General features: G+C 40.3%; 9 protein-coding genes and 1 long non-coding RNA gene across 36 annotated transcripts; 5 read left to right on the top strand and 5 right to left on the bottom strand.

Annotated features, from left to right (window-relative positions):
* Positions 1 to 5,324: 5,324 nt before the first annotated feature.
* Positions 5,325 to 26,509, bottom strand: LOC308188766 (nuclear pore complex protein Nup153-like). Its single transcript, XM_080578161.1, has 10 exons — positions 24,256 to 26,509; positions 21,604 to 21,814; positions 19,239 to 19,487; positions 17,896 to 17,987; positions 17,691 to 17,813; positions 15,738 to 15,848; positions 12,538 to 12,590; positions 7,106 to 7,301; positions 6,534 to 6,579; positions 5,325 to 5,715 (listed from the first exon to the last, which is right to left on the bottom strand). Exons 1-10 carry the CDS (start codon positions 24,499 to 24,501, stop codon positions 5,579 to 5,581), a joined length of 1,464 nt encoding a protein of 487 aa, XP_080434287.1. The 5' UTR covers positions 24,502 to 26,509; the 3' UTR covers positions 5,325 to 5,578.
* Positions 26,510 to 39,182: 12,673 nt separating this feature from the next.
* On the top strand, positions 39,183 to 41,535 carry LOC308190925 (uncharacterized protein). Its single transcript, XM_080582731.1, has 2 exons — positions 39,183 to 39,717; positions 40,969 to 41,535. Exons 1-2 carry the CDS (start codon positions 39,373 to 39,375, stop codon positions 41,098 to 41,100), a joined length of 477 nt encoding a protein of 158 aa, XP_080438857.1. The 5' UTR covers positions 39,183 to 39,372; the 3' UTR covers positions 41,101 to 41,535.
* A 7,966-nt stretch (positions 41,536 to 49,501) lies between these two features.
* On the top strand, positions 49,502 to 57,481 carry LOC308188773 (uncharacterized protein). Of its 2 annotated transcripts, none has more exons than XM_080578173.1 (2): positions 49,502 to 54,337; positions 54,728 to 57,481. In XM_080578173.1, exon 1 carries the CDS (start codon positions 52,628 to 52,630, stop codon positions 53,582 to 53,584), a length of 957 nt encoding a protein of 318 aa, XP_080434299.1. In that variant the 5' UTR covers positions 49,502 to 52,627; the 3' UTR covers positions 53,585 to 54,337; positions 54,728 to 57,481. The 2 variants fall into 2 exon arrangements, with proteins under 2 accessions (XP_080434299.1, XP_080434298.1); XM_080578172.1 differs by having other exon boundaries at positions 49,502 to 54,386.
* Positions 57,482 to 68,014: 10,533 nt separating this feature from the next.
* KIAA0319 lies at positions 68,015 to 129,031 on the top strand. Of its 18 annotated transcripts, none has more exons than XM_080578138.1 (23): positions 69,285 to 69,368; positions 73,438 to 73,645; positions 80,900 to 81,061; positions 88,013 to 88,788; positions 94,539 to 94,722; positions 96,906 to 97,010; positions 97,658 to 97,755; positions 98,131 to 98,218; positions 98,762 to 98,854; positions 99,688 to 99,820; positions 103,286 to 103,514; positions 105,054 to 105,177; positions 107,917 to 108,049; positions 108,921 to 109,069; positions 110,996 to 111,147; positions 112,301 to 112,439; positions 113,663 to 113,822; positions 115,152 to 115,294; positions 116,569 to 116,691; positions 119,302 to 119,392; positions 121,564 to 121,655; positions 122,495 to 122,683; positions 126,850 to 129,031. In XM_080578138.1, exons 3-22 carry the CDS (start codon positions 81,013 to 81,015, stop codon positions 122,671 to 122,673), a joined length of 3,240 nt encoding a protein of 1,079 aa, XP_080434264.1. In that variant the 5' UTR covers positions 69,285 to 69,368; positions 73,438 to 73,645; positions 80,900 to 81,012; the 3' UTR covers positions 122,674 to 122,683; positions 126,850 to 129,031. The 18 variants fall into 18 exon arrangements, 15 of the variants coding, with proteins under 15 accessions (XP_080434262.1, XP_080434256.1, XP_080434254.1 ...); XM_080578137.1 differs by lacking the exon at positions 69,285 to 69,368 and adding an exon at positions 69,574 to 69,635; XR_013945728.1 differs by lacking the exons at positions 73,438 to 73,645; positions 80,900 to 81,061 and adding an exon at positions 125,614 to 126,040 and having other exon boundaries at positions 68,016 to 69,368.
* A 1,990-nt stretch (positions 129,032 to 131,021) lies between these two features.
* ALDH5A1 (aldehyde dehydrogenase 5 family member A1) lies at positions 131,022 to 141,824 on the bottom strand. Of its 2 annotated transcripts, none has more exons than XM_080578145.1 (10): positions 140,904 to 141,824; positions 140,732 to 140,815; positions 138,949 to 139,160; positions 138,550 to 138,666; positions 137,960 to 138,103; positions 136,930 to 137,073; positions 136,380 to 136,538; positions 134,957 to 135,126; positions 134,050 to 134,108; positions 131,022 to 133,871 (listed from the first exon to the last, which is right to left on the bottom strand). In XM_080578145.1, exons 1-10 carry the CDS (start codon positions 141,730 to 141,732, stop codon positions 133,666 to 133,668), a joined length of 2,124 nt encoding a protein of 707 aa, XP_080434271.1. In that variant the 5' UTR covers positions 141,733 to 141,824; the 3' UTR covers positions 131,022 to 133,665. The 2 variants fall into 2 exon arrangements, with proteins under 2 accessions (XP_080434271.1, XP_080434272.1); XM_080578146.1 differs by having other exon boundaries at positions 138,949 to 139,119; positions 140,904 to 141,652.
* A 49-nt stretch (positions 141,825 to 141,873) lies between these two features.
* On the top strand, positions 141,874 to 169,217 carry GPLD1 (glycosylphosphatidylinositol specific phospholipase D1). Its single transcript, XM_080578144.1, has 25 exons — positions 141,874 to 142,014; positions 144,892 to 144,947; positions 145,636 to 145,714; positions 149,768 to 149,865; positions 151,080 to 151,190; positions 151,437 to 151,485; positions 151,997 to 152,051; positions 153,105 to 153,212; positions 153,884 to 153,911; positions 154,018 to 154,157; positions 155,170 to 155,235; positions 156,951 to 157,071; positions 157,596 to 157,735; positions 158,843 to 159,029; positions 160,007 to 160,117; positions 161,043 to 161,117; positions 161,495 to 161,651; positions 164,133 to 164,274; positions 164,800 to 164,899; positions 164,994 to 165,087; positions 165,664 to 165,840; positions 166,141 to 166,301; positions 166,551 to 166,577; positions 166,664 to 166,714; positions 167,664 to 169,217. Exons 1-25 carry the CDS (start codon positions 141,918 to 141,920, stop codon positions 167,739 to 167,741), a joined length of 2,508 nt encoding a protein of 835 aa, XP_080434270.1. The 5' UTR covers positions 141,874 to 141,917; the 3' UTR covers positions 167,742 to 169,217.
* A 2,260-nt stretch (positions 169,218 to 171,477) lies between these two features.
* MRS2 (magnesium transporter MRS2) lies at positions 171,478 to 182,545 on the bottom strand. The gene is made up of 11 exons (XM_080578155.1): positions 181,734 to 182,545; positions 181,575 to 181,648; positions 180,426 to 180,462; positions 179,680 to 179,792; positions 179,100 to 179,273; positions 178,283 to 178,413; positions 177,484 to 177,600; positions 174,917 to 175,069; positions 173,689 to 173,806; positions 172,811 to 172,924; positions 171,478 to 171,715 (listed from the first exon to the last, which is right to left on the bottom strand). The coding sequence occupies exons 1-11, from the start codon at positions 182,122 to 182,124 to the stop codon at positions 171,605 to 171,607; spliced, it is 1,533 nt and encodes a 510-aa protein (XP_080434281.1). The 5' UTR covers positions 182,125 to 182,545; the 3' UTR covers positions 171,478 to 171,604.
* A 5,975-nt stretch (positions 182,546 to 188,520) lies between these two features.
* On the top strand, positions 188,521 to 255,373 carry DCDC2 (doublecortin domain containing 2). Of its 4 annotated transcripts, none has more exons than XM_080578159.1 (10): positions 188,525 to 189,963; positions 193,310 to 193,361; positions 213,292 to 213,368; positions 213,491 to 213,622; positions 218,502 to 218,648; positions 219,798 to 219,852; positions 222,379 to 222,580; positions 242,735 to 242,835; positions 250,775 to 251,069; positions 252,344 to 255,373. In XM_080578159.1, exons 1-10 carry the CDS (start codon positions 189,671 to 189,673, stop codon positions 252,346 to 252,348), a joined length of 1,359 nt encoding a protein of 452 aa, XP_080434285.1. In that variant the 5' UTR covers positions 188,525 to 189,670; the 3' UTR covers positions 252,349 to 255,373. The 4 variants fall into 4 exon arrangements, with proteins under 4 accessions (XP_080434286.1, XP_080434285.1, XP_080434284.1 ...); XM_080578157.1 differs by having other exon boundaries at positions 188,529 to 189,963; positions 250,775 to 251,128; XM_080578160.1 differs by lacking the exon at positions 213,491 to 213,622 and having other exon boundaries at positions 188,521 to 189,963.
* LOC308188792 lies at positions 252,835 to 260,481 on the bottom strand. The gene is made up of 2 exons (XR_013945770.1): positions 258,259 to 260,481; positions 252,835 to 257,612 (listed from the first exon to the last, which is right to left on the bottom strand). It is a non-coding gene; the product is annotated as an uncharacterized lncRNA (long non-coding RNA).
* A 2,565-nt stretch (positions 260,482 to 263,046) lies between these two features.
* Positions 263,047 to 270,219, bottom strand: NRSN1 (neurensin 1). Of its 5 annotated transcripts, none has more exons than XM_080578196.1 (3): positions 270,082 to 270,219; positions 265,549 to 265,746; positions 263,047 to 264,599 (listed from the first exon to the last, which is right to left on the bottom strand). In XM_080578196.1, the coding sequence occupies exons 2-3, from the start codon at positions 265,735 to 265,737 to the stop codon at positions 264,201 to 264,203; spliced, it is 588 nt and encodes a 195-aa protein (XP_080434322.1). In that variant the 5' UTR covers positions 265,738 to 265,746; positions 270,082 to 270,219; the 3' UTR covers positions 263,047 to 264,200. The 5 variants fall into 5 exon arrangements, with proteins under 5 accessions (XP_080434322.1, XP_080434320.1, XP_080434324.1 ...); XM_080578194.1 differs by lacking the exon at positions 270,082 to 270,219 and adding an exon at positions 269,523 to 269,816; XM_080578198.1 differs by lacking the exon at positions 270,082 to 270,219 and adding an exon at positions 269,617 to 269,805.
* Positions 270,220 to 271,269: the final 1,050 nt, after the last annotated feature.

Genomic DNA, 271,269 nt, shown 5'->3' with positions numbered 1-271,269 from the left:
CCGCCCGAGGCCATACCGCCCCCCCCCCGCGTTCGGTGCCGTCACGGGGCCCCCCCGCCCCCCGCCGCCACGCGCCGCGGGGCCTGCCCTGCCCCTCGTGGGAATAAAAATGTTGTTTTTGCGGAGTTACGTTGTTTAAAGGTAAGGAATGGGGTATTGAGGTGTGCTTGCAGCGATAAGAACGCTTAGCAGGCGACCTTGTAAAACGCAGACAACCAGACTCCGTAGAACAATTCGGGGAAAATCACGGTGTTGAGTCAAGTCAGGTAAGTGAAGAAACATCACCGCTTCAACCAGTAAAAAAGTCAAAAGAAATTCGAAATTTAACAGGCCGGCAACTGAAGGCCATGCATTGTCTGGGAAGCATCAGACAGATTGTGAGCCTGGATCACCCCCTCAGTGGGGAAACAGGGGAGGGTCCCGTCATCAAAAAGTATATAAACTGGGTTTTGGAACCAGCAGGGGCGCTCCTGCTCGTGGGACGCCCGCCACTGCGATCGCGAATAAATTCCTGCTTCGCTGAGCTCCTCGCCTGAGCCCAAGTTCTTGGCTACGGAGTGTTTCTCACAATTTGGGGGCTCGTCCGGGAGCCAGTCGCCTACTGGGGAGCCCCACCGCCGCAGCAGCAGGAAGGCATGCCCCGCTGATTTCAGCGGTCCTGTGCATCGACGGCGGCGGTTCTGCGGAGAGCTGACAGAGGGCCCGAGACTGATGAAAGAGGCAGGATCCGTGAAGGAGTGGGGAAGGGAAGAAGGCAGGCACTCCGGCTTTGAGAATTGATCCGGTAACTCTGTGCACAGACCAAGGTAAGAAATAGGAAGTATTGCCTTGGGGGTCGGGTGAGACTCTGTGTGCCGTGTGATTGAGACGTACTTTTGTACGGAGCGAGTGTGGAGTCCTGATCCGCGGTTCCGCAGCTCCGCGAGGGGCGCGGCCGGAGACGGACGAAGCGTGAGATAAGGGAGAGAAAGGAAGAGTCTCGGGAAATGCGGTGTATGGTAAGCCCTTGCACGGGGAAGTGCTTGGCAATACACCAGGGAAATTTGGTGTGCGGTAGTCCTCGCACGGACGGGACGCCCGCCACTGCGATCGCGAATAAATTCCTGCTTCGCTGAGCTCCTCGCCTGAGCCCAAGTTCTTGGCTACGGAGTGTTTCTCACACCCTCCCCCTCCCTCCCTCGCGCGCCCCCTCCCCTCACGGGAACGCGCGCCCCCCCCTCCCGCTGCCGCTCCCGTTCCTCGCCCCGCCCCGGTCCCGTCCCGGTCCCGCCGCCCTCCCGCTCCCGCCCTCAGGACCCGGCCGCCATAATGAACCCCGGCCCGGCCACCGTAAGCACGGGGCTAGGAGTCACCTCCAGAGCCTCCCCGCGCCGTGGCGCCGACCGCCGGTGTGCCGCAGCACCGCGCCGGGCGTGGGACGGCGCCCCGAGCCCACAGTGCTCGTCAGAAAAGCCCCGCACCGACAACCGATACCCCCGCACCGACAACCAACAGCCCCCACGCCGACAACCAACGCACAAGCGGTGTTTTAGGCCGGATTCGTGGCCCCGTTGGTCCGGGAAGCAGTCGTCACGCTAAATTCTACCCCACGGCAGGGGAACGATGGGCATCGTGACAGATCGCCGCCCCAGAAAATAAACACATAAATAAATAATAAAAACGATAACGGGACGTGAATCGTGCCCTTAAGAACAGACATTGGGCAGTGAAATCACCGACTTCTGCAACAATACGTGCTCAGGGAACTGACTAAAACCCCTCCTGCATTGGCCATGTAATAGCTAGGCAAACATCACATAATGCTTCCCTCCCTCATGTACACCAAACCTATTAAGGCAACCATAGTAGTGTGATAACGTGATTTTTCTCCTCCAGATCAGCGTCAAAGGCAGCTACGCTAGGTTTGCTCATAAGTTCAAACGCTGCTTTATTTATTTATTTGAATTCCATTTTTCTTATTTAGAAGGATTTCCATAGGGTGACAGGCCTTTAATGACACTCACGACTCAGAAACATTTGCCGATGCAGTCAAACGGTGTCTATTAACGCGAGGCACTGAAGTTAATTGCTATTAAAAATGAGCCAAAACGAAAGGCAAGTATCTGCGTGTCCAGCAGAATGACAGCGATCATCACCATTTGATCAACCTTCCCTGTGAGTTCTGTCTGCAAGTTACTTTGAGGTAGCGCTAGAAAGAAGCGGTTGGTCCGGAGCATCCCTGCAAAAAGAAACATCCACGGCTTAAGTACCATTTACTCTTTTGGTATCCTTTTAAGTACTTTTTACCCGTTTCGGACTCCTGCCTTTTCCCGGCTCACTGACGACAGCATTAGTAGCCCCTCAAGCTACTGTCCTACAGCCTTTCCCATCAGTGAAGAGATAGGAAAAACCCCACTACTTCTTGGAAAAGAAAACCAGCAGGTTTTTGAATAAAAGCACTCTCTGTTGCAGCTAGGTACAACGAAAAGAGTTTATGAAATCATTACGGGACATTCTTGTAGAAAACTTCCTCAAGCTTGGAAGAAAAAAAAACATTTCAGCTAAGTAAAACAGAAAATAACTGGAAGAAGTGAAGTCTGGCGGTGTTGGAAAAGTTGCTTCAAAGACTTGTTTAATTAAAAAGAAGGAAGAAAGCAAGTTCCTACTGCAATCCCATCTTTGTCAAACTGATGGCGGGCACCAGTACGATGTGTTCAGCTAACACAGGCTGGAAGTTGTAACTGCAGCTGTGAAGTTTACCCAGTAAAAAGACTCCGCAAAGCATTGTAGCAATTCCGATGCAATCACTGCTTCCTGAATTTGTGACTCATGGTTAACACGGCAGTACAGGAAGAAGTCTGGCATTCAGTGTGCTCTTACGGTAAAGAATCTGCACTGCCGCACACCATCCCAAGCCAGGTATGCGCTCCTAACAGGAAAGGACGATAGGCTGATAAGTCTCAGCAGAGGGAAAAAGACATCAGAGAACTACTTTATAACAGCAGCACGCGGGCTGCAACCGACGTTCTCTTCCTCTCATCATTTTCATTTCTGTGGACTCCAAGAGAATACACTCCCAACATTTTTCAGCCCTGGAGAACAAACAGCCCAACCAATCTCATTCACTGAACTACAAAACTGGTATTTTCACTATCTAGTCCGGAAAAGGAGGCGCACGTCTCTAACGTACAGTGTAGAGACCTTGTTAATAGGCAAAGTCTGCATAAAATAGGTGGCCACAGCCTGATTTTCTGACGTTCAGGGCCTTGGGTCACACACCACCACAGCATCAGACTTAATGAAGTCACCAATCTATGTGGGCCTCTCGTTACACAGGTCACATGTTATGGACCAACCTCTCAAAGGCCAAAAAACAGCACTGATACTGCCGGGCCAACACACATCTGTAGCATCCCATTTCTGGGTGACAACACAATGAATGTTTCCACAAAGTACTCGATGCAACCTAACTACTGTGTTTGGTGATGCAAAGCAAGCCGTGTCAAAGCAGCGTAGCACCCAGGCACATTCCTGGAAGATGTTTTGCTGCTCACGTTGAAGAAAATAGATAAAAAAATCCTGTGCAGTTTGCACTTCTGAGCTCAAGTACCACAGCTATGCACTACAATTGAAGTGGCATCAAAGCTTGTAAGGTTTTGAAGCTTCAGCACTGCCATCCAAATTCAAGGAGGCTGCATCTATTATCTTGAATTTGCCCCAGCTCAGTCCCCTGAAACAATTCCATAGACACGTACAAGCAACCCTTTTCCCACCCAGATTCTTTGCTTCATCTATTCCACCTCTACCTTGTGTCATATTCTTATTAATCTGCCCCTCAAAAGACTCCCTGGCTCACACAAAGAAGCAACCCAACAAATCCCTGTTCCCAGCCACGTTGCTTTCATGCTTTGGGAAGAGTTAACTGCAACAGCTCTAACTGTGATGCCACCTCACCCCCTCCACCTATGTGAGGTTCTTCGCCTTCTGTCTCCTCCTACGTGTACACCTGCACTAGAACCAGGAAGAATGTGCTTCCTACAATACTCCAAGAGCCTCTTCTGTTTCAGGATGTCATCATTTCAATTCAGGACTGAAAGTATTCCTAGCAAAAACCCAACAGCTAATAGCTAACAGAAGCAGTTGCTGGTGATCAGCTACAAGTAACCTGGAAGTACTGAGGAGTCACAAAAGAGAATTTGCATTACATTTAAGAACAGCATGCAGCTTAGGACCACTGCTTTCACTGACTACACTAAGCCATAAAAAAGAATTGGATTCTTACCTGCCATCACAGCAATTATGGTTTATGTTGCCCCCAAAACACACACGGCAGTACCACAACTGTGTCAACTAGCTTTAACAGCTTCCCCAGCTATTAAGTACAGTAATTTCTGCTTCCTTTTTTTTCTTGGAGGAATATTCTTTTGTTTCCAGCCTCACTTACTTACTATACACACTGTTAATTAGCAACTATTTCTCCATACTCATAGGGTTATGGAGTCCCTATGACTGGAAAAGACTCTGTACCCTTCAAGATAAGAACAGCATAAAGGCAGCAACTCGCAAGACTGCTCTAGCTTAAAGCAAAGCTTTCCTCATGGCTCTCATCTCCTTTGACTTGAGTACTGTCATCCTTCTACCAGAGCTTTAAAAACTTCATTACCACGAATGAAGGAAGACCAGGGCAATCAGAGAGGGTAGCAGAGGGTATAACTTAAGGAGCTGTTACTAGGATTTTTTTGTTGTTCCTGGTGGACTATTTTTCTCCTTGCCAGCAAGGAGGGAAAACCAGCAAGTTGTTTTCTCCAAGATTTTTTTTTTTTAGGTTTAAGAACACGGATTATGTTGTAGCAATTTCTTCGCTGTAAAGCGTCAGCTGAGAAGTCTAACAGTAAGAAGGGCAAGGGAAAACTGAATGCTGATGCAGAGAGTGCCAGCAGACACCATCCTCATTCCACGGGATGTTTGTAGCTATGGCAGTTGAAGTCTACACTTCCATATGCTTAACATACCCTATTTATAAGCCGATTTTAGCTGACCTAGCATATATCAGTAGTACAGTTAGAGCCAGCAGCCTGCAGGAAAAAGTGGGCACAGGTGTTTCCATAGCAAGGCCTGTGAGTGTCTCCCATACATACTTCCAGTCTAAGCAAGCACATGAAAGGCTTGGCTTGTCGCTTACCTAAGGAACCAGGAAAACAAGGGAAAGCTAGATTTTGCTTGTGTCCTAATGCCCATATAAAAATAAAGACAGATGAAATACCCTTACTACCTTGTTAAATTCCATAAGCCGGAAGAGAACGTGCTGCACACAGGTACAAGTAAAATCCCTTGCTGGCAGGTTTGCAGAAACAAATTTTTTATTTACACAGGCAAGTCTATCTTTAGACCCCATTTACCTCCTTACATTTCTCGAATATTTACATGACTTCATGATGCTCCAAGAAGAGAGTGATGAACAAAAAGATTACAGAAACTGTCAAAAGCATAGCAAAAAAAACCCAACCTATCATTGTGCTTTAAAACTTATGAGCTAGAATAATGTAGAAGAAATGTAGTTTTAGCACTTTGGTCCTAACGGTCATGCTCTAGAAGACCCTTAAATAGCAGAGGGGATTTCAGAAGTGACCGTATCCAGAGGTTGCCAGTGACAATTCATGAGTGAATCATAGAGTTCTTCGCTTGTCTCCGTGAATTGTCTGTTCATTTCATCAACATCCAAGTAGAGCTGTGGATCTGAAAATAAAAGCCTGGTAAGTCCAAGTATCAAATCTGAGACATTCGCACAAAAAAACTTCACGTGAAATGGCTAATAAAATGTATTTTAAGCTAAGTGTAATAAGCTATTAGATCTACTAATTTTAGTGAGGTATTTAGTCCTCTAAAATTTTGAGCCTCACAACTCCAACTTTTGGGAATTTGTATATTAGAAGGCTGGGACTAGAACTGTCTTTCAAGATAAAGACAAAGACAATGTTTAAGATAGTAAAGATAACGTTTACGGATAATCAGCCATGAAACCCTCCCAAGAGTCATTTAATTCACTTCTACGGCAATACACGTTACATAGGATAGTTTCTAAACACTAACACAAAATGCCTCCACGTGAGGAACTTTGCAAACCTTCCAGGACACAAATATGTTTTGTACCGTATTTGTAAGTGCAAGCTGAATCCTCCTTTTGGAATCTGCAACATAAGCTTTTACCTCAGGGTGGAGAACAAAGCTTTTGCATATTACTGAGTTTCTAATATAAAATCTGTTTAGCGGAACCAATACAAAGAACAAAATTCTGTCTTAGACCATTTTCAAATGGGAATGAAGGCACAGGTACAAGAAACCTGCTGCGAAGCATTGACAGTGTCCCGTTTTACTTGATGCGGTCAGCGTATGCTGTATCAGCTTTAAAACCCCAGCTGATTGCAGATCAACCCCACAGAGGTTTGACCTCAGCTGAATTTTCAAGATGTTCTTCATCCAGTAGAGGTTGGCTTGTATTGTTAAAAGGCACAAGGATGGCTAAACTCAAGTGACAATGATAGAACCCTTATTACCGTCAGTAATTAGGTCATCACCGATTGCAGTCATAACTGAAGATTCCTGAAAGACAGAAAAGGCTAAGTTTAATCATAACTCATTTCAGAAAGCATCACAGATTCAAAGTGCTGCAGTCTCAACCCATTCCTTCTTCCTACAACTACAAGGATAGATGGCATTTTATCTATTTATTTTTAGAAGAAAGCCAATATTACAGTACAGGTTGGAAGGGACTTCCGGAGGTCACAACTAATACATTGACCACGATAAGACCACTTACAACAACTGTTTAATTTGCTTTAAGCAAAGCAAATCAGAAGAACAGGAACAGAAGAAGCGTACGCAATTATGCTGTCAAAACCATTCTTTGGTATGCGTGAACAAATAATGGTGTATAAATCACTAATTCTATGGATTTACTATTTAAGCACTTAAATACAAACACCTCTGAATGGAATCTGCTCTTTTAACTTCACACTAAGCAGAAAGCATGTTTTCAACTTCGGATTCTTTTTGCTGATTCACACAAATCTGTACAACGTATTATCTGTGAAATATTTTCTTTACAGCAAGCGTGCACTATCTTTACCTCAAAAACAGCTGGAGCCATTAAAGAATCTCCTAAAGAGCAGTCTCCAACAGCTTGCATGCTGTCATAGGGAGCATAGGAGCTGTAGTTGTAGTCAGCGTAAGCATCGTAACTCCTCTGCGAGTGGTAGTTCTGGTAATCTTGGCAATAATCATTATAGTTGTATGACTGGTACCGCTGCAATTCTGCTTTCAGTCTGAAACATGAGAAGTTGCATACAGTCAGAGAACAAGAGACTGTAAACCCAGTTCTGAACTTAAACAGTTTGTCAGCTTACATACTTCAAAACTTAAAAGGAAGCTTTCCTAAACAGTCACCTAAGTGACAGCTTAAGTCACAGCTCAAAACCTCATTTCTATAGAAGCAAGCATCCTCACCTTTGCCAATACCAGAAGGAATTGTTCTCATGGATTAACTCCAGAGCCTTGACATGGTTACCTGTACACATCAAGTATTTTTAGCGTTGGCATAAGCAAGCTGCTGCTAAGTCTCTGTGCTTTGCTAAAGATTGATTTAAGACCAGAGACATTTATCAAGCACAGCTGCTTTAAAGATGCAGTCTTAACCCTTCTATCTTTTGTTTGGTTAATTACTAGATCTTATTTCCAGAAAGAAGGGAATGGAGTCAGATTATCCATTTCAAAGAAGCATCTGACACTGCCTGTCAGTTTGCCATGTCTACCTCCACCTGCTCAGTTTTTTTGTTTGTTTAAAGTCCATTAAACATTCAACAGCTGCCAACTATACCGCTCAGGTGAAGTCAGTCTTGCTTAACAACACAATCGCGATTCTCCAGCATGACGCCTTATTATTAGTGGGAGAATTACAAAATACACTGGTTCTTAAGAAGAAAGGGCCAGCTGATTAGCTTTCACTACTTTCCCTTTCAAGATTTTCTCAGGGGCAGCTTCAGACTAATGACAAGAACCAAGACAAGTGCTATCTGTACTAAAACTGATGTACACTGCATAAAGAACATTCAGATAACCCAGCTGCATATTCAAAAAAATCCGCTGTTTAGACTTGTCTTCACTGATTCTGTACAGGCAGACCTCCTGTGTTTGCAATGCCCAGTTTCTCTCACTTGAATTGGGGATGCAGAGAAGTGAGTTCTATGCTTTTGGGGAAGAATACAAGCTGAAGGCATTCTGAAATAGCTTCCAAACTAAGCAAACGTGAGGGACAAACTAATCCAATGGCTGGGTATTTCAATGCTAAGAGAGCACGGTACTCAGCCATTCAGAAACGTATTACTGATGTGTATTTTAATACCTACATTTGTTTCAATACTGCAAAGCTACACAAGTTCTAATAAAGAGGTAATCCATTGTCTTGTTACTGTAGTAAACAAACAGAAGATACATCATCTTAGGTCTTCTGCTTCCAACTGCACTCTTCCTACATACAGTTGTGTAGGGAAGGAAAATCTGAAAATACTGTTGACGTTCTTCTGGATAGCCGAAGCAAGAAAACATGTTTGTGGCTCATTCTTGTTTTCAAAATAAAACGATATTAATTTAATCAAAAAATTTTGGCAAAGAATTTTGGACAGTGCTCTCTTGGAGAAGAGCATTTCCATTCTAAAGCAGAAGGAGGCAACATTTGCAGAATTATGCTAGGTAAACAGAAACAGAAGTGTCATTTTTTACTATTTAACAGAACACACAAGCTAACCTCATGAACATACTGAAATTGTTTGTATGAAGTCCTGTTTTGTCAGTATCCTGGATCAAAGTTCATCAAATTTGGTATCAGTTCTTTAACTGTTCAGAGAACTGAATTGCCTTAAATAAGTGATAGAACCGAGCCGGTAGAGTAAGAAACTCTCTCAGGAAGTGCTAAGCTTTAAACTCCCCATTGCCCTAAGCTCATGAAAAGCAAAGAATAGCATTCTAAACCTGTTCTAGTAATAACGCCTTTGGCTTTCTCCCTGCGTTCCCATTTTTTCCCCCCACTTCTTTCCTGTCAACCCACTGTAAAACTAGTTATGTGCTTCTCTCAAACTAGAGGGAAAGCTCTAAGAACAAGAACTCCCTAGCATATAAAACCACTTGTTGTCCCTTCTACCTTATGCAGGCCCAAACCTGAAAATATTTACCAATGCATTCAGCTTTGCTGCTGTTGAGAAACAAGGCTGGTTACAATGGCAGCTAAGCCCAAGTTGCGCTGTCTGGCTAGACTTAACAGTTGGATTCCCCCAGCCATCCTGAAGCAGGTTGATGAATCCAGGGAGTCAAAACATAGGACTTCTGCATTTCTGATTTTGTAGACTGCATCCTGTGTACAGCCACTACAGCAAGGGCCACAGACTTTCCAAAGGCAGAGCTACAAGAATCTGATTATTTAGAATAACTGTATCAATGCACAACTCCTTGGTTACCTTTTAGAAATTCCTATGCTCAGCCGGATTCCTTTTCCCCCCAGACGTGGTGCGTTCTGGCAGTCTTGCAGTGCCCTCATCTGATCACCTTGCTCACCAAATCTGACATAGGCATACCCTCTACTATTTTCAAAAGGGAGAAAACCAATTCTAGTATGCATAACAGTTACAAAGCTAACGAATTCAGTTTCTGTCTTCTACAAAAAACAGAAGATAGCAGCTACTATAGCTTCTATTACTTAAGCAACCTCTCTGGCATGTGCACGTGCACAGAAAAGGCTTTCACCAAATTAAAAAACTTGGGCCAGAAGCAAAAAGCTTATTCCTTGGTAGCATTAAGATGCAACTCACTGAGAGCCAGCAAAACAATACATTTTAAGTGCTCTCTGCGTAAGTAATCAGATTCCATATTTCTGCATATACAGCAGTTAATCAGTTAGCACTAACCCACTCCTTTTGGAGCCACAAACTTTATTGGTCACAAACACCAAGAGCTGGCTGTAATTATCTGAACCAGTATTAACCGGTACCTCTGAACTCTTCAAACAAAAATATCTTTCAGGTGCTCTTAGAAGAACAACATCAATTGCCTGCAACAATTTGATGGCTTTGCTAAACGGAGCACTGAAAAGCACAGTGGTACAGTTTCTTTTGTAGCCTGTTCAGAAATTATAGCCCCGTGCCTACAGCTTCAAATCAGGCCAAGCTTACCAGCCCAACTCTTACAGCTTAAGTTCACTGCACTCGAATGCCTTCAAGACGTGCTTTTAGGAGCCATGGAGAAGAACCCTCTGGTAAGACCACCATTATAAAGTACTGAGTGTTGTTTTACACTTAAAATAGAACTATCTGTTACAGTCATTCATCAGCTTTCCCTAGGCTGCTGCTCTCTCACTACTGAATGTGATCCTGCTCTCAGTTTCCCACTAACTTTTTCCCCCAGCGTTTATGGCCTCTTTTCATCTATGACACTTTTAAAGGCATTTTTCAGGTACTTAAAAAAGCCTAGCTCAAAACCAGAAAGATATCCTAATCCAAGAGCAAATGGGGAAAAAATAACCCAAACCAGAAGTGGAATAGGGAATAACTCTAACAAAAGTACTATGGCAAGAAAATGAAGTATGCCTGGAAAAACTGTGACATCAAAGCTTATCTTGCAGCCAATCAGTCAGTCAGTACAGAAGTGCCTTAGATCGCACTGGAAGACACCAGGTCAAACTCCCACAATACTGAGGAGGAGAACTGGTCTAAACTTGTCAAATACTTGACAACAGCCTGCTTAGCACTGTAACTGCATAGAGGAAGACAGATCCCTAAGGCATATGCTCAGACTTTTCTCTAATCCGAACTGTCAATCCATTAGAATTCTGAAAAAAGTCTTACATCAAAATAGATCTTCATTCAGACAACTATCGCTTGCCCATAACAGCCCATATTCCTCTTTCTGTTAACACCTGTGAGCTTCAAGGGGGCAAAGACAGTTGTCAGCCTTCAAGCAAGTCTAATCTACAATTGGACTCAGGATATAAAATATATATACACACACACACACACGCATAGATATATAGCATTGGTGGGCCAGAGATTTACTGAGTATTTCAACTCAACTGTCCAAAGGGACTCTTGCCAGCAGATCAGTGTGGTGCTCCTGCTCCAGAACATGGCACCCAACAGAGACCAGCATCACAAAAAACACTACCACCACTACCTACTCTACAAACAAAAGGTAGGGCACTGCAATAAACTTTGTGAACGAAATCAAAAGCAGTATGAGTTTGCTGTATCTCCTTCCTAAATGGAGAAGTAGAAAGGAGTTCTAACAGAGACAATTTAGAACAGTTTGAAAAAAACATAATTAAAACCCAGCACCTGATTGCACCTGTACCAGAACCTTAAAGCCAGTCGCTTCCACCCCTAAAAAGGTGGTTGTTGTGAAGTCCAACTTTTAGATGCCAAAACAAAGTGTTGAGTTCTTTCTGCAAGCCAAAGAATGCCCATGGTCACATAAGAATTGCTTGGCAGATGAGCATAGAGTCAACAAAATTCCCTGCTACTGTTCTTTGAAAAGAGCAACCCCCTAAAAACCGAGTGCAAAGTCCCTTAACTCAAGCATTATTACCCAAAACACCATTTGCCCAGAAGGAAAAGCCATCAATATTATCTGGAGGATAACTCATTTGACCTAAACCAAGAAAGCAGTATAACACAAGGCAGTCTCCTCAAGAAGAAATTCAATTAATTCTGCTGGATTTTTTTTATTTTAGAGATGAGTTAGCATTTGGCCTCAAATGATTCTAAAGAACACATGGTCTTCATGTGAACTCAAAGCAGACAATTAACTTCATCATGAAAGGAGTATTAAAAAGAAGAATAATAAATCATAAATCTTCCTCCATGTTTTTGCTTAAAAAATAAAGAAAAAAACACATCAATAAACATCCTCCTGAACTGTAACTCACTTCCCCTACTTCACCTTCTAAAGAATACTTCAGAAAGAATCATCCCATTAGGACAGAGCTTTCAAACTGCAAGCAATTAAATAGCTAAAACTAATAGCTTTTCCCCTAGGGAACATTAGGAGGGACAAATTATTTTGTTATAAGTAAACTGAGTTATAAACCATGAAATATCTGTCAAGGCAAAATTTGTAACGCTACAGATTTAGTTAAACTACAAAATGAGCCATATTTCCTGTAGAAGGAAAAAATTAGGCCTCCAATAGCAAAGATCCTTTCTGTGGATACAGCATTATAACGTGCCTTGTTTCCCATCTTCATATCCTACTCAGAAGATAAACTTGGGATAAAAAGTGGTGTATCAGTACTTTTATTCTTGCTCATCTTCCTTCCTTTCATAAAAACAACAATTTTCTCAAAGTTCTATTGATCTTCAAACACAATCCAGACTTTGCAGCTCCCTCAAAATACAAAATTTTCATTGGATTTCCCATTCCTTTTACTGAGAACTGTCACCACCTTTCAGGTGCAGACCGTACTGAAAAAGGAGATTTCTTTCTTCCTTCAAGTAAGTTTTAAATTAATAGATGTCATACCTTTCAGATGGTTCTGCTCGCTGTTCTGCAGGCAAAGTCTTCTCTCTCATCCCCTGCAAGTTAAGTTTAGTTCAAGACTTAGCTGAATATGTACAGAATACACAAAGTACCAACAACCACTTAATGTGGTTTTTTGTGGTTTTTATTTATTTATATTTAATTTTATAGCACTGAATACACCTCATCTACTTAACGTTGTTCCCTAATTCAGCATTGTGGGTACAGTTCAGTTAAATTTTGGGGCTAAAGTAAGCATCACTGCTTCACTCAGCATTGAGGACAAACTGATAGAACACTAAATCAAATTTGTCAAATCCTCTAACAAAGAAAGTAATTACTTTAAACAAAATGACAAAAATTGTGTGTGTGGGGGGGAGAGTTTTCATCAAAACTTGTGTTTACCAACCCCGTAAAAGGGACATATTTTTCTGTTTTCTATCATTTATCAACAAACAAGAAAAAAAAAAAAAACTCTACCCCCACAAAAAACTAAGCAGTTGCTGCTACATTCATTTTAGAACTTTACCAAATGGAGATTGTGCTGGCTAAACAATACAGAGATTGAAAGACTTAAAAGCAATAAGCAACCAGCATTACTGTCCACTTTGATTTCCAGCCTAAGAAGCCCATACACTTAACACGTGGTCATTTGTACACTCAGACCGATACTGGAAACACAGATGTTTTCGCAGAAAGAGATGCCCATTTAATTTTATGGAAAATTTATCAGACTCCATCTACTCCAAAGCAATCAAAACCGATAACTCAGCACATTGTCAGAACTCTCACTTGGAGCACATAGCTCACCTGGAATAGTTTACACAGAACACGAGCATGTCTCATCAGTGACAGCTTTGTGTACATGAGAATATAGAAGGAAAACATTTCTGTCTTTTAATATTCTTTCACTGAGAACAGGATGACTCAATAGCACATCATGACATCGTGAAAACAACCACAGGACACTGAGTGTTCCAAAAACAGAATTAAATCCATAAAAGCTCAATCTATTTCACAATGGTTCCCACTGCCTTAAAGCTCGCCTCAAACATACTATCAGTACTTTTTGCAAAGATAGGATAACAATTGGTTTGAGAAACATTCCAAGACTGGAAAAAAAAAACAGGCACATAAGGACTCAAAAATGTACTCACTTGGTACTTTGTGTCTACTCTCTGGCAAATTTTGCTGGACTGAGTAGTTGAAGTCGGTGATGGTTCAGAATACCGCGTATAACGCATCGGTTGACGGTTTACCGTTGGTGTCACAAGTCTCTTGACAGATGGAGGCTGGAATGCATTCTGGGATTCCAGCTTTGAAAGGGAAACAGCAATCAATTTATCCTTACGTCCACCCAAATTAATTCCAATATTTATTGATGAAAAAAAATTACAGAACTATAAACCTCCCCCCATCGGTCTTGGCACTCAGTGAATACAATTTGAAAATTCTGAAGACCGTTCAACTTGTAGAGGGAAATCACCAGAAAACAGTAACGAAATCCATAAAGCTATATATAAGTAGCCAAAGTCTGACTGAATTCCATTTCAAAATTTGGCAGTTAGCTTCATAGACAAAATAATTCATGCTACCATAATTAAAATAACCCATGTTCCTAGAATATGCTCCTATCTTTTCCTCTGCCCACACTGTGATTTTTTTTTTTAGTAGCTTAATTCATTAATTTAACATTCGAAGTGTTAAGCAACTAATTATACAGGCTTCTGGGCTTCACATCCCCTACATTTTCCCCCTTCAAAGTTACACAAACAATAGAACACACTCAAAAAAAACAACTTGTCAATCTTACAATAATCTCATTCATTAAAATATGATCCAATGCTTTACATGTGCATTAGATGCACTTCAAGTAGTGGGTTTGACTTCCCTTTTCAAAGCATTTTCACAGACCAGAGTTAATTTTTAACACAGACCACTGCGTGTTCTGCAAAACTGACTTAACTGAACTGTCAGACAGAAAACAAACCCTAAAGGCTACAAGATTTACCGATGGCTCCGCCTGCGGTCTTAAGGATCAGAAAATACAGTCTTAGGAAGCATGCTATTGTTCAAATCAATACCAACAGGAAATTGTTTACGCTGCAGCTTTAATTTCACAGTATCTCCCAGCTCTTAGTAATAGGATTCACACTCTCTCTAAAGTATACAAAAATACATCTTTCTAAAAAATATTACATTCAGTTTGAAACCTTGAATAAGACATGTTTTATGTAAGTTCACAAATCTACTTCGAGTGAACGACGGTTCATTGCTGGTTTTAAAGGTAAAAAAGAAAAATATTAAATCCCCCAGTTAGGCATTCAATACACCAAGAGCTATTCTGCCTGGTACAGTTCCTTGAAATAAGAAAAATACCACATCACTGCTACCCACTGCAGAAGTTTAGCCTGAGTGCACAAGTGTTCCGTCAACCGCATGTTCACTTTAGCAGGAAAACAAACGATCATCTCCTCAGCAAATAATTGCTTCTAATCGCGGGCTACCCTTCTCCCGCCACCATTATGAATTCTAGTATTATGAATAGACAATCTATCTCCTTTCACCCACTGACAGCTGCGTGCGACATTCATTTAGTGGCTGACAATTTCAGGCTCTCTGTTGCAAATCTGGCAGATCTTTCTTAATGCCTTATCACAGGTGTATTGCTATAATATAACTGAGAATTCACACCAGATTTGGTTTTAGTTATTTGGATAATATTTATGATATACTTCACTTCTCCATGCCCTTGTAATTTGGCAGATGGTGAAAAGATGGTCCAGGAAATCTGAGATGTTTGTAAACTCTGAAGTGATTGTAAACTTAATTATACATCCATCCAATCAAGGAATTAGCACAGAAACTTCTTGAGACACTGTCCCTTTTCTCATTAGAACAGAAGATGAAAAGTTTGCACATCTTGTTATTTCCTTCAGTCACCTGATCTTCAAGTGGTCATTTAAGAGTTTTGCAATTTAATAAGCCCAAGGATACCCCTAACTAACTGGTTCATGGTCAACTTACACAACACAGCGGCAAAACAGATGCCATTCTTTTAGCATCCTGTTGAAAAAACAGCGCAATAAATTAAACCGGCCACAACGTAAGGAAGAATAGTTTTATCTTTATGCTTTGATGGCACATTTACTAAGTTTTATAAACACATGAAGCAAAAACAGATTAAAAGAAGTGCTATTCACCAATAAAGGGCTTGACAGCTTCTCCATTGCCTCCAAGATGCGCCGTGATGAGGTACTTAAGGTAGCGTGGAACCGCACAGTTTCTTGTCTAGCTTTCGCTCTCCTATGTGCCTGAAAAATTAGCATTTTAAGTGTTACAATGGTCAATTCTCAGCTAAGGAGGCATGTATTTTATGTCCCAAGGCTACACTGATGATACAATCAATATATTCTGATGACAGAGAAACATGCAGTCACTGGGAGTTCAAGCCATAAAGAAGAGAATACATTCGGAGTTTAATGAAGTTTACCTTGGGCCTCAGTGCATCTTGCACGTGCTTGTTGCACAAGCAATAAAAGAACTCCGTACTTGTAAAAGGTCAAGACGGATGATGCTAGGACTGCTAAGGCCTCCGAAGCAGTAATCAGGGAAACAGAACTCAAGAAAAGGCTTGTGGTACAGAAAGCATTTTCAGTAACAACACAGACCTCAGAGTTTCACGATGGTCTAAGTGTACCATCTTAAAATCAGTGTATACAGTCATAACCAGGAACTAGTTTTACTTCTCTCTTGCTTCCTCCCTTCCCCCAAGATTAAAGTTGGCTGCAAATCTTTGTCTTAAAAGATAAAGATCTGATTTAAACTGTAACAGATCTAAACATTACACTGAAAAAGTAAACTGTGTATTTGCACCACCCAACTTCAAATATCAGTCAAAAACTTCCTTTGGTGTGACTTTTTTTCTTCCCAGGTTAAACCCCTCAAATAACCACACTGTGCTTATCACACGATGTGAAGACAGGAAGCAGACCACGCAGCATGTAAAAACACAAGTGAGACTCACAGAACCACAGAATGGTTAAGGTTGGAAGTGACCTCTAGAGATCGCCTGGTCTACCCCCCCGCTCGAGCAGGGCCACCCCGAGCAGGTTGCCCAGGACCATGTCAAGTCAGCTCTTGAAGACCTCCAAAGAGGGAGACTCCACAGCCTCTCCGGGCAACCCGTGCCAGGGCTCCATCACCCGCGCAGTGCAAAAGCATTTCCTGATGCTCAGACAGAGCCTCACGTTTCAGTTTGTGCCTGTTGCCTCTTGACCTGGCACTGGGCACCGCTGAAAACACAATGGCTCTCTATGCTCTTTGCACCATCCATTCAGGTATTTATATACACCAATAAGATCCCCCCTGAACCTCCTCTCCTCCATGCTAAACAGGCCCAGCAGTCTCTGCCTCTCCTCAGAGGAGAGGTGCTCCCAGTCCCTTGATCATCTTGGTGGCCCTTCACTGGACTCTCTAGTACCTTGCTGTCATTCACAGCAAGCAGCAAGAAGCAAGCTACTCTCTCCTTTAAAAGCCTAGTATTTTGGTTCCTCTTTTTACCATAATGCAGTAATATTGTAAAAAACAAAAATAGCCGACCAAAGAGGGTTCCCAGCTTTGCACCACAAGGTTTCAAGGTTTCCCGTAAGTGAGGTACTTGTACTGCCCTTTTTCCGTTGCAGAAATGGACTGTCAGAACAGAGCCAGCAAACCCGCGTTTTCATTTTCTTAAAATTCCTTTTGATTTATCGATAAAAGTCACTTTCATTTAAATACATTCCTACCAAACCTGATTTGACTTTCCTTTTCGATTCAGCTCTAGCTAATCAGAGTTGTCAGTAGTTTTTATTTGCTATTTCCAAGAACTCTTGGGGGCAAATAACTCTCTCCAAGAACTATATGAATCGTTCAAACAGAAAGCATGTTACTGCTTATCTTGGGACTGCATTTAGTCCTGCATGCCTCTGTGTAACAGAAGAACAAAGGATCAGCAAAGTTGATTTTAGATATTTTCAAAGACTGCAGGTTTATACAACATATCCATAGCATGAATGTAGGCATGCTTGGAAAAGAAGATCCACAGATAAATATTAGCCAGGTTTGACTACTACATTTGACTACTACATTTGACTACTACTCTACTTTTGTCATACCCGATAAGGTTCCGTTCTTCGATGCCTTGATTTTGCAGCTGCACCACCATAGGCCGTCTTTCCAGGGTAAAATGGAGAAAACCCAAGCTGGTTTTGCTTAAAAACAGACGTGCTTCCACGTGCCTACGGAAACACCGTACGATAGGTGGATAGAAAAACAGGTACACGTTCAAACTGATTAAAAGAAATACTGTGCAGTACTTACAGGACACAGTCCTCCAAAAGCAGATAAACCGAATGCGGGTTTCTTAGAGCTAGCTGCAGAATGCTGCGAGAGGGAATGAGTTCTTTCAGCTCCTGCGGGCAAGAGCAGTGATGATGAAGTATTTTTTAAAACTGCAACATCTGCCAAAATGACGTATGCTAGATGTAAATGCCTCTCGTACGTACAGAACTTTAACAATAAAGATCACACTAATTCAAGTTCTTCAATACAGAAAAAGAAGCATGACTTCAGCTTCTTTAAATAGATCAACTTCACGTACAGACTGAAAACCAAGTATCACCTACAAACTTGAAAACTGTTCACAGAGCTGCAAGTAGTTTTCAGCAATCTTACCAAGTTAACACTGTGCTTCCAATGCAGATTTTTTTTTCCTTCAGGCTAAGATAAAAGAGGACCGCATAAACATCAGTGCATTTGTACGGACAAAGCTTTTTTCTGTGTTGGTAAAAGGCTGGAGGCCAGCACAGATCATAATCGCACAGGTTTTAAACCTGGAAGATTCCCCAAAGGCTGCTCTAAGAGTTAACGATCTTCTGCCCATGTATGTTTTACGAAGACACACCAGAAAGTTCTAGTGCACTCAGGTTATATTGCTAAAGCCCAGCAACTCTACTCTCAGCTGTACAAAAGTTCTCTGGAAAACCTGCTGAGCACACGTCAGTCCCTGTCTATATGGGGGACTAGAAAAAGCTGCAAACCTGCTGTTCGCCCTTTCAGCGAGAAGACCTACGTACCAACCTACATCGACACGATGCTTATTTTTTATTTTAAAATGGTGTGCTTTCCTCAATGAATTTGGCAAAAGACATGAAAGTATTGACAGCTGAAGCCTTCTACCAAGAAAGGTCAAAAAACAGCCTATAGCTTATGTCAGAGTAGTTTCTTTATCTTCTCTTGCTGAAACACAGGAAAACATCTCGTGTTCCTATTTGTCACCTGCACTTATTCACATTTAACCAGCTGTCTGTTAGATATTCTGAGTCACTCTTCCTTCTAGACAATCAGCCTAGTTGTCAAGCTACGGCAAGTCAGCCTGATTTCCTACCGTCCCAGTTCAAAATTTACATATAACCTAGCTGAATGTGTATATTTCAGCATTGACTCTTTCTAACATCAGGGTATCATAAACGTATTCCAAAGCACGCTTCTATTAAAAAGGTGATAGGATTATATACTTCTAAAACACTAAAAATTCAATTTAATTCTCGCATCCAAAGTTGACATTCACCTATTTTATTTACTAAGGTGATGTGGAATATTAAAGAACGCAAGGTACTTCACATTAAAAAAAAAGTCAATTAAACAGAGAACACAAAAATCACCTTCATCAGATGCTCTAGAGGAGGAATCACTGGTTGTTGAGATGTTATCATCGTCTTGTTGAGAGGTACAATCTTCTATTTCTTTTATGAAGGACAGCCTAGGACTGCCAGTGCCAAATATAGAAGATGTCGAGGGCTGACAAGGTGGGACAGGAGAATCCAGCATGGTATAATTCAGACGGCTCCGATGAAGAGAGGGCCTTGTTAACACAACTGGGAAGTTCAGTGCTGATCTACTTGTGGATGGTTCTAGACAAGAACAGGGAGATAATTAGCTTTGCTATAGACAAGCCCACAGAAGCCAAAACCTGTTTCCTATCGACAGCCATGCTATTGCCAAGTTCTAAGCGCAAAAAGAGAGAAGCCAAATTTAACTTCTTCCTCACCCAGATAGGGTTGCATCTAACTGTCTGGCTACAACAACACTGCTTGCGATACACAGTATTAATGTTGCATCCAGAAGTAGTTAACTATGAGGTTTTACAACACCACATTCTGACCCCGTGCTCAAATGCTCTAACGCTGACTTGGCCGTTCACTAAATCAAACATATATACTCCTTCTCCCATGTACAGCTTGCAATAAGCTTTACAAAATTTGAGATTACACGGTAAATTACAGATAACACTGCAGCTTCCATAATATTGGAACAAAGGTTATATTAATCTGAATACACAACATGAAAATGAACGTTTGCAGTACTTTTTTCCCAAGTTCTTCCATATCAGCTCACGTTAGAGGCAAAACATCATCTCCTACCCATTAACTATTGGGATTTTGACCCAAGGGACAAGGATGTTGACCCAAGTAACCAGATGAGCATTTTTCCCTCTTGAAGCAAAGGGTCTGCAAACAATGCCAGTGGCCTGGAATAGGTGGCCTTGAAGTCTATCTTGCTAAATGAATGGAACTATTCATGGGTATTTTGCCTGATGAAAGCCTACTGTCTCTCCCAGGAATCTGGGCAATTCAAATGACTTTGAGCCACTATCCTCTTGATACTTGAACTGAAGCTTAAACTAGTTAGTTCAATCTTCATAACCACTGCAGTACCACTAATTAGCTCTCCAAACCATGAGCGGATTTTTAGGACAGCACCGTTTGAGATACAGAAAGGTATTCAGGCGGAAGGCCACCCAATATAGGCTCCAGCACACTGATACCTCAGAACTGAAGAAACACATTGGTTTCAAAATGTAGTAATAATTAAAAAAAAAAATCTTAAGCATAGTAAGTAACACCCACGGACAGCAACATAAGCTGCAAAAGGTTCCAGGGTGTCCACCTGCTCCTGATCTCCTGGAGTTAGCAAGCTTGCAGTGCAGCTGTTCTTACTGAAAGCTCCTTTCACGCAGTTACATAGGAAAGCCAACATGTGTTCCTCAGTCACGAAGACCTTCTCTATTCTTTTCTCCAAACTCATTCCCAAGCTACAGCTACACAGAAAGCCATCAATCTCCTTGTTTACAATTAGATGAGATTGGAGGCAAAGATATTTCCTCCTTATTTTTTGATTCTGCCAACAACAGAAGCAACTGACTTTCCACATTATCTATGGTTACCTACGCACGCTCAGACAAAACTTCTTTACTTATTAAAAGCTGACTTCCCCAAAACAGCTAATTTAAGAGAAACTCAAATAAGAATAGATGCAAATTTATACAACAGGACTACAGGAACAGTGAGAGGCACTGGATGTAAGACAAATTAATCTTTCATGAGGTAAAGGACTTGCAAACCTCGTTGCCAACGGTCCAAATACCTTTTCAAAGACACCCCCTCCCCCCGCGTAGACCTTAAAGTTATTGAATATTTTAAGGATAATAATCTCATAAACCACATCTGTGCACAAGTTCCCCAGTTCACCATCAAGTTAACGAGGAACTTTACTAAATTGATCAAAGCCCAGAACAAAAAAAAACAAAACAAAACAAACAAACTCAGGACACGAGACGGAATTTTCCTCTGCCATTCTAGCATCTAGTATTTTGTTTCAAAGACTGCAAAACAAATTAATTTTTTTAATTGCCATAGGCAATTAGACAGATTTTCATTCCATATCTTTTAAAAGATGGAAAATGCAACCCAGCACACTTGCAAATGACTTATTTTCAGCATTTAGCACCTGGCTAATAGAGTACCTAAAGTTAACTGATGCCTTCCAAGAGCATAAGATGTATGCTTCGTAACTGTGTATACAGTTTAAAGCTAAGACGGTTTCACAAACAGTTGTTTTGACTTTTTTGATTGTTTTTTTTTCATTCTGTCAAAACCTCATTCCAATTTCCTTTTGAAATTCAGATTCAAAACTAGAAATCTGTGAATAAATACAGATGGCCAGAATTCCAAATGATTTTTCACATACCTCGTCTACTAATTCCTGCTGGTTCAGGCGTGAATCTCTCATCGATTATGGTATCTTCATCTGCATAATCGTGATGATAGTTTACCGGAGTCTCCTCCTGGTTTGCAGATTCATTTCTGTCTACACACTCCTCCTCACGCTTATTGAAATACTTCTGCAGCCAGGCCGGTACAATAGTTTTCACCGTTTCTGTCATTCTGCTAATTATTCCCTGCTTGAAAGAAAAAACACTTGTTTAATTACAGAAACACAGTCAACAGCATATGCTGGGATACCACCTTCCACGGACCTTGAAGACAGATATTATACAGCAAATATTCAGAAGACGACGACGAGGTTGATCCCTGGCATAGGATCGCTACACTTCTGGTAAACCTAAAATTCACCTAAGATTGATTTACAACTACCTATCACTTTCTGCACTTCCAAGTGACCTTGGCAAGGTTCAAAGTTTTGAAACCTCTGCCAAAATTCACCAGCAGGTCGTCAATCTGCAAGGCTATCAGGAAACTCTACGCCTGAATAGCTCCTGACCTACAGACTTGTTCCAGGACTCTTCCTCTTCGCACCCTCACGTGAAAACCAACTAAACCAGAAGTTCAGCAATTATCTACTGCGACAGTCAGGACCATACTACTCATTAAAATCAGTGAATCTAAATATTTTCAATTTTAGTAATGCTGAATTGCAGTGACTATACGCACAAAAAACAGTTCTGCTCTCAACAGTCAGGCTAACCCAGAAGATGTCCTGGAAGAAACACAGCTATAGCTATAGCACCAGCACCTCCTCTTGCAAGAGCCTTCTAAAGCTGTTGCTGTATTTTGTAGAAGACTGACTCTGCGGCATACATCGGGTACGATCGGAGAATTCCCACCTGACCGAAAGCCCCAGGAACTACGGTTAAATAAAAGATACATTAATATAAATGAATATAATTAATAATAAAAATTAATAATAAAAATTAATATCCAGAAAGCTGACAATCATGAGCTAGGCATCCTGCTAATCATCCCTCCTGCAGGCAGGGGGAAAAAAAAAAAAGTAAATTAGATCCAGGACTAGTTCCCAGGAACTTTGAAGCTGCTAACTATACTGTCTACAGTGCCCAGGCACCTTCAGAGCTTAATGGTAAGAGACAGAGGGTTTGGTGGGCTGTAATTACGATCACAAGCACACAAAACACATCTATTTAAGTATTTCTAAGAATCGACTTATCGACTAAAGTTGTAGGGGGAAGGATGAGAAAAACAGCGGGGTAGGGATCAGAACCAGAGGTATAACCTCACAAAATCGCATCGGTCGCTTTCGTGCCTCCCCAACTGCATCACTGAGAGACAATTAACATTAAGCCACAGAACCTTCTGCAGAGTGGACATGATATTGAAAATAAACTGAAATTAATTGACAAATGCTCTAAGCAAGCTATCTGCTCAAAGCTCGTCCTTTTACGTTATGAACATTTGCACGATTCGTCTGGTTACAAAGCTAACTGCTATAATAAATGCACACATGTAACACCTATCAGTTTGTCTATTTATCAAATCATTAAAATTCTTCCCCGATAAGTTACTGTTAATTTGATCTGCGCTGGATGTGCAGCAGCCATTCTCTGTGCAGAATCCCCCAGATATCCCCACGCACGTGTTTGCTCTGGCACACTCTTTAAATAAACCTACTGGAAAACACGCAGAGATAACAGACAATGGAAAAGTTAGAAAACCATCTCCACTGATTATTTTTAATCCACGTGTAAGGTTTATCAGTTAGCTACACGGTGTCGGCACACGCAAGCTATGGCACTTTCAACATTAATGCACTGTTCAAGCCAGAGGTTTCAACGGTTGCTCTGTAAGCGTGGGGAATGTTTGCATTGCCCTTCCAGGCCAGCTTTAGATGGACAAGATTGATTGTCAATATATGGTATAAGGGACTTGGCATTTCTGCAAGTGATAAAAACCTAATTGAGCAGCTATCCATGCGTAGCGCTCCCTTGGTTTTGCATATGATAATCAATCCCCTCAGCTACGTTGCTCATTTCATAGCGGAGAGGTTTTGGCTGAACAAACATGTGCAGAGGGCATCTCCAGAGCATCTCTCTGGGCGTCCTGACATTTCTTAGCAAAGAGCTGCTGGGAGGGATCTCGGCGCGTCCCCCCTCCAGCACGGGGATTTTCACAGCCCGAATTGACGGACCGCTTTCACCGTCAACCTGCTGTACCCTACAGCACAAACGAGAAGCAAAGCCTGGCAGGTAACGTTCAGAGAATTGATGATGGGCTGAGGAGGGGTGCAGGGAGCGGGGAAAGCCCTGGGGGTGGCACTGGGGGTCCTGAGGGCAGCGGGCTGGGGGTGAAGGGGAGGGGGAGGAGGGGGGTAATGGGCTGGGTAGAGGGGTAAGGGGGTAAGTAAGGGGCTGAGGGGATAACTGAGGGGGTTAGGAAGGGGCTGAGGGGGTAACTAAGGGGGTAACTAAGCGGTCGAGGGGGTAACTAAGGGGGTAACTAAGCGGTCGAGGGGGTAACTAAGGGGGTAAGGAGGTGGGTAGGGGGTAACTAAGGGGATAAAGGGGCGGGTAAGGTAAGGGGGTAAGTAAGGGGGTAACTGGTGGGCTGAGGGGGAAGGGCCCGCTGTGGGGGGGCCGCTCCTCACCCGCTTGCTCCTGGCACAGGGGGGCTTCGCGGCGCCCAAACGGTGGCGCCGCCTCTTCACCTTGCCGCCGGCCGCTCCTCCTCCTCCTCCTCCTCCTCCTCCTCCTCCTCCTCCTCCTCCTCCTGCTCCTCCTCCTCCTGATCGGGCTCCTGGGCTGCCGCCCGGCGCCCCGCCGCCACCGGCCCTGCCACCGCCGGCCATGCCGCTGCCGGTCGCGCCGCTACCGGTCGCGCCGCCCGAGGCCATACCGCCCCCCCCCCCGCGTTCGGTGCCGTCACGGGGCCCCCCCGCCCCCCGCCGCCACGCGCCGCGGGGCCTGCCCTGCCCCTCGTGGGAATAAAAATGTTGTTTTTGCAGAGTTACGTTGTTTAAAGGTAAGGAATGGGGTATTGAGGTGTGCTTGCAGCGATAAGAACGCTTAGCAGGCGACCTTGTAAAATGCAGACAACCAGACTCCGTAGAACAATTCGGGGAAAATCACGGTGTTGAGTCAAGTCAGGTAAGTGAAGAAACATTACCGCTTCAACCAGTAAAAAAGTCAAAAGAAATTCGAAATTTAACAGGCCGGCAACTGAAGGCCATGCATTGTCTGGGAAGCATCAGACAGATTGTGAGCCTGGATCACCCCCTCAGTGGGGAAACAGGGGAGGGTCCCGTCATCAAAAAGTATATAAACTGGGTTTTGGAACCAGCAGGGGCGCTCCTGCTCGTGGGACGCCCGCCACTGCGATCGCGAATAAATTCCTGCTTCGCTGAGCTCCTCGCCTGAGCCCAAGTTCTTGGCTACGGAGTGTTTCTCACAATTTGGGGGCTCGTCCGGGAGCCAGTCGCCTACTGGGGAGCCCCACCGCCGCAGCAGCAGGAAGGCATGCCCCGCTGATTTCAGCGGTCCTGTGCATCGACGGCGGCGGTTCTGCGGAGAGCTGACAGAGGGCCCGAGACTGATGAAAGAGGCAGGATCCGTGAAGGAGTGGGGAAGGGAAGAAGGCAGGCACTCCGGCTTTGAGAATTGATCCGGTAACTCTGTGCACAGACCAAGGTAAGAAATAGGAAGTATTGCCTTGGGGGTCGGGTGAGACTCTGTGTGCCGTGTGATTGAGACGTACTTTTGTACGGAGCGAGTGTGGAGTCCTGATCCGCGGTTCCGCAGCTCCGCGAGGGGCGCGGCCGGAGACGGACGAAGCGTGAGATAAGGGAGAGAAAGGAAGAGTCTCGGGAAATGCGGTGTATGGTAAGCCCTTGCACGGGGAAGTGCTTGGCAATACACCAGGGAAATTTGGTGTGCGGTAGTCCTCGCACGGACGGGACGCCCGCCACTGCGATCGCGAATAAATTCCTGCTTCGCTGAGCTCCTCGCCTGAGCCCAAGTTCTTGGCTACGGAGTGTTTCTCACACCCTCCCCCTCCCTCCCTCGCGCGCCCCCTCCCCTCACGGGAACGCGCGCCCCCCCCTCCCGCTGCCGCTCCCGTTCCTCGCCCCGCCCCGGTCCCGTCCCGGTCCCGCCGCCCTCCCGCTCCCGCCCTCAGGACCCGGCCGCCATAATGAACCCCGGCCCGGCCACCGTAAGCACGGGGCTAGGAGTCACCTCCAGAGCCTCCCCGCGCCGTGGCGCCGACCGCCGGTGTGCCGCAGCACCGCGCCGGGCGTGGGACGGCGCCCCGAGCCCACAGTGCTCGTCAGAAAAGCCCCGCACCGACAACCGATACCCCCGCACCGACAACCAACAGCCCCCACGCCGACAACCAACGCACAAGCAGTGTTTTAGGCCGGATTCGTGGCCCCGTTGGTCCGGGAAGCGGTCGTCACGCTAAATTCTACCCCACGGCAGGGGAACGATGGGCATCGTGACAGATCGCCGCCCCAGAAAATAAACACATAAATAAATAATAAAAACGATAACGGGACGTGAATCGGGCCCTTAATAACAGACATTGGGCAGTGAAATCACTGACTTCTGCAACAATACGTGCTCAGGGAACTGACTAAAACCCCTCCTGCATTGGCCATGTAATAGCTAGGCAAACATCACATAATGCTTCCCTCCCTCATGTACACCAAACCTATTAAGGCAACCATAGTAGTGTGATAACGTGATTTTTCTCCTCCAGATCAGCGTCAAAGGCAGCTACGCTAGGTTTGCTCATAAGTTCAAACGCTGCTTTATTTATTTATTTGAATTCCATTTTTCTTATTTAGAAGGATTTCCATAGGGTGACAGGCCTTTAATGACACTCACAACTCAGAAACATTTGCCGATGCAGTCAAACGGTGTCTATTAACGCGAGGCACTGAAGTTAATTGGTATTCAAAATGAGCCAAAACGAAAGGCAAGTATCTGCGTGTCCAGCAGAATGACAGCGATCATCACCGTTTGATCAACCTTCCCTGTGAGTTCTGTCTGCAAGTTACTTTGAGGTAGCGCTAGAAAGAAGCGGTTGGTCCAGAGCATCCCTGCAAAAAGAAACATCCACGGCTTAAGTACCGTTTACTCTTTTGGTATCCTTTTAAGTACTTTTTACCCGTTTCGGACTCCTGCCTTTTCCCGGCTCACTGATGACTGCATTAGTAGCCCCTCAAGCTACTGTCCTACAGCCTTTCCCATCAGTGAAGAGATAGGAAAAACCCCACTACTTCTTGGAAAAGAAAACCAGCAGGTTTTTGAATAAAAGCACTCTCTGTTGCAGCTAGGTACAACGAAAAGAGTTTATGAAATCATTACGGGACGTTCTTGTAGAGAACTTCCTCAAGCTTGGAAGAAAAAAAAACATTTCAGCTAAGTAAAACAGAAAATAACTGGAAGAAGTGAAGTCTGGCGGTGTTGGAAAAGTTGCTTCAAAGACTTGTTTAATTAAAAAGAAGGAAGAAAGCAAGTTCCTACTGCAATCCCATCTTTGTCAAACTGATGGCGGGCACCAGTACGATGTGTTCAGCTAACACAGGCTGGAAGTTGTAACTGCAGCTGTGAAGTTTACCCAGTAAAAAGACTCCGCAAAGCATTCTAGCAGTTCCGATGCAATCACTGCTTCCTGAATTTGTGACTCATGGTTAACACGGCAGTACAGGAAGAAGTCTGGCATTCACTGTGCTCTTACGGTAAAGAATCTGCCCTGCGCACACCATCCCAAGCCAGGTATGCGCTCCTAACAGGAAAGGACGATAGGCTGATAAGTCTCAGCAGAGGGAAAAAGACATCAGAGAACTACTTTATAACAGCAGCACGCGGGCTGCAACCAACGTTCTCTTCCTCTCATCATTTTCATTTCTGTGGACTCCAAGAGAATACACTCCCAACATTTTTCAGCTCTGGAGAACAAACAGCCCAACCAATCTCATTCACTGAACTACAAAACTGGTATTTTCGCTATCTAGTCCGGAAAAGGAGGCGCACGTCTCTAACGTACAGTGTAGAGACCTTGTTAATAGGCAAAGTCTGCATAAAATAGGTGGCCACAGCCTGATTTTCTGACGTTCAGGGCCTTGGGTCACACACCACCACAGTATCAGACTTAATGAAGTCACCAATCTATGTGGGCCTCTCGTTACACAGGTCACATGTTATGGACCAACCTCTCAAAGGCCAAAAAACAGCACTGATACTGCCGGGCCAACACACATCTGTAGCATCCCATTTCTGGGTGACAACACAATGAATGTTTCCACAAAGTACTCGATGCAACCTAACTACTGTGTTTGGTGATGCAAAGCAAGCCGTGTCAAAGCAGCGTAGCACCCAGGCACATTCCTGGAAGATGTTTTGCTGCTCACATTGAAGAAAATAGATAAAAAAATCCTGTGCAGTTTGCACTTCTGAGCTCAAGTACCACAGCTATGCACTACAATTGAAGTGGCATCAAAGCTTGTAAGGTTTTGAAGCTTCAGCACTGCCATCCAAATTCAAGGAGGCTGCATCTATTATCTTGAATTTGCCCCAGCTCAGTCCCCTGAAACAATTCCATAGACACGTACAAGCAACCCTTTTCCCACCCAGATTCTTTGCTTCATCTATTCCACCTCTACCTTGTGTCATATTCTTATTAATCTGCCCCTCAAAAGACTCCCTGGCTCACACAAAGAAGCAACCCAACAAATCCCTGTTCCCAGCCACGTTGCTTTCATGCTTTGGGAAGAGTTAACTGCGACAGCTCTAACTGTGATGCCACCTCACCCCCTCCACCTATGTGAGGTTCTTTGCCTTCTGTCTCCTCCTACATGTACACCTGCACTAGAACCAGGAAGAATGTGCTTCCTACAATACTCCAAGAGCCTCTTCTGTTTCAGGATGTCATCATTTCAATTCAGGACTGAAAGTATTCCTAGCAAAAACCCAACAGCTAATAGCTAACAGAAGCAGTTGCTGGTGATCAGTTACAAGTAACCTGGAAGTACTGAGGAGTCACAAAAGAGAATTTGCATTACATTTAAGAACAGCATGCAGCTTAGGACCACTGCTTTCACTGACTACACTAAGCCATAAAAAAGAATTGGATTCTTACCTGCCATCACAGCAATTATGGTTTATGTTGCCCCCAAAACACACACGGCAGTACCAGAACTGTGTCAACTAGCTTTAACAGCTTCCCCAGCTATTAAGTACAGTAATTTCTGCTTCCTTTTTTTTCTTGGAGGAATATTCTTTTGTTTCCAGCCTCACTTACTTACTATACACACTGTTAATTAGCAACTATTTCTCCATACTCATAGGGTTATGGAGTCCCTATGACTGGAAAAGACTCTGTACCCTTCAAGATAAGAACAGCATAAAGGCAGCAACTCGCAAGACTGCTCTAGCTTAAAGCAAAGCTTTCCTCATTGCTCTCATCTCCTTTGACTTGAGTACTGTCATCCTTCTACCAGAGCTTTAAAAACTTCATTACCGCGAATGAAGGAAGACCAGAGCAATCAGAGAGGGTAGCAGAGGGTATAACTTAAGGAGCTGTTACTAGGATTTTTTTGTTGTTCCTGGTGGACTATTTTTCTCCTTGCCAGCAAGGAGGGAAAACCAGCAAGTTGTTTTCTCCAAGATTTTTTTTTTTTAGGTTTAAGAACACGGATTATGTTGTAGCAATTTCTTCGCTGTAAAGCGTCAGCTGAGAAGTCTAACAGTAAGAAGGGCAAGGGAAAACTGAATGCTGATGCAGAGAGTGCCAGCAGACATCATCCTCATTCCACGGGATGTTTGTAGCTATGGCAGTTGAAGTCTACACTTCCGTATGCTTAACATACCCTATTTATAAGCCGATTTTAGCTGACCTAGCATGTATCAGTAGTACAGTTAGAGCCAGCAGCCTGCAGGAAGAAGTGGGCACAGGTGTTTCCATAGCAAGGCCTGTGAGTGTCTCCCATACATACTTCCAGTCTAAGCAAGCACATGAAAGGCTTGGCTTGTCGCTTACCTAAGGAACCAGGAAAACAAGGGGAAGCTAGATTTTGCTTGTGTCCTAATGCCCATATAAAAATAAAGACAGATGAAATACCCTTACTACCTTGTTAAATTCCATAAGCCGGAAGAGAACGTGCTGCACACAGGTACAAGTAAAATCCCTTGCTGGCAGGTTTGCAGAAACAAATTTTTTATTTACACAGGCAAGTCTATCTTTAGACCCCATTTACCTCTTTACATTTCTCGAATATTTACATGACTTCATGATGCTCCAAGAAGGGAATGATGAACAAAAAGACTACAGAAACTGTCAAAAGCATAGCAAAAAAAACCCAACCTATCATTGTGCTTTAAAACTTATGAGCTAGAATAATGTAGAAGAAATGTAGTTTTAGTCTTTGGTCCTAACGGTCATGCTCTAGAAGACGCTTAAATAGCAGAGGGGATTTCAGAAGTGACCGTATCCAGAGGTTGCCAGTGACAATTCATGAGTGAATCGTAGAGTTCTTCGCTTGTCTCCGTGAATTGTCTGTTCATTTCATCAACATCCAAGTAGAGCTGTGGATCTGAAAATAAAAGCCTGGTAAGTCCAAGTATCAAATCTGAGGCATGCGCACAAAAAAACTTCACGTGAAATGGCTAATAAAATGTATTTTAAGCTAAGTGTAATAAGCTATTAGATCTACTAATTTTAGTGAGGTATTTAGTCCTCTAAAATTTTGAGCCTCACAACTCCAACTTTTGGGAACTTGTATATTAGAAGGCTGGGACTAGAATTGTCTTTCAAGATAAAGACAAAGACAATGTTTAAGATAGTAAAGATAACGTTTAAGGATAATCAGCCATGAAACCCTCCCAAGAGTCATTTAATTCACTTCTACGGCAATACACGTTACATAGGATAGTTTCTAAACACTAACACAAAATGCCTCCACGTGAGGAACTTTGCAAACCTTCCAGGACACAAATATGTTTTGTACCGTATTTGTAAGTGCAAGCTGAATCCTCCTTTTGGAATCTGCAACATAAGCTTTTACCTCAGGGTGGAGAACAAAGCTTTTGCATATTACTGAGTTTCTAATATAAAATCTGTTTAGCGGAACCAATACAAAGAACAAAATTCTGTATTAGACCATTTTCAAATGGGAATGAAGGCACAGGTACAAGAAACCTGCTGCGAAGCATTGACAGTGTCCCGTTTTACTTGATGCGGTCAGTGTATGCTGTATCAGCTTTAAAACCCCAGCTGACTGCAGATCAACCCCACAGAGGTTTGACCTCAGCTGAATTTTCAAGATGTTCTTCATCCAGTAGAGGTTGGCTTGTATTGTTAAAAGGCACAAGGATGGCTAAACTCAAGTGACAATGATAGAACCCTTATTACCGTCAGTAATTAGGTCATCACCGATTGCAGTCATAACTGAAGATTCCTGAAAGACAGAAAAGGCTAAGTTTAATCATAACTCATTTCAGAAAGCATCACAGATTCAAAGTGCTGCAGTCTCAATCCATTCCTTCTTCCTACAACTACAAGGATAGATGGCATTTTATCTATTTATTTTTAGAAGAAAGCCAATATTACAGTACAGGTTGGAAGGGACCTCCGGAGGTCACAACTAATACATTGACCACGATAAGACCACTTAAAACAACTGTTTAATTTGCTTTAAGCAAAGCAAATCAGAAGAACAGGAACAGAAGAAGCGTACGCAATTATGCTGTCAAAACCATTCTTTGGTATGCGTGAACAAATAATGGTGTATAAATCACTAATTCTATGGATTTACTATTTAAGCACTTAAATACAAACACCTCTGAATGGAATCTGCTCTTTTAACTTCACACTAAGCAGAAAGCATGTTTTCAACTTCGGATTCTTTTTGCTGATTCACACAAATCTGTACAACATATTATCTGTGAAATATTTTCTTTACAGCAAGCGTGCACTATCTTTACCTCAAAAACAGCTGGAGCCATTAAAGAATCTCCTAAAGAGCAGTCTCCAACAGCTTGCATGCTGTCATAGGGAGCATAGGAGCTGTAGTTGTAGTCAGCGTAAGCATCGTAACTCCTCTGCGAGTGGTAGTTCTGGTAATCTTGGCAATAATCATTATAGTTGTATGACTGGTACCGCTGCAATTCTGCTTTCAGTCTGAAACATGAGAAGTTGCATACAGTCAGAGAACAAGAGACTGTAAACCCAGTTCTGAACTTAAACAATTTGTCAGCTTACATACTTCAAAACTTAAAAGGAAGCTTTCCTAAACAGTCACCTAAGTGACAGCTTAAGTCACAGCTCAAAACCTCATTTCTATAGAAGCAAGCATCCTCACCTTTGCCAATACCAGAAGGAATTGTTCTCATGGATTAACTCCAGAGCCTTGACATGGTTACCTGTACACATCAAGTATTTTTAGCGTTGGCATAAGCAAGCTGCTGCTAAGTCTCTGTGCTTTGCTAAAGATTGATTTAAGACCAGAGACATTTATCAAGCACAGCTGCTTTAAAGATGCAGTCTTAACCCTTCTATCTTTTGTTTGGTTAATTACTAGATCTTATTTCCAGAAAGAAGGGAATGGAGTCAGATTATCCATTTCAAAGAAGCATCTGACACTGCCTGTCAGTTTGCCATGTCTACCTCCACCTGCTCAGTTTTTTTGTTTGTTTAAAGTCCATTAAACATTCAACAGCTGCCAACTATACCGCTCAGGTGAAGTCAGTCTTGCTTAACAACACAATCGCGATTCTCCAGCATGACGCCTTATTATTAGTGGGAGAATTACAAAATACACTGGTTCTTAAGAAGAAAGGGCCAGCTGATTAGCTTTCACTACTTTCCCTTTCAAGATTTTCTCAGGGGCAGCTTCAGACTAATGACAAGAACCAAGACAAGTGCTATCTGTACTAAAACTGAGGTACACTGCATAAAGAACATTCAGATAACCCAGCTGCATATTCAAAAAAATCCGCTGTTTAGACTTGTCTTCACTGATTCTGTACAGGCAGACCTCCTGTGTCTGTAGTGCCCAGTTTCTCTGACTTGAATTGGGGATGCAGAGAAGTGAGTTCTATGCTTTTGGGGAAGAATACAAGCTGAAGGCATTCTGAAATAGCTTCCAAACTCAGCAAACATGAGGGACAAACTAATCCAATGGCTGGGTATTTCAATGCTAAGAGAGCACGGTACTCAGCCATTCAGAAACGTATTACTGATGTGTATTTTAATACCTACATTTGTTTCAATACTGCAAAGCTACACAAGTTCTAATAAAGAGGTAATCCATTGTCTTGTTACTGTAGTAAACAAACAGAAGATACATCATCTTAGGTCTTCTGCTTCCAACTGCACTCTTCCTACATACAGTTGTGTAGGGAAGGAAAATCTGAAAATACTGTTGACGTTCTTCTGGATAGCCGAAGCAAGAAAACATGTTTGTGGCTTATTCTTGTTTTCAAAATAAAACGATATTAATTTAATCAAAAAATTTTGGCAAAGAAGTTTGGACAGTGCTCTCTTGGAGGAGAGCATTTCCATTCTAAAGCAGAAGGAGGCAACATTTGCAGAATTATGCTAGGTAAACAGAAACAGAAGTGTCATTTTTTACTATTTAACAGAACACACAAGCTAACCTCATGAACATACTGAAATTGTTTATATGAAGTCCTGTTTTGTCAGTATCCTGGATCAAAGTTCATCAAATTTGGTATCAATTCTTTAACCGTTCAGAGACCTGAATTGCCTTAAATAAGTGATAGAACTGAGCCGGTAGAGTAAGAAACCCTCTCAGGAAGTGCTAAGCTTTAAACTCCCCATTGCCCTAAGCTCATGAAAAGCAAAGAATAGCATTCTAAACCTGTTCTAGTAATACCGCCTTTGGCTTTCTCCCTGCGTTCCCATTTTTCCCCCCCACTTCTTTCCTGTCAACCCACTGTAAAACTAGTTATGTGCTTCTCTCAAACTAGAGGGAAAGCTCTAAGAACAAGAACTCCCTAGCATATAAAACCACTTGTTGTCCCTTCTACCTTATGCAGGCCCAAACCTGAAAATATTTACCAATGCATTCAGCTTTGCTACTGTTGAGAAACAAGGCTGGTTACAATGGCAGCTAAGCCCAAGTTGCGCTGTCTGGCTAGACTTAACAGTTGGATTCCCCCAGCCATCCTGAAGCAGGTTGATGAATCCAGGGAGTCAAAACATAGGACTTCTGCATTTCTGATTTTGTAGACTGCATCCTGTGTACAGCCACTACAGCAAGGGCCACAGACTTTCCAAAGGCAGAGCTACAAGAATCTGATTATTTAGAATAACTGTATCAATGCACAACTCCTTGGTTACCTTTTAGAAATTCCTATGCTCAGCCGGATTCCTTTTCCCCCCAGACCTGGTGCGTTCTGGCAGTCTTGCAGTGCCCTCATCTGATCACCTTGCTCACCAAATCTGACATAGGCATACCCTCTACTATTTTCAAAAGGGAGAAAACCAATTCTAGTATGCATAACAGTTACAAAGCTAACGAATTCAGTTTCTGTCTTCTACAAAAAACAGAAGATAGCAGCTACTATAGCTTCTATTACTTAAGCAACCTCTCTGGCATGTGCACGTGCACAGAAAAGGCTTTCACCAAATTAAAAAACTTGGGCCAGAAGCAAAAAGCTTTGCAGCAACTTTGTAGCAGCAACTGCTTAGTTTTTTGTGGGGGTAGAGTTTTTTTTTTTTTCTTGTTTGTTGATAAATGATAGAAAACAGAAAAGTATGTCCCTTTTACGGGGTTGGTAAACACAAGTTTTGATGAAAACTCTCCCCCCCACACACACAATTTTTGTCATTTTGTTTAAAGTAATTACTTTCTTTGTTAGAGGATTTGACAAATTTGATTTAGTGTTCTATCAGTTTGTCCTCAATGCTGAGTGAAGCAGTGATGCTTACTTTAGCCTCAAAATTTAACTGAACTGTACCCACAATGCTGAATTAGGGAACAACGTTAAGTAGGTGAGGTGTATTCAGTGCTATGAAATTAAATATAAATAAATAAAAACCACAAAAAAACACATTAAGTGGTTGTTGGTACTTTGTGTATTCTGTACATATTCAGCTAAGTCTTGAACTAAACTTAACTTGCAGGGGATGAGAGAGAAGACTTTGCCTGCAGAACAGCGAGCAGAACCATCTGAAAGGTATGACATCTATTAATTTAAAACTTACTTGAAGGAAGAAAGAAATCTCCTTTTTCAGTACGGTCTGCACCTGAAAGGTGGTGACAGTTCTCAGTAAAAGGAATGGGAAATCCAATGAAAATTTTGTATTTTGAGGCAGCTGCAAAGTCTGGATTGTGTTTGAAGATCAATATAACTTTGAGAAAATTGTTGTTTTTATGAAAGGAAGGAAGATGAGCAAGAATAAAAGTACTGATACACCACTTTTTATCCCAAGTTTATCTTCTGAGTAGGATACGAAGATGGGAAACGAGGCACGTTATAATGCTGTATCCACAGAAAGGATCTTTGCTATTGGAGGCCTAATTTTTTCCTTCTACAGGAAATATGGCTCATTTTGTAGTTTAACTAAATCTGTAGTGTTACAAATTTTGCCTTGACAGATATTTCATAGTTTATAACTCAGTTTACTTATAACAAAATAATTTGTCCCTCCTAATGTTCCCTAGGGGAAAAGCTATTAGTTTTAGCTATTTAATTGCTTGCAGTTTGAAAGCTCTGTCCTAATGGGATGATTCTTTCTGAAGTATTCTTTAGAAGGTGAAGTAGGGGAAGTGAGTTACAGTTCAGGAGGATGTTTATTGATGTGTTTTTTTCTTTATTTTTTAAGCAAAAACATGGAGGAAGGTTTATGATTTATTATTCTTTTTTTAATACTCCTTTCATGATGAAGTTAATTGTCTGCTTTGAGTTCACATGAAGACCATGTGTTCTTTAGAATCATTTGAGGCCAAATGCTAACTCATCTCTAAAATAAAAAAAATCCAGCAGAATTAATTGAATTTCTTCTTGAGGAGACTGCTTTGTGTTATACTGCTTTCTTGGTTTAGGTCAAATGAGTTATCCTCCAGATAATATTGATGGCTTTTCCTTCTGGGCAAATGGTGTTTTGGGTAATAATGCTTGAGTTAAGAGACTTTGCACTCAGTTTTTAGGGGGTTGCTCTTTTCAAAGAACAGTAGCAGGGAATTTTGTTGACTCTATGCTCATCTGCCAAGCAATTCTTATGTGACCATGGGCATTCTTTGGCTTGCAGAAAGAACTCAACACTTTGTTTTGGCATCTAAAAGTTGGACTTCACAACAACCACCTTTTTAGGGGTGGAAGCGACTGGCTTTAAGGTTCTGGTACAGGTGCAATCAGGTGCTGGGTTTTAATTATGTTTTTTTCAAACTGTTCTAAATTGTCTCTGTTAGAACTCCTTTCTACTTCTCCATTTAGGAAGGAGATACAGCAAACTCACACTGCTTTTGATTTCGTTCACAAAGTTTATTGCAGTGCCCTACCTTTTGTTTGTAGAGTAGGTAGTGGTGGTAGTGTTTTTTGTGATGCTGGTCTCTGTTGGGTGCCATGTTCTGGAGCAGGAGCACCACACTGATCTGCTGGCAAGAGTCCCTTTGGACAGTTGAGTTGGAATACTCAGTAAATCTCTGGCCCACCAATGCTATATATCTATGCGTGTGTGTGTGGGTATATATATATTTTATATCCTGAGTCCAATTGTAGATTAGACTTGCTTGAAGGCTGACAACTGTCTTTGCCCCCTTGAAGCTCACAGGTGTTAACAGAAAGAGGAATATGGGCTGTTATGGGCAAGCGATAGTTGTCTGAATGAAGATCTGTTTTGATGTAAGACTTTTTTCAGAATTCTAATGGATTGACAGTTCGGATTAGAGAAAAGTCTGAGCATATGCCTTAGGGATCTGTCTTCCTCTATGCAGTTACAGTGCTAAGCAGGCTGTTGTCAAGTATTTGACAAGTTTAGACCAGTTCTCCTCCTCAGTATTGTGGGAGTTTGACCTGGTGTCTTCCAGTGCGATCTAATGCACTTTTGTACTGACTGACTGATTGGCTGCAAGATAAGCTTTGATGTCACAGTTTTTCCAGGCATACTTCATTTTCTTGCCATAGTACTTTTGTTAGAGTTATTCCCTATTCCACTTCTGGTTTGGGTTATTTTTTCCCCATTTGCTCTTGGATTAGGATATCTTTCTGGTTTTGAGCTAGGCTTTTTTAAGTACCAGAAAAACGCCTTTGTATGCCTTACAAAAGGGATCTGTATTCATGTCTGAAAAGACTTCTGGAATGTTGGCATACCCAAACACCTCTGCTGTTCCTGCTGATGGCCACATGAAAGCCAGAGCTGCTTCTGAAGCTTAGGCCATATTACCTTGCCACACAAGTCTGAGGCGTCCCTATTCTATCAGAGCTGTTGGCAGTGTTTCCCATGTGTATGTGTGCATATGTGCACTCTTTCTGTATTTTTGTGAGCTGTTCTTTTATATCCCTGCAAAAGATACACGTGCATCGCAGAATCAGAGAACCAGTCCTATTTAAAGGAAGCACTGGAAAATAACAATCTAAATCAGCTCTTCTATTTCAGGTCTTCTGGCTTAGTCATTGTTCCCATGTGAACGGTGCACTTATGTATGTCCTTTTCATTGCTGCTGTTAATAAAGTTTTTCCTATTTAGAACATCAAGTATTTACCAGCATTTAGCAACTTGTGAGACAGCTTTAGTTTTTTTCTGATCAGCAGGTTTCAATTCTAGGACTAATAAAAGCTCTAATATCTTGAAAAAAAAATTGGCTGCTAAGTTTTTTTTCTCTTTTTTTCCCCCAACTTCTGTACTGTCGTGTGCTAGCAATGTGACCAGCTACAAATTCAGTACTGCTGCGTCCAATGGTCTGTCTTCAGGAGTGAGTAGTGGAGGCGGCAAAATGAGAAGGGAAAGAGGAATACACTATTTATCAAGAGCTGTACAAGAACAGGTAAGTGACTCTTAAATTAATTGCTGTCACTGAGCTTACTGAAGTAACTAGCTAAGTGTGTCAGTTTTATTGCATCATAGTAAATTATAACAATACCGCTTTATTTTTGCATTGTTTTTGTTTTCTTGTGGGTTTCAGAGCAGGCTCCAATTGATTTCCTGTGTTTGAATACCTGAACTTTGCTTATGTAATTTTGAAATTTTTAATTCTGTTACCTTGGAGATTCTTCAAACTATAACATTTCTCGTTAGCAATTGAATGAATGAGTCCTAAGAAGAGAAGTAATGTTTTGGTGAAGGTTTGTATAGTTTTTCTACAGGAATGATACTTGAAACGAGTGCCAAGTATAAAAAGAAAAAAAAGCTTAATTTTTGGTTTCATATTTAAGTCATACAGAAAGATACAGGCCAAGAGTGTGAAAAAGAGTAATAGAAGAGAGCATTCTGCATGTCTGCTAACGATGACTCAGTTTTTGATACTCACCAAACTCATTGTGAGAGAGTTTTTTTCTCATTTTAATAGGAAAAATCTATTCCATAAAACTATGACCATGAATATTCAGATTATTTTTTCTTTTATTGGATGTTATATAAGCTGCCTGTAAGTTAATTTAAGTATTTACGTTAACATTAAGTATTTAATTAATATTAAGTTAATATTAAGTATTTAAGTTAATTTAAGTTTCAAATCATTAAATGGGACTTCTGGATGATGCAATATAAAGAAATCGTAAACACTGTTGTATATTCCTGTAACTCAAATAAAATAATGGTCCAAATATCAAAAGTTCCATAAACTTTTCAAATCAAAACTGTGAAACAGATGTAAGCTACAGGATGCACTGAATATCAGTAGTACCAACTTACATCCCTGCCTAGTCATTTTTAAGTAATCATGATAGTACTGTACAAATTTTGGTCAGATTTTCTCTGCCATTTAAAACATAACTCATCCAATCTTAGTAATCAAATAAAGTAAGTGGCAGGGATGAAAATTGAAGTTGTTAAGAGGCTCTCTTCTGATTTTTATATTTGCATCCTGATACATGGTATAGACTGTATTTACCAGAACACAATCTTCAGTGCTGTTAGTCTGACTTTCTTTGGTGCTTTTTGTGTTTAGTTTGGTTGTTGAACCTACCTGCTTCTTTAAACATTACCTTTTTCCACGTTCCCTGCTGTAATGACTTTAGAAACTTTGGCAGCTATCCTGCCTAATTTTGCAAGAGGAACACTTTCTCACTTGTCTTGAGAGTGTACTCTTAATTGAAGCCATGCGAGGGTAGTTAGAAAGGATGATGCTTCTCTAGAGCTTTGATGACTAAAGTATAGAAAAGAAAGAAAAAAAATGTGATCTGTGCGTCTCTGTTCTGCACAGGTTTTGAGTTAACTTTCAGTGTTCTTGCTGTACAGTTGTTGAATAGAGTATAATGTGGAAGCAGGCCTGCCATAAATTAAAATGACGTGGTAGACAGAGGTGGGGAGATCGGGATTTCTTCTGGAAACTTGCTTTCTCTTTATTTTTATGGATTTTTGTTCTATTTAATTTTGTTAATAAATTGTGTGGGATGGAGTGAGAAAGTAGTATGTCTTGTATAAGAAAAATTAAAATTTGCAACTTTAGGAAGTGGAGGAACCAGTGCTACCGAAAATACCCCTACCCATCAGTGCTGCATCGCTGCCTCAGTTCAATTCTAGTTTCGTTGGTAGTAGCGCTGTCTCAGCGTCACCGAGCGCTGTTTCAACAGCAGCAATGAGCACGGCAACTCCAGCAGCTGCGACGGGCATGGCAAATCCATCAGAGGTGGAGGGCATGACAGATCCATCAGAGGTGGAGGGCATGACAGATCCATCGGAGGTGGAGGACTTGACAGGTCTATCAGAGGAGGAGGTGGAGGACATGATATATACAACGGCGACGTCGGGCATAACGTGTTCAACAGTGCCCTCAGGCTTGACATGTCCAATAATGGCGGCGGGCATGCCATATCTGCTGATGACAAAGGACAAGGCAAAGTCAACAGTGGCAACGACAAGCGTGGCAAATTCAACGGAGGCGGCAGGCATGGCAGATGCAGCAGCGACGGCGGCTGACAAGGTAAATCTTTATGCTATAAATAATGTTTACAATGAGTATACTGCTTTATTGCGAGTTGACTTTTTCTGTGGTGCTCATGAAACTAACAAATATTAGTTTCTACGCAGCTGAATGAATTGGGGTTGTATGCCAGTTTGGGGAAAAAGGCATAAATGTTTTGATTCTGCTTCTCTCAGTCTTAGAGCCTGCCAACTCCCATTTAACGTGATTGTATAACTGCTTCAAATGCTGTGGAAGTCTGCGGGGGAAGGGGGGTGTGGACTTTATGCCAAGTTATTTATAGTGGTTTGGGCAGGGGTAGAGTTAATTTTCTTCGTAGTAGATGATGCTAGATGATGCTGTGTTGCAGATTTGTGAGCAAAACAGTGTTGGTAAGGCACTGGTGTTTTAGCTGTTGCTGAGCAGTGCTTACACAGTGACAAGTCCTTTTCTGTTTCTCACGCTGCCCTGCCAGCGAGGAGGTCGGGGATGCACAAGAGGCTGGGAGGGCACTCAGCCAGGACAGCGGAGCCCAGAGGACCGAAGGGATATTCCACACCATTTAGCATCGTGCTCAGCAATAAATGCTGGGGGAAAGAAGGGGAAGGAGTGGGGAGTATGTACAGGGTTATGGCATTTGTCTTTCCAGGTAGCCATTACATGCGATGAGTCATTAATGCTACCTCAAATTTAACAACTTTACTTCTTTATTTCCAGTTCTTTTCCCCGTTCCACTTGGAGGGAGTGAGCGAGTGGCTGTGTGGTGCTTAGTTGCCTGCAATGGTTAAACCACAACTTTATTTAAGTTATTAAATTAGAGGTAACGTGGTCATATAAGCCTCACATAGAATGAGCCTAGGGTGCAATAATTGGCATATTATTGCAATAAAATAAACATTAATCTGTTCCAGAGTACTTGAAATATTTTTTGTACGGTTTGAAGTAGACAGCTGCTTTAACATGTTGAGGTGTTTGCTGAAGTTCTTGGAGTATCATTGGGCTGAGTTTGCCGTTCTTCAGCTTCCTGGCTTGCTTTTCCGTGCATTTAGACCTAAGTAGCATCTCCAGCTTTTCCTCTCAGTTTCTGGAATTTGGTTTTGAAGATATTGTCCTATACCCACTTGGAAACTTCCCTGTGTTTTATTATTACTTTTATCTGCAAAATAACTCAAACATCAGGTTTTTCGACGTCACTGCAGGACTTCTGTTGGGTAGTGAATTCAGGTAGTTGTTGCTCTTAAATATAAACCTTTAATTCTTTTGAAAATACAGATACAACCAACAAGTACTGTTAGCAGTCCTGAGTTCGCGTTTTCATCTCCAGTTGTGAAATCTACTGAGGCAGAAGTGCTACCTACGTCTTCTGTAAGTAAAATAATAAAGGAGCTTGACTTTTTTTCTTAGGCATTTAGTAGGCTGTTGCAGAACACTAAAGCAGAATCTGCCTTGATGGAGAAAAGTATGTAGGCTTCTGGCTTATAATTTGCCATTCAGCATGCGTGCTACAAATGTGAAGAGCAGCTTTCAGATTTGGTTTTGTGTGTGCATTCGATTGAAGTTCCTGTGGCTTGAGAATCTGAAAAACCTCTCTTGTTCATAGCAGATTGGGTTTACATTTAGTGTTCCCGTTGTAAAATCGGCAGAACTTTCTGGACCCAGTGGTACTCCAGTGACGCCCTTTCTTACCCTAGGTAACTGAAACTTCAGCACTTCAGATCTGAAGTGCTGATTTTCCTTTTTTTCTTTATTAAATCTTCAATCTGTCCTGTCTGCGCATGCTAGCAATTCCAGGCAGTGTTGGACTTCTGCAGTATTTTTCCAGTGACAGATCTGCTTTTATAATTTTTGTTTTGTCTTGTTGCTTTTTGTTTTGCTTGTAATCATAAAGCATTGCAAAGTAAGTAGAATTTGTGAAGATTCTTATGTGAGAAGCCTGAAAGCTGGAAAATCTTGTTTCTAACAAAAGTGAGTATAATCTGCTCTAACTAGGTCACATTGTGAAAGCTGTTTTTGTTTTCTTTTGTTTCAAAAGACACCACCACCTCAACCAACATCAACACACAGAAAGAGGAGGTCAAAGATTTTGCTGGTGGTCCCTTCACCACTGCCCACGTCTTAAAGGAAGGAAGCGTCTTAGACGTTCTAAAAAATCCTGGAGAGATAATGAACTCCTTTTAAAAAGATGCTGCAAAAAATACGCTAGCATTTTTTATTAAAAAAAAACAACACACGACTTATGGTTAATAGAGTATCTGCTATAAATATGAATGTAGGAGAGCATTACATTAAGCGCTGCGTTTGTTAGGGTGCATCTGCCCCCTTCTATTCTAAGTGGAGGCGTGTGTGTTTGTGTGCTTCCTCTTCTAGTTAAGGTTCTGGGGTTTGGTTTAGTCAGGAAAATTTGATGAGGCACCTTGTGTAAAAGGAAATGTTAACCAGCATTTTTCAACACGGTGTAGTCCCTTAAAAGTGTCATAGATGAAAAGAGGCCATAAACGCTGGGGGAAAAAGTTAGTGGGAAACTGAGAGCAGGATCACATTCAGTAGTGAGAGAGCAGCAGCCTAGGATTTTTTTTGAATGGATTTTACAGCTGAACTGCCAGAGCTGCAAAACCACCAGAGTGCAAAGAGGTTACAATACTTCAAGTTTGCAAACCTCTTACAAATTATTATTATTATTATTATTAATAATAACAATAACAATAATAAGGTAATTTAGATAGACTATAAAAACATTTAGATTTAGATTTAGATAGACTATAAAAAAATAATAACAATTTCATTTTAGGTAAAACTTTCATCCTATTTAATATGCCACTCAATTTTGGTGTGATGTTGAATGCTACCCATGGAAACAAGCTCTTCAGGGGGAATCTTCAGGGGTGTGAGGCATGCAATCCATCAGGCTGGTGGTTAAACTGGGAAATCACAAATGCTAGAAAAAACACTAGTGCTGACCTAACAAAATGAACACTGCATATGAAAATCAGGAGAGCAGACAAAAGAGATGCATCTGTTTTCGGTGCCCAGGTGCTGTCAGGGGCTGCGGGGCTCCTCTGTGAGGCGAGGCCAGGGCTGCCCGGTGGTGGCCACGGCCAAACCAAGCCCCACCACAGAGCATGGCTGAGGACAGCTGGTTGGGCCTGTGAAGGTGTTTTCCTCAAGTGCTTTAGCGTGTCTTTTTTGTTCTCAATACCCAAATGAGTAGTTAAATATTTATGTCAATTGGCAATAAATTAGTTTATTCCCCAATTCAAAACGGTTTTGCCCATGACAACAGATGCAGCATTATTTAAATTAAAGATCAGTTAGTTGAATTATGTTGGATTTGGCTTGAATTTTAGTTTTGCATCTAGTGAGAATTTGTCTTTAAATAGTAACAGCCTGGAATAGTCAGGATTATTTTCTTGCATTTGTAGAGCTTTTCACAGTGAAATATTCCAAAATATTTTATAAATTAGTGCTACTGGTTATACAGTTTCATGTCATGTGCACTGTATCCAGTAACAAGGGGTAAAGAATAATTTTGGCAATGGAAATGAGAAGCACATTTAATTTCATATAATTTTTTCAACTGCTTTTGAAAAAAAAATACTGTCTGCTTTCCAGGAACAAGAATTCATCACTGGGAAATTACCACAGATGTCTTTTCAACAAGGACATTCTGTGGAGCCAGTGTGTCTAGAAACAGCAGCAGGTGCCATTAGGCCATCCTGCATGTGTCTCTGCTCAGCAAGGAGCGTCTGCAGCTCAACAGCACAAACCCTACCAGACTGCCTGATGCTGAGAGGTGACTGAGGGGTGCTGGGGACTTGCCTGCCAACAAGAAGCCACAGAAGAAGCTGAGGAAGCACAATTCCATGCGAGCAACTTGGAGTGACTTCCCAGGGAGATGAACTGGTAGCTCCAGTGGTGGGTTGTTATTGCCCTGTGTCTTGCGATGGCACAGCACAGAGATCACAAACACCCTGTGAATGTACAGCTCTCCTACCATTCTGCACAGCCTTGCCTTCAGCCACAAAATCACAGTCAATTCGTTTATTACTGTTTATTTATTTATTTATTTGGGGTTGGACTTTAATCCAATTGAAGACAAAGAACAAAATTTGCTTAGATTTGCCACTTCTGGGAGAACTGTAGTTCAGGCTAACATATGTTAAGGCTAGCTGAAACATCTCTGAGAAAAGTATCAATATCTCCATCTTTCGGCTGTATTCATAGGAGTGTGATACAGTTCTTAATCATACAGTCATACAAGGTAGAGCTCTTTATAGTGTACTGTAAAAATAAATAAATATATAGACTTGATTTTCTTTCACTGAAACTTCATACTATAGAAATTGACAGCTGTTCTGAACACTGCACTGTTTCCTTCAGCACTTTGAGGGGGATCATTACTCTCACATATTCGCTGCATGAGTAAAGCATATTCTTTAACAATTTTTTAATACGTCAGAATGAAGTTTTAATTGGTTATGACTAGGGAGTAAAAAACATTACAATACAGAAATTTAATTTTTCAATTTGTTTTTTAAAATCATATTTACTATCTTGTATAGCATATGTCAAATAAAACAACATATTCTATTTCTTCTTCAGGCTCTGGACATGCGAGGATCTAATATTAAAAGTTTCAACTAATGGGACATGCAAATTTTAAACTTCGCCTATACAAGTAGGAAAAAAAAGGATTTTAGAGCATCTTTTTTTCCTTTTGGTACTCTTTGTCTATTTAAAAATAGCAAAACATGCAAAGCTGTTGAATGAATAATTCAGACTGATGTCATCTTGGGCCATATTTTCAGAAGCATATATTTCATTATCTTCATGCTCTTAATGCAAATGTAAATGTCCTTATGTGGATTATGTGTCTATGTATACTGGTTATACATTCAGTGGTTTCACACAAACAGAAGCTTTCCATTTCATTTCTCAGCTGTGCTACTTACAACCTACTAATTAAAAATCCAAATAGTATTATGCAATTCCATGTATAATGTAATTATTCTCTACTCCTTTCACTTATGTTCATTAGATATTGGATATTTGCTACTTTTGCTTTAGCATTTCTCTTGTTTCTTGTCCTCAGTAATTCTGTTATAGTGTGAATGACAAAGGATGTTCAGGCCAATGAAGAATCTATGACTAATGGAGAAGATTGCTGTGAAAAAAAAGGGGGGAAGGGAAGGGGGAGAACCCATTCTCTACTTTAACTGCTTAAATGCATTCAGATATCAGAATAAAATTTATTTTCTTTTTACTAGCTTTGAAATTAAACCATCTCTTTTCTACCATAGTTTACATTCAGTTTTCAAGACATTTCTAAAAATGGGTTTATTACTGTAAGCTGAGATGTTACAGCAAGACATTGCTTCCCACTCCTGCTTTATTTTCCCGAAGCTGATGACCAGTGGATACAGGCTACTGATTTAGTCGTTGTTATTTTCCTCACATATTATGTCTGAATCTCTGTATTTATTTTGAGGTCCTAAAGTAATGTCTGTGTAAATCACAAAATAAATAAATAAATAAATAAATAGAAAGGCCATTTAAAATATAGTAACTCATTTTCCATGTTCATATAGTTAATAACTAGTGCTTTTATCCTGATTTTCAAATAAATTATTAGGCTGTACATAGGGCTCTAATCATTTGGACAAGTTAATGCTTTCTATGTACTGTGCAAATTATTTGTTTTAATTATCTGTTGATAGATAATTGTGGGAGGAAGGGAGGATCTTTGTCAAAGATGACACCCAATATTTTCTTCTTTAATGATAAAACAGAGTGGTGGTATAATGAACAACTGCCGATGAAGGAATAGGAAACAGTGTCCCAAACAATTCTTCCAACCTATTAGCATCTGTGTTAAAATTCCTTGGAGCTTGACATTACAGATAGTTTCACCTGCGTTTCAGAGTATTTTGCTTGATTACTCAGAATTGTGACCACACAAACACAGCAAACCACAGTTATTTTAATCATATACACTTTTCTAACCAATTGGTTGGCTTTACCTGTTTACTATGCCAAAGTGTGATTGTCCTGTAGCAGCTGGTGCTAATTCAGCTACTTTTATTTTTTAAGTGTTGCACAATGCCAGCATTTCTACAATCTCATTACAAACAGATGGATTCAGACTAGGCACGAAGCCCCTTACAAAGATACTTCACACAGGAATGGCCAGTACTTCTGCCCAGCACTCATTCAGCCCAGGTTTCCTAGCGATTTTTATGGCCTCACGTTTCTCTGTCTTGAATTAGTCAGTGTCCTGCTCTGCAATGACTACAGTGGACACAAATAAGGTGGATGTTCTCAAATAAGGTATGTGATAAGAAACGGTCTGCTGCAGTTCAAAGATACCCCTGAAAAGAGAGCAAAAAATCCAATGAAAGTACACAGAATGTACTCACAGAGAGAAGGAGGCTGCTACACACTTTGCCACTGAATTTGGCAAAGAGCTCAGAAAAGAGCACCTCAATTGTTTAAAGTCTGGCAAAATCATGAAGTTTTATGGTGGTGAGTGATTGCGAACTTTAAAAATGTGTTTTCATACACTTGTAATGATACAAAAGCTACAGAAGGCAAAAAAAGACTGTAAATTCATAGCCGATTTTTTTTTTCCAGTGTATTCAAAAAAAAAGTCCTTTTAGAATCCTTTTAGGTTTTTTGAAACTAAAATTAAAACCAGCATTTGTTTTAGATTTTTACTTTTCAGTCTTACTAGAAGATAATACCTTTTCTAGTATTTTTGCATAGTTTAAGTTCTGTTTAATGCCATGGAGTACTAAATTAGCAAATCTCTCATACTACCTTTAAAGAAATAGTAGTGCTAGATGTTTCACAACATAACCTTTGGTGCAGTTGATCATATATCAGTTAAAGGCTCCAAGAAAGGACAGGTGAAGAGTCTCGTATTTTCCACAAGTCACTAGGTTGTATACAAGCCATTACTGCAGAACAGTCGTTTACAGTCCTGCTTTTGTAATACTAGTTTATGCATCATGCCCTTACATCAGTCTCAGTATATGTCTCCTAAATAGCTTTGCAGCTCAGGTTTCAATCTTTTGTTATGTGATAATTCTATTAGAGCACCATCTTAGCATTATTTCCTCTGTTACTTTCACTACTGACGTATTTTGTTTCTCTAACCAGTCAATCCCATTATCAGTAGTTTGTATTGCTATCTTCCCAGTGTTCAAATGTCATTGTAAATTCCTAGTTTTATTTTCTTTATTTTCTATCCTAACAAAAAGCTCACCTTCACCCTGAGAAAAATTAATGTTACTTGTCTCCTGTGACTCATGATTTTGACATCTTTTATCTTTCAATTTTCAGACATTTCTTTCAACTTCCTAGTGACCTTCACTGCTGCTTTCTGAAATGTCTTACCTTTCATTAATTTATCTTTTAGCAATTAATTTGACTTCAGAAGTTTCAGTATTTGACTTTTTGTTGTAAAAGTCCCTGTCTTTAATTATCTTTTGATTCTTTGACTTAAAACAGCAATATTTGTACCCTAAATTTGCACTGGTGACATTTCCTTCACCAAGTTTGTGACATCATGTATTATTGTTATTTTTCCAACTCCTCTTTTACTTGCAAACACTTCCTAGGGTTCTCTTGGTGAATATTTATTAATTGTATTCTCCTATTTTCTCTGATTTAAAATAAATAAATTAATTATTAAAAAAAAAAAAGTCAGATGCCGTCTCTGACCTCCTTCCCAGTGACCCTGGGGTGGTAAGTAAGGATGAGTATACCTCCTCCTGCCCTTATACTTTTCATTTGGATGCAGTAGCTCTGGCCACCATTAGGCAGTTTTATGTCTATAAACCTTCAGTTTCAAGTTTCATTATCTCACTGCACTAACCTTAGTCCCCTCTGCTTTATCACTGCCTTGTCCTCCCACAAGGCCCAGCAGTAAGGACTCCAGACCCATACAAAAAAGGCAACATGAAAATTTGAGAAGAAACAAAGGATCAGGCCTCTCACATCAAGTCTTAGATCTCCTCTCCTCTGTGCCAGTTTCTCCCCAAACGATGAGGTTTTGTTTTCACTTAGTACTTTTGGTACTTTTATCTGGTCTTTTTTAGGACGTCACTGTTTTGTTTCCCACCGCAGTTCCCTAATAGAGCCGAAGCCAGTTGCAGTTTTCTAAAGCAACTGCAGAGGACAGTCAAGACCTGAGATATCAGAGGATTTCTTCTTTCAGACTTCCTTCGGGGCTGTTTCCTCAAAATCGCAAAGGGTACCTCTTTTTTTTATTATTATTTTATCATTATTATTATGAACGTACTTCACACGGTTTGACTACTCTTGGTCCTTCATATATATATATATAATATATATATATATATATTATGACATGAGAGAATATATTTCAAAGCCAGAAAAAGGCCAGATCAGAATTCAGTAACTCTCTGAATTCTTCACTAAGGAATTTTACAGTAATGTTATGGCAATTACAATAATAATAATAATAATAAAGGAAGAGAGAGAGAGAGATTGTTTTGTTGTTGTTTGATTGTTCATTGTTATTATTTGAATAGGTAGCCTTGAAGTTCTAGTTATAAATGTCACTTGTTTTAATCACAGATGAAGGCTTCTATTTCTGTACCTGCTGCTCAGGTGAGCTCTGTACCTGCTGCTTTGGTGATGACCAAATACTGATACTACAAAACAGTAAAGATAATTTAGCTCACCATAGTACTCAAAGTGAATCTCTGGCTATCAATAAACAGTATTAAAAAAAAAATCTTTATGCTAAAAAACATGCTAATCTACGCAGAAAGTTAGAGGAACTGAGCACACCTCTGGTGCAGTAAACCATCAGTATAAGCCGCTGTGCAGGGAATGGACAAAAGCTCTACCGTTAGTTGACGCACCTACAACTGAGTTTGGTTTCTTGATCCAAGTGTGACCAGATGGGAGAAGGTTACAGAGCACAGACATTTTTTTTTAATCATATGTTTTGTACATAGCTTTTTGCTTCATGTTTTACTGTGATAGTGTTAGTAATAGAAGAAGAAATAATACAATATTGTTTAGTATGTTACATTTGCAATGTACTGTTCCGAGGCTGCGCTTGGAAGATACAAAATATATGTGCAAGGGTAACATGAGAATGCACCAATTCATGATGAGGAGTAAGGAGGATTAAAAGAATGCTCAATTTGCAAGACATCTAGATAACTGGGGCTTCTTGGACTCTGGGAACTGGGTCAAACCAACCTTGCGGTTTGGACTGAGACCAAGGGCTCAGAGAGCATGCGTGAGAAGGAAAGGTTAAAAAGTTCAACTCTGATGAAGACATCTTACTTCATCCCGACGACCACCCGGACGACCACCAGAGAGTAATACGCAAGTGCAGAAGGACTGATAAGATAATTAGCATACGAAGCGAGGCTAGGCGGAGCTAGGAAATGAATATGCATAGATGAGTTGTGAAACCTAATGCATATGTAGTATCTTAGCAGATAAAAGAGAACTAAGAAAACAAATCAGACGAAGTTAGATTTGGGCAGGCATGCCCCTAACTTCCGGCGCCTAATAAAGCACCTTCATATAATCACTTTGTGGATTATGTGTCTTCATGAACGCTAACATTTTGGCGACCCAGGTGGGACCTTGCGGGCACTGCTGAGGCGGCTCGCGAACTGATCACGCTCCAGCCGGCACCGAGGAGTTTCTCGGGGAGCCATCGGCCGCGACCGACCCCCGCTGCTCACAACGTACCTCTGAAAGGGTAAGAAAAAGGTGCTTTCTGGTAATCGGTACCGATCTGGTCTGGGAGCCTGCCGGTCAGACGCGGCGAAAGCCATGCACGGTTGGGCTAGGGAATTCCCGTGGTAAGCCTAGGCGCCGTCCGTCAGACAGTCGCGAAAGCGCTGCAGGTTCGGCATCAGTGGTCTGGTTTTGCTGCAGGCTCAGCATCTGGTTCGGTTCGGTAAAAGCTATAGCTGATAATGGAAAAACTTAAAAGTATTCTGGGCGGTAATGCTTCGGTACCGCGATCCTCCCCTTTGGGCTGTTTACTAGCACACTGGAAGGAGGGGTGTTTCGGGCAGGAGTCACGAAAGGGTAAGCTGGTTGATTACTGTAATGTTTGGTGGCCACAGTATGAACTAGAAGATCAAGAAAGTTGGCCAGAAAACGGAACCTTACAGTACAATACTATCTTACAATTAATGTTATTTTGTGAGCGAGAGTGCAAGGGGCCTCTCTGTGTGATTGCGTGATTGTGTTGTGAGTGAGACGCAGCATCGCTGCGAAGCGAGTGCGGAGTTCTGATCCGCGGTTCCGTATTCTCCGCGAGGGGAGCGGCCGGAGACGAACAAAGCGCATGACAGACCGAAAAGAAGTGCTGCTTTATCCAAATGTTGATTGGTGGTGCCCAATACACGGGCCCGGCGGTGCATCTTGCAATCCTATTTCGTTCTTAAATGTTTTGAGTGTGACAAGGAGGAAGGTGGGAGCATTATCTAAGTAACAGTTTAAAAGTTTCGGTATATTTGCGGTGGTGTTCGGTCGGTTTCCCAAGTATCGGGGGAAGGGGGCTGACTGATTATCAAAGCGGTAGAATGGAGAGCCACTTCTTTGGTGGTTCGGGCCTGAGCCCTGGGAATTTGGTAAGAAGGGGGAGAGCGAATTTATTTAGGCCTCAATACCTTTTAAACCCCTGTCTTGATGGATACACAGGAGTGATTCCTTGTTTTGTGTAGGCTTACTAACAAAGTGCATGAGAAAAATTAGCATTCGGCTTGAAATTCGGCCTTGTTGAAATGTAAATTTTGTGGAAAAGGTGGTATTGTTTGTCTAGAAGACGGAAGGCTGAGTGCTTCAGGTGTTTTTCCGAAGTCCTGTGGATTTACGATTGGAACGGGGCTCATTAATAATCTGAAATAGTGAAGTTTGTATGTGGAGTTTAATCCCAGAGAATTGGGACATTTGAGAAGACTAGGAAAACATAGTAAAAACCTGCAATAAAAAGGTTTGCGTGGAAATTGAAACAAGGGACAGTAATTAATATAAATAAATAAAAGGGAATGGGAAATCAAGGAAATGGGTAATATCCAAAACAAAGACGTTTTAAAGAAAGCCTCCTTGGGTGTATATTGGCACATTGCAAGGATATTGTCGGAAGGGGGAGTGGGGGGGGGGCAGAAAGCAAGAGGATTTCCACTAAGTATTGCAATCAATTGTGGCCACTATATAAACTAAATGGCCACTTTATGGATCAATCGACTATAACAGTGTCTTGCAATTAATGTAGTTTTTGAGGAGAGAAGGAAAATAGGATGAAATGTTGTATACTGATATGTTGTTTCAGCATCTTGGAGGGAAAAGGTATGGAATTAAGTTGGCCCCTGACTGAGCCTTTGATGTTGGCATTAGAAAAGTACAGGCTGGAGGAAGATAAAGGAAGTGTTAAAAGGGTTGTTGAAGGTGTTAAAGGCTGTGTGGCATGTAGTATTTAACAGAGCTGTTTGAAGTTGAATGAGCAGGGGAAGAGGATGTAGGAATGTTAATAGTTCCGCCTCAACCCGAGGCTGAGATCTCAAAATCGCGGTGTGAGCCCTCTGGGGCGGAGGGACCATGATGGGTCCGGGAGAGAGTTGTCATGGAAACAGAAAAGCAGCTAACTCTTAAAACAACCTGAGTTCCTGTGTGAGCTCAGATTGCCAATGGGACCGCTCAGGGAACTTTCAACCATTGCATTCCCCTGACCGACCCCCCCCCCCCCCCCAGACCCTTACCACCCCGGAAATTATGTAAATACCAAAATCTGGTTAAATTGGGAATTGAGAATCTGTTCCAACAAGATCCAAAAGAAAACCCTATGGAATTTTTGAATTTTTGGACCAACTTTGAAATGCAATGGAAAAAAAAAAAAAAAAAAAAAAGACAGAAAATTTGGACCTGGCTTCAGAAAACAAACAGAGGCAATTGGCTAGCCTCTTTCTAGGGCAATCAGCCCCTGATATCAGAAAGAATTTGTCTTAGGCTGCAGGATAAACTTACAACAGTCAGAAATGACGGGGACCTGGGGCATCTACCCTAGCAGGTCCACTAGTTGAAATAAAGCTAGGAAACGAAGAGAGAGGCTTGAATTTTTTGTTGTTGTTGGTTACAGGAGCTTCTTTCTCTGTGTTAATTAGTCTGTAAATGTAATAGGAGCAACATATTCAGTGTTAAATAGTTTAAAAGGACGATTAGGAACTAAGACAACTACAATAATTGGAGCCACAGGGAAGGAGGAGGAACGGCCATTCTTACAACCCCTTGATTTGCGTTTTGGGGGTAAGGAACTAACCCATGAATTCTTGTATGTACCAGAATGCCCGATTCCACTCTTGGGACGGGATCTATTAGCTAAATTAGATGCAACAATAACCTTTGAGGATGGAGAATTAATAATGAAGGTACCTGAGTCCAAAGTAGGACAAATCCTAATGATCAAAGATAAACCCTTCGTTAATATTCCAAGAGAAGTAGAAAATGCAGTTATACCAACAGTATGGGAAACAGATATACCACGGAAGTCGAAACTGGCACAACCGGTAAAGGTGGAATTAAAGGAAGGAGCCAAACCTGTTCGAATCAAACAATATCCACTTAAGATAGAAGCTAGGCAGGGGACAGTGAAAATTATTGACAAATTTCTCAAACATCAGATTCTGGAAGAATGTAAATCGGAATACAATACTCCAATTTTTCCAGTAAGGAAGCCGAATGGTGAGTATAGATTGGTACAAGATCTTAGAGCAATAAATGAAATAACAAAGGACATTCACCCGGTAGTGGCTAATCCTTACACATTGTTAACATCTGTGAGAGAGATATATAAATGGTTTACTGTGATAGATTTAAAGGATGCCTTCTTTTGCATACCTCTTGATAAAGATAGTAGAAAATTATTTGCCTTCAAATGGGAAAACATATTGAAGTTTTTGTACCACATATGGTAACAACTGTTTTAGAACAAAAGGGGGGCCACTGGTTATCACCCAGCCAAATGATGAAATATCAGGCAATACTAACTGAACAAGATGACGTAACCTTGAAAACAACTAACCTGTTAAATTCAGCAGTCTTTCTAGGAACTGTTCCAGAAGAAGGACCGTTGGAACACAATTGTGTGGAAATAATTGAACATACCCATGCGAGCCGTGAGGATTTGAAGGATGTACCCCTTGAAAGGTATGACTGGGAACTTTTTACTGATGGTAGTAGTTTTGCGGAGAATGGAACACGATATGCAGGGTATGCAGTAACAACCCTGAAGACAGTAATCGAAGCAAAACCTTTACCACCTGAAACATCAGCACAGCGAGCGGAACTGATAGCCCTACCTCGAGCACTGGAACTGAGTAAAGGGAAGATGGTAAACATTTGGACAGATTCAAAGTATGCTTTTGGATTAGTCCATGTTCATGGAGCATTATGGAAAGAAAGAGGGCTGTTGTCCTCACAAGGAGCCAATATAAGATATCAAGAGGAGGTGTTAAATTTGATAAATGCGGTACAAAAAACAAAACAAGTGGCTATTATGCACTGTAAAGCTCATCAAGGAGGAACCTTGAAAATATCAGAAGGGAATCGGCTGGCAGATCGAGCAGCTCGACAAATTGCTCGGGAGGTGTGGAATGTAATGGCTTTGGTACCACTCAAGGTAGGCCCCACTTGTCTTAATCTTCCCAAGGAACCAAGATATTCACCAGAGGATGAGAAATTAGCAAATCTCCTAAAGGCCCGAAAGAACTCTGATGGACGGTATGTAACTGCTATGGGCCAGGTAGTAATACCCCCCTTGGTGATGCGAGAAATACTTCAGACAAGACATAATGAGTGTCACTGGGGTGCAGAGGCAATGGTAACATTTTAAAACGTAGCATTATCTCTACACATATGTTAACAATGGCAAAATCAGTAATGTCAAAGTGTGAGATTTGTCTGAAAAATAATCCAGTAGCAAGAAAACATGCTGAAATGGGAAGAGTTAGAGTAGGAATAGAACCAGGAGATTACTGGCAAGTTGATTTTGTAGAGTTACCTAGGACTAGGGGATGTAGGTATTTGTTAGTAGGGGTTGACACCTTTTTCAGATGGCCAGAAGCCCTTCCCTGTCGCACCAATCAAGCTAAAGAGACAGTAAAATGGTTACTGCGGGAAATCATTCCGAGGTTTGGGGTACCATTAGGAATATCCTCGAATAGGGGGCCGCACTTTGTTTCATCTTTGGTTAAAGACGTAAGTCGGCTATTAGGAATTTCTTGGAATTTACATACTGCATGGAGACCCCAATCTAGTGGACAGGTAGAAAGGATGAACCAAACTCTAAAGGGACAGATCAGTAAAATCTGCCAGGAAGCCAAAATACAATGGCCACAAGCTTTGCCTATAGCTTTACTGAGAATAAGGATAAAGCCAAGGAGTGGAATGTCAGTAAGCCCATACGAGATTACGTATGGAAAGCCTTATGAATCCCCAGAACCAAATCCTAATATGCATATAACAGGGAGCCAGGATGTTTATAATTATATATTGTCTCTTGGTAAAACTTTAGCTCAACTTCAAAGTGTTCTGGTGTGGAACCGACCGTTGGCACTGGAAAATCCTGTCCACGACATTCAGCCAGGTGACCAAGTGTACATTAAAAACTGGAATGAAGAACCCCTGAGAGAACGGTGGGCCGGACCTTATCAAGTATTATTGACTACTTTTACAGCTGTAAAGGTAGAAGGGGTGGATGCTTGGATTCATTATACTCGGGTGAAAAAGGTTCCCAAATTTTGGTCAGTGCGAGCAATCAGAGATACAAAACTATAGTTGAGGCGCGTATAACCATACAATGTTGGGGTTCTTAACAACAGTAACGATAACAGTAATTGTTTTGTGTAAATACCTTGTAATTGGGTTCCTAGAAATACCAGAAAAATATAAGAAAGAGGAAATATTCAGAGGAGAAAATGTTACTTTGGAATGTGGAATGCACAACGATAAACCAATAACAATTAGCTCTCTACAGGTGGTCTGGGAAAAAATAAGTGACTCCGGACAGAGCCAGGAAATATACGTAGACACAACCAGGGACAATACAGGATTGAAGGCTGGATGGAAGGGGAAGGCATACGTAAGTAAAACCATAGAATTGGGCCAACAACTGAGAGGAGCTACCACCTGAACCCTGTTTAGTGTTACTAAAGTCAACAAAGGAAACTACCGGTGCATGGTAACACATGAAAATAGCACAGATTACGGGATAAGAGAAATATTGGTATATCCGAAATTGGATAAAGGAATATTGGTAGCCCACTGAAAAGGATCTAGAAGAAAAAGAGAGGGCCAGGTACCATGGACACAAGTGGTACAGATCCCACACAGGCAACCATCAGAGAATTTACTGGTAGGATTGATTAAAGATTTTGCCATAATGAAAGGAACTGATAGAATTACTGCTTGTTTGCCCATTCCAAAAGCAACAGGGGACCCGCTTGAGTGGGGTATAACCACCTGCCACTGCCCCAAGTAAAAGGAAATGAAACAATTCAATGTAAAGAAGTGAAAGTTCTAGAGAGGATAAATGTTACACAATACTATAGGAAACTGAGCCCCCCAACATCAAGGTCTGAATGTGAAAAGAAGAAGAACTACCATTTCATAATGATAGGCAGATTTAAGAATGTGGGACAGTGTTATTACGACGAACTACGTGTAGTAGAAGGAGTTAGAGAAAAGATTGTTTGGGAATGTCAAGAGAAAAATGAGCCAAAAGGAATGAAAGGGTGGGATAGTGATTGGACAGTAAGTTTATTGCAGAAATTCCAGTATGGAGGGAATACATCATGGTGTATTAAATGGCAGGGAAAGCAGAATGGAACTGATCAGTTTTATACAGTAAGCCGGGTTGACAGTAGTGGTAGACAAGAGTCAACAAAGGTAGCTTGGTGGACTTGTGAGAAGAAATATACTTGCGACAGTAATAATGAAGATATCAAGCACTTACTTCCGGTATTGATAGCTCTTAGGGCAGGATGTGCTTGCCGAGGAATTAAGTACAATTCGGAAAGAAATAGCCAGGCTAGTCAAGTCGCAGTGGATTGTAGCTATAGTACCATAAAAAGTCCAGGACAATTTGTATGGGCAGCCAGTAATGGAACTTGGACTACACACCCGCCGATAGATGGGGAAGTAAAAGAAATAACTCTAGGACTCCCTCCCCACACTGCGTCCAATATGGAAAAAGTCTCCTTTTAAGGGAAAGTTGGAAACCCTACAAATTAGTAGGGCAAAAAGAAGTTTAGAAGAAGGGGCAGATGAAGATATATGGCATGAACCCTCGGATGGAGTAAAATTCAGTTGGGCGTTAGAATCTCTATTTGCACAGGTAGCTACTTATCGAAATAGGGAAATGATTTATAAACTTACAGGACAAGTGAGTAGGCACGAGAGCCACGAAAGAAGGCTTTAGAGACCTTAATATCCAACTACAATCTACAACTAAAATGGTGCTACAAAATCGATTGGCATTAGATACACTGTTATTAAAGGAACATGGAGTATGTGGATTTCTAAAAGATCATATTGATCATTGCTGCATCCACATTTCAAATGTGACTATTGATGTAGAACATGTCATAGAACAACTGGCTTGAGTGGAACAAGATGCAGAACAGGAAGAGAAAGATATGACAACAAGCTGGTTGGATAAAATTTTTAGTGGATGGAATATTAGTAATTGGGTTAAGTCCTTACTGGAGACAATAACTATATTGGTGATTGTAGGGGTACTAATTTGGTTAACATTTATAATGCTGAAAAGTCTGATTCTAAGGAAGACAACCTGGAACCGGACAGTGATGCAAACTATTGCTCAGCAAATGGAACCACATCCTCAATATCCTCCACCGGCATCTAACAACTTTGGATTTCAGAGAAAGAATCTGAGGAACCCAGGAGGTGAAATGGAATGAAAACCGAATAGACAAGATCAGTTTCAGATCAAGTGAACCCAACCAGAAGGGTGAACGTAACATAAAGCAGAAGTGGTGGACTTATGAAATGTTGTGACAATCCTAATCTTTGTAATTTCCTTGATTCTTAATGATGTAATTTTCCATGATTATATTATTGGTGAGCACTGAGTGTAAAATATTTTAGTTAGTTAGTGAAAGCATTTGCCCTCCTCGAAAGGAGTGAAATGCTTTCAAAGGGGGGAAATGTTAGTAATAGAAGAAGAAATAATACAATATTGTTTAGTATGTTACATTTGCGATGTACTGTTCCGAGGCTGCGCTTGGAAGATACAAAATATATGTGCAAGGGTAACATGAGAATGCACCAATTCATGATGAGGAGTAAGGAGGATTAAAAGAATGCTCAATTTGCAAGACATCTAGATAACTGGGGCTTCTTGGACTCTGGGAACTGGGTCAAACCAACCTTGCGGTTTGGACTGAGACCAAGGGCTCAGAGAGCATGCGTGAGAAGGAAAGGTTAAAAAGTTCAACTCTGATGAAGACATCTTACTTCATCCCGACGACCACCCGGACGACCACCAGAGAGTAATACGCAAGTGCAGAAGGACTGATAAGATAATTAGCATACGAAGCGAGGCTAGGCGGAGCTAGGAAATGAATATGCATAGATGAGTTGTGAAACCTAATGCATATGTAGTATCTTAGGAGATAAAAGAGAACTAAGAGAACAAATCAGACGAAGTTAGATTTGGGCAGGCATGCCCCTAACTTCCGGCGCCTAATAAAGCACCTTCATATAATCACTTTGTGGATTATGTGTCTTCATGAACGCTAACAATAAGACATCACTCATTCCAAATGATTAATTTCAAGATAATATTTCCACGTATTAAATACCAAGGACCTCCTATCTCATGTAGGTAGGTTAGATTATCCAATTACCCATAAACATAGTTTGGGTTTCCACAGTTACTCAGGTGCATCTAGCATTTTTCTTTCACACCACTAGTTGACAGAGATGCAAGTTGTTACAAAACATAGCAATTATAAGTAAAGATTACAGGGGCGTGATCCTTCTGCATTCAGCAGTTTGGAGGTGTAAATCTTGCTTGGTACAGCATGTGAATATTGAAGGCATTCTCAGCAGAATTCTTTGAGTTAGCCAAGTTAATACATATGTTATAAAAGAAGATGCTTGCCAAAGCTATCAAACATAAAGTGTATATGAGACTGGCAAAGCTCCCATTCCCAAAATAAAGCACTTGAATACCTTCTGGTAAATATGGGAACATCCTGATCCTAACTACACTATTCTCAAATAGAAACCCAAACCAATGGAAATTGAATAAGAACAGGATATTTTCTACATTTAACACCAATATTACTTTACCAATGGATTTACATGCACTGTACAATAGCTACTTGTTAGAAAGAATTACAAATATTTGCAAATCTCTGCTGTGTAATGGAGCCATTACATAGTTCAAACATATTTTTATGTGGATATTTATATGCCAAAATATCTGAACTTAATCGAAGTGTCTGTGCAGAGTCCACAGCTGAAATAATTGTACTGTTTTCAGGAAACTGAATCCTTAATGATCTACACCAGATTGCATTTAAAAAATAGATGCTTAATGCTTGTATTTTTGCAGTTCATATATATGAAAAACCAAAATCCTGTATTTTCATTAGAACACAGTTCCCTATGATCTAAGCTTTTCTGTTCTTTCAGAATGAAAGAATAAAAGAATATTTATGCTTTTGAGACACATGTAACCCCATAAAAAGAAAAAACTTGCAGAAAATAAATCACTTCTTATTGTGTAAAAAAATCAAATAATGCTTGCAGTGTGCTATAACACATTATATGGCCCTAGTAGCTAAAATATTTATTCTTAAAAAGACGAAGAAAAATGTAATTTAAAAAACAACTACTGAATGGACAGGAACATAATATTATTGTTGTCTGAAATTACAGATTACTTTTTTGGGGCATAATGTGACTGGATAATCAAAAGTACCTTTTCTCACACGAAAGAGAGGATTTTCTTTTTTTATATATGTTCATTTTCTTCCTGAAGTTCTAGAAATCCAGAGTATCTGAAGTAAAATCTTGAGATATTTTTGTTCTGTTGAGATTTTTTGGAACTGTTCTTGTCAATGGACATCTCTTTATTTGATTTTATAAAATGCTACATTTAAATCTGATCAAACAGACTTGTTTTTTAATCCAGACAGGAAAATTTAAGTTATTTCTTCATATTATTAGCAAAATGCAATTGAAAATAACTTTCTTTAATGCACAAAATGTATGGAATAATTAGAAAAGATAGAAATGGTTTCCATTTCCGAAGCACACACTATTCTCTTAAAGTAAGATAACAAATTTAATACACAATCTTACCACCTGCTTAGGAAAATAATGAAAAAATAATTTTCAGAGACCTAAAGTTTGCCTTTTAAAACATTATATTGTAATTTTAAATGTTTGACCATTCTTACGCCATGACATAACAAAATCTGTGAAGGAAGCCTGATCAGCTGCAGAACGAGAAAAGGACTTTTTAATAAAATTAGGCATTTCTTTTTCTTCTGTCAAATTACCTAGTTTCTTTTTTAAAACTGATTTCATTGACTCACCACAAAGTTTGCATTTTCAGTTTGTTAGCTGATTAAGAATGCTAGTAGCCAGCTGATTAAACAACTGCATGGAGGAATTTGAAAAATTTATAATGATTAGAGATTATATTTAGGAGGGGGTTAGTCAGTATGAATTATAATCATTGTACTTTATTTAAGACTGAATTGAATTTCATTTGAAGTTTAAGCAATAGTTATATTCTGTTAACTGTAGTTGGGGAATGACTTCTTAAGCTATGAGCGTTATGAACCTAAGGCATTAAAATTATACCTGGAATTCGTTAGCTTTGTGTGAAAGCTAGCCCCCAAAACATCCTGAACCAAGCAGAAAACATTCTCATAACACTGATAAAAGCACTGATAGAAAGTATAGAGCTAAATCTTTCATATCCTTAGGTTTGTCCTGAACATAAGCAAATCTGGATGTTTAAGTTAGTTAGGACTATGTTAGGAAGCTTTTCAGTCCAGGATTTTGATATGTTGTTCAAGAGCTGTCTGAAACTAGCTTTGTAGAAGAGTTGCGCTGTAATTCATTAAACATATTTCAATGCATCAGAAAAGTTGTATAGACAATACCATAGATATTGTAGCAGATAATATACTGCAGAATTTCAAAACACTGTAGAAAATTGCATAAAGCAGGAATTAGCTGCACAGTGCATGGTGTGGTTGTTTAGGAAATCAGACCTTCTGGCTGCTTTTTCTGAGCTACTTCAATAATTCACCCTATTATTTAATTAATAATAATTTTTCCTTATTAATTATTTTTTTCCTTTAATTAATTTATCCTTATCTCAACCCATGAGTTGTTTCTTTCCTTTCCTTTTTCCTCTTCTTAGGAGGGGGAGTGAGAGAGCGGCTGTGGTGGAGTTCAGCTGCCTAGCAAGGTAAAACCACCACAGTGACTTCAGCCACTCCTCGTACATCTCGCCCTCTAGATCTTTCACCATCTTTGTAGCCCTCCTTTGGACACTCTCTAACAGTTTTATGTCCTTCTTATAGTGTGGTGCCCAAATAGTTTCATCAGCCTTAGCCTCTCGGTGCCAGGACCTTGCTGGACAATGTGCAATGCCATTCAGGGCACAGCCGCTTGGGTTTGTTGTACTCATTTAATAGGTTGCTGTGCCTTATGGCCGTGGGGCTGTGTACCTTGCTGCAGTAGGTTGCAACATGTAAGTGAAAATGTGAGATCACTAAGAATGTTTGTACTTAGGAGAGGGTTAGTCAACATGAAGTAACTCTTCCTGTTAGATCAGGAAGATCTGCTCACCACCTGGACTTCACAAGCTGCGCAGGTGCAAAGAAAAGCGACGTTTACCCAAAACTCTTCATTATTTTTGGCTTTTTGAAGGGCCACCATGACATAACAGTGTCTTAAAATACTGCCATAATATTTTTAAAGAACTACTCTCAACATGCCCATAAAGCTTCTTGGAAGTGACGCTGGGCTTAGAAACATCAGCATGAAGTCTCATGAAAGCTAAGCCAGAAAACTCAGCACTTGATTTATTCGTTCATGTTCCCAAATAACTAAAAGCTCATAAAATCAGAAAAACGTGTATTGCTTTTTACAGAAATGCTCTCAAACGTACCAGCAGGACATAAAGTGTTTGGGAACGCTTTCATTATTTTCATTTTGAAAATTTGTTTGTTTGTTTGTTTGTTTGCCTAGACTCTCAAGAGAAATGATGATGATGGAGAAAAGTGGGGTTTAATCTCTCCTGTGGTTTCCCACTTTACCATACTCTCTCTTTTTTAAACTTGCTGGTATTTTACGCAGTATATCCATCACACAGAATGTTATCAAGAAGTACTCCTTTGACCTATATGTGTTTTTACAAGGAGTGAATCTGATTTTAAATTTAGTGACTTCCCCAAGTTTAAGTGACTGGGAACATTTCAGCATTAAATGAATTGGACTGAATTCTGTGGAAGGAATACATCAAGTCTAATCCTAACCCCGGAGTAAACTTGGACTGTGATTTAAATGAAAACAGCAGTGTGACATTTGGTGGTCTAATGTCAAATCAGAAGTGCCACGTGAGGCAAAACAAAGATGATCCAGTTAAAACTCACTGAGCCAGTTCATATTTATTGGCATTTTTGAGAAGCTACTTCTGCAAGAGAGGTTATCTGTCTGTGTCACTAACTTTGCTGGAACAGGTCTTCTCTGTTCTTCTGCAATAAGTAACAATGCGGTAACAATGAAGGATAAAGTGAGCACAAACAAATATTGGGGGCAGCATGATTGGACAATTGCAGTATGTCACCATATGTCCACATCAGATCCACATCAGACTAGCATGACAGAGTAATCTAGCGATGAACAGTCAATATTAACATTTGTTGCATTATGGCTTAACCTAGCACATCTGCCTCTGTGCGGCAAGAACTGGGGAATGAAGGGTGAGTCTGGACGTTGCCCTTCACACCTCCATCTTTCCCTGCTGCTTGTACCTTTGAAAGCACAGCAAGTGGGGAACTGAGCAATAGATGTTAATGGAAGGCAAATCTGTGGCTCTCTTCCCACTTAGGCCTAAGTCTTGGCATCCTGAAGCAGACTTTTGAGTGCTTAGTGAATTCTGCAGAGTTACAGGTGATAAGGAGCTGCTGAGAAAGTTGTCTGAATATCTCAGTTTTGGTTTAACATCCTTCAAAGGCAAAGAAGTGATTCTGTTGCTGTCTTGAGCCTTAGCCTAAAATAATCAGGATCTGTAACCAGTTTCTCTTCATCCCAAGAATAAGGCCTAAGGTAGATGCATTCTTCCCACAGGAAGATTCAACAGAAGGTGTAGCTGACTTTACTAGACCAGCAGATAAACCCCAAGATATTAAATAATTAATTGATATCCATAGAAATAATTTGCAGAAATATCAGGTTCTGCATTCACTCCTTTAAACATAAAAACCCCAAATTTCTAAATGTGAAAGAGGCTAGTCCTTTGGGGGGATGATGAAGAAATCTTAGAATCCTGATCACTTACAGCATATACCATTATATTACAACTGTGCCTCAAAAACAAGGAAGGAGGAGTCATATATATAAATATATATATAAAATATATACATTTTACTCCTATGTTGCCGTGACCTCTTCTTTCTATTCCCAAGGAAATAGTGTTATGAAAAACTTTAAAAAAAAAAAAAAATCCTGCAATTGCCAGAATTTTCCTTCCTTGTTTGAAATGGGGGAAATAGCCCAGTCACATCTTTTAATTTCCTGCATGCTTTCTTCTTCCTCACGAAAAGTAAAGAAATGTCATGAGGTTTGCTTGCTTTCACCATTCATGTCTCTTCTCCCTCTGGGATAGATAAAACCAAAGGGTTTGTGGTGAAGTCGAAGACATAGGATGGTGTTTTCCCAAAGACCTTGGAGAAGGGGAAAGCACAATAACCTAATGTTTTGTCAAAAGAAACACCTGTTAAAATGGCCTCCTGTATTATAGCTATTTTTTTTTTCCTTTTTTCTTTTCTTTTTTAAGGTACCTTCTGGACTGTTTTGGAGTATAAGGCTAATGGTTGATGGTGCAGGATAGGTTTTTAATTTGTAGAAGAAAGAAATAAAAAGGGGGCTCAGATGCGTGTGTGACTTAACACAATAACAAAACTACAAATCCATAAGTAGCATTGAAAAACTGTTCCCTTCTTTTCTTAATCAGTCTTTCTTAATCTTTGAAATAGTGAGTGGGGACATAATATTTTTATTAGAAAAAAGCAAAGTCACAACACAATGTAAGGGTCAATTCATCTTCCTAATTATAAAGACAGACAAGAGGAAGGCTATATTCAGTGTAATTAGTAGTTAGGCTTCCAGAAAGAAGAAAACACAGCTTTTAAAACTCTTATTGAAGTACGCTGAAAGTAATGATACTTAAAAAAAAAAAATTAAGAGGACATAAATGCTGAATTTTTACTGACTGTTGAATGTGAAGCAAGCACGACATTTTAATTAAATATATGTTAAACCACGAGTGCCTATTTTGATGACAATCAGGAGCTGTCAGAGCACTTACGTTAATTTGCCTCTTAATTTAATCATTGATGTAAAAGGTAAAATATCTGCTAAATATGGCCATTAAAACTTGCAAGAAAACTGAGTATAAGTAGATAAAGGGATAGAAACAGCGAAGTAAAACCAAGGTTGGACTACAACTGCAAATATCATTTTTTTTCCTGATTCAGTTACACGGTATTATGGCATCTATACATCCCAAAGGATTTATGCAGACACATGAATATAAGAAAATGAAATAATTCTCTCCTACTGATAATCAGTGAGAACAAAGGACCTTGAGGCAATCCTGTACTATCAGATTCAATCCTGTACTACTTAGATTCAGATATCAAGAGAAGCTATTTTTATGAGGATCCACCTAAAACTTCTATATCAAAAGAGATTGAAATTACTTAAGAGATGTACATAGAACAAAATAAAGAAATGTTAAATACCTACAGAAGTAAATAATAAATAGATGAATTTTAAAAATGGATTTAAAAAGTCAGAGGCAAAAACATGATAATAGCAGAAAACTATGTTATCACGATTAAAAGTATAAAAAAGATTTAAAGAATATCTGCTCTTAAGTATAAGGAATAATCTGAAACCATAACTATTTAAAATTTGTTTTACAAAGAAGTACATGGAAGATTGATTAATGCTATAAATATCACACATCATATAAAGCATTAATTTATATAAAATTTACACATAAAGTTAAGAAACAAACCAAATATATCCACAATTACTAAATCAAAACCCATTATGATTATATGTATTATAGCAACACCTCTAGAACACATTGTTACATTTGCTACACAAAATAAAAGTCAAAGAATCATAGAATCATTCAGGTTGGAAAAGATATCTGAGATCATGTAGTCCAACCTTTAACCTAGTACTAAAGTCCACCAATAAATCATGCTACTAAGTTCTAAATCTACACATTTTTTGAAGACCTCCAGGGATGGTGACTCAACCACTTCCCTGGGCAGCTTGTTTCTATGCTGCACAACCCTTTCAGTACAGAAATTTCTCCTAATATCCAATCTAAACTTCCCATGGCACAATTTGAGGCAGTTTCCCCTTGTCTAGTTACTTGGTGCATGGGAGAAGAGCCCAATCCCCACCTCGCTACAACCTCCTTTAGGGTAATTGTAAAGTACAATAAGGTCTCCCCTGAGCCTTCTCTTCTCCAGACTAAATAACCCCAGCTCTGCAAAGGTAGCTGAGCCCTCTTTTCCACGCAACAATGTACTGGTGCTTGAAAGACAAACTCAGTATCCCTATTGTTCTTCCAAAGGGCCTTGAAGGTGGGATCTTACCTCCTTCATGTTGTCATGCTGCTTTGCCAGCTCCATGGCTGGTGACTGCTGTAAGGCCAAGCACAATGTTCTGAGTACAGTCACTCTCAGTAGGGATTTTCTACTTTGCGCAGTGACCAGCTGCATCAGGGCTGCTGCAGTTCAAAAAGGAGACAGAGGCCAGCACCCCTCTAGCATGTGCTGCTTCTAGGTGACCTATTCTGGGGTAAACACCTGGATCTACACAGATCTTCCTTCTACTCTACTTCTGATTCCTCCTTTCCCATTTTCTTAAAAACATTGGGCTGGAGACCCCATGCTGCTCAGCTGGCAAAGCCCCATATCGTAATGGCAAGTAGGAAGCTTCTGATATCTGAAGTCTTCTGAATGGCATCTGAAACCACTGTTAGAGTACCAATAGCTTATCAAGCACAGCTTTTAAATAAAATATTCAGTATTTCTGTCACTTTGATTTTGTGCTATCCTAGTTCTTGCCTCATTCAAAATTTTTGCTGAGGGACTAAGAGATATTGGCAATCAGAACATGCAGAAATGGTTCGTTTATTTCTTTTCTTGCACTCCAAAATTCAATAGCACTCCAGAATAATTGGCCTATTTCCATTTGGAAAGAGGCATTTTTCTACTCAACACAAAAGTTCATGTTCCATTGAAAAGAAATGGTTTAAATTTTTCCATCGATAATGTTTCAAGCAAGCAGCTTCATTTTTTCAAGTGAAATATAGCATAAAGAGCTGTGAATTTCAAACTTTTATAGTTAAGGTTTCATGCTGATTTGCACCAGCCTGTCAAGGTCACAAATTCCCTGTTCCACCCGTTAGTGATGCCTGTATATTGCTGCGTTCTGCTTAGTCTTTAATGAACTGTCAATGCTTGACTCAGGAAAATGGTATTCTGCAGGTCCTACAGAATGATGAACAAAACTGTTCAAAAACATAAAAGTGTCATCTCTTCAGCATGCGGCTGCTTTTACCTTCTCTTTTTACTTTCCTTTTTATTCCCACTTAAACATTTTTTTAACAAGCTTTATGACATTTCTTGAAGCCACTCAAATCTTGGTACAAGGAGCCCTTAACTCATCTACTTGCCCTGTAAAGCAAGGAATTAAATCTCTGAACTGTAATACTGGATTGTTTGCGAATATATGCAATGGAGCCTAAAAGAATTGTCTGTTTATATATATATATTTAAATTTTCTTTGCTCTATTGTTATGCCGATTTTGATGCCTCAGTTCTGTGATTTCCATGTGTTGGCTGTCCAGGACAAATGGATGCTGAAATCTTCTTATTTGAAGCAAAAGGGATAATGTGGATTTTTAACAATTATTCTCATAACAACACAAAAGGGTCAGTGAGAAGACAACTATACTTTTTCTGATGTTGACCAAGACTACTTGACTCTGAAGGGGAAGCGTGTGCAGAGAGAGGAAGTATGGCTAGTTTTACTTTGTGAGGCAGCCCCATTTCTCGTGCCCTACAGCCTTCCTGGCTGTACGGAAGGTTGATTTGCTGACCCAGTAGTGGAAGAGGATTGTCCGTGCTTTGCATGGTTGTGAGATCCTGATTTTACTAATGCCTTGCATAGTTGTGGGATCCTAGGTGTGCTGACTGTAAAAGCACTAGATACAGCTGCACACTCATTTTTATTTCTTCTGCAGGAAAAAATATTCAGTTGTATACTCAGTGCTAGCACTTTTTAAATGATCTGTGCAAGTATGCAAAAGGCTCCTTAGTGCAGCACAGGCATAGGAAAACAAGCCCTCTTCTTGTCCTGTCAGGAGATATGTCCCATGACGTTAGTGAAAGCAGGGGGAAGAGGATGAGAGCAGTGACTATTACTCTTTTTACTTTCTCTGTGTCAGAGTAGCTGGTTCAGCTACCTTGAATCTTCCACACAGAATTCCTTCTCCACTGAACAGACAGGATGCAGGTAGTCCCATGCAAATACAAAGGCATCAGAGCAAACACCTCCCATTCAAGAAACACAGCAGCAGTACCTGGTGCTTACTCAGAGTCTGCAAACACCAGAAATGCTATGAAGTGGAGGAACAAACTAAGAGAGCAAATTCACCACAGATGGCTTAGGCTAAGATTATATTTTCTTGCTAAACCGATTCTTGCCTTTCATATCACTGATGAACTTGGGCTTAACCCCAATGAAATAATAGGCTCAATGTCGTGTAATTGTATCTGAAGATAATTAAAATTTCAAAATGTAGTCTTCTAGGTAAATGTTGATTTTGTTGTTGTTGATGATTTTTTTCCAGCTGCCTTTCCAAAGTCAGTGCATTTATTTGGTCTGAGAAAAAGCTCTGTGAAGCTGTCATCACCCAGGACAATTAACTCTCTGTCAGGCATCCAGAAGCACAAGGTCCTGCATCTGGGCCAGGTCAATCCTATGCACAAATACTGGCTGGGCAGGGAATGGATTGAGAACAGCCCTGAGGAGAAGGACCTGGAGGTGTTGGTTGACGAGAAGTTCAACATAAGCTGGCAATTTGTGCTTGCAGCCCAGAAAGCCAACCATATCCTGGGCTGCATCAAAAGAAGTGTGGCCAGCAGGTTGAGAGAGGTGATTCTCCCCCTCTACTCTGCTCTTGTGAGACCCCACCTGGAGTACTGTGTTCAGCTCTGGGGCTCTCAGCACAAGAAGGACATGGACCTATTAGAGATAGTCCAGAGGAGGGCCACGAAGATGATCGAGGGGCTGGAGCACCTCTCCTTCCACAGGAGCTCTGTCTTCCACAGAGCTGCTTGCTCATTCTCCCCAGGTGGGATGGGAGAGAAAATTGGAAAGGTAAAAGAGGGGGAACTCATGGGTTGAAATAAAGACAATTAACTAGGCAAAGCAAAAGCTATGTGTGAAAACAAAGCAAAATGAGGAGTTCAATCGGTACTTCCTATCAGCAGGCTGATCACAGACTCATAGAATCACAGAATGGCTTGGGTTGGAAGGGACCTTAAAGATCACCTAGTTCCAACACCCTTGCCATGGGCAGGAATGCTAGCCACTAGATCAGGTTGCACAGGGCCACATCCAACCTAGTCTTGAACACTTCCAGAGATGGTGTTCAACTAATTCCAGGAAAGCAGGACTCATCATGCATAATTGTTCCTTGGTAAGACAATTGCCATCACCCTGAACATCTCCCCCTTTCTCCTTCTTTACCTCAGCTTTTATTGCTGAGCATGATATCATATGGTATGGAATATCCCTTTGGTCATTTGGGGTCAGCTGTCCTGACTGTGTCCCCTCCGAACTCGCACACACCAGCCTCCCTGCTGGCAGTGCAGCATGAGAATTTGAAGTGTCCTTGGCTCTGTGCAAGCACTGCTCTACAACAACTAAAAATATTGTTGTGTGATCAACATTGTTTTCATCAAAAATCCAAAGCACAGCATTGTACAGGCCTCTGTGAAGAAAATTATCATAGCCAAAACCATGACGAGACCCTTCACCATCTTTGTAGCCCTCCTTTGGACACTCTCTAATAGTTTTATTTCCTTTTCATATTGTAGCTCCCAAAACCATACACAGTACTCAAGATGAGGTTGCACCAGCAAACAGTAAATCAGGAAAATTGCTCCCCTCAACCAGCTAGCAATGCTGTGCTCAGTGCACCCCAGGACACAGTTGGCCTTTTTGGCTGCCAGAGCATACTGCTGACTCATATTCACCTTGCCATCAAGCACAGATCCCTTTCCACGGGGCTGCTCTCCACTCTCTTGTCCCCTGGTCTGTACGTATATCAAGGGTTGCCCCATTCCAGGTGCAGAATCTGGCCCTTGCTCTTGTTAAATTTCATGCAGTAGGTGACTGCTCAGCCCTCTGGTTTGTCAAGATCTCTCTGCAAGGCCTCTCTACCCTCGAAGGAGTAGCAGCTCGCTCCTCCTAATTTAGTATCATCTGCAAACTTAGTCTGCATTTGAGTCCTGGGTCCAGGTCATTTATGAAAACATTAAAGAGAACTGGCTCTAAAATGGAGCCCTGGGGAACCCCACTAGTGGCTGGCTGCCAGCCTAATACAACGCTTTGAGCCTGACCCATCAGTTGGTTGTTCACCCATCATTCCATGTGTTTGTCTAGCCATATGCTGGAACTTCTGTCCAGAAGAATACTGTAAGAAACAGTATTGAAAAATTTGCTGAAATCCAGAAAGATTACATCAACTGGCTTCCTTTGGTCAGCTAGGTGAGTAACCTTGTCATACAAGGAAACAAAGTGTGTTAAACAGGCCTTTCCTCTCATTAACCCATGTTGAATATGCCCAATGACTGTGTTGTCTTTCAAATGTTTTTCAGTAACTCCCAGAATAATCTTCTCCATAATTTTTCCAGGCACTGAAGTGAGACTGAGGAGCCTGTAATTACCAGGGTCTTCTTTCTTTTCCTTCTTGAAACTGGGACAACATTTGCCAGCTTCCAGTCAACTGATTCCTAAGACCTCCTGGTGCTTTATCTCCTGCAGCAGCACCGAGATTAAAACCCCTCTCAGGGCCACCTTGCTGTGAGACGCCGCAGCCCGGTCGTGCTGCGGGGGCCGAGGCTCAGACCCCAGAGCGCCATTTCGCGCTCCCAGCCCTGCCGGCTGGCGGCGCCATTTGCTGCCCCTGCGCCCCCTCCCCAAAATGGAGGCGCGGCGCCTCTCCCTTTCGGCGGCGGGAGGCAAGGCCCGCGCTCCCTCTGGGCACGGAGCGGGACTAGCCCCGCATCCCCCGCCGCCCGCAGGTGAGGTTCCTCCCAGCTCGGCAACCTCCGCGTCGGGATGGCGCGGGGAGGGCTCTGCGCGGCCACCCTGCGCGGAGAGCCGGGCTGTGCGAGGCGCCGCGCCCGCTCCAGAGCCGGCGGCGGGGGGCGGGCAGCACGGCACCGCACCGCCGGCTCGTACCGCACCGCCCCGCACCGCCCCGCACCGCCCCGGCCCGTCAGCGCCGCCTCCAGCCGCGGGGCCGCGCACCCGCGGCAGGGACGGGGCCGCGGAGGCCCCGCTGGCAGGTAGGTCGCAGCCGCGGCCTCCGCGCCCGAACGGCGGAAAGAAGCCGCGGCGCTGCCCATCTCCCTGCCTGGCGGCTGGTCCCTGCTCCCCGCCGGGCCACCGGGACACCCAGCCGGCGTGAAGGGCCCTCGGGAGGTCGGGTCCGGGCACTGCGGTGGGCGAGCGCCGTGCCGGAGCCCCAGCGGGACAGCGCGAGGGGTAACCCGGCCGTCAGGGAGCTCGTGCCTCGCCCTCCCGCCGCCAGCACCCGAGGCAAAGCGTGTGTGTGTGTGTGTCGTGTGTGTGCAACCTGTTAGGCCGGGAGTGTGGGAAGAAACAGCCGTGGGCTGCATGAGGGGGATGTGTATGTGCTGATTTCATTTGCAGACGTTATATGTGTATGTGTGTGTAGCTCTATCTGAGCTCAGAAATCATAACTTTACATTGTCCTCGTGTGTTTATTTGGATATAGATATCTGAAGGATATAAGGATATTACTCATGTTATCATCCCATCTTCTGTCAACATGTGTGTTACAGCCTAAATGAGTATTTATGTGTGGTTGGGGAACATGATGCTAATGTTTAATATGTGAAATGCTTTGTCAGTGTGTTAGGAGCAGTAGAGCAGAGCTTAAACAGAAGAAAATACTGTCACAATTGTTACAGTAATTTTGGGAGCTATCTATGTTACGATTTATTTACAAATACAGAAAATAACCCAGTCATTCCCCTGACCCCCTTCAGGTCTGTGTCATTTAAACAGATAACCAATGAACTAGTCAGATAGGTGAGGAATGAAAATGAAACACACGTTGCTTTCCACTGTGGTCCTCCCTAATCTGTTTGTGCTGTAGGAGTACTCCCATGTGCCTCATACTGACTATGTGACAAAATATTAGCATTGATAAAGGATACTGGCTTTTAAACTCTTCAGGTTAGGTTCTGTATGCCTTTGTCCTTACAGTGTTTTATAGCAGGAGCCTGATCCTCAGCCACACAATTGTAATACGTTTGCTTTGTTTAATTACCCCCTTGTGTTTTGCAGGGTTTACTATTGCAGCTGTTATTTCACAATTAGGCTTTGTCTTAAGCCAAATCTACATCCTTAAAAAGCTGGTACAGTACAAAGTTAATAGGTGATCCTGTCCCTATTCGTTTTGGTAACTGAGATGGTGGGGGTTGAGCTGTTCAGCATGTTGCACATCAAACTGTGTGTCTGAGTGGTGCAGGTATGTGTGTGCAAGATTCATAGGCAGGTGTTTTTCCCTTAAGCACTGTGGAAGAGGCAGTGTGGCCTGGATTTTACACTGTTGAGGCTCACTGGAGTTACGGTCATGGCCTGTAGAGGAGACTGCTCCGGGGATGCTTGCCTGCCCAGGCTAGTCTTCCTCCACCTACAGGGAGTATTGTGATGGAGGGATAGAAGTGCACTTCATAAACGCTAATCTCAGCAGTGTAGAGTTGGGGGAGTTCCCACATGCAGGTTTCTGAACCTGCTAGTGCAATGTCCATGACGAATGGTTCATATAGAGTTGGCTTCCCTTCCTTTGCACATGCACACACAGTGTCTGTTTCAGATGGAGAACTTCAGACCCTTTCCAGTTGAATAATTGTGTGGGCTTCTTCACATATTTATAACATGGACTTAGGTTATATGTATTTTAAAGAAAAGGGGTGATGCTTTATTTGCCAGTTTTGGTAATGCTACTAAATGTATATTTGTAGCAGGATTCAGCAATTAGAGGCGGGTCTGTGATCAAGTGCTGTACATCCAACAATCTCCAATTTCAGTGCTGCAGAGGAAGTACAGAGCCATAGTAATGGATATTGTACCCCTGGGGAGAAATTCTTCCTATTATAAAGCAGTTAGCTTTCAATTTCTGTCACAAACTTTCTGTACAAATTTATAATCTAATATAACTGTAGATACAGTTTTTTCCATTTAAATGTCTCATCTCTTTCTGACCAATATCAGGGTCTAACTTGAGTATATTTCAGGATGATATGACTTTGCAATGAGCAGATAAGAATTTAGTCAGTCCAGCTGGAGGTGGCATGAATGTGGTTAACTCAGTGTTCAGTTTTCAGCTAATTAACTTTGTTGAGGAGATGTTTTAGTGATTGTTTAGTCCTAAAACCTTTTCCTGGAAAAAGAAGGAAATCTGTTCTCTATACAATTTGTTAACTCTTCTGCATGTTATAAGGTGTTCCACAGGTTAAATATAGATGGATTAAAAAAAAAAAAGTGCTCAGTCATCTAAAATGGGGCTGCAGAGATTGTCCTCTCAGTAGGGGTGGTGGTGGTGGTATGTGCACGTGCATGCTTGCTTTATCAGTTTATAACAAGCAAGCAGTTTTCTAAACAGCATGGTTAAAGAAGCTTTCTGTGAATTTTCATCTTGAGGTCAACTGGCTTTTAAACTGAAATCTAACAAGTGTTTTTTTTTTTCCCATTATCTTTGCATATTCCTCTACATTTTTGCATTAAGCCACCCCTTTTCTACACAGTGCATTGACGGTGTCACAGGAGTGCCATTTTCAATTATTGATACTGGGTGGCATATTTGGGGGGTGGGGGGGTTGGCCTGTAGAAATTCAAATAGTAGTTCTGCCTCTTGTGGCTTGGCTGCTTTTACAGAAGTGGTAGGAAGTTAATTACCTGCTGATAATTGTTCTTAAATTGAAATCTGCTCAATGGCTGTAGGGGTTGTTTTTTTTTGTGTGTGTGTTTTTTCTGTTCTTGTTTCTTTGTTATTTTTTTTAAAGATGAAGGCTAACAATGGGTGTAAAAATTAGTATGGTCATGTGAGCGAAAACTTTTTTTTTCCTTCTTTTCTTGTCTAAGAAAAACTACCGGCTCCTTTGGTCTTGTATCAGGATACAAGCTTTCAAACCTAGAAGTGGATGTACAGCATCCAACTGTATTAAGTCTTTTTTTGAAAGCAGTAAAAGAGGAGGACACAATTGGAGAGAGTGTTTATATAATTCACCTTCAAGATCTTGGCTTTTCTGGTTGTATACTGTTGTACCCAAGACACAATATGTGAGCTTTTTTTCGTTTGTTTGTTTGCAGTTTCGTTTGTTTGCAGTTTCATTTGTTCACCATTGATGTTTTCTGTGCTCAGCACTTCTGAGATCAGTGTCCAGGGTTCTCATGCAGTGTGTTTACAAACTTGGGTCCCCCAGGTCTGCAAATACTAGCTTTGATGATAATAGCTAGGTAGAGGTGATGTTACAAGAAAAGTTGATTTTTAAGTATTAGATGATAATTCTGCTACATAATATCTACAATGGTTCAAGTGTTGTGAGAACTCCTTAATTCTGATACTGACTTAGGTGGGGCCATGACTTTGTCCCCTGAAGTTCTTTTAAAAAAAAAAAAAGAAAAAAAAGTGCCAGTGTTTAAACTGTTTTTTAATGTTAAACTGTGACTCTTATATTTTCAAATTGTAAAACTTTCTTTGCAGCAATGAGAGTTAGAAACCTATTTTTTTCTACTGTAGGTTGAAATTTTTCAGTGATTGCTATAGTTCAGGCACTTAAAATTTATGAAAATCCTAAGAACTGCAGTACAACAGTGATGATTTGAACCAACAAATAGCTCCTTTTTATTTATAGTTGAGGGCTGGTAGTCCGAGTAGGAAAAAAATACTGTTAGCTTCAACTTGATGCTATAGCTAATCTTTTGTTCTAGTTTTAATAGGTGACTAATACAATCATTTTTGACCTTGAACAGGTGCAAAATAGTTCTTCTGTTCTGTGCGCTTATCTGATCAGTTGCTCCATCTCAAACTATCTGAATGAGTATCTTTCTTCTAAGCCTCCTTAGAGTTCACTCACATTTCCTTGGAATTATTAACCCTTGCCTGAGATGTTACTTCTGCCACAAAAGGATGTCTCCACATCGAGTTGGACCCTGCGGTGCAGCTAACTTTCTTTACGACAAAAAGCAAAAGATATACTTCCGCTTGGAATTGGACTGAGACCACACGGTGTCATCACCCAGACCTTCAATCAGCTGTCAGACAGTAACAACTTTAAGCTGTGCAAGCTTGAAAATGATTCATACCACCTTTTCTGCCTGTGTATGTCTCCTCCTTGCAGGAAGTCTGCTAAGTTTCTCTCCCTTTTTCCAAAATTCAGAAGTGATGTTATGTACAGCAGTGGGATAGTTGTTTTGTGGTCTGTTTCCCTGCTGTAAAAATAGTTAAGCAATGGAGGAAGATACTTAAAGAAATTCTGAAATACCTTTCAGGGCAGGCTCAGGAACAGGTTAGACAGAAATCCAAAGGAGGATTTAACAATGCTTTGTCTTGCCTTAGGGCAGTGCATGGAACAAGATACCATCTTCCTTCAAGTTTTCCCTTTCCAGGACTCATTTCATTTTCTTGGCAGAGTACGTATTTGGTGATAACAAAGATAACTGATAAATGAGGCCCTGTTCTGGTGAGAACTGAATGTGTATGGAATCCAAAGTATATTGTTTTGGAGGAGTTATCCATTAGTTTTCCTCACTCTAATGTCTCTCTTTGGAGGATAGATATTTCCCTGTCCTGCCAGTGGGGAGTGCAGAGTTCTGAGATGTCTAGTGTTGTCCATCTGTGCTACTAACCTCTGCTGACAGGAGCTTTTGATCTGTGGGTGCCCCTTTCCTGCTGGTCTGGCTGACCTCAAGGCTTTACAAATATCTGTAATGCAAATTGCGCGCTAACAATCCTGAATGATTCAGACTTTTTCTGTTTGTTATTATTTTATGCCATAATATGGTATAAATCCTGATACTGACAATGGCACTTCAGTTTCTTTTCAGAGCAGTTCCATCATTTTTTTAAAATTTTTTTTTCTTCCATGCATGTAATTCTTGACACGATATAACAATGCTAAGCATCTCATCTTTAGGAATTCCACTGTTTGCTGTCTCCACAGCAATTGTAATAAAGGCTGTATAAATCTATTAGAATAAAATTATTCTTCCTACAGAGCACTGCTTTTTGTTGCTATTTGTCCATTTGGTATCCTTTACCAGCTGACAGAGCTGTGGGTGTCAGGGGAAGTAATGGGTCACACAGTTCACCAGTGTAACATGGCAGGATATTTTCATTTCTTCATTTAGTTGTTTTATCACCATTACCTTGCTGTTTGTGTTTTTAAACTTGACCCAGAGAATTGATTTAGAGTTGGGCCATAATATCGATCTAGGTGTCAGCCTGCAATAAGACCTATGGGAGCCCCTCTGAATAAAGCAGAGATGTTAACAATTGCAGCTGTATCCCATAGCTGCAATAACGAACTTCCCCGTGGTGGTCATGGTTCTGTGTTTTCAAGTATAGGTACATAATGAGAGAAAGTTGTGTGAGAAGAAAGTCATTTTGCACAGGTCATAAGTAGTAATGATTCTGTCGTACCTTCTACATCTGTTGAAAAGCTTGAATATTGTCCCCTTTATTTAGATGTGCCTGTTTTGTTGACGTGCATTAATGTAGTAGCTTTAATACTAGAATTCCTGCTGTCTGCAAGTATCCTGAGTTTTTTTCTGTGATGCTAGGGACAAATGCTAATGTCATGAGATACTCTTTTTCACCCTTCTGCAACATTAATACAATACTAATACTCATCTATTACTTCACTGGCTCAGGTATTAATGTAGGCGTGATAACTGATGAAATAACTGGTACGAATTCTTCAGTGGGTGTTAGGTTTCCTAAAGAATTGTCTTATATATGTTAATGTTTCCATGAAACAGAATATATAAAGACACTTCCATTTGGTGCAGGTCGGACTAAGTGGTAATGTGTTCATTTACTCTGCCATCCTGATTTATATAAGAGATGCTATCCATCAAAAATAATGTTTTTTTTTTTCTTTAACTGCAGCTTGAGATTTCAGATACTGTTTCAGCATTTCTTTTGTCGTGTTGCCAAGCTGTGCTATTGACCAGAAGGGCAAGGAGGTGAGAAGCCCCTGCTTGCCTTTCCTACCACTATTAGTGTCACTTTGCCCAGTGTTCATATAGCCCTCGCTCTCTTGGAGGCATCAGCTGGCTAGCATTGCTCACTGGCTACTCAAAGGCACCACTTGTTCCTATCTCTGATTTCCGTAGCTAGTAGGACAGCAGTGTACTGCCTTATACCATTTGCTGTTCTGCAGCTCTAGGATTTGAATGTATTTCCAAATACAGGTAATGCAGTCCATCTGTGTTCTTACTGTTATAGCCGTGGACTAATTACCTGTAAAAGGTGGCAGGGTAGTTCTGCTTGGCTGACCCTTTTCTCTCTGAGCAAATGAGTTGAATCTGCATTGAAACCCAGGTAAAACAAAATGCACAGTGAGATTTGGGGTGGAGGAGGAACATCCCCTAGGGGAAAGGGCAGTTCTTTTCCTTTAGAAAGTTGTACTTCGTGTGTTATCTAACAAATGACATCATGGTCCTGATCAGCAACCACAGATGTTTAAAACATCATAAAATCAAAACACTTGTCTTGAGGGATCAGTTCAGAATCTCCTTTCTGTTGGCTAGAACAGAGCCAAATGCTCAGAGTAAGGCAATGTATAAATATGTGTATATATATATAATGTGTGTATATGCATACAGTTACTTTTACCTGTCTGTGGGCTCAAGGCTGCCATCCCTCATCCACCTAAAAGTGTATATCAGTCTTGAATCTTCAAGAGCCAAAAAAATCCAAAGTCAGTAACAGCAGCGTTATCTGTCTGCTTGTAGCAGAACAGGAGTAATTCTTTGTTATATGAGTGAAGGACAGATTCAGCTGAAGAATCCATCTCGTGGCCTTACTTACTTTTAACTGTTGGAATCTCATGACTGGCCTTCTACATGATTTTTAATGTCTCATTTGTGTGCTGAAGCATGCACTTGGGAACAGTATGGTATGATGAGGAAGATAAGAAGAGCATTACACATATACATGCAAGCTCTTGAAATTCTGAGTGTTTACTGTCTTAACTGTTGAAGAAAGCATTTGGTTTCTGGTGGTTGTTCTCTCTCTGGGTCAGAAGCTATGCACTGAATTGTGGCTATGTGTGCTTTGTTTGAGCATGATCGTAATACCAGGAAACATAAACTGGTTTTGCAGTGAGTGGAAGCTCCTTCATTATGTAGGAATTAAACACAAATAGATGTGTTGCCACAAAGCAGCATGAGAAGACACTGCTTTTGTGCATACAGAGTATCCTCGTGCTGTGAATACTGTAAGGATTGAGTGTGCAGTCCAAAGCCTGGCGTTTTGCTGCTTTGGTAACTTTTATTACTACAAACTGTATACATATGTGTATATATATATATATATACATATATGTTCGGGTTTTTTTACAAGTACTTATGTTTCTGAACCAAGGCAAGGGATGTTGCAAAAGTCTAGATAATTGGCATCAGAAAAAGGTATCCAGTATTTCAGCTCCTACAAATACCTTTTTGTGTGTGTGTGAACCAGGTAGCAGAGGACGTACAGAACATGCAGAGCAGTGTTCATAAAGCAAAGCTTCTCCCCTTTGTTTGAAATCTCTGCTAGCTGAGGATACAGGGATGGTATACTTGCTCCTTTGGAGGAGTGATATAACCTGTGCTTTGGGCTGGCCTTCCCACTTGGAGTTCATGGTTTCTCTTAGTGTTGCTAGAAGTTACGTGGACTCCTCAGTCCCCCCTTCCAGGATGTAGAAACCACTACTTGTCTCCTTTTAGTGGCAGTGTGGCAGTAAAGTTCGCTCTTACTTAGGAAAAAAGGTTGTAAAATAAGCAAAATTCTTCTGCCTTCTGACCAGTGTTAAATTTGCCCTTCTGATGTTCTGTTTCCGAGCCTGGTGCATTTTTCTGTAGTCTCAAGAACCAAAAATCTGTCTTACCCATCTGGTCCATTTGGCTGCTTCTGCGACTAAGTGAAGGTTACAGCAAATGCCTGCTACCTCAGACACCTCAAGTTTCAGGAATAAGTGCTTCTGCAAATTGCAAATCTTTGATTGTGGGGATTGAGAGAAGTTCCCAAGGACTGGAGGAAAGCAACTGTTACTCTTGTCTTCAAAAAGGGCAAGGAGGGGGAACCTGGGGAACCTCAGGCTTGTCAGCCTCACCTGGACCCCATGGGAAGGTGGCGGGGCACCTAAATTTGGAAAGCATTTCCAGGCACATGATCAACGAGAAAGTCATCAGGAGCAGTCAGCATAGATTTACCAAGGGGAAGCCATGCCTGACCAGCGTGATGAGCTGCTGTGATGAAAGGACTGGCTTGGCCAACAAGGGGAAACGCAAAGTTCAGGGGAGGAACAACCCCAGGCATCAGTACCCACGGGGAGTTCCCCAGCTGGAAGGCAGCTATGCAGGAAAGGACTCGTGGGTCCTTGTGGACACTAAGCTGGCCACGTGTGCCCTTGCTGCCAAAAAGGCTAATGGTATTCCGGGTTGCATTAGACAGAGTGCTGCCAGCAGGCTGAGGTAGGTGATCCTTAGTCTCTCCTCAGTGCTGATGAGGCCGCTCCTGGATTACTGGGTCCAGAGGCTGCCACGGTACTATGGGGCTTTTTTTGTCTGTTATGAAAACAGATAACCATGGAAGGACACAAGAGCAATTGGGAAATGAGAGACTGCAAAAAAAAAAAATGGCCCTGTTGCTGAAGAGTTTGTGTCAAGGAATTGGTACCTGGCAGAATCCTGGTGATCTTTCTAAGGTGCAGCCTTTCTTAGAGCACAAGATCTCTCCATCTCCATGTGTAAGAAAGCAAGCAGGGAAGGCAGGAAACTGGTATGGCTGAGCAAGGACCTGCTGTACAAACTTAGGTGTGAGAGAGAAATGCACAGGCAGTGGAAGCAGGGACTTGTGGCCCGGGAAGAGTACAGGGATGCTATCTGCGTGTTCATGTAGGGATGCTGTCTGGATGTTCAGGGATAGGATCAGGAAAGCCAAGGCATGAATGGAACTGACCTTGACAAGAGGTGCAAAAAATAACAAGAAGGGATTTTCTAGGTACGTTGGCCAGAAAAGAAAGGCCAAGGAGAGTATACCCCCTCTGAGGGATGAGAAGGGTGAACTGGTAACAACAGACACAGAAAAGACTGAGGTACTCACCAAGTTCTTTGCCACAGTCTTCACTGACCGTCAGGCTTTCCACATCTCTCAAGTCACTGAGCCTCTAGGAAAGGGCTGGGGGAAAAAAGAGTCCCTCCTGCTGTAAGCAAGGGCATGTTTGAGACCACCTGATGAAACTGAAGAGAGACAAGGCTGTGGGGCCTGATGCCATGCATCCCAGGGTCCTGAGGGAACTGGCTGATGGAGTTGCCAAGCCTCTCTCCATCATTTTTGAAAAGTCCTGACAGTCAGGAGAAGTCACTGGTGACTGGAAAAAGGGAAACATTACTCCCATTTTAAAAAGGGTTGAAAGCAGGACCCGGAGAACTACAGAGCAGTGAGCCTCACCTCTGTGATGGGGAAGATCATGGAACAGATCCTCCTGGAAGCAGTGTTGAGGCACGTACAGAAAAAGGAGGTGATCCAAGACAGCCAGCCAAGAGGAAATGTCATCTACCTGGACATCTGTAAGGCCTTTGACACTGTCCCACGTGACATCCTGATCTCTACGTCGGAGAGGGATGGATATGATGGGTGGACCATTCAGCGGATAAGGAATTAGCTTGAAGGTTGCACCCAGAGAGTGGTGGTCAATGGCTCCGTGTCCAGGTGGAGGCTGGTGAGGAGTGGTGTCTCTCAGGGGTCTGTCTTGGGACCGGTGCTGTTTAATGTCTTTGTAAATGACATAGACAGTGGGATCAAGTGCACCCTCAGCAGGTTTGCAGATGACACCAAGCTGAGTGGTGCGGTTAATACAACAGGAGAAAGGGATGCCATTCAAAGGGACCTGGACGAGCTTGAGAAGTGGGCCTTTGAGAACCCAACAAGCCCAAGTGCAAGCAAGGTGCTGCACCTGGGTCAGGGCAGTCCTAGATAGAACAGACTGGGAGAAGAACTCACTGAGAGCAGCCCTGAAGATAAGGACTTGGGGGGGTGGGGGAGGAGGGCTGGTAGACAAGAAGCTCGGCATGAGCCAGCAGTGCACACTTGCAGCCCAGAAGGCCAACCACATCCTGGGCTGCGTCAACAGAGGGGTGGCCAGCAGGGGAGGGAGGTGATTGTGTCCCTCTGCTCTGCCCTTGTGAGGCCCCAGGTGGAGTGCTGCATCCAGGTCTGGGGCCCCCAGCCCAAGAAGGATGTGGGGCTGGTAGAGCGGGTCCAGAGGAGGGCCACAAAGATGCTCAGAGGGCTGGAGCACCTCTCCTGTGAAGACAGGCTGAGAGAGCTGGGGCTGTTCAGCTTGGAGAAGAGAAAGCTCTGGGGTCACCTTATTGCAGCTTTTCAGTACTTAAATGGGGCTTATAAAAAATGTAGAGAACAACTTTTCAACTTTTTACTTGGACAGATAATGACAGGACAAGGCAGGAATGGTTTTAAACTAAAAATATAAAAGTACATGTTTTAAGGAACTTGCCAAAAGCAGCCAGTTAGCAGCATTTCTGTCATATAGGTAGCTGAGATTTGAATGTCACTGTCTTTACCAAGTCACTTAATGAACATCAAAGGGAATTGACTGGAATGCTCTGCTTTGAGAAGAACTATTCTCTAATTAAAACACTGCTCATGTTTTCCTTTACAAAGATTTTTTTTGGATCTGTTTAGGATTGTTTGTATGGGAGGAGTTGTAAGTTTGGCTAAACTAACTTTTTTTTTTCCCATTGGATGAATAATGTAGATTTGAATTGCTCATTCCTTCGTAGACCTATTTGTTGCTTTGGCTGTCTTATATGGAGAACTTAGTATCCTGGCAGGGAATGTCGGCTTAGAAACTCTGGAGGGGTGTCTGCTTGTATTACCTTGGTAGCTGGGAGGGAATAGCTTGAATGCTGCCTTGAGAACTGATTTAACACTTCATGGATTTTTATTGTGGTTGATACTGTCCATGATGGCTTAGTTAGGAATCCCTGTCAGTTTCCATTTAAAGCCTCGCCAAAACCAGGGTCTGGATAAGTTCACCCATAGCATTTGAGGGTTTGGAAGTACAGGAGACCAAGTACCAATCTGTCTCAAACATTTCTGTATCTCCAGAGAATGAGACTTCCAGGTAGGTAATTTGTTCTGCATCTTCACCTTGCCTAATCTACTATGTCGTCAGTCAAGTCAGGAAGTAATAATGAAGCCTGTGTTTAACCTGTCTGTTTGCTTTTACTGTGACATTCTAATTGATGCTCACATCTGACCTGTTTCTTCCTGTGCTGTCTGTTGCAGTGCTTCATGGCCACAGCAGGGTATTAAACAATATTAGAGGAAACCGACATCAAGTCCTATAATTTCCACGCAGCTGGTTGGAAAAGCAGTTGTCACTGCCCTTTGGGTGCAGCATGGCATTTGGACTTGGTGTTCTCTGCCTGTTACTATGGGCAATAACAGGTAGGAGTTTACTTCTTGTGTATCTGAGTCATGCAGAGTGAGTGAAGCAAATGCTCCTGGAGTGTGAATGCTGGAGTGAATGAAATATGAATAAAACAAGAGCTGGGAAATCTTGTGGCTCCTCTGTGAGTTCTCATAAGGTACAGCTTCATAAGTGGCAGTTAGTTGCAAAGGAGCAATGCATTTTTTTTGAGTGGCTGTTTGGAGACAATTTCAATGTGGCTGTTTCAGAGGAGATGTATGGGGCAAGAGGGAATAGAGGAAGAGGAGTTTTCCTTCTCTTTCTCTTGCAGGACAGCAGTTTAGCATCAATGAATTGTTTGTGGACTAAGCTGCCTTTTTTGCTCTGAAGTATCATAGGATGGTTGACATGTGAGAAGCAGAGATGCCTTTGCTCACATTTTCCACCTCTTCATTCCCTCTTCAGCCATGTATTTCCTTTTAAAGACCACAAGAAAGTCACACAGGTTTCTGCTTCAGCCACAGAAATACAGAAATTACTTCCATAATCAGATCAAGAATGATTGACATGATGTCCAGGTGAAGACCAGTGGTGAGTGGTATCCCACAGGGGTTTGTATTGGGACCAGTATTGCTTAACATCTTTGTTCGTGATGTGGACAGTGCACCCTCAGCAGGTTCATGGACAACACCAGGCTGAGTTGTGCAGTTGACACACTGGAGGGAAGGGAGACCATAAAGAGGGACACTGACAGGCTTGAGAGGTGGACCCAAGTGAATCTCACAAAGTTCAACAGGGCCAAGTGTCCTGCACCTGGGTTGGTGCAATCCCAAATGTGAATAGAGGCTGAATAATGAGTGGTTTGAGAGCAGCCCTGAGGAGAAGGACCTGGGGATGCTGGCTGATGAGAAGCTCAACGCGAGCTGGTAACGTGCACTTGCAGCCTGGAAAACCAACCATGTCCTGGGCTGCATCAAAAGAAGTATATCTAGCACGTGAAGGGAGGTGAGTCTTCCCCTCTGCTCTGCTCTCCTGAGACCCCGTGTACTGTGTTCAGCTATGGGGCCCCCAGCACAAGAAGGGCGTGGACCTCTTAAAACATGCCCAAAGGAGGGCCACAAAGCAGTATCTATACTAGCAGGAATTAAGAAAATATTATTCAGGTATCTGGCTTACCTATCCTGTAATGTAAAAAGAATTGGCTCTTTAATGAGGCTGAGCCTTGCATATGTGCTTAGGCTTAAATTGATTGTTGAATTTGGAAATGGTGGGTTGGGGGATAGGCATTAACTACAGGTATGCTGGTAGCTGTTTTGGAGTAGTCATTAGGGTTGCCCTTAGGATCTTACCCTGCCAAGTTTTTTAGCAGAACATGGAACTGAGTAGGTTTTTTTGTTTGTTTGTACTAAACAATAAGTATATCCTTTGTAAATAAAATAAAAAATAAAACTACTGTGAGATACTGAGTATCTGCTGTAGTGTCCATGCCAGTATCTTGAGGAGGAGGGGGAAAAAAAAACAAACACCAACCCAACAACAAAAATCCCACCCCACACACAACCTTCAGTAGAAGGGGGTAATGTGCAGTAAATGCTGAATTCTGGCTGTTAAGAATGTCACAGTTTTAGGCTTTCAAAAATGTTAATTGTTAGCATATCCTCCTTGTGCACATGGAAAGTATTGTTCTCATTCTTTAGTTGCAATTTTGCTGCCTTCTCTTGATTTATCTGAGACCAAGACCATTACACTCAGACTGCTGGCTGTATTCTAAGCTTCTCCCTGTATCAGGTACAAGCACACAGTGTTTAAAGGCTAATATTGTAGTATCATCCCTCCATTTATTTACATCTCAATAATTTGCTGGCATTTTCCCTCCAGTTAAAATCAACTTTGAACTGGAACGTACTCACTGATTTCCAGGATATGTTTGCTGAAATTTGTCAGTAGATGCTCACCTTTGTTACATCAAAGGGACTTCTTTTCGTGTGCAATCTAAAATGTGAGTTGTCTCAGGCTTAAGAAGCTGCTAGATGTTTGTTCTGCAGTTTTTTTCTGCACATGAGCTTGTGCCTCTGAAGACTTTTTCTTTCCCCTAAAATAAATAAGAGGAGCAGGTGGAAGGAGAAATGCAGGAAGAAAAGAGGAATCTTTTAAGACATCCATCTGTTCCATTTTTTTTATACCAAGTATTTTTTTACCACTCATTTTAACTCAGATAACAAGAAGGCAGATTTAATAGAAGAAAGGTTTAACATTGCATCCTTGAGAAAGAACAGAGAAACAGGCTTATTAGTGAATATGTTCAGAGAGATATTGAATAGTACACTTCAGTTTGTCAAAAGGAATTAATGTGGTCTACTCAGCACAAGAGATGTGGAAATACTGGAGAAAGCCCAGTGAAGGGCCACAAAGATGGTGAAGGTGGAGCATCCCTCCTACAAGGAAAGGCTGAGAGAGCTGAGACTGTTCAGCCTAGAAAAGAGAAGGCTCAGGGCTATCTTATCAATGCGAATACCTGAAAGGAAGGTGCAAAAAAGACAGAACCAGTACTTCTTAGTGGTGCCCAGTGCCAGGACAAGAGGCAGTTGGTACAACCTGGAACATGGGAGGCTCTGTCTGAATATCAGGAACCATTGTATGGACGATGGCTCAGGTTGCCCAGAGAGATAGTGGAGTCTCCCTCCTTGGAGGTCTTCAAAAGCCATCTGAACACGGTCCTGGGCAACCTGTGCTAGGTGTCCCTGCACGAGCAGGGGGGGCTCTCTTATTTAGATGGCATTTATTTGTTTATTTTGTGTGTGATGGTTTTTGGCTAATGTTCGGTTTGGTTTTGATGAAAAACAAAACTAGAACAGTAGGCAGATCACCTAATGAATCCTGATACGTACCAGTGACCTTGACTAATGCTTCTTGGGAGACTTAAGCTGCGTGTGGCAATAGGTATTAGTGTCATACAGATTTTAGTGCACCATGCCTCTTGGTTGTGGTTTAACCCCAGCAGGCAGCTAAGTACCACAGAGCTGCTTGCTCATTCTCCGTAGGTGGGTGGAGAAGAGAGTCAGAAAGGTGAAAGTGTGAGAACTTGTGGGTTGAGGCCAAGACAGTCTGTGTCCCCTCCCAGCTACTTGTGCACCCCCAGCCTTCTCACTGGCAGGGCAGTATGAGAAACTGGGAAGTCTTTGGCTTAGTGTAAGCACTGTTCTGCAACAACTGAACCGCCAGCGTGTTATCAATGTTATTCTTCTCCTAAATCCAAAACGTGGCACGCACCAGCCACTGTGGAGAAAATGAAGTCAGCTGAAACTAGGACAAAGTGTTAGGTTTTTCTGAACCTGCCGAAGAGAGCAGAGAGCCTCCATTAGGTTTTGTAGTTCGTCCCCTTGCCCAGTCAAGGGATGATCTCCTGCCTGCTGTGATGGAGGACCAGCTGGGCTCCTTCAGGGCTCTTGACATCAGAGGGCTTGTGTAAGCAGGAGATGAGAGTAGTGGCGTGCAGCTTGAAGAAGGATGTTAGTGTTTCTTCGCTAAAGGAAGGAATCCCTTTAAAATGAAGCTATATTCCATAGCGTGACTAGTTTTTAGTTTGGTTTGCTGTTTTGTTTGATTTTTGAGGGGTGGGCAAGGTAACCAACTGTCCTAACTAGGTCTGTGGACGTGTCAGTACTGTCCTACTGCAGGCATGTGACGCTTGCAGAACTTGTAGGCTACTGACGGTCCGGGCACCAGAAGGCTTTCAGGGGTCATAAAGAAGGGAAGCATTCTTTTTGGTGGTAACCTGAGTGCATACTTCAGAAATAATAAAGCAAATTGCATGATGCTTTTTTGGCAAGTACCGTTCAGAATAGAAGAGTGCTTTAATTTCTGAGTCCAGCTGACTGAAGGAAAAAAGGACAGTATTGCCTTGCTATCTGTTACGGGAGTGTTTTAGCAGACGCAAATGTCACTGTGTGACATTTCGTGTGTCACTTTCAGAAAATACTCTAAATAAGAAATGGCAAGCTACATTTTACTTGAGCCCTTTGCAGACTGGATATTGTGAGTGAGAAGAAGGGGAATGTGATATTAGAGTTAAGATGAAGTTCAGTAGAAGTAGATCTTGTATTTCCCATCTGAAAACAATTAATAGACACACCTAGTGTCAGGCTGATCTAACCTCCCTTTATTCATCCACTTTTGCCCAGTTACTGCTAGAATTTATCTCAGTTAGGTATAGCTCTAGCTGAAGCAAGAGGTGAAACTGATTACTTTCATATTTGGATTACAGTTAATTTAGAGCTGGCTGGGAAATAATTTTCCCATTGTGTAGAAATCATGTATCATAACGTTTTTTCCATTTCTCATCAGGATGAAACAAAGGCTATCTGACATTTTGTTTATGAGAAGAAGGGGATGGCTAAGGTCTGTGTCTAGGACACTTGGCTGGGAGATTTAGGTTCAAAGTCATGCATTATCTTAGGAGTGTTGGGGACATGCTTCTCTCTACAGATAATGAAACACCATAAATTTTGTGGGAGGCTGGCTGCAATATCATAGTTGGTATATAAATCTGAAAGTGGCAGAATGAGATTTGAAGCTTTGCTTGACATCAGGCTGAGTGAGGATGTAAGTCTGGCCCAAGGCTAGAGTTTGGATTATTCCAGTTGGTGAGTCTTGTCTCTAAGAATTTCTGGTCAGTCTTTTCTGAACAAAAAAATAATTAAACTTTCAAATTTCTTTTAATTGGTTAGTCACTTTCTCCTTCAATGATGAGGTAAAGAAGGGAAGGGATTAAAACATTACCCAGAGGATTTCTTCTTGGTCAGGTGGTGTGCAGCAGACATACTGCTATGAGGTCACTTTTCCCATTCTGTTTAATGCTAACCCACAAGCTCTCAGTCAGCTTTCCATCCATCCCCAGGCAGAGCGCTGCTCACTTACATTAAGGGCAACACCCCCTCCTTATTTTCCTAGACTGTCCTTCCTAAAGAGCCTCCATTGCAATATTCTAGCTGTAGCAGCTGTCCCCCCACGTCTCTGTCATCCCAGTAAGATCATAGCCCTGCCGCTGTGTGCAGATCTCTTTATTCCTCTTGTTTATTCCCCATACGGTATGCGTTAGCGTACAGGCACTACAGAGGCACCTCAGCATGCTGGGAGGCACTCCAGCGTTTTAACCCAGAGCTCCTTTGGTTGCCCTGTTAACTTAAAGGAATAATTTGTGATGGCAGCTCACAGTCTTTGCCAGGGTTTTGTGTTCTTGGAGGTGAAGGGAAATGTGGAAGAAATAGCTTTATGGCACGTGTAAGAAAAAGTGCACAAATCATGCATCTTCAGGGTGCAGGTAAAGATGCTTCATGTCTGTTTGTTAGGCTAGGTTGTTAAAAGTTCCTGTTTGCTTGAGTAGATTTCTCACTGAATCTGAAAAGTAGAAGACTAATCAGCCTCTCAGCTGTGTGAAGGAGTAGCTAGAGTCAGAAAAACGGTACTTGAAGCGGTTTATCCTTTTTTATCAGCTTCCTATTCAGCTATACCTAATTGCAAGCAAGTGAACTTATTAAAAAAAAAAAAATCCCAAATAGCCAGCTCCCTCATCCCAAATAGCTAGCTCTGCAAAACCGTCATAAAATCTTGCCCTCTCTATATTTTCTGCTATGTTGTTTGAGTGGATTGGAGAGAAGTAAGTGGTTGAATGGCAGGCTGTCCTGTCAGCTTGTCCTTCAGGGTGATAGGTCAGTTGGAATAGTCTGTGGTCCTGTGAGTGTTTTGCATTGCAATTAATCTGTCTTGCAAGCTGTGCGTTCATCCCAGGCAGTATGATGCCCCCCAGGTAGTCCAGTAGCTGGACACAGGCAGTGTGTTGTGAGGAGTGTACTGCAGTTCAGCCCAGGAGTGGGTTAGCTGTGGTGTGGTTGTTGGGTGCGCTTACATGTGAAGGAGAGTTGCTGAATCTCCTAGGAGCTGTAATCCATTAAACTGTCTTTATGTGCCCTATACTATCATTAAAAAAGTTTTCTGCCACCAGTAGTCAGCTGACAGCTTTGTTAATGACATGCAAGGCTGGCAAATCAAACTCTGTTTTCCATTGCTGTGTTAGCTCCACAGCGGTGGCATCGTGTTTTCACTGGCTGAGATAGCAAGCCTGGTTGTAAACCATGTTGAGAAGAATGTGTTGGTTTTATTAAACATTTTTTTGAAGCATGACCAGATTAAAGTTGCATTTTGGAGAGGAATTTTGAACAGCAGTCATAACAGTCATAACACATGGAAAAAAATGTCAAATGTTGATTGAGATGTACGTTATGTCAATTCATGTTTGATTTTAGTATTTTGCACTCTGTGCTATGAAAATAATTTGGATGTCATACTGAAAGATTCCTTCCTTTGCAGTGAAGGTATAAAGATTCTAAACACTGGAACAAGCTCTTGGGATTTCACATGAATGGTTAAAGCAGCAAAATTTTGAGAATTCGATTCCCCTCCCTGCCCCTGGAGGTTTTATTATCAAGTCCAGCATTTACGTTGGTGAGAGACCTTTTGCGAAGTTTGAGTGAGATGATAAATGTTTCTCAAGTGTAGATCTTAGCTGCCTTCTCACTCAAAAGGAAGAACAATGAGATGTTACTGCTTCTTGTTTTTGTTTTAAGATTTATTTTTTCTCCCTGTGTTACGGGGAGTATTGTAGTACCTCATTTCTTTTTTCCATTCCCTGCTCTGTTCTTGTTTTTAAGTATCCACAGATGACTTTGGTCTCTTCATGCTGGCATTTTTATTGGCTTGCTCCAAATACAAAATACTTGATAAAATAGAGATCCTACACTGAAAAATCCTAAGTACAAATACTACTGCAAATGGACATACTAAAAGAAAAGTAGTGGTGACATTAGTTAAATGAGTTTGTTTAAGCTGGGTACTGCCTGTCTTGTCTCCTGTCATAAGCCCTTTTTGGACATAAAAAGCAATATTATGGTTTGGTTGTAGTATTGTACCTCATGCTGGTTTTATTGTTTCAGGTTCCTATTGTGAGCAGTGCAGAGAAGGAGCCACGTACGCAGGTGCAGTAATATCTCCCAACTTAGAGACCGCTAAAATTATGCGAGTTCCTCATGCTACGTCGGTGTCTGACTGCATCACAGCGTGCTGTGACCTCTCAGGTTGTGACTTGTCCTGGATGTTTGAACGGCGCTGTTACATTGTGAACTGCCAACACAAAGAGAACTGTGAACCTAAAAAAATTGAAACGGTAAAGTCCTATCTAATCTTTGTGCTGAGGCCTTCTCAGAGGCCAGCCTCGCTACTGGGATTTGGACAGGTGATCCCAAGCATGGTCCACTCTGTGGGACGCCAGAATGAGCCATCTGAGGAAGTGAGTAGCCTGAAGGAGCTGTCTTTGCTTGGCAAAGATCTCAGCCTTGAGGAGATACCTGAATACATAGATGACTATAAGGACTTGGAGCAGGACCCCTTCCAGGTGAGCATCAAACATAAACAGAAGGAGAGCACGGATTATGCTGACTGGGGCCTGATGGTGGCAGGTGAAAATGGCTTCAACTCTTCAGTGGTTGATGATGGAGATAACCAGGAAGACTTTGCTGAAAAGGAAGAGGAAGCTGTAAAAGTGGAAGGCCTTCTGAATAAAAACATCTCTGAAGTGAGCTCTGTTAGTGAACAGCACTACATAGAGAGGTTGTCTTCTCTCACAGAGATTACACCATTACCTGGGAAGACATCTGGAAGCAGAGCAGCTGTTCAGCTGCTTGCACAACCTGATGATGCTTTGCAAGAAGAGGTACGTGTGCCCCTCAAGAAGCAGGCAGAGTATGGTGAGGCCACTTTGCTATTGTTTTGATGAATCAAATTAGATTATTGTTTTATAATGTAACCATAAAATTCAAATGACTTACAGTCCTGTTATAGTGTAGAAAAGACTGAAGGGGAAGCGGTTGCCTTAATAGGCACATGAATCGCTGAAGGACACTTCTCTGTCATGATAATGAGCAGAGCTGCTTCTAGGATACTGTGGGGTTTCCTTGGAATTACTCAGAACAGTAGGCTTGGACCTGTCTTAATAGAAATGTTTTGATATTCTGCCTTTCTGACACTTGCTGATCCAAATCCAAGTAGTAAGTTCAGCAATAGTAGTGCCCACCAGCATCCAAAGAGCCAGACCAGTAAGCATAAGTTCCTCTATCAATAAAATTAAGCATGTTCTATAGGTTTCATGTTACTAAATGCCTGGTGGTGTTATAGATGTAATAGTGCTGAATAAATAACTTTGATAATGCTTTTAAAATGTGAGAGGCAAGGTACTTAAGGGAAGGAACACTGTTTTTTTTGGACCACAACATACAGTGGGATAAATTGGGTAAGTTTTTGTTCTCAGAATCCTTTCCTTGAGTCTGGCAATAAGAAACAAAACAACAACAAAAAAAAAAAGAATCCAAGTTAAATACCTGTTAAGTACTTAAAACCTAATTTAGATACCTAAGATATGCACTCGTTCTCTATTTATGCCAGTGGGTTAGATCAGTTCTAAAGGGTCTTTGTCTCCTTCAGAACAGGGTGGGATCAGTGCGAAAGTTGAAACAGGCTGTAAAGCCATCATCTTCTGGGTTTGACTCACCCCCAAAACTGAGGGGAAAAAGTACAAATTAAGTGGTGTTGTTGTGATTGCCTTAAATTCCATCAGGCTTTGTAACGAACAGCTGCCTCTCTTGCTGTAAAAATGACAATTTATTGCCATTGTTGTAGGGAAGAAAAAGACATGAAAACAAGAAAGTTGCTTGAAATCCGTGATATCTGAGGTTCTTGGAGGGTATGACCGAAATGGCAGAAGCGTATGCATGGAGAACAGCTGGATGCCATCACAGCCTAGAGGTGCAGCAGTTTCTGGACTCTGCTTTGAGATCTAGATATCCTGTGATTCTTGGGAGGGCTCTAGGAGTGCTGTGAGGAACATGAGAGGGGCTGCTGCAGCTGGTAGAGGACATCTGGCTGAGACTGGAACCTCTAAGAGCTTCTCAAGAGCTCTTGTCAGCTGTTCTTGATCAAATGGTGATTTGTGGTTTTGCTGCAGCTGGCTCATGATCAGGGAAGGCAATGCACCCTATCAGCAGGTGCTAGAGAGAGGCATCAGGAGCTCTGCCTAGGGATGGCAATGAGCTGGTCAGGAGTCTGTGGGTCAGGACTATTATGTCTCTTCCAGACTGCCTGGTCAGGAAGAAGCAGATGAGACTTACTTCAGACAGTTGGAAGGAGCCTCATAATCACAGCCCCTGGCCCTAATGGGGGACTTGAGCGACCTCAGTATCTGGGTAGCTGGGAGAGCAAGGGAGCAGGACACAACGTAGGAAGCTCCTGGAATACACTGATGATAACTTCTGTACAGAGGTGATGGAGGAGCCAACAGGGAGAGGGCCTCTGCTTACCTCAGCCTTGCAGGCAGAGGGATTGGTCAGGGGCATGGCCGTGTGGTGGTGGAGTTTGGGCTCTTAAGAGGTGAGGGAGTAAGTCAAAAAGAAAGGTCACAGCTCAGTAGGCTTCAGGCGAGCCTGTTGTGGGATCACCTCCTCTAAACTGAAGATAGCCTGTGCTGCAGAAGATACCATGGCCCAGCCTTCTTGGTAAATTTCTTTTCTGATTTTTGCCATCCCAGCTAGGATAGAAAGGCTTTGCTTTTTCTTCAAGTACTGCCTATGTGAACAGGAGCTTAAAATGAAAAGTTCAACAAAGGCAAGTGCAGGGTCCTGCACCTAGGGAGGAATAACCCCAAGCACCAGTACAGGCTGGGGGCTGACCTGCTGGAGAGCAGCTCTGCTGAAAGGGACCTGGGAGTCCTGGTGGACAGCAGGCTGACCACGAGTCAGCAATGTGCGTTGTGGCCAAGAAGGCCAATGGTATCCTGGGCTGCATTTGTAAGAGTGTTGCCAGCAGGTCAAGGGAGGTGATCCTCCCCCTCTACTCAGCCCTGGTGAGGCCACACCTGGAGTGCTGTGTCCAGTTCTGGGCTCCCCTGTACAAGAGGGACATGGAGCTACTGGAGCGAGTCCAGAGGAGGGCTATGAAGATGATGAGAGGACTGGAGCACCTGTCGTATGAGGACAGGCTGAGAGAACTGGGCCTGTTTAGCCTGGAAAAGAGAAGACTGAGGGGAGACCTCATCAGTGTGTATAAATATCTGAGGGGAGGGTGTCGAGAGGATGGACCCAGTCTCTTTTCAGTTGTGCCTAGCAAGTGGACAAGAGGCAATGGGCAAAGACTGAAGCATGGGAGGTTCTGGATGAATTTGAGGGGGCACTTCTTTCCTGTGAGGGTGATAGAGCACAGGAACAGGTTGCCCAGAGAGGTTGTGGAGTCTCCTTCTCTAGAGATATTCAGAACCCACCTGGATGCCATCCTGCGCAATGTGCTCTAGGTGATCCTGCTCGGCAGAGGGGTTGGACTAGATGGTCTTCAGAGGTCCCTTCCAACCTCAGCCATTCTGTGATAAGATCTGTAGTTGGAAGGTGGTCTGGCAGTGCTCTGTTAGCAGATTTGTAGAGGCTTGATAGGATATCACTGGGAAGCTGTTTGTGAAATGACTCTTAAGGGTTTTCAGTTAACATAGAGAAATGTTAAAAATGTTAAGGAGCTGGAGAAGTAGAAGGTTTTGAGAAACTGCCAAAGCCCAAGCAGCCCTTGTTTCCCAAGTTTGAATTCCCAAGTTGAATTCCCAAGTTTCCCCTTTGAATTCAGACGTCTGTAGAAAAACTAAGATGGCAAACAGTTATGGCAAACACCGTTCCCTGGCCTTTCCTAGGCTCAGCTGCTGTCCAGTCACCTCTCCCCTTCATAGTCTCCAGTCCCCTTCTTTTTGCTAAATGTTACACTCCAGTCCCTTTGGTGAGGTGACCAGCAGCACAGGAGGTTGAGCTCAGTGCATAGCATTTTCCTTTTGTGGCTTATTGTTTCTTTGCTCTTTTCTGCCACTGCTTCTTCCTACTAACATGTTTCCTTAGCTCCACTGTGGGCTTTTCCATGGGCTGTAAAAGCTCAGTAACATGAATACATTTAGAAATCTGTACAGAGTCACTGTCAGGGTGCCCAAAACAGAAATCTGCAATGCTGCAACTCCTTGAAGTGATGTCGCCCAACCCTCCCCCCCCCCCCCCCCCCACCCCAAGAAGTCCTTCTCTTCTTTCATTTTCCTTTTATTTTTCAAACCACGTCTGGTCCAGCATTGCTCTCAGTTATACCTTCTGCTTGAGAGATTAGAGAGATCAATTTCTGATATTGCCCCAGTCCACTTATCTGCTGACTGCTAATGTTCTCAGTCTTAAGCTTTTTGGCTGCAACAGTGCCACAGAACACCTTTTTGACTGCAGAGCCTTGCCTAGGCTTGAGGAGTGAAGAGGTGGTTGGTGCCATTGCAGAAGAGTGTCTCAGGAAAGGTGGGATCTTGCCCTGTCTGTCCTGCAAAGCCTGGATGGCTGCTTCTCAGCTGATAGGCTGGCAAAGGGTCAGGAGAGGAGGAAAGCCAAAGGATGCTCAGAACAGTAGATTTCTATTGAGTTTGGAAGGCAAAGGAACCCTTTGCTTTGTCAAAGCATGGTAAAGAAAATCTTCTTTGAAGACATGGGATGGAGTGCATGCATAAAGGCAGCTTGTCTTTTCATCAAGGCATAAGGCAGGAGGGGCTTGGGATTCTCCTTCTGGGTGATAATGTCCAGGATGAGATTTCTGCCAAGGGCCCAGGGTTAGCATGCTGAAGGTACTGCCTGGGGGAAGCTGCAGTCCCTGACACAGCTGTTACTGACCCAGCTGAACAGATATTTGGTCAGAAATGAGTCTTGGGAGGAGAAGGAAAGAAAGAATGATTGGCCTGTTCAGACTGGTTCTGAAAGGTAATAGGGCCTGAGAGACAGAAGGAGGAGGTGTTGGGCCAGGATAACACAACGGTGGGTTATTCCTGAATATTCCTGAATAACTTGCTCTGTCCTTTACTGTGGTTCTCAGTTACAAGGTAGCTGGTGAAAAGAACACTACTGCTTGTTGCTTGAAGCAGAAAGATTCAGGGCACTTTATTAGTAGTGAGGAAAGAAAAAAACATGAGTGAATCCTGGACTGAGCAGATGTAGTAGGAGAGGCAAGGGTCCTGTTGTGTGTGTGCACATGGAGAGAACAGTGATAGAGTCTGCAATGATTATTGGCTTTTAAAGGGTTATGACTACATCTAGATCTGCCCTACTACTCTGTTACCACTTTATTATTTTGACAATTGTTCTGAATATGAAACTTGGAAAAAGAATAGTGTTTCATGCATGGCCTGATAGAAAAAAGTTATTTGGTAGATACTCTGCATATGAATAAAACTTCCTGATTGCACATATTGAGTTTATGTGGCAAGATTTTGGTAGCGGGGGGGCTGCGGGGGCGGCTTCTATGAGAAGAATCCAGACTCTGCCCCATGTTAGATAAGGGCCAGTTTCAGATGGTTTCAAAAGGGACCTGTTGCTGTCCACAGCGATGCTGATTGGACCTTTGTGAGAGCAGATTTAAGAAAGAGAAAAAAACCTGCTGCACAACAGCAGCTGGGAGAGTGAGGAGTGAGAAGCAGCCCTGCAGCCCCCAAGGTCAGTGCAGCAGGCGGGCAGGAGGTGCTCCATGTACCACAGCAGCAGTTCCCCTGCGGCCTGTGGAGAGGCCCCTGGTGGAGCAGGCTGTCCCTCTGCAGCCCATGGGTCCCACACGGAGCAGATCTCCACGCTGCAGCCCCCCCGTGGAGGAGCCCCCGGTGGAGCAGGTGGATGTGGCCTGGAGGAGGCTGCGGCCCATGGAGAGCCCCCGCAGGAGCAGGCCCCGGGCCGGAGCTGCAGTCCGTGGAGAGGAGCCCCCGCAGGAGCAGGGGGTCTGGGGGGAGCTTCCACCCGTGGGGGACCTGTGCTGGAGCAGTTTGCTCCTGGGGGATGGACCCCGTGGTACGGAGCCGTGTGGGAGCAGTTCTTGAAGAGCTGCTGCCTGTGGGCAGCCCCCGCGGGATCAGTTTGGGAAGGACGGCATCCCGTGGGAGGGACCCCATGGGGAGCAGGGGCAGGGAGTGAGCGTGAGGGAGCAGCGGAGACGAAGCTTCATGGATTGACCGCAGCCCCCAGTCCCCATTTTCCTGCACTGCTCATGGGGAGGAGGTAGCAGAAGGCAGATGGGAGAGAAGATGGCGGTTTTTTTTGTTTGTTTCTCACTGCTCTGTCTTGTTAGCAACAGATAATAAATTTTATTAATGTCCCTATTCTGAGTCTGTTTTGCCTGTGTTAATCGTTGAGTGATCTCCCTGTCCTTATCTCAACCTTTGAACCCTGTCCATCATGTTTTCTCCCTCTTTCCATTTGAGAAGGGGGAATGAGAGAGCGGTTGTGGTGGAGCTCAGCTGCCGAGCTGAGTGAAACCACCACACTACATAAATCAGGCAAACCCAACATGCTGTTTAAAGAAAAGCATACCTGTAAATCTATAAATGTGAAATACAAGTCATAAATGACGCTCTTTCAATAATTCATTTTGCAGGTTCCTACGCATTCCCTTCTTTCAGATGAAGTGGAATTCTCCCCAGGTTTGTCAGAGAAAACCCAGACTCCCACAGTGGCCCCAGAGAACATCACTGAAGGTGGGGTCATGCTGCTTCCCACTAATGTTGTGCCATCTGAGCCCATGCAGCAGTTCCCAACTCCTGCTAATGCTCCTAAAGCAGGTAATACTTCAACATGGCTGGAGATCTGAGGGGTACCTGCGGGTTAGACAGCAGGTGGGGATGGCTTTACTACTGTCAAGCTTGTATCCTGTTGGTATAAGCTCTTTATCCAAATGCAGCATCATCCCACTTCAAGCATGTAGTCCTACACTGCAAACTCCAGAACCTTTAGCTTGTTCTTTCTGAGGAAAAACTCTGACCAAGCCTAACATCAGTGGGAAATTATAACTCAGTCAAATGCAGTGAAATAAAAAGCAAATTAAGAGCATTTTCTTAACATGTTATTTTTTATTGTTGGTGAGAAATACCTAAGACTTTCTGGAGTTACACAATAGTTTCCTCTAGCCACTCCTTTGTTTTTGTGTGAGTGCAGAATATTGCTTGATCTCAGAAACTCATCAGTAGGGTTCCCACCTTGTATAGCGGTCAGGTATCATGAAGCAGAGCGGGTGGGACATGAGGAAGCCCAGCCCTTAATAGAGGAGAACTTGGCCACTTCATCCTGAAAAAAATTTTACTCTAATTTCAAACCTGCAAGAAGGCTTATCAGATTTCCAGCTACAGAGGAAAAGTTCTTATTTTGAAAAAGATGTGTTTAATTGCTCTGCCCTCTGTAGTTACATTAAATTTTGTGTATATGTTAGTCTATATACTTTCTCGTGCTGAGTTTCCTGCCTTTCTATGTGCCCTGACAAAGGGTCAGAAGGTTCACAAGAAGCAGGGAATCACAGATGTGTGTTCTATGCTCCTGAGGGACATGGAGAGCTAAGCCCTTTGCTTCCTGGTAGAGCAAGTCTGGTTTGGGACATCCCTAGCACATTCTGTGAAACTACAACATGCCAGCCAGGATAGCAGTAGGAGGTAACATGAGGAGACAAGCTTCAAGAGGGATCCTCTCCAAGACAATGAATCATCATTACCATTGAGTACTGACTAGGCAGCTTCTCCCCCTCCCTCACAAGAGGAGGCTGAAGAGGACTCAAAAAAGAGCTTGGAAGAAGCAGCTGAAGGAAAGGTTGTGATGAATCTCACTGTAAGTACTGTTTTGTGCAAGGATTTCCTCAAGTTGCTTTGCACGGCCCTACTGTCTCAGTCTAGGAGAGAGTCCCTCCTCCTCCTTTGTTCATCACCTTCATCTAGCCATTTTGTTCTCATCACATGTGGAGGTCAAAAGATTTTTAGAAGCACAAACCTCCACTGGTGTCAAGGGCAACTTCCACGAGCAATTCTGGAGCCTCACATTTAAGTAGCAGGGACAGAAAGTGTAATGTCAGCATAACCTTTTTGCTTCATCCCTTTTTACACCTGTCAGCTGCCACAGCTGAGTAGTCTCTTGCTCATCTAGTAAAAGACACTTAGATACTAGTGAGTGTTGCCTTTGGAGAACCTTTATTCTGTGGTCTCCCTGTAGTCAGGAACCCATTTGAAACATTTTAAAAACAGGTCTGTGAGAATGTTGCTTGAAGTTGTGCTTTGGTACGTTTCGGTTTGGGTTTGTAGACTTCAGCGTTTTTGGAAGAGAAAACAATTTGCACAGATGAGAACTGTGAGGGTGTTCCTGGATGACACGTAGACAGAATGTGCAGTTTAGCAAGGAAATAACCCTGCTGCACTAGCAGAATTTTTAAAAGTGACACGATGAGCTGGACACTTAGTACATGCCTATTCAAGTGCCACACAAACATAGAAGCTTGTTCGTGGAGAAAAGGCATAACACTGGTTTTAGGATGGACTATGTTACTTAACTTAATGAAGTTTAATGAAGTTTATTCTGGTGCTGATGGCTCTTTTTTGTCTTTTGTTGTTGCATATGTTTGAACTCCTGTACTTTCAACCAATTATTAAAAAAATACATAATTCTTTATGCAGAGAAATGTTAACTGTGATATGCAAGAAAAATTAGAACTCATCTGTCTAAAGCAGACGAGTGTAGGTGAAATACTATTTCATATTTGTGGAAGAACAATTGTCTTGAATAGTTCAGTAAAAGGTGAAGGAGCTGTAGTCATGATTATAACAGATTATTAATTGATTATGTATCAGGATTTTTTTCTTATTTATCTTTGCCTATTCACTGCAGAGCATTTGTCGAATTTTACTTAATCCATTACAAATAATACTTGAAGATACAAAATTTATATCCATTGCATCTTTATAAACATAATGCACTCTTTCTGTCTTAGATATGGTAAAAGAGCTTACTGTATCTGCTGGAGATAACATACAAGTGATGCTACCCAAAAATGAGGTTGAACTGAATGCCTTTGTTGTCCCGCCACCGCCTACAGGTGAGTTGAATGGCCTCGCCATACAGGAGATGCTCACGCATTACCAGCCTGTAAATGTAGATAAGTCCCAAGTTATGTGAATGTTCACAGTTCAGAATAAAATCTAGTGTCCTCCTTCTACCTTTTTTGTGGCTTCATCTGCAGAGAGCATTTCCTCCTTTGGATTTTAGAGATTTTGGAGTGGCTTGTATTTTCTGAACCTGAACTAATTAGCCAAATGATTCAAATAGAAAGCCCATGATTTCTACCAAAAGATGATGATGTAGTCAAGGTTATAGCATCTTGTTGTTAAGCAGAGATGCGAAGAACTAGGTTCCGAACACAACATTTACCTTAAAACTACCAGTTACTGAGCTGCAGCAAAGAATATGTATTTCATAGGTAGCTGTATAAAACATTCAGCGCATGTGAAGCTGGTTTTTAAACCTATTTGTAAAGTCTATTAACTTCATTGCTACTTTACCAAGTTACAACACTCTGTGGAAGCTTAACATGTATTCATAACACTCCATTTTGTGGACTTAAATAATAGCAGTCATGGTTTCCTGCTATAGCATTTTACCTGACAGGTGAACTTAATTTCTTTGCTTCTTGGGCTTATCTTGAAGGCAGAGATGATTATTCTTACACTATGTTATTGGTCTTAGAAACAGCCTACAACTATGAGTGGAGCTTAATCAGTCACCCTGCTGACTATGGTGGTGAAATGGAGCACAGGTACACCCAGACACTGAAGCTGTCTCATGTAAGTGAGCTGTAAGTTCAGGCCCATGCAGTGTGTTCAGTCCTTTCACAGGGATTTAACCTGTAATGAAGAGTACTTTTATTTGAGGAATTCTGATTACTCTGAGTTGTCTTCACTTGCATATGTCAACTTTTTCAGATTTCCAGAAATGCCTCTTTCAGAGTGCTCTCATAATTTTCTGAGATTGAGTAAAAATTCCAAAGCGTTCCTCACCTTGGGGCAGTAGCCAGTGCCTTTTATGTATGTGCTTATTTGAAACCTAGAGTTCCTTTTATATCAAGATCTTTCTACGTGTACAGCACAATTGGGAGATTGTATGCAGATTGCATCTGTATATTTCATCATGTAACTGGATTTGTTCTGTGTATGTCTCAGTTATCGGTGGGACTTTATGCCTTCAAAGTGACGGTTTCTGGTGAAAATGCCTTTGGAGAAGGTTTTGTAAATGTCACTGTCAAACCAGGTAAATCAGTTGGCTAAAATAATTAATTTCTTCAACACTAGTAGTAGTATTACCTGTCTTTGTAGTAGTCTGTCAGTTATTGTCTTCCAAAGACATCTAGTAGTACAATCATGCAGAGATGTATTTCGTGTCTTGCTGTCTTTAAACCGTTTTAAGCAAGTGCAGCTGAGGATCCTGCTTACTGCATTTAAGTGCTCTCTAGCCTGTGCCCTCCTGAGGCAAGACCTGAGAAGGCATCATGACACCTTCTGTGGTCCCCTTCTCCACTAAAACTAGGATCAGCAAGTAGGTACTGAACTGGCTGTAGCTGTAAGTTACAGTGCACAGGTCTACCTAAATCATGCCAGATGGAAGTGGCTGCAGCAGAAGACTGTTGCCTAAGTGCACTGCTCTTCAGTAACCTGTCCTGTCCCTTGTCCAAAAAGGACTGCAGATGCTGCACAGCTGTCAATCCTAGCCTTGGATCACTGGGGACTGTTGATCTGCAGTTACCGGATTATCTTTGCCTGGGTCTTCACAATGCTTTCCCTGTCTTTCTTACAGCAATCAGAGTTAATCAGCCACCTGTTGCTGTTGCTTCACCCAAAGTACAAGAAGTTTCTTTGCCTACAACTTCCACCTTCATTGATGGCAGTCGTATGTACTAGACCAACCTGTATTTTTAATATACAGTTAGAACACTACTGTTCATCAGTAACAAATGAAATTCCTTTCCACTGTACTCACAGGAGTTCCCTGAATCGTGATTCATGTTGAGAATTTGAGTCCAGTTATGAATGATTTTCAGAAAGAAAAAGTTAATTAGATAAATGTTTGTATGGTATGAGGCTGAGTAATATTGGTTCTAGAATGAACTGTACTTTGAAGTTTTTTCTTTCTGTTGTTCTTCCTAGCTACAGAAAACATGATTGCTTGATTTTATTTATTTATTTAAACACAATCAAGTGCATGTCAAGACTATAAAATCCAGCCTTCAACTTGGGCAGTGTGTCAGAAGCTGCTACATCCAAACAGCATATAATTTTAGAGTATTTTCTTGTCCTGCCTGGAATCCCCATTATGGGCTTCTGTGCCAGTCTGGGCTTGTTGTAGAGAGCTGCCATGTATGATACAATGAGATGTGTGAGTTTGTTTTGAAATTAAGCTAAGGTTTACACTTTTGTATTTACCAAGAAAAAACAAATGGGAATATGTAGGCATTCTACTTTCGTGTGCAGTGAATCTGACTGAGATTAACTTTATCTGTATGTGTGAAGAATATATATATATATATATATATTTTTTTTTTTTTTTGTATGGTAATGTAACTCACAATATGTGGTTCAATAGCTGTGGTACATGAACTCTGTTTGATTATGCTTGTAAAGGTGATTATAAAACATCAGTTAGGGATCAGTTCGTGAGAGGCTTTAGTATTCATACAAGCCATTGTTACAATATACTGATACGTTTTTCTTTAATGCATGTAGAAAGTATAGATGATATGAAGATAGTGAGTTATCACTGGGAGGAAATTAAAGGCCCTTTGCGAGAGCAGAAGGCATCTGCTAACACACCTGTCTTGCACTTGTCTAAGCTCGTTCCTGGAAACTACACTTTCAGGTACGCCTGCATGGATACTTTCTTTTCAGGTTATAAGTCTTTCTTTGATGTCAGCTAGATGAACTGAAGAACCCCCCCCCCACGATTGAGGTGGAAACAGTTAGAGACCTGCTACTCTGCCTGGACTGTCACAAGTCCATGGGGCCAGATGGGACCTACCCAAGGATGCTGAGGAAGTTGGCAGATGTGATTGCTGGGCCGTTTTCCGTCATCTATCAGTGGTCTTAGTCATCCAGAGAGATCCCGGATGACTGGAGACTTGCTAATGTGACGCCCATCTATAAGAAGGGTCGTGAGGAGGACCTGGGGAAGTACAGGCTTGTCAGCCTGACCTCGGTGCCAGGAAAGGTGATGGAACAGGTCATCTTGAATGCAATCACACAATGTATGTGGGACCACTGGGGGATCAGGCCCAGCCAGCATAGGTTCATGCAAGGCAAGTCCTGCCTGACCAACCTCATCGCCTTCTATGACCAGGTGACCTGCCTGGTGCATGAGGGAAAGGCTGTTGACGTAGTCTACCTAGACATCAGCAAGGTCTTTGACACAGTCTCCCACAGTATTCTACTAGAGAAGTTGACAGCCCATGGCTTGGGCAGGTACACTCTTTGCTGGGTTAAAAACTGGCTGGACGGCTGGGCCCAGAGAGTGGCGGTGAACGGAGTGAAATCCAGCTGGTGACTGGTCACCAGTGGTGTTCCCCAGGGGTTGGTGTTGGGGCCCATCCTCTTTAATGTCTTTATTGATGATTTAGATGAGGGAATTGAGTGTACCCTCAGTAAGTTTGCAGATGACTTCAATTTGGGGGGAAGTGTTGATCTGCTGGATGATAGGAAGGCCCTTCAGAGGAACCTGGACAGGTTGGATCAATGGGCAGAGGCCAATGGGATGAGGTTCAACGTGGCTAAGTGCCGGGTCCTGCACTTTGGTCACAACAACCCCATGCAGCGCTACAGTCTTGGGAGAGATAGGCTGGAAAGTTGTGCAGAGGAAAAGGATCTGGGGGTGCCGGTCAATGCTTGCGTGAACACGAACCACCAGTGTGCCCAGGTGGCCAAGAAGGCCGGCGGCATCCTGGCCTGTATCAGGAATAGTGCAGCCAGCAGGACCAGGGAGGTGATTGTTCCCCTGTACTCTGCTCTGGTGAGGCCACACCTTGAGTACTGTATTCAGTTTTGGGCCCCTCACTACAAGAAGGACATTGAGGCCCCGGAACATGTCCATAGAAGGGCTATGAAGCTGGTGAAGGGTCTGGAACAGAAGTCCTGTGAGGAGTGGCTGAGGGAACTGGGGTTTTTTAGTCTGGAGAAGAGGAGGCTCAGGGGAGACCTTATTGCTCTCTACAACTACCTGAAAGGAAGTTGTGGGGAGCTGGGGGTCGGCTTCTTCTCACAGGTAGCTAGTGATAGGACTAGCAGGAATGGCCTCAAGTTGCACCAGGGGAGGTTTAGGTTGGAAATTAGGAGACATTTCTTCTCAGAAAGAGCAGTCAGGCCTTGGAACATGTTGCCCAGGGAAGTGGTGGAGTCACTGTCCGTGGGGGTGTTTAAGGAAAGGCTGGACCTGGTGCTTAGGGACATGGCTTAGTGAGTGACATTGGTGGTAGGGGTTGGACCGGATGATCTTGGGTCTTTTCCAACCTTAATGATTAAATGTTTGTTTGGTTTTGAGCTCATGTCTACCTCCTTAAAGAGCTTCATTTTTCTTCTGTGTGCTCTTCACCTTCGTTTTGCACTGTAGAGAGATATAGGGACCAGATTCATTAAGAAGTGCTTGCTGTGATTTTGTGATACTGGTATGATGATGCTTTGCAGCACAAAGTAACACCTCGTTTTGCATAAGAAATGAAATAACCTCCCACTTCCTGCAACGATAAGTGGGAGAGAACATCTTTTATTTCTTTTCAGCTTAGAACTTGGCAAATGTCCTGACATGAGACTGCAGTCAGGATGTGGAAGTCATCCCCTGAGTGGTGGTGGCAGACAGAACAGTATTGGGAGACTGATCTTTGCAAGGCGATGTGGTGTGCTGATTTTATAAGAGTAATTCTGTTTTTTCTAAAAGCCTTTTCTTTGCTGCTGTTTTCCTCCAATTAATACTTGCAAAATCCACTGGATTTTGTCCAGACAACAGAAGCAATGTTTGCAGTTCTGGGTGCTTTAATTAAAATCAGGGTTCATTTTCTGGATTTCTTAATTTAAAACCTAGTCCTGTACTTGTGTGCTTTCCACTGAACCAGCCTTGGCTGCCAGTAGGTAACAGCCTGCAAGTGGATACATCAGTTATCAGTGTAGCATCAGCAGAATGTTGAAGCCTGCTGATGACCAGTGTACATGTATGTGAGACATGCTTCGTTGCATAAACATCACCAAAAATTGCTTCAGCTTCCGTTCTCTGTTCTTTAATGGAGTTGTGCCATACTGTACAGTGACAGAAGTGAGAGTAAGATTTTGTTTCCTCAATTGAAAAGGATGGAGCTCACTTACAAGCAGTGCTGTTAAGTGTATTCTGCACACAAGGGAATTAAGAAATCACCTCCTATATTCATGTTCCTTTAGGAGAGGATGAGGTACTTGAACAGTAGAGTAAGTAGCCTGTTCAAGCTCACAGAAAATTAGTTGGAAAACAAAATCCAGCACTCCTGACACACATGGCTGTGCATCCACTGCAAAAGTATGTATTCCCTAATGACAGGACTAGGGAGCACTAGTTTTGTTCTGACTTGTGAAAGGCTTCAGGAGTGATTCCCCTCCATATGTTCAGCTGTATACAGTAGTCGCAACAGTGGTGCATTAGAGATGTAGTTGGTTACCACACTGTGGAGGTCAGTCTGTCATCACTTTCAAGTCTCTCACTTCTAGATAATTTGCCACTGTGTTTCTGAAAGGCAGTAGCGATTGTTTAAACCATGTGCTATGTTTAGTTTTGAGACATGAGGTCTCCTTCCAAAATAAGAGCTGATAATAAAGTCCATTAATATTAGTAGCAGCGTGTTACAAAGAAATAAGAAGTTACAAGCTGTTTTTGTGCTATGACAAGCAGACCTTCTGAACATTTAGAATAGTTCTGGGTGTAGTTATTAACAGGGGCTGTTGGAGTATAGCCAGTGACTGAAATCCGTGTTTTTAGTGACTAAATCTTTGAAGATTTTGTAGCAAAGGCTATTTGAAATGATGGAGTTGCTGTTGATTGCAGGGAACAGTTTTCATCTGGGATCCAGAATAGCTAGGCTTTTTTTTTTTTTTAGGTTGCAAGCTGTCATTGAAAATTAGACTTGTGAATTTCTTTCCAGCCTTAGTTCAAGTCTGTCTTTCTGAAGCAGAAGTTCATCTAATCTAGATCAGCGGCTCTGGTTTATGTATCGATTTTGCTCTCTTCAACCACCAGAAAAATGTGAATCTTTGACCTTATAACTTGACAGCAGTCTGGTCTAACAATTTCCAATATTGTTTTTTCCTACTGTAGGCTCACAGTGATTGATTCAGATGGAGCAGCCAACTCCACAATTGCATCTCTGACTGTCAACAAACCAGTGGATTACCCACCTATTGCTAATGCAGGACCTAATCAGGCAGTCACCTTGCCCCAAAACTTCATCACACTGAATGGAAACCAGAGCAGTGATGACCATGAAATTGTCAGCTATGAGTGGTCACTCAGTCCCAAAAGCAAAGGCAAGGTGGTAGCAATGCAGGTATGTCTATCTCTCCTTACATAGTATTAGAAAGCTCTTTCATCCTTGCCTTTCTATGAAGAAACACATACAAAAGTAACTATTCAGGAGTACTAAAATATCTAGAGTACTGCTGTTCCTCTCTGATGTATTCAGCTTTTTCAGATATTACTTCTAATTCCTTCTCATCATCACTCTTTTTTTTTTTTTTCTTTCATGCTTTATTGTCATTTGTCTGTCTTGCTATTGTTTGTTCCCTGAGGGTATGGAAAGAATTTGAGTTCACTCTGTCTGACCTTGGACCCTGGCGCCTGCTCCACAGGTTTGCATCTTCTGAGAGGCTATAGACATACCACAGACTGTTTTTGAGAGAAGGTAGTGGTAATCAGCATCTTCTTTAAACAGTTTCTCTTCCTGGAGAAAGTAGCACCTGAGAAATAACTTGTTTTTTTTTTTTGAATGAAAGATCACAAGACTTCTGTCAGCTTTCTCACAGTTCACACTGGTTGGTGTTTTTTATGCTCACTAGAATATGGGTTTCCTATGAAGGCCAACTGATTTTATGCTCTTTTATGGCAGCATGTTTATTTTTTCTTTTATCGTATTTTTTTTAAATCTGAGAAGTCAATAACAATTTTCAGTTAGATGATGTCAGTTGCTCTTCCCTTTTCCACCAATGCTGTAACCCCACTGTAGAAGGCCACCAGATTTGTCAGGCACGATTTGCCCATAGTGAAGCCATGTTGGCTGTCACCAATCACCTTCTTATTTTCAATGCGCCTTAGCAGAGTTTCCAGGTGGATCTGCTCCATATCATTTAGTTCACACGAGACTTCCCTGGAAAAGATGATTGTTGTAACTGATGAAGAAGGAAATTGTGATTTGTTGTTTCTCACGAGATATGCCTCAAATTCTGTTAGCAAAAGAACATATATCTGGGCCTAGTCTTATTGTGAGCTTATATGTGTGTCAAATAATTACTGCTGTAAGTGTATAATGAGGACCGAGTTGTCTTGTTTAATATGTGTTTTTTTCCCCAGGCCTTCCTGGCTGGGGTCAAGTCAGGTATGCTTTTGTGTTTAATGACTTGTTTTTGTGTTTAACTGTCTTTCATAAATAAATATTATGTTAAGCAATGTCATGATTTAAAAAAAAATCATTTTGTAGTATCTTTCATTGGTGTTTAATTTGCTAATTGAGAAAGTTAGTTTCCCATGTATTCATTACTGTTCTCTATGGTTTTATTACAAGTTCATTACAATCACTGTTGTCCAGAAATAATGCAGCAATTATAGTAACATAAGAAATCAAGGTTTACTGTCTCTATATAGATCTCTGGGTTGGTAGACAGCTGCAATATTGGATATATGACATCTGTGCATCAAATTAAAAGTCTACTCTTTGTCTACAAGGTGCTTCCACTGATTGCTCAAGCAATGAATTATTATTATTGTGAATTACAACAAATTTTGTTTTTCCTCCACATTTGCTCTCTAAGATGTTTTGAGCTTTTCTGTATCCATCTCTCTTCCTCTGCCCTCCCCCCTCTCCGCTGTGTAGGGAGTGCGGACTCCGTACCTCCAGTTATCTGCAATGCAGGAAGGAGATTATACTTTTCAGCTGACTGTCACAGACTCAGCAAGGCAGCGCTCCACAGCTGAGGTCACTCTGATAGTACAGCCTGGTAAGTTGACTGCAGGCATGTCTGGGTCCCTCGGGGTGGACCAGCCTGGTGCCTTAGCACCAGCCTCAAATACCTCATCTCCCTGCATTGCACCACTCAGGTGGCAGTCTGAACAGCCGGTATCCCTGCATCAAGGACTCTTCCACTTCCATTTTCTATCAAAGCAAACAATAGAACAGAACTGCAGAAAGTCCGGATGGTGATCCTGAAGGCTTCCACCAGCCTGATTATGTAAGGCACCCTGCACAGAGATGTTTGAGTGTACTTCTGAAAACTAAAATGTAGCTCTCAGGTTAATATCCTGCAAAGTCTGTTTTGCAAGGGTGTTCAATATAACAATCAATGTTTTACTCAATTTTCTTACTGTTTTGTAGTTCTTCAAGAATCCTTGTGTGGTTTGAATTCTCCCTAGAATTCTGTTGCGTGTTCTAGGGGGAAAAAAATAGTCAAGCAAGTAGTTTTCAAAAACTGCTTCTTTCACTTGGTTGTTTAGATTTGGAAGCTGAATGATGAACAGGCTCAAATGGACCAGGCCTCATCAGACTTTTTTTTTTAACTTTTACCGTTTTTTTAAATTGGGGGGGGGAATACCTTTGCCTATTGTAGATTCTTACATCCAAAGTGGCCTCTTCTGCCTATCTGAAGGTTTCATATTTCACTATAGAGCAATATGGTGTCTCCTTGGTGTTGCTTATTCTACAGCTTTTTGTAGATGACCCCTTCTGGGGAAACTTTATAGTGGGCATTTAATAGAGAAATCAGGAACATGAATCACAAGTGCATCATGTGGTGGTGCCTTTTAGATTGGTGATAGTGTGGAAATGGGAAGGAGCTATTGCTGAAGGCAGGTCTAAGGGAAAGCAAATACTCAGAAAAATGGTAGTGTTCATGGTTTACCATGCCACAACAGCAAAGGTTGGAAACAGATTAATAGGTTACATTTCTGCACTAAATATTCAAAGGCTTGAAACTGATGTTAGGTTGGTGGCATTGCACTGACACCGAGCAGCAGGAAACCTGTGTCAGTTCTTCTTTTAAGGTGAAAAACCATATTCATGTGGGTAGTTTGAAAGGGTCACAGTGATGGAACGAGATCAATACTACACCGCTCTTGTCATAAGAACATTCTGATGCAATGTACTGAGTGGACTGTAAAGTTCATGAAGTGTGACTGTGCCACCAGGTGTGACTGTGAAAAAGGGAAGTACTTGCTGTGGAATTCGGCTTGTTAAAAAGCTCATTTCTCCCACCTCGTACTTTTTGCTGGTTTGAGCACATTAGACTTGTGACTCACAAGTATATCCATGGGAAGGTGATGGAACACCTAATCCTGGAAACCATTTGCAAACACAGGAAGGACAAGAAAGTCATCAGGAGCAGTCAGCATGGATTCACCAAGGGGAAGTCATACCTGACCAGCCTGATAAGCTTCTATGATGAAATGACCACCCTATTAGATAAGGGGAGAGCAGTGGATATTGTCTTCCAGGACTTTAGTAAGGCCTTTGATACTGTTCCCCATAAGATTCCACTAAGATACTCATGGAATCTGCTGAATTATGGTCTGGGTGAGCAGGCAGTGAGGTAGGTTGAAAACTGGCTGAATGGCTGAGCCCAGAGGGTAGTGATCACTGGTGCAAAGCCTAGATGGAGGCCTGTAATGATCAGGGTACCACATGGGTCAATATTAGGTCCTGTCCTGTTCAAGAACTTCATAAATGATCTGGACAGTGAGGTAGAGTGCACCCTCAGTAAATTTGTGGATGATGGAAAAAATGGGGGGTGTCTGACTCACCAGAGGGCCATGTAGCCATCCAGAGGGACCTAGACAGGCTGGAGAAGTGGGCTGACAAATTTCATGAAATTCAACAAGGAGAAGTGTGGAGTCCTGTACCCTGGGGAGGAACAACCCCAGGCACCATTATGTTCTGGGGGTCACCCAGCTGAAAAGCAGCTTTGCAGAAAATGGCTTGGGGCTCCTGGTGGACACCAAATTGAACATGAATCAGCAGTGTGCCCTTGCCACAAAGAAGGCTAATGGCATTCTTGGCTACATTAGTAGATACAGCCAGGTAATTACCTTCTAGTCAGTTTTGGTGAGGCTGCCAGCGGAGTGAGTACTATGTCCAGGTCTGGACTACACATGAGAGACATGGAGCTATTTGAGAGAGTACAATGAATGGCCACAAAGGTGATGAAGGGACTGGAGCATCTCTCCTGTGGGGAAAGGCTGAGAGAGCTGGGACTGTTCAGCCTGGAGAAGAGGAGGCTCAGGGGTATCTTACCAATGTCTATAAATAACTGAAAGAAGAGTGCAAGAAGACAAAGCCATACTCTTTTCAGTGGTGCCCAGTGACAAGACGAGAGGCAGTGGGCACAACCTGGAACACAGGAGGTGTCATCTAAACATCAGGAAGCACTTATTTACTGTACGGGTCGGTGATGGAGCACTGCCACAGGTTGCACAGAGAGGTTGTGGAGACTCCCTCCTTGGATATCTTTGGAAGCTGTCTGGACATGGTCCTGGGCAACCTGCTCTAGGTGTCCCTGTCTGAGCAGGTTGGTTGGACCAGATGACCTCCAGAGGTCCCTTCCAACCTCAACCATTTTGTGATTTATGCCTTTGAGCTGATATACGAGGCTTGTAATCTAATATTCTGTGTAAAATCTTTCCTCTGTTTGACAGTCCTTGATGGTGACTAGCTAGCAAATGTGATGCACTAAATACTATTTTTACAGAAAATAACAGTCCTCCAATAGCAGTGGCTGGCCCTGACAAGGAATTGACCTTCCCAGTAGAAAGTACAACACTGGATGGAAGTAGAAGCCAAGATGACCAAGGCATTGTCTTCTATCACTGGGAAAATATCAGGTATCTTGAGAGAGATGACTATCTCTGGTTTAAAAAGAAAAAAGAAAAAAAAGTGAAAGTGCTTGAGTTCCAGAGCCTCTTAAGCAGTCATGTTGGGTGACGCAGTATTTGAGAACTGCTTTGAGGCGTTTCCTTCTCAGGTGGTAATAGGGTGAGAGACAAGAATTTTATGTTCAGATTGGCCTGCCTATGTTTTTCTCTGTGTCATCTTAAGTTACAAAGTTATTTTATGAAAAAGTTACATAAACTCCCATATCTCTCAATAAAGTGAGTAACAGGCTTGGGTACTTTCCTGTAATGTACTCTTTTTTTTTTTCTACTGTTAAGTGCTTTCTCAGTCACTTCTATTCATTGAATAACAAAGTAAAATCACAATCTATTTAGCCTGAGCTTTCATTAGTAGATGACTAAAACACTCTTGAATAATGATTGAAAATACTTTACAGAAGTTTGTAGTAAGGATCAAGCTAATTATCCTTAATAAAAGGATGAAGGTATTAGCTTGTGCCACTGTCCTGTCCATGGTACAGAAAGAGTTTTGGTGGCACTCTGGCCCTGTTGTAAGTGGCTGTTAGACCAACAGCATTTGCATGCTCTTATGGAATAGTACAGCAAGGAGGCTGGACTCTTGGGCTTCATTTTCTGCTTTTCTAATTACAGGGTATGTGTTGTTTGCACGTTTTCAAAGTCTTGCAAAAGACTGAATTATAAATTCTGATCTAAATTCATTGTTGTAATTCTCTTGTTATCAATGCTTGTAGAAGTGGTAGAACCCCAGCATCCATAATGACAAATGGTATGAGTGATGCCGCTTAGAGGAAAAATTAGTCTGGCTTTGCAGGATTATTTTTCATGAGATGTTTTGTTTCAGTGGGCCAAGCTTTGTACAAATGGAAAATGGTGACAAAGCAGTAGCAACTGTGACTGGTCTTCGGGTTGGCACCTATCGCTTCAGGCTGACAGTAAAAGACCAGCAGGGTTTAAGCAGTGCGTCTGTGCTGTCAATTACTGTGAAGGAAGGTAAGCCTAGTTGCTGCTGCTTAGGATGTGGTAGGCAATTTGGCAGTTAATTCAATCACTGACAATATAAAAGAAATTGGAACAGAAACAGATAATGCATTTGTTGTCGTGTTTCAAGGGTGTTCAAGAAGAGTTGCCATCGTTTTGTAATAAAGGAGTATTCAGATTAACTGGTAAAACTGCTTCACTTCCTGCATTTTTTTCCAAGTTGAATACATGTAGAATTAGGTGTAATAAAAATACTTCAAAATATTTTTGACCATAGGGCCTCTAGTTCCATAAGAGGATATGTTTTAATTTTACTCTTAAAGTTAAGCTTTGATCAGAAAAGCAATTTCACTTGGTTTTAAGTCTCATCCAAGAAATGAGGTTTCATGATATGCCAATTTCTACTTTAAAACTTAACATTAAAAGACCTGTATTTATTTTGATTTTGTTAAACAGTTATGTTCCCCCCCCCCCCCCCCCCCCCCAACCTGGTATGCATGCTGTGGAAAAGGCTGTAGGGCTGTAGGACCTATTGCATAAGATACTGGCAGGTACTCTGACAGATTTCATAGCTTTTGCCCAGTGTTAAATCCTTGAGTTCCTTGAGTTTGTAAGTGATGATAACCTAATGATCTTCTAAGCCAGTTTGTTCCTTTGGGAGTAATTTAGCAATCTGTATGGGCCTATGCCTCCTTTTAAAGAAGGTGGCCTGATAGATTTCCAATTTACAGAGTTAAGCTTTGTTTTGCATACCTTGTTTTCTGAGGGGAGCAATGCACTCTGACTGAAAATGTCATACCAGTGCCATTTATGAAATAATAGAGTTGCATCAGAATCTTAGCTGCTGACTTTCTCTAAAACAGTACAGACTTGTTTCTTTTTCACTGTGACATCACTGAAGAATGAATGCATCTTGGAGAGGGAGCTGAAGTCATTTTTACCCATGCGCATCATCAGTTGAACTGTTCAGAGCTTCAGTTAGGTCTTTAATCAGAAATACATGGCAACAGCTCTGCCCAAATTTATCTCATGGCCTCGTTTGTGCAGTGGACTATAGCCACAGCGTGTACTGATTACAGTCACAGGCTCAATATTAAAAAGAATAAGTGCTCCAATAGCCAAGTTTAAACCCAGCTGATTAGGAAGAGGCAAGAAGATTGCCTCTGTCTCAGAGAACTGTGCTGTTCTGAAGCACAGAGTTACAGCCAATGCACTGGACATCTGCCCAAAGTGGAATGATTTACATCCAACCTAATATTCAGACCAGTGAGGTATTACGTTTAGTGTCACAGCTTCATGGTACTCTGTCTTATCAGTTATGTTCTACAAAAAAAGTCCAGTGACATCTGGCTTCTGGAAAGAAAATGTTTGCATGTTTCTCTGGTGTTTTTGGCTGTACTTCAAATGCATGCTCAAACTTCACTGCTTACAATGAGCAAAAAGCATTTGGGAACTGTATTTACTAGTGGATACATTCTGCTTTAATATAGACATTGTGAAAATGTAAGGGCTTTACACAGGCCTCTATTAAGAAATGGGTGATGGTCTCTGAAAGAGAGAAGAGCCCAGCATGGTGATGTCATGCTAGGCTGGGCTTCTAAGGGAGATAGAAAAAAATTTTGCTTGACTGAGATCTGATGTTACTGTGAGACTGTAAATAGAGTATCCCACAATGCTTTTTGTCAAAGATCTTTTTGGATGGTATTTCTTATTGCTATTCTACTCACAGTGCAGCTCTGCTTTTGTTAGATTATAATAATCTCAGAGCCAAATTCTGGATACTTCCTTATCATTTCCCTGTCCATTTGGCACAAGATTCTCTGGTTACTGCCTGTAATCATCAGGTAGAGAATTGCAGTGTGGGTGTATTGGCAATTGCATGTCACATCTCACATGATTTGAAAGCAAATCCTTTTCTTCCACTATTTTCATGGCTAGAAAACAACAGTCCACCTCGGGCACATGCTGGTGGGAAGCATGTGCTGGTGCTTCCCAATAACTCTGTTACTTTGGATGGCTCAAGATCTTCCGATGACCAGGGGATTGTGTCATATCTGTGGATCCGGGATGGTCAAAGCCCAGCAGCTGGGGTAAGTTTCTTGAAGGCTTTAACTGGAGTCAAATTTTGAATTATGCGTTTAGCTTCACTGCAGCAGGGCAAGCAGATAACGACTCATGAGCTGCTATGAGAGGGATAGTATCTATTTCTGGTTTGTCTTCCCAGCTCTCTGTGATGCTTTGGTTCAAGAAGCCTGGTGGTGTTTCCAGTACAGCTGTTGAATATCTTAGTTAAGAGGACTGCAGCAGTCCAGATTTAGTTGGGAAAGACTTGAGACAGAAGAGTAAAGTCATGACCCTTCACAACTGATCAGCAATAGTAATGACCTAGTATGTTTGAAAGAAAATAGTCTGAAATGCAGGTGTTCCAAAACAGGAAAGCTCTGAGAGAGCGAGAAGTGCCAATAAATACGAAGGAATTCTGTCTAGTACCAGATGAGGTGAGATAGCCAGTTTGTTATAATAAAAATGGTGTTTAGTGCTGGATGAGTAGAATCTTGCCTAGCAGATTACAGGGAATAGCCTGGACATTAGGGCAGTGGAGTCTTCTCTGGGTGTGGGCAGACAGCTGAATTACTCCTGATAAACTGAAGTTTACATATCAGCTACTAAAACTGTGATAAGTTCTTCATTTGCCTATTCCCACAAAGCGTTGTAGGCAGCTCTTCACAGCCAGAAAGGCAGTGGCAAATTGGCAAGAACTGGGAGAGGAGAAACAGCAAAATGATAGCAACACTTAGAGAAGCAATTCACGTAAGGATATGGGGAGAACTGAAGAGGTTTAAGTTAGAGCTGGCAGAGATGATTGTTGGAAATACATAAACAGCAAGGAGAGGAAATAATTTAGGATTTAGTATGTAAGAAAGCAGAACTAAGGATTCAGAAATACTAATGTAACTGTCAGATCTTCAGGCAGATGAGTACTTGAGGATGTCAGCTGTTATATCTGAGTCGTGTGGGGTTTTTTTGTTTGTTTTTATGAAAAAGCATTCTTACTGTGTGCAGACATCCTCATTTAACTTCCACTTCCAAATTTGTATTATTGTGGTATAAACTGGGGGCACATCACTTTGTCCAAAAGCCAAAGCAAGGACCAGCACTGTTATATTAGATATCTGAGTTGATAGTCACACCTGCAAGTTTCTCTGAGGGTATAATCATTCTTGTACCTCTATTTTTTTTCAGGATGTGATCCGTGGCTCAGACCATGAGGCAGTATTGCAGCTAACCAATCTGGTGGAAGGAACCTATACTTTTCACTTGAAAGTGACAGATGCCAAAGGAGATTCAGATATTGACACTGCTACTGTTGAAGTGCGGCCTGGTATGACAATTAAAAGGTCATCGATACGTTGTGAATACCTCATCTTTGTTCTCCTTTTCCCTTATTTCAGTGTTGACAAGATTCTCTCAGGTTAAAACACTAAGTCTATCTTCCTACCTCTCAGTCAACCTGTGTGTGGAGAACAAGGCACATCAAGGTTGTTCTCTCATTTACATCATTGCTGTACATTGGAGATATGAAAATCATACTTCTTAGTTAATGTTTTCACTTGGTTACTCTGTTGCTTTTCATTTCTTGCATTTTTTTTTCCGGTTGTTAACTAGTTCAGCAGTTAGAAAGATGAGAGCTGAGCATGAAGTTTAGGTGCAAATGCTGCAATAACATGTTTGATTGTTGAAAGTGTACTTGTGTTATTTTTTTCCTTCTTTATTTTGAAGGACAATAACCCCAAAGACTTTCAGTTTTTTTTTAAATTGGCTTTTCATGGTCTGATATTGCTCATATGTAGTCTTGTTTTCAATTGTAATCTAGACGGCTATATGATAGAAGTATAAGTTGAGGTCTCAGGATATTAGTGTGAAGTCATGGGTCTGTCACAGAGCTCTTATTTGACTGGTTTCTGAGCAAAGATTTTATTTATTCCTCACTTTGTCGCTGAATGTAGACATGATAGTTGGCTCAGAATTCTCATTGCATATCTGTGAAGCTTGTTTAGTTTGCAGAGCACTCTAGAAGTGCAAATATTACTTAACAACTCTTCATTTTTTTGAAGGGAAATATATTTGTTATTTCTGAAGCTGACCATCCTCATTTAGACTCACACAGTTTTGCATACTACCGTGTGAGTTCATCTTTGAGTCCTTTTTCTGGTTGGTAGCCAGTAGTAGATCCCTAGCAGGGAGCTTAAGAATTAGACTCACGTAGTGTTTACCTTAAGATGGCAGCATTTAGTGAAACAGAAGTTGTTATTCTGTGCAAAAATACAGTAATGCTGAACTGAAGTACTCACTGAAGTGCCTTTTTCCAACCAGTAAAAGAAGGGTTGCTATCTTAGGACGTACCAGATTTATTTCAGATCAATGTGGAGATGTAGGCTATCTTAGTAGTTTTCTAAGAACACAAAAGGGATGAATTGTAAGAGATGTTGGTCTTAAGCAGGAAAATACAGTATTAATAAATATTTTTGGTACTGAGCGTTGTCTTCAGTTGATAATGAAATATTTGCCAAACTCTGATAGCATATCATCTTCTTCTCCTGTTAGATCCCAAAAGGAGTGGTCTGGTGGAGCTGATTTTGCAAGTTGGAGTGGGACAGCTGAGTGAACAGCAGAAGGACACCCTGGTGAGACAACTGGCTGTATTACTGAATGTCTTGGATTCAGATATCAAAGTTCAGAAGATACAAGCCTACTCAGATATAAGGTACAAAGATGCCCTGCTGTGCCAAGAAGATTTGTGATTTTCATTGACTGTCTCACAGCTCATATTTAGTTACAAAATAATGTAGAAAAGATTACCAGAAATGCTGTAGCTCTCAACAGTATATACTTTCAGAAGTTATTCTTCTTCTGTGGTAGAAGATTGATGAAGTGAGCTCTCCAAAGGCTTAGGTCTGAAATGTTTTATTTAAAACAAACAAACTTCCATACAGATGATCAGGTTTTTTTATTCCCTTAATTTTTTTTTCATTTCCTTCAAAGAAAGCACATGCAGAAATTCCAGTGTCTCTGTTCCATATTGTACTATTATTTTTCATGAATGCTGGCTGGAATAAGACAGACAGACCTTCTCATAGAGAAGCAAGTACTGTATTTCAAAATAAGTTTCCAGCTGTATCTGCTCAAACTCGTTTTATTGTACTTTTTTTCTATTTCCTCTCTAAGGTTTTGATACTCTAAGTACTTTATTTATTTTTTTTCCAGGTAACTGATAACAAAAATCCTTGTTCACAGAGAAAACAGACTTTGTAGTATGTTGTATGCTACATGTAGTATCTTACTCAAAGCAGATACCTGCTTTGCTTGGGTTAGAGGGGTGGAAATGGCTTTATGTTGCCAGAAGAACTTCACAGAATGATTGAGTAAAAAGCAGTTGACATGAGTTATCTTACTTTAAATTACTTATTGCTAACTGCTTGGTGATTTAAAATCTATTTTGTTATCTATTCACTTCTCTGGCAACCTCATAAAATTGAAAGGAAAGGGGGAAAAAGTAAATATAGCATGTATAGCTATAATACTTTAATCACATCTTCCAGCTATTGATTTTCAGCTTCAGATGTTCCCTGAAGCATGTGACATGGGATGAGATCAACACTACCCAATAAAATAAAATAAAAAGCTGCCACAAGTTTCTCTTGGTCCTATGTTTTTCCTCTTCTTAAATTCAGTTTTCTAAAGTTACTCTCACTGCTTCAGAGTGCTTTGTGGCAGGTTCTAGACAAGAGGAGGGAAAGCAAACATTGCATATATACTTCTCTTAAAGTGAGAGTCAGGAAGACCAAGGAGGGAATTAATTTCTTGTTGTTCTCAACGTTTTTCTGTGAAACCAAGGAGCCAGAGAACTATTGGTGCTTCTGGGTCAGAATGAAGTACAGTAGTCATGACATTTGGATGGACGTGGACAGAGTTGCTGCATCTGTATTGGTGATCCAGAAAACAAGCAAAACAAAGCAAAACAAAGGCTGTAAATTAAATGCCTGACAAAAGTGATCTTTGACCATAGTCCTAACCTATGCTGTTCTCTCTGCAGCACTGCAGTTGTATTCTATGTCCAGAACGGGCATCCTTCCAAGGTGTTCAAGGCATCAGATGTCTCTCGAACTCTGCATGTGCAGCTTTTGAAAGAGAAGGCTGACTTTCTGCTTTTTAAAGTCTTGCGGGTTGACACGGCTGGTATGTTTGCCATCTGGTGTCTGGGCTTGGATTTTTCTTTCTGAAAGATGACATTGAAGACAATACTTAAAATGCATGCTCATTTGTGACAGACTGGTGCCAGTACTTGTGTTCTGTTAAAATAAATGCTTTTGCATGCTGTTAGTCTTATCTGTTCTGCATCAGGAAGTCTTGAGGAATGAGGAGAAAGGTACCCCTCTCATACCATCTTTTGTTGGAAGATGGACAAAACCTAATGTAGCCATAATATAGAATGTTCAATGTCTGGTTCGTTCAAGGCTTTTAGTGTTCAGTGATAGGCTTGTAATGTAATTTGTTTTTATCTGTCTATAGCAGGCAAAATGGTCAGGTCATCGTTGTGGTTTAACCTCGTCTTCTAATGAGGTTATATTTGCATCACAGACAGGCCTCTGAGGTTTCTCATAATGAACTTTTTCTTTTCTCCTAAAAGAATCTTGAACTTCAAAACCTAGCCTTATATTAAACTACGCTAGTAATGTGAACCCTTTATGATCCTCAGATATTACAGATATGACTACCTCTTAGATTTAAAATTAGGAGACTGTGATCCAAATGAAAATAAAGTGAATAAGCTCTAGCACTTAAATAGTCATAAATTCTGTAATAAATTCTGGCTTTGTTCACCTGTTGGAAAGGATTTGTTTTATTGTAAATGTACTTGGATTACCAAAATGTGTAGGCATCACTTGAAAACGGTCCTTAATGTTTTCCTGACATAGCAAATCTGCTACTGTAAGTTTAAGGGGGATAACCTTTTTTTATTTATTTTATTCTAACGTGGCACATTAATCTAACAACAGGTATTACTGTAAGCAAATAATACATAAATGCTCAGGCCTCAGTTGCTGGAATTGAGTTTTGAAATACTGAAATACACTATAGTTTATCGGTGTGATGCTTTCCTTACACTACCTGAGAATACTAATATTCTTTAGTTCTCAGGTACTTCAGAAGTTCTTACAAATATGTCATAAAGGAGGAGGTCTGAACTCTGTAACTTCAACTCATCTTTACTTCTGTTTGGAATAAGCTGATGTTGACTTGGATATAATTTCAGTATTGTATGCGTAAGATATTCTCATCTTTTCACAGCTGAACTGTGCAGCTATTTGATATGTAATGTCAAAGATAAGAGATTTTAAAATATCAGAATGTTATGAACTAGGTGCTTTACCACCAATCTAGTCCTCACAGTAAGAGAATGCATGGCAAGTTGACCATTTACACAACTAATCTGTTTGCATTATTCATAGCATGTCTTTTAAAATGCTCTGGACATGGACACTGTGATCCTATAACAAAGCGCTGCATTTGCTACCAGCTGTGGATGGAAAACTTGATTCATCGTTACCTAAATGATGGCGAGAGTAATTGTGGTGAGTTTGCACGTTGTGGGATGTATTCCTAGAATCATTTGTCTTTTTGTGAGACTGTTGAATATTTGCCATCAGAGTGGGGTACTTACATAGGAGGTAGATGCTGAGGAAGGGTTAGAACAGTCTCTTTATTGTTCAGCCTACAGCCTACCAAAATGATAGAATCATATAATTGTTTAGGTTGAAAAAGACCTCTAAGATACAGTCAAGTTCAACCATTAAACTAGTGCTACCAAGTCTTCCACTAAACCATGTTCCTAAGCACCACATCTACACATCTTTTGAATAATTCCAGGGATGGTGACTCAACCACTTCCCTGGGCAGCTTGTTTCGATGCTTCACAACCATTTCATCCAACCTAAACTTCCCCTGGCACAACTTGAGGCCATTTCCTCATGTCCTATTGCTTCTTGCTTGGGAGAAGAGCCTGACCCCCATCTCACTGCAGCTTCTTCTGAGGTAGTTGTAGAGCGATAAGTTCTCCCCTGAGCATCCTTTTCTCTAGGCTAAAAAGCCCCAGTTTTCTCAGCAGTTCCTCATAAGGCTTGTTCTCTAGACCCTTCACCAGTTTTGTTGCCCATTTTGGACACTCAAGCAGATCAACACTCATGTCCATCTTAGTGTTGTCTGCAAATTTAGAGTGCAGTCGATCCCTTCTTCCAGATCATTGATAAGGATATTAAAGAGAACCAGCCCCCATACTGAGCCGTGGGGGACACCACTCGTGACCAGTTGCCAACTGGGTTTAACTGCATTCACCACAACTCCTTGGGCCCAGCCACCCAGCCAGTTTTTTTACCCAGTGAAGCGTACGCCAGTCCAAGCCATGAGCAGCCAGTTTCTCCTGAAGAATGCTGTGGGAAACGGTGTCAAAAGCTTTGCTGAAGTCTAAGTAGGCAACATCCACAGCCTTTCCTTCATCCACTAAGTGCATCACCTTGTCATAGAAGAAGATCAGGTTAGTCAAGCAGAACCTGCCTTCCCCATGCGTACTGAGCCTTATCAACTGGTTGTCCTGTAGGTTCTGCAAGATGGCACTTTGATGTTCTGCTCCATAAGCTTCCCCAGCACCAGGGTCGGAGTGACAGGCCTGCAGTTCCCCTGGTCCTCCTTCCAGCTCTTCTTGTAGATGGGCATCACATTTGCTAGCCTCCAGTCAACTGGGACATCCCCTGCTAGCCAGGACTGTTGATAAATGACAGAAAGTGGCACTTCCACCAGCTTCCTCAGTACCCTTGGGTGGATCCCATCTGGCCCCATAGACTTTTGTGTGTCTATATGGTGTAACAGGTCACTAACCATTTCCTCGTGGATTATGAGGGCTTCATTCTGCTCCCCATCCCTATCTACCAGCTCAGGGATCTGGGTACCCAGAGAACAACTCATCTTACTACTAAAGACTGAGGCAAAGAAGGTGTTAAGTACCTCAGCCTTTTTCTCATCCTTTGTCACTGTTTCCCCATGCCCCCCCCAAATAGCCTTCTGTAGGAAACAATATCTTGGAATTATTTAACTAATGTCTTGAAATGATAAAGTCTTTATTTTATAGTAGTCTTTATTTTTAATATTTTAAATATTTTAGGAGCTTGAATTAAAAACATATCACTGTCTGAGATGTGGGCCGGGGAATTATAAAAACTGTCATTGCCAAGGGAGAGAGTTTGAGACAATTTTGGGCCAGATGGAAGGGTTGTTTGATAGTGTGTGTATTGATGAAACGAGACTCTGTTTCCCAGGTGCAACTTAATCATGTTGGTGTTCTGTGGCATACCTAACAAATCAACTAAGCCAATTTGATATTGTATGGGAACTCTCTAATTAAAGTATTTCACAATTTTAATGTAATTAAATTGGTCTAAGATCAAGTAAAGCTGAACTTTCAGTACTGTGCAGACTTGGAGACGTTTTGCTGGGCAATGCGTGAGTCTTCAGGTAGTTCTGTAGAAATTAATAGGAAATGTGCCATTTGCTACAAGCCATTAAGTAACTGTGGGGCACGTGTCTGGCTGTTAGTGATTAGTGGTTGGTAATTGCCCAAATGAAATGGGACAGTATGTTTTTAAGCCTGAGGCTGGGGCTTCCTGCAGTCCTGCCTTTAATGCTCTGTTGTTCCATAGTGCAGTAACAACACTGAAATAGTATATGCATGTGGGAGATTCGCATTACTGCACATCTCTCTGAATCCCCCTTAGATTTTTCCAGGATTTAAAAATCTAAGCATGTAGGTAGAAGGATGTATCACTAATCAGCTGCTCTCTTATGGTGCTGCTAAAATGACTGACAGAGTACACTTAAGCTTGCTTTAGTTAGAGAATGATGGCTGAGGTGGTTACATGACCTTCTTGGCTTCCAGCTCCTATGTAAAATTTGCATATCCTGATATTGTAAAAGGGATGGGGTAGAGGAAAAGTTTTGAACGTGAGCATTTTCAGTATGGAAACTTAAGAATATTTGAGTATTCTTCTGAGAACATATGTAGGTGCCATGTTCTGCTAAAATCCTGTTGGCACTCTCCATTGCCCAGGATCAGAGAAGTATTTAATAGAGAAGTACTTGAAATTATCCTGTCCATATTACTTTACAAAGAAATGTTGTGCTTCTTTTTTCAGAGTGGAGTATACTCTATGTGACTCTATCTGCTTTTATTTTGATTGTGGTCACAATAGGGCTTGCCTGGTTCTGCATCTGCTGCTGCAAAAGGTACATAATATGTTTCATTTTGAGCGGGTGTAAGCAACAACTGCACACAGCTGCCACATTTTAGTCCAGTCCTTAGCACTAAACCACTCAACTTCTCAGACACTTGAAGAGCTTCCTGTAGCTGTTTCTGTAAAGATGTACTTTTTTGAAAAAAGGAGTATCTGTCTGAGGCTATGTGTATTCTTCTGCATTTTGAGAAATAAAAAGCCAGTGCTGGAGTATCCTTCAAATTAAGAGCTTATTTATGGAAAAATGCTGAGTGTGTACTGCACATCTTCCTGGTCTCTGAGTCCTCCAGGTACTCCATGCTAAGAAAAAAAGAGGTACATCCTGAAGGTCACTGAGATAAGAGTGTTCTGGGCCTTGCAAAGGGTGCTGCTCCCAACCTGGTGTCTGTCTTTGACAGGAAGAATGGATATGTGGGCTGTATCTGGCTGGCAGGCAAGGATAGGAGCCTTGAAAAGCTTCTTTTCTGAGCCAAGAATCTGTCTCAAAATACTTACTGATCCTTTCCCTAAACAGTTTTTCCTACCACTGTATGTCATATTTCCCTCTGCATGTCACTCCCCACATCCTGTTGTCTTTCCTAGTAAGCCATTAAGAAATTCTTTGAAGTAACAATCCTTTCAAGTGTTGTCGCTAAAGAGTGTTTTTGCTGCTTCACAAAAAAGCACAGCAAAAAGGTATTCAGGTATTATCAAAAATGAGATGCTATCAGAATTTTTCTTGATTTTTAACTTGGTCTAGGTTGTCTTTGCAGCATGTAAGGGGTGCTGTTTGAAATGCATTGGACTTGGTATACTGCTTTCCTTTTTTTATGGTTGAAGGAACAGTGCTGTTAGTAGAAAGGTTTAAATAGAAGTGTATCTTATATCAACATGAGGCACAGCCTTGCAGGCTTGTGTGGATTTGATGGGAAAGGGAGTGTTTATGGAGTTCATCTGCTTCCATGCCTTTGTCTTCACATGGCTGGTGCCAGAATGAGTGCTGAGTGATGCAGATACATGTGAAAAGAGGAGGGCAGTGCTGCACAGGACAAGATGGCAAGAGATGCCCTTTGTATTGTTGAAACTACAGGAAGAAGATGCATTTTAGTCCAAAATTCATCTGGAATTTGGGGATTTTAAAGGCTTTGATGACTTGCCAAATGAAATAATTTTTCTAAAGAATGTAGAGGGGAAGCCAGGTGGCTGGCTGGCTGCTGTGATGCCAACTGAGAGGTAGCTGCTTCTCAAATATAAAAGTTACATCTGACCTGTGGTGTCTGGGAGTGCTTTTTCAGATGTCAGAGTTAAAAATCTTGCCAAGAAAAAAGGCACATGCTCCCTGCCCACCCCACCCCACCCCACCCCACTCCCCCCCCAAAAAAAATTATATTTTTTTGCCTGAGGTGTGACAGCATCTTCTAGGAGGTGCCCCACTTTGTTTCATGCATGAATGCCCTTACTTTTACTCTGAAATCCTTCAGTTGTTCCCTGTTCATTAAAACAAACAGCCCTGTCTGTTTCTCTAGCTCCAAATCTTTCTACAGTCAGTAAGGTAGAAAGCAGAAAGGTAACTCTGGCAAACAGCTAAAACTTAAGGTAGAGATTTACCACATTGTAGAATTGAATGCAGAAGAAGGATTTAAATGAGGAAAGACTAGGTCAGGTTTTGGCTACAGACCAGTAGTGCTTTGTCCCTGCATATATATGAGGGAGCCAATCTCCATTTTTGACTGTTCTTTTCTGTAAATATAATGAGACAAGCTCTACTTGAATTCTCTTAGTTTTAAAACAACCAACCAAATAAACAACAACAACAAAAAAGATACCTAAACAGTTTAGGAATGAAACACTTCTTACAGAAATTCTATTTGGAAACTAATGAGTGTGTCTATCTTGTGTCTAATTACTGTGTTGAAATTGAACAAACTGAACTCCTTTGGGTTAGGGAAGCAAGTCACTCTTTCTTCATCTCTATATATCAGACAGATCAAGTAAATGCTATCCTCTGGTCCAGATTGTGCAGCTGCTTTTCACAGGTATATACTGGAGTAGCTCTTTCTGACTGGAGGTTCTTTTTGAGGCTCTGTATATGGGGCATGTAGCTATGTGTACAGTAAAGGAGAAGGAGCAGATCTATGTGTGTATGTGAAAGCTAAATAATCTTTTTGGTAACTTTTTTTTTAGCAGGAAGAGGACAAAGATAAGAAAGAAAACAAAATATACCATCCTAGATAACATAGATGAGCAGGAGAGAATGGAGCTGCGACCCAAATATGGTAAGAGCTCTCTCTTTCACTGGGGGTTTATTTAAGCAGTGAATCTTTAAGCTGTGAACTCATCCACCAACCTTACAGTCAATGTTTTTAGTTGGCACTTGCAATCAAAAGGAGCCTGGAAGCTGGAGTACAAGGTTGAGAATGACAGAGGCAAACATAAATGGGGAAATGGTTGGTCAAGAATCTCTTCATTTCTTGCATGGGTCCTTGGGCTCAAGTAAAGCTCTGAGCTTCTTCATTAACCTTAATTTAGACCATCTAATTGTCCCACAAACTTCTTATATATAACCTCCTTTCCCCTCACACACACCCTATAATTTGGATCTGGTTTTATTTGTGCACACAACACTTCCCTCTGGACCATAAGTGCCCTGTTAAACATTAGAGACTTCAGCTGCCCTGTTCAAATACGTTTTAATTTACCTTATTTCAGTTTTTAGCAAGATAAATACTGGAATGCAGGGAAATAAAATCATCCTTAGAAATTGCTGTCCTAGAAAAATAGATGTAACATTTCAGTAGAAATCTTGACCTTTCATTACCAGTCACTTAAATGAGGTAGCTGGTTAAACAAGTTAATTTCCAGATTCAGGCTATTAGAATTATATTCATTTTTCAGAGCCATAAACCAGTGGGGCTACACTGAGGTCAAAAGAGTATCTGTCTGACAGTATTTTATACCTCCTAGACCAGCTTTTGACATGGGTAGTGGTACAGGCTGGACTGCAGAGTGTTTTCAATTATTTTTAATATCTCAGCAGAGGATATGATGATTATGTTGTTAATAGTGAAATTTTTCTAATGAGCTTGTTTTGCCTTTTTTTTTTTTTTTTGGTTAGGTATAAAACACAGAAGTACAGAACACAACTCCAGTCTGATGGTCTCCGAATCAGAGTTTGACAGTGATCAGGACACTATCTTCAGCAGAGAAAAGATTGAAAGAGAGAATCCTAAAACCCTTTTGAATGGATCAATCAGAAATGGAGTTTCTTTCCACTACAACTCCAAAGACAGATAACTGAATGAGGGTAAAAAGCACAAGACACGCTGATCCAACACATCTAAAACATGTTGGCCCACTTCTGTTTTTCCAAATCAAAAGCTTTCTAAAATATCAGCTAATTGCAGGTGAAAGTAGATTTCTAGCACAGTGGTGGGGAAGGGCGGAGGAAGTATTTTATGATCAGCTAACTCCTGTTGCCACCACAAGGAACAAGGAAAAGCACGTTTTATTTCTCGCGTGTTCCATGCTGATGTTTGTGTGAACTTCAGAAAGATGTTTTTCTTGTATCACTGCTACAAAACTAGCCAGGGCTGTTACGCCACTAACAGTGGTAATTGAGATGTATATAAATTTGTATCCTGTGCTCCTGTCTTTTTCTCAGAGGAGCAATGGGGTTATGAAGCTGATCTAAAACAGCAAAAGCCAACATATGTAAATTCTGTTACAGCTATAGAGAGCAATATGTGACTGCAGGCTCCATCTTAATTTTCAGTTTAGATCAGGAACACAAAAGGAACATTTGTAGTATTTTTTTTTTTCTCTCTGAATGTGCTTCGTGACTTCCTTTTCTAGGGTAGTGATCATCAGATGAAAACATCTGTTTTTAAAAGAGGTTTGCAATCTAGCAGTTGTACTGAGCTGTAAACTAACGTGACAAATCTGTGTCCTGTGGGATGCAGTGTTCTCTGTATTTACATGAAAGGTATGATGCCTGCAGGGAAGTCCAACCTTAGGTTGCTTCTGTAATGATGAAAGTACTTGTACTTTCTCTAGAGTCTGCCATGTCCACCAGCAACCAGTAGCAGAGATGCAGGGAAGACTCAGCGCCATGTGCCTTCATAAGGATTTTGAACATCCCAAACAACCTTTTCCTTAGCATTTTTAAGGAGCTGTGGACCTTTTAAGGCCAAGCCCTCAGCTGACTTTGAATCTGTAAGCCTCAGTGCTTAATTAAAGAATGTCCCAGGTGTTTGCAGAGTTAAATGCTTGTGGCAAAGTACCATGTGTGGAACAGAAGTTTCAACACTTACCTTCACTGTCTTGGGTAATTGTTGTGGTTTTAGCTTGAACATTAAATTGTTTTACTTTTTCCCCTGTAGTTGTTTGGTGTTTAGATATATTGGCATAAAGAGGTCCCTTTAGGTATTTAGGAAAGTTAGGTGTGCTTGAGTTCTGATGTTGCTGTTCTTGTTTGCAGTCTGGATAATTTCTTTTCAATGGGTTTGTTATGCTTTCAAGCTGTTTCCCCGGCACTGTTCTTGAAATTCCATACAGAGGATCAGGCTTTTACATGTAAGCCTCATTTGTGGGGACATCTGTGGCACTGTCAGCCTTTCCTGGGGGTTTGTTACAGACATGTTGGAGGTCTTGGGCTGAGCTGGAGAAATGATGTGTTGTGTTTGAGAAAACATTCCTCTTTGGAGCACTTCAGACAGGGTTTTGTTTGTTTGCTTGGTGAGTTTTTGTTGTTTGTTTTGTTTAATCTGATGGTGGAGAATCCATTAATGAAGAAGGGCAGAGCACTGTAGAGATCATGGGGAGCAGATCAGAAAGGTCAGCAGGGGTCATAAACCACCTCCATCATGACGAATAACTTGGTAGAGAATTCTGGGGCTTTCTCAATCTTACATAGAATTCTGACACAGAAGAATGGCTGGATTGAATACCGTGACTTTTGTGTCTCTTGGTAATGGAGTCTGGCAGACTGAAGTCAGAGCTGACTGGGTTGGATGGAATTAGTAATCAAAAATGGCAACAATGTGGCATGCTCATGATTTGCATCCTCCCTGGTTTCATACCTTTGATTCTCTTGCAGCAGATGTCTGTGAAGTTATTAGTAGCACACTGAGGAGTGTTTATCCTGTGCCCAGCCCTGCATTTCTGTGGAGAGCTGCATGTGGCCTTCATAGTCATAGTGATGGGAGAGGCTGTGAAGAGCTGAAAAGGGTTGATGCAAGTGTTTTCCATGTTTTTCTTTTGTCCTCCAGCAAGATGTGATATAAATGGTCTGATTTGCTTTCTTTAAAAGCCAAACTTTATGTATGGGTTTTAGGATATTTATTGAAACAAATCTACTTTCTCATTCTATGTTCTCTTCCCCCTCATCGTGTATGAGTGTCTGTATTTAATTAAACTTGGTCAATAAGAGGCAGGCCAGCTTTTGATCCCTTTCAATTTCTGCTCCAGATGTGTTAGCACAGTAATGCAGTATTCACTTTTAATGCATTCCTGAAGAAAGTTAAGACCCACACAAAATACTTCTAAAACTTTTTTTTTCCTTTTTAAAATCAGCATTTGGGGCTTAATCCATTCTCTGCAAATTCCTAAAATGTTCTAGCAGGAATTATGCTCTTGGAAGTATGCATTTAAAGAAGGAACGGAAATTGCACAAGCAGCTACAACTTTGCATCATCTACAGTGCCGTTACTCAGAGAACCATAAAATGGTTTGGGTGGGAAGGGACCTTTAAAGGTCATCTAGTCCAACCCCTGGCCATGGGCAGGGACATCCAGCACTACAGGTGCAGGACCCTTGTTGAACTTCATGAGGTTGGCTGTCTCTTAATCACCTCTGTGTCTTCCATATACTTCCACTTAACTTCCAAGAGGATCTGTTCCATGGTCTTACCAGGCACTGAGGTGAGGCTGACTGGTTCCAGTAATGTGATTAGTCCCACCAAGTTTCAGCGACAGCAATTAGATCATGGCAGCCACTGTACAGATGGAAAGCTAACTCCTCCTTTTTGTTACCTATGCTGCATATATTGATATAGAGGCACTTTAGTTGTGCTGTTGACAATGTCACATTTTTAGAGGAACAAGCCCTAATTCCATTAAGGCATTTCACAGGTGTTTCCCTGTTGGTACATAACATCAACACCCCCTGACTCTTCTCTCTTACTCCAAACTCCATCCCCTGCCCCTGCAAAATTTTAATTTAAAGCCCTTGTTACAGGTCTGGCCAGCTTTTTGGTGAAGATGCCTTTGACCCACTTGGTCAGATGACTCCCATCAACTCCCAACAGACTTGGCTTTTCAAATGTAGATCTGCGATCACAGAAGCCAAATCCTTGAGTATGGCACCAACTGTGCAGCCAAGCATTCACCCTTTCAGTTTGTCTCCTTCCTGAACCTCTCCATCTGGCTGGAGGGACAGAAGAGAATACCACCTGTGCTCCTGAGCCTTTTAACCTTGCTCCAAGGGATATATAGTCTCTTGATGGTTCTAAGTTGCCTTGTTGCAGTATCATTATACATGGGATAGTAGGACTGGATGATAATCTATAGGTTTCAGCAAGCTCAGCAGCCTTTCAGGGAGTTCACAATGCAAGCTCCTGGTAGGCAGCAAAGTTCTCTTGAGAAATTACCTGGACAGCAAATAGGTGAGTGCTTCAGTGCCTCTCAGTAGGGAATCTCCAGTTACCGTTACCTTATGTGCTTTTCTTGTGAGAATGGTTCTCATGCATGTAAGTGGGTGCATCAACTTTATATGATTGGCTTTTCCTGGATCCTGTCTGTCTCTCTTTATTCTCCAACCCCAGAGCATTTTGTCTGTTATATAGGGGCATATAAGGGAATGGGGGAAAGCTCTTCCACCCTGAGCTGAGTGGACGAGGGTCCAGTCTCCTTTATCTTGTGAGTTATTTGTGTCAGTCAGCTCAAGAACAGATTCGGGCTTTCCTTCCCCTTGCACAGCCTTAAGACAGGGCTGTCTCTTAGCCAGAGACAGTGCACAATTCCTTATATTGATCTGCTCACATCCCCAAATACAGTGCTGCCTGCCTGTTGGGCTCCTCTTGTAACCTATCTAGTTGTTAAAAGGGTTCTACCAGCTGGGCACACTTGCAACTATGATATCTATCCACTACTGTTTTCAGGTGCTAGAGCTACTTCTAGATAGCAGAGCTCCATGCAACCCTAAGGTCTGGACAACTGTTTTAATCCTTGGGAGGTCTGTTTGGGTGGAGATGTGAGCACAGGTAGGCTGTAGTGCTGCTGCTTGGATTTCAACCCCAGCCTTGTAACTATGATGCATGGCCACCATTTTCTTTCAGCAGGTCACAGTCTCCTGTAGTTTCAAACTTCTTAAGAAACTTTTCTTCCCTGTTCTTTGATAACTTTTCACAACCTGAAGGGCATTAATTTCTTCTGTTGCAACATCTTTCTCATGTTCTTTGTGTTTCTTCTGCAGGAGCTGGGAACCCGAATACTTGACTGCAATAGATTTGATCTCCCCACCAAATGCTGAGATCCAGGGCTTCACGCCACATACAGGCCTCTCACATACAACAGGAATACATTCTTCTTACAGTAAGAAGACTCAACAGGACAAACTTCAGCTAGCCCTTAGTATTATGCTCTATATTCTCTGCTGTCCAGCTTTTTCTTCCACAGCATCTTTCCTTTGCTGCTTCTGCTAAATATCTAGTGTGCCTTTGTCTATGAACTTATCTTTTAGTACATGTCAGTGCAGTCAGCATCCTTCAGTTTTATGAAGTCAGTCACTTGTGTGTTGGGTTTATTTTACATTTTCAAAGCCTGGTGTTGAAGTCTAGGAGATGGTTCTTTCAAGGAATTAAAAAAAAAAAAAAATCTCCCACACGGACACACTGTGGGCTCCGATCTTCAGACCAGTGGCAAGCTCATGTACCATGAGAATGTCTGCACGATTTGTCTAAATATTTCTCACTCTTAACAAGTAAGGAACTAGTCTGTTTCTTATTGCTTAAAGCCTTACCAAGTTGAAGCTGCTTACTGAATTCTGTTCTCTAGATGACATTTCGATGTTTTTGTGGCTAACAGTATTTTAGCTGTGTTCTGAAAGCTGGATTTTTGAGCAGCTTCTAATTGTACTGCTTTAATTCTTCCATATCCTTGGAAGGAAAATTCTTTCATCATACATAATACCAGGCTTGCTATTAGTATGGAACTTGCACCAAAGTTTAAAATAACAGTTTCTGGCTCTGAATTTGTGATATCACATGTTGGTGTCATTTGGCCAAGCATAATTTTGTCAAGAATTTAGGAGTGAATATAGCAAGCCTATATCTTGATTCAGTGTAATACTTATTTCTAGAAATACTGCTTTCCTAGAGCATGTCAGGTAGAGGGAAGGGGTAGGAAAGTTAACTCTTAAGCTGGAAACACAATGGCAGAATTCAGGACTGCTGCTAGCTTTCTGTTTTGGGTTTTGATGGTTTAAGCAGATACTCAGTCCTCACATTTCCACACAATTTTCTTTTATGCATAGAGATTACTGCCATCCTCTTTCTGAAATAGGGATGTACTGCATCCCAGCAGTCTCCTGTGCTCTTCTGAGATACAGCTTGCTATGTAGGGTGCAAAGTCCATTGAAAACAAAGAATAAATTGACAGCTTAGCACTGGTAAGATGCTCTCTTAGTAGGCAGTGTGCCAGTACTTAGAATGCATCATAGCCTTGGTGTAAGTACTTGATTTTCACTTGCATCTTCGTTTTACGTTTATAGGTGCCGATACATGCACACATAGAGGTTGTCCAGATATGTAAAAAGGCTGCCTTCATTGCATTTTAAGAAGGGAGTATATTTAGAAAAAAAACTTTCTTGCCATTATTGCCTGACGCATTAATCATGTTCAGTACTGAACACTGCCATGCTGCAAATAGTTTTGTGTTTTTAATTTTTCTTAACCAAAATACAACTGCTGTACAAACTGAAACTTACCTGGGCAAGTCTGCTGAAGTGCGCATACAAAGCCTGTTGTCCTCTGGTTCAACCTTTCATTTTAACTGAGTAGATTGCTGAGAAATCCAAGCAAAATGTGAAGTCTAGTTATAGAGGAGTTTACTTGGGGAGGAGAAAAAAAAGATTGTTACTGTCTCATGTGTGAGCATGCACTTTCAACTGCATCCTTTCAGGTAAACAGGAGTTGAGCATCTCCCTCTGACAGAGACATACAGCTACTCATCAAGCACCTGTTCTATTCTGTCAGATGTGGTTGCTTTTATGATGATTTTTTTCTTGGTCTGTTGCAGCAAACAAAAGTACACACATGATGAACTTGAACCTTCTTTAGACTATTCTTATGTTCTTGAAATAATTTTCTTAGGCAAATTTCCTATTACTCTTTTAAGCCTCACATGAAACTAGTTTTGCCCCTCAATATACTGATAATGGGCTGTAGTCAGCTGGAGCATTCAGATGGCAGTTACAAAATGACAACTACTTTAGTCTTTTGAGACATTTTTATGAGGATTGAGAGAGGAAAACCTTCCTATGAAAGAAGGGAAACAACGTAGAAATGAATTAATTTCTTAACATCAGCAATTGCCTATTATTGATCTGTAACTAGAATACTACTCCCATACCTCTGCAGCAAAAAAAAAAAAAAGAACTATTTCATACAATTTTTAGGTCGTGAACTCCCTGTGGCAGGGAAGGGAACCTTGAAGCTGAGAAATAAAATTAAAAACAAACAAAACTTTATTTTGCATAGGCTTTGTGTCAGGTACAGATGAGCCACAAATCAGTAGTTTGTGTCTGTATGGAAGCACTTCTCCCTGTAGGTGGATGGGTGAGCTATTGCAGATTTTATATGAAGAATCTGTTTCTAGAAAGTGTTACTTATTGCAAATGAGAATTTATTGTAACTGGAACTATTTCTGAGTTGAAACCATTACATTTATGTAACTATTAGTTAAAAAATAAAGTTTTGTCTCTCCTTCTAAGAACTTGTTTTAGATGTGTTGTGCATTGGACTAAACACTCAAGCTGGGCTAAGAGACACAAGCTTCATAGCATAGGTTAAGTCTGTACTCACAAAAGCAGTGTGATATCTGATCCTTTGCCTTGGTATTGACAAAGCAAAAAGGTATCCTTTTGCAGACAGATGGCATAATTCAGTAAGTCAGGGAGCAGAAAAGCTCTTTTACTGCAGCTCACGGAGTTTCCATGTTCTACTTGTCCTTGGTGTAATTGGCTGTACATGAGTATTCACCAGCTGTCTTGAAAGTGTGGGAGGTTGAGCAGTTTTGTGGTTTATTCTATAGCAAATGCAGTACTTGACTGTTTGTAAGTACAGTGGCTGCTTTGTGATAATCAGTGGTGCTAGCGTGCAATATAACCCAAAACATCCCTGTAAGCTAGGGGTAGATTATACTGCCTGTTCCTGAATGAGAAAGGAATCCATGCGTTGGTGTCTATAAAGCTTGTGCTAAATTGTGATGATAAATGGTACTGTGAGATTCAAGTGTCCCTCCCTAAGGAGAAACACACCATAAAAGCAACTTTTAAAGTGTATTTGGATATATGGTGTCACAGTATATGTTGCATTTCTTACATTCATAAACTTGACTCCTACAAGGGAATACCAGTTGCTGAATCGGTTGATGAGATACATAATGTCCTTTACTGAAGAATGGAATCTGCCCATTTGTTATTGCGCTGTAAGTTTTAGTAGCAGCAGCAGCAGCCTCCCCCTTCCCCTGAAGTAGGCAGATGAAAGCCTCAAATGTGTGCAACAGAAAGCACAGCAGCAGTTCTGCTAAGGTGCTTCAGAATTCAGTGGCACAATGAAAAAACTGTTTGCTACATGCTCACACCAACTTCTCATGTCTTGGAAGGCCCTTGACATAAGTTCTGACAAGGAACACTTTAAACAAGTGCTAAAATTTTACTTAAACCTTCTGAACACCATATATAAATCTTTGTAAGCTTTCTATAAGCAGTAGGGCTAGGATAAAGGATATAATCAGTTATACATAAAACTGCCAGTTACAGGGAGATGGTTACTTCAATACCAAATTAACTGGAGATTTTTTTTTTTTAAACTTACAAGATTGCCCGATTCCCAGTAGTATGTGCCTGGTGGTTTTAGAACAGTATAAACTATTCTACAATTTGCAAACCATTTGCATTCTGCAAAGCTTGATTATGAAAACATTTAATCATACAAGCGTAAAATGTGTTTTTAAAAATTGCCAGGGAAATTTAATAGGCCACAGGATTCTAGCCTGGTTAAGCGTTTACTTAAATGCCAAGATCTTAGTGATAAGTGGTAATGAAGAACAAGAACCAGCTACTCAAAATTAAATACTAGATATTGGTCAAACTTGAAATACTTTTGAAATACTTCTGAGTAGCACTGGTTGTTGTTTTTTTGTTTGTTTTTTTTTTTTTAACTCTACTAGCTTGGTGTTACCAGGATCAGGAGCCACCTCGCTTATAAACATCTAAAGAACATCTGGATGCAGAGAAGTCTTTTTTTTCCAGTGCTAAAGTTGGCACAACAAAATTTCTGTGGAAATCTGAGGGACTGAATGTAATGTAGCTACTGTCACTCTGTCAGTTCAGCAGTAAATAAGGTAATGAACCACACAATCCAGTGCTTTCACAGAAGTTATTTATTAACTGAAAACATTTTTCCATTGCAGTTTTAGTATCCAGAAATCGCTGAACTATCACAAATGTAATCAACATAACTGAGGTGTAAGAATTCAAGTATATGTTTTGTTAAAGAATCACAGCTTTTGTTTTGAAGACAACTTCAAGATTATTCTGTGCTTACTGATGTAGACTTCAGTGACACAAGGATGCTATGCTGGAATCCTACCGCAATCCAATCTAGGCAAAGGCTTTTTTTAAAGCCTATACACCTTATTAATTATGTTTTGTGCTTGTTATCAGGCATAGTAAAAAAAAAATGCTAGGAAAAAAGTAAACATTTACTCATTAATTTTAACAGTGCTATTCTTAGAAATACATGAAGATTTTAAATGCACCAGTGCATCAGATCACTAATTTTTACAATTAATAGAGCAGCCGGCTAAAAAGTTTATCCTCCAACTGCACTGTCCCAAGAAGTACACCTACATTCAGAACTGCACTGTCATACAGCAGTAAATGAGATAACTTTGACCTCATACTGCAGATCACATGCAGACAGCTTTAAATCTGTGCAATTAAAGTGGCAGATATTCCAACCTGTGTACAACATTCACAACTGTGCCTGCACCACTGTATTACTGGTACCCAGACACCAAGTTATAACCTTTTTTCAGCCTCGTTACACTTTCCAGTAAGAAATAATGTATTGGCAGCCAAAGCTGGCGAAGAGCTCCCTGTTCCACATCCTCATATTCTCTAAATTCAGGTAGTCTGTGTGCTCAGTAGTGTAATCTCAGAGGTTGGGTGGAAGGTTCCTTGCAATTAGTGTAGGTAGAAGTTGGCTATCCTTTTTTGTTCTTGGAAAAAAAGACAAATGTACTGCAACTGATAACAGTATTAAGACCTTATTATCTTAAACATGCATTTATTTTGGTGCATTGGAAATGCTTGGAAGGGCAGTAAGTGTTCTTTACCTGTCCTTCAACTGGCAGGATGCACACATACACATTTACTGACAAGTAATGTGTTACATACAAACACCCACCTGGTCTCAAGTGTTAGATAAATATAAACATAAAAAAATATTTAGAAATAATGAGCAGCAGTCAATGCTACCTCATGTGCGCTTTAAAAAACTCTGTGAAACTCAGCTCTGGCTCTTCTTTCATGCAAGTCTTATGGTACCTGGTACCTTTTTGCTTCATTGGATAAAATATCTTAAAATAGCCCATTTTATAGGGTACATTCATTAGGAAGAAGTGGTATGTTACCTTCTGTTTTTTTCAGTAATTAATGGGTAAAATCCCACCAAATAATTTAAGTACAGGAAAGAAAATTTCTTCTCCTTAGTCTCTGCAGTGTTGATTTATTTGCCAAATTAGCATTGCACTTTTTTTTTTAAATGCTTCAAGTCTCATTGAAATAATAATATTTAAACAGTACAGTTTGTTTCACATTAAGGATTCTTTAAATTATCCTTAAAGATGACAATTAAAATAGTGAGGTTATGGGTAAAGGTTTCACCTCTAGTAATTTTTACTTAAGTCCTTATTAGGCCACAAGTTAGCCAATTTTAAAGGTTTTTGTACCTTCCTCCTTAAAGGTTATTTTCCTGTGTGACCACAAATCTGATTCAAGGCACAAAGCCCAGAGGAACTGAACCATCTACCTGCTCCTGTTCTTTGGAGGTGGTGGGTAACATTCTAGACGCTGAGCAACATTTACATCAGTGACCTTCCTTTTACAAAAGGACATTCTTTTTGCAGAAGGGAGTTCTGTGTATCATCATGTCACCACTTGGAATTCATTCATACAGCCCTTTCAGTGTCCCCTGACAATTCTACAAGTTATTCCTGCAACCATACATCCCATCTTCCTCCTACTACTCACTAAGCCAGCAACTCGTTGTCCTTTGCTGATGTTTTCCCAGGACAGCTGGGACTCTCATACATACCAGACAAAGGCGTTCGATCCCAAACCTGTAAGCTGTTAAGCACAAATTACAGCTCTTTGCTCAGAAGACCGGAGCTGAACAGCTGGCAACACTGCAGCCAGCATTAACATGCACTGACAAAGCTGTACGTTCACCTGCATGAACTCCTAGCAGTAGCTAAAAAACACTCCTCACCTTTCATAAGGATCAGATTATCCCACAGTTAAAAAGAGACATGCCTGCTTCTAAAAGAAAGTTACATAACCACATTAGAAAATGTTGGTATTTACACAAAACTCTAAAGGGAGTCTGCCATTCTCAACACTTCCCACGTCCTACACACACTCAAGCAGGCAACAACAAATGGTAGTCAGTTTTCCCCTTGACACAGGCTATGATCTATTTTCATAATGCAGAAGTCTCCAAGTCCTCCCAACTACACAGGGGTAATCTAAGGATAACAGATGCGCATTCCTCCCTACTCCTTGTTAGAGATAATGGGCACTGTGATCACATTGCTGAAAAACAACATACAAACATGAAAAAACGTGGCAGCACAGAATGTTGTAAATATCTCTACGCATACAGAACAGGGTTGCTTAGTTTTGAAGAAGGTAAACGTTGCATTCATAACATAATTCTGGTTCAAAAAGCTTTTAAAACTACAACGCTCTTTTCCAAAATGTTGGGATTGTGCTTTCTGAAGATTTTTACAAGCCTCCGAAGCAGACGTATTTTATTTCTAAGTATTCATCAATGCCATACTTCGAGCCTTCTCGTCCTAAGCCAGACTGCTTTACCCCACCAAAAGGACTCTCCACTGAGGAGACTATGCCTTCATTTACACCAACCATTCCAACTTCCAGCTGCTCTGCAACTCTCCAGATCTGAGCTGGATCTTGGGAGTAGAAATATCCTGCCATGCAGAAACAGAGGTACAGAATGAAAAAAAAAAGTCTGAAGGAACAGTTGCAGAAGACTGAAAAAGATACTTCTTGACACGATGTCCGTCATTTCATTAAAAATTGCTACCCCCTTAACACTGAATCTTATAAAAAACCTCAACAATGTATTTATCTGAAAGAAAGGCATACCTGCTAAACCCACACTGGCTGCATTTGCTATGGCAATAGCTTCTTCTTCAGTCTCAAATCTGTCAATATAAAGAAAAAAATAGAAATGAGGCCTGCAGTTCATCTACAATCTTGCTCACTTACTGCAAAGATGCAACTGTATCAAAAATAAGTCAATGTGCATTTTTTTCCAAAAATGTATTTTCAGTATCTATTTTAATTTTCATTTTGAAACAATGGAGGAGTTTCTACCACTTACTTTAAATTAAACCACAGTTAAATAATTAGGATTGCCTTTATCCTCCGTAGGTACTGGTAGCTAAACCTTTACTTCCTATGGGTTAGCTCACTCATTTCCCCAACTACATAAGCACTCTCAGCTATGATGGATGACCTACCCTATCAGGTTCTTCCGCCATATCCAGTCATTCTGGATGGAGGCAGGGAAGGTTTTAAGGAGCAAAAAGAGCTACAGAGCTAAGTCATCCTCAGTCAGAAAAGCAGGGCTAGCAAATCATGACAAATCGCAAGCTCCTGCCTCCCCCTTGATTCTGCAAAACATGAAATTTGTGAGAGTTCTGCTGTTACCTGCCCCAGCTTAATTGCTGATGCATTTTAAAAGAAAACCATTTTTGAAAAGCTGCAGAGACTTAAATCAGGTCAAGAGAGAAACAAACAGGCTAGGTGTGCACAGTGAGTTTCCAAGTATTTACAACAGTCTTATTGCATGACTTAGCTTAGTGATATGGTTTAGTAGATGACTTGCTAGTGTTAGTTCATAGGTCTTCCAACCTAAATGATACTGTGATTCTTATTTGGCCTCACAAAAATAACTTTTGGCAAGCAGTCAAGCAAATCTTATTTATTCAAAACAATCTGTCATTCTTTTTTATTGCTGTATTTTAATCTGGAAAATGAATGGTCTTACTTGATAACTGGTGCTAAAGGGCCAAATGTCTCCTCTTGTGTGCAAAGCATTTTTGTTGTAACATTACTCAGTAATGTTGGCTCAAAGAAATTCTTCCCCAAGCTGTGTCGTTTCCCTCCAGTCACAATAGATGCTCCTTGAGAAACTGCATCATTAATATGTCTCTCTACCTGAGGTATGCAAAACAAAAATCTCAAGGTTAGGACTTAAAAATGAACATTAATATATTTTCCACTGAAGAAATAATACTATCCAGTATTAAAAAGAAGACTTTGAAGAGAGGTTTATACTTTGCAGAAGACTATTTGCAATGTTACTTAAAATTTCTCTTGAATTAAACTATGAGTATGGCCCCAGTGTCACATACATTCACCTTTTCTACTGAAATGAAAGGATTACAAATAACATGAGAAAAGTCTTTGCAGGACTGAGCAGTACACCTGACATCCATGATCAGGGACTGTCGAAACAGAAGTACATGACTGTCATTTAAAGAGAAAGACAACAGAAGTAAGCTTTCAGGATGGTACTGGCAAAATCATTCTCCACTCCTGTACATCTACGATTGATCCAAAGACAAGAAAGTAATGAGAAAACTAAAGTAACAGTCTCAACCTAAAATACAGTCCTTTGAAGTAACAAAAAGGCAATTACATGACTATTTACAGTGCTTGCTGTGTGTGTATAAACATGCGATATACACAAAACTTTTGTGATGCATAAAGGGAAGGAATTTTATTACATCCATGTGTTTTATCCTTTGTCTCGCAAATAGTTCTGAGTATTTTCATATTCCAGTATTTTATACACACAAAGAGTCTGACAGCATTCATGTATAATGGGATTGAAATCAAACCAGCATATAACTGAGCCATAGTATCTTAGAAAGTATGAACCACATAACTCAATCTTTAAACTTAGGAAGGGTGAAATATTATAGAAAATCTTACTTATTACTGGAGTCATGAGTCATACAAAACAGAAGACCCAAGCCATGCATATAAGATTTCAAATGATTACAGCATCCAGAGCGCTGGTATTTTTAACCTCAGTGTGTTATTGTGCTTAGCTTTTGCTAGAGGCACTGGTCTCCGAGGCAAGTTGAAATCACAATGCTTCAGAATTGTAGAATCACCAACAAACTCTCCCGGTGTATCACATTTCAGTAAATGTTCTTCTTGAGAACAGACAGGAAATAATTAGGAAGAATCATTCCCTCCTAAAGGAGGTATCTCTTCTACATTAACTGGCCACATCTGCTCCTCTACATACACACATGGGTTTGGAGGAAGCAACAAGCTCCCAGCCACACTGCTAATTCTTTCTAACAAAAAACGTGAAAAAAGTTAAACACAGTTCCAAAGTTACTTTATGGATCACAAAAAGGAAATAAAGGTGTCAGAATGAAATCTTTTATTTGTACCTTTTCTACTGCTTTTTCATTGATTAGTGGCCCTTGGGTGGTATTTGCATCAAATCCATTTCCAACACGTAGCTCGCTCCTTATGGCTTTAGCAAACTTCTCCACAAATTTGTCATGGATTCCCTTTTGCACCAGGAAACGGTTTGTGCAAACACATGTCTGAAAATAAACATGAAAAGGAAAAGCAAACAGTATTTTATATTGTATTTCGTTATGAATTCATTCTGGCCTTCATGCCACAATGTCGGGTTACTACAGTACTACAGTTACTGCAGCCTAGTTTGATTACTACAGTCTCTCAAACGTAACAGCCATTTATCTTTCTATGTCCATGAAAGTATGAAGAAAGGGATTTTATTATGTTGTTATTTGGAGTTGCTGCCTGATAACTGGCTTAAGTGCCCAGAGCCATGTGTGGCCCCAAGCATCTCTCTCTTCACAATGAATTGTTCCATGCTTTCCTTTTACATAAAATAGTTTATTTATACTGCTTAAACTATATATACAGCTCTTCTCCTTCCAGAAACAAAGACAAAATGGTTACTCTTACCTGTCCTGAGTTTCTAAACTTAGAAGCAAGGGCTCCTGCCACAGCACGGTCCACATCGGCACTGTCAAACACTATAAAAGGAGCATGCCCTCCAAGCTCCATGGAGACTCGCTTCACGGTGCCAGCTGCATGCTTCAGCAGTATCTGAAGAAACATGGAAACCTGTACCTCTACCAGAGGTAAACTATGGAACCACAAAGCTTACAGACAGAAGGCAGTGAAAAGCTACCTCTGGCACGAAGTTAATCTGCATCTTCTCTTTCATGCTAGGCCATCTTTTTTGTCCCATCACAAATACAAGGACTAATTTCACTCATTAAAATCTTTAGAGATCACATTCTGGCCAAGAAATAATGAAGAAAAGGATTTTCATCAACTTCAGGTCAGGCTTTTATATACTAATATTGTCACTCGTTTGCTTGTTCACTTCCCTTTCAGTAATAAAAATCTTGACTATTCTTACAATCTTCCAATATGTGACAAAATTTGGGATTAAGGTTTGCCTTAGGTATCAAGAGTTTTTCTTCCTTCTGTGTAAGGGCACTGCATAGAGTTCTACCACCCTTAGCCACACTCTGCAGCTTTTTTGATTTCACTGGGGACTGATGAGCAAGACTGCTTGTTGGTTAAGGCTGATACAAAAAGTTGATATAAGAGATGCAAGGGTCTCGCTTGTCTAAGAATTTCTTTCAGCTACAGAAGCCATTCCCAAACAGCACCTTTGAAATTCAGTTTCAGCATGCCTATTAGTATGCTGTCACAGTATGATATGAAACACGAGCATCTTATACAGAACTGTTCAGGTTATAATTTAATGAGGGACAATTATGCAGGAGTTGCACATATACATCCTTCTATGAAGTACTGACACCGTAGTAAATAGGCAGTATCTCAACAAATACACACTTATTTGGACTGTCTGCATACAGTAGCCAGAGAAGAAGGCTCTATTTGGAAGCACACACTTTCCCCTACCTTTCCAGTACAACCACAGTAATAATCTTCAAGGATATTCTGTGCACTTATGTACCTTTCCTGTTTCAGTGGAGCCAGTAAAAGATATTTTGGCTACCAATGGATCAGTGCACAAGACTTCCCCTACAGCTGGTGCCTGTTGTCTGGAACAAGGAACAACGTTATACACTCCTGCAGGGATTCCAGCCTGGTTTGCAAGCTGCAACAAGAGAAACAGAATTTGCATTATCAGTGCATTTTGTATTAGGAAGAGTCCGTTTACGTTTATTGCTTTGATGAAATCAGTCTGCAGACCAGTAAGAGCCCAAGGTGCACAGCACAGCTAACAGATGCCACATTGTTAAGAGTGCAGTTTTACCCATGTTTAAGCTGTCTGTCATTCAAAGTAGCCAAAGGAAGGACATAAAGATGTTTCTTGTGGCTCAATGGCCAGGTCCGCTTTCAGGCTCTACACCATATTAGAGGCAACTTCAAAAGATTTCTAATGAACTAAAACCTCTGGATCAAATCAGCCGACTTGTCCTTTCTTCATGTGTGAAGTTGGCTAGAGTTACCAATAAAGGCCATCTGACCGTGGGGATATTTATGGGCTCTTATTTACAGCTTCAGTCCATTATTAATGTAAAGCCTAGCATAAAAGCTCACCTCTCCAAGAGCCAATGCTGATAAAGGTGTATCCTCTGCGGGTTTCACTACTACTGTACAGCCAGCTGCCAGAGCTGCACCAACCTTCCGGGTAATCATAGCACTGGGGAAGTTCCACTAGGACGAGAGAAAAGAACAATCAAACTTGGGGAAATCTTGCCCCCTGTTTTTGTTGAAATAATAGGCGTTTTATGCAGTTACGTGGTAGCCTAAACAGACCTGCATGATGTGCTTTGTCCTAGGCGAACATTTCAAAGTACTGCCAATTCAGGAAGAAGCAGGCACAGCACAGAAATGAAACTTTACAGGGATGTTTCCTGAGGCAAGGAGCTGTGAGGCCCCACGCTGTGGACTGAGCTGAAAACCTCTGTCTGATGTGAAAAAATCAGCTGTACTTACTGGGGTTATAATAGCTGCCACTCCCACTGGCTGTTTCAGCACTAGGATTCTTCTGTCTTTTGCAGATGCTGGAATGACATCACCATAAACTCGGCGAGCTTCTTCCGCAAACCATTCCAGAAATGAGGCAGAATATAGGATTTCCCCCTGCGCTTCTTTCAGAGGTTTTCCCTTTGATGAAATCAGATTGAAGATACACTGTAAGTGGCAGACTGAAGCAATACAAATATATTTAGGTCATTTCAGAGTTCTTTTCAGAGTGCTTTATAATCCTGTATCACATACACTGCAGTCTCTGGAAAGGACTTGATATGATTTCATCATCAATAGTTATGTGACTTCAACATACAGTCATTATATAGCCAGTGCTTTGACACTGGTGCCCAGATTCGTACCTGCACTAGATGAGGAGCTGGGACAGCATGTTTTACAACTTTGTGAAGTGTTATTTACAAACTCTGCAGTTAGCTGCTACCACCATTCTGAAGAAGATACAAACCATGGCAAAAGTTACAAGTTTACGTCAGGGCCCATTGTTTTGGAGTGTATTACTTCGCACCACCCACCTCCAGGTCTGGTCCTGTGGACTGAGTGAGCATTAGCTGTTGGAACACAACAGAGAAGCTGCTGTGGCACCTTCCAGCATGGCTTTACTCAAAAGGATGCCAGCCTGTGAATTTCCAGACTGCTCTGTGGTGCAAAGCAAAACACGTTAAGTGACCAGGAGATTTGCTTTAATGGTACAGCCACTCCAATCCAAAATAAGACGCTGATGCAGACATAACTCATTACCCCCACTTACAAGTTTCACTGAAATCACTTTCACTTGAAGAGGCCAAGCCACAGACGCTGTGCATCAGTCTAACAAGGGATATTGTAATTATTGCAGTTATTAATTACTTGTCAGATGGCTTCCCCGTCCTTAAAAGACAGAGAATGCAGTAAAAAGAAGCCTTCAAAAACCACAACCTATGATCCCCAGCAATGTTTGTTCTTCCTTATTATCAGGACTGTATTTCTAGACACATCCTTTCTAGCTACTTAGTAACCTTGTCTTGCTACATATGATTAGGCATAAACTATAAAATCTAACCATTAATTTCAAGCAATGCATGAGAGAAAAAAAGTTAATTTTTATTTTACATACTAAGGGGCAAAAACAGTATTTATGTGATTTTCCCTTTTTAAACGCATGAAACTGAAAAAAAAAAGCCACAATGATTTCTGCCATTAAGATGACAGTTTAGGTTTCTGTATGCCTCTGCACAACGTAGGTCTGATTCCAGCTGGGTTTCTAGGTACTATAGTTATCAAAATAGCACACTGTAAGTGTGTAAAAAAGGTGGTGTTTGAAACATTATCGATTGGCCTAAGAGAGCAGTGTGAGTGCACAACGAATAGTCTAGGCCCAACTTAAATTTTAAGTGAATAGTTTGATAAATAAAGACATGGTGGCTAACTGGTGAAATGTACACTGGGTGTTTTGAGAGAATTCAACTTCATTTTAATGTTAATGCATTCATATGTTATGCTTCCGAATAAGATAAACGTTACCACAAGTAGACTAACAGTTTTCACAGATCTGGAGCTTGGAGATGTGTATTTTAACGCTTGGGATTCCCGAGTATCTTTCTGGCCTTAGGGGATTCCTGGCCTTAAGAGGATGTTTAGGGGTTTTCCTCATGTAAGGATGACCAGAACTGCTCGGCCATGCAGCACCACAGCTGTAGGGCAAAGCGGCTCCTCTGGAGAGGAACCCCGCGGCTCCCACTCCCTCACTCACGTTTTCCGCCGTTATGATCGCGGCCAGGTCGTCCCTCCTCTCCACCATCAGCTCGTACCACCTGCGGAGGAGGGCGCTCCTCTCCTGAGGGGACACAGGGCTGCGCTGTGCCGCGGGTGGGCGCAGCGAGCCCGGCCCGCTTCCCCCCGCGTTCCCCCGGCCCCCCGCTCACCTTGGCGGGGAGGCGGCCCCAGGCGGCCCCGGCCCCGTGCGCGGCCCTCACGGCCGCCCTCGCCTCGGCCGCGCCGCAGTCGGCCACGGGGCCCAGCTCCTGCCCGCTGGCCGGGTCCCGCACAGCGAAGGCCGCGGGCGCCTCCAGCCAGCGGCCGCCCACCAGCCCGCCCCGCCGCACCAGCCCGCCGGGCAGCGCCCCGCTGCCGCTCCGCGCCGCCGCCGGGCCCGGGGCCGCCGGGGGCTGCAGCAGGAGGCGGCGGCGAGCGGCGGCGGCGCGGAGGGGCAGGAGGCTCGACATGGCCGCACGGCTCGGCACGGCTCCGGGGGAGGAGCCGCGGCGGAGCGGGGCGGGCTGAGGGGAGGCGAGGCCGGGGCGAGCCCCGCTGCCTCCCCGCTGGCTGTGGAAGCCGGGCGGGGCAGCGCACGGCTCCCGGGTCAGGGGCGCCCGGAAGACGGCTGGGAGCCGCAGCGCGGCTCGGTGGCTTCCCGCCTCGCGTAGTGGGCTGAGCTGGGCCCTCAGCCCGGGCTGCAAGGTCCAGCTGCGTGTGTGTAATGAGTGCGGAGCGCTGACCCTTCTGCGCGACAGGTTTATGAGCACGTACTGCCTGCGGGCTGGCGTGTTTCTGCGAACGCTGCCTCGGCACCTGGCTTTCATTCCGTGTAAAATCTGGTGTCGAAAGGCAGGTGCGCAGTGAGGCACACCTCCTCCGAGAGGTTGCCCATCGGTGTTGTGCTACACGTAGACAGAAGCCTTGCTGCTGCTGTGCAGTGATGGCAGCTGCACTGCCCAAACCCCGGAGAAAGGGCAGAACACCTATAGACTCCATATTTTTTTAAATAAATTATTTGAAGTAAGATATAAAATGGCCTTCCCACGACTGCAGTAGTTTACTTGCTGTGTCAGCAACGTGTCTGAAAGACCAGGCATGTGCCGTAACCTCTATTTCAGAGGTCACAGTGCTACTGCTCCAGGCGTCCAAAAAACCACAGCCTGAGCTAGCGTATCAGCATCATGGCTGGTCTGAAGATTTGGTCTGTTTTGATGGTTATACTGTACAGTTTCTGTCAAAGATGTATTTCAAGTGGAATCTCAACGCATGTTGAAATAGGTAAGACACGTTCAGAATGAATTTTCTTGTGTTTTGAATTGCTTGGGAAGAAAAGTAAACTCAGGTCTGTCTGGAAAGCAATGGTAGGGAATAATGTGAAAGTAATGAGCATTCCACATCATTTTCTTTATATATTTATGTACATGGCATGAATGAGTAGTTTGTTTTCGGTGTTTGAACCTCAACTGTACTGTTTTTGCAAGCAGAGTGCTTGAATCAGTTTGGTTGCGTATTTTTCTGTCTTCTAAAACACAGACATTATGTAACTGGAATGTTTGTGTCTCTTAAGTCTTACACAAATGTGTTTTTGTCTGGAGAAATAAGAGAAATATTTATTTTTTTTAAAATTAATGGATTTTTGTATTTAAATATAAACTAGAGAATAACACAAATCATTTTTGGTTGCCCTGTTTTCAAATAACTATATATGAATTCTGCTGTACCTGCATAAAATAAATAAAATACTATAATGCATTTGTGTCTGTGACTAATGTCATGAAAATTTTGTTCTATGTCTCTTTCTGGTAGGTTGCTATCATGTAGCCTAAACAACCTAGCTTTGTAGAAAAATTGAGAGAACTGAGTGAACGTCAAAGTGGGGAAATGTTTTTGTTTTGAATTTCTTATTTGCACGCATGTGTTATTTTTAAAATCTGGTTTCTGCAGTAATTCTTGAGAAAACATTCATACGTAGCTGGAGGTTATTCTCAAATGTTTACTCGTAGTAGATTTTAATTGATGGATTTACTTGGTCATTCTTCAGTTTCTGACTCTAAATCCATTGCTCAAAACAGATAGAAAGTAAAACATACAATACTGTATGTATTCAGGTAATCTCAGACTTTAATTACTGAATACATGCAAATTTGAACAAGTCAAAAGCTATAACCCAGAATTCATGGCATTTGTTTAAGACCAAGAGTATGCTCAGTGTACTGAGTCCTGTACCTTTGGTCAGTGTCCTACAAACATTTGCTTTTCCTAATATGTCAAGAAGCACATAGTAACCAGTAAGAGAAGCCACACTGCCTGAAGCTAGGCAAACGCATACATCTTTGTAAGCCTTGAGCCCTAATTACTGAACGTGAGCTTCTGAAAACTTGAAATGACATATTCGATAGAATACAGGGTGTTTTCAAGAAATCTACAAAGAGAAACAAGATCTTACAGATCTGCCCCAAAGCAGTCATTTTAATCTAATCAAAGAAGCATATTACAGAAAAAAATGATTTTATATAATTTGAAGATCTTGGTTGTCTGAGAAATCGTGTACACTTAACTGTCACGTCAGCGTTTACAGCAAATATTGTCCATTCGTCTGAAAATGACATTAAAATGGGCTCAGTTCTGATATTGCTAAAAACTGCATTTTTATTACTGTACAAATAAAATTTCACAATGATAAGATAAAGGAAGTTATTGCCAAATCCAAGCACTGAATATTCCAGAAAAAATAAAATCAGAAGAGAATTCTTATGACTCAAAACTAGCACCAAAGTCTCTCCTGGACACACTCCTGAAAGTACTTTAAAATGGTGAAAAGTTCTGCCTGTTCAAAATGTTGATCATGTGCGATGTGCTCAGCAGTGCTGTGCTGTGTCCTACTTGCCATGGCCTCGTTCTCGGAGGCAGGTTTGAGCAAACGGGCTTTTCTTCCATGCACAACGACAGGGTTGTGTGGGACTGTAAAGATCCCTCCACAAAGTTCATTGTAGAGATGAGCTGGTGAGATCTGGGCCATCCGACTAACAAGACAAGTCAGGGATGGTAGGAGACAGGAGGGGAAAAAAAACAACTGCAAAACCGAGAATTTATTTATTTATTTGTTTGTTTGTTTGTTTATATTTATTTATTTATTTGTTTGTTTTTATTTTGGCTTATTGCAGGAACAACAAGCTTGTTGCTTGGTCCTTAAGTATCTCTTAACCTATTTGCTTAAGGATGGTTTGAAACAGCAGTGCGTAAGATTCAAATAGTTTGAACATTTGGTTTTGTCCGTATCCTATTCGAGAATGAGAGTGGATTTTTTGGCGGTTTAATTATTTTGGTAAGGATCACCTTAAATTCAGCATATTCTGGGTCGTATTGACAGGGAAATCAGTCTTAGTTTGTAAGTAGTTCAAGTGAGGAACAAACCTTGAGTGGGGGAAGGTAAAGAAGATAACCCATGCGTGTAGTTTCAGCTGAGTAATTTTAGAGGCAATGTTGGGTGTTTTTAGGAAAGAGCTAATTGATTGTCCCTGGCATTTAACATTAATTAGAATGAAATTTCATTAAAGAAAAGTGATAAATTTGTTTCATTCGTTTATTTTTCTTGCTTAATAAACAGTTCGGCAGTAAGAATGTCTACCTATTCAGTGAATAAATAGCATTATTTACTTTGCTGGCTCTAGATTTTGTTTGCTTTTCATACATGTTAAAAATTAATCAAACTAGTAAGCATGTCGATTCCTGAGGACAGTGAAACTTAAACACAATTCATGTAGGTCCTTTACAGCTAGAAAGTTATGATACATATTCCATGTGTATCCATGTGTATTCCATGTTCCACTGTCAGTAGCTCGATTCGGGACATAAAGAGTTCCTTTTTACTTGCTGTCAGACATTTTCATCTTTGTTGCTCATCCTGAGAGCTGGGGTGAGAGAGAGTCTGATGAGACCTCTGTGTTCAGATGTGCCACAGAAACAGCATTTCTGTATTTGGTCCCTAGACCGTCTCACATGCACAGATTTTTTGGAGAAGTAATACTTCCTATGCCTGTGCCAGTTGGCATAGATATGATAATGCTGTATAATCTATTTTTGATAATGCATCTAACAAACCATTGGCCTGGTTACAATATATATCAATCAATACTTCAATATGTTGTTTTTCAGCACATAGAGCTCTGGAATTTTTCATTTCGCGTGAAGGGAATGTTAATTACAGACAGGTAGGAAGCATATTATTGCTTAACTGTCTACGCCTTTCTTCTGAGTCTTTTTTTGTCTTCTTACATTTCTTTATTATAAGTTCTGAGTAATATGTATGTAACTACTGTGCCTAAACTGTATTTTTAACTTTATTGTTGAAAAATCCACCAGAGCACTTTAAACATGTCAACAGTTTTCATAAACACATAACAAAACACATGTTTTGCGTTTAAAACACAGTTAATGTTCTCTAGGACAATGTAAAGAAGACCAATTTATATAACTTGGTATTTTATGAAAGTAGGAGATCACTCAAGGGAAGTATTGACATCGTCTCCTGTAGACAGCTATGGCATGGTTCAGAGGATGGAAGTTAGCAGCTCAGGCTTTGTGTCTAGCCAAGAGGAGGAGGGCGCCTTCAGAAGGTGACCAGCAGTACCCAAGTTATATTATCATATAAGTACTTTCCTAAATGGCCTTTGAAGTTACAGTGTGTACCGATTAGTTTGGTTTCACTTAGAAGTATTGAGGGTGGGGTGGGGGTAGGGGTGAGGATGATGATGACACTGAAATGATGTATTTTACCAAGATAATAGTTGTGTCTTGCTGGCAGTATTTAAAGTTTATCTTTGACATTGGCAATACACTGTGGTTTTGTGCTGTGTAATAGCATTCTGATTCCTTTTCCCACCCCTATCCTTTTCCCAGTTGTTACTAAACCACCAAGATGCATTTCAGGCTGGAAGCATTTATCCTGATGCCTTTTATCCTTCAATCTGCAAAAATGGTAAGAAAAGATTTTTGAGTCCAATATTGTAACAACTGTATCGTTATGTGAAAATGCTACAGAACTTAGTAGGGTCAAAAATAGTTGTGTTGTAAAAAATGAAGTATGGCCAAAAACATCCTGCAAAAACATCCACCATTTTTGTTAGTATTTTGAGCCTGTTAGTAGAAGTTTATAACAATACATTTGAAAACATTTTTCAGAAAATAACTTCTGGGTAAATTTAACTGTTTAATATGTACAGCAATATGATAGAAGGATGCTGTTTGACTGAAATAGGTTAGATTACTGAGTACTGACCTGGGGAGGAATTGACAGGATAAAAAATCTTTCTTCTAAGTCATAGGAAAAGTGTAGAGCTAACTTCTATATTAGGAAAAATTAACTTCTGCCAGATCAGTCACAAAGATGACAGGAGAATGAAAAAAATAGTGTGTGACTTGCTGCTAAAGAAAAAAGAAAGTGACAGTAATGTGTTGTGATCTTTTGACAAGAGGCAATGTACCAAGCTGCACCAGGAAAGGTCTTGTCTTGATATTAGAAAGAAATTCTTTACAATGGGAACAGTCAATTGCTGGAACAACTTCCCTAGGGATATGGCAGAATTCCTATCGCTGGAGATTTTCATGATGCAATTGGGCAGTGTGCCAAATAATTTCACCTTTTCCCAAAAAGCTTCGACCTGATGGCCTTTTGAGGTTCCTTCCAACACGGCCTGTTCTATGATTCTGTGATTCTGTCAGGTTAAAGTCTTTCTGTTTCTAGAGTGCATACTGTCTTTTGCCTTTTACTGGTCCCTATTTGAAATCAGTGTCAGGCTTAGTTTTCATGCTTGCAGATCTAAAGACTGCACTACAAAATTAGCCTCCTGTTGCTGTAAAGAGTATGTCTAGACTTGCAGCTAGTCCTGATTTTTCCTGATTTTTCAATTTTAATACGTCAGCTTGTGCTCATAATCAGCCTCTCCAGCAACATCAGAATTATAAATCAGCCAGCTAGGTCTTGGTACAGGATACTTGCTACCAAAATGTTAAATCTGGACAGTGAGAAATTCGCAAATGGGGCAAAGACAGTCTGTCCTCCCATAAACAAGCTATCAGGATGTGTATGCAGACACCAGAAACAAGGCAGTGATACATAGTTTGCGTGAGGTTATCTGGGCAATGGATTGTTGAGGGTAGGTGGTTTATTTTAGTAGTTCATGCAAATTCAGATCCGTTAAATTCAGAGCATTCTTAGGATCTTTTTTCTGTTTACCTTATCTTTTACATGTTTTTCAGCTGATTGCTGGTGGCTCTGTTTATCTCTGTATCTGTTTTTCCTGCCTCAAACTGCAAAATCCTTATTTGTCTTTCCAAGGACACTTTTCCCTCTCTTTTCTCATCTCTTGATCTTCTTGGAGTCTTAAATCATAAAATGGCAGCTAGACTTCTTGTTAACTCTCAGTAATAGGTTGTTGCTGACCCTTAGCTATCCCAGCTACTGCTTGGTGTATATCCTGACAGGCAGGTTGCCCCATCCAGCATACTAAAGGGGGATCTTCCCTTTCATAGTGTTCTTTTCACCTTCAGATTGCCCCTCTGCTCTGGCATTTAATACTGGTTCTGTCTCGTGTCACTTAACCAAGTTGCTATTACTGGTCATCTACCTGGCTCTGCTAACATTTTGTCCCAGACTTTAGTCTCCCTTGCCTTGGTTTCAGGACTGATATTTTCCTAGGATTTCCTCAATTTCTACCTTAACTTGGTTATTTCTATCTACCTCTTACTTCCCTTCTGACAGTTTTGATTTCTGCTTATACCAGTTCAGTGACCAGAGCCTCTCTATCTGCAGCCTCCAGTCCATATTGCTTCAGTAAAGTTGGGGTCCATCTTGCCCTGTTTTTTGTTCGGGCCGTGGTTGGACTAAGCAGTCTCCTTAGTCAATGTGGAAGAAATAGGTATCTCTACAGAGCTGACTTGTTTGAACTATGTGCCTCTAGATCAGCATCATAGACATCTAGACTGCCTTTCCAGGCAGGAAACAAACTTGGATGTAGAAGTCCATTCTGTGGATGTTTAATTTTGGTCTAACAAATACCATCCTAAATTCCTTTATGTTATCTAGTTCAGCTACAGTTTAAAATGTCAAGAGGCCAGGAAGTGATTAAATCAACCAAAAGGTCTGCTTTCCCAGTTTTAGAATTTAATATACCCTAATCTTCTGCAGTTTCACAGTTCTGTCTGAACAAACACATTCTGTTTCTCCAAGATGGCCCAAAGAATGTCTCCTTCTACCTTCTTCCCCCTACTCGTTTATATAATTTAATATTATGCTGCTTGGTCTTATCACTTCAGTACTACTTTGACCTCCATTTTATACAAGGTACAGAAAAATTTTTAGGCAAGGTCACTGGCAGATCCTACAGAATCTCTTATGTACAAATCCAAGTGAGAGTAATAATTGATGCTTCAAAGGGAGACCTTTGGATTTTTCCTCCTCCTCGCCTTTCTACTACCACACTGAAAACTTGGCAAGTTTTCAATTCTGTCAAAAATGATCATGATGACTTAGCCTTCCTCAGCCCTGTGCAAACTGATAATCTGTCCCAAAGGTATTGAGTTAACTGCTATGCTCATCAGCTTTTCTCCATAGAATTTGATGCATTAGTTTACTCAACAGCTTCTCTTTTTGTGCTCTCCACTTCAGAGGCGATATTCATTTGTACTCACAGGCACAGAGAAAGGGAGCGGATACAAAATTTCCATTTCCCTCAAACCAAGATCACATAAGATAAATCTAGCATATCTTTTGAAAATATAAATCATACAAAATATGGCTAATTTGTCTCTTGCCATATAAGCAGATTGCAAAATGTGTCACCTACTGTGGTGATTTTACCCTGCTGGGCAGCTACACCACAACCTCTCTGTGATTCCCCCTCTTCAAAGAAAAAGGGCAAGAAAATATGATAGAAGGGGCTCAAGGGTTGAAATAAGGACAGGGAGACCACTCAACAGCTATCATCACAGGCAAAACAGACTCAGCATAAGGGATATTAATGTAATTTATTGCCTGTCACTAGCAGACTAGAGCAGTGAAGACTAAACACAAACGAAAACACCTTCCCCCCATCCACCCTATTCTACCTTCCCCTAAGCGGTACAGGGGAACAGGGAATGGAGGCTGCGGTCAGTTCCTGACGCTTTGTCATCTGCCGCTCCCTCACGGTCCCTCTCTGCCCCTGCTCCCCATGGGGTCCCTCCCACGGGATGCCGTCCTTCCCAAACTGATCCTGCAGGGGCTGCCCACAGCCAGCAGCTCTTCAAGAACTGCTCCCACACGGCTCCGTACCACGGGGTCCATCCCCCAGGAGCAAACTGCTCCAGCACGGGTCCCCCACGGGCGGCAGCTCCCCCCAGACCCCCTGCTCCTGCGTGGGCTCCTCTCCACGGGCTGCAGCTCCGGCCCGGGGCCTGCTCCTGCGGGGGCTCTCCACGGGCCGCAGCCTCCTCCAGGCCACATCCACCTGCTCCACCGGGGGCTCCTCCACGGGCTGCAGCGTGGAGATCTGCTCCGTGTGGGACCCATGGGCTGCAGGGGGACAGCCTGCTCCACCAGGGGCCTCTCCACAGGCCGCAGGGGAACTGCTGCTGCGTGCCTGGAGCACCTCCTGCCCTCCTGCTGCACTGACCTGGGGGGCTGTGGGGCTGGTGCTCACTCCTCACTCTCCCAGCTATTGTCACACAGCAGTTTTTTCCCTTTCTTAAATCTGCCCTCACAGAGTCCCAACCAGCGTCGCTCCCTGGCTTGGCCTTGACCAGCAGCAGGCCCCTTTTGGAGCTGGCTGGAGCTGGCTCTGATCTGCTATGGGGCAGCTGCTGGGCTCTGCTCACAGAGGCCACCCCTGCAGCCCCCTGCTACCAAACCCTTTCCATAATAACCCAGTACACCTGTACAATATGAAATTGAGCAAATTTTTGTGTGTGTGTGTGTGTGTTGGCTTTTTTCATGGAGAAAACTTTTTTTTTTTTTAACAAAATAATAAATATTGATATAATTTTGTTGCAATAGGAATATTCCATGATGTGTCTGAAGACACTCACTGGTCACCATTCCTTAATGCAAGTATTCACTACATCAGAAGGAATTATCCTCAGCCCTGGGAAGAGGTAAGAAAATTTCTTTACCTTTTGAATTTGCTTTCTACTGATTTAGTTGCCAGCACTTTTTGCTGCCTTCTTCACTTGTTGCAACTTCATTCTTTGGGAAGTACAGAAAAAATACATAATGTTTTTGAATTAAAATGTCTGCTGATACAGGAAAACTTGAAATCCTGTTTCCATACATACATTATTACAGTTTCCATATATAATCTATTTATCTTCATTGTGTTCTGGTTCTTATGATACAATTAATAGGTCCAAATTTTCAAATGCAGTTGATGGTTTTGGGTCCTTGCATTATTGCCAGATCTGATTGAATGTTTGCCATTTGAAAACCAGGCCTGGTTTAGAATTCACGCTTATGAAGTCTTGGACTTAGTCCTGATCTGCTCTTGTTTATAGTATATGAGCTACTTAGAAGGAGAGGAAGAACAGATTGTCAGAAGTGAGAATGATTTTAAAGGTCATATTGTTTTCTTTCCCTTATTGGAGAATTTGCCATTCTCTCCGTGCACAGCAAAATCATACTGTTGGAGCAGCATTTGTGAGCATGCACTCCTTAAAATGTACTGAAGTCTGCCTGCCTTTTGATTGGCCCTTAGTGATACTAAAATGTAAACTATTAACCTTCAGGAAGTATAAATTAATCAAAAACTGTGATTCAATTACAGATTTTTAAAAGGTCTATGGAGCTGATAATGATTCATTGCAGAGAAATCTTTTCTGAGGAAATGAATTTTCTGCTGCTTATAAGTTTATTCCAGATAACTTTTCAGTTTGTCGGAATAAAATGAGTATCTTCATATCTGGGCTTTAATCGGGTGCTTTTACAGTGAACAGCACTTGCACAGAATGCCTTTCTCTCCTACATGTGTCTTTGCTCTGTACTCATGGCAGCAGAGGAGGTTCACTCCTTGGAAGTGGAAGAGTTTGTCTCCAGTCCCAAGAAACACATTTAACTTGAGGTAGACAAGTTGTCCTGACATCAGCCATATAATTCTATGTTCTTGGACTGTATATGGTGCATAAAGGTTGTCAAGTCACAAAAAAAGTTCTCCAGTATCAAGAAATGAGTGCTCAATGCTTTGTTGTGCTAATCTGTTGGACTGTAAGAGACTCCATTATATTGTTGTATAATGCACTAACGTAAAATGCTCACCTCTTCTTAAAGTCAGGAGTAAAATTATTGATGTTACTACATGTGTATTGTTGTTGTATAGGCTACAGAGAAGCTGGTAGCTTTCCTGTTTGGAATTGCCTCACATATGGTGGCAGATGTTAGCTGGCATAGCCTGGGCATCGACCAAGGATTTCTAAAAGCCATGGGAGAAGTAAGCTTGCATTATTTTGTTGATGTGACTGGAGTTGATAGCCCAGCTTTGGAGTCTGGTGCGGAGAGGAGACAAAAGCTGGAGCCCTCATTAAGGGAAATTTTCAGAGACGTGTAATGAATGAAGTAGGTCAGGTTTGGGACCTGCCCACTTTAGAGTTGCTTGGACAATTTGATTCTGCTCTCATGTTTGTATGGAAGGATGAGTAAAATGAACAGAAAGTTCTTTGTTTTTTTCTTCCTCCAGATTGATTTTCATGGTTCATATTCAGAAGCTCACAGTGTTGGTGATTTTGGTAATGTTTCTGTTCGCCGATCATAGATCTTTCTGTTGGGATAACTAGTCCTCTTCAAAACCACAGTGGGTGATTCTGGCTCTTACCCTGTGCAATGGAGGAGCCAAGAATGAGTCATATGGACACTGTATTCTCACTCTGTCCCATAGTTTGTAAAACCCTCCTATCCCTGTCTGTGTGTTCTGTGTTTCAGGAGATGCAATAGGGCATATATACACTTGTACCGAAAGCCAAAAACACAGGGTGAAGGATGCTAAAAGTTAAATGGAGTCACTTATCTGATTTTAAATTTGACACCTTTTTTCTTATTCTCTGGAAGTACAAAATATACAGTACACTTTCAGGTGAACCATTCATGTATTCTAAATGACAAAGCATTATACGGCTGGATACCATATAAAAATAGATAGCATAGCCATAGATAGATCCATTCATACTGTTACCTATGTTAGATACTCTTGTGTTTCGTTTCTTGACTTTTTATTTTTATTTTTTATTCCTCCATCTGCAGGAGGAGATGTACTAAGTCAGTTTGAGCTGGACTTTAGTTATCTGGCATCAAATTGGTAAGAAAATGAGCTTCAGTAGAGGTTAATTTCTTTAATGATTACTTCTACTTATTCTATATTGTCACTATGTTTTAATAAAATGCTGTCCTTTGTATATCTTTCATTCCAACCCCTTGCAACTGTTGGAATTTTCCTCAGTTTGGTATTCTTCATATATGTATTTCCTTTTCCCTGACATTAAAAACTGGGAGGACAGAAGAAAAAATAGTTTTACATGTATGAACACAGCAAGAGAGATTGATTTTTTTTATCTCCGAAGGAAGTTATAAGTAATTATAGGTAAAATAATCAATGAAAAAAGTTTACTGGAATGTCCCAGCAATTATTTAAATAACTCAGTGGTAATATCTCACTTAGATTTCCATTTTAATTTTTGGACATTGAGGATGTTTATGGCTACAGATACTGAGGAATTCAGACAGGTTTTAGAAGCATAAAAACAAGCAACAGTTTTAGATATAGATGATGTTTTTCTTGTAGTTTTTAACCAAAAAAAAAATATATATATGCTTTTTTTTTTTTTTTTTTTTTTTTCTCCTGACAAAGTAGGTCATTTGAGTCTTGTTTTGTCTAGGTAGGATGTAGCTCATCTATGTGCAGAAGGCATAGTCAGTTAACTCATCAACTTTATCAACTCTGACATATCTCTGAGAAATGTTAAGATAGGAAGAATCAGCAATATCTGTTTGGCTAGGATTAGATTTGGATGGGAATAGGTTTGGCAACAGAGGAGAGCTGGAGAACATCCACCAAGATTGTGTGATCACCAAGCCAAGAAACCAGTGGAGAGAGTGTGGAAGCTCAAGAGCAATAGCCATAGGGGAATGGTTCTACAGGTTTTTGACTGACCCAAATGGCAGGAGAGTGTTCCTACAGAGTGTAACTCTATGTGCAATCCTGGTCTTTCTGGCATTTGTAAATCTTGATCACCTTATAGAGTCTTTTGAAATACAGAATATTTTAAAGCCGGCTGTTTTTATAGAAGCTGAATTACCTTTTGCCAGGTGATGTGAAAAAAATCTGGTTACAATACCTCAGTCTTGTTTTTAGGTATGTGCCTGTCAAAGACCTAGCCTCTATCTATCAGGAATTTTATGGAAGAGAGATCATAACTGAAGGCACAATTACTGACTGTACTTACCTGCTGTTTCTTGAACTGTAAGTTGGATAGCTTTGCGTGGGTTTTCATAAGTGAAACTTATGTAGGAAAATTATGATAATCCTGTTTGAAATGCTAGCTCAGAAGTTTATGCATTGAGGCCAGCAATACAACCTTCCTACTAGACCCCCAAAATCATAAGATACCTGATTTTTTCTAAAGGATATAATACAAATGTGGACTGCTTAAATGACTGTTAAATTCATCATTACACCATAGCATCTGTGTCTTAGCTATTTAAAACATTTATACGTTTAACATATTTGGGCCTATTTAAGAACAGCTATGTCTTCAAGTACTCTTGCGTTGTGTCATGTTAGCAATATAATTTTCATGTACTGAAGGAGTAGTATACCTACCTAAATTGACAGTTTACCTACACTTTATGTAGATCCTTTCAAATAATACATGGAGATAAGAACTAATATATATATTTTTATATCTGTCGGTGTATGCTTTTGAAGATACTAAACACCTAGGTGTATTCTTTATTTCAGTTAATAACTAATAGCCAAGCTGTATTTAAAAACACTGTGAATCCCTCCAAACTGAGAGCTGTATTAAAGTTAAGATTATCACTTACAGAAACCTTGAAAAGAACCTTTCAAATAGTGAAATATCATTAAATGAAACTTGCTTGTTTCTGAAGAATTGTTATTTATTTTCTCAGACATGGTGAAAGACTTGCTGTTGCAAAGGTTGGTTTTCTTTTTTTTTTCTTTCTTTTTTCTTTTTTAATAAAAATGAACATACAACATGAAGACAGTGCAATCCATCTTACTTAGTATGTTGCTTGTCTCTTAGCTTTTTCCAGGATATGCCAGTAAATCTCCATTTCTCGTGGAGAAGTTCCATGAGTATTTCCTTGGAGGAGTGGATGACATGGCATTCTGGACAAACAATATTTTTGAGCTGACGAGCCAAATGCTAGAGAATGGAACCAGGTATAATTGTGTTTCCTGCAATATGAAATGTAGTACTCAAGTTCAACACATTTAATTCTGAAGGCAGGTCCTTTCCTAGAATAGGTGATGAACTTTAAATCCTCATGTGGACAAAGGGATTTCTTTGGCTGTCTTTTAACCAGGTGCACAGGAAGACATAGGCCTTGAGTTTGCACTTGTGACATATTCACATTCCTTTCCCCAGGCAAGGCTCTGGCATGGCCAGCCGATACTTGACAGGGAAAATCTGGGACGTTCTTTAAGACATACCCAAGGAGCATGCTAAAATGCTGCATGGCAGCATAGTTTTTTTCCTGGACTGGTGATCTGAGCTGTGCCTGCACCCTGTGGCTGCTCTCAACAGCCAGCAAAGATGGCCCGTCCCAAGGGAGGTCAGATACTGCCTTCAGACACTGCAGGCAGATAGGATTAGATGGAGTAGGACTATATATTCCATTGTTGGATGTTCAGGTTTGCACTCAGAATGTATTTTTTATTGAAGTTCTGGCCCTGTACTGCATTCGTACAAGTGTAACTTTACTGTAAATAACTTTATGAGAGCAATAGTGGGAATTAATCCATACATTTATATGGATAATGTCACCACAGATATTTTGGGAAATAATGTTTGAAATATGATATGGCAAAATCTGTTGAGTTCTTTGTTCCAAAATGTCACTTTCATTAAAAGATCATTAGAATTAATTAATTCTATTCTATAAACTCTATTAATAACATTAATAGAATTGTCAGGGCATGCTCAAGGAAGTTTCATCTGAGAGTTATGTAGACACATGCAAGATTCATATAGAACCTAAGAAATTAATCAAGGTTACTAAAATAAATATCAAAGGAGTTTCTAAGGATTATAATGTTGCACTGAATTTGATTACTCAGGGCTTTTTGAGAGAGGTAATGCCTTCTAACAAAGGAATCAGTAAGGATAAAAGTTGAATTTTTAGTTCCACTTCCATTGCAAGATCTTCAAAACACATTCTGAATATTTCTTTAGTGGCTGCTTCCTGCCTGAGAATCCTCTGTTTATAAACTGCACAAGGGAGCACAAGGACAGCTACATGTAAGTATAGCTTTGAAGGTTCAAAAACTTACTACTGGTGAAAGGTGAGTTTTCCACTGGATGGTGAGCTATTGAAAAGTAGAGATCTTCTGATTTTTATTTTTTTTCCTTTTTATGTATGAATTTGAGATTGTCTTAACATGAATAAACAGGCTTCATATAGAGGAACCGTGTAGAACCTGGGATAGACTTTTACCTTTCAGCCAAAGGACAAGAATGCTTATCCAGCACCTGAAGCGCAAAATCTTCACATTTTATTTGGCAATATAGAACTCACCTGTTCAGAGCACAAGGAATGTATGTATTCCTCTAGCAAACATCTTCCATGACTATTTTCTTCCCTTCGAAAAAGCACCTCTTGTGCTGATACTGGTGAATTTAATTTTCATTGAACTACAACTGCAGAGTTCTGTTAAGCTTGTATTGGGATGCTAGATTGTAATTTGTTTACAAGGATCACTTTCCTCTCCTTGAAGACTACAAAGTAAGGAACATACTTATTTGACAAGTTTTTTTTAGTGCATAATAATAAAACCACAGGACTAATCTAAACTCTTTAATTCTGAATTTTGTTTTGGTAACAGAAATCAGAGTTTTCTTAGCTTTTCTGCGATAAGCATTAATGGTTCAATTTACAACTTCTATTTCAGTCAAATTGGGACAGTGGAATCAGTTGGTCAGAGATCCACAGGGAGAGAATGATAGGGAAGGAAACTAAGAACAAAAAGAAGTGATAAAAATCACGTTGTCAAAGACAGCAGTGCATGCTTGTAAATAGCCATGCTGAGAAAGAGAGGGCACGAAAGTGGAGAGATAACCATTAAACTCTGCCTTTTATTTTATTATAAATATTTTCACTCAAAAAAAGAAAAATAATGCCTATACATAGGTGAAAAGAGCAGCAGTGACTGGAGCTCAATTGGTAAAGGGGTTGTGAAATGTAATGTTATGTGGAAGCCTCATGGCTTGAGAGCTTAATGACCTTTATTTTATTGTTTTCTTATTGTGAGAAATTAGTTTTTAGCTTCAAGTTTTTACTATAGCTGTGAAAAGAGTTATCTGAGTATCTGAAAAGAGTATCTGAGAAGCCTCAGATACTGTGGCTTCAACTAACACTGCTATATATGAAAATATTTTGTACAAACAAAGTGAAGTCAGTAGGGCTGGAAGGACCATAAATTGGAGCAGAATTCTGGTCAGTGGACAGATGGTAATAGTCTTATGTGTTGGGAAAGAATAATTCGAGGGAAATACGGGAAATATCTGAAGTGAGTGCAAGTGACTGGTAGAATGTTAGTATACCAACAAATTAACTTCTTTTTTGGGGAAAAAATAAAAAGTATTTAATAATTTAAGTGTGTGAAGTCAAGAAACAGCTATATAGCTTGAGAAATTTTGTATTCAGAAGGTTAAATTGTTTTTTCTTGCCCATTTTTCAGTGCCTCGAGAATATTACTGATGAGTGGAATGTGCTAAATAAATTACGACAATGAAGTTAAAATATATAAATGTCTGGATACTTAACCAGTATTAGCTACAAATAAAACCTATGACTTTACTTGGGCTTAACTGCTATCTCTTGAGAACTCTCTTTATCAATGGGAGAAATGGCTATCCAATTCCATGCAATATGATTGCTTCTCCTAGCTTTGTCATAACATGTTCATGTCATTAATTCAGTTGCTTTGTTATTACTACCTTCTTTATTTTAACAGAAACAAGCAATCAAAAAATGAACATCACAAGAACACAACCTCTTTGCTTCCAAATACTCTTGAAAAGAAAATAAAGTATACAGAGAGAGGAGTTCACTTCGATATACAATCTTGGGCAACAGTAAGTGAGAAGTGACACGTCAGGTAAAATTCAGCTCTGTATAAAATTGTTATAATTTCTGTCTGAGATGCTGTGTGATGGAGCAGGGTCTCTGAATGTAAACAGAAGCCTCTGATTTCATTTCATGAAAATTCCAGCTGCCATTGTTAATCTGTATATAATGTATATAATAAGTACATCATAAATACTAGCTTTTTTACACTTTCCTCATTTTATAGTGAAGTTACAGTGCCAAAAATGACAAAATATATCTTTAATGTTTATTTTTTATGGAATCATAGTAGCTTTTGGGGACTAAGAAATCCCAACAAAGAATAGCAGTGAGTAGTTACGAATGCTCCATTTAGGACATACAGGTTTTTGTCTCTATATAAAAAGGTGCTTATGACGCGAGTCGGAGTATACTTTGATCAGTGTGATGATTTCCACTGATGGTGACTTGGGTTTTGACGTGGTTTGTACTGTTCTGGAATTTCAGCCTGTGTTTTAAGAATTCTTGTGTTTCTTTATTATTTTTATTTCAGAATTCCCTCCAATACATAAACCGTGCTTTTGCAAAAAATGTCTGGAGAGTGTTAGCATCTACACATCAAGAATCCTCTAAGTACATCTCCAAGCCAGCAGCTTCATATTTTCTTACTTCACCATATGCTAGACTTGGATGGTTGGTACTTTTTTTCTTCCTCAGACTCCCCTCCTGATTTCTGAAAATGTTAAGTACCGACCAAAATACTGTTTTTTATTCCTTGGATACTCTTTAAAGGTGATACTCCAAATCAGTTGGTGGCACAAATCTGTCAGAGTGGTTTATGTTGACTAGCCAGAGCTACAAGTTAACAGACAGGACCCTTTTTTCTTTCCAATGTTAGCACAAGCCTCTTTGTGTCAGTACTGAATAAAACTGTAAAGAGCAAAAGTTCCATTCAGATGTCAACTGTAGTCAAATAAGTTCTTTCTTTGAAAGGGTTTCCTTGTCATTTTATTCAGAGTGGAAAGAAGCAAAATTAGGACCATCATCAGCTCTAGTTCTGAACAGTATAGGAAGATTGTTACCCTTTTTTGGTTAATGGTTGATCATTACACCAAATTAGTTGTCTGTCCTGAATCGTGCCTGAGCGTTTTGGGAACTCCAGAAGATTAGTAAGGAGTTCAAAGATGCCACAGAAAGAGGCATGTTCTCTCTTCTTTCCGGAGAGGTTCTATCTTTACATGCAGCAGAGAAGACGAACGAAATAAATTTGTTTTTGCTGCTCATCTTGCTCTTTTTCTTCTGACTCAAAAATTGAAGACTTCATTCCTGAGGTTACTTCACACCAGCCAAGTGAATGGTAGTTACTTATTTTCTCTACACGTTCCCTGTCTAAACTCCACCGCATTACTAAGACCCATCTTCCATTTGCTTATCTACTATTATGTCCATTGATTAAATCAGAGGTTCAGTTAAAATGGTAGTTCATTTCACCTTTTGTATTCTGTCAGATGCAAGCAGCCCTTTTTCATGCTTCTTGTTCTGATTGCTCTTAGGTACCTTGTATCAGTAAGTAAAAAAGTAGTCCATATAAATGTGAGGTGCATTAATGGAAGATTAACCTCTGTTTTTATTTAGCTCAAGAAAAAAAAATCAATTATGCAATAGAAAAAATGCTGTGTAGATTCTTACAAAAATATAAGACACATCTCAGTTTACCTGAAAGTAAAAGTATTTATTTTCTGATAATGTAGTGGTAGTCTGGTGGCTAATCCTGATTTTTTTGACTCTCTTGGTGTACAGGGCAATGATTTCAGCTGACCTAAACCAGGATGGATATGAAGATCTGGTGGCTGGAGCACCAGGGTACAGCACACTGGGCCATATTCAGATAGGACGGGTGTATATAGTCTATGGCAATCACTCAGGTTTGCCACCAGAGGACATGGATCTAGATGGGAAAGCAGACGAAGTACTGGAGGGTCATCAGGTGAGGGGTCAAGTCAGATACTTGACACTTTTTTTTTTGTTTTTGACTGAATGTGGTAAGTTCTGGAACAAGAATATATTATGCATTTCAAGAAAAATAACTGTTACTTCAGTCACAGGAACAATTAAAGCAATATTGATCTGTAGGTTCAGTTATTTTACTGTGCCAGATAAATGGGTTTTAGAACAAAATAGGCCCTTGATGAAGAGTGAGATAGATTCTCTGTAAGTCACAATATATCTTGTTCAGTTGCCTGCATATAAGCAAATATTGTGAATTTCCTTTTCTTTCTTATCTAAAACTATTAGTTCAATATAAGTCTCAATTCCTTTGAAGCTGCATTTTTTCAGGAATTGTTAACTTCTCACAAAACCACTGTTTATCTTTAGTAAGACTGTATGATACATAAGAAAATAGAGAAAACTATGATTTGGCAGGCTGGTGACTGGCTTGTAACTGAGAAGCGGGATCAAAGGATCTTTTTGAGTAATAAAGCTGATGCTCTATTGAAAATAAAGTTATTTGCACAGAAGTGATTAGAAAGAGGTGAGATAAATTTCCTTGTAATCTGTTTCTGTGGTTATAAACTGTGGCGTAATAGCTGATGTCTTCTTACAGTGTTGTAGTGGTTCACAGTTGTAATACTATTAGCAGCAAAGATTGTAAGCATAAAGTCAGTGGTGCACTAGACTCAGAAGAGGAAATACCACAGCAGTCCCTCATTGTATCAGTTAGCTTATATTCTAACAGCCCCATAACCTCAAAGAGAACAGCCCACTCCCAATTAGTGTATTGGTATGGTGGTTATTATTTGAGAGAACAGTGATACTAAGAAAATCTTAAGAATTTTTGGGATGGGTTTTTATTATCTCTGTTTCCAGTTTTTTCTTGCACTGTGATTGTAAATGTGCATTATACTTTGATAGTTTTGTCTTTAAAACATGTTATTTTCATGAGATCAATCCCTCTTATTTTAGCCTTCAGGCAGATTTGGTTCTGCCTTGGCAGTCCTGGACTTTAATGAGGATGGAGTGCTAGATCTGGCAATTGGAGCACCTTCTGTGGGATCTCAGTTTCTCACTTACAAAGTAAGTCATGCACATGCTTTATAGTGAAATGACTGAAAGAATTTCTATTGTGTCTCAAGGTGATATTGTAATATAAACACAAAGGTTTGTAGCCTTTGTGGTACTTTTGAGTAGATCGGTGGAAGTTATCCTTATCTCCCTTTCAGTGGCCTTTTGGCACAACTCAGATTGCTGTTTTGAAGCTCTGATGTGCTGGAAACATAAGGAGCCATTCATGACATCTGAGTGTACCATTTACTTTTTAAGAACAAAGAGTCTGGAAGGGACCTCATGTCAGTGAGCCTTGTCATTCACTGTCACAGGTCAACAGTTGATATCTAAAATGTGATATGGACACAGACACGTGCTAAAGTAATCAAATTAGGGAGTTTTAATGACTTGCAGCCAGATTAGCCCATGTAATCGTCCCTTAGTGTTTTCAGCCCACCTGAATTGAGAGGCAAAATACATTACATTAAACCACTTGGATTAAGTTTAAAACTCTTCAGAATTTCAGATACTTAGCTTCCTATTCCTAAGTAGGAATTTAAATGCTTGTATACAGACCCACTAGCATGGAAAATTATATACATCTGTTGTGGCTGGCACTGCCTCTGATTGCATTAAGTAATTGTCAACAAAATTAGAGCCACATGAACATGCATGTAATGAACACAGTATACAGTATACCAACCTTGCTCCTAAACTACAGTATGATGAAAATGTACTTCTCTGTACTTACCTAGTTTGTTGCCTGGTTATAGCAGTGTTAATTACAACATGAATATTTTTAGGTTTGGGGTGTAAAAGACAAATTTATGAGAAGGCTCGAATAGAAAAAATGCAGTTATATTAATAGTCCTTGCAGACTGTTTTGTCTTGTATTTCATACTTGGTGCTGCCTTAGAAATCCTCTCATGTTGTGTTTGCTTTTCCTGCTGTTTAGGGTGCTGTGTACGTCTATTTTGGATCTAAGGGAAGGGGCTTGCCATCTCAACCAAATGTTACCATCACTTGTCAGGTACATTGATCAGGCTAAAACAGGGCTACAAAAGCAGGAGGTGAGGTAAAGGGGAAAGGAGCCTGTGAGCTTAAAGACAAAATGTTAAAATCAAACTTCTGATTGCAAGAGAATATAGACATGTAATTGGGGATGGTGAAGCAGGTGTTTGCATAGGTTGGTTGTATGTGGGAAAGATATCTGTACTTCAGTGCAGGTGAGGGAGCTGGGTGAACAAAAGGATGCACAGCCCTCTGGAAAAAAAAAAAAAAGGGTTCATGGAGGGTAATTTGCTCAGAAGCAGACAAAGTTAGCCCTTTAGAAGTAAACCCCTCTATTTTGTTACAGAATTGATGGTTTAAGTTCCATTTCAGTGTTAAACTAACTGTTTATTACAGTATTCCTACTGTAATCTTGGTTGGTCCCTCCTGGCAGCTGACACTGATGGGGATGGAAATGCTGATCTGGTTGTTGGCTCTCCATACGCACCTGGTACTGGGCAGCAGAGAGGATTTGTGGCTGCATTTCACTCTCATTTCAACAGGAGTGACCAAGGTAGTATTTACTGAGTAAATTAATCCTCATATGTTATATGGCTGTTATGTTATATGTTATATGACTCATATTTTATATGACTTAATCATAAGGTAATTCAGATTGGTGCATCAGCTACTCCTAGTTTTGTATCATCTGTAAACTTGTTGAGGGTACACCCTGCTCCATGATCCAGATCGTTAATGAAGACATCAAACAGAACTGGACCCAGCATTGACCCCCGGGTTATACCACTAGTTACTGGCCTCCAACTAGACTTTGCACCACTGATTACTACCCCCTGGGCTCAGCCATTCAGCCAGCTTTCAATCTACCTCACTGCCTGCTCATCCAGCCCATACTTCAGCAGCTTCCCTATGAGGATCTTATGGGAGACAGCATCACAGGCCTTACTGAAGGCCAGGTACCCAATATCCACTGCTCTCTCCTCACCCATCAGGCTGGTCATTTCATCATAGAAACTTCTCAAGTTGGTCAGGCATGACTTCCCTTTGGTGAACCCTTGCTGACTACTCCTGACTTTCTTGTCCTTCGTGCGTGTTTGGAAATGTTTTCCAGGTTTAGTTGCTCTATCACCTTCCCAGGGTGATAAGATGAGGCTGACTGGTCTGAAGGTTCCTGGGTCCTCCTTGAAGTTAGAAGTGACATTTGCCTCCCTCCAGTCTTTAGCACTTCTCCCAGTCACCATGATCATTCAGATTATTGAGAACTAATAATTCAGGGAATAATTTGAAGATTCTTATTTGAATTATATCTCTTGCATTCATGCTCTTTGGATATATAATTCAAATTTATAGTTCTTTGAATTATATTCAAAGAATAATTCAAAGATTAGTCAGACCTACTTCCCCTGTGATCCCACCTGCCAATTGGTTGAATAAACTGAAGTCTGCTTGCCTAAAGACCAAACTCTGCTACCCTCTTAGTTGTTTTCTCACTCCATTCAGGCTCTTGAACTCCCCTGTTTCATGGCCATGACAGCTAAGGCTGCCATTGATTACCAGATCCCCAGCCAGTTCTGCCTTGTTAGTGGAAAGCAGATCAAGTTGTGCATCACCCCCAGTTAGCTTATCCAGTGCCTGTAATGAGAAGTTACTCCTGACACCTCCTAGAAACGATGTCTGTGTGCATCCTGCCATACTTTCAGCACATGTGAGGGAGGACCAAATCTTTCATAAGAACTGGAGTCTGTTGCAGAGAGAATTCTGTAGTGCCTTTTCAATTTCAGTTCTCTGTCTTGAAAAATTCAACAGTTGTCTCATGTTCTTGAGTGCTTCAGTAGTTCTTCTCATGGAGTTTATTTCAAGAAATTTCACTAAAAGGTTAGTCTTTAATTAAATGTCTGGTGATTCAAATGAAGCAAACATAAAATTAAACTTATGTGTTTCTGAGGAATTTAATTTGATACCTAACTAATAAAGGTAATCAAAAATGCTGAAGTTCTTTGTGTAGTAAGCATCCACTTTTACCTATACTACTGTCAGTATCCTGTAGTACTCAGTATATGCTGATTGTCTGATTAGTGAAAATTTATGCAGATGTACATCATAGGAAGGTGAATTCTTCCTTCTAGGAGCGCAGTCCTGGATTTTAGTATCTGAGGTGGACAGGCCTGCTAAAGTCACTAGTTTGGCATGTAGGTAAAACTACAAACTAGTGAGACAAGTGTAACTGAATGACTATGTGAAAGCAAAGAAGCAGTGGATTCAATTGCCTATTGGTGATACCAGGGAGGACTGAAAGGTCTTCCTTAGAAATTTGCAGATATACCTTGAGAGATGAACTTTCATTATTGTGTGCTCCTTCGTGTGGACAAAGGGGAACACTACAAGTGAATGCAGTTAATGAGTACAGGTGATGGAGATTGTTGTGAATGAGGAAGGAAAAGCCACATATAGAGGTAAATAAAGTTAGCAGGGGTGAGGCAGGATGTGCAGGCATTTAAAGCTTCTTCAGAATCACATAAATGAGTTTTCCAATAACTCCTACTAAATTTTTAGTGTATTCGACTTCATGTAAAATTAGAAACAATAACCAAAATGGATTTTACATTTCAAAACACCAACTTTTTTTAATAACTAAAACACAAAATGAATGACTTGAATTAAAGCCATAATTATTGATGCTCCCTCCCCATCCTGGAAGAATTATAAATTCTGATAAACAGTTTCAATTTTGCCCCATCCCGAAGAAGGACCTATCAGTTCATGGCAGACTTGACTGATAGCCTTTCTGTGCTTTGTGTAGGCTACTGCAATGCTTTAGAAGCAGGCTGTACTGAGTGAAGGCTTTCACCTGAGAGTACAATTGCAGACTGAATGTTGCTGTGCAGTGAAGTTAGCTGTAACTGGTGCCATATCACAGGTGGTAGAACTACTTATAGAAACTTCTCATCATAGGGTGAAACACTGGATGATTGCTAATAGAATTTTGTATGACAGGTTATACCAAGATTTAATTAACATTTTTCTGGTCTGTCAGGACTTCTGTCTGTAGAGGATGCCGACTGGATGGTGAAGGGTGAAGAAAACTATGCTTGGTTTGGATTTTCACTTGACAGCTGCCAAGTGGAGAATATAACATTACTGCTGATTGGCAGCCCTACATGGAAGAGCTGTGTTGGGTGTGTTGTAAATGATTGCTTTATTTCTCCTCTATCCTGCCCTACATTGGTAAAGATTTGTACTAGATTAGACTTCCTGCTTTTCAGGAACTTTCCTCTTTGTCCTTAGAATACTTTTAATCATATTTTTATGCCTTTACCCTTCCTTGTGTATTTAGAGAGGGGGGTCTTTGCTTTTAGAGACACTTAAGAACTTGTGGGGTTTTCTTGGTGGGAGGGGTCACAAAAACACCAAGTAGGAACGCCTAAAATAATCCTACAGATAGCACTGACATTTTCAAAAGCAAGCTAAATGCAAAAATGTATTGGGTGTTAACGAAGTGGATGGACAGACAAAGTCTGTGCCCAAAATGTCTGGTAACTCGTTAAAACAAGCATGGGATTACTAAAACAGATTTATAGGATTTAGCTGCCACTGTTATTCCAAAGTAAAAGGGGAAAATATTTTAAGATAAACAATCATGTCTGAATCTACAGAAAGCTGAATGACATAATATACAAATATATTTTACATTCTAATTCAAGCTGCGATCCCTTCTCATCGGATGTTAGGCAGAGTGTTGGAAAGGTGTATGGATATAACCCACCAAGCACAAAGTACTGGTTTGCAGTAGCTGGAGACAAGGTAGGGCTCCCTATATAGTATAGTCCTTATATATATTATTTGAAATAAAGCGACATTCTGTGGAAATGACATAAGCATTTTAAAAATTTAACAGGCAATGGGCAGAATGGGTTTGTCTCTGGCCAGTGGTGTGATGTCTGTGACTGGAATCAACAGAAAAGTTTTGGTGGTGGGTGCACCTACTACAGGTATGTCTTTCTGAAATTTGGAAAACATTTCTGCTTTGGGATATTCCTTTCTGTATGACTGGAGAATAGAATCAAAGGTAAAACTTAGAAAAGAGACCTTTTATCTGCCATAGAATTTTAAAATATTTAGAAAATTTAAAATAATTACTGTACAGGTGACTTGCATTTTTTTTCAGAGACTTCTATACTGTGCCAAATAGCTTCTATTAACAGCGTTTGTTATCTTGCATTATTTATGTAGCAGTGATTTGCTAGTAGACTGCATATTTCTTGGAAGTAAAACATGGTATTTTGTGCTTACTCTGGGAGTAGGCAGTAAGGAAACGCATGTCAAAATGTAGAACTCTAGTATTTGTCCTTTAAAATGAACGCATATTTCCCCTGCTAGTATTGCTAAGAGATTGTTTCTGTGCTAACTAGCATTACTGCCACATAACATTTGATATTTGGTTCTTAAATTATAGTTTGTCCATTTTGTATAATGCCAGTATTACCTGCTTGCAAGGTATTTCAAGTACTAAGCCTGAGTTCTTATGTCTGATGATCAACTCCTGTAACTTTGTTGTTTTTTTCTAGACAGCCTCTCTAGGATTTCATTTATATCCTCCGTGCTGCACCAAGCAGGAGTAGCTCTGGTATATGATCTGACAGACAGCACCAAGCCTTCTTTGCTCAGCACGTTCAGTGGGGACAGGAGGTTTTCTCGCTTTGGAGGAGATATATGCTTAAGTGACCTGGATAATGACGGACTAGGTAAAGCTAGATGGATCTAGATTACCAGAGGTGAAATGTTTTATTCATTGCAACAGGAAGACCGGTCACCTTGCATATTCGTTAAAGTGCTAAGCCCAGTCTTCTGCCTCAGCTGACTTGCACAAATATTCTACTGTAACTTCCGAGGAGGCATCTATAAAACCCCAAACAATTTAGACAGAAATTGATACATTTTAACTGGAATTTTGGCATGTAGAGGTATACAAATGCCAACTCTCATGTTTTGGCTTAGCGTTATTTCACTTCTGGTGTCCTATATCATCCTTATACTATTTGCAGATGAAATGATCGTGACATCCCCACTGCGAACTAATGATATCACCACAGTACTGTTCGGTGGGGCAGCTGGCCGTGTTTACATTTACAACGGAAAGCAGGCATCCTCAGGGAACGTGACAGGCCACTGCAAATCATGGATATCTCCCTGTCCTGAGGACTGGGTAAGAAATCATAAAAGTGAAATCATGGCCTAAGGTCATATTGACAGGTAAATTAATACCTCCCATGCAGATAACCAGCATGCTGTGCTTGGTTTCATAAAACTGAAGGTTACTTGTGTTTCTGAACCTGTGTAACTTGGCTCCTCCTGTTTGTTGTCAAGTTTCTTGTTTAGGATCCAGGGTTATTGCACTGGGCTTTTACTCTCCTAGCGTGGTTCTAGCCACTCACTTTTTTTTTTTTCTCTTCAGGCACAGTATGTGCTGATTTCTCCTGAGGTGAGTAACTAGAAAACAATTTGCTGCAAGAAATGAAAAAAATCCACTTTAAAAACAGCATTATAACAAGCAGCATTATCTTACAGGAACAGTCAAGATTTGGGAGTTCTGTCATCACTGTGAAGTCTGAAAGAAAGGTGAGAAAAATAATTGCTGCTGTTGTTTCATTACATCTTTCTACCTCATTTGCATGCACTGGTCAACACCTCACATCTTACTCATTTGCAGAAGTCCGAAGTGCTTTTACATCATGAGTTAAGTTTTCCTTTAAGTCACTCTCTGAGCTGATGATTAAAACCATTTTATAGGTGCACGAACTGTTGAGTTGTCAAAATTTTAGCACCTGAATTGAAAGGGATTGCTTTGAAATGACCTGAAATCTAACTACTTGGGAGTTTCCTGAAAGGCTGCACTGTAAATCTAGCACAGATGCCAGTTGGCTTTACTGTTCAAACCAACCTGTATGCAAATCGGCTGCTGAGCTGTACTGTAAACAAGGCACCCTCTTTCTTAGTGCTTGTTCAGCTGAGGGGAGTCCTATGTTCTACTTAGTCTGATGCAACCTGTGTAAAACACCTCAGCAGTAGGCTGAGGAGACGTGCAACTGGTCTTCAACAAATGGTGTTCGACTTCCTCTTAAATCATACACTGGAGAAACACCTGGAAACGCAAATGCATCTAAGCAAGGTTAGGGTGTGTAATCCAACACTCACACCAGACATCGCTGATGGTTGTTGTGTGAATGCATGTGAGGAAGTTTTCCAAGCAACTGTGTTCCTTTGCTATGGCACCAATCCAGTCCACACTCCAGCTTTATCTGTATTGATCTTGCTCCTGAGAAAGTTTGTGCTGGCAAAACATTTGACTAGCTTTTTCCAGTTCCCCAGGTGGAAGAGGTCTGTTTGCCAAATTGTTTTGTTAGCTGCTATTCTGATGAGGTGGGTTGCTCTCCCATTTCTCCTCATCACATTTCTATACGACACTAATGATAAATAGACAAAATCCAGTTCCTATTAGGGAGGCTTAAGGCAATCATGAACCTGTATCTGCATTTTGCTAACCCTTCTCCCATATCCATTTCCACAGAAAGAAGTTGTAGTGGCAGCAGAGAGAAGTTCAGCAAAAGCTCGACTTGGTGGAAGGCTTTTTGTCTACTCACTCTGAACGGTCATGGTAATCTTTAAGACCAGGACAAAAGTGGTGTTTTAGTGAAGAATCTCTGTAGTATCTGTGATACTTTCCCTTAACCCATAGAAACCAACAAGACCACATGACAGCAAACTTCAGTAAATACACAGCCTAGATAGGTAGGGTCCCAGATAGTATCCGGGGAGTGAGGGATGGTCACTGTTTTTAAGTGATGCTGAATTGTTGCAGCTGAATTACTAAAACAATTGTTGTTGTGAAGTTAAACAAAAGATCTATTAATCAATGTTTAGCAGCACTCAAGCGCTCTACTACTTAGTACACACCTAATAATTAAACTAGCCTGATGTACTCAAAATGTCACTTAAGTTTGATGTATATAAGTACTGAATGCATATAGAAGTGTTGCTTACCTCGCTGTAAACATCAAATGCCAGGCAAGGGATCTCTCCAAACCTCTAGGAGTAACTTTGAGAGGCATCCCTGCTGAACGGTTGATCACTGCTGCAGCCTGCTGCTGTGCAGAGCACAATGGGCTGTAGTGCTTGCAAATATTCATAGCATAAAGTTGTTGACTTTTAGTCAGAATTCTTCCTTACAGTCATGTAATACAGGCAGTTTTTTCTCTTTCTTATTTGTAGTTTCTCAACTATACTGGCTCTGCATAGGAATTCAGGTCCTTGGCTGTACGATTTTACATTTGCATCCAATTAGGCCTGTTCACTAGCCATGCCTGAGCCAGTGTGCCACCAGCATAAGATAGAGGGAGTGCAACCATCACAGGAATGTAACCATCACGGTGGTTTGACTTACAGAACAACCAGAGCTAAGTCCGTCATGCAAGTGGATAAATTAACTCTGTTGTGAGTGGTAGCAACAATCGACATAGTAAGCAAGCTGGTCTGAAAACTTTTTGGAGACTTGAAATGAGAAGGCTAGATTATGGTGGCCATATTTGGCTGTATAAATTATGTTGAGGGGTTGTGTCAGCTTCAGCTCTAATTATCAGGTCACCTTCTTTACTGATCAGGTGTGAATATTTTCTTGACAAAATCAAGATGGAATCACACATAATTTACATTCCTAGTATACTGTGATACTGACAGGGATTCTAAGACATCAAAAGTTGCTGTCAAAATAGGAAGCATGGAGGAAGGGCAGCTCTAAACCAGACAGAACAGGTAGATGCCAATAAGGATGGTCTCTGTTGCTACCAAGGCTCGAGGCCCACACTGAGGACGAAGAACAGCTGGGTTCTCCCAGGGAGAAGAGCACCAGCAAAAGCGATTAAGTTGTAGGAAATACTTTTGCTTTTCCACTCATGGCTGAGACTACTCTGATACCCTTTTTATGTTTTTATGTGAAATTCCATAACCATGGTAACTTAGAATTGTGCTTTTATTGCTAACAGTATTGGATTCAGCTAACTCACACTAATATTGTATGATACATGTTAACAGTGTGCATCAGTATCTATTAAAAAACTTGAGCAGCGAAATGTGATGCTCTTATTATCAACACTAATACACAGACGCGTATGTATCTGCATTTCATCTTTCTTGCCTCCATCACAAACATAAGGCATTACTTTTATTTTAAATAACACAAGTCAGTGGAATAACAGATTTCTAAATGCCATACTCCAAGGATAACACATCTCAACTTACCTTGTTAAGAATTCTCTCTCAGGAAGGTTGTCTTTAAAAAAAGATGACAAGGTAAACATTAGCTTGATGTGTTCTGCCATCTATTTTGGGGACCTAACTTGCCCAGATAATAGAAAAAATAACCACGCAGCTGTTACTTAGAAATCTGAACTTTACGAAAGCAGTAACCAGATGGAACTGGGAGCACTGAGCACGGTACTTACCTTGCAAATCTATTAATAGTGGTATGAGGCAAAACAAGCAGTGCATTTATAAGGGCAAAAAAAAATGTTTTCTTTTTTTAAACTAAAATTGCTGATACTAGTATGTTCTGGAACAATTCTATTCTTAACATAACAGTCTCCACTGGCTTTATTTTTTCTACCTATGATCTCCGGGTAATTTTGTTGCACGTTAACTCAGTTACTCGAATTGTATGAAAACCATTAAATGTTTGTATAGGTCTGTAAAATGAAAGGCAGTCTTGTAACAGAACTGTCTTTCTTTCAGTGCTTTTATTCTGCTTTAAGTCACTTATGTACAGGAAAAGGAGGCAATATGCTATGCAGGGGCCTCAATGTACAGAGGAAAGAGCTTGGAAAGCATACCTGAAAGATTTCCAAACAGCTGTACCAACACATTTGAGTTCTGGCCTAATGCAACTATTACTTGCTTGAAAATACCACATCCGTATCCCTTCACTCACTACACTTTCTTGGAGTTTATCAGCAATGGTATGAGAGCCACTGTTTTTTCTGCTAGGTTGCTCAGTTTAGGAGCTGTACTGTTGGTTTTTTTTTTTTTTAAACACCTCTACCTGTTACAAATAAAGGCTGCAAAAAATGTTCACCTACAAACTTAAAAGCATTACAAAGCCCATTAATTTTCTCACCTTTTCATGCCTTTTATATCTGTAGTTGAAGTCTCATATAGAGCAAGAGCAACTGTTTGAAAATAATTTAGTACAACTGACTTAAACCATACTAAGATCACGGGCCTGCATAATACTGATTTTTGTACTCTTTCATTTCCATTCTGGACTTGTTCTGAGTTCATAGCTATGGTTGTCTTTTCAATCCCTGCAAGTATAGTCATTTGTCTGGTGGCAACCAAGGAGCTACTCACTGTATGTTACTGAGGTTAAAAAAGCCCAAACAAAAAACTAGACAGTGACCTGATTTGGATGGCTTTCATACTCCCTTTACGGACTGAGAGAAGCCAGTAGAGAACTATGCCCTGAGAGTTCAGAGGTAAGTCGTAAGGACAAACACAAACAGTGCCCATAAAGATTTTACTCCTTCCTCCAGTCCATTACAAGACCCAAGGCTTGCACTCCCTTCAACTAACTTAGCTACTTACTGTGGTGGAGTATAGTCCATGCTTTCTCTTGCCTTCTCAGAAAGAAGTTGGGTTCTGCTTTCTCTCTTTTAAGAGAAACTAACAACTGGTCTGATGATTTTCATCAGGGTATGAATCAGTCCTTATGACATGAGGAATTGTTAAACTGCAGCTATGTTAATGCATATTGAAATAGTGGCAGATGGCAGGCACAAGCATGCATTGTCAATGGACCTGCTTTTCCAGCTATTAAAACCGCATACAGTTTGGGCTTAAACTAATTGTTACGGAATACCCAAAATAAGTAGCCATGTTTCAAAGCTCACTTAAAATAAGAAAAAAAAGTATTATTTTTGGTTACTATCAATTTTGAAGTAGTGCTTCACAAGAGACGCAGGTATACTTTTTGCTTAGGAAAATTAATTCTCTGCAATTAAGTAGGGTTTTAAAGAAGAAAAAACATAGAAAGGGCACTTTTGGGGTAGATTTTTTCTTTGATAATTGAAGGCAGGTTGCTAAACCAGCAGTTCAGAACGAGAATTATTGATGAATGCTGACTGCTGTCATCCTTTAAGCTGAGAATGCTGCTCTTTAGAAAGACCATTACGTGAGTTGTGTTTGACAGAAACACTTAAAATGAGTATGTATATGTGATACCGAAATCTAATGGAACATATATGGAGTGGAAGTGAGACTATTGTGGAAAACATGTCACTCTTTCCCTTGAGTTTCCCCCTTTTTGTGTGTACGCATTGAAATCTCACCATAGGTTTTTGGCACAAAATATATATTAAATTAGCAAGTTTAGAAATTCTTAAGGTTTTCAGTAAGGAAAAACAAATGTAAGTGTCCAAAGTCTGCCCCGTAACAGTAAAAGTCTCTTTCTTCGTGTTGTTCCTATTGGTTTGTCAGCGTGCTTCTGCTCAGCCCAAATGTTTCTGCTTTAAGGTCATTTTTTATCTCCACTCTTTGAGCTGCTGGCTGGGATTTTCTCAAAACTGCAGGAACCTAGGCAAGATACAAAATAGCCTTTAATTACAGGAGAAGCTGTTCTATATACAGGAGAAGGAAATCAAGATTTAGAGAGGTCTGAATCCTGCTTGTTCTCTTATGTTCAATGACAGCCTCTGGCTTCTCCCTCCTATCCCTTTCAGTACATTTCTCCAAGCCAGAGTCAGTATGTCCTGGTCTTGAGCAACACTTGAGAATAATCCAGTTAATTGTAGCCATAGTCAACAATTAACAACAAACTACTTCCATCTACCTCTTAACAGCAAGGGAGGATAGGGAAAAAGGGAGTTGATCTTGGTCTCTCTTTCTTTGGTCACTTGTAGGAACTTAACTTTTGAATCCACTGATACTTCTCTGTTATAATTATTCAGAACATAAGCTAACAATACAGTCCTATATGTTTTGGCAGCAAAGGGTAGTGAACACGGAAAATGACTCATACAAAATTTTGCTAATCTGAAGACTGCCTCCTTGGAAATTTTCATACAGCTTGATGACATATGGCTCTGCAATGCCATCAGCATCAGTGGCAAAGACGGCTATTGCAAACTTCTGATTGGGAGTCAGGACATCGCAACCATGGCACCATTCTTCAGAGAGATTTTGCAGCTAGTACCTGTCCTCATCTTCCTTTCATCTTCGTCTTCTCTTTTATGAGAAAGGGACCACAGATACAGAGTTTAATATGTGCGTGGAAGGAGGAGGACAGCATCCCTTATGTCCCTCACCACGAAGAGACTTCTGCAGGAGCTCAAAGGGCAAATCAGGGCTGCTTCTACCATTAGTCTCAGCTTCCCTTGGGCTGCTAGGTGAAAGTGAATACGGCATCTCTTAAAGAAGAGCCTGCAGCTTCACTTCTAGCAACAGCATACAATATCTTACTGCTCAAATATATCTTTGCCAGTGTTGGGCTTCCTGCCTCCTTCAGTCCAGCTAGGGAAAACCTTCTCGTTTGCCAAGTCAAGAAAGACTGACTTAGCTTAACTCCCTGCAAGCTCTATGACCCACCACTCTACAACTGCTTATTTCCTGCTTTAAAGATGAATTGTACATGCAGAGTATGAAGCAGAAATCCTAGCCAGCCATACATACATGAGGAGGTAGTGAAGGTTCTAAGTGCCGCCCAAGGAAGGAAAGCAAGCGCCGCCATATCAGACCACTTCCCAGAAACATAATCCCAGTCACCAGCCAAAATATTCTGGGGTCCTAAAAACAGAACATCCCCATTAGTTAGGCAACTCTCACTTCAGGGATTTAGCCAAAGATCATCTCTCACTCCCCACCAGTTTTCTTGTCCTTTATGGCAGGGAAGTGGTAAACCCTCTACTATCAACAGACAAACCATACCAGGGAAAAAGGGCTGTTTTATAGCAAAACATTTTGTTTAGGAATCACCTTAATGTATTCTGTTACTGTCCCATGCAGTTTTCCATCCTTCATCAGGAGTTTGGAAATCCAAGCCTTCTATTTAATGGACATGGAAATGAAAAGGTCTTTCTATGTTTTTATTTATTTAGTCATTTTAAGACAGCACGTCCAATTGTAAATACTACCCTTGATATAGGAATAATCATGTAATTAACAGTAGAGTATCTCCTCTGGTGTGTAGGGAACTCCCTGGCTGCTTGCCAGATAGCTTTGTATCTGGAAGACAAAGCTGGGTTTTTCAGAAGCATTGATGATTATTTAAAAAACACGAACACTGTTGTACAGTTAGTCCTTATTCAACCATACTGTTGTCTTCTCATTTCTTTTCCTTGGACATTACATAGACAAAAAGGCCTGTTACTCTGTGCAATTAGCCATGAAGTAATTTGCTTTCAAAAAGGTGACACATGAATCCCCATGCTAAATTATCTTACTTCACACATTAATGTAAGTCTGGAATGGAGTTGTACTGAATGTAAAATGCACTATAAGAGCAGGGCCCATGTTTTATGTCACTGATAAAAGCAGCACTCATTCCTTACCTCTTCAAGAGATGACTCCAAGTTCATACCAAATGCAACTCCTATGAGTCCAAAGAGAGAGAGAGAGAAAGTCCCCATAGTCAGCTGCAAGTTGAGTCTCATCATCACATTACGGTGGCTAAAGAAGGGAGAAACATCTGTAAGGGGAACCCAAAAATTGTTCTGCTGCATAAATTCTCAAATTCCATATGGTATGCATTAAAACCAAACAATGAAATAGAGGAAGTCATACTGGAATTAGGCAGCACATGAAACAACAGTATAAAAGAGACTTGCTTTGAAATTGCTGCATGAGTATACATCTAAGGCAGTAGGTTCTGTGTAATCATCAGCTGACTGGGGTCACTCACTTTTTAGAGGTATATGCACAGAGCAACAGTTAAATTCCATGGAAATTTTTCTCTCTCACTGCTAATTGGCTGAAATTTATGTCAGTATTCACAGCCAACAAAAATTTACTGTTATCTTGCAAGAGAATATACTTAGAAAGCAGAGTCAGTAAAGACTGCAGACTATAAACTTAAGCCTGTTTTGTAGAATTCCATATTCAACTCTTCCCAGAAATAATTTCCGTGGCTTTCTGACACAGCATCCACCAATTCCTTATATAGATAACTCCTCAGTAAAGAGGAGAAAGAATATTAAACATTGACCTCAAAGGCAAGGTGGCATGTGCTTGCAAATGCAAGCTACAATTACTTTTCAATTAAAACGCCAACTTGTGGTGAAAACTGCAGCACACTTAAAGAAATAAAATACTTGCTCCAAAATTATTCATTCTTGAATCATGGCATAGGGTGATAATTCAACTTGTACTGAACAGCTGAGTAGCCTAGCCAGACTCTTACGTAAATAAACAGTTTTACTAAATTAAAATTATACTCAGAAAAGTTTGATATTATTTTGCCCCTAAATTTGCAGACATTTTCCTTAGTGAGTAGTTCTCCAGAAGGATCTCATAGTGGCTTGGTTTCACCTGCTGGTGAAAACTGTAACCTAGGCTACAGATGTTTTTACATATTACTAATTAGGGTGTTTTGTTGCTTTGCTTTATCTGGTTCAGTGATAAAAAAGTGCAATGCAGCTTCTTCTGCTGTGACTGCAAGTCCATTCAAACCCTCAGAAAACGGAATTCCCCAGCCTTTCTTTACTGGCAGTGATTTGAGAAAGAACAGGCAGCATTACATTCTGCTCAGCTTTTGGCAGTACAACAGACAGCATAGCTTACCTGTCCAGGTTGATAAAGATTATGCTCTCTGAGTCATCAATCAATACCCTGAGTTCACGAGCTTCATTTGCAAGATCTTCTGCTTGTCGGTAATAGTTCTCCAACAGCAGTTCCATTTCTTCTGCATGGTCAATCCCAGATGTGCTCTCCTCACTGTGTGCAACAATTTGTATTTTTTGGTTATATACATGGTGTATTAAAGTGCATTACTGATGCATTAAAGACAAGGCGCATAAAAGAGTTGTGGCTAACAGCCAATAGAGTGCTGACACTAGATCTCAAAATCCAATCTTTTAAGTGACAAAGGAGCCCTCCATCAATACCTACGGCATAAAATAAAAGGCGTATCTTCTTAAATGAGCTGACCAGTACAGGCAGTCAGTTATTTTCAGTAGAGCAGTTAGCATTTGATGTGTTCAAGGCATGCACGGCAACACGAATTCTACTTTTTCAGCTATTATAACGTTATCAAGTAAGTGCTGACATTTTTGAAAAGATAAACTTAACTTTTTGGTGCCCTCAAGTGGTGGAAGTTGATAACGGCACAGTCAAAAACCACAAGAATAAAACAGAACCAAAAGTCAACACATAAACAATCACATGGTTAGGGATGTGTCTTAGGCATGCATTAAAACAGTTTAGTTGTAAGGTGCTTCAGCTATACACGGTAATTACTGCAAAACTTTTTTCGGAGCATGAAGCTGCTTAAGAGTGAGGGTCAAGTGGAAGATGCTGCTCTCCTAAGTAAAATATGTCTGAGACTTTCATCTTACTGCATTGTCCAGAATGCTGGATCAGCAGCCTTCTCTAGAGATACGTAATTTCTTAGGGGTGTGCTGGATTCTTCATTATGTAGACAAAAGGTACCCAAGATCCAGGAGAGCACAGATACTAGCAGCAAAGCCAGGAAGATTCTTCACCTTTTTTTCTTTTGTGGTATGACCTCATTTCTCTAGACAGACTAAACTTTCTACGGAATCTCCTTGTGGTGTTGCTGACTGTTAATGGAACCTCTCTGAAACGGTTTCCCAAGAAAGTTAGTGCTATATCTTAAGAATCAACCCACTTAAGGTCCCCAGAGACCTTTAACAGAGTCCCTAGTTTCTCTCTTATGGGGCTGAAATTTTGAGTTAGCCAGGCTGATTTCAAAGCCCTTCAGACCTAGAGGTTTTGACTGCATGCAGAGGAGCGGGGTTGGGGATTTGAAATCCTTTGAGCACTATCTACTGTATTACAGATTCAGCTCATGACCCTAGTTGATAAGTATCTTTATACTGGCTCCTCAGTAGGTACAAAAAGGGAAACAACAGGCATAAAAACTTAAAAACAACTGCCATCTGATTTTTTTCATTAGTTAGCCTCCATCTGTCTCCTGAGTCTTTGATACTCTGCTGTTCCTTCACACAAAGATAGAATGTCTGCCTCGTCTTTCTGGTCTCAGCTCACCATTCCTGCATCAGTGTTGCTTCCTATCTGGGTTCCTCCTGACCTCCTCTGATAGACTTCTTGAATTCATCACTTGTATCCTGGGGTCAAGAGAAGTGCCCATACTGCCAGCCTGTCTGCAAACACGCTGCCATGGCTAGTATTTGCCAGTATGCCTCATGCATGGACTGCCTCACAACATCCTTTTGCACGGCTCCAGCAGTCTTCACAACCTCCCATCACCTCTTGTACCTTTGTGCAATGGTGGTGGCTTGAAAAGGTGACTCCAGGTTTCACCTATCTGAGAGTTCAAGAGCCCTCCCAATACTGCTCCAGCAGATGCACTAGAAATGCAAACGGCATCCCAAATATGGAGTACAGAGTTTATATCATAGATTTAGACTAAACTTTGCAGGGCAAGAAACTTATTTCCTGACTTCAAACACACTACTGTGTGAACAGTATTAATATACCCACATATAATGTGGCTAGACAGAAGTATTATTCAGCAGCCTCACAAAGGACCTGAAAGGTATTTTTTGTTCTCTGCTTAAAAAGAGAACATCAGGACTTGGGAGAGCGCGACAGGACTATCTCTGTGTATATGTTTTTACTGAAATGCTGCTCTTATACGTGCTCTTATACGTGCACTTACATAAAGACATTGCCCCAAAGCTTCCTTCCTACGAGTTCTGCTGGTGAGCAAAAAGCTGGAAACAAGGTGTTCAGGCCACTTCTTACAAAGGAAGTGTGGTGTCTGACTCATTCAATACAAACTTTAAAAACTGCTGCTTTGTTTTGTTGGTGAAACTGAAGAAAACTCTCCCAGGAAGTGTTAATTTGCACTGGAAAATAGCATTTGCTTTTTCTCCTGCTGCCATCCTGCTCCCACCCCGATGCATACTAGATGAACTGGTCTACTATGCCAAGAACTATTTGTAACTGTGTATATGACTAGTGCTACGGAACCTCCTCTCCAGAATGGTGGATACAACCATTTGTGAAGTGACTACCATCGGGGCTTTAAAAATTTTAAGTCTTTTTCCTTTTGCTTTTTGGAGGGGAACAACTAGATTAATGTTCAAGTTCTCCTTAAATAAAACACATTTTAAAAAAAGTATCTGGTTTCATAATATACATACAATACTTGTGGATCAGTCCATTTAGATAGACAGAGCTCTTCTATTAATTCTTCTTCATCTAGAATCTCCAGAATTGTTTCTTTGAAAACTTTAAGATCTGTTTCCAGTTCTGACAAGCTGAAGAAAGAACAGGCAAGAAGTCAAGTAATCCCACTGGCACCAACACACCAAGGTAATCTTTAGATGATTTTGCCAGCACCCTTGCCAGACTGAATTGCCAGGGAAGAGTTCTTTGGAGAGTTCTGAGAGGTGCTTTAAATAAAACTCTCTAGAGGCCACACATTTAGCAGTGGTGGTGATATATCCATGAATCAGCAAGCAATGGACAAACACTGAAAGGGATTCAGCTGTGTTTTCTGGGTATATTTACAAGAAACTCAGAAAAAAAATAAGCACTCATGTAGGGAGTGCATATTTGCACTGTCCTGTTAGACAGGATAATACATGAAGTAAACTTAAAGGGCAGAACCAATGGCTAACCTTTTCTGATATTTTAAGGAACGTTCTCACGTTATTTTGTTCTATCAGATGTTATTTCGATCTCTTAGATGTTATTTTGTTCTATTACGTGCTATTTAAGAAACCTGACTGTATTTCTGACAAATCAGAATAGGTTTTCTGTTTTTTCCCGTATCGCTAGGTATTTCATACACCGATTTTTACATTTACCAATAAGATGCACAACCCAGCATGACAGTAATCTATGAAATTCATATCAGATACCATTTTTCTAACTTTTCATTGCATATAACTTTCTATGGTCATCTTCTAGTCTCTTCACAGCTTACTCTTTATTTACCTCTTGCCATTTTGAAGGAGAATGTGTAGTTTACTCCTATCCACAGACAAAAGCTTGGGGTCCACTAGAGCTTCCAGTGTCTCAAGGATCTGAGGCTGCAAAGTGTTAAGTCTCCCCTGCAGTTTGCTGATCTAGATAACAACATGATCCTTCATAAGAATTAAAGCAATACTTTTAGAATGGCTAGGGCAACTGGTTCCTGTCTCCAAACACAGAATTCATAATAACAGGCAGTTAACACAGTTTGCTTTCAAATACCCTGGAAATACTTGCTATATGGTACCACTTACAGACAGATAAAGCCAGTGTGAAATACACTATTTTATAACAGTGATTTACACTGAACTGAAACTCATTCATAATCACACTAACAAGAGATAAAATATTATTTATCTAGAAATGTCAGATCACCATTAGCTAGCATACATTAGCTGTAACTCATTATCTGACTCCTACCCAAGAGCCCCAAAAAAATCAGTGCTTCTGCATATCATTCTATTTCAGCTATAGTAGTCTTTAGAAAGGTAGGATAATTTGTTTTTTTTATCTCCAAGTGATGGTGAAGCCACAACATCCTTATGTAAATTGTTGCAATAATGTGTTTTCCAATTAGCGCTTTTTTTGGGAGGAGATGAAAACACACACAAACACACAAAAACTTAAACCAACAAAACCCCAAACCAAAAAAGAGCTTCTATAACAAGCATGGAATACATATAAAAATATGTATGTATAAATATTAACATAAGAATAGAAACATACTATCTTTTCTATGAAGCAACAACTTTCAAAACAACGTAAAACCCAGACAGCTCACCCGGTACTGCAGGATTGCCTCTATGGCTCGGAATTCAAAGGGCAGGGAATATGTAACTAGTTGACCTTCTCCTGCGAGCTGAGATGCTAGTTCGTTGAAGAGCCAGTGTTCCAGATTTAAATTACGATAATCTAGTATCAGAAGAAACTCTGGTGTTATGACCGCCTTCAAGAACTGAAAGAGACAGCATACATGTGGTAGTCTGAAAAAAAACTCTGAAGACTTCTGTCTGCTCCTGACTACGTAGTACATTAAGTAATTTAGGCATTGATAAAAGCCACTCTTCAAATGTCTTTTCAGGCGGGAAAATAACAGAACCTCACAGTAACTGCGAGCTCCCAGTGAACTCCAGAGTATTCAGAGACAGCCCTGTGATAACAGGGGTAAGGTCAAGAAGTGGCTCCTGGTCATTTTTTGGCCTTTACTAGGATCAAGTTCATACTGTTTCTCCTGTGCTCAAGTAGCAAAATGTTCATTAATACGTATTGCTCTGATTGCTAGGCACAGCTTCAAAGACACATTTATTGTCAGGTTACATGTCGTGGAAAGCTGCTGTTAAAGATTATAGGGAAACCATTACCTCCATTCGCATGATGATCCTGTTGTTCCTAGTTGCAATGCTCATGAGGTGTTGAAATCTTAGATCTCGAGCTTGAAGACCCAATTCCTGGTACAATTCTGTTTTCTTTTTTTCTATCATAAAAATATTAGATGAAGACATTTAGGGGACAAGCATGTATGTCCTGAAATTACATTCTAGTCTGTTACTCAGTCCCACAAAACAAAAAGAGCTATGCTATCTTTAAAACTGTTTTCCTCCCATTCATTCCTCAGTATAATTTATTCGTTATGAAGTTTAAAAGTTTGTACCCTGAGCGGAAAAAGAAAAATTCTAGATGGAAGTGAAGAAGTTGGCCATGGTGATTAATTTCATGTCAGAAGAAGTTGGCCATGGTGATTAATTTCATGTCAGAAGCCAAGTGGCTGATTTGAGCAAGTACACATAACTCTATAGGAGGGAAAATAGCAGGATGGGAAAATGCCAGTTAGAAAAGGGAGAAGACAAAGTAAAAATGACCTTACTCTGACAGATGGTATACATTATTTTCAACATATTAATCAGAAACTTACAAATACTGTAATGATGGAGATGCTGTGAAGACCTACAGAAGGCAGCAAAGCAGGAGACATTGCAACATGGCAAATTAATGCGCACAGTGAAGCAGACTTAAAATAGTCTTCTACCCCAAGTAGATACTCAGTTGGGCTTTTCCGTATTGGACAAGAGAAAAAAAAACAACAAAGGAAAACACAATGAAAACTCACCGAAAAAGGTAGTATTCCCCTCTTTGTCAAGCTTCATCTAGAAAAGTGAAAAAAATATTTTTTTTTTCCACACAATTACTATTAAATAAGCACGAAATGTCTGAAGTTGCTTGCACTTGCCCAGAGGTCAAATGGAAAATATATGATGAGGAAATAGTAACTTTTTATATTCTCTTTTCACTGTTCATCCCAACTATGAAAAATTTTGCACCAAACTGCCATATACTTCATTGCCTTTGTGCATGCACCGATCAAAACCAGTGTCATCTGCACGATGACGTTCTCATGTAAGCCTTAGAAAGGAGGTGATTTAAAGAGGATCAGACTTGTTTTGGCATGAAAGGGTACCTTACATTTCAGATTACCCATTTTGCCATTTACTCTGGTGTAATCAGAAAAAAAAATACACGTAAAATTTTAAAAGAGTAACACAAGTGGGGTAGTTAGGCCTTGTGTCCATGTCAAGTATTATTACAACAGCATTCAGACAGTAACTGGCATCCTTCTTTTCTTCGTATTTGCCATTCTGATTACTTTTAACGCTAATCTCCTGGCAAAATTATTGGAAAAACTGCAAGGTCCGCTTTAATCATAAAGTTTGCCCTTTTGCTTATAAACCGTGCAGCTTAATTCCGTATCGTTGGCTTTAGAAATAACCTTCCGTGAACAAAACATACCTAGGCATGCACTCCAGTGGAGCTGCAACACGAATTGCATGGCCACACGGACCCAGCTGCATGTGTTGTGCTTGTCATTGCCAACAGGAGGCCGTACGTCCCCTCAAGCACTAACACAGTCAAACAAGCAGTCTGCAAACAGCCTTCAGGCTCATTTGAGATGGGATATGTGGACAGTTTGTCCCCAGATCCTACATGTGCTTAGAAGTGCTGCTGCTGTGACACAGAAATAGTAATTGTGGAAGCCATTAGCAAGCCTCCAGCAAGAGAACTTCCATCAGATGCTTTATCGTAGAAAAACATCTTGATGAAACGCGTGCTCCACAGGCGGCCCTTAAGTCGGAACGCCTTTAGGTGACAACTTGGAACCTGAAACACCCCCCGGGAGGAGAACCGCTCCGCGCCTGTGGCACCCGAAGGGAAGCCACCCCTGAAGAACCTGTCATCCCGCACAAGCCTGCGCGGCGCTTACCACAGCGAAGACGGGAGACACGCTGGCCAGGGTGGCTTGGGAGGCCTCGGCGGCGGGGTGCTGGTAGAACGTACCTGGGAGAGGAGGAGGAGGCCGGTCACCGACCCTGTGTCGCCCTCCCCTGCCCCCTGCCCCCGTCCCGCCCGCCCCGCCGCTCACCGGCCCCCCGCAGGCGGCGGTCGCAGGGCGGCAGCCGCAGGGCCGCGGGCCGGGCCTGTGCCGGGGGCAGCCCCCGGGGGCCCCGCGGGCGGGTCCCGCCGCCCGGCCAGCCCTGGGGGGCGCAGCTCCAGCCCCGCACCGCCCCGCGGCGGCGGCACAGCGCCACGGGCAGCAGCGCGCTGCGGAGCATGGGCACGGCGCGGCCCGGCGCGGCCCCGAGCTGCACCGCACGGCCCCGGGCGCCCTCAGCGCCTCGCAGCGCGCAGCCGCGGCGGAGGAGGAGCGGGCGGCGGCGGCCCCGCTCTGCCCGGCCGGGGAGGAGCGAGGCGGCCGCGGCGCTGGGCAGGCCCCGGGCAGGCAGCGAAGCGCAGGCAGCAGCTCCTGCCGTCATACGGTATTTTTAAACGGCGGCTTTCCCTGCAGAAGGGCAGTGCAGGCAGTAGGGGCATCTGCCTTGGTTGGGCCTGGTGAAGCACGCGGATAGGCATGAACGTGAATCCCGGGTTCAAAGCCCTGCGTCGGTGTAGAGCATCAAAATAAAGCGCTCGTTACTACTTAGCGTGGAAATAAAACTAGTGATTATGCTGCTCATGAAATGATTCGTGCAGTGCGGCAGCCCCAGCTGGAGTGCACAAATCCAAACACTGGCCTGAACTCTGGTCTCAGTCTCAAAGATGGGCGTCGGGGCCAAATTTTACCTCAGCTGCACTGTACATTCAAGGAATTCGATGGAGGTGACAGGGGACAGACACTGGTCCCTCCTATCTATCTATGTATCTATCTATCTATCTATCTGTTTATTTTCTGCAGGTCCTGATTCCATCACAGTGTGTGTTTGCATGCATATACATAAATGTGCATACATGAGCGTGTGCTTGAAGTGGATTCATGTGTGGAGTCAGAAGGGCGTCTTACGCACACTTTGCACAAAGATAAATGACTTCATGAGGAAGTAATTAAATAAAAATGTTCCTTAGTAATTATATACAGCGTACATCCACAGGCTGAAGCCAACGTAGTTTTTCAGTTTTAAGGGTAAGCCTGGCTCGATGCAAATGCCTGCCCCCTGTTTGCTTGATAAAAAAAATGAAATCCACTGAAATGAATAGTAGCGCTTCAGATGTGGTTAACCACAGCAGGTGGCAGTATGTACATGACTAATTTAATGCTCTTGGTTATGATAGATACTTGAACAAAACAAAATCTGGAAATACCAGACAGCACCGAAAACACTGCAGGAGAGCAGGAAGCTAAGATGTATGATTGCTGGCAACTACTTGCAGCTTCTGTTGACTGTATGTTTAGAATGCAAAAGCTTGGGAAGCATCTGAAGGATATCTGCCAGAAATTTACATTTAATGAATTTGCAGCAAGTCTTACACAGCTGAAGCTTCACTCTCCTCAGTAAAAAAGAGGAAAAAGATATTGGTCTGATTTATTTGTTTTCCTTTGTCTATCTGTTATCCTGGCTGCTTACACAACACAAGTGTTAGAAATAAGATGACATAACTTCACATCAAATATATATTGGTGTGAAATCTGACGTATGCAGTAATAGGCCAACATACCACTAAGTATTGGTATTCTGTCTCATATCTGCATTATGCAGTCATCATTGTAATTGTCTGGAAGGGTAGACAATAGCTCTTACTTTTAGAGGTGAAGGTAATGCATTGGTGTGAACTGGCAGCCAGGGATAAGTTTTGAAGCACAGATAACATGCCTAATTGTATACTGCTGCTGACAAAAGATAACTGGAGATTTAGAACTGCCATCTATTTATTGCAGTTCTAAATAGCAATGAGCTGCTTGTTGCTTCTGTTGTAGGCACATTTCAGGTATCTGGTGTCTCCTGCTAACCTTTGGGAGGAATACGCTGTATTTCATCAGAAAAAAATAATGGCTCATCTGCTGTTTGTTGGGAGTTGAAGAAGCTCATTGACACAAATAGGCATGATGGCTATTTTCAGTTTATCTAAAGTGAGTGGATAGCTCCTGCACAGCTTTGTTTAGCCATAAAATTGCCATCCAAAACACAAGTGATTTATGAGGATGAATTATGTGAGCAACTAGTTCCTCTGCCAGCCTAATGTCAATGCAGACATGAGGTGTTGATCTGATTGCAGGTGGGGTATGTGGAAGAGAAAGAGCAGAAACACCAAAGAAACACAGACACCAAAGAAAAACACAGAGAAGAACATGAGGTATCAGAAAAGACCTGAAAATTCCGTACTGAGAACTTTTGGGTAAAAATATGGTAGAAAAAGATAAAGACTTATATCTCACATTGTTTGATTTGTTCCATGTTCAAGGAAGACAGGATTTGTACATTTAATCAATTTGGAGATTCAGATTTATTTACAAAGATGATTCAGATGTATTTACAAAGATGTGCCTGAACCCGTTACCCGTTTCTTCTCCTGAAATAAATACTCAAAGGAGCCCCATTTTGTTCATGTTAAGATAAAAATAACAGATTAATCAAAAAACATAAATTTGCTTCCGGACAGTAGATTCATGTCTGGTAGGTTATAAGTGTAGCTAAATCATAATATGATTACAGAGACATAAAAGAAAAGACCCCATGGAAAAAATAAATACATAATAATTATATTTAGATTATTATTATTATTATTATTATTATTATTATTATTATTATTATTATTATTATTATTATTATTATTATTATTATTATTTTATTATTATATTTTGTGAAAGAATCAGGAGTATTCAGCTGATAATCTCAGGTGCCTGTACCAGAGTTAGCTATAATAAGATACTGAGAGGTCTTTGCCTAGAAGGCATGACTTCACTTTCATTACTTTAAAAAAGACCTGATGAAAGATATTTTTCACCTTTTTCCTAACTTAAGATAGCCACCTTGAATGTGTTTCTCCATGGGGAAACTATTTCCTCATGGTTCTCTAAGGGTTTCCCAAAGCCCTTTCCCAGGGCAGCCCCTTAACATCTGAGCTGTCTCAAGAATACTTTTTAAAGAGACTTGTATCATCAAAACGAGTAGCTTAAACTGTAATCTTTTAATCTTCTTTAGCAAAACTAATTGATCATAATATGCTAAACATTTTTTGATCTAGCAATTGTATAATATAAGCAGGTTAAATTGCTCTGACACAGGTTTTAAAATTTAAAACTGCATCAGTACTTTATTTCTTCCAGTTAGAGTGTGTTCATGAAAGCTGAACAACCTGGTATTTAGGTATTTAAAACTGTACGTGCAAACAGTCCAATTATTCTTGAATTACAACTGGAAATGCAGTGGCTGCTGTTGCTTAGTCTGATTTTTAGATAAGCTGTACAAATGTCTAGTTATTATGTGTGACTCCCAACTTGGTGTGCAACACAACAAGCTGAATTTCATTCTCTGTGTTTAGAAACTTAATCCTTACCCTTTCTGTACATTGTCAGCCCTTTCTTCTGGACTAGGACACTGTTTTCAAGACCTCGTGTTTTGCAGTCAGTGAGCCTTGTTATCAGGGTCACGTAACAAGCTGCAAATTCTTTCCTGGTCCAGGAATGGCAGAGATTTCGAGGTGTTTTGCTGTGGAAAAAGGGATGCTGCTTGATGCTGTGTCCCTATGCCACAGTGTTGGACTCATCGCTTGCCCCAACATACACTGGTTACATGACCTCAGGTCCATCGTATGATCCCGACGCATGGCCTGACTGACGTGGCCTCATGCATAGACCTCCAGTAAGGTGAGATGTCTGACATGACTCAGTCAAAAACCGATTATGCATCTCTTCACATTTATCTTAATTGTGTGAGGGGGCTGAGCAGCTTGGCTTGCTACTGTTGAGAATGTGATAGGAGACTGCTTAGAAACTGAAACAATAGCGGGAATAAAAGGTCAGGCCCTGGAAAGGCTGGAAGGAGCAGATTCTCCTGGATGAAGGCCCTGCTCTCAGAGGCTACAGTGTTTGAGCTGCTCCTAGCTTTCAGGCAGCTGTCATACATAGGCAAGATGGAAACCATGCTGACTTTATACTTAATGTATTGGAAACACTCTTTTTTTTTTTTTTTGGGGTGTGTGTGTGTGTGTGTTCCTATTACTGCTATTAAATAAAATGTTCAATTCTGAAAAAGTTGGTGTGAAATGGTGGGCTCTGAAGACCATGATGAACTGGACAGTCACGATTGCTTTTCAGGGACTGAATTTCAAGGTAATAGTAAGAAAATATGGAGATTCCTATGCACCACAAGTAAACAAAAGAGGGCAGGAATGCAGCTAGTTGCATTTGAAAGATGGAGTTTTCTGAGGCACACCTATTAGCTAGGTAAAGGTTAAAATACGAGCAAAATTCTGCACTGCAATTCCTCGAAGGATTCAGAATCTACTCACAGGTTTGGACAAAGGTTTTGCCCTCCAGTTTTAGCCTTCTTTAAGACTAGCAATGGTATTTCATTGCAATCTGCAAAAGTGGTTGTTACTAACCTGGTCAGATGTAAAGAACAACAGTATTTTGATATAGTAGAAGAGTCAAAATAAGTTTGAGTAAAATATTCAGTGGCTTAATCCTATGACAAGGCTGTTGTGTGACTGCAAATTAGGCCCAAAATCACTGAAAGTGGTAGAATCTGGCAAAAACTAGTAGATAGTTGACATTGACTACATGACTGCAGAACAGTGTGAAGGTCGTCAGCACTTGTTTTTTACAGGTAAGTAAAGCATGTTTTTTAATATGAATTTTAATTTCAGGTTGCAATAGATCAATTTTAAACAGTATTAAAACAAGGCTAGTATATGCTTGTTTCTCTTTATTAACTATAAGAAAGCCAGCAGTGTCTACAGAAATTTAACTGTTAACCAATAACAGTAGCATATTTGACTTCACTCACCCTGAAATTGCTCTTTTTGTAATGGTTAACTGCCCTGTTGTAACTCACAGCAGGGGGGTAATTTTCCCATCAGAGGAGGTAAGATAAAAGGAAAGAAAAATTCCTGCCATCACATGTGTTGAAATCTATTTGGAAAAATCATCATTACAGTACACTAAAAAATTCCAGGCAGGAAGTCTAAAGCAGTTTTGGTCTTGCAACAATTAGTGGGGAAAAGGAGATGTTAAAGGAATTCAGATTGAATTTAAGGCATTTTCTCTTTATTTACTGCCAGGTTTTACGTTTCCTTGTACCCAAGGTGTGGCAACAGTCTGGTAGAGTCTAAGTCTTTGTATTTCATTATGTAGCTTCCTGGACAAAGCAAAACATACAGCATTAGAACACAGAGCCTAAAGTCATGCATGCCTAAAGTGTTTTCAGGAAAACAAAACTTATCTGTAGTCAGAAATTGTTTGGATACATGAAAGACTCATCTGTTAATTGAGTAAGCCCATGACATGCATACTTGTTTAATCTATTATCATTTTTAATAGTCTGAGGAGATAAAACAATCTATTATTCTGATAATGTAATATCTAAAATTACTTCCCAAACACTGGATAATATGAAGATCATGTTTGGCTGAAGATGAGCAAGGAAAATACGGCTTCAAGTGGATCATTTGTTTACAAAGTGTTCTAAATAGCTTAAAGTTGAAATTATATCAGGATGATTTCATGATCTATTTATCAGTGAAATCCAAGGGAATCTTTTTATTAGAGGTTGGATCTAGTACTTAGTGTGTATATTAATACAATTATTATATCTGCTATGTCATGTTTACTACATAGAACTATGGAAAATGTTTGACTCAAAAGAATGCAGAATCGACCCACTTTGACTTTATATTACATTCTTTGAATCACAAATGAGTTATTTTACTTTATGTCTTTCTGTTTTATTCTGTTGGTTTATTTGTGTAAAAATAAATAAATAAATAAATAAATAAATAAAATTGTACCCAGGGATATCTTTGTGGTCTTTGGCATTTGAGATTCATTTAGTGAGGTAAGTCACCCCTGTATCTGATTAACTGATTGCAGGTTTGGGCCAGCTCAGTAAAAGTGATGTTAGCTCTTGCAATAAAGCCCTGATTCTGAAGAGAACAAATTGTATCTGACTTGCTCAACCAAAGAATGATAAAAGTACTTTAAAGCTTTTAAATACTTCCGGAATGCAAATAGTTAAATAAATTTACCCAATTACTAGGAGAGTGCAGTTTAATTTTGTGTTATTTTCAAATTTTGCCCATTCAGATAGTAGGCTGGGGGAAAAGCACCCAAATAGTATATGTAACATTTACATATCATCTCAAAGAGACATTCAGAGGGCATCATGTGAGTAGATTCATTAAAAAAAGAAAATCAACTGACTGTACATATTTGCAATTAATTTGTGAAGTGTGAAAGCCTAATTTCAGCTCTATTTATAATCTTTTTTTTTTTTTTCCCCACAAATATCAAGGAATACCAAAAAGAAGACACTGCCTTTTTTACCCGTTTGTTGTGGCTTGCCTGTGTCTTCACACTGATCAACTGAATAACATTTTTGTGAATTTGATCTTGAAGGTCTAGTAAAAGTCTGTTTTATTCTTGAGAGGGAAAAAACTGACCACTTAACAAGTAATCCCAAGATGAATTGGTGAGATGTGTTTTTCACCCAATCTTCTCGTGATGTCAAGATTATTTCTTTTTTTAAAAGACAGCAAAGTTTTTCCAGATTTTAATATTTCAAAATTCTGAGGAGCAGCTACGTGGCCACCAAGTTTAAAGCCCAGCCCACGCTCCCACCATCCCACCCCACAGTGCTGCGGGATGAGCGCCCAGGAGACCTTCGCTTAGGGATGCACCCAAAGAATTGGCCATCAGTGTTTGACTGAGGTTCGTCCAGCGGGTAAACACCTTGCGCCTCTCAAATATGTCTTCAACGTTCACGGTGTTGAGACCAGTCCTCCATGCTGCCCACCCCAGTGGGGCCAAGCACGGCGTTATGGTGGGGTGGGTGTTTGACCTGTGGTGGGGTCAAACTAATGCCAGACCAAGCAGGCAGACGCCTCACCCATGTGCTCACCAGCACCCATGGGCAGGGCAACCCCTCCAACGACTGGCCGCGGGCAGCGGTCACCCGCCAGTACCGGCCGCTCGCACCATGCCGCCATTTCACGACAGCTCTGCCTCATATCATCTGGCCTGGCCTGGCCTCCCCTCTCCCTGCCCACCACCCTGTATGGCCAGGTGCCCCCAGCTTGCTGTGGAGTGCCCCTCCACAAGGGGGCGGCCCGGCCACCGGGACAGAGGAGCAGGGACTGCCCTTGACTGCCCTCTTTGGCTCTGCTCTGTCCTGTTCCTTCTGCTCCCGGTGCCTTGTGCCCTCCCGTCCCTCTGCCCGCCTCTGGGCACAACGTCTCTCTCTCCTTCCCCCAGCCACTGCCTGGTGAATAATTCAGCAGGGTTTTGTGCACGCTGTATGCTGTCCTCCTTGTGGCGTGACCGCTGGTTCTGGGCTTAGTCTGCCAGCCGCCTGAGGGGTTCTCGCCTGGCTGGGCAGGGAGGAGGAAGAGCAGACGGAGGATAAAGTATCCAGAGGGAACTGGTGTGATAGAGGCAAGTCACTTTCTGGGACAGCAAAGCCAGAGGATAAAGACCCTGGGGGGCTATGAGTCCACAGCTATCCCAGTCCATTATTTCCCTGCTGCTTGGGATCCACTTCCGTGTGATGTTTTGTTGCGTGGGTGAGTGCAATCTGTGTGAACCTCCTGTGCACCAGGGAGTAGCAAGACCTGGTTGCCTAGGAGGAGCTGCTCTTTGAGAGGCAGAGCAGAGCCGTGCTGGAAACCCAGGGGAGGCTGAGATCCCTCCCCACAGCTGCCGGCTCCCTCCTTTGCCTCCTGGAGGTGGGCCCTCCTGCCGCGGCCCTGCTGTGGCAGTTCTCAGGGTGGAGCTGACAGGGGTGCTCAGGCAGGAGCCCTCTCCCAAATAAACAGGTACAGGCAGTGCTCCACAGTGGGTTTGGCTACACAGCAGGTCCTGGGCTACCGAGCATGACTAGTCCTGGCACAAAGGGGTCGTTCCTCTCGCAGCCGATGGTGAAGAGTGTGCTGGTGTATCGCAATGGGGATCCTTTCTTCCCGGGGCGCCGCATTGTCATCAATGAGAAGAAAGTGTCCAACTTTGAGGTCTTCCTGAAAGAAGTGACAGGTGGGGTGAAGGCACCCTTTGGAGCCGTGCGTAACATCTATACCCCCCGGGCTGGGCATCGTGTCCGGCAGCTGGAGGACCTTCAGAGTGGAGAGCAGTATGTGGCTGGTGGCAGGGAAGCCTTCAAGAAACTGAAGTGAGTGGCTGAAAATTGACTTAAGATTTATATGGAACTTGAATATCAGCATTTGGGGTTTTGCACTGTGGCAATACTTGAGACCTTCCCGCATTCCCTGCACCCCTTTTATTAGGCATTGCACAAAACGGACTAAAAGGCTGTGTTCCAAGGCAACAAGAAAGTTAGGTATTTGTGACAAAAAATACTGCAAAAGAGATTCAGAGGTGAGCCATAGAAAGCCTGCTATAATCATTAGTCTCATAGTGCCATCTCCTTGACATGGTGATAGAATTGGAGAAGCAGTCCTTTACCCTGAAGATCATGCTGTATTGGCATGTTGCTGTGATGGATGTGTTTCACGGAGGGATAAGTGTCAGTGTTTGCGCTCAGTGTTAATAGGGAGAAAGCTCTAGAAAGGTGGAGTGTTGACAGTGTTGTAGCAAAATTGATGAGCCTGGGAATTTAATTCCCACTTTTTCCTTTCTTGCTTATCTTTCAAAAGTCTAAAATATTCTACTAAACTGTCCACATCTCCATCCATTTCTGTTCATTTGGCTTTCTTATGATGACAATAGCTGAGTTCCTCCTGTTCTTTAAAAGATGACTTTGCTTTGTTTTCCCTGTGAAGACACCAAGAATTAAACTGATATTTTCTCTATTTTCTAGTGACTGACTAGGAGAATATCGTGGAGCAGATCTGTGCTTTTATGTGTGGTTTCCTAAGTGGCTCTGAATGTGATCAGTAATGATTCTTAATTCCGGCAGTGAATTTTGTTGTCTCAGCTGCCTAATTACAAGTTTTGTTCAATCTTTGTGTGTGTTTTTTGTACAGCTCATTTTAAAAAATAATCTCAGAATTAGGAATCCCTTTCTGGGGGTGGTTGGGAATTTATATGGTAAAGTACCAGCTCTACAGAACCTTGCTGTCTTGATCATGTACCATTTTTCAGGAGAGCTCGCTATGTTTCAGAATAAAGCTCTGTGTGTAATGAACAGGTTTTCTATCAGCAGCCTTACCATTTTTGTCACTGTTTCTAAAAAGTTATTGAAGTGTCTTGGGCTTCAGCGGCAAAGTTAGAGAGAAGATGTATGACAGGTTAAATATAAGCCCCTTTCCCACTCTGCTCTCTTCCACGTCAAATGCAATGCTCAATTCAAGAACTACTGTATCTTTTGGTATTAAATTCTGTGGTCCTGTGAATGCGTTAAAGCTGTTAGTTGTCAGCACGTTTCACCTCTCTAAATGTGTTTTATGTTGAAGAGACAGGCTAAAAGTAAGTGTTTGACAGTAGCATGTACTGTGTAGACAATTGAGTGCCCTGGATTGATTTTTGGTGGGAAAAGGCATTTATTTTTGTCATTTCGTATTTTATGATCAGAGTTTTGTGGTGAGAGCTTTTTGGACTTTTATGATTGCAACATGCAACAGGATACTCAAGTATTTAAGGTCAATGAAGAGAGTACCTTCAGAAAGGCTAACCTAAAGCACTCAGTAAAAGCAGGCTTTTAGATATATATCCCTTGATAGCATGTGATAGTCCTATGCTGTGGGAAGGAAAAACTGGATGACAAGATCTTTTCTGTTCTTCCGTTCAGAGTTAGGGTTCTTCACTATTAGTATGTATTTATATAGTACTGTAAAAGTAGGGAATGCTTTTACAAGCATTGTTTAAAGCAGGCTGGATTTATAATGTTGAACTTGTTCTTAACTAGATTGTAGACTGATAATTAGGGGTACTTCTTAGCCAGACAGGTCAGAGGAGAGGAGGGGTCGGTTGAAAGGATTGCTTTCTGGAAGAAATTAGAAGAATTAGAGAAATGAATGTATGTTTCTGTATGTTTCTGTATGTGTCACGGGCAAAGATAAAGTAGTTGCATCTGTGGGAGACCAGAGCTTCTGTCATAAAGGATCTGACTCTGGTCTTACAGCAGCAAGAATTTGTACATTTTTACATTTTTTTTTTCAGTGATGCTTGTCAGATTCATTTGTGATAGACTAAGCAGGGCCGAACTTTGGACTGACGACTTGTGGCACCCATGTGTGGGAGCGTAATAGAAAGGAGAGAATATCCAAGGAAAAGCAGGAGCTGAAATTGTCATCGTTCCACTTCAAGTGGTGCATTTGTTTCTTCACAGATGCCTTATGCTGAGACTGAATCATTTTTTTCCCTGTCCTCAGAGAATTCTAAGCTTAACTGCTTTCACCTTTAGCACATGAACCTCCGTCAATCTTAACATCTTGAGATAGATACTTCTGAGGTGTCTTATTCTACAGCAGTGACAGCTATGAGAAGTAGAAACAGCTCGATGTGCCTGCAGCTTCTGCAAGCTGAATTCATGAGAAGACCAGCTCGCAAAGCTTTTAGAGTTCTGACAAGGAAATGGAGTTAGTGTGGTCTGGGTACCTGTTTGTTGGCCAGTTTCAGGGTTACTCATGCTTGAAGGCTTACTTAATTCCTTTTCTTTGGAAAGGCAACATACACCTAGTCCATCACGGTGTGTTTTAATTGTCACTTTTGCGTTAATGCAGTGTTTTTGTGGGAATATGTACCCTAATGGAGTGCAGTAATGTTCAAACAGATATATTTTGTTTTCTTGTCCAGTCTTGTATTTTGTTTATTCTTAAAATAATTGTGAATATTCTATTCTTGCATCACAACCGTAGTAAAACAGGATATACAGTTTTCAGGTGTGTCCAAGTCATGTTGAAACACAAGTGGTACAGATCCTCTTAAACTAGCCAATGTCCTGGTTAAACTTGGATATGGAGGGAGGCTTTAAGTATATCAGACTTAGGGTGAGAAACTAAGAGGCAAGATGATGACTTTGAAAACCCTGATAAACTGATATCATGCTGAGGTTTATTGACCCACCTCACAGTATTATATGAGCAGTATTATGTCAGTATTATGTCAGAAAGAATTCTGACAGCTAGGTTTCTGACCGTCTGTACTAATCACAAGTGATGTGAAGTTAGATGGTTCTCTCTCCCCCATCTTTTGTAATGGCCCAGAGATGAAAGTTTTGCTTGTTACTGAATGGAAATTTTCTTAGCATCTTCTGCATTTTGTGCAGTGATTTATTTTTGTTGGACATGTTTTAATGACAGGACGGATGCCCACCAGGTCTGTATTTTTAGTATCATCTTCAGGTTTTAGTTTACCAACTTTTTATTCTTCTTATAACCGCTACCTTGTAGATTTATATTAACACTCCTTTAAAATCTTGAGTTAGTTACCATTTGTGTTATAATGAGGCATGATAAATTTTAAGAGCTTCAGTGTGAAAAAAAAAAAAGTAAAAATATTTGTACTGTGTAAATTAGATGCTTCTGTAGATAATCAATAGTGTTGTCCTTCCACAGCTATTTGGACATAGGAGAAACAAAGAAAAAACCTGCTGAAGTCAACAATGAGGTAGGATATCTGAAATATTTAAGAAATAACCCTGCGGTTAGTATTAGTGGCATGCCTGCATTTACACCTTTTTTTTTTTTAATATATACTTATTATGTTCAGAAATAATACAATTATCTAGCATTCTGGTTATAGTATTTCAGTGACTATTACTCTGATTGCTCTGAACATAATGAACTGATTGTCTTCCATTCTGCTTTCTGAATTGCCACATCCACTCATAAACTTTCAGCAAAGAAAAATTCATAGTGTTGTCACTGATCATAAATGTTTTTTTTTCATTCAGACAAGATTATTGGAATTAGAACTTTGGAGGGTTTGGACCAGGAAATTTTATTCAAAATACAATATTTTCTCTAGAGAAGAGTCATTTTTGATTGAAAAATCACACTTAGTTGAAATGCTTCTTCCAGTCACTGCCAGTGTCAGTTGCAAATTTCTAACTAGTTCTAGTCCATGATCTTCCAACCTCAACAGTTTTGTATTAATGGCATTACACTATGACCTAATGACACAACTGCAGGTTTCAAAAAACTCAGTGGGTTTGGGGTTTTGAGACACATGACTCTGCCTTATTTTTACTTTTTAAATTCTATATATGAATAGCAATGATTCCCAAACAAACATTTGAATTTCAGCTTCTGCCTGACAAGAAGCATCAGCTCACAAATTTTTCCATTTCTTCTGCCTTGTGCTCTCATGCCATGTTTCTAGCAATTTAATGTTTTGTGTAGCGGGTGTCTTCAGACAGTAGGACACCTTGTAAAAGAAGACTCTCAAAATGGAGGGCTTATTGCCATAATGACATTTCCTGTGATACTCTGACTCTTTCTATTCAGAGGCTGTGAAATATGACACATGCATTTTATAAATGATAATGACTTTGTAACCTGTGTTTGTTTGTTTATTTGTTTGTTCAATTGTTCAAATGGGCACAGTCAACAGGAAGATCAAATTCAACAGGAAGTCAGAGATTTGATTTACTACAAGTGCTGTATAAATTTACTCTAAATAATTTCTAGTTATTTATGCAATTGACAAGAGCATTGTAGAGAGAGCTCTGTTGTTTTTGTGTAGTTCGTCATGTCTCCTTTTTTTTTTTCCCCTAAAGGAAATAGAACAATTTTCAAAAATAGGAAAGACTAATTCAACACTGATGAGTCAGCATTAGGGTTATGCTCTGTTGCTGAGGTGCCTCTAAGAATTAGCAACGTATTTACACATATGCACTGCCTTTCTGATATCCTTTATCCATAAATTCAATTTTTGACCTACAGCATTTTCTTTTTCCAGCCTTGAGTCTCCTTTGATCAAACTTTGTGAATTTTGCTGAAACTATTTACTCATGATACTACAAGGTGGACAGACAGAATCAAGTAATTCATATCACTTTCAATTGTGATTTTAGTAACAGATCATATTTATTTTTTTCAGTGGGAAAAGTTTTGTACAATAACTATACTGCATTTATCTGAATCTTCAACACAAAAGATAGCTCTGAACCTAAAGAAACCCCAACCTTTGGATGTATGACCAGTCTGTGCTATTTTTTTTTTTGAACATCTGAATGTGTGGATAGTACCATACTTTATGCTAAAACATTATCCAGGTGATATGTATCTAGGAAAAAGAAAATATATCTATCTAACAGAACTAAATACTAAACAACACTAAATGCTAACCAATACTAAAAATTTATCTATCTAAAAAAAACAGTATCTATCTAGGTATCTAGGAAAAATAAAATGATTCGTATATATTCAGGACAAGAAAAAGATAACCTGAGATAATCGCTTCAAATTATCTCTGAAAATGTGCTGGGTTGCATTCACTAATTTGTGCAACTCCCATTAATAGTGTACAGTGTGACTAATTCCAAATGCCTGTTGGTGAGCAGGTAGTTGTCGTCATGAAAGAATATTAATCAATTTCTGATATTACCACTTATCAGGATAACCACAAGGCTTGCTACTTTAAGGCTAGTTTTAAATCTGTTGATTTTGCTGCAAATCCTTAACAGACTCTGAGGATTATTTTATTATACATACATTATATGTATACACATATACAGAGATTCTGAATATAATAGAAATTCTTTTCACTTAGAGAAGAGGTTGTAGAAGTAGTTTCCATTATTTACAGTTGCATGTTTGGTAAGAGAGGCTTCTGTTACTTCTGTATTCAGTGCTTGTTGTATTCTGAACACTTTTGGCTATCTCAGGGCTTTGAAGTAAACCAGTATAAGCCATCTGTTACATCAGATATTTTTCCTCCTGTTTGACTAATATTTGCAATCTCCATGGTCTCTGTGAGGAGTTGAGCTCTCCATGTTAAGTTTAATTTATGTAATTGATTTATTTGAGTAGTCCTAAAAATGAAATAAAACATAGTACTGGTCTACAGATTTTTATCTCATTATACAGAGAAATTTGTGGGTCAGATCTGAGTCATAGTGTTCTGGTGGGCTAAGAGGGTGGGGGCAGGCTCACTAATGCACTCACAGACAGCTCCAGGCTAAAATCAGGGTGTGATATTTGCCAGGACAATTCCTGGTCTCATTGTGGTGGTGCTGAAGTATTAACCAGCTTTCCTTCATTAGCTCCACTTTTCTTTCTTTCCTTCTTTCTTTTTCTTTCTTTCTTTCTTTCTTTCTTTCTTTCTTTCTTTCTTTCTTTCTTTCTTTCTTTCTTTCTTTCTTTCTTTCTTTCTTTCTTTCTTTCTTTCTTTCTTTCTTTCTTTCTTTCTTTCTTTCTTTCTTTCTTTCTTTCTTTCTTTTTCTTCCTTCCTTCCTTCCTTCCCTCCTTCCTTCCTTCCTTCCTTCCTTTCTTCCTTTCTTCCTTTTTCCATTTTTTCCCCCAAACATTTTTTCAGATGTGATAGAATTTACCAGGGCTATGGACCATGGGCTATTCACATGATCTCAGTAGTGCTGCAGTTAGACTGAGCCTTGAGACAACAGTAACTGCTCTTAAAGCATGCTCCTCAGGGTTGCCTCCCACCTTTCTCACCTGGCAGCCACTCAGCTCTCACAAGAAACTGGTCTTTCTCTGAACATGACCTCAAGGGTAAGCAATCACAGATTTTATTTTATTTTATTTTATTTTATTTTATTTTATTTTATTTTATTTTATTTTATTTTATTTTATTTTATTTTATTTTATTTTATTTTATTTTATTTTATTTTATTTTATTTTTTATTTTATTTTATTTTATTTTATTTTATTTTATTTTATTTTATTTTATTTTATTTTATTTTTATTTTATTTTATTTTATTTTTATTTTTTGCCATTGTTGTTCCCCATTGGAGAAGATGGTCTTGAAGCTATTAGTGCTGGCTTGCCCTAGACCGAGTTTTGGAATCACACTGAGCCTGGCCTAGTGGTGATGACAGTCATTTCTCTGTATGTGCATAGTACTGTTCACCAATGATCTGGAAGGGTTAAATAGATGCCACAGGATTAGTATTTGGAAAATACATGGTTAACAATTAAGGATGGTATCTTTATGCTTATGTACAAGCAGATGAATTCTGGTTGTATGAAGCACACTTACTTTGGCATTTCCTACCTGATGAGTGTTTCTCAGTGTAGGTTTTCCTCCAGTATAACAAATATCTACTTCCAATTCTGGTTAGTGAAGAGAGAGGCAAAAGGAATAAAAACATGCAGCCACTGTACATTGTGTATTTGTATGCAGCTGTAGGTTATTAGTTAAACTGCTAAATGTTTGACATCTGCTTTTGCAAGTACTTTAATGTTGTTCTTTGAAGGCAGCATCTCACTTACTTTAAATTTGCATATAACTAGAAAATGTGTGTCAAACTAGAATTAAAAAGAAGGAATTCTTGTTCGGGATATGGTGTAAATACAGTGACCTATATTCAGAAAGAAGAATAGATGGGAAATACAGAGTGATAATTTACTAAGCTCTCTTCTCACTTTTGTCATGGAGTGACAAAACAGAGTAAGTACTCTATCAGAAATAGGTTTTTCTACTGACATCTGTAACTGTGAGTCTGGTCTTCTAGGAAAGTGTTCCTGAGGAAAAAAACAAGCACCACCACCAACAAAAAATTAAGGAATCTTCTCTGTCTCAAGGCTTCCAGGAGCTTATCTAACGAAATCCCTTAGTGTCTGTTCCTGTAAGGTGGTGAGATTTAACATTTAGGAATGGGTTCTGCCCCTGATGAGAGCAGTATTAGTTCTCTCTGTTATGCCCTGTTTCATTTTTAGCTGGAGCTTCTGAAATACCATGATTCTGCCTTTGCCTTACCTGACACATTTGGTGGTAACAAGAATGTACAGCTTATAGCTACTAAGTAAGTGCCTTTTTTTTTTTTTTTGGTATGTCCTTTACAAATGACAAGAGGAGCTTTGGGGAAAGTTTGGTCAAGAAGTTTTTGATGTAGGTTTGTTGTTACAATACATCAATGAACAAATGATGTCACACAATAATTCGTTAAGCACTATCCATCTATTTAATGTGAAAAGTGGAACATGCAAATAGATGTGATTGTCTGTAAGATGGGTCAGTGCTGAAATAGCTTGATAAAGCACATTTTATTCTGTCTAAGCAGATAGATTTATAGAGAGTCTATACCACAAAATGCCTCATTATGATATCATCAGCAGACTTCATGGGCTGTCTTTGGTCAAAATAAAATGAGGTGGAAAGAGTGTATTATGTATCCCCCACCAGTAGTGAGGCTCAATCATTGATAAGAGTTGTGTCTTCAAAAATATTTAAAAAGACCTCATTCGCTCTACTGATGTGAATCAGGCTTCAATGCGGTCTTCAATGAAAACATGTCATTATCTGATAGTATTTATAGTATCAATTATATATTTATTTAATCCAGTGCCTTAAAATCTAATTCTTTACCAGTCTAAAGCTGGCAAATGACTGAAGTATCTAAGTCAAATGTTCAGCTGATGGAAAAATAGTTATTTTTATTCACTAATCTATGCCAGCTGTGGACTTGAACTTATAGTCCTTTTCTGTCAAGTTTTGTGTATAAACCAGCATCAGTACGGAATGAGGGAGGGCTATTCTGTCATCTTACTGTAAATGGTGTGCTTTGATAGGAGCAAAGCACATGAAAATGGTAATTAACTTTTATTATGTTTCTAAGCAGCAAGAGCTCCAATAGATTCTCTTCATGGGAATGTCTAGTTCAGTGGTCATTGACTTCAGCAGACTTTTGAGCCATACCCAGGGCAGGAAAGGAGATGGCATGCTGTAGGTTTTGAAAAAAACAACAACAACGTTATTTTTATATACTTTATATTGTTTAACAGTCACTGGATTGCGAGGATAGTTAGAAACCTTATTACCATCTTTGCTGTTGCAAATCATCATAAGACTGTCATACTTAGGGCATGTGATGAAGCGAATAGTTCAAGAGAAAATGGATAACTGTGTAGAAGAAAGGTAGGAGTTTAGAACAGGAAAAAGCTGCAAGATCCTTTTAATTTCAGAACATCTGTCTGCAAGTTGTTTAGTTTCACTTTAACATCTGCTCTCAGTTCCTGGATTTCTGAGATAAGCTTTGATTCAGTAACATTTGAGAAACTGTCAAGTATGTCTTCACAAGTTTATACCCTATTGCATGCTGCTAGAGCTGGTGAGATTTTAAAACCACGTCTTCTGTTCTTCATCCACTGTTAGGTGTATCGACTACTTCCTTGCCCATTTGTACTATACTCCACTTAGCATTAGCAGCAGTGGTTTAGGTAAAACCCCTTAGTTCTCATGCTGCTGTGACACCAGAACCTGTGCGTGCCACTCAGCTCATTTTCACAGTGCTGCACCTTCGCTTGAATGGGAGTGTGTGTGACAGTCAGAAAGGTGAGCTGCAGGTAATGAAGAGGGAGTAAAAGAACAAATCAGAAATAAGGCAATGAGCACCAGTGGTAAAGAGAGACAGGCTGTCTGTATGAGCAAATTTTTCTCTGTCTCAAGTTTTTTACTGAGGTAGTAGTACTCTTTACTTTCTGTTTTGCTGTTTATCCTATCAGACAAGCAACAACATATCTTTTGCACTATACCACGTAATGGTAGTTAGTCTGCATGGAAGGCTGAAGCAAGCTTACTACAAAAAGTCTGATTTTCAATTTCCATTTGATGGCTTCTGCAACAAGCTAATCCCCCAGAAGTGTCACATCCCATCTTAGTTTAGACTTCCGGAGGGTATTGTGGCGATAGTAAGTTTGGATTTCTCCCTACTCCCTCTTTCAACCAGAGACAACAGTAAGGATGAAAGAAGACACTTGGCCCATGAGCAGGGGAAAACTGTGTGTCACTCAGCAGACGGCAGCCAGGCTCTTGGCCCCTGTCAGAGCCCTAATGCTGTAATAATATGTCTCAAAAATTTTTATTGTTACAGTACTGATAGAGAAAGTAGTAAAAATATTTCATCCTAACCCAAGCTAAAGCTTTGATACAAAATATTGTTCAGATATGTATCTGTCCTTCATGTTTTTTGGCAACTGAACTTCATGTTTTGAAAGAGAGATTTGTTTTGTAGTGAAGGTGATCTGCAAATATAAATACACGTTAAATGATGTGCTTGAGGAGTTTAACAAATCTCTTGAGGAAGGATGGACCAACACAGTTACCATTTGCTTATTATAAGCTTAATTGTTTGTAAAAGGTACAGAACATTATTTTCCAATTATAATGTATGAAGAGTGGACATTAATATTTCTTTAGGCACTCTCTCTAATCTAGATGGTTTCTCCTTGTGCACTCAGAAAGATGAATTGTCCTTGGGGCTGGTTTGTGGGTAATCTGCTAAAGAATAAAACTTGGCTTTTGGATTTGCAGATTCTATGGGCAACTATTTGTTTTAAGTTCCGTGTTTGAGACAAATGTGTGTGCATCTGAAACCTCCTTTCCTTGTCTGACTTCTTATGACCAACAGTTTTTTGAACATACTGAAGTAAATCATCTTTGCAATTCATTATTATAAAAGTAAAGAATTGCAGACACCTAAGAAGAGTTGATGTACTTTGATATCGAAGAACCTGTCTCTTTCAACAGGAAGAACAAATGAAGATAATAGTGTCTCTATGAAACAGATTTGATTTCCTAAGTTTATAGTAGGCCTGTGTTAAGCTGCATTACTGGCCATATAGATAGATTCGCCCTTGGTTGATAGCAGACAGATTTTCTTAGGTAGTAACAACACTGACTTTTTTTTTGTTTGCACTTCATTTTTTCTCCTGGGCTTATAGGACAAGGTGATTGTGTGGTAAACACTGACACAAGTATCTTTTGTGCAGCTCAGGATTCATTGTCATTGCACTTGGATCTCTCTTACCAATTTATATTCCAGAAAAAGTTTTATAAAGGTATTTAAGAAAACTTTACATATATTTATTACTCTACATAAGCCATATCTGGATCTGGATCTGTATTATAGAGAAACAAGGGTGATGTAGACTCCTTTCCTCAGGTTCACCATCGTTTTGTATGATGTTTAAGCAGTTGGGACAATGCTATGGAAACATCATGCTCCACACTTTGTAACACATTTGCCTATTGATAGTGTATTTATAACAGTATTGCCCTTTGATTGGGAGCAGTAAGTATAGGCAGTGAGTATGAAAACTGGCACTGTAAGAGCTGGTTGGTTGTAGGCAAGTGTTGGGCTAGTTGAGGAAGGATCTCATTAACCACATTCTTTGAGTGGTGGGTTCACTTTGGAGTGCTGTCATTTAGCATTACAAGTGACTGTGTATATGTATGGTCTTGGACTGCCAGATTCAGTGATGCGTGTCAGGGGCCCAGGTGTGAGGGATGCACTAGGATGGCACTCTGCCAACCACCCACCAGAGGTTATCCTACCTTTCATAGAATCACAGTATGGCTTGGGTTGGAAGGGACCTTACAGATCATCCAGTTCCTCCCCTCCAGGAGGATCTGTTCCATGATCTTCCCAGGCACAGAGGCGAGGCTCACTGATCTGTAGTTCTCTGGGTCTTCCTTTCAACCCTTTTTAAAAATGGGAGTGATGTTTCCCTTCCAGGACTTTTCAAATATGATGGAGAGGCTTGGCAACTACATCAGCCAGTTCCTTCAGGACCCTGGTATGCATGGCATAGGACCCCATAGACGCGTACTTGTTAAGTTCCATCAGGTGGTCTCGAACCTGATCTTCGCTTACAGTGGGTGGGACTTTGCTCCCCCAGCCCTCATCTATGGGTTCAGAGAAACTCATCACTGTTCCACCTCCAGGTTTCTTGCATGATCACCCTGGGTATCCTTCTGCAATTTTATTGCCTGAAACTTAGTAGGTGTTTCTTGGTCACTTTTTTCCTGTGATACAATCCTTTTTTTCACTGTTTTACATAAGCATGTTTTGATGTTATTCTATTTCGTTTGCAGATTCTTCTTTTATAGGTTGGTTTAGATGTGGTCATATTTGGAGGAGTATTTGTAGAATACAAAAATTAGTATTCTCACTAATGATTTTTCAGGGGATTAGTAACGATTCCTCAAAACTTTCATGCATTTGTGACCTGAGTATTTGCATCTGTATGCAACCCCAGAACATCCCTCTGTAGTGAAACAGCTTAATAATTACAAGGATTTGAATAAGTGCTTTAATATTTTGAAACTTTTTCATTTCTTTTTTGGATTCAGTGCCTGTCAGTCCCTCATGCTGATCACACGCTGGATGACACAGTCATGTGCTAGAACATGCAGTGGAGTGCATTTGCCTGCTGGGGGACTTCACAGTGTGTGTCTGGTCCTTTGATGAAGTGTGACTGCAGAACAAGATTGTGACTGGCAGAATGTGCCTCCTGCTGATGGTCTCAAGCTGCAGCACATCAGCTATGGGATCTTATGGGTCAGGCATAGTTTATCAACAGATCCCAGTCTAGGTCAGTTAGATGCTCCATCCTTGGTGGGATGCTGGATTAGGAAGGACTCCATAGCATTGTCCAGTGTCAGCTGAAGAGGCAGGCACCTTGACAGGGCAGTGTGAGATGGAAAATACAATGCTTGAGACTTGATAGGTCGGAATTTGCCATTAGAATTTTCCTCAAAATGCACCTGAGAAGTTGCAATAAAAATATTTTGAGGAGTTGTCACTTCTGTTTCCCTCTGTTCCTCCACATTTTAAAATGTGTTAATTTTTGTAGTATCACTTAGGTCAATTATTTCTTCTGTATCTGTTAAGTTCATTTTTCTTTCTACAGTGGAGTCTCTACTCATCTGTGGGCAATTATATGATTGTATGAATCTGTAAAAATTGAATTTTTAAAGTTTATAATGTCTTGACTTCCCAAATGATTGTGATATATTAATGCTGGATATACCTTGTCTCTAACACAGTCATATATTTTTCCAAGTATGCTCTCATGAAAAATCTCAGTACTTGTAATTATTGTTTATTTCCAACCTAACATTTATCATATCTGAGACTCCTAATCATGGGAAAAAAGTGGCTGTTTTTCAGTGAGTGGTCTCTTGATTCATTTTAATTTTTAGCTGTCAATGAGAAACTTTTCATCCATATTTTCTCTGTACAGGATATAATTTTCTGAGGGTAGAGTGCCTGGAAATCACAGAATGGTTAAGGTTGGAAAGGACCTCTGGAGGCCATCTGGTCCAACCCCCTGCTCAAGCAGACACCTAGAGCAGGTTGCCCAGGAACATGTCCAGATGCCTTTTGAAGATATCCAGGGAGACTCCACAGCCTCTCTGGAGAATCTATTCCAGTGCTCAGTCATCCATACAGCAAAGTGCTTCCCAATGTTTGATGGACCTTCCTGTGCTGCAATTTGTGCCCACTGCCTGTAGCTCTGTCATCAGGCACCACAGAAAAAAGCCTGGTTCCATCTTCCTCGCACCCTCTCCTCAGGTATTTATAGACATTGATAAGATACCCCTGATAAGAGCCTGCTCTTCTCCAGGCTGAACTCCAGCCCCAACTCTCTCAGCCTCTCCTTAAAGAAGAGGTGCTCTAGTCCCTTGAGCATTGTGGTGACCCTCCACTGGACTCTTTCCAGTACATCCATGTGTCTCTCTTGTACTGGGAGGCCAAGAGCTGGACACAGTAATCCATGTGTGACCTCACCAACGAGTAGAATGCTGTCTAATAAATATCTTAGAAATGATCCCAGTGTGTGAAAGCTACAACCGTTTGATGCCAAAACAATCTACACTCACAGGAATAAGTTTTTTCCTATTAGTTAGAAAGAAACAAATGCAAATTGTGGTACCCAAAATTACTGTATACAGAATATTCACGCCTGGAAACAAACTGTGTATAAAGGTCCACTTTATAATTCTATGCCAGTATAAAAACCCTCTTGGAAGTTCACATCTGAACAGCTTGATTTCTTCTGCTGCTGGTAGGACACTGAGTGAGGTACTTCTCATTTTTCTGATGCTGTATATAATTAGGAGTTCTATAATTAGGAGTATGGGGAATAAGACTATCAAAATGCAAAGATTAAATAATTATGATATATATCTTTAATCTCCTGAGCAGCATCTTTAATAGTTAAACTTTATATTGCATTGTTTGGTATTTAGTATCCTGGTAACATAATTAGCAAAACAATCATACAAAACAGATACTCTTCCCGAGTGTTCATAATCTAATACCAGGAGGAATCAGAGAAGAAATGACCAGACATCCAGTTAAAACAGAGCTGTGTCCTTTTTTTCTAACTGGGCCTGCAGATTCATAAAATTACTGTTGGTATAGTTCTGTATACCTGAATTGTATAATTCTGAGTATTTTAATTACCAGATTGCTTACAGATTGGCTTTAGGGGATTTTGGAGCAACAGAAAGACTTGCAGAGGCCTTGGTTCATGGCACTGGAGATTTCATGGTGTGTGTTGCATTTGATATGGAACTTGAAAGTTCATCACTTCCTCAGCTGGCACGGCTGCCTCGTTCTGTAGGGTTACTGTGATGAGGGTGGAGGGAAGGGAAGAGATACCAGCACTGAAGCTTTTAATGAGGCATGTTGGTTTCATTAAAAACATTTTGCTGCATGTTGATGTTTCTTACTGGAAGCATTAACAACTTTTACCTTTGAAAAATTTGATCTTTTTGGAGTTGCTTTTTGTTCTTCAGCTGTCACTGTTCACAGGTTCAGGCCCTTTTAATCAACCATGAAGGTCAAAGACTTCCTTTTAGTTTAAATATGTAAGGAATTAAGGGAAAATACTCAAATCATGAGAGGTAAAAATGTTGACAATTGACAATACATTGTCAGTGACAGAAATAAATGTCAGGATCTATTTTGCTTGGATAAAATAAGCATTATTGATCCCGTCATTGTCTGTGTTGTAAGCAGTGTAGGGTATAGTATCATACAACTAAGAAGAAGAATATGCTGTTCTTAGGATCCAAAAGTAACACAAACGTGATATATTTTGGAACAATGCACAGGCTTAGTGCCTGGGCAGATAAGGACATGCAGTTGACTAATCTAGGACAACTGACAACATCTAGGACAACATCTAGGACAACATCGTACAATGCCCCAAAACTATGACAGATCCCGAATGAAACTTTTCTTTCCGGAGTTTAGATAGATGGGCCAAAACTTATCCCCCAGATGCACAGGGCATATAACCTCCAGCTCACCTACCATGGCTGAAAAGGAGGGTGGTTTACCTTGGAGGTAAACGCAGGGACCCCAGATATTTCTTTTGGAAGAGAGTGGCTTTAAACACTTTGCGAGTTCTGTGGAAGCCATGTAATCTGGAAGTCTCAATGTAAGTGCCTTCTGGCATAGTTCATTTCCAGTTCACCTGTTCTCTGTGTGGGCTGAGAAGTTTGTGTACAGCTGTGATGTTGTGACCTATTTATGTAAACTTGGAAATCCTGGCAGGTAACAGCAGTTTGAGTGGTGCTTTGTATTCATTCGAGAAGAAAGGCTAGTAGTCTCTTGCTCAAGGCTGTTTTGTACTATCCAGTGTACCATCTAGCAATGCAAAGTGGCAAGGGAAAAGTAGATTATCCAGGTTTATTACTGTGTAAGATAACCAAAATGGTTTTGTACTGACAAAACTCCTCTGTGAATCTCACTCTTCGTCTTTAGTTAAAGTGTATAAAAATGCCTGTTTATAAGAAGTCATGTTTCTGTGAAGTAGGTAAGATATTTCCTATGTTGTAATAGCTTTAGAAAAAGTAACTTTTATCTTTCTAATTTGCTTTTGATCACTGAACCTTGAACATTCCTTTCTTTCACATCACAGGATGGTGATGGTGTGTATAAATGGGGTTTTGGTTCTTTTGACCCCAGTTCTACCCTAAGGGAATGCAAATATTTGCTCTCAATTTTCCTGTGCACATTGATTAACAAACAGGCCATTGTAACAAGCTGGTAAAGCCATGGGTCACTGCATGAGTTGATAAATTTGGTATGTAACATTGTGTTGAAATATTTAAAACTTAGCTTAGTTATAGAAGGTTAGTTATGAAGTGACGTGAGTCATGAGTGAGATGGTAGTAGCACCCAGGGCTATATTAATACAGTAGTAAGAAAGGCAAGCTCTTAAACCAGATTTATATCAAACTGGCACAGAGCACCTATTTCAGTGAGGTTAGGTTTTCTGGCTGTTGTTTTGCTGCCATCCAGAATGGCTTTATAAATATGTGCAAACCTGTAAATCTTGCAGTTGCTCAGTTTGACCCCTCTGACAGGGCTCTCTTCTGGTAAGAAAAGGAAATAAATCAGTTAGTTATACTATTTCCTGTCTAAGGATAACTAGCCCATTTCTTCACGGCAGCCTGTAGAATTGCCACCAGAATTATGTATTGAGCTTGTCTCTATGTTTTTGATGTACACTGGAGGGAAAAGCCAAGCTAAGAATGTCACATTTCTACTTTAAACTATTCTCAAGTGCATTAAAATCACCTTGTTTTTAGAAGTTAAATGTGTAGCATGGTAATTTCAAAGGACAATTAAAATACTATTTAGTGAACTGCATACTTTTCTGGTTTAGGATTGGTTCTCCGAAGTGTCACACACCTTTTGCAAGTCCTGAGTACCCAGCCTAAATGTTGAATAGTTTGCTAGGTCTGTCCTACCTTCTGGTCTAGGTTTGAGTAGAACGTGTGAAAAGTACAGGGTAGCATTCACAGAAGGAAAAACTTTACACATCGGGATAACCAAACAGCTTTACACAAGACAAAATAAATATGTAACATTTTTACCAGTTATCATATTTATGAAGAAGTGAAAACTGTTCTTTATAATCTGTATATTTCAAACCAAAGTAGGCTTTGTTGCTCAGAGACCTTACCTGAATAGCCATTCTCAATGATGATCTTCCTAGAGTGCTACACTTCTAACCTGGTCTTCGCTGTAAAACATTTGAGTTAGAAACACTGCACAGCAAAGTATTCTTGATCTGTTGACGGCTGAACCCATCCATAATGTTTGAAAAAAGAGTAAATTTTTAGCTGATCTTCAGTCTTTCACAGCTGAACATAAACATAATAGAAATTTGTGTATGAAAAGTGTATTAAATTGATCTGTGTGTATGTATGCATATATATATATACACAAAATATAAATGTTTACATAGTAGATATCGGCATGATAATTCAAAATGATTTTCATAGAAAAACTGTTTTTCATATGTGATAGTATACCTGAGGTAATGGTTTGGCTGCTGATTTTTTTATTACTATTATTTTTATCTTTGCCAACAGTCAACAGTGGAAGATGTAAGTACCTGAAGTAGATTATGTGGTGTGTGGTATATGTTTGCTAAGTGTGTTGCATGTGTTAGTTAAATTTTGTGAATATTTAGCATATTTGAAAAGGGAAAATGAATATAGAATGTTGCTATAAAGCAGTTTGATTGTCTCTGACTTGCTTAAAGCTTGCTTAAAGTTCTCTCTAAGTCTCAACTAGTACTAGTGCTTTCTTCCTGTTCTAAATGCTTTGTGTTACTGCTGTATGTTGTTGTTTAGTACTGCAGATGAGTATCTCATCACAAATTATGAAATATTGGCAACAAATTAGTAGGATATGGAAGCTGCCCTTGGATGGGTCTTCTGAAACAAACTGAAAATGTACAAAATTTGAAGATAAAATCATAATGGGACCAAACCATTGATTAATGTAAATCCGCCTACAAAAGCTGACGTAAATGAGAATGTGCTGATTTACATCAGTTGAGAATGCGACTGGTGAAATTAAAAGAAAATAAAGGATTTAGGGGTCTAGTGATGCTGTTCTGTTAATGTAAGCACAAACTTTCACCCAAGACCACTTCCTTGTTAATATGTAACTCTGTAGTGCCAGAGGGTCAGGCTATTCCAGACAGTGCAATATTGTGGTGCCTCCTACAAGAGAAATATGAGTAGTCTCATGTGTTCTTTAATTAAACCCCGGATCAGGTCTTCCACTGGAGTGGTTTTGCATAACTCTGTATACTCCAAAGGAACTATATTGATTTATAGTAGCTGAGCACTTGGTATTTTATTAATGTCTACTTCTGTATATTTACATTATTTGTCTTGCTTTAGAAAATAAAGTTATTTTCATACCCTTAAGTAGTTTAACATTGGTCACAGAAGTTGTTCTAAACAATATGAGGTAGTAACTTGAAGACCGTATAGGAAGAAAAAAAATAATAATAAGACAGCTTAATTAGAAGAAAGTTGTATAGGTTGTTTTTGTTTGTTTGTTTGTTTTTTGTTTATTTTTTACAGTGCAGTATAAATCTAGCCAAACTGATTTTTTATAAATGTGGGTAGAGTAGCTTGTGTTGTGTTTTTGCATTGTTGTACTTGGAGAGCTTGATATGCTATGCTGTAGACAGAACATACATTGAGCATCTGTAAGAATGATATCTTGAGCATTGTAGAATACTGTTTTATAGTTGCTTGCATATCTGCATGCTTGCCAGTTTAAAAATTGAAAATGTTGTGCACGCCTGTGTGCTTTAGCAGGGTTTCCCTTCTGGTTTTGTTTGTTTGTTTGCTTGCTTGTTTTCTTTTTTTTTGTTATTTTTTTTCCTCCTATGATTTATTTTTTTTTCCTCTCAGAGCAGGTGTGGACCCCAAGGAAAGATGCGATATTCTTGCCTTCACTGTTCATGCTGGGTGTGACAAAAGACTCTTTGGAGAGTTCTGTACCAACATGGTCCAGTACCTGCTTAATTTAGTTTGGGCTACTCTGTTCCAAACTCCCAGAAACAGAGGTGTCATCTGTGCACTGTGCCAATTACTCGTGGGGTGTTTATAAGCACATTAATGTTGTCAGAGTCATCATAGCATTTGCATGCGCTGATTTTTGTGGCCTTACATTAGCGAATGTAATATTGCATTAACATACACTTTTCTCTTTTTGATACAGTAAGGAAATCATACTTAAACATCCTTAGCAAAATAACACAAGTTTGTATTTTGTTCTGTTTTAGGCTACGTTTAGGTAGAAAAGAAAAACGTTAAGTTTCTGCCCAAGCTGGTCCCATCTTACAGTTCCCTGCGGCTTTCTTGTTTAAGACCAGGGCTGTCTTTTAGGCCACAGAAGACTCAGAAATATTAATGACTCTTTGAGAGAGTAACCTAAAAGACAGACTTGCAAGCTGATGCCACAGTATCTGTCGTTGGCAGAAATACAATCCTTCGAATAATAAATGAGCCCTTAACATCTGTCAGGTTGCTTGTTTTCTCAGGGGCCCAGTGATTGGGCTGTGTGCAATAACATGATGGCCTTCTGAGGAGCCTACATCAAAATTAATGGTTTCATCAGCTCGCAGGAACAAGTAAATAATTGGACACACCTGGGACTATCCTAAAGGGCTTCTTTGTATTTAGTGAATGCTTTCTAACTAGTTCCAGTAAAGTGTGGATCATTGAAACCTGAGTGTTGCAGACTGGATCAAAGAACTTGGCTTTACGGTCAGTTTTGAATGCATGAGAGCTTGGGCATAGGTATCAACTGCAGCGGTGAGAATCAGGAATGGATTAAGAATCAGCTTTTAGGAAAAGTGCTGTAAAGCTTTTCTGATGGTGGAGTTGTGCATGAACAGCAAACCCCAAACTAATCACAGTAGGTTAGAATCATATATCAGCCCAAGTTGGAATGGACCTCAACAGACCATCAGATACACAGAATCACAGAAGGGCCGAGGTTGGCAGGGACCTCTGAAGACCATCTAGTCCAATCCCCCTGCCGAGCAGGATCACCTAGAGCACATTGTGCAGGATGGCATCCAGAAGGGTTTTGAATATCTCCAGAGAAGGAGACTCCACAACCTCTCTGGGCAACCTGTTCAGTGCTCTGTCACCCTCACAGGAAAGAAGTGTTTTCTCCACGTGTTTCATTTTGTGCCTGTTGCCTCTTGATTCAGCCTTTCATGGAAAAAGGGAGTGTAGCTGAGATTATCTAGTACCCCATCCATGCTGTCTGCTCCCTGATGGCTAAAGGAACACTGCTTAAACCATTAGGGCTTTCTTAACAAAGTTGAACAATGCCATGTCTTCAGGTTGTAGCTTGTTATCTAAATCGTATTTAGAGGTAAAAGTATTTAGCACTGTAGTTTTGAAACAGTTAAGGCTTTATATAGTGCCTCAGTCACTGGGACCAAAGTGTTAGTTCTTAAATATTACTAGTTCTTAAATATTACTTAGTTCTTAAGTATTGGTATGACAAACATAAGGCAGGAGTTCAAAATTCATTTACAGTGTTGCACATGAGAGGTGGGTTATTCTGAGAAAGTAAAGCAGATACCTAAAGAAGGACCAGGAGAGCAAGATGTGACAAGGACCCTTAAAAACTATCCCTACTGTCCTTAAAGAATTATCAAATGTACTCAGTGTAGGTTTCTTGTGCTGTTGTTTCTGGGTATCTTACATTGATCTTGCTGTGGAAGGCTGAAGAATTAATAGATGCTGGTAAGCAGAGGAAGAATTTTTAATATGTGCATTATATCACAGATGGGAAATACTTCTCTTGCTGGAAGTGAGAAACAAGTTTAGAGGGACAGTCTTTGTTCCTGGGAGACAGTGTGGTGTTGAAGATTTGAGTGGGGTTTGGGAGACATAGCCCTGGTTCTTCCCATGGGTTTCTGTGTCATTATTCCAGTGTTTGTTTCTTTGTCATTAGAGAAATTAGTATCAAGTGCTTTGAGGTTTACTAATGAGAGTACTGCGTGAGCAGATTTTTGAAAGGGCTAACAGTCCATCTCCTCTCATTGCTCTTCTGAGGTCTTCAAATGTAGCATTTTGGATTTAATGAGGAAAAAGTATTCCAGAACTTTAAGTATATTCCTTTTGCTCTCTAATACCTATGGCTAATGTTGGTTAAGGACATATGTAGCGATCTGATTGTTAGTTAGGTCTGGAGTTTCTACAAGCATAGGATCAGTCAGTCTTTTGGCCTTGTAATCTAGTTACGTATCAAGTACTTTATAAGGGATAAGCCTAGCAACCTAGCAGCTATACAGGGAGGTGTAGGGGCAGCCTGATTTAAGTCATTCCCATTTTGGATGCAACTTGTGTTTGGAGCCTAAATATTAGGACCAGATGTAAATCAGTATTACCGCTGCCTTCAATAACATACTCTTTAGAATGTTACCTTATTTTTTCAAATTCTGAAGCTTTCTATTAAATTGCTTACAGTATGCAAATAACCGTTAATGTCTCAAGCAGCAATAGAAATGTTTTCAGATGTTACAGTTTAAGGTGTGTTTTCTTATTCTTCCTGTGACCTAGTAAATTTTCATCTCAAATTTTAGTGACCTAAATGACAAGTTATGCCCTGAAAAATATGCTTTAAATGTTTCTGCAAGAATGGCTGAGTTCCTCCATTATTTGGCAATCTCCAAAAATATCTTTGCCTCCCATAATTATGAGAAATATAGAATAGAATCATTAAGGTTGCAAAAATATCAAACAACCTTCTTACTCACTTCCAAGCCTGTAGTCATAGGTGTGAATCTTCCACCCAGTTCAGAGCACACTGGAATTAATGTCAAGTCTGGGAATCAAAATTACTTCAGGCATTAAGGCATAGTTTACGTACAGACTAATGCAAATGACCTCGTTGTATCTTAAGGTGTAAATATGCTTGACGAGTAAAGGGAGGTCCACAGCCATGCCAGGGGCCCGTTTCCTGGACTGGTCCAGAAGCACTGCTATAACAATGCAGCTATATCTTTCTTTCTGTTTCTCCTCTTGAAGAAGATTCTGACTAAAACGTCACTTATCCTGGTCTTCAGATCACCATGACCCTAACGCTGCTGATTGCTTCCATTTAGTCACTTTGCTGTGCGAAGGCTAATTCTACCTTCCTCTGTCCACGACCAGAGCAGGCTTTCATGTCCTCCAAGACTCAGAAAATGGAAGGTTGGGAGGGCTGCACTGCTTACAAGGGCCTCTGGGAAAGGCAAGATGCTAAAGTGAATTGAAGTCAAAATAGAAACACCCCTTTTTTAGCAGAGTAATGAAGAACAGTTTTTGTTCAAAAGGTTTACCTGTTGCTGTCTTTTACTTGAAGTGTTTTTACATCAAGGAATGCAAATTTTGCGTTTGTTTTCTCGGTTGCTTTTTCCCTGAGAAAAATACCTAAGCCCTGGAATTTATGTGCTTGATGCAGAATTTGCTGTGTGTGGTTACTTGCATTAAGTGGGATGTCAGATTTGATTATTTTAAAGATCATTTTTAGCCACTTTGGAATATCTACTGGACTGGGCATCTCTTTTATTGTTTTTGTGTTTGTTAGTTTGTTTTGGTTGATTTAGTTTTTTTTTTTATTATTTTAATTTTAATTTTTTTCTTTTTACAGTCTATGCAAGAGAAATATCTGGAAAGCAGATCTGTTAGTCCTAAATTAAGCTTTGTGAAAACCCATTCAAAGATTTAAAGCACTGGAGCTCAGACCATTTTTCCTGAATTTAATGGGAAGTATCGGTTAAGTTAGCACAAAATGTGATAAAGCTGCAACACATCACACCATTAGACTGCTTTACACAGTAATTGGGAACATTGCCAATTTAAATAAACTTCATACTTTATACATCTGTTTTAAAGAATGTCTCTATCTGATCATGCCAGCTATAGCTATTTAATCCTTTAAGTTTTTATAGTCATCTGGAGAAATGTTGCCAAGTTGTTAATGCATTTAACTTGTGACTTTTGAATGTTTGTTTGGGATTGACACCTTACTTTCACTTGCTAATTATGGGGAATTAGGAAATTTTCCTAATGATTTTGGAGTTTGTTTTTTTTTTCCCACTTTTTCCTTTTTAAATTTGAAAGCATGTTTATTAATTCCAAAGGGAATCGTAGCTAGGCAGTATTGCATAACCTTCTATTCAATATAATGGGATTAATGTTGAGCAACCTTCTTGATCTCAAGACAGTATCTGTACAAAAGGGTACAGGGCATAATGCTGGAATGTTTGTGTTTTATTCTGCAGTGCACCTCATTTGAGTCAATTCTATAAAATCAGGATAGTATTCAGTAACCTTTGTAAATCACTGATGTATTTAGAGGTAAAGACCTATACATGAGTAAAAAAATACTTGCTACATTATAGAAGAAAGACCCAGAGATAGCACTTATTGTTAAAAAGAGTTTAATCGTCTGAACTATAGTTACAAGCAGTGAAGACTAAGAAAATAAGAACAGTGTTTGGAGGTGTTTCCTTGTGTGCTTAGGAACATTGATGGACAAGTCACAAAAGATGCCCATATAATTCTGATCTCTCACTGGACACTGTATGTTGTGCCATGCTGTGGTTGTTATTCAGCAATTATATGAACCTGCAATAGTAATTATATAGGCTTTGTGAAAGGTGAAGCTGGAATGGAATAAAATACATGTTTTAAAAACAGGAACTTCCTTCTCCAGATACGCTGCCCTTCTTGCTGGTGGTCAGCTCTATCCCAATGTGAAAACAGAGTAATTTCTAATTCTCTTTGTTCTTACAGGTCAAGCCAGTTACTCATAGTAGAATTACTGCATCAGCGCGGTTTCGAAAGCCACTCCAGGAGCCCTACACTATTTTGTAAGCAGAATTTTATGTTAGTAAAATATCTGTTTTGTTTTGTTTTATTTCTTTCTTTCTTAACTTCAGATGGCTTTTGCTTTAAATACTCTTCCAAATTATTTTACTTTGCTTTATTTCAGCCTGATTGCTAATGGAGATCTAATTAGCCCTGTAGTGCGACTCCTTATTCCCAGGAAAACACTGAATCACTGGGACCATATTCTCGAAATGGTTACAGCAAAAGTTACCCTCAGAAGTGGAGCTGTTCACAGGTATCAGGAAGCTGAATATTTGTGAGATACAGTTGATATGTTTAGATATGTTTTTAAAACTCCATAAGTAGCTATAATGGATCCTTCCAGTTTTATGGGAAATTTATAAGAAAATTATCTTAAGAGCTACCTCCCAACTCAAACCATTCTATGATTCTATGAAAATGGAAATATGTTTACTCCAAGTCACTTTCATGTTTCATTGCAACTGCTATTTAAAAAGAAAAAAAAGCCCCTCAATTTGTTTCAACAGTTATTTCTTGATTAAATATTTTATTAACAGATATGGAATAATGCAATAATATTGCAATGTATTTAACATTAATAATAAAGTTGCATGTCAGTATAAAATCAATGACCCCTGTAAAGTCAGTAAAATATTTGGAATATCAAATAATGGATGCAGTCCATTTTGACTGACTTTATGGAGGTCATTTATTTTACTCTGTCATGTTTTCCTTTAATTTTGATGGTTCTTTAAAGTCACTGGGGCAAACAACTTCAAGAAGAATGTTTTAGATCCTTTGGTTTTTGAAGACCTGTGCTCTGACAAGGGTGTGCTTTATACTCAGTCAGTTCAGACTCCTAATAAGAGCCAGGGCCAAAGCTGTAGTTGAGGGTTTTCCAATCCCGATATTTTCTGCTGGTCTGAATTGTTGTGGTATCCCAGGAGTAGCAGATGACATCTTGGATACATAAGTTTCAATCACCTTAAGGCCTGAAAATAAACTCTCTAAAATAAGATCTGATAGTTGTTGCAAGTTTTAGAGCAAAATGATATGCAGTCTCCATGACAAACTTTGCAGAGTAAGCAGACTGCCAAGGTGTGTACTGGCAAATTACTGACATTCCAGCATTGCCCCATGCAGAGCACATTACAGAAATCCATTCTTCAGACAGGAAAGGGCCTTTTGTTGGAATCATTCTTTACAGCTTACACAATGTCTGAGGCTAGTCTTGCAATCTCTTTCTCAAATCAGTGAAGATAAAATCTTCATAATCTCTTTCAGTTCTTCTGATTACTTTCCCAGAGCTGATACAGACCATAAAATGTTTAGTTAATGCTGTCTGCTGACTGTTAGCTCTCATCTGTTTTTTCTTCTCAGTCAGGCATTTCCTTGCTTGTGTTATCAGGCTACTTAGCACTTTTACTTCCCTTAAACTAAACTTAAACATGTTTTGCAGTTTTCTGGATCTGATTCTCAGCTATCATAATTCTGAGGTGAACAGAGTAACAGCTGTTCACAGCATCATTTTTTTCCTGCTTCCAGGTTGTTTAGGGATTTAAAAACCTTTTGCATTTTATTCTCTTTACTTGGTATCACTCCTTGGTAAATCTGAATGATGTATATGAAAGCATATATAATTATATACATTTTTAGATTTGATTTTAAGAAGTTCCGTTCTGTATTCAGTTTTAATCCTTTAAAAATAAGATAATGTACACGACTTTTTGAATTACTTAATGTTTTCCTTTTTCTGGTTTTCTTTTAATGCAGTTTTCATTTTATTTTCCTTAAAATGCTAGGAATGCGCATTAAATACGTTAGTAAAGTGATTGTTGTTCTTTAATAAGTTATACATTAATTGCTGGGGTTTACTGAAACTATGTCAGTGTTAGGGGAGGTCTTGTAAGACCATTGATTCTGGGAAGATATAATTTCTCATTAAAGAAGGGCAAGTGGAATTACGAGAACCTGCATTAGGTATATGGCAATGTTTCTTTTCCGTGTAATTAAATGGCATACAAAGCTGCCAAGTCTTACATAGTTTCACGTATGGTTTTAAAAAAAAAAGAAAAAAAAAAAAAGGAAAGGTCATCCCCATCAGAATAGGGACATAAATAAGAAATACGAGAGAGAAGACAATGAGGAAGTAGCCTTTCTCCTTGATTGTGCTTGGGGATGGGGTACAGCAACCTGATTGGCAGGTATCTGGTGTGTGGACAGGCAGGTATTTAGTTCCACAAGCTGTATCTTTGCTGTCTGCCTTGTTAGTCTGTATGCTTGCTTTGTTTTGGCTGCCACTTTTTTGGCTTGGACTCGGGAGGGAAAACTGAAGTCTACTGACAGCCCACAGGACAAGCCTTTGATCATTCCCCAGTGACCAGAAGACATGACTACAATGACATCTGCTGCATAATACTAACCAGGGAAATATTAGCAAAACCAGGATGTGTTTGAATGGTTCAAACCAGGTGGGTGGGTAAAAAGCTTCAGAAGTAAGTGTCACAAGAATTGTGTGATACTTATTAAGTCAATAGTTACTTATATATTTCTCTGGAGCTCCCTTTTATTTGAAAAAATGAATTTTTAATTCCCTTGTCATATTCAGTGACTGATATGTTTATTATGCTTATGTTATTATGATTATTATTTTTAGGATGAAATATACAACTAGAGACTGCTAGATATTTTTCCATAAAAAAATTGGGTGTTGCATTAAGCAAACAAGTTTTGTACTTTAAATGTAATATTAAAACATAATCAAAGTGAAAGATCAGGTACGAGATCATGTTTGTAAGTACCGCTATGTACCAGTACATGCAACACCATACAAATATATAAAACAATACTACAGTACACCGATTTGCCTTTTTCTTCCAAGTTCCACAAAGCAAAATGTAATCTAGCAAAATACAGTCAGATTAATTCAGAAATGAGCTTTTGCTTGTCTAGATTGCTTTTTTTTTTTTTTTAATTATCATTGTTTGTGTGTAACTGATGTTATCTGAATGGTAGTGAAACAATTTTTTCTTCAAATTGTTGGGATGTCTATGAAATGTTTGCTCTATAAAGTAAATATGAAATATGAATAGTACATACGGAATGCTTCAGAGTTAGTATACTTTTTTTTGGTGAGGAAACAGCAATATGATCAAGATTTTTAAAAGCTGCAATTTTTCCATTGAGAACATTTGGTCTTAGCATTTAGAAAACTGAAGTACTTCTAGGTGCAGTACTTTTCTAGGTGCAGGATGTACCTAGAAAATCAAAGTGCTTTCGTGTGGAGAGCATAAGAAAGGCATGGATATGCTGAAGCAAGTGTAGCAATGGGCCATGAAGATGAAGGCTTTGAAGGTGCATGTTATGTGAAAAAGGGCAGAGAGAGCTGGCATTGGTTAGCCTGGAGAAGGCCCAGGGAGGATCTTACCAATATGTATTAATATTTGTTGGGGATGAGTGAAGAAGTCAGAGACAGGCTTTTAGTGGTGTCCAGTGACAGAACAAGAAACAATGAGAGCAAACTGAAATACAGAAAATTCAACTTAAATAGAAGGGAGAAAAAAATTTACTGTAAGAGTCATCAAACACTGGAACATGTTGCCCAGAAAGTTTATGGAGTCTCCATCCTTGTAGTTTTTCAAAACACAACTGGACATAGCCCTGAGCAACCTGCTGTAGTTGCTCTTGCTTTGTACAGGGAACTTGGACTACACAGTCTCCAGCAGTCCTGTCCAAACTCAGCTATTTTGTGGTTCTCTAAGTGGTTCTACACACTGCATTTTTTTTCCTGTATTTATTCAAGGTTGTGCCACTATGTGTATGAACTTAAAAGGCAGCTTTTTCTCTGTTAAACTGATGTTTTTTGCATTTCATAAGTCAGGGATGTTCTCAAGGCAGGCTATTTATATTATTCATAAAAGGTTCTTTGTGTACGTACATGTATCTTATTATATCTCCTAATCTTATTATATCTCCTTGCACTATTAAGATGTATGAATAACACATAAAGTAGCTCCTGTAGAAGGCTTAGAGAAAACGATTTAAGATGGCCATTCAACATTCCTGCATTTAAAAGACTTAGAATCATAGAATGGTTTGGGTTGGAAGGGACCTTAAAGGTCATCTAAGTCCAAACCCCCTGCTATGGGCAGGGACACCTCCCACTAGACCAGGTTGCTCAAAGTCCCATCCAGCCCCATCCAGCCTGGCCTTGAACCCTGGGGCATCCACAACTTTTCTGGGCAAATTGTTTTATTGCCTCACCACCCTCAAAGTGAATAATTTCTTCCTTATATGTAATCTAAACCTACCCTCATTCAGTTTAAAACAATTACTCCTTTTCCTATCACTACCCTACCTGACAAAGAGTCCCTCTCCAGCTTTCCTGTAGTCCCCCTTTAGGCATTGGAAGGTTGCTATGAGTTCTCCCCGGAGCCTTCTCTTCTCTGGGCTTCTCCAAGTCTCTCAGCCTGTCTTCATAGGAGAGGTGCTCCAGCCCTTGGTTATCCTTGTGATCCTCCTCTAGACTTGGTCTAATAAGTCCACGTCCTTCTTGTGCTGGGGGCCCCAGGATTTTAATGCAAAAGTGATAATTTTGGCTTTTTAATTTAATGTCAAATTTTGGAATGTGCTTCATAGGAAAGAGTTTATTCATTATAGAATGTTTTCTCCTTTCCTTATTGCATTGATCATCCTTAAATAAAATTACAAATTTGACAGTGATCCCAATGAAGTGATTGGGATAGCTTAGAAATAATGTGTTGTCATGCATACTCCCCTCACTCCTAAGTCCGTAATGTTTCTTCCTTCTCAGTAAAGTGTGCGAACAGAAATGATTATGGTGAAAATCTATCTGGTGTTAAAGTAATTTATTCTTCATACTTACGTATGGTGAAATGGTGAGAGTATTTTATCTGTCATAGTGCTTCACATTTTATTAGCTTTAACTGTGATTAATTTAACTGTGATTTAGGTCATTTTGCTATGTCTTTTCTTGTCATTTTTTATGTTGCAACTTATCATTGTATCCACTGTACTTTATTGGGTTTCAAATCTGAAAATGTACATGATTAGATCAGCATAGCTTTCAGTGCTTTTACTAAACACTATGGAATGATAAGGTTTATTATTTTAAACTTTTCTGTATTTTTCAGACTTTACAGTTTAGATGGAAAACTTGTTCAGGATGGGTCAGATTTGGAGAATGGGCAATTTTATGTTGCAGTGGGTAGAGAAAAGTTTAAGAAGTTGCCATACGGTGATCTGCTGTTTAGCAAATCTACAATAAGAAGGCCGCAGGGGTAAGTTCCATATGTGTGTGATACGCTTCTTATGCTTGCGTATGCGCGTATCAATATATTTACAAAGTACTACCACTGTAGTACAAAATCATAATGTCAAAAATGTTTGTAAGGAAAGGATGGATGGGCTTGTATGGATGCAAATTTTTATTGAGCACTTTTAAGAATGTTGAGATAGAAATCTGTAATAAAAGAGAAAATGTAAATTCAAAGAACTATTTCACCTTGTAAACATGCTATTGATCATGTATCAAAAAATTCTTGCCAGATAAAGAAATTTTTGTTTTGGCTTGGCTTAATTTTTTTTTTCTTTTTTTTTTTTTTTTTCTGGAACACAAATGAGATTATGAATTATGAGCTGAATGAGATTATGTGTAACTACACCTATTGAAATCTACTCTTGTTTGGTTATATTTTAAGGAATATGTACTCCTTCAAGAATGCTTTAGGTTTGCGTCTTTTTTTTATTAGACAGCATTATTGCACAATGGAACCCTAAAAAGGGTCTCTGTAAGGAAAAATGTGGGCTTTTAGTATCTTTGGAAAATACAAAGCTAAATAAGGAGACATTTCAATGAAATAAATGGAAAGAAAAGAATGGAAATTTGTCATGCAGATTGACATGATTTAGGGGATTTATGCAACAGTCTGCACATAAACTGGGGTGCAATTAATACATTTATTTATTTATTTATTTATTTATCTTAGCAAGCAACTATAGACAATACGACTAGCAAAGTATTTTGGGAAACAACATTTAGAACAAATGAATTTAAAGACAGTGGGAAGTGTTGCTTAAGATGTGTTGATCAACTGATATAAACAGAATTTTATTGAAATTGCTGGAACTTTTCATGGGATTAGTTTTAAGTATCTTACACAGTAATTTGCTGAACACTGCTCTGTGGATTTTCAGTACATAAATTGTGCATTGTAGAGAAATGTAATACATTTGTTTGAATAAGTTCATGATTATGTATTTAAATGTAGTCTAGTGAACAGAATTTACTGATTCTTAGCAAAGCTGTGCAATGGATAAAACAACTCTGTTGGCATAGCTGGCTTGGTGTTATCTTTCTAGGTTATAGAAGGATATTGTTTATAACAGTGACAGTGTACAGAATTCTAAGATATGACTTATTTCTACAGTTCCAAAGCATTTGTACTACCTCCAATTGTGGGATCTCGAAAATCTAAAGGCAGTGTAAGTATCAAATGCAATAATAAAGTTTTTTTCTAATTTTGCTTAATTCCAGCAGATGGAAAGTCCTTGTCCTTTGGGTTTTAATTAAATATGAAGGGAAAAAATCTCCAGCCACCTGGTGTAATGCTTATTAATGCTTGATGTATCTGTAGCTATTTGCAGTGTCAGTTAGACAAAAGAAATATAAGAAAATATTATTGCAATAATGTCTGTCTTATTTTTTATAAAACCTTCCATAGCAAAGATCAACTGTTGCTTTGAGGTCCTTCCTAAAAATCCTTTTCAACTGTATTCATGTATTGGCTCATTTTTTCTTTTTTCAAATTATACACCAAAAGGAAAAACACAGGACTTTTTACAAAACTTATTGCAGAAAATGATGTTTCTGTATGCTGATTCTTATTAAGTCCCTAAAACTGTTTCCTGGCTGATCAGTGTTTTGTCCCTAGCTAACCATTACTATACAGAGCTTGAGTATCCACTGTTTTGTGTCCTGTATAGCTACTTATATGTGTACAAAATGAGTCCACTGTAGACTTCAGGAAGTGCCAGATCGGAATAGAAGTGTCTGTTTGCACCAGTTACATATAAGTACAGTTTACTGCACCAGTACAAGACAGCACAGCATCAGACTCGCAGTCTGACATTTTTATTATGGCAGTTGGTCATATCCAACCACTATTAACAAACCAAAAAAAATCCCACCCACCCTAGAGCCACTAAACAAAATAAAGTATACAAGTCTCTGTTCCATTTTGCTGAAATGCAGATGATAAAATCTCAATAAAGAATATAGTGTCATTTTAAAATGTGAGTTTCACAATTTTAACATTCTTAAAAATAACTCATTGTTAACTATTTTAGCTCCTTCTTTTAGTACTTAATGACATACACGGAAAATTATTTTATAATCAGTTATATTCCATGGGGATTGTAACAAAAGACCAATGCTTGAATATTTGACACACTGATAACAAGTTTCAAAACTTAAGGTGGCAGGAATATGTCATACTGCTCTTAAATATCTAATGCAATACTTAGGCTGAACTGGTATAGATCATTAAATTATTTACTTCTGTTTGGTTTCTACATTTTTTTACTACTATTTCTTGGGAGTAACAGGTTGTATTACAAGAGGCTGAAATAGTGCTGTGACTTGATTTTTCTTTATATCAACAGGGTAAATGGTAGATTCAGTAGTATTGGTAGATAAATGTTTGATTAGATAGTAAAACCTACATGGTACTTAAGTAAAATATTTCGAACAGAACTGATTTCTACTGATTATATGTAAATTAGAAGAAACACATTAAAAAAGAATCATGCATGCAAGTTTTTTTAAGAGATGCAGGACTTTATTCAGGACTTATTTTTCTGAACAGTTTTCATTTTATATGGACACTGCCTTCTAACTTCAGCAGTGAGGCAAAAAGAATTGTCCATGACCCTTGCATAATGAAAGGCCTTTCTGGTGTGCAGTTTCTAAAGTGGCATAAACTGTTCATGCAGATACACTAAGCAAAACAATAAAGCACAGTATACTTGCCTTCCATGATTTAGTTAAGTCTGTGATAAGGTGAATGGTTCCAGATGCTGATAAGATTTTCTGTCCTCTGCTCTAGTGTTTTGTTGTTATATTAAACATTTTGACAGAACTGGATTAGTAAGAAACTACACATGCCATTTGACTGGCAGAATTAGGAGGCTGACAGCTGCTAATGAGAGGCGACAATGAGGGTTTTCAGTTGGTAAACTCTTAACCCAGCCTAGTATGATATAAACAGCACCCTATAGGGCTACTATGTACAATTAAGTTTTTTATATTTCTTGTGAACAGATTTAGACTCAGGAAAACTTATAAATTGATAAAATCTCTAGCTACTGGAATTATTGATAAACTCAGGATCATACATACATCAAAGCTGAAGAAAATCAGGACCAGGTTTCTGCTCCTGTTTCTAGGTACACAACAGAACAAGCAGAGGAATGGGCTGATTTCCTTGGAGGTAATTCAGAGGTGACATGCTGACAGACCCATTTCTAAGCATGATCCTGCCACACAAAGACTGTCATCCTCTTCCAGCTGTTTTTGACACTTAGCAGATTAATACCCGTGTTTCATTTACACAGGCAATGAATTATTCACAAGTTATATATGCTGTATCTAGTGACTTTCTACACATATGCATAGATGAGATATAGCTGTATATTATGTGTATGCATGTATAGATTTGGCTAGACATTTCTTTCATGAGATGAAACAATATTTCCTTTTAATAAATGTGTTGTTTTCTTCTGAGAATTGTTGAGGAGCATTTAATCAGTCAGATCATATAGCAAGTTGATAAAACAGTTATGGTTTTTCAGATTGCTTTAGATTTCCTTTAACTGTACTGATTTTAAATTAATATGATTCTGTAACACCTGATACCAACCCACAGATGTTAAAAAGTTGGAATAAAGTTAAAATTTTAAAATGAACTTAATTAAATTCATCAGTGATAATTATGAACACTTTTTTTTCAGGGAAATGATCGGCAGTCTAAATCTACTGTTGGATCCAGTGATCCTGGAGAGAACAGTTGCTCACCTCAGCCTCCAAAAGGGAAGGACAAGAAATGCCATAATCCAGAGGATTCTGTGTCTAGAGGACACTTTTCTAACAAATCTACAAAAGTAAAACAAACAATAAGAGTAGCAGCCTCCACAGGAGTCCTTCAAGATAATGGTCAGTACCAAGATAAACTCAGTCATAGCATAGTGGCTTTTTATCTTCTGTTAAACCAGTGAGACACACTGTTAGTATAGTTCTTGAATTGTCAGCTTACTCTGGCTGATTTAATTTACAGAAGTTCTTTTTGCTTAGGAAATGTACCTATGCAAGATGTTACAATTCAACAGGAGGCTGTGTACAATATTTAGTATATCTTGCAAGTGAAATAAACTAATATGGTCCTATCTTTTTTCTTTTGATATAAGCATAATAGAAAATATATTTTGACCACTTTCTTCCACTGTTCTGCACTGCAAAAAAAAAGTGAAGACAAGGAGCTGGCCTACTCAAAGGACACTTCACTTTCTGTGAGGATCCCTGGTTAGCACTCTGGTTCTGTATAACAAAAAGACTAGGGAGGGACTCTGTCAGGGAGTATAGTGAGAAGACAAGGAATAATGGCTTTAAACTAAAAGAGGGTAGATTTAGATTAGCTATAAGGAAGAAATTCTTTACTTGGAAGGTGGTGAGGCACTGGAACAGGTTGCCCAGAGAAGTTGTGGATGCCCCCCTCTGTGGAAGTGTTCAAGACCAGGTTGGATGGGGCTTTGGGCAACCTGGTCTGGTGGGAAGTGTCTCTGCCCATGGTAGGGGGGTTGGACCTGGATGATCTTTAATGTCCTTTCCAACCCAAAACATTCTAGGATTCTGTGAAATGTAGTCATCAACATCCTCTTTCATAAACTGTTTTTCTTGTCTTGTGCTTTATACTTACCACCATCACCTGTGTTTTTTTATTTAATGGCTAGAAGACTGTCCCCTCACTAGATACTGCTGACATACTGGAATGGCTATTTTTCCTCATTGATAAGAGTTTCAAAAGTAATTAATAAAGGCCAATTAATATCTGTCAGTAGAAATAAATTATAATTTTCATAGCATTTGACACCACTTCGTACTGCTGTTTGTGTTCATAATTAAGTGCACAATAGTTAATCATGGTTTAAAACTTCAGTATACATCATCCAACAACACTGTTCTGTTCATCTGCATTTGTCTAGAATCATGAGTTGCAAATTTACGATTTTTTTTTTCTTGCTGAAGAATGGTAATTATATTAAAATGAAAGTGGCTGGAAATGTTCATCCCTTATAACTCAGGAAATGACTGAATAGTTCCTTTTGCTTGAAATTATCAGAATGTGTCCCTACTTTTTATGGATTTAGTGGTGCATGCTAAAAACATTTAAGAGAGCAAGTAGCAGAGCTGACCTCTCAGAGAGGAACTTGCATGTTTGGCTTACCTGTTTTAAAAGCTCAGTGAAAAGCTTTTATATTTAATGGTTATCCACTTGGGATACCTCAAGTCATTGATAAGTTTTCAATTTTTTAAAAATTGATGCATTGACCTATGTTGGGAAATAAGGTTACAGAATTCTTTACACAGAGCTCAAAATCCATATATTGTGGTCTAGCATCCTCTTCAGACTACTGAACTGCTCTTAGTAGAGACTTACCACAGAATCACAGCATGGTTAAGGTTGGAAGGGACCTCTGGAGATCATCTGGTTCAAGCCCCCTGCTCAAGCAGGGACACTAGAGCAAAATGTCCAGGACTGTGTCCAAGTGGCAAAGCCATCTAGGCTGTAATTAGGTAGATCTTAGTCAGATCTCTGACATTAAGAACAGCCAAAGCAGTTAACTTTTCCTGATAGGTATAGTGACATTATATTGATTTTCTATATACATATATATATATATTTTTTTCTTTTTTTTTCTGGCCTGCACATTTTGTAGGTAAAATTTCTGCAGATGTCTTCTAGAAGCAAGCAGACCACTCTTGCCAAGGCAAGAAAGATGTGCTCTATGCCTTGTGGACCTTGCATTAGTTTAACAGGTTTCTGGTTGCTTCCTTTCCATTCCCAATGGTGAAAAGATTACTAGAAGCAGTAATAGGTTTTCCTGTCCTTTCAGCAGGCAGTGACTTAGAGTCGAATCTTACTTTGGAAATATAGTGAGACCTTTCTCTCTCCATATTTTGCATTATTGCTTCTCCACCTGCTGACAGAAATGTTTGGAAATCCACTGAGTTTGTTGAAGAAGTGATTGCTTGCTATTTCCACTTTACCTTTTCCATGTTTTATGAGTCTTCTGTATCTGGGAGGCCAATCCTCTCGTTTGAGCTAAAGTATATGTTGGGAGAAGCTCTCAGTTATCTCTGTGCACCTTTATTTATCCTCCATGTATGAAGACCCGCTGGTTGATGTGGGAATGGGCAGTTTGATGTCTGTGCTGTTCTGCATATCTAGACCTAGCTGGTAATGCAGGCAGCTGCTGAAGGAGATAATGTCTCTGGGTTGAATTCAAACAACAGTATGGGATGAGAAATTGAGAGCTGTGTAATGAGTTTCTGATGGTGTGCAATCCCTGGTCTCAGTTGATGAGAAGGTGTATTGTTGATGAGAACGGCTTTCTTTTACAAGCACAAAACCCAAACCATTTCATCCTCCTGTAATTCTTTAGGGCAACCACCACGAGGATTGCAGGCTTATGAACATTTACAGATTTTATCTTTCCCTAATTCAGTTCCCCAGTATTTGTTCACTTGGATCAAGTGGAAAACATCCCTGGAAGCAGTTGCCTTAATATTCTTATTATAAGGCCACTAGTTCAAAATGATTTTAAGTCCTGCTTGTATTTTAATAAGAAGTACATCCTCATTATTTAATTCATCTAGTTCAGCTTAAATGTATTTCTTTGCCAAATGATTCAAACTAAATTTCATGATGTGTTACTTTTTTTACCCCTCCCTTTCTGGCTTCATTTTTTTTTCTGGTGCTCTGGAGTAAGTTGGATTTGCTTTTTATTAATAATATTATTAATAATAACAATAATAATAACTATAATTGTAAATTATTAGTGTGATAGGAGTTTTACAACTGGATTTATTCTTGAGCATATTTATTCTTGAGCAACCTACTAATGGTAGGTTTTATGTTACTCAGATAATAACTTTTCTATTCTTTATGCATGCAGAACGATTTTTTTTTCTCTATTGAAACCTAGGAATGTAAGAGGAGTTAACACACTGTGCCCTGCTTGGTAACCAATATTTATCACTTTGTTTTGCTTTTCACTGTTCTTTCCCATGAAAATGAATAACAGGCGTTTCTCTGTATGGTCAAAAATACTAGGAAATAAACATTTCCATGTGTGATACAAAGGATTCTGAAACTGCTTTTGAATGTTTTTGCCCATATTTGTCTGCTTGTGAGAGACTCCAGCATTTGCAGACAAAATATGAGGAAGGAGCACAACCCTTGAAAAAACAGGGCAAGGGTCTTTTCACTTAAGTCTGACCCTGTGCAAGAGCTCCACTGCTTTTAGAACATGGGTAGCTTGTAATGACAGTTTAAAGAACGTGTACTATACATGGCCCCAAAGAGTCATCATCTATGCAGGTATTGTGTCCTGATTGTTTTTTCTAGTCACACCTTAAGATGGAGTGACCTGAAGTACAGGCCAGCAAGGCTGTGGGAGCTGAGAGCTGTTAGAGTGCTACAACTTCAGTATCCTCTGTCCCAGACAAACCATCTGTGTCAAAGATTTCCCTTGCGTCAGTGTCCTGGCATTCTCTCAGCTTAATGTTGGACCATGAAAATATAAGATTGCAGAGGTCAGCATTACAGCATATTTCTGTCCTTTATTATCTGGAGTGACTGAACTGCTGTGTGATTTGTGATGACGTTAAACTTACTGCCAAAGGCATAGTATTTTGTGACCTCATGCCCTGGTTTATATCAAGCTTGCTTCTTTATTTCTCACTAGCTGAATATTTTGCACCCATGGCACTGTCTGTTGAGTTAAATATAGTACAGAAGCTTGATTAACTATTTCCACCAAATCATCTGTCTGTAGATGGGATGTGGAAGTTCTTAGTTCGTTGATTTAATGTCCATTTTGGATCAGAGATAAGCAGTGAAATAGTCCCCTTCAAAAGATTTCCCTAGAGAGACTCTTCAGCCAAATGATCATTGTGAGCCTACTGACTGAACTCTGGCAGTTGTGGATCTGAGAAGTGAGTAGATGTATCAAAGTAAGCAAAATCTGAAACATTCTGTCCTCATCAGCATTGGCGTTGCTTTATATAGCGCATCATATGAGAGTCACCTGGCTCCATTTTGACCTGTGCAATCCTTTCTTTTTACCAAAAAGAAGCTCCCAGTGATGAATTCTTACTACATGGTTTCTTGCTACCCAAGGAAACAAACCAGCTTGCCTCCTTTAAGCAGGCCATGGCAGGCATTCTCTGCCTGCTTCTTTGGACATACTAAATTAGCATACCAGTGAAACAGGACAGAGAGATGTCAAAAATATGCAAACATAGAAAATATTTTCATATCCAGATGATCTAATGTGTCTGTCATACAGTCTGTTGTCCATGGCTCAGTAGGCTGCTTGGGTTCAACCTGCCTGACCATCCACTGTTCACAGGGACATCTGAACATACTTAACCACCTTCTTGAAAAAAAAAACAACAAAACCCATGAGGATCGTCATTTGCAGTGTTCTTCAGAGTATGTGTTTTTGTACATCATTTGAGGGACCACACTCACAAGGTTGCACATCTGGTGGTATCACAGAATCAGGGAATGGTTGAGGTTGGAAGGGACCTCTGGAAGTCATCTAGTCCAACCAACCTGCTCAGGCAGGGACACCTAGAGCAGGTTGCCCAGTACCATGTACAGACTGCTTCTGAAGATCTCCAAGGAGGGAGACTCCACAACCTCTCTGGACAACCTGTTCCAGTGCTCACTCACCCACACAGTAAAGAAGTGTTTCTTGATGTTTAGATGGAACCTCTTGTGTTCCAGTTTGTGCCCATTTCCTCTTGTCCTGTCACTGGGCACCACTGAAAAGAGCCTGTCTTTTTCATCTTTGCACCTTCCCTTCAGGCACGAACCTTGTAAACATAGTCTGTAGACTATGTCTATACTTTCCCACCAGGACTCCTAGATTTTTTTGTGCTGATCTGCTTTCCAGCTGGGTGACCCCCGACATGTACTTGTGCCTGGGGTTGTTCCTCACTAGTCTTTCAACTAGTCTTTCATCCTAGTTGTTGGGACCTGGAATTCCACAAGGCTGGTTTTGCTGGTTAAAACTAAGGCAAAGAAGGCATTCAGTACTTTGGCCCCTTCACTATGACCAGGCCCCCTGTTCCATTCGGTAGAGGGCCTACGTTCTCTCAAGACTTCCTTTTGTTATTGATGTACTTGTAGAAGCCGTTCTTGTTGCCCTTGACATCCCTGGCCATATCTAATTTTACGTGGGCTTTAGCTTTCCTAACTCCATCCCTGGATGCTCAGACAGTGTTTCTGTATTCCTTCTAGATTGCTTGTCCTTGTTATCAACCTCTTCAGGCTTCCTTTCTGTGTTTTAAGTTTGGCCAGCAGCTCCTTACTCATCCACTCAGGCCTCCTGACATTTTTGATTGACTTCCTTTTTGTTCAGATGCATTACTCTTGAGCTTGAATATTAAGTAGCTTTCTTGTGCCTCTCTTCCTTCTAGGTCCTTATCCCTTGCGACTCTTCATGGTCTTTATGGTATGATCTTTAAGGTCCCTTCAACCCAAACCATTCTATGATTCCCTGGTTCTTGCAGGAAAAGATGTAGGAATCTGCAGGAGATGGCATGGAGTACAAAGTCAAGATGAACCACTATCAGAATATGTTTGTGTCTATTTCTTTAGCCACGTGGCGCTAATATGCGTGCTTCCATTTTTAAGCACGCAACTTTAGTTCCATTTGTGTCACTGAAACTCTGACACTTTCTTGTTCAAAAGTAAAATAGTGTGTTCTTGAAGAGACAGTCTATTGGTCACATACTTACTGTGTCTGTTAGACTTGCACATGTGCTTAAACTTAAGCATGGGCATTTGGATTAAGAAGATTAGGACTTACTCTTTGAAGAAGAAGCTATTATCCTAAACCTAATATATATATTATCCTCCTATATTAACTCCTGTGTTTTCCAGAACGTGTGTGCTAAGCCTAATATATATATGCACACACGATCTGGAAAACATAGGAGTTCATTTAGTCTTATTATTTAATATTTAATGTCAGTTTTTCACACACATTCTATCCTCTGTATCATCATTTAACAGTGTGGATAAAACAGTTTAATTTCATATGACAATTTATAATCTTCGTTACAAGAACAGAGCTAAAAGCTTATGATAAAACATCAAGGAAACATATCATTCCTATATGAATTGCTAGTGTCTGGTATATATTTCACAGAGACATATTCCATGCCACACAAATTATTCAGCACATATGTGGTCATATGAGTATATCTCCATCACAATATTAATTGAAAGAATCTATTAATGTCAGTGATATTGATATATATTATTTTAAAAATCTTTTATAAGCCCTGCCTTATAAAACCCTCTTATCTATACAGTGATCCAGTGTAAACATATGCCCATTTTACCTTTGTGTTTTATTCTCTTTTTTTATTTAGTGAGTAACAATGTTGTTAAGGATGCTTCTGTCCATTGTAAACTGTACAATTTAAAATATAAATTTTTATGAAATGGCTGTGGAAATATGTGAAAATCCTTTCAATAGGATGGTGTGAATGTTCCATTTGTGTAGTATTAGGCTTTTTGTATTTATTTATTGTTCCTTTTGACAGAAATATTTTAAAAAGGACTTACAGGTACTTTATCAGGAATGTAATGATAGGACAAGGAGTAACAGCTTTAACATGAAAGAGGGTAGATTTAGATTAGATAGAAGGAGGAAAATCTTTATTATGAGGGTGGTGGGGCACTGGAACAGGTTATCCAGAGAAGCTGTGTATACCCCATCCCTGGAGGTGTTCAGGGCCAGGCTGGATGGGGCTTTGAGAAACCTGGTCTAGTGGGAGTTGTTCCAACTAGGGGATTGATACTGCATGATCTTTAAGGTCCCTTCCAACCCAAACCATTCTATGATTCTAAAACATTGGCATTTCTGTAGTTCCTAGCTAACATTTGAAGATTCTTGATCTGAGTTAGAGTTACTTAATGGAGAGGATTGGATTTGTCCAGTCAGGATCCTGCTTTTTTATGGGAAGAGGAAAAACATACAATGTCCACTAGTATTTATCAGAATTTTGGAGTGTTTTTAGCTCTAAGTCATTACGAGAGTGTAACAGATAACTTTCTTCTGACTAATACAAAGTTATTCTTTTAAACATATCCATTAAGTGTATGTCCCAGTGCTCTTAAAAAAGTTGTTGTCTGTACTTTTCATGGTTGATTTATGCATGATGAGTTTTTAAAGCAAAAGTAATTTTCTGTACAGGTAGTTTATATTACAATAATGGAAGTGTGACAAGAACTCGCAAGAACAAATAATATCGGTGGTTTTTTTTGTTTTGTTTTTCATTTTAAGTATTCAGTAGATGTTAATGTGAATGCTGCTCTACAACTATGGAACAAGAATAAAATCAAACAGAATAGTCAGGAAGGACATACAAAGATCATTGAGACCAGCTGTCAGACTACTTCGGGGCTGACCCAAAGTTAAAGCAATACCATTAAAAGCATTATCCAAATACCTCTTAAACAAGGATGGGCAGGCATGGGACATCAATAACCTCTATAGGAAGCCTGTTTCAGTGTCTGACTGCCCCCTGCATAAAGAAGTTTTTCCTAATGTCTAGTCTGAACCTCCCCTGGCGCAGGCATTCTCACACAACCTGTCACTAGATAGCAGGGAGAAAAGATGAGCACCTCCCTCTGAATATTTAACTCAGTTAAAGGGGCAGGGGGGAAACCAACAGGCAAACCCTGGACACATTTTGTTAAAAAAATGAAGAACTGTTGTTTAATTTTAAATTAAAAAAAAATAGCTAACTACTTCATTGAAGTTAATTAAAAGAGTACAAAAGAGTAACCATGGCTTAAACTGGCACCCAGACATGCAGCAGTGCATGTGTGCTTTATTTGCATGCGTGCTGAAGACCCATTGCACTCCCCTTGGGTGTGGAGGGAACTTACACTGCTGAAGCGGCATGATAGGAGCCAGAGGGCGGTTGAAGGGTACATGCCTGTTTCTAGTGTTGTTGTTTTTCTTCACTTGTTTTCAGTACTTCTTCAGTTACTGAAGACCTGAGTTAACATCCACCCCAAAGTGAAAGAGTAGAATATAGGCTATTTCTCTGTGTATTAATGCAAGCTCTTCCCCTTCTCCTAACCTGTATGCTTTTAGTGCTCTGAAAAGTCTCTGTCAATAATCATCTTTCCCACGCTAACTTGCCTCTGAGCATGATGGACTCCTGTAACTGTTGTGTGATGAGTGAGACTGAAGTGGATGATGAAGTGCCTTAAAAAATGGTAATGGGGATAGTTTTTTTGGTATTAAGGCCCTTGTATTGTCCCTGAAGGTGACTGTTTGAGATACAGCTCTTATGCAGAAAACCATACCAAACCAAATAGTTTTACTACTTTGGCGATGTTCAGTTCGCAGAAAGGAGCACTGCAGCTTTCTTCCTAGGTCCCCAGTGCTTTTGGAAGCCTGCTTCAAACATATGTTTGAGGACCAGAAATTGAGAGGGAAAGGAGCAAGAGTCTCTTGCATTCTCTTCTTACCTTTGCCCACAGATGCAAAGCTGTAAGAACTGCACTTATGGGGTTAAGAGCAAAAATAAGAGAAGAACAAGAACACCAGACTTAGCACATCTATTTTCCATCCGCATTACTGGCTGTTATCCAAAGTGCTACTTGGGCTAATTGCATTCGAACTCCACATAGCAAGACTAAAATAGGATTATTTGCAAAGACTCCAGCTGTAGTATACTTGGCCTCACCTTTGTGCCGTCCATTCAGAAGGCATGTACAGAAGTTTTGAAAAAGCTTTTTATTTGAAGAGGCTATTTGGTCTTATCTTTTTCCCTGTGACAGCAAGAAAAGAAGGATGCAGTAAATCCTAAAAGCTTCTTGACCTCGGTAAAGTTTCAGACCTCAGCTGCTCCTCGAAACTTGTTGCGGGCAAGACACGTCTTGCCTACCTCCCATTGTATGAGGGTCAGAAGATTAATTCAAGCTTGCATCCTAGGCTTCAGCCATCCAGGAGAGACAAATGTGACTGGAGATGCCCACTGTCACAGCTGACAAAGAAATTCGAAATCTAGTTTACAGTAGGTGCTGGAGTATTAGATGTGGTTCCTGCCTTAAATTATGACATTATCAATTTCACTTTAGAGAGAGGAATTTTATTCTGAAATGGAGATGATTTTTGATGGAGACCTAGAAGACAGCTCCTGGCTTTCAGTGATGATGGTTGCTCCCAAGTACTGTTTTGATCAGTATAGCTTTACTCCAAAGGCTTGTTGCAGTTACTCAGTTTGCTTTGCAGGGTTATTCCAAAAAAAATCAGTTAAATTCAGAGACTTTGGACTGAGTAGGGGAAGCATTTGTCACTGGTTTACAATATTTTTTTTTCCCTGATGGGCAGTGAAAAAGCCTCTTTGCATTTTATTCAGCTGCATTTGTCTGTCACTGATGTGGGATTAATTTTAATCTGCAACTAATGAACTACAGTGGGTTTACACATGTACATTTCAGAATGTACTGAAACAGACAAAAAGAAAATATTCACAATAGAAGATGTGTCCCATATTCTTTGCTGTTCTCCTTGCCAATTTAGCAGTTACGTGGAATCTTCTCTCCTCTGAGTGCCAGGCTGTTCGAAAGTGATTGTTTCCTGGGACTTAACATCTGAAGAATTATCCTCATACCGTATTTAAAAGCTTAACCTAATCTTCCAGCAGAGTTTAGTTGGGCTAGTCATGTATTCACTTTGAGTGTTGTTTCTTTTTAATACATTGAGAATTTCACCAGTCTGCCATTCATATTACAACTGATCCATGTCATAATCCTCTCAAATCAAGATGTTTAAAGAATTACTCAATTTTGAAAGCTCTTTGTGCAAATTTTAAAGACACCACTTCTTAGAACAAATTCAGTAGTCTGCAAGCTGGTGCTTCAGTTTTTGTAAACTTTAAGGCTTTAAAGAGTATTGAATATATTATATGCAAAAGCAATTGCAACTGGAAATATGAGGTTTAGATCTTTGATTAGTGCAACTGTTTCAGTAGAATTTAGGCTTATAAAAGTGATACCAAAGACATATTTAGTTATCATTATCTCGATTTGAGATTAAAAAAACAACAACAGCAATACCCTATTCTTTTTTTTTTTTTTTTTTTGGTTTGCAGCACTCTGTAAATACTGCTTTAAGAATTGAACAGGAAAGTAGTGAATTTAGAAGCATAATAGAAAATTCTTGCAAGGGAGCACTCTCAATTTTATGGCCTGTTCTGTTCAAGTGCAGTAGGTTAATTGTGATCACACTGCTTGCAAAGTAACTCCCCATCCAAACTACCAAACAAGTTATAGATGTAATAGAATGTGAAGTTTTACTTCTGGCTATGATTTGGAAGAGTGTTATAGTGGAGATGGGCTAAGTCACTTCACAGTTTTTCACATCTAGTTTTGGGTATTATGAGGCCTTAGAAATTAGCAATCATTTCAATCTCTTGATGTTACAGTTGGCTAAAAAAGGGAAGAAAGAGGCCAACCCTTAATTAAAGGGAAAGCTGCACAGAACATCAGGTATGGCAGCTGCTCCTGCTATCATGCTCTGAATTTCTTTCAATAAAATTGTGAACTTGTGAAAGAGTATACTTCTGAACTACTGATTGTCAGCTGTGCATTGTGAACTAGAGCTGCTGTTCTCCATGTCGTCCTGCTGACAACTTTTCTGACTGGAAAGCTGTACTTGAAACAGAGATGGATAGACCAGATCATTGTTGCTTTGTTGTCAGTGCAGATAATAACTATGCTGAAAAAAGGGAGTTCATCTTTTTTCTTTTTTTTGCAGAGATTTTACAGGACCTGGAGGTTTATTCCATGCATAATAGGAGATAGAATTGCAGTCTCTAATAAGAAGTGAGAACCCTTGCTGCTGTTAGTTTGTATTATTATTACAGAATCACAGTAGCCAGAATATGCTGATGCCAGCGGGGAACTGAGGTGATGGTAACCCTTGTGGCCTTCTTCTCCAAGTACGTCATGCTTCTTTAGGTTTGCTTTTGCTAAGATGAGTACATTGAAAAAGTGAGCAAATAGTACTGGGCAACAGGTAAGCCATGGTGCTTAACTCACTGCAGGATAGAGTGTAGGTGTACTGACTCAGTTTGGAGTGACTAGAACAGAATAGACTTTTCAGGGCTTTGCTTTGTGACAATTAAGACCTTAGGACCAAGCTATACCCAAGCAAACACTGACTTATGGAATGGACATGGAATTCAAAAAGCTAATGCTAAACAGGATTTGCTTTATTAATTGCAAAATGTGAATGATCTTAACGATACGTCATTTTAAAAAAATGAATAAAGTAGATGCTTAGAAACAAAGAGAATAGATGAGGTGAACAAGCAAAGTAGGGGGAAGGAAGAAAAAAACTCATATTATGACATGCAGTCCTTTATTTTTGTAGCTGTTTATGTACAAAGATGAATGAGCTGTTGCAGCTGACGAAGGCAGCTTTTCCTTTGCACTAACACTACCACATTTCTTATCAATAAAGGGAACTGCTTCGTACAAGGTCAAACTCTAGAAGCACCTTTGGCAGTTTCTGTTGTGATATTGAGAAGTCAGCAATCTATAGTAGTATGAAATGATATTAGAATTTGAATATTTTCTGTACAGAGAAAATAGCTGCTTAGCAGCTTGAGGTTGCAATAGTATCAGGTGAAGAAAAATACATATTTTTTTTATATTTCCACCAGTTTCATATGTATTTTCCTACCGGTTTCTTTTTAATTCTGATATTTTTTGATGACAGAGGTCACAGGCACACATACACATCCTGTCACCAGGGTGGTGGCTTTTTGTTGGAAATGGGCCTTATACTTCGAAAAAATAAATAAATAAATAACAGAAAATTATGTTGTAGACAAGCATAAATGCACATCCTCCCTATTCCTCATAGCAATCTATTCAATTTAATGAGCCACAGATTTTTTACATTTTGTTTTTAATTTGACTTAACATTTTTATGAGACAGCCTCTGTGGTAAGTCACATTAATTTTTTTTTATAGTCACATTAACTTTCTTGCTTACATACGGAGCTTGCAGTTAGTAAATGCCTCTGATTTCCATAAAATATTCAGGGCAGGCTATTATTCTGATGATTTTTTATCCCTACTGCTAAACTTCAATCGGTTTCAAATTTGAAATGCATTAATGACTGTATAATGTTGTAATTTGTGCTGCAGTAAATCTTTTATAGTTAATGCTGGTTAGGAAAGGAGCTTATACAAGAGCCATTAATTGCTATGTTTAATTATTTAAAATATATATATTTCTTATGAGTTAGCTCAATGTATAACTCAATTACTATTTAATAAAGTCATATTACTTTCTTGTTTATCAAAGAATACAACAGGATTCCAGCTGAAATACTGAATGGCATCAGACACAAGATGTTTGTGTTGTAGCCAAGTTTTACTCAAGTTATATTTGCACCAATTCATTGCTTCTTTCTGTACATATTAAGCTGAACGACTGCACGATACAGTGAACATCTGTTTATGTAGTCAGTTGACAACATGTATCATGTAAAATGTTGTTAGTCAAAATGTTTTGGGCATTTTAGTTTTACCATTGCTGATTAATGTGCTCTGTACTTACTGGGGGATTAGCCAGAAATATAAAATATCTAGAAAACGTCCCTGATCAGCCAGTGGTGGACTTCCTTTTCACACAGTTGAATTCTCAGGTGCTACAATGTCAGTATAGCTGGCATGGGTCAGGCAACGGGACAGAGTGGGAAACTGAATATGAAGGTCTTATATTGTATTGGTTTTATTTTCCTGTTTACAACTAAGTAATGGAGGTGGAAAAGTAATGTCAGTAATACAGTGCCACCTGTTCCTAACTTTGCTGAAATCAACAGAGGACCAAGGCACTAACTGTATGATGTAGACCTTAGCCATACAGTAGGTGCCAGTGTTTCAACAGCCACATCAACTGACTTTGCTTAAGGCAGCTTGAGTTGGTTCACCACTATTTTGAAATGCCACCTTTCTTCAGTAGAGCTGTTATCAGGCTCCAGGTGTTCCCTTTCCCATTAACCCTCACAAGGCTTTAGGGAATTCAGATCTTAAAGCAGTCTGGATTCTCTTGAGATTTCACAGGTCTTTCTCTCTGTGCAATTATGAAGCTGGAGAAGAGGTAAGGCAGAGCACAACTCTTGAAGAAGCTCCATAGGAACACACTCACAGTTAAAGTTTTCATTTACTCCTTCAGCTTGAATTAAAAAAAAAAATGTTCTAAGAATTCTTTTCCCAGAGTTTTACTAAATGTTTGTTGTAGGAATAAACAATAATAATGAGAAGAAGTCAAGAAAAATACTTGCCTGAGAAAAGTGAGCTTTTTTTTTTTTTTTATTGTTGCTATTTGCAGCACCTCTGTCACAAACGGGTATGTATGGGAGCATCTGAACATACAAATTCAATTGCAGATAGGTACTAGGAAAATGTCATTCCTCTTCTTAGGATTTCCTGAAGGAAGATTCCTTTAAGATGTTTAAATTGGCATGGGTACGTGCTGTTTTGTTCTTTCCTCTCCTTTAATTCTTTCAGGCTTCTGCTCTTCCACTGCACATAACTTTTTTTTTTTTTTTTCACTCCTGACAGTGTGTTGCAACCCATTTCTTCCCTAAACTTCCACCTGTGCTTCCTCATCTTCCTGTTTGCTCTTGCATAGTTCCTCATTCCGCATGTTCCTTCTCAGGTTACTCTGCATTCCTCTTTTCTCTCTGGGCTCATAACCTCTAGCCTCTGTATATCCTCTCTATCAAGTTGACTACTCCTGAATTCCTTTTTCCTCTTATGATCCACTCTGTGCCCTTCTGTGGATTCTTCTTTCTCCATCTTTCCTGAATTACTGAACACGACCATGCTTTAAAATAATCAGATATAATGGGAGATGACATTGGTGTTTGTTTAGGTTGCCTCACTTCTCTCTGTATAGGATACAGAGATATGGGAAATGGTGGTTTCTAAATTAAGGCAGTCTGTTTTCAGATAGTGACTGGCAAAATCTTTAAAATTCCAGTATCTTCTCATTGTCTGGACACAGAATCACAGAATGGTTGAGATTGGAAGTCATCTGAAGGTTGTCTGGTTCAACTCCTCTGCTCAAGCAGGGACACCTAGAGCAGGTTGCCCAGGACCACGTCCAGACAGTGTTTGAAGGTCTCCAAGGACAGAGACTCCACAGCTTCTCTGAGCAGCCTGTTTTATTGCCATGGAAAGCACCACAGAAGAAATATCCTCGTAGAAAATCAGGAGACTCTCAGTAATGTTTTGCTTGGCCTATTGTCTGAAGCAGCACGTAGTTTGGCATAGGGAGAACTGAGACCCTAAATGGAAATAAATCCTCTAATTTATACTTGGCAGCAGGCAAAGTAGTAGGGAGACATTTGAGTCTTAAAGTGACCTTTAATTCCTTGCTGCTATCATCTTCTACTCAACTTGGAGCAAATTGGTAGAGTATGCCACTGCTTGACTCTATGGCTTGGACCTATCTTCTTTTTTTACCCCCTTTTAGAGCAGTGTTGCCAGGACCCTGACTTTTGCCACCTCCATCTTTAAAATTTCCAATTAGCTTGAGGCACAGGAAGTTGGAACTAGCTCTTGCATGAGGAGCATGTTTAACCTACAAGATTTTATTAACCATTTGGGGTAGACATAAATGTTCTATCTAGTGGAAGTGCTGGGAATTCTTTTTTCAGTGAGATACACTACTTATTTCTAATGTTAGCAGAGGATGTAATATAAGCTTAGAACAGAACAGAATGATGATTTACAAAAATGTTATTTCATGTGATTTATAGTGGTTTCTAAAATGCCTTGTTGTTTTTTTCCTCCCTTAGAGAAGTGTGTAGAAACTGACTAATGATTTTGACACAGAGATGTGAAATATTGCATCAATAAGATTTTTGTTTTTTTAAACCATAAAGCATTTCTGAAATATTGCCTATAAAATCAGATGCAAAAATATCCAACATGTATACGTAACATAATTGCTTTTGAGGAGCTGAGTAACTCACTGAACTGGTAATAGTGATTAATATGATCTGCAAACACCTGCAGACAAGATCTTGACACAGAAACCCATAAACAAGGAATACATTGGCCTTTCAATTGCCCTCCTCCAGATATTTTTAGATTCACATGCAAAAAGTGTAAATACTTCTGTCTGAAACAGACTAGCAACATTAATAATGTTTACTTTGAGCTATTTTCTTAATGTTCCCTTTAATCAAGCTAAATATTTTTACATTATTTTACAGATTTTGTATTTCTTTTTTTTTTGTATTTCTTTTCACTTCTGAAAAGAAAGGTATGTGTCCCGATGTAAGCCTAATCTCATTCCTTGCCATTTTCTTTAGAATTTTGGATTTGTTCCACTGTTACAACTTTCCCATTTTTCAATTAATGTCATTTTTTAGTTCATGCATTTTGGTACATTTCAGACCTAAGTGTTTTTTTTCCTTCCATGACCATTAATGGTACATGTGTTTTGGACATTTGTCTTCCGTACTCTTAATGTTCACACAGAGATAAATAATTCATTTCTCTTTGTTTGCTGATTTTCAAACTTCCGTATATATTTTTGTCTTTTCTGAAACCAACTAATGATATCTTCTGTTGTATGCATTTGAAATATGCTATTGTTTTAACTACTTGTTTTCTTTAGAGAACACAGCTGTTCTGAAAATAGTATGATTTCCCATTTTGCCTGAAAACACCGTTCTTGAACTTTTTCAGTGATTTTTGTGACACTTTCTCATCTTTTAGCATCTACCACAAGCAACTCTATGGAAGAGCGGGAATGGTATTTCACTTTAGCGTGCTTTCTACAGAAGACACTAATAGTGGTGTCCTTAAGAGCTGCTAGAAGATTGTGCAGGGCTCTTTTCAACTAATGTCTTCTAATTTATCACCAGATTTCTGAGCAGACACCTGTTAGAAAATGCTCGGTGGAAATCACATTAAGTTTTCAGTTTTTGCTTGTTGAATCCCCCTGTTACGAGCTTCTTGGAAACACTCGTCTGAACGGGAAAGTCAGTTGCATGACTCAGGTAGAAAATGATTGTCTTCTCCTTTCCTACAGCTTGTCTGTTGTGTGGATATTAGTTGCTGGGTTATTCAGCATAGCCCTGAGGCTCCTCTGCTTCTCAAAGGAGAGGTGCTCTAAAACTAAAAACCCTCAACTCTTTGTAGTTTTGGTCTGCATGGCCAACACATGTTCATTTCCCTTGTACCTCTTCTCTTGCCCTGCTTGAGAAGAGCCTCAGCACTAAAGTCCTTTTATCTGTAGAGAACAGATCCCCATTTTTGGTTAAAATAACTGGGGAACTTGAAGATAAAGAGTGTGAAGTGGATTATGATGATATTAAATGCAGTTCTCAGATGCTGATTTTACTTCTTATAGTTCAGTGAGCCAAGGAATCTAGAGCAAGCCACTGAGGTTATTTTTTCAAGATACTTAAGAGAAGGCCTTGAGTTAGAAGGGTCATCAATGGTGGCTTTTAAGGAACATGTTACATTTTCCTCTCAGAATATGGTTGTGATATATATCTCAATCTAATGTCTATGATGAGAGACAATAATAACAATATAGAATAGAATAGCTTCAGTTGGAAGAGACCAACAAAGATCATTGAGTCCAACTGTCAGACTATTTCAGGGCCGACCCCAAATTCAAACATACAATTTAGAGAGTTATTCAGATGCCTTTTAAGCAAGAATAGGAAGGCATGGGGCATCAACCTCCTCTCTAGGAACCCTGTGTCTGACTACTCTCTCAGTAAAGAAGTTTTTCATCATGTCTGCTCTGAAACTCTCCTGGAGCAACTTTGAGCCATTCTCACACATCCTGTCAACTAGACACCAGGAAGAAAAGATGAGTACCTCCCCTTCCTTTTCCCCTCCTCAGATAAGATCACCCCTCAACCTCCTTTTGTCTACACTTAACAAACTTAGTATCCTCAGTGTGTCCTCATAGGATATGCCTTCCAGACCTTTTACCAGCTTTGTTGCCATCCTCTGGATCCTTTAAGGTACCTTAAGATCCTTTTTATATTGTGGAGTCCACAACTGCACACAATATTTAAGGTGAGGCTGCACCAGTACTAAATACAGTGGGAGAATTACCCCTTTTGACTGGCTGGTTATGTTGGGTTCAATGTACCCCAGAATATGGTTTGCCCTCTTGGCTGCCAGGGCACGCTGCTGAATCATTTTGAGCTTATTGTTGACCGGTATCCCCAGTGCTGCACCCAGTCTGCTCCACCCAGTCTGTACCTGTGTCCAGCATTACTTACCATATCCTGGGCTACATCAAAACAAGCGTGGCCAGCAGGTTGAGGGAGGTGGTTCTACCCCTCTGCTCTGCTTTAATGAGACCCCATCTAGAGTCCTGAGTTCAGATTTGGGGCTCCCAGCACAAGAAGGAAATGGACCCATTAGAACAAGTCCAGAGAAGGGCCACGAGGATGATCAAAGGTCTGGCGCACCTCTCCTATGAAGACAGGGTGAGGGAGTTGGGCTTGTTCAGCCTGGAGATGAGAAGGCTCCAGGGTGACCTTACAGCGTCCTTCCAGTACCTAAAGGGGGCCTACAGGAGAGCTGGGAGGGACTCTGTCAGGGAGTGGAGTGACAGGATGAGGAGTAATGGCTTTAAATTGAAAGAGGGTAGATTTAGATTAGCTATAAGGAAGAAATTCTTTACTCAGAGGGTGGTGAGGCACTGGCACAGGTTGCCCAGAGAAGTTGTGGAAGTGTTTAAGATGAGGTTGGATGGGGCTTTGAGCAATCCGGTCTAGTGGGAGGTGCCCCTGCCCATGGCAGGGGTGTTGGACTTAGATGATCTTTAAGGTCCCTTCCAATCCAAAACACTGTATGATTCTATGATTTGTTCTTGTTAAATTTCATGCCATTGCTGATGGCCCAGTGTTCCAATCTATCTAGAGTCCTCTGCAAGGCCTCTCATCCCTCAAGAGAGTCAACAGCACCTCCCAGTTTAATATCCATGTAAATGTACAAAGGATGCATTTCACTGCTGCATCCAGATCATTGATAAAAAAGTTTAATAGAACTGGCCACAAGTTTGAGCCTTGTGGAACTCCACTAGTTATTGACCACCAGCCAGATGTAGTCCCATTCACTATAACTCTTTGAGCCCTATCATTCAGCCAGTTCTTCACTGTATACCCGTTCATCTCACAACTGGATAGTTTGTCCGGAAGGATACTGTGAAGGACAGTTTCAAAAGCCTTGAAAAATTCAGAAAAGCTACATCCACTGCCTTCCCTTCATCCAGTAAGCAGGTGATCTTAACATAAAAGGATATCAAATTAGTGTTTTTCTTTCATGAATCCATATTGGCTGGGTCTGATGACTGTGTTATCCTTTAAGTGGCTTTCAGTGGTGCCCAGAATAATCTTCTCCATAATATCAGGTAAGAGCAACAGAGCCTTAAGTCCCTTAGCTCACAAAAAATGAGAAATGTGAAATGTATGGATTATTTAGGAAACTACAAGCAGCACCCATGCAGGTGCGTTTTCTTGCTGCTTTTGACCACTATGAGATCTTACTGCTAAATTTGTTGAAAGTCCCCAGAAGGGATCTGTAATGAGACATGCGCATGTAGATTGTCAAAGGTTTACTATACTGCCAGCAAATACTGTATGCTTTTAGTTGTCTCTGATGGAACATAAAACAACAGGTGAGTTATATTTAATAATCCACCAAAAAAGGGAAAAAAATATAAAAAAAATGAAGTGAAGAAAAGAAAATGGCTATTTCCATGCGAAGTGTGAAGATAGGAAGAAGGACCTTTTTCAAGTTGTGTGAGATACTTAGGATAAGAATTCAGCCTGTAATACGCTGTGTTTTTCTATACACCAGTACTTTCAGAGGACAAGTATTATAGATCTTTGGGCTGGGTGGGAAATTCCAGCAGGACTGACTTCCAAGTACTCGGGCTACTGTGTCTATCACAAAATCTCTCCCCTAAGCTGCATCTAGCAGTCCCAGTCTGGAATATCATTGTGGATATTTCTGTCTCTTCATTTCAAACTGTGACAATACCTTTCATTTCTGGTGCTCTGGTCAGTGGTCTGACAACAGACATATAGGGCATAAGTTGGCACTTTCCCCTGCAGTTATCCATTTTCAGTGGTATAGTATCTCCAAACTAGATAGATGGAGAGAGAGGGAGGTGATTTAGACTAACCCCTGTGTTTTTAATTTCTATGCTCTTTATGCTTTGGAGGGAGGGAAGAGGGAAATGTGCATAACTTGGAAATTGGTTGTTTGCTGATACCAAAAGACCCACATTAAAAACCTCCTAGACCCCCTACTCGTTACTTACACTTGGAAAAAACAAACAAACAAACAAACAAACAAACAAAAACCAATCCACCCCTAAATGGTGCACAATATTTGCAGAATTGAATATTATTGTAACCATTAACCTCGTTAGCCAGGTATATGAGATTTTTAAAAGCAGATGAGGAGTTTTAGCTATAACTCTTCTTGTACAGGCTCAAGGGTTGGGGGCAGCATGAATTCCAACTGTCTTTGTTTATCTTTTGCTCCTGTCCTGGTTCACTGTGTTTGTTGTTGATTCAGAGCCTGAGATTTTTATTAGATGTGTGTTATGCTAATTTCAAGAGGGTACTATCACTGACTATCGAACTAGAACTAATATGTTGTTATTGTAACATATTAAGTTCAGCTCTACTCCCAACCTCTCCTAAAACTGAAGGAACTCAAGATCCAGGTTTTGCTTAATCTCTCTGTTTTCTTTCCCTTCCCCAAATGATGTAGCATGTAATTACTTGTTATTAAAAAGGAAAGGAAAACAATTTGAGAGTAATGGGACATTAAAACCATTAAAAAAACTATATAGAGAATGGTGGGTCAGCTCAGAAACCTGCTCTGAGCAAAACCGAGTGCAGTTCAGTAGTTGTGCCACACAGTGTCATAGTTGGACTTCACTTCCTTCCACTCTGCATCTTTTCCCATTGTAGGTGACGGGATTTACAAAGTTAGAGAAGAGCAGTCTGAAATGTGGGGGGCAGCTGAAGTGCAGGAAGATGAAGACACTCACGTAGAAGTTCCTCTGGACCAGGTATTGATCAGACTTTAAATAAATGTTTTGTGTTTGTTTGTTTGTTTCACAGGTTGCGTGTGTTGTTTATTCTTTCCCCAATTTCTTTCAGGAGCACAGCAGCATTTTTTTTTTGGGGGGGGGGGGGGATTATAACTGCTCAACAATAGAGCTTCACTTATGGGAACTTTAGCAAATGTGACTTTCTCTGTTAATGTCAAACATCAGTTACCTTTTCACTATACATCTGTTTCAAAACTGATCTGAGAGCCTTTAGAGGGCCTCAGGATTTTTTACCAAATAGATGAACCCTTTATACCAGTGGAACAGCATAAAGGGACTATGGCATAGAATCATGGTCAGAATTCCCTCAGTCCTGAGCCAAAAATAGGCATGGATTTATCATATTTTTATTCAAGCTGCCAGCACTGTCTTCTGTTGAAACAACACAGTACTTAATTGGCCAGCTTAATTGGCCATCAAGACTGTTCTGGTTCTTGACATAAGGAATGCTGCAGCTGTTGTCTTTTCCCAGTGAATACCTGCCCTGGCCTCAGAGAGTTGTGTGCTAAGCACCGTTGGGATCATCAGCCCTGTTAATTGCAGTTGTCCTTATGAGGTGTTGTGATAATTAGGGTGTGTTGGATTGTACTGGTAGTACTGAAACTGAGGAAGAACACACTGCCTGTCCTCTTAATCTTTGTTCCTTATGACATCATGAAGCACATTGTGCCCTGGGCTTAATGTACAATAATTGAACTGAGAAATGATTAGCCTGTTTATTGGCCTCTGAAGGTGCGTACAGAATTCCTTGGGGTAGAGTAAAGCATTTGATAGTAAAAATTGGGTCCTCAGGTCTTAGTTTTTATGTTGAATGTGATTCTTGTGAAATCCAGGGACCCTGGAAACACAGCTGTACTCCTCCACAGAGATGCTACAGTGTAGTCAAGAGCTTTGCCCACTCTACTGACAGTCTTGCCAGTTTGCCTCAGTTACAGGATGGTGACAGTCACTGGAGAGGGAAGAACAGTTAACTGTCTGCTGCCTCTTCTGTACTTGGCAGTGGGAGCTGTGGGTGTTGATAGCTTTGCCAGTGAGCATCCCTTGTGCTGATAAGCTTGCAATGCTGGGCACTTGCTTGATACCTCTAAGCTCATGTGCTGAAGCCAATGCGTAGTCCACAGATGGAAATATTTTTCAGTTGCTACCAACTAATTTTGATACCTGGACAAGGAACTGTCATCTCTGGAAGCAAGTGTGTGTATGAGGGGGAAAAAAAAAAAAAGAAAAAAAAAGGCATGCACACTATTAATAATCTGATTTTTATGTTTTCAGAAATGCAAAAAAAAAAGCACCAAAATTTATTGAGAACTCAAGTCATGGTTTATTTCACATTTTAAAATTGCATGTTTCCTAGGTAATCTGGCAAGAAGCCAGGTCCTTCTGAGTAGCACTGAGTACTCTTTATTCACAGATAACAGGTTACTCAGCTCTTGGAAACATATAGCATTTTAAATGTTCAGATTCTTATTAATGAACATTTTAAATTGTTTTTAATTCAGTGATATAAAGCTTTATATCTTTTTCTTATCTGAAGTGCACTTTCTGTTATGTGCTAGAAGTATGGAAAAGGACAGGCAGACAGGTCTTGACTATCTTGCATAATGCATAAATATTTACATGCCAGCTTTCACTAAAATGCTGACACTTCTGATATGCTATCATTTTTCCATCAGCCACATAAACGAGGTGGTGAAGATAGAGCTTAGTTTTTTTTTTATTATTATTATTTTTATGCACCTTCTCTGTCTTGCCATTTGAAGTATGCGGTTGAACAAATGCCAGATTAGCCATTAACTAAACTTAGTGTAATACTGGCTAGACCTTATGTCCTGTTCTGTAAAATGCTGTCTGCCAGCTGAGAACACATTGAAAGAACAGGATTTGCTTTATTCCAGACTAGCTGACAGTTGTAATTGAACATCAAGGAGGAAAAATCAGTGTTTTGCCTAAAACCAAACCATAGCCTTCTGTTCTGTATTCTGTACCAAGACTTCAGCTTCCAAATACAAAATGGATAGTTTCATCTTTTGACATGCAGACTTACTCCAGGTTGGTTATTTACATCACTGTGTCAACATCTACGGGAACTGATGACAGACTATGAAATCAGCTGTGCAAATAGCAGGGAACAATGTGGTTGTACTGTAGTTCTTGGTAAGAAGGGAGCAAAACAATACAAGTTTCATATTTGAAATGCTAATTAAATATATTACTTTGAGTTTGCTGTTCCTAATATAGGTATATTTAAAGTAGCTTTTTCTGAGAGATAAAATTTTCCAACTAATGAAGTTTTGGAACAGACTACTACTTTTTATGTAAATTGTGAAATACAAAAGCAGTATTTGATACTAATACTACTGAAATAACACTGGAAATTTCCATTGATTTATCCATTTCCATAAGTCTGGTTGTTGTTCTCGTGCACTGAGCCCTTGGGAAGTGGGGTAAGCATGAGAGTTACAAGATACAAAATTGTCCACTTCATGATCCCTACAAGGAATTCAAGCATGTTGCTGTACCAGCCTTCTTTGCCTTGGGGGATATGATACCAACTATTAAGATCTAAGTGATGCAGAATGAATCTGAACTCTTTTTTTTTTTTTCCCCTCCAGATTCATCATCCCCATCTCCCTCTCTATGTCTGTGTTTATTTGTAAAAATCACTGAATGTTAAATTTGTTTAATGGGCATTGATTTGGGGGTCTGTTTTTGATGTTCACGCTCCTGGTTCTTTCACTAGCCATTTGCTTTCCATTATTCCAGATGTGTCCCCTGATTAATGCAGTCCTTGATGCCACTCATTATTTTCCATTTCCTGGGCTGTGATGTGATGTGAAATTGTGGAGCTCTCTTAGGTGCTCTCTCTCTAGGTGGAACATATCATCAGTAGCAGAAAATTTGCACCTTTCATTAGCAGGTTTCATTATAGAGTACACGTTTTGCTTTAGAGACCGAAGATTCACCTCAGTGTACAGAACAAAATGTTTATCTTCCATGTTGCCGAAGGCAAAATGTTAAAGTTTGCATTGATTAAACATTAAAACAGGCTGACTGCTTACAGAGACATTCCTTGATTACAAGGCTAGAACTTTTCATGAGGAAACATTTTGTATTACATTCAAAAGGATTTCAAAATGGCATTTGGAAAAAATACACAAAAACATTTTATGCTGAAGTTTTGCTACAAGTGATGCCACTGTAATTTAAACTTTCTGGATTTTGAGTGCTGACAAACCAGCAGATAAGACATTTCCTTGCCTGTTTTTCTTCCAGCTCCACTAATTTACACTTTGCTTTTTTTTTTTTTTTAATTGTTTGTGCATGAGATATGGAAACCTATTCTGGTTGGCTACTTTCAGCTCAGAGTGAGAACTGAGTTCTCTAGTTTTCCTAGTTTTCTGCATTAGATAATTGTGATTTCTGAAGCTGTAACAGCAAGGCCTGATCTTTTCTTTATAGACCTGTGCAGCCAACTGTTGGAGGGCCTAGATTCCTCAGAGCGAAGACTGCAAATACAGTTCTATTATAAAATCAGTGTTGATAGCACTTTGAAAGAAGTTCCCTCTCTCTGTGTGCACCTGTCTGGAAAAAAAAAAAATCTATCAATCTTAGAGCAGACAGTTTTTCAAATTGCTTAACTTTCAGGGTGGTTTTCATTCATTGTAGAACAGTCTGTTTATGGGGAAAAAAAAAAGTATATCTGCAACCTTTGTAGGGCTTCTTTTGAAATGCTTTTAATTTTTCTCATTGTCTATAGGGGTAAAGGTATGAAGTTTAGGCAGGTTTTAATGTACTCTTGGAAAATGTTGTTATGGAAAAACTAAACATGACTATCAATGCAATAGATGGAGAAAAATACTCTTGGCTTAGGTACATCTTAGAAAATGACGGATCTGATCAGACGTATTCTCTCTTCCATGGCCTTCTACTGATTAGGGAGCTGTGCACACTTCCAGTTACCACACAATGAAACTGAAGAATGGATTTTGAAAACCTGTTTTCAGTATGCTTCAAGTTACATAGCTTCCATTCATTCGGGTTAGGCTTCTGGGTGCTATGACCTTACAAAAATTAGACTCTATGGACTCAGGTGTTGAATTTGTTGTAAAAATAACACATCCGACCCATAAAGAGGTTGGAGTTTAAAGTTGTTCATTGTGGTGATAAAGACATTTTTTGCCTCCAGGAACAACAGCACATTTACTATGTGGGAAGTGTAAGACTGATGAACCTTAACTATTCGTTTGCTTGTTTTTAAGTGCTTGGGTTTTGTAAATGATGTGGAAGAGAAGAGGGCTGCTGTCACTTAGCAACCCTGCCTGGTTCAGGAACAAAATGTTTTGCTGCTGGAATCTGTGCAGTGCAGCTACAAAGCATTCCTGGCTGGGTGGGAGCAGGGGTAGCTCTGTTCTGGAGACAATTGCTGCAATCAAAGTTAAGTGTTCCTGATACCTCATTTGTGAGATGTATTCATGCTGATATATTTGTGACCATTAAGATTTTTGTTGTCTATCTCATTGTTTGTCTGTTGTGACCATTAGCCAAGTAAACATTTACAAATGGTCTCAATAAAGGAAAATCATATTTTACATTGATGGTATAAAATAATTTCTACCTTAAATGATTTGTGATACTGCACTTTTCAGTATTCTAGTATCAGTCATGTACAAACCTACTGAGAGATTACATTAGCATCCCTCGAGGAAAAGAAGCCAAATGCTTCAATGTCTAAAGATTTCCTGACTTATTGCTTTTGAATGATGATGGCATTTGGTAATGTAGCTCTTAATGAATGATAGCATGATGAGTGTAATTAGAATACATCTTTCTTTTTTAAACACTGTGTTTTTGTTGAGATTAAAAATACCATCAAGCAATCATACTTCTTGAATGCAAAATGAAATTCACTCTGTTCCTCATAAACCTGCTAGTAAGTCAGCAGGTTTCCAGAAGGCGAGCTGGGGCCATGTTTTCAGCATGAGGTTGAGATTGATTTTAGTTGTTCCATGTGCCTTTGGTTGACTATACCTTTGAATATATGCAATTCTTTTGTCAGTGAGTCTTTTTAGTGGTAGTCTATGACAAGCAAAGAATTGTGCTTACAATCATGGAGATATGGTTTGAAAAATAGTTAACTAGTGTAAAACAAACAAACAAACAAAAAACACAAACAAAACACCCTAATATAAAATAAATAAATAAACAAAAACTAGTGTTGAAAAAAAAAACCACCCTCAACTGAGTGACTGCAAAAGCATTGTCTTCACTTAAAGAATGCAGTCAGCTGCAAAAGGAAGAATGTTACTTCATATTTTCCTGCAACCATACAGTAGGCAAAATATAACCCTTATTATGAATAGCAGGAAGAATGAAGATAGTCCATCACAGTCACTGGAAAGGTTTCCTGTCCTAGAAGTCACTTAGTCCTCTATGATTATTACCCCAAGGAATAAGAACGTAATCACCTCATGCTTCTCCAGTCCTAGGTTTATTGCTGTTGGGTTCAAGTTGTCCTGTGTCCACATCACAAAGAACAGCAGCATTATAGTAACACAGGAATACTTTTTCTCTACTTCGTTGCAGTATACTATGTTTAGTTACCTTTGGCTAGATCTGGCTGTGTGCTTCCAACAAATTTTAGAAGTGCCATTTGCTTTCTATTGTCATCCTGGAATCTCTCATGTTAACACGTTGATATTAATATTTGTTATTCATGTTTCTTTAGTTGAGGTAGTAGACCTCAGTCACTCAAGTCTGGAGATGTAGCTCCGGAAATAGCAATATAGCTGGAAATAACAATATCTTAGATCACTGCAAGCGCTGACTGAGAAAGCCTGGGCTTATTTTTATTCTTTTCTAATGCTGTCTTTTCATTTGATGTTTGTAATGTTGTGCCAAGCAGGTGTCATTAGGCAAAACCAAAAATGCTTACTTTTAGCTGGAAGTGTCCAAAGTGTTTAATTTGTCCAGTCCTCCCCTGCTCTGGTCAGAATCCAAAGTTGCTAATTTCCATAGCAGATTGAAAATAGATTAGTAGGTCACATGTGGTGGACTAGATCTACAGATTCTTTGCTATCTTTATGTGCTGGTAATTACAAGAGTTTGCTCAAGTTTGCTTTGCATAGTAGCTTCTTTGCAGTGTCTGTAAAGACTTGGCTTGTTGAATTTCTATTTTAGTAGTAACAAGGCCAGTTTGATGTTACCAAGTGAAAGTAAGTTAGGAAAATAAATAGCTAGGTTGAATAAAAATCAGACAGAAACCACTGTACTTCAAAAAGTACATTTGGAGCCATTACTTATCTGATCAGGTGACCATGTAATACTTCTAGTAATTTGTCATTCTATGGATTATCACAATGGAATAACTTTTCCTTTTTGGTGCTGTGTCAATGGGGTATTTTGCACAGGCATAGTACAGGTGACTTACATTGCTACTTAAATATCAAAGCAAAAGCAGGGTGGTTCATCAAGAGGCTTCAGTCAATTGCTGGTAATGTTGAACTGGCTTTTACTAATATGCTGAAGATGATGAGAGATTTCTTTCGAAATGTTACTATTAGTGAGGTAAAGAGGTTTTTAAGACAGAACTTATAGATTGTAGGAGATTCCTGCCTCCTTAAAAGATCTGCTAATGATAGTAAAATTCCAAACATTTTTCATTAAGTGGGAATCTATCTTTTGCTCTCAGCTTGTTTGCTTTGGAGTCTGATGAGGCTGTGTGAGAGGCAGACACTTTCTATCCTGTGGGATTTTTACTCTTTATTTTGATTCAGACATGAGCACAAGTACATAAGTCAACTTGGCAGTAGGGGCAATGGTTCACTGAACAGTCAGGTGAATCTTGAAAGCTGAAACTGGAAGACAAATGACAAAAACTAGATAGCATGTTCATCAGTCTTGCAGGTTGTCATGAAATGATGCTACTAGCAGCATTATCTGTAGTGAGTTTCTGCTTAGTCTTCTTCAATATGGGATAAGATCCTGTTCCTCCCATCTGATGGTCTGCTGATGTAGGAAAGATGAATTGCTAAATGTCAAACAAATCCTAACTATGCAAACCTACACAGGTGTTTTGGGGAAGAGGAATGACGTTGTGTAAGTGACCAGTAGGTCTACGTCATCTCTCTTGCTACTTTTCTGTGGATGCAAAGATGACAGGTTGCAACCAGACTGATTGGTATGGCATGGTCTGGTCCATACATAAAACTGGGGAACAGTTTGTGGAAAATAACAATGAGGTTATTTTATTTTTAACAATATTTTATTGTGCCAGGAGTTTATAGAAAAATATGTACCAGATGCCAGAATGTTGGAAAACCTGGAATAGCTGGAAGAGAATATCTGCTTCTGGAATAATGAAATCACAGAATCAGAGAATCATTGGGGTTGGAAGGGACCTCTGAATATCATCCGGTCCAACCTCCCTGCTGAGCAGGATCACCTAGAGCACATTGCGCAGGATGGCATCCAGGCGGGTTTTGGATATCTCAGAGAAGGAGACTCCACAACCTCTCTGGGCAGCCTGTTCCAGTGCTCTGTCACCCTCACAGTAAAGAAATGTTTCTCATGTTCAGCCGGATCTTCCTGTGCTTCAGTTTGTGCCCATTGCCTCTTGTCCTGCTGCTAGACACCACTGAAAAGAGACTGGCCCCATACTCTTCACACCCTCCCTTCAGATATTTATACACACTGATAAGATCCCCTCTCAGTCTTCTCCTCCCCAAGCTAAACGGGCCCAGCTCTCTTGGCCTCTCCTCATATGACAGATTCTCCAGTCCCCTAATCATCTTAGTAGCCCTCTGCTGGACTTGCTCAGAAATGTCTGTCATGTTTCTGAATTGTTTGGCGTATTCTGTTCAAAAATGGCTGATAATGCTGCTGTATTTCCTTTTGTCAGAGGCCAGCAGAAACTGTAGATGAAGAGGAAAATGCAGAAGGGGAAGATGACAGGGAAGAGGAGGAGGCATATAAGCTAAAGGAAGAATATCCAGAAATGAATGGAGAGGAAAGCAGGGAAATTGTTAAAAAAAGAAATAAAGTGGAAGAAAATGAGAAGAAATTAAATGGGAATTATAAACACAATGCAGAAGAAACAGAGAATGTTGACCAAGCAGAGGAAGAGGAACTCACCCATTTAAATTCCAAGATAAATGAGGAAAATGGTGAGGGAATTCAGCAGTTGAACAGCCAAGGTAATTTTCAGTCTAAAGAGGACATAAAAGAAAAGGAGTATTTTGACAGTCAGAACCAGGTAACTGTTTATTTTTTCAGTTTGTTTTTCTTAAGTTACTGTTCCTCATTTGCGTCAGCTTTAGGCTTCTTCTCAGCTTGTCTCTAAGTATCTCACTACTGATAAGTCTCTGAGTGTCCTTAATAGAACTGAAATATGTGGGAAAAGCTATTTCCCATCTATATAGATTTGTTATATCAGTAATTACATTATATGCCCTCCAACTGAGAAAGCAGATGTTTCTCATTGTTCGATGAAACTGCATGTCCTACTTCCTGAGTATGCTAGGCTTTGAAAAAAAGAAAAATCTTGCAATTTCCAAAAAAGCATAATCATTATATATTTTCACACTTTATTGTCCTTTAGGACAGAGGAGAAAGATGTGTTCATGAAAACACAGTGCCTTATTATTTTGATGAGTTGACTTTCACAGAAGTTGTATTTCATAAAGGGTTTTTGCCATTGCTTTGTGGAAGTTTAATGTCTTTTTCTCAGAAATCTGAAGAGACGATGTAGATGATCAATGTCTTGAAAGCAAAGGGCTTTAGTCAGCTTAAAAGCGAATATCCAGTTATTTTAGGATTGCTGGTAACATGCTGTTGGATTAGATGAAGTTATGCAGCCCAGAAAAATCAAGTGGACTACCTTGAATGTCAGAATGTGGGAAACAAAGTGCTTGATAGAAAGAATCCATCTTTTCCTAGAGCTGGATCAAGTATTAGAAGCAGAAAAACTTGCTGCATATACTCTGCATATAGACTGCTGAAAAAGCAGACTCTGCCTCTCGGGAATGGTTTCTTGCTTCCTTGCTCCTAGTCTTCTGTTTCTGTATTACAGACAAAAACATTTTTTGAGGAAGTTAAAGAGAGCGGATTAACATTATCTTTTCTTTAACCCTGAATTTATTTTGTCCTCGATATATTGATGGATATTTTTTGTTTGTTTTTAGAAAAGCTGAAGTTATTTATGGAAGGGGAGAAAGTGAGTGAACATTCACTTAAATAGATGTGTGGGTAAATAGATATTTGATGAATTGGGAGGAAAACCTCTCATTTGAGTACTTTCTCCTTTGTAAGGTATATAGTTAAAAAAAATGTTAACGTGATCACTCTCAGAAAACATTTTCTCATGTTAAGAATTCCCTGTGGAAATGTTAGTACAAAATAACAGTCTATTGAAATGAAATCAAATCTTTGTTACCTGATGAAGTTAACAATACCTCTTCTTTTTTTCTAGGTTGATTCCCATATTGAAAAAACATCCACAAATCCAAGGGTGACAATCACCAGTCCACAGGAAAATGGAAAAAAAGGACCAGAACAATAACTATGCTGCAGTTGCATAGATATAAAAAATGTAATGAGTTGAAAATGAATACAATACTTGTATCACAAACATTTTTTGTGATTGATAACTTAAAATGGGAAGATAGGTTGAGTACCCATGTATTGCATCTTGAGATGATAATGCCATATGGAATGATAGAGAAAATAAATGTTAGTAGATATTAAAAGAGCATTGAATTATTTTTACAAGATATGACTTTCTGATGGAATTTGACAGGGAAAATGTAAGACTGTTCTGTATTAATATTAGAAATGTGAACTATTCTGTGATATAAAATGGTTAGCAGTAGCAGAGTCAAACATGTATATGATATTTTCGTTCCAGAAAAAGGATAAATAAACAAGTTAAATGTCAGAACATCTTTGCAGACTTGTTTAAAAAAAGAAAAATAATTTGTGACTTTTAATGAGGACATATGTAGTTTTTCCTTTAAAATTCCACGATATACATGATTCCCAGGCATAACAGTAAGATATAAATATAATACATTCCTCAGTTAAAGGACACAAAACATGGTGTACTATAATGAGAAGTCAGTCCTAATATTACCGAATAGTGGATTTTCAGTATATTAATTTGATCATTAGGTTTTGCATTCTTAAACAGCACTTATTTGGCATTGCGAAGATGTGTTGACAGCCCACAGTACTGCAGTTTCTTCCCACTTGCAGCAACAAGTTTTGTTGGTTGTCCTGCACCGATTTACTAAACAGTGAGTTGTTGTACTGAAAAAAGAATAAGGGAGAGGTATGTAGCAGATTAGTTCATTTGTATTTCAGTCCTTGTGAAATGTAATTTCTTAATGAAAAAAATGAAGAGGCCCAGATTCAGACTGAAATTGGTATGAAATCGTTGCTATTAATGGAACTATTTTAACATTAGGATAACCCACCAGTTTTCTGTAAAACTCAGAAGCTATTGTTATATTTATGAATCCTTTACACGCCCTTAATGCATGAAAGTATATTAACATATTTTTGAGTAAGATGGTTCCTGATAGGCTGTGGCTTAATTTGCATCAGTAAATAAGGCATTGATCCACAGTATTAGTTCTCTTAATGACACCAATCCCATTACTCTTATTGTTTCTCTGTTAGCGATGATTTGTAGTTCATGAAATACAGCCCTGAGCATAATTTCATTAATTATACAAAAGAAATAGTGAGTTTCCTTATCATTAATGCTGGTAAATTATTACTATGAGAAATTAAATGTCACTTTTGTTGATTTCATGCCATTAAGACAAAAATTACATTCATGAACAAATTGAACTTGAAGCACTGTTTGAAGAATGTGTAGAACCACTTGTCATGACTGAAACTCATACAGATATCTGCACTTTTCTACTAACTAGAAATTGAGTAGTTTTTGCAACGGAGTAGAAATATGCAGAGTATTGACAATGGAAGTGAAAAAAAAAAAAAGTAACCTTAAAAACCGTAGGAACAGGGTTAGAGTGGTTTGCCCTATGGTAACTCTGAAATGTCTGTGATTTGCGTGTCCTTTGTTGAACTGTCTGTCAGAGATCTAGGGGAAAATTACATCCATGGTTCAAAATAAGCTGCTAATTTAGGCAAGCTCTTAAGCAAATATGTATGCTTCTTTTATTTGATGCAGCAACTGAGCCTATGTTCAGATGTCTTTGATTTCATTGGGATTTAAGAAGACACTTAAAAATAAGCAGAAGTAAAACCAACCAAACAACAAAGTAAAACCCCAAACAATATGAATAAAATAGCTCTAAGTGCTAATGAAGAAAATGACACATAGCAATCCTCTAGATACCTTTGTAGCTAATCCTGCAGTGGAACAATGTACGCAGTAGTATAGAAAGCCATCAAACAATGCTAAACTGGCCAGATCAGGCAGCTCTGTTTCAGAGTACCTGCCAAACTTTCTGTGCAAAGACCACCAAGGAAAATGGCTAACACTGCATATTTACTCACTTAGAGCCAAATAGCTCATGTGCTTAAAAGTAAGCATGGTCTTAAATATGCTGCTGAATCAAGACAAACAACAGTGAGCTTGTATTTACCTTACCATGAATTAGCTCTTTTCTAGAAGTTAATGGTGTACCCAAATACAGGACTCTACTTGCTGCCATTGTATCTCAGGTTAAGACTTGAACAACCTCTGAGATGTTCTTCATCCTCAGAAGTTTGAAATTAAATTGACATCCAAAAATATCTAATGGAGATACTTAATTAGGAGAATATTTACTTCAAAATGTTGTACTTAGAAACAATATTGAGAAGAAACAAGGATTTGTATAGTGACTCTCTCATTGTTTCCTATTTGTGGCTTCTGTCTGCCAATGGTTTTTATCATTACTTCCTTTTTCCCCAAAAGTTCAGTGTCTTCCATGCTTAAAGACCTACAAACATCAGTAAGAATTATTTAAATGCTTAAACTAAATTCTAGTGAACTGTGGTATGGTAATTGTCTTTCATGGGAACATGAAAGTCCCTATGAGTGCTGTTCTGCCTTTAAAATGTTTCTCCTCTGTTGTTTATCTTGTGAGAAAGACAGAATATTTTTCTTCAGAATAGCAAACTGGACTTTCTGAAAATGGAGATATAACCATTTTATCATTCCTTCTTACAGTACTGAAAACATGTATTTTTTTATCGGATTCCCTTATACAGAAAAAAATTAACTTATGCATAACAATTCTGATGTCAATATAGTAATTAAACAAGAAACATACAGGTTGTCTTGCTAATGTTTTGTGTGTGTGTGTGTGAATTTACTGTGTGATAGCTTACATCAGCTTTGCATGAGAAATATGTTATTTTGTTAAGCTTATATAATGTTATTGTATTAAGCTTCTAACATTTCTTTCCTTTTTTTAAGAATTGTTTTCTTGTTTTGATGTTATTTTTAAAAACAATTTGCTATTAAAAAGAACTAGCATACGAACACTCCTGTTTTTGTTTCATTTCAAGACCAGTTTGACATTAAGTCTATGTTTGGATGAGTGATATTATTTATAAACCTGGTGGTATTTTTAGCTGTTAGGATACTTCCATACCTAGAACTTGAATAAATAAATAAATAAATAAATAAGATTTGTTAGTTATGGTATTGCAACTGTGAAAGAAAATATGCTGACAATTTGGCTGTCATATAGTCTACAAATCTAAGAATTAATTCCTAATTTTCAGCAAAGCACTAAAGCATATACTTAAATCCCATAAGGCTGCAGTTTTCATTACATTTTATTTAATGCTTCAGTGCTCTAACATGTCAGAGCCAAAATAAAGTTAATTTCTGGAAAGAAATGGGTGAAAATAAGGAAAATGTGTTCCTCCCTCAGTCTCATCTAAAGTAAAGCTAAATAAATCTGCACACAGAAGAAAAAAATAATAAATGCAACTGTTTGGGTTTTTTGAAAATCCTGAAAAAAGGCGCATTTCTTGGGTATTTTGATTGATTATCTCAAAGGTACGTTAAAGTAGTAGATAATAAATGTAAGTACAAAATGAAGTATCTTGAGGAAGAATATATTTATTAAATGGTAACAATCAGAATGATTTAATGAGATGCAACTCAAGGACATATTGTTTTGGGTGGCTGATAGTCTTCAATCTAAATTTTAATCAAAGAAATTGCTTTAGACATGGCAATAGACATTGAAGCCATCCAATGTACTTAGATTATTCTGTATGCACATATTTGCATGCATTAACTTAAAGGAGTGTGTATGAACATGGTAACTGAGTGCATTTTTGTGTGCTCACGCATACTGCACACACAAATAATTTGCATAAACAGTAACCTAGCAGTGGGGAAAAATACTATTGATTGTAGCTGAAATTTCCTATACTTATACAAGAAAAATATCAGTAGATCTAGCAACCTTTATAAAAGGGCGATATTTTTTAACAGTGTGTACTTTGGTTCTTTGCTGAGACAGGTTTCAGAATACTTGACGCCCTGAAGTAAAATGGAAATAGCAGCCTAAAACTCCCTGGGAGCTAGGCGAGTCATAAGGAATTGGAAAGGAGCTGGAAGATTCAAGGAAGAAAATATAAATCTTTACTACAGAATGTAACACCACAACATTCAAAATTCTTTAGTACTAGGCTACTGCATAGGTAACTTCTATTTTAAGCAATGGGATACCTTTTAACAGTAGGCAGACATCCAGCAACCTGTGCAGTTACTATGAATGCTTTCAAATGTTCATGTTTTCCTTGCAGTCATCTACAGCTATTTTCCAGGCTCCAAAACCAAAACATAAACATAAGAAAGTAATTAAAAAAAAAAAAGTTCAAGTCTAAATTCCTCTCCTGAACACCCCATTCCTAACACGAGTGATTTCCAGGGGAATGGCCCTGCTCTGCTCCAGACTTCCAGGTGTGCAAAAAGCACCAGCCAGATAGTTAAACCACCTAATTCAACACATTCAGCCTCAGTGGTTATACTGGTATACTAGCCCAGTTTCTCTAGGCTGTCCAGTTTGAGACTGGAGAAAAATTGCCCTCCAGAGGATGGTACGAAATAACTGAGATCCTGGCTGAGTCACCTGTAATGGACTGTCTGGTTCAGCAAGCAGCTTAAGAATTAGCCTAAAATTAGATGTTGTTGAAGAATAAAGTCCACTTGGGATCCACTTAAAAATACTTCCCCTTCATGTCTTAATTTCAAGCAGCTGACTTTCACAGGAAAGAGAAACTTTGGTTGGTACTTGCAAGAGGCAGTCCTGCTTAAATAGCATAATGTAGCTCCCTTTGCCACAAAGTCAGGGTTTTTTTGTTTGCTTTTAAAACAAGTGTGAAATAAAGTATAGCTTGCAAAGGTTGTGTGTAAATTAAAACCTGTACTGTAAAATGGCAGAATGCTGTTATTAACAGAAAGCACACAACTATAAAGAGAGTTGTGTATTTTTCTTTGTAGTGGTACTTTTGGTTTGGGGTTTTCTCCTTCAGCCTCTTCACAAATGAACATTGGGTACATGAGGCCTACTGAAAAAAGAAGTGTGAAAAAAAAATTAGAAACTGACTGCTGGATACTTGATTGTGGCAGCTAAGGAAGGTGCCAAATACAGAGGCGGAGCCTAGCACCATGAACCTGAATGTTTCTGAAGTCAGTGGAGTGACCTGCGGGCATCACAGCTGTGGAGGCTGTAACTGAGTGAAGAGTTTCATCAAGGAGGCTGTGTGTATAAAGAGATACAGAATTAATGCAGGAGTTACAGATCAAATCAGTGCTCTTGCTGTAAATGACAAACGGTCCCTCCCCGCCCCCCCATCAGCCCCTCACCTGAATTGTGACCCTAAATCTAAAGCACTTCAAGCCTCACCATTCAGAGTAAAAAAACACTCTCTCAATGGTGGGAGAGTGTGTTGAGACTTTGAACAAAAGGTTTTATAAGAAAATTTAAAGGGAAACTGTATTTGTTAAGACTCACTGCATTGCTTTCAAATCTTGCAACGTTAGGGCCACTTCTCTCTTCTTACCCATCCTGTCTATATCAAAAACTAGAAAAAACAGTTCAGCTTTCAAATGTGAAAACATTTGAGTTTCTTTGTCCTTCAAAAACTGTTTAACTCTGCAGAATGAAAAAGCATTGCTCTGACTCCAAATCCAATGCATTATCTAGTAGAATAGATCCTGTCAAGATGTTGGAGAAAAATAAAAGCATAATTTTAAAGGATTTTACTTAAGAGGTTATTCTTACAGAAACTAGTCATTAAGACCTCCTGACTGCTCCCAACCTCCCCTTTCTCCTGTAGCTAAGCAAGACTCGCCCACGCTGTGACTATGCCTGATGCATACTGGTAGCTGGCCCAGCTGCTTACCAGATAAAATTTTGATGAGACAAACGTGGCTAGCAGGAGCAAGGGGTCAAGTTTGACGCTGGCAGCTCAGCCATCACCACTCGCTTTGTCACAGCAAGTCACAGTCAGCCTTATTTCTCTCCCTTCCAGGGAAGAAGCAGCAGCTGTATATGTTGTGGAGTAGTGGTGGCCATCTGAGCCCTCATCCTCATCTTGGTTCACCTTCCATCCCAGGTGAATTGATCAGAGGGGCTGAGGTTCCCTCTTGCTCAGTTGCAGCTGAGCTGGCTGGAGGGGAGCTGCTGTTGCTCAGCTGGAGATAATCCTGGTGGGACTCTCTGGGACACCTAGGAAATGGGTCCTATCTCTTTGATGCTTTCATGTGCTGTTGCTTTTTTCTCCTGCTCTTGAGGAAAGAAAATATATTCAGGCCTCAGCATTCACTGATATGCAGATTTTTCTGCTTGTCTCAGTAGGGAAGGACTGCTGATTTCACTTGAGAGCTGATTTAAATTTCCTCTGCCCCAGTGATGAAATGTTGGTGTTCGAGATGAGCAGTTGTAACGCGCTCCAGATACCCAGGCTGGTATCCTCACGCAGAAGTTAACCTTGTTTCCTCTCTTGCCATGGGTCATGGTTTCATTACCACACACCATCCCTCTGTTTCTCTGCTGCATTTGTTTCTTCCACTTTGGCTGTGAGAAATCATCTTTCCAAAAATAGTGCCCGTGCTCTACATTATTTGTGGGTTAGAGATTGTTGGTGCAAAGTGAGTGTCCTAGGAAAAAACTGAGCTTTGCACCTTCCCCTGCCATTCTCTTGTTACTCCCTTAGAGTTAGCAAGAAACAGGAATTAACTTGGTTAGCCAAGGTCTAGGATTTGTGCCCATTGGATAAAAGTAGTCTCTATCCATAGAGAAGGGGAAATGAGCGAAGGCTATTTCTCTTTCATGAAACACAAGGCCTAGTTCAAGGTGACCAAAGGGTTCATTGTTAAAAGTCTGCTGACCACATGGCTTATCCCAGGACAAGGAATTTAAGGTAGTGAAACCTCTTCGGTGCTTGTGGCTGGGGATTTCATCCTCAAGGACATCTCTTCCACAGCCATGCTGCTGTGGCTGTAAATAGATGCAGGGCTTAGGAAAGAAAGGTCAGGGCATGAGGCTGCTGAAGAAGGCAAGGAGAGAAAGGGCAGCAGGTGCTGAAGTCGTTATGAAAGCAGGCATGGAGAAATAATGATGCTCCAGAAAGGGTTCGCTCCATTTCACCCTTATAGCCTTAGACTGGAGGCTGTGTTTAGCTAGACATCAGCATGAAGTTGCAAGTGATTACTGGAGCAGCATATCTGGTGTACCGTTAAATTGACTGGCTTATTAGGAGCGTTTAAAAATGATCTTCCATCTTTATTTGCAAAAACCCATAAATGGTAAATAATGGAAAAAGTAGGCTTTCGAAGACCAGCTGCAAATGATTAGACAAAACAATAAAGCCAGTTACTTGCTTGCTGTTTCTTCTGTTTGCATGGCCATGAGAAATGTTTGCCTGACTTATTGTTAATATGCAGAGATTATTTTCATAACAGTCCCTCTGTAAATTATCTGAGAGCAAAACTGAGCTTTGCCCTGCTTAATGTACATCAAGTGAACTAATACAGGAAACACATGCTGTGTGGTCTGCCTTGTGTCCAGATAAGAGCTGAGGAAAATGAGGGTGTGGGTGGATTGTTTGCCCAGGCATCAGAAGGCTCCATAAGGAGCACACAGAGTCCCTAAATACTGGAAATAGGAGGATGCTACATGGGTCTCCTCATATGTGATGATGCTCCCTGGGGGCTAACTATGCTGTGGGGATGACCTGGCAAAACCCATATGCCATTTCTGTAATGATGTGTGGACATTAACCCCAAGCAGCTGGAGCAGTTTAATGCTCCCTAAAAATGCCACTAAAAACACCGCTACGAGAGCAGTGGGAGTGGTGGGATGAGGAGGGGGCAAGTTTGTGCCTCCAGAGCCCATTCAAGGAGCATCGTGTTGTCTTGCTGTCCCTGTTGGGCAGTGTGTCAGCTTAAGAGAGCTGCCTGCTGTGTAATGGCAGGATCACCAGACAGTGCTGAGTGAGCTCAAGCGCTAATTCCTTTATTTTAGCCCTTTGATAGAAGGCTACTGACAAAGTGCATCCAACTTTGGCTCTTGCAGTCTTTTGCTGTCTCCAAGGGCTTTCAGATACCTGGGGGGGCTGAGCAGCCCCCCCTCCCCGAGTGCAGGCTCTGTGTGCTGCTCTCCCCCTGCCAAGCCTCCCTCTCCTCTGGCTGCTGGTCAGGCTGCTGCTGCTGCTGCTGCTGCTGCTGCTCTCATGAAGAGCTGTTTGCTTGCACTTGTGCATAATTGCAAACCTCATACTTGGAAATGGCAGGCAGAGGCTGTAGCAGAAACTGGAGAATTGAATGTGCTTATAGGCAGCTCAGGAGGAGAGAACACTTCTGCTTCTCTGCCTTAGCTTGTGATTCACTGTGCATGGGGAACAAATGGAAAATAGAGGGGTCAAGGCAGCCTGCAGCGGGGAGGAAAGAACAGACGTGAAGAGGAGCTTTTGCAGTGTGGTAGAGGATGCAGACCTAACGACCGGGAGAGCATGTATTAATCAAAATTAAGTCACTGATTACCAGTCAGGCTGCAAAATGTGATTTCTTTCACCACAATTGCAAAGAAAATGGTGTTGGGCTAAAAGGGCTTTCATTATAATTTTAAGCCAAATAAGGCTAGAAGGGTTAGAAATAGGGTGAGCATGAAGAAACTGACAGAAACCTGTTTAGGAGGAGGTCAGTGGGTGGGGAAAAAAAGGTCTCTGCTGTTCAAGCCATGATTTATTTGCGCTAGTTAATCCAGCAATATGTCCTTTGGAAAAGTGATGGCAACCAATGTCAGGAGGTGAAGTCCAAGGCAGTCCTGGAGTGGAGTGCATGCTCTGTGATTCAGTGGACATGGGAAAAGGGAAAATATATACGGCAGGGAAAAGATATGAGCAAGGACAGACTGTCCTCAGCCTCACTGGCAAGTTCCCAGAGAGCTGGGCTGCCCTTCATTGCTCCCCACCTGGAGGAAGTATCACCAGCATTTTCTGTGGGAATAGCACAAAGCACATCACCACTGCTCTTTTGCTGGCACTTCAGTTCCTGTGCCAAAGGCTGAAGGTGCTAAAACATTACAAGGAATCAAATCTCAAAAACTTTTCTAACGTGCCTTAAACTTTCTGGTGTATGACTTCTTAACATAAACAAAATAATTTTATGCTCAGTATTTCCATAAAAGCCCTGTGTGGAACAGAAACTCTGTTGTGAAGGATTTCAGCCTTCGGAGGTGTCAAAAAATTTGTTGGAAAATCTCTCATCAACTGAAACAAGGGTTTAACAAGACGAAATGTGTGTGGCACCATTAGCTGTTACAGCGTCAGCAGCTTTGCTGCTGCTAAATCCCTGACACATTTCCTATCCCAGCAAGCTTCAGTAAGATCCTTGAGGGTTTTTCTTTTTCTTAACACCTGAGTAATGCCATGCATGACTCATCCTTTCTCACAATGTCAAAGATGTTCAGTTCTGCAGGAATGATGCACCGTGGGTCCAAACGGCTGTCGGCTGTTTCAGCTCCGTTCACTGTCAGGTCGTCTTTCCAATGGACAAAAATTTAACAACACTTGTATGTATTTATGTGTGGAGTGTGTTTAAAGGAGAACTGTATTCCCATATCGCTACTTTGGATAAACAAGCCCAACCCATGCTTTCTTTTTCAACTGGATTTTCAGCCCAACTTCCAGTACAGCGTTAACAAAATGTACATGGAGAGATGCACTCAGTAACAGCTACAGGAGCTATCATTCTAATCTCCTTCAGTGAACTTCACTGTAAAACTTAAAATGTCACATCTCCTCCATGCACAATTTTTAATTAAAAACTGCATTGAAAAGGTCAGGACAGCTTGACTCTCTGCTGCCCACATACTGATAACCCAACAGCAGTGAAAGCAAGTAGTAGTAAACAAAATTCTTCTCAGCTTGAAAAGAAACTGATAAGGACTCTCTCCACCTGGAGTAACTAACAAACAGCAGTGGCAATGGCTCTTTTCCATGTACCACTCGTAAGTAATCACTACTGCTCATCCCTGATAATGAAATTCTTGCTGGCTTTCCTTTTAAATAATACACAGCTCCTCATCTTATCACTTTCCTCCTCTTTAGCACTATTTTCATCTGCTTCTACCCTGAGATTACAATCTTATATTTAAGCACTGGGTCCAATGTGCTTTTGCACTTGTAATATATGGGTGCCAATAAACTGTCAGCGGCACCAAAACCTACTTCATAGAATGAAATGTAATTATGTGCTTGTGACAAGCTCTTAGTTGTGCATCTTTTTAGTGCTAACATTTGGAGACTGCATTTGCATTGCTTAGATAGGCAGTTTTCATTTCTTTCAGAGGAAAATTTTACTTCTGATGCTATTGTTAGCCATGGTAATTACTACAGATTCAGCTGAAACTTCCCTACACATGTATTCAGGTTTATGTATGCCATGAAAGTCTGAACTGAGTAATGGAACATGACATGTTTTATCATCAAGGACAGGAGCATAGCTGTTACAACATACCTGGCATTACCACGTCGGAACTTTTTGATTCAGCACCAAAGTGATTTCCTCATGTAGGAAAGCTGAAATGCAGGCTGCATTTGAGTTTTGACTGCCAATTTCTCCTTTCCAAGTGAAATATTAGATTTATAGAGAAACTTGTCCGACTAAAAAGAGATTTTTCACAAATGTCATGATTGGCTCACGCCTAGAATTTTATTCAATCCATTCAAAAAATAGACAGAACTATAAGGTGGCACATATTGTCAGAGAATACAAATGTCACATCCTCCTTTAAACAGTTTAATTTAAATCCATAGATTAAGACAGTGAAATAATTGCCCCAGGTGAGAAAATAATCAAGGGTCTTCGATGAAAGTGTAAGTCTTCAGAAAAGCATTTACACAAATGTATCTGGTAAGCATAACTTTTCTATCATCTATAAAAATATAAACAGCATTTCAAAATGTCTTTAGATAAGTATGTTAAAGTCATCTAACATGGCATTAACGTACTGACAGAAAACGGGGCCTGGGCATGTCAAACTGCACCTAGTAATCCATACCCAGCCAAAACTAAAACAACCTGTATGTGTTTCAAACATAATACAACATAACAGTAGAAACAATTTCAAACCAAAGATAGACAAGTATGATGTTCCTCCTTTCATATGAATTCCTTATCTTTTTTTTCTATTATTACTATGACAATGACTAAGAGAAAAGTGGCAGTTCTGCACAGGCTAGTTGTAACTCTGGAACAAGTATAATTTGCCCTTCCCAGAAAGTAACCTGACTGGGAAGTGAAGTGTGCCAGGATCAAACTAAGGGCGCTCCAATGTCATGTATGTTTTACTTGTGCATTATTACTTTGATGAGGACTGTAGCATGTGATAGGAGGACAAGTGCACATTACAAGGGCAGAACCTTGGCTCCCTGGACAGCAGAACCAGGCAGAGTAAAGAGTATTTTAAAGACAAGAAAAAACAAAACACCAACTCATCTAAACTTTAAACAGTGCAATGTAAGGTATTCCTGGTACAGCTGTCATAAATGCACCTTGTATTTTCTAGGGATGCAATCTGGTAAGCTAGACACCTAATCATCGTTGCAAGGACTTACTGGTTCAACACAGATTAAAATGTTTGAATACACTGCATATATTGGTCACAGGTCTAATCACAATTTCACTTCTCCCAGTCCTAAATTTGCACTGGAACAGCTTCCCAATCAGCTGTGAATTTGTATAGCAGAGCACTTGATGTTGTAATTGACTAGCATGTATGCCAACAACAGCTGATATTTTCCAGTAAAGTGATCTACAAGTGAGAAACAAAACCAAAGGGTCAGGTTTCAGGTAAAGGTTGGACATTTTGAACTCTGGACAAAGTGACAGGTATCTTTGATTCTCCGGGTGCTGGCGCTTTTGTGACTGGGGTTGCATGGGCTTTTACATCTGCTATTCTTTCTTTAAATCTTTGCTGGAGGTACTTTTCTTCTTTGGAGTAACTTTTAGCAAAAGCAGACATCAACAGACATGCTGACATGGCGGTCCCTCCAATGCAAAACAAGATCGCTCCTGCCAGCTTGCATATATCAAGGGACCCATTAAACTGAATGGCACGAGTATCCACCACAACAAAATCATCTTTCCCAAGAGCTTCGATTTTCGGTGGCACAAGAAAACCCACTACAAGAACCGTTAAACCGATCAGCATAAAAGCCGTCCCAGAGATGAGTCCGACCTGGAAAACAAAGAAAATTAAACAATGAATATGGCCTTCTAGTTTTCTGCCAGTAAGCGGTTCTAGAGAACATTTATCTTTTACAGTGCCTTGCAGATACTTTTTTTTGTTGTAAGCGAAGGCTGATGTTTTCCTTTTGTGTGGCTCTACTGGAACTAGAATATACAGAGGAACTATCTTTTTACAACTCATATAATTCAATATTGACATTTCTGGAAACACCAGAATACACATCTATACTTCTACATAGCACCTCACACCCAAATGGCCTGTCACAGAAAGGATCACAGTTTAACCCCAGTACTGTGTGACTGATTATTTCTTTAGCTTTAGGTGGTGCTTAGCACCAACTGTTCAGGCCCCGATGATAGTCTGTGTCATATCCACCACTTGCCATGAAGAGTTCACAGAATACTCCTAGCACAATTTCCATTAGTGCAAAATTTGATTCACACAGGATGGGCTACCATCAGAGCAGAAGGTTTGGATTAGATTACCTCCACAGCCCCCTTCCAACCTCTGGTATTCTCAGATTCTCTGAAGTTCTCTGATATGAATGGAGGTCTTACTGTTGTTCTTAATCCCCAGGTCACATGGTTCCACTGTTAACCTACCATTGCCATTTGTAATTATCTTACAGGACTATTAAGCTCTTGAATTTGGAAAACCATGCCCATAACAAGACTTTGAGGTTTCAGTGACGTGGCTCCCTGTGACAGAGAAGCTAGAGGATCCAAAAACCCCAGAACTCCCCTGGAAGCTGATGTATCTTGGTTAAAAAAAAAAAACAAAAAACTAACAAACCAAACCCACACGCTTTTGTGTTAAGACAGATAGTTACTCAGTCATCTCAGTGAAACCTGAGCAACTGAATCCCTAAGATCATTAGTTACATGTGAATATCTCGACATAGGAGTTTCTCTCTCCAGTACCCAGCAATGGGTAGTACCTTCCAGAATGTAGAGCTCCACCTGCTAGGCGATCTCTGGATCTGAAAATCATCCTCATACTCCCATATTGAAGCTGTGCAGTCCTCATAAAACTGATGCAGGTAAGACCGAACTCCATAGCGTTGGTAACCTCCCTCGGTGCTGCCCTGCGTGTGCTTGGTCCCGCAGATGTCAGCATAGGAGCTCATCCTTCCTACCTGCAACAAGAGGTTTCATGCAAAGCAGATCTAATTATTGACGTGGCAGGAGATGAAAGCTAGCTACACACGCTCCAGGTGACATGAAGAAAAACAGCCTTCGTAATGAGCCTGGTAATGCGTGCAATGACTCAGCTGAAGCAAACCCAGGGCACTGAGCATTTTGGTGCAGCACAGCCTAAAGACGCTGCATGAACACTCTCTCCCATATGCAGGGTGCCTGGTCCCCAACCTTCACACTAGCGCGCTACTGGGTTTCTGTGGAGATGGAAAAAAAGCAGATGTCAGGTAACAAAAGCCATCATCCCTTAAGGGCTCAAACTGCCTCTGAGGCAGACTCTAGTTCTATCAGTTCACTAGAGTTTGCAACCTTACAAAATTTCAAATTGCTGGACGAGTTTTTTTTTTTTAAAATGTTTTCACCTGAGCTTTTGAACTTTAAGACTATGTGCTGACGTAACATTCATAGCCGTAAGAAACGCAGGCAAAGTAGGTCCCAACCAGATCGAAACTCTACATATCCTGCACTTAAATACAGATAGTTGAAAATGAAAAAGACAGAATGGCACAACAGCACCGATGTGCTCACCTAAGAATGAAATGCAAATACTGAATTTGTGGCAAATTACTGCTCCCTTGGAGAATTCAATACCCAAGCTCCTGCTGACTTTAATGAAATAAGAATTTTGCCTGCTATGGAAACTGCTAACAAAATTCCCTGTTTTTTCCACTTCAGTGAAGTTATCCTAACTTAGAAAATTAGTATTTAACTATGCAGGTCTGAACTTGCACAGGTATGATGCTAGTGAAATCATTAAAGTAATACCAGCCCCTCAAAAACTTGAGCAATAGGTCAGTATTATTTAAGCTGAATGGCTTCTCTTTAAAGAGTTCAAAAAGTCTTAGTCCAAAGGGAAATATTAATTCATACCCAAATCTGAATGTCACAACTCAATTTATCAACTTCAAACAGCTTCAGTGGGTTCACTTGACTGCCACAGCCACTGCAATTTTACTTGGAGGGAGGGAGGGAAGGAAGGAAGGTTTGATGTGCTCATTGCAGCTAGGACCTCTGTTTTACAGCCTTGCAGTCCCTTTGCCCTTCAATAATGTCTGATCTTGCTGGGTACGAAATACCCGTTTATGCAAGGGAAAAAACAGACACTGCTGCATTTAATTTCAGCAGAAGCCAAAATGTGCCAACAGGTAATGGCAACCATTTGAGGCTCTTGGCTGGTTCTGAAATCAGCACTGATATGATGATGACCTTCTAAGTTTTTGGAATTTGGTTGCATTCTTGGCCCAGTGAGAAAGGGCTTCGCTGTTTCCTCTTCATTGTTAACCATCTTGGCTTTTATTTACTTTGTATATTTAATATGTATTTAGTTTGGGATTTCATGACCTCAACATCTTATGATTGCAAGTTTCTCTACTGCGATTCAAGGCAAAGTTTCAAGGCTCTCAGAGAAGTTATGGCAAAGATGACATTGATAAAAGAGCTTGAAAAAAACTAACCTTTTTCAATGCTCAAAATTGCTGATCCATAGCTCTTTTTGATAGAACAACAACAAAAGAGCAACATAGATATGCAGGACATTGTCATGTGCATATAATCTGAACCCTTATGGGGAAACCCTGGAAATTATTCTGCTTTTCAAGCCTGGTTGTTCTTTTACAAAGGTGGTCTTTTTGTTTCCCTTGGGAGTTTCTCCTTCTATTTATTCCTTGACCAAAAAGAAAGGAAATAGTCCTCTTGTTTCACTGCCACTATTTCTTCAATAGCTGGCTAGCTGCCATTTTCCACAGGATAAGCACTGAAGAGAGCTCTGTCTACCCACTACAGATAAAAAAACAAAAAACAAAAAAGAGAGAATAACTCAGGGTAAAAGGAGAGCATGGCAAGATCATCTATATGCAGAGTTCTACAAGTTGACAAGAGACAGCAAAGTATGTTTTGAGTGTTTCCATGAGAAATCATAGAAAACTTCACCATTCAAAGGAAAAGTAGCAAATGATATTCAGTAAAAATGAGAAGTGGCTTAACCTAGAAAAAGTGTTCTGAACTCCTAGTTAACTCCTATATACTTCCCAGACAGTAAAAAGTCATCTTAGTTGTCACGTACCCATTATCTGTGCCCATTCAAAGAACGAGGGGAATTACGTATGCCATTTGCCAAAAATCATCCTAAACTGGTGCTGAACCTAGAACCAGAAAGCACTGTACCTAATCTCAGTGTAGGACTGCACATCACAACAAAGCCACAGTGTATTTTACCATAACCGCCTCAACTGTCACACACAGACTCACGCAGCCTATATCTCAATATCACTTAGGAAGAGGTTACACCCATATACCTGAACCTGCCTTTGGTTATTGGTAAGCAAGCACTGCACCTCCCACATCACAAAGAGAAGAAAATAAAGAGATCAACCAAACCTTTGCAGAGAATCATACTTTCAGGTCCTTACTCTGATCTTTATTCTCATATCAAAGCTACCTCCTTAAATTACATGCAGCTGTTTGCCAATTTAATGTACTCAGGTGAGCATATTTAGTGTCACACAACGAGCAGAATAGGAGGCACTTTTCCTGGATGTAATTGACTTGACAAGGTCAAGGCAGGGAAGTACCAGACCCAGCTGCCACCAGGGAACAATTTTAGAAGACTTTTTTTTCCTTCCAGAATTCTGGAAAGAAGGTGCAACACCAAATTCATGAATTTGGATTTTCTTAAATTAATGTAACTGTAGTAAACTAAAGTTGCTGATTCAATGCAATGTGACAGAAACCTGTACAAATATATTTTTCTTGAATTCACTGCACTGTCTGTATGTTTACCTGTTGAGAAAGATATCGGGGGGACTGGTGTTTCTAATGATGAATTACCTGCAAGAACCCCATAACCCACAATCACTTATCTTACACAGATTCTTTTTCTGTAACAATCTAAAATGCTAATAGGTGGTTTTGGTCAGGCATACGAGCAAAATGATAAATAAGAGCTTGGGAGGTTGAATACTAGACAAAAGAAAAAGATATTTTGTCTGAAAGAGCTGTGACAACATCAAGTACTATGACCTTTTGAAATGGAAAAAAAAAAACTTGCCTAGATCTAGTCAGCATCACCAGTCCTTTTCAAGGGCTGCATAATATGAGTGCTACTGCACCTTTTCTTTACTTATCATAAATGGAAGAGTCTGAACATAATCTCCTACCTTTTGGAAAAATCTCATCCCTTAGAGAGGAGGAAAGGGAAGGCTTCCCAGCCCTATATGACTCACTGAAGCAGTCTGGTAATTTGGCCTAAGATGGTCTCTTTTCTCAGCTGCAGTGTAAACATTATGTTCTTGCTATGTACTGATGAGGCAGAGGAGCTGAAACAGTCAGAGCATGGTGGGAAAAAGCAGCTTTACATAAATGTTAGTGCCCGCATCGATTTACAGTGGGTGAATAAGTGCTGCAGTAGATATGTCCTCTCGAGTGTTGATGTCTATTTGCATGTCTCACCTTCATGGATGAGAAACTAAACGCTGAGATGTTGGGAAACTTGCTGGAAAGAAAGACTGACTGTTACTCAAATCTGCATTAAGCACGAGCCCAGAACACGCACCCAGGCTGCAGGAAGTCATTTATCCTTACAAGGTTTTCAGCGTCTAAACCCAAGATGTCTAGGAACATGCGGGATAGATGACCGCGGCTTCAGCGCACGCCACTGCGTAGCAGCAACCCATCCCCTAGCAACTTTTGTTTCCATGGCAAAAGCTGTCCTGTTTACCTTGAGCTTTACTATCCCCCACTGATCCACAGAGATGTAACCGGACTGGCGAGCAGGCAGGTAGAAAAGATGAGCATGATCCATGAAAAATTACCCGATACGTTTATCCAGCTCCTTCGGATTACTTCCCACTGAAGGGTCGGTCACGTTTTAAAAGCCGTAAGGGATGAGGAGGGCAGAGCAAATTCGGGGATGCCACTTCTGCATCCCGCACAGCCAACGCAGACCCCCGGCTCTGGGGGGGGGGTTCTGACAGAAAACCCCTCTCTCCTCTCCTGTCCCCTCCGCAGTCGCACCCCACGGCCCCCCGGATGCCCCTCCCTGCCCCATTTCACCGCGCTGACGGGGAGGCAGAGCCCTCCGGGGGGCGAGCACCGCAACGCGAACCCGGTGGCACCAGGCAGGGCCCCCCCCACAGCCCCGGCCCCAATGACAGCCTGAGGGACCCCGGCCGGCCGCGGGCTCGGAGAAAAGGCTCTGCGGGGCTCTCGGTGCCCCCCACGGCCGGCCCCGCTCCGCGCCCCGCGCCCGGCCGAGCCCACGTTTCCGCTGGGTTTACCTGTCCTCCCGCCGCGGCGGCGCTAGCTGCGGCTCGCCCGGCCCGGCCCCGTCCCCATCCCGCTCGGCGCCGCCCCGCACGGCCCCAGCGCGCAGCGCCCGCCGCGCCCTGCCTCGGCGCTGCAACGCCGCCCACGGCCGGGCCGGGCCGGGCTGGGCTGGGCCCGCAGGGACAAGGGGCCGAAGGCGGCCACCCAGTGAGCACGGAGGTCCCTGAGGCCCTGCCCGGCCTCAGCCGGGTGGCGGTGGGCAAGGCGTTGATGTCTTGGGTCTGCCCCGATAACGAGAGGTTGTGGGGTCAGCAGGAGGGGCTGCAAGGCAGGGAGTTTGGGGGAGTAAGGAACGGAGTGAGGGAAGAGTTAGAAGGCATGACAAGACGCTAGGGTGTATCCCGCAGAGAGGCAACGTGCGGTTCCCCTGGAAAATAAATACGTGGAAGGAACGCTAAGGAGTCATTTTAATATCCCACACTGAAATACATACAATAAAAATAGTGTCACTGCATGCAGGAAATACGGAAGTGCATCAAAGCAAAATGAGATAGTAAAAATGGAAGGAAAAATAAGTGGTTTTTTTTTTTTTTAATTGATTGAATTACTATAGTATCTCAGGAAAATAAAACTAATGGTAGTTTAATTAATAATAATGTCCAAGCTCCTTTAAAACAAACAAACTGCTCTTGATGACAAAAACAAACAAAAAGCAATGTTGGACAGTTCCAAACTAGGAATCTTAAGAATAGCTATGAAAAGTGCAAGTGAGGGAGTACATTCGGAAGAAAAAATGCTCATTTAGGTGGGCTTCATCCTCTTGCAAAGCTGAAGTGCCCTTTTCGTTTAATGAGCAATGACGAACATGGTTCTCCTAACCTGAGCACAGCTCCTTCCAGAGCAGTACAGTAATCAGTGAGTAGTATTAGCATACCCTAGCCCAAGGCAATTAACAAGGTATTAAACTGACAATTATTTGTGAAAAAAAATCCAGAAAATCCAGTTAAGCCATAAATGAACGAGTAACAGGACAGAATATCAGAACAGATTTTCTGTTTGTTTGTCCTGTAAGGACAGCTAACACCTATTTTTACAGGTAGTATCACTGTTAGGATTGAATGCTGCTTCAAGCTAAATCAAGTAGATGTATTCTATTAAAAAATGTAGTTAATCTATGTGAGCTGTCCTCTACTCACAAA

Source organism: Anser brachyrhynchus, assembly GCF_964034855.1.
Source record: "Anser brachyrhynchus genome assembly, chromosome: 2".
NCBI lineage: Eukaryota > Metazoa > Chordata > Aves > Anseriformes > Anatidae > Anser > Anser brachyrhynchus.
The sequence above is the reverse complement of the archived record's forward strand: the minus strand, read 5'-3'. Positions and strand labels throughout refer to the sequence as shown.

Excerpts from the sequence above, each read along its gene's own strand:
- KIAA0319 (XM_080578128.1), top strand. The coding sequence starts at position 69,269 with ATGGAGGCGCGGCGCCTCTCCCTTTCGGCGGCGGGAGGCAAGGCCCGC. Across the intron at positions 109,070-110,995 it reads GTCAATTACTGTGAAGGAAG|AAAACAACAGTCCACCTCGG; the intron begins GTAAGCCTAGTT and ends TTTCATGGCTAG. Across the intron at positions 111,148-112,300 it reads GTCAAAGCCCAGCAGCTGGG|GATGTGATCCGTGGCTCAGA; the intron begins GTAAGTTTCTTG and ends ATTTTTTTTCAG.
- DCDC2 (XM_080578157.1), top strand. The coding sequence starts at position 189,671 with ATGACTAGTCCTGGCACAAAGGGGTCGTTCCTCTCGCAGCCGATGGTG. Across the intron at positions 193,362-213,291 it reads CTGCTGAAGTCAACAATGAG|GTCAAGCCAGTTACTCATAG; the intron begins GTAGGATATCTG and ends TTGTTCTTACAG. Across the intron at positions 219,853-222,378 it reads CTCGAAAATCTAAAGGCAGT|GGAAATGATCGGCAGTCTAA; the intron begins GTAAGTATCAAA and ends CTTTTTTTTCAG.
- MRS2 (XM_080578155.1), bottom strand. The coding sequence starts at position 182,124 with ATGACGGCAGGAGCTGCTGCCTGCGCTTCGCTGCCTGCCCGGGGCCTG. Across the intron at positions 178,414-179,099 it reads AGGCAATCCTGCAGTACCGG|ATCAGCAAACTGCAGGGGAG; the intron begins GTGAGCTGTCTG and ends GTTGTTATCTAG. Across the intron at positions 173,807-174,916 it reads ATCTTTATCAACCTGGACAG|CCACCGTAATGTGATGATGA; the intron begins GTAAGCTATGCT and ends TCCCTTCTTTAG.
- LOC308190925 (XM_080582731.1), top strand. The coding sequence starts at position 39,373 with ATGAGCACGGCAACTCCAGCAGCTGCGACGGGCATGGCAAATCCATCA. Across the intron at positions 39,718-40,968 it reads CAGCGACGGCGGCTGACAAG|ATACAACCAACAAGTACTGT; the intron begins GTAAATCTTTAT and ends TTGAAAATACAG.
- LOC308188773 (XM_080578173.1), top strand. The coding sequence starts at position 52,628 with ATGGGAAAACATATTGAAGTTTTTGTACCACATATGGTAACAACTGTT.
- GPLD1 (XM_080578144.1), top strand. The coding sequence starts at position 141,918 with ATGGCTGGTCTGAAGATTTGGTCTGTTTTGATGGTTATACTGTACAGT. Across the intron at positions 157,736-158,842 it reads CCATATGCTAGACTTGGATG|GGCAATGATTTCAGCTGACC; the intron begins GTTGGTACTTTT and ends CTTGGTGTACAG. Across the intron at positions 166,302-166,550 it reads CTCCCTGTCCTGAGGACTGG|GCACAGTATGTGCTGATTTC; the intron begins GTAAGAAATCAT and ends TTTTCTCTTCAG.
- LOC308188766 (XM_080578161.1), bottom strand. The coding sequence starts at position 24,501 with ATGGCCTCGGGCGGCGCGACCGGTAGCGGCGCGACCGGCAGCGGCATG. Across the intron at positions 19,488-21,603 it reads AGCAGGAATTAGTAGACGAG|AACCATCCACAAGTAGATCA; the intron begins GTATGTGAAAAA and ends GTTCTTGTCTAG. Across the intron at positions 7,302-12,537 it reads CGAGCAGAACCATCTGAAAG|ACTGAAAGCAGAATTGCAGC; the intron begins GTATGACATCTA and ends CTCATGTTTCAG.
- NRSN1 (XM_080578194.1), bottom strand. The coding sequence starts at position 269,606 with ATGGATCATGCTCATCTTTTCTACCTGCCTGCTCGCCAGTCCGGTTAC. Across the intron at positions 265,747-269,522 it reads GGGGGATAGTAAAGCTCAAG|GTAGGAAGGATGAGCTCCTA; the intron begins GTAAACAGGACA and ends CTCTTGTTGCAG. Across the intron at positions 264,600-265,548 it reads GGAGCTCTACATTCTGGAAG|GTCGGACTCATCTCTGGGAC; the intron begins GTACTACCCATT and ends TTTGTTTTCCAG.
- ALDH5A1 (XM_080578145.1), bottom strand. The coding sequence starts at position 141,732 with ATGGAGTCTATAGGTGTTCTGCCCTTTCTCCGGGGTTTGGGCAGTGCA. Across the intron at positions 140,816-140,903 it reads GGGGCCGCCTCCCCGCCAAG|GAGAGGAGCGCCCTCCTCCG; the intron begins GTGAGCGGGGGG and ends GTGTCCCCTCAG. Across the intron at positions 137,074-137,959 it reads GCTCCACTGAAACAGGAAAG|ATACTGCTGAAGCATGCAGC; the intron begins GTACATAAGTGC and ends ATGTTTCTTCAG.